At 57.7% G+C, this 267,743-nt stretch overlaps 22 protein-coding genes and 3 long non-coding RNA genes across 78 annotated transcripts in view; 12 read left to right on the forward strand and 13 right to left on the reverse strand.

Moving 5' to 3' along the window:
* LOC102084747 (methanethiol oxidase) overlaps positions 1-3,411 on the forward strand; it is an 8,624-nt gene extending 5,213 nt beyond the window's left edge. The window contains exons 7-12 of the mRNA XM_021280392.2: positions 1-75; positions 1,846-1,924; positions 2,019-2,140; positions 2,644-2,736; positions 2,873-2,991; positions 3,111-3,411. The exon at positions 1-75 is cut by the window's left edge and continues 104 nt beyond it. Of these exons, the coding sequence (XP_021136067.1) occupies positions 1-75; positions 1,846-1,924; positions 2,019-2,140; positions 2,644-2,736; positions 2,873-2,991; positions 3,111-3,273 (651 nt within the window). The 3' untranslated portion in view covers positions 3,274-3,411. The remainder of the gene's footprint in view (positions 76-1,845; positions 1,925-2,018; positions 2,141-2,643; positions 2,737-2,872; positions 2,992-3,110) is intronic.
* A 1,791-nt stretch (positions 3,412-5,202) lies between these two features.
* On the forward strand, positions 5,203-10,315 carry RFX5 (regulatory factor X5). Of its 4 annotated transcripts, none has more exons than XM_065043223.1 (10): positions 5,203-5,421; positions 6,822-6,952; positions 7,239-7,272; positions 7,594-7,676; positions 7,832-7,957; positions 8,120-8,236; positions 8,393-8,474; positions 8,856-9,060; positions 9,158-9,255; positions 9,342-10,315. In XM_065043223.1, exons 2-10 carry the CDS (start codon positions 6,834-6,836, stop codon positions 10,266-10,268), a joined length of 1,791 nt encoding a protein of 596 aa, XP_064899295.1. In that variant the 5' UTR covers positions 5,203-5,421; positions 6,822-6,833; the 3' UTR covers positions 10,269-10,315. The 4 variants fall into 4 exon arrangements, with proteins under 4 accessions (XP_064899295.1, XP_064899296.1, XP_064899297.1 ...); XM_065043224.1 differs by having other exon boundaries at positions 8,859-9,060; XM_065043225.1 differs by having other exon boundaries at positions 5,221-5,421; positions 6,822-7,013.
* Positions 10,316-11,709: 1,394 nt separating this feature from the next.
* PI4KB (phosphatidylinositol 4-kinase beta) lies at positions 11,710-29,656 on the forward strand. Of its 6 annotated transcripts, none has more exons than XM_065043216.1 (13): positions 11,710-11,820; positions 12,185-12,299; positions 15,700-16,600; positions 20,133-20,177; positions 23,542-23,769; positions 24,305-24,532; positions 24,615-24,724; positions 24,999-25,103; positions 26,315-26,438; positions 26,515-26,780; positions 26,899-27,031; positions 27,177-27,297; positions 28,294-29,656. In XM_065043216.1, the coding sequence occupies exons 3-13, from the start codon at positions 15,728-15,730 to the stop codon at positions 28,473-28,475; spliced, it is 2,415 nt and encodes an 804-aa protein (XP_064899288.1). In that variant the 5' UTR covers positions 11,710-11,820; positions 12,185-12,299; positions 15,700-15,727; the 3' UTR covers positions 28,476-29,656. The 6 variants fall into 6 exon arrangements, with proteins under 6 accessions (XP_064899288.1, XP_064899291.1, XP_064899290.1 ...); XM_065043218.1 differs by having other exon boundaries at positions 11,745-11,820; positions 12,188-12,299; XM_065043217.1 differs by lacking the exon at positions 11,710-11,820 and adding an exon at positions 11,835-11,975.
* Positions 29,597-51,193, reverse strand: ZNF687 (zinc finger protein 687). 4 transcript variants are annotated; one of them, XM_065043201.1, is made up of 10 exons: positions 50,559-51,189; positions 43,184-43,346; positions 36,233-38,469; positions 35,056-35,234; positions 33,891-34,067; positions 32,621-32,783; positions 32,102-32,398; positions 31,906-32,018; positions 31,538-31,679; positions 29,597-31,415 (listed from the first exon to the last, which is right to left on the reverse strand). In XM_065043201.1, the coding sequence occupies exons 3-10, from the start codon at positions 38,447-38,449 to the stop codon at positions 30,942-30,944; spliced, it is 3,762 nt and encodes a 1,253-aa protein (XP_064899273.1). In that variant the 5' UTR covers positions 38,450-38,469; positions 43,184-43,346; positions 50,559-51,189; the 3' UTR covers positions 29,597-30,941. The 4 variants fall into 4 exon arrangements, with proteins under 4 accessions (XP_064899273.1, XP_064899274.1, XP_064899276.1 ...); XM_065043202.1 differs by having other exon boundaries at positions 30,701-31,415; positions 43,124-43,346; positions 50,559-51,193; XM_065043204.1 differs by lacking the exons at positions 43,184-43,346; positions 50,559-51,189 and adding an exon at positions 42,911-43,050 and having other exon boundaries at positions 30,701-31,415.
* Positions 51,194-52,151: 958 nt separating this feature from the next.
* On the reverse strand, positions 52,152-58,851 carry PSMD4 (proteasome 26S subunit ubiquitin receptor, non-ATPase 4). 2 transcript variants are annotated; one of them, XM_065043248.1, is made up of 10 exons: positions 58,697-58,850; positions 57,036-57,176; positions 55,284-55,398; positions 55,059-55,145; positions 54,345-54,413; positions 53,501-53,716; positions 53,306-53,414; positions 52,680-52,811; positions 52,505-52,572; positions 52,152-52,427 (listed from the first exon to the last, which is right to left on the reverse strand). In XM_065043248.1, exons 1-10 carry the CDS (start codon positions 58,720-58,722, stop codon positions 52,260-52,262), a joined length of 1,131 nt encoding a protein of 376 aa, XP_064899320.1. In that variant the 5' UTR covers positions 58,723-58,850; the 3' UTR covers positions 52,152-52,259. The 2 variants fall into 2 exon arrangements, with proteins under 2 accessions (XP_064899320.1, XP_064899321.1); XM_065043249.1 differs by lacking the exon at positions 53,501-53,716 and having other exon boundaries at positions 58,697-58,851.
* Positions 58,852-62,165: 3,314 nt separating this feature from the next.
* On the reverse strand, positions 62,166-82,586 carry PIP5K1A (phosphatidylinositol-4-phosphate 5-kinase type 1 alpha). Of its 13 annotated transcripts, none has more exons than XM_065043227.1 (17): positions 82,462-82,534; positions 78,105-78,146; positions 74,064-74,098; positions 73,350-73,439; positions 71,441-71,571; positions 71,214-71,331; positions 70,197-70,349; positions 69,471-69,770; positions 69,080-69,285; positions 68,413-68,496; positions 68,137-68,185; positions 67,873-67,957; positions 67,490-67,627; positions 67,087-67,216; positions 66,202-66,282; positions 65,683-65,767; positions 62,166-64,200 (listed from the first exon to the last, which is right to left on the reverse strand). In XM_065043227.1, the coding sequence occupies exons 1-17, from the start codon at positions 82,517-82,519 to the stop codon at positions 64,198-64,200; spliced, it is 1,788 nt and encodes a 595-aa protein (XP_064899299.1). In that variant the 5' UTR covers positions 82,520-82,534; the 3' UTR covers positions 62,166-64,197. The 13 variants fall into 13 exon arrangements, with proteins under 13 accessions (XP_064899299.1, XP_064899300.1, XP_064899301.1 ...); XM_065043228.1 differs by having other exon boundaries at positions 65,683-65,790; XM_065043229.1 differs by lacking the exon at positions 82,462-82,534 and adding an exon at positions 79,799-79,981.
* Positions 82,587-82,896: 310 nt separating this feature from the next.
* On the forward strand, positions 82,897-87,888 carry VPS72 (vacuolar protein sorting 72 homolog). The gene is made up of 6 exons (XM_065043251.1): positions 82,897-83,285; positions 84,492-84,641; positions 85,288-85,399; positions 86,611-86,790; positions 86,894-87,035; positions 87,414-87,888. Exons 1-6 carry the CDS (start codon positions 83,169-83,171, stop codon positions 87,796-87,798), a joined length of 1,086 nt encoding a protein of 361 aa, XP_064899323.1. The 5' UTR covers positions 82,897-83,168; the 3' UTR covers positions 87,799-87,888.
* A 2,363-nt stretch (positions 87,889-90,251) lies between these two features.
* On the forward strand, positions 90,252-93,936 carry TMOD4 (tropomodulin 4). The gene is made up of 9 exons (XM_065043252.1): positions 90,252-90,387; positions 90,470-90,626; positions 91,948-92,070; positions 92,162-92,251; positions 92,478-92,608; positions 93,081-93,188; positions 93,411-93,554; positions 93,628-93,772; positions 93,872-93,936. Exons 1-9 carry the CDS (start codon positions 90,265-90,267, stop codon positions 93,892-93,894), a joined length of 1,044 nt encoding a protein of 347 aa, XP_064899324.1. The 5' UTR covers positions 90,252-90,264; the 3' UTR covers positions 93,895-93,936.
* A 1,631-nt stretch (positions 93,937-95,567) lies between these two features.
* On the reverse strand, positions 95,568-98,129 carry SCNM1 (sodium channel modifier 1). The gene is made up of 8 exons (XM_065043256.1): positions 97,985-98,129; positions 97,409-97,479; positions 97,237-97,325; positions 97,045-97,142; positions 96,305-96,399; positions 96,059-96,204; positions 95,826-95,952; positions 95,568-95,740 (listed from the first exon to the last, which is right to left on the reverse strand). The coding sequence occupies exons 1-8, from the start codon at positions 98,033-98,035 to the stop codon at positions 95,641-95,643; spliced, it is 777 nt and encodes a 258-aa protein (XP_064899328.1). The 5' UTR covers positions 98,036-98,129; the 3' UTR covers positions 95,568-95,640.
* An 86-nt stretch (positions 98,130-98,215) lies between these two features.
* LYSMD1 (LysM domain containing 1) lies at positions 98,216-101,110 on the forward strand. The gene is made up of 3 exons (XM_065043258.1): positions 98,216-98,533; positions 99,206-99,480; positions 99,593-101,110. Exons 1-3 carry the CDS (start codon positions 98,435-98,437, stop codon positions 99,735-99,737), a joined length of 519 nt encoding a protein of 172 aa, XP_064899330.1. The 5' UTR covers positions 98,216-98,434; the 3' UTR covers positions 99,738-101,110.
* Positions 98,530-99,317, reverse strand: LOC135576608 (uncharacterized). 2 transcript variants are annotated; one of them, XR_010468426.1, is made up of 3 exons: positions 99,185-99,317; positions 98,878-99,012; positions 98,530-98,766 (listed from the first exon to the last, which is right to left on the reverse strand). It is a non-coding gene; the product is annotated as an uncharacterized LOC135576608 (long non-coding RNA). The 2 variants fall into 2 exon arrangements; XR_010468427.1 differs by having other exon boundaries at positions 98,726-98,832.
* Positions 101,111-101,718: 608 nt separating the features above from the next.
* On the forward strand, positions 101,719-113,925 carry SEMA6C (semaphorin 6C). Of its 5 annotated transcripts, XM_065043212.1 has the most exons (18): positions 101,720-101,972; positions 102,766-102,928; positions 102,996-103,110; positions 104,955-105,012; positions 105,091-105,147; positions 105,300-105,401; positions 106,033-106,123; positions 106,202-106,324; positions 106,453-106,541; positions 107,218-107,435; positions 108,569-108,700; positions 108,782-108,937; positions 110,055-110,291; positions 110,851-110,982; positions 111,570-111,647; positions 111,772-111,827; positions 112,062-112,103; positions 112,635-113,925. In XM_065043212.1, exons 2-18 carry the CDS (start codon positions 102,823-102,825, stop codon positions 113,372-113,374), a joined length of 2,532 nt encoding a protein of 843 aa, XP_064899284.1. In that variant the 5' UTR covers positions 101,720-101,972; positions 102,766-102,822; the 3' UTR covers positions 113,375-113,925. The 5 variants fall into 5 exon arrangements, with proteins under 5 accessions (XP_064899285.1, XP_064899284.1, XP_064899281.1 ...); XM_065043213.1 differs by lacking the exon at positions 102,766-102,928 and having other exon boundaries at positions 101,719-101,972; XM_065043209.1 differs by lacking the exon at positions 101,720-101,972 and having other exon boundaries at positions 102,052-102,928; positions 110,055-110,276.
* Positions 113,926-114,066: 141 nt separating this feature from the next.
* Positions 114,067-139,133, reverse strand: LOC110355173 (uncharacterized). Of its 19 annotated transcripts, XR_010468417.1 has the most exons (10): positions 138,997-139,133; positions 138,477-138,565; positions 136,406-137,754; positions 131,324-131,664; positions 128,051-128,149; positions 127,429-127,573; positions 122,208-125,887; positions 119,306-121,384; positions 118,181-118,363; positions 114,067-117,529 (listed from the first exon to the last, which is right to left on the reverse strand). It is a non-coding gene; the product is annotated as an uncharacterized LOC110355173 (long non-coding RNA). The 19 variants fall into 19 exon arrangements; XR_010468422.1 differs by having other exon boundaries at positions 114,067-121,384; positions 122,208-122,481; positions 123,648-125,887; XR_010468421.1 differs by lacking the exon at positions 118,181-118,363 and having other exon boundaries at positions 119,306-119,393; positions 122,247-125,887.
* Positions 124,738-139,344, forward strand: LOC102098265 (myosin-7). Of its 2 annotated transcripts, XM_065043196.1 has the most exons (40): positions 124,738-124,976; positions 125,650-125,857; positions 126,363-126,506; positions 126,879-127,035; positions 127,165-127,192; positions 127,453-127,564; positions 127,875-127,967; positions 128,077-128,140; positions 128,310-128,408; positions 128,490-128,593; positions 128,661-128,799; positions 128,886-129,004; positions 129,113-129,262; positions 129,657-129,827; positions 129,968-130,277; positions 130,359-130,426; positions 130,561-130,648; positions 130,775-130,892; positions 130,979-131,102; positions 131,342-131,478; positions 131,561-131,687; positions 131,799-131,927; positions 132,021-132,263; positions 132,683-132,859; positions 132,961-133,106; positions 133,217-133,307; positions 134,066-134,455; positions 134,542-134,668; positions 134,772-134,890; positions 135,249-135,445; positions 135,741-135,924; positions 136,167-136,332; positions 136,414-136,538; positions 136,621-136,929; positions 137,064-137,267; positions 137,477-137,602; positions 137,704-137,979; positions 138,495-138,590; positions 138,976-139,110; positions 139,215-139,344. In XM_065043196.1, the coding sequence occupies exons 1-40, from the start codon at positions 124,738-124,740 to the stop codon at positions 139,233-139,235; spliced, it is 6,060 nt and encodes a 2,019-aa protein (XP_064899268.1). In that variant the 3' UTR covers positions 139,236-139,344. The 2 variants fall into 2 exon arrangements, with proteins under 2 accessions (XP_064899268.1, XP_064899269.1); XM_065043197.1 differs by lacking the exon at positions 124,738-124,976 and having other exon boundaries at positions 125,657-125,857.
* Positions 139,345-139,957: 613 nt separating this feature from the next.
* Positions 139,958-144,084, reverse strand: SSR2 (signal sequence receptor subunit 2). Of its 2 annotated transcripts, none has more exons than XM_005514617.4 (6): positions 143,935-144,084; positions 143,213-143,367; positions 141,864-141,962; positions 141,354-141,462; positions 141,147-141,224; positions 139,958-140,839 (listed from the first exon to the last, which is right to left on the reverse strand). In XM_005514617.4, exons 2-6 carry the CDS (start codon positions 143,365-143,367, stop codon positions 140,729-140,731), a joined length of 552 nt encoding a protein of 183 aa, XP_005514674.1. In that variant the 5' UTR covers positions 143,935-144,084; the 3' UTR covers positions 139,958-140,728. The 2 variants fall into 2 exon arrangements, with proteins under 2 accessions (XP_005514674.1, XP_021137931.1); XM_021282256.2 differs by having other exon boundaries at positions 143,723-143,938.
* A 3,027-nt stretch (positions 144,085-147,111) lies between these two features.
* Positions 147,112-156,136, forward strand: CCT3 (chaperonin containing TCP1 subunit 3). 2 transcript variants are annotated; one of them, XM_065043264.1, is made up of 14 exons: positions 147,112-147,340; positions 148,727-148,788; positions 149,254-149,304; positions 149,389-149,451; positions 149,956-150,052; positions 150,415-150,532; positions 150,708-150,894; positions 151,191-151,340; positions 151,606-151,738; positions 152,143-152,224; positions 152,323-152,503; positions 153,328-153,573; positions 153,982-154,113; positions 155,875-156,136. In XM_065043264.1, exons 1-14 carry the CDS (start codon positions 147,310-147,312, stop codon positions 155,977-155,979), a joined length of 1,638 nt encoding a protein of 545 aa, XP_064899336.1. In that variant the 5' UTR covers positions 147,112-147,309; the 3' UTR covers positions 155,980-156,136. The 2 variants fall into 2 exon arrangements, 1 of the variants encoding a protein (XP_064899336.1); XR_010468428.1 differs by having other exon boundaries at positions 147,189-147,340; positions 153,982-154,549; positions 154,838-156,136.
* A 42-nt stretch (positions 156,137-156,178) lies between these two features.
* GLMP (glycosylated lysosomal membrane protein) lies at positions 156,179-160,601 on the forward strand. The gene is made up of 6 exons (XM_065043265.1): positions 156,179-156,288; positions 157,367-157,624; positions 157,884-158,063; positions 158,202-158,420; positions 159,068-159,345; positions 159,674-160,601. The coding sequence occupies exons 1-6, from the start codon at positions 156,241-156,243 to the stop codon at positions 159,840-159,842; spliced, it is 1,152 nt and encodes a 383-aa protein (XP_064899337.1). The 5' UTR covers positions 156,179-156,240; the 3' UTR covers positions 159,843-160,601.
* A 1,734-nt stretch (positions 160,602-162,335) lies between these two features.
* On the reverse strand, positions 162,336-167,534 carry TMEM79 (transmembrane protein 79). The gene is made up of 4 exons (XM_065043266.1): positions 167,412-167,534; positions 164,731-165,530; positions 163,484-163,697; positions 162,336-162,815 (listed from the first exon to the last, which is right to left on the reverse strand). The coding sequence occupies exons 2-4, from the start codon at positions 165,446-165,448 to the stop codon at positions 162,611-162,613; spliced, it is 1,137 nt and encodes a 378-aa protein (XP_064899338.1). The 5' UTR covers positions 165,449-165,530; positions 167,412-167,534; the 3' UTR covers positions 162,336-162,610.
* Positions 167,535-168,336: 802 nt separating this feature from the next.
* On the forward strand, positions 168,337-197,180 carry SMG5 (SMG5 nonsense mediated mRNA decay factor). Its single transcript, XM_065043259.1, has 22 exons — positions 168,337-168,569; positions 177,291-177,389; positions 177,909-178,032; positions 180,642-180,798; positions 181,248-181,337; positions 182,221-182,310; positions 183,040-183,118; positions 183,657-183,782; positions 184,198-184,266; positions 185,679-185,887; positions 186,025-186,162; positions 186,321-187,019; positions 188,003-188,172; positions 189,423-189,498; positions 190,953-191,128; positions 192,733-192,891; positions 193,105-193,164; positions 194,584-194,743; positions 195,063-195,153; positions 195,763-195,837; positions 196,558-196,696; positions 196,876-197,180. The coding sequence occupies exons 1-22, from the start codon at positions 168,493-168,495 to the stop codon at positions 196,957-196,959; spliced, it is 3,147 nt and encodes a 1,048-aa protein (XP_064899331.1). The 5' UTR covers positions 168,337-168,492; the 3' UTR covers positions 196,960-197,180.
* A 6,217-nt stretch (positions 197,181-203,397) lies between these two features.
* On the reverse strand, positions 203,398-205,068 carry BGLAP (bone gamma-carboxyglutamate protein). 2 transcript variants are annotated; one of them, XM_065043270.1, is made up of 4 exons: positions 204,318-205,068; positions 204,013-204,057; positions 203,852-203,918; positions 203,398-203,665 (listed from the first exon to the last, which is right to left on the reverse strand). In XM_065043270.1, exons 1-4 carry the CDS (start codon positions 204,832-204,834, stop codon positions 203,533-203,535), a joined length of 762 nt encoding a protein of 253 aa, XP_064899342.1. In that variant the 5' UTR covers positions 204,835-205,068; the 3' UTR covers positions 203,398-203,532. The 2 variants fall into 2 exon arrangements, with proteins under 2 accessions (XP_064899342.1, XP_064899341.1); XM_065043269.1 differs by having other exon boundaries at positions 203,398-203,662; positions 204,318-204,986.
* Positions 205,069-205,951: 883 nt separating this feature from the next.
* On the reverse strand, positions 205,952-210,675 carry PMF1 (polyamine modulated factor 1). Its single transcript, XM_005514620.3, is given in 6 exon segments — positions 205,952-206,264; positions 207,651-207,846; positions 208,142-208,242; positions 209,310-209,342; positions 209,344-209,416; positions 210,461-210,675. Coding segments are annotated over 6 exon segments (594 nt in total). The 5' UTR covers positions 210,598-210,675; the 3' UTR covers positions 205,952-206,210.
* Positions 207,782-208,204, forward strand: LOC135576610 (uncharacterized). The gene is made up of 2 exons (XR_010468429.1): positions 207,782-207,908; positions 208,064-208,204. It is a non-coding gene; the product is annotated as an uncharacterized LOC135576610 (long non-coding RNA).
* Positions 210,676-211,030: 355 nt separating the features above from the next.
* SLC25A44 (solute carrier family 25 member 44) lies at positions 211,031-222,144 on the reverse strand. The gene is made up of 5 exons (XM_065043267.1): positions 222,060-222,144; positions 219,656-219,766; positions 217,627-218,362; positions 215,022-215,149; positions 211,031-213,839 (listed from the first exon to the last, which is right to left on the reverse strand). Exons 3-5 carry the CDS (start codon positions 218,246-218,248, stop codon positions 213,648-213,650), a joined length of 942 nt encoding a protein of 313 aa, XP_064899339.1. The 5' UTR covers positions 218,249-218,362; positions 219,656-219,766; positions 222,060-222,144; the 3' UTR covers positions 211,031-213,647.
* A 1,264-nt stretch (positions 222,145-223,408) lies between these two features.
* SEMA4A (semaphorin 4A) lies at positions 223,409-232,627 on the reverse strand. 3 transcript variants are annotated; one of them, XM_065043261.1, is made up of 15 exons: positions 232,472-232,627; positions 229,225-229,365; positions 228,003-228,163; positions 227,833-227,895; positions 227,649-227,747; positions 227,109-227,217; positions 226,915-227,031; positions 226,681-226,811; positions 226,427-226,596; positions 226,198-226,348; positions 225,819-226,008; positions 225,606-225,721; positions 225,140-225,300; positions 224,947-225,059; positions 223,409-224,565 (listed from the first exon to the last, which is right to left on the reverse strand). In XM_065043261.1, the coding sequence occupies exons 1-15, from the start codon at positions 232,521-232,523 to the stop codon at positions 223,937-223,939; spliced, it is 2,403 nt and encodes an 800-aa protein (XP_064899333.1). In that variant the 5' UTR covers positions 232,524-232,627; the 3' UTR covers positions 223,409-223,936. The 3 variants fall into 3 exon arrangements, with proteins under 3 accessions (XP_064899333.1, XP_064899334.1, XP_064899335.1); XM_065043262.1 differs by lacking the exon at positions 232,472-232,627 and adding an exon at positions 231,141-231,245; XM_065043263.1 differs by lacking the exon at positions 232,472-232,627 and adding an exon at positions 229,897-230,037.
* A 4,175-nt stretch (positions 232,628-236,802) lies between these two features.
* On the reverse strand, positions 236,803-258,991 carry LMNA (lamin A/C). The gene is made up of 12 exons (XM_021283250.2): positions 258,508-258,991; positions 242,645-242,801; positions 241,872-241,997; positions 241,581-241,751; positions 241,378-241,503; positions 241,050-241,270; positions 240,757-240,961; positions 240,532-240,639; positions 240,237-240,356; positions 240,052-240,150; positions 239,311-239,568; positions 236,803-238,057 (listed from the first exon to the last, which is right to left on the reverse strand). The coding sequence occupies exons 1-12, from the start codon at positions 258,855-258,857 to the stop codon at positions 238,025-238,027; spliced, it is 1,974 nt and encodes a 657-aa protein (XP_021138925.2). The 5' UTR covers positions 258,858-258,991; the 3' UTR covers positions 236,803-238,024.
* Between the last annotated feature and the right edge of the window lie 8,752 nt (positions 258,992-267,743).

Consider the following 267,743-nt stretch of genomic DNA (forward strand, 5'->3'; position numbering starts at 1 on the left):
CACAACCCCGAGGCGGCCGAGGGCTTCGTGGGCTGCACCATCAGCAGCGCCATCCACCGCTTCTACAAGACTGAGGTGCGCACGTGCTCCACGGGGGCCGGGGGAAATGGGGGTGCTGCCCCCGCGCAGCATCCTGCATCCCAAACCCTGCATCCTGCATCCCAAATCCCCCATCCTGCATCCCAAATCCCACATCCTGCATCCCACATTCTGCATCCTGCATCCCACATCCCCCATCCTGCATCCCACATCCCCCATCCTGCATCCCACATCCTGCATCCTGCATCCCACATCCCCCATCCTGCATCCCAAATCCTGCATCCTGCATCCCAAACCCTGCATCCCCCATCCCGCATCCCCCATCCTGCATCCCTGATCCTGTATCCTGCATCCCACATCCTGCATCCTGCATCCCAAATCCTGCATCCTGCATCCCAAGTCCCACATCCTGCATCCCAAATTCTGCACCCTGCACCCCAAATATTGTATCCTGCATCCCCCATCCTGCATCCCAAATTCTGCACCCTGCATCCCAAATCCCACATCCTGCATCCCCCATCCTGCATCCCGCATCCCAAATACTGAATCCTGCATCCCAAATCCAGCATCCCGCATCCCCCATCCTGCATCCCAAATACTGCACCCTGCATCCCAAATCCAGCATCTCAAATCCTGCATTCCTCATCCCCCATCCTTCATCCTGCATCACCCATCCCACATCCCTCATCCCACATCCCGCATCCCAAATCCTGCATCTTGCATCCCAAATCCTGCATCCTGCATCCCGCATCCCAAATCCTGCATCCTGCATCCCAAATTCTGCACCCTGCATCCCAAATACTGCATCCTGCATCCCCCATCCTGCATCCCAAATATTGCACCATGCATCCCAAATCCAGCATCTCAAGTCCTGCATTCCTCATCCCCCATCCTGCATCCTGCATCACCCATCCCACATCCCTCATCCCACATCCCGCATCCCAAATCCTGCATCTTGCATCCCAAATCCTGCATCCTGCATCCCGCATCCCAAATCCTGCATCCTGCATCCCAAGTCCCACATCCTGCATCCCAAATTCTGCACCCTGCATCCCAAATATTGTATCCTGCATCCCCCATCCTGCATCCCAAATTCTGCACCCTGCATCCCAAATCCCCCATCCTGCATCCCAAATTCTGCACCCTGCATCCCAAATACTGCATCCTGCATCCCCCATCCTGCATCCCAAATACTGCACCCTGCATCCCAAATCCAGCATCTCAAGTCCTGCATCCCTCATCCCCCATCCTGCATCCTGCATCCCAAATCCTGCATCACCCATCCCACATCCCTCATCCCACATCCTGCATCGCTCATCCTGCATCCCGCATCCCCCATCCCGCATCCCTCATCCCGCATCCTTCATCCCCCATCCTGCCTCCCGCATCCCCCATCCCACATCCCGCATCCCCCATCCCCACCAACGCACATCCCCACGCACCCAGAACAGGAGCAGCCGCGGGGGCACCTCCCCAAACTTGTCCCAACTGGCAGGAGCTGAGGCTGAAATGATCTAATTTAATTTAAAGATGGTTTATTTACGCCTTTGTTGTGGGTTTGCAACAGCCCCAGCAAAGTTCCCAGCTGTGTGTAATGACCCGGTGGGTGAGGAGGGGGAACAACTTTCCTCAACCCAACTAACCGAGCTGGAAGATTAGCCAAGTTTTTAGCCCCCAAAGCCCTTCCGCGGGTCCCGGAGCCCGAGATGAGGTTTCCCACAGCTGCCAAAGCAGCGCCTGCCCCGGCATTGGGTTTCACGCTGTGCTGAGCCCGCGGGGCCGTGCCCTGTCCCGTCATTCCCGCAGTGTGGAACCTGGGCAGCCCAGAAGGTGATCCAGGTCCCCAGCAAGAAGGTGCAGGGGTGGCTCCTCCCGGAGATGCCAGGTGGGTGCACCCCCGCGGAGACGGGTACCCGGTGCTCCCGGTGCTCCCGGTGCCGCCGGCTGCTTTTGCAGCTCTTGTTGTCCCCTCCCCAAAGGCTTCATCACCGACATCCTCATCTCGCTGGACGACAGGTTCCTGTACTTCAGCAACTGGTTACACGGGGACGTGCGCCAGTACGACATCTCCGACACCCGCCGGCCGCGCCTGGTGGGACAGGTGGGGTGGCGGCAGCTCCCATGTGTGTTTCCTCCGTTTCTCGGGGGGTTCAGCACGGAGCAACGAAGATGCTGGAGGGAGTGGAGCATCTCCCGTGTGAGGAAAGGCTGAGGGAGCTGGGGCTCTGGAGCTGGACAAGAGGAGCCTGAGGGGGGACTCATTGCTGGGGATCAAGATGGAAAGGGGCAGTGTCAGGAGGATGGAGCCAGGCTCTTCTGGTGACAACCAGGGACAGGACAAGGGGCAATGGGTGCAAAGTGCAACACAGGAGGTTCCGCTGGAAGATGAGAAGCAACTTGTTGGGGTGAGGGTGGCAGAGCCTGGCCCAGGCTGCCCAGGGGGTTGTGGAGTCTCCTTCTGTGCAGACATTCCAACCCGCCTGGACACCTTCCTGTGTAACCTCATCTGGGTGTTCCTGCTCCGGGGGGATTGCACTGGGTGAGCTTTCCAGGTCCCTCCAACCCCCCACATTCTGGGATCCTTGCTGTCTCCCACCTCTGCAGGTCTTTGTGGGCGGCAGCATCACCAAGGGGGGACCCGTGACCGTGTGTGAGGACGAGGAGCTGCCAAGCCAGCCGGAGCCCTTTGTCATCAAGGTGAGTGGGTCCTCAAGCTGCTGCTCTGCTGCATCCCGCGGGGTGCGAGTGACATCCCATGGGATGCAGGTGACATCCCGCACTGGGGGTGGCAGAGTGTCCCACACCGTCCAGCAGCCCCTCTGTCCCCTCCCAGGGGAAGCGGGTGCCGGGGGGACCCCAGATGATCCAGCTCAGCTTGGACGGGAAGCGGCTCTATGTCACCACGTCCCTGTACAGCGCCTGGGACAGGCAGTTCTACCCCGACCTCATCAAGTAAGACAAATTCCAATTATTAACCGAGGGCGCTTGTATGAGCGGGAGGCGCCGACCCCGCGGCTGGGGGACGGAATTTGGGCGGCTCCTGGGAGGTGTCCCCGCTGTCACCCCCCCAGGGAAGGCTCCGTGATGCTGCAGCTGGACGTGGACACGGAGCGGGGCGGCCTGAGTGTCAACCGCGGTTTCCTGGTGGATTTTGGGCGGGAGCCCGGGGGGCCCTGCCTGGCGCACGAGATGCGCTACCCCGGCGGGGACTGCACCTCCGACATCTGGCTGTAGGCACCTCCAGCTCCCCGCGCCCCAACACCCCCGCGTGCGTGGGCGCTGGGGCTCCAGCACTCAGCAAAGCCCGAGAAACCGTGCGCCCCGTGCTCGCTTCAATAAACCCGGAGGTCACCGTCCTCCTCCTCCTCCGCTGCTCTGGCCTGCCAGCGTTTTCAAGCCATTTTTGGGGAGGCACAAACCAGGGGTGTGAGAGAGCGGGGGAGGGGCACAGGGTCTGCTCCCCAAAAACAAACGTGGTCTGTGTGCTGGGAGTGGGAGCTGCTGGTGCACACGCACTGCACACAGTGTGCACACATTGCACACACACTGCACGCACCGTGCGCTCAATTGCACGCACACTGCACACAGTGTGTACACACACATTGCACACGCACTGCACACATTGCACACACACATTGTACACGCACTGCACACACCGTGCATTCAATTGCACACACACTGCACAGTGTGCACACACATTGCACACACACTGCACACAATGTGTACACACATTGCACACACACTGCACACATTGCACACACACATTGCACACGCACTGCACACATTGCACACACTGCACACAATGTGCACACACACATTGCACACGCACTGCACGCACCGTGCACTCAATTGCACGCACATTGCACACAGTGTGTACACACACATTGCACACACTGCACACAACGTGTACACACACATTGCACACGCACTGCACGCACCGTGCACTCAATTGCACGCACACTGCACACAATGTGTACACACATTGCACACACACTGCACACATTGCACACACACATTGCACACACACTGCACACATTGCACACACACATTGCACACACACTGCACACAATGTGCACTCAATTGCACGCACACTGCACACAATGTGTACACACATTGCACACACACTGCACACATTGCACACACACATTGCACACACACTGCACACATTGCACACACACATTGCACACACACTGCACACAATGTGCACTCAATTGCACGCACACTGCACACAATGTGCACACGCATTGCACACACACTGCACACATTGCACACACTGCACACAATGTGCACACACACATTGCACACGCACTGCACGCACCGTGCACTCAATTGCACACACACTGCACAGTGTGTACACACACATTGCACACACTGCACACAATGTGTGCACACACATTGCACACACACTGCACACATTGCACACACACTGCACACAGTGTGCACACATTGCACACACTGCACACAATGTGCACGCACACGTTGCACACACATTGCACACAATGTGCACACACACACTGCACACACACTGCACACAATGTGCACACACACATTGCACACACACTGCACACATTGCACACACTGCACACAGTGCGCACACAACACATTGTACACACACTGCACACATTGCACACACACTGCACACAGTGTGCACACACATTGCACACGCACTGCACACAATGTGCATGCACACATTGCACACACTGCACACAATGTGCACACACAACGTGCACACACACTGCACACAATGTGCACACACACGTTGCACACACATTGCACACAATGTGCACACACACTGCACACAATCTGCACGCACACATTGCACGCACACTGCACACAATGTGCACACAACACATTGTGCACACACTGCACACACTGTGCACGCACACACTGTGCACACGCGCATATCGCAAGCGCACGCGCACGTGCGGGCGTCGCGCGTGCACACGCCCCGTGCACAGCGCACGCCCGTACGTCACGTGCATGCACACGCATTGCACACGCATTGAACACGCACCGGCTCGTTTACGTTCTCACTTCGTGCTCCAGCCCCACCAATCAGAAGCCTGTTACTAGGCGAACTTCAACTCGCGCGCGGCCACTCAGGAGACCCGCCCCGCTTGTATCCGGGTAGGAAAGCCAGAGCAGCCAATCGCGTTTAAGGGAAGAGCCGTATCCAGGCGGACCGGCGGCGCCGGAGCCAATCAGAAAAAAAAGCGTCCGGCGGGGCCCGCGGGCGCGTCCCGGTGGGGCGCAGCACTTTCGGTTCCTGTTGCGCGGGGGGCAGCGGCACGTGGCGGGGACCGGGCCGAACCGGAGGGAACCGGACCGAACCGGCGGGAACCGGCATGAGGCGAGAGGGGCCCCGGCTGTAGCCGCCCGCAGGTGGGTGCGGGTCGAGGCGGGGGGGCGGTCCGGTCCGGTCCGGTGCGACACCAGCCCCGCCGGGCGCGGGCCGCGCTGTCCCGGTCCCTTGTCCCCTCCCTGGCAGCTGCCACCGGCGGGGCTGCGCTGTCACGGAGCCCCCGGGCGCGCCCGTCCTCCGGGAACCTGCCTTCCTGCTGTCCCATGTCCCTGGGGACCTCCTGGTGTCCCCACATACCCCGGGGACATGTCCTCCTGCTGTCCCATGTCACCACACCCCTTAGGGACATGTCCTGCTGGTGTCCTATGTCCCTACGCCCTTAGGGACCTGCTCTCCTGGTGTCGAATGTCTCCAGGGACGTGTCGTGGTGTCCCATGTCCACACATCCCCGGGGACCTGCCCTCCTGCTGTCCCATGTCCCCACACCCTTGGGGACCTGCCCTCCTGCTGTCCCATGTCCCCACACCCTTGGGGACCTGTCCTCCTGCTGTCCCTGTTCTGGCGACATGTCGTCCTGCTGTCCCATGTCCACACATCCCCGGGGACCTGCCCTCCTGCTGTCCCATGTCCCCACACCCCTGGGGACATGTCCTCCTGCTGTCCCTGTTCTGGTGACAGGTCCTCCTGCTGTCCCATGTCACCACACCCCTGGGGACCTGCCCTCCTGCTGTCCCATGTCCCCACACCCTTGGGGACCTGCCTTCCTGCTGTCCCATGTCACCAAACCCCTGGGGACATGTCCTCCTGCTGTCCCTGTTCTGGGGACCTGCCCTCCTTCTGTCCCATGTCCCCGCACCCCTGGTGACATGTCCTCCTGGTGTCCCTGTTCTGGTGACATGTCCTCCTGCTGTCCCATGTCACCACACCCTTAGTGACATGTCCTCCTGGTGTCCCTGTTCTGGTGACATGTCCTCCTGGTGTCCTATGTCCTCACAGCCTTGGGGACCTGCCCTGCTGTCCCATGTCCCCACACCCCTGGTGACATGTCCTCCTGCTGTCCCTGTTCTGGCGACATGTCCTCCTGTTGTCCCATGTCACCACACCCCTGGGGACATGTCCTCCTGCTGTCCCTGTTCTGGCGACATGTCCTGCTGTCCCATGTCCCCACACCCTTGGGGACATGTCCTCCTGGTGTCCCTGTTCTGGGGACCTGCCCTCCTCCTGTCCCATGTCCCCAGGGACCTGTCCTGCTGTCCCATGTCCCCACGCCTTGGGGGACCTGCCCCCTTGGTGTCCCTGCCCTGGGGACCTGCCCTCCTTGTGCCCCATAACCCCACACCACTGGGGACCCGTCCTATTGTCCCCACCATCCCCATTGATGCCAACAGCCCCGCAGGTGCCCCCTGGGCACTTTCCAGCTCCCAAGGGTTTTTCTTCCCCCTTTTTTAAGGCACCATTTTGTTCTCTCTCCTCCTGGCAGGATCCCAGCGCCATGGCTGACGACGACCTGAGCGCCCGAGCCACCAAGAAGGGAGATTTGGCACCCGGCGGCACCCGGGGCGGCGCGACCGAGTCGAGCACGTTGCTGCAGGGGCTGCAGGGCACCATCTCGTAAGGGCAGCGCTCGCTCTCCCCCGGGCAGCTCTTCCCGTTAGTCTGAGCGTCACCCCGTGTGGGTTCATTTAATAAGGTTGATTCATTTGCAGCCGCGGGGTCCGAAGCGTCGCGGTGCCTTGTGGCTTCTTGCGCTGCGGAGCGGCGCTTGGATTGGGTGCAAAAATCAGTTTGGGGCCGATGGGTTTGCTGCAGCCCCCCCGGGAGGGAGCCGGGCGGGTTGGGGAGTGGCGCGGGTGTCGTCCTGCTCTGTGCTAACGCCTTTTGTCTCTGTCCCGCGCAGCAAATCCGTGCAGAACAAAGTGGACGCCATCCTGGTGAGTGTCCCCGCGACACGGCGTGTGGGAGCGAGGCGTCTCCCACCCCTCGCCCAGAAACCTGGTGATGGGTTCTGCTGGAGCCCATTTGCTGTCACATCACAATCTGGCTGCGGGGATGAGCCCTGAGAAACTGGGGGGACAACCCTTCCCCGTCCCCTCGAGGGGCAGCTCCTGTCCCCTCATGCACCCAGTGGCTGACAAAGCCACCCATGGGTTATGTTGTTAAGAGGGTAACGAGCGCCGCCTGTTCCTTATTTTGGATCCTTAACCTTTGTCTCTGGTCCGTTCTCCCCCTCCCCGTGGACCCTTTGAGCGCAGCAAGATGTCCAGAAGTTTTCGGACAACGACAAGCTCTACCTCTACCTCAAGCTGCCGTCGGGGCCGAGCCTGGGGGAGAAGAGGTGGGTGCTGGAGCCGCCTCGGGGACAGCGGGGGCTGTAGGGTGATAGCGGGTGACACCGATCGCGAGAGGCCGGGGGAGGGATTGCTACGCTCTGCCTCCATCCACGCTGCTTTTTCCCTGATTGCATATTTCTCTTGGGCTCCCCCGGGGCAGCGGGAGCCTGGACCTGAGCTCGCTGAGCACGGCCGAGTACATGCACGCGTGCAACTGGATCCGGAACCACCTGGAAGAGCACACGGACACCTGCCTGCCCAAGCAGGACGTCTATGACGCCTACAAGTGAGCGCGGGGGCTGCTCTGGCACCGGGAGGCTCCGGGGAGCCCAGTTTGGAGGGCGGCGAGCGCCGGGGGTTGTTTGGGAACAGCCCAACCACAGGCTTCCGAAACGCCAGCGGGGAGCACACCGGGCAGGATGGCGTTAACCGCGGCTCTCCCCGGCAGGCGATACTGCGACAACCTCTGCTGCCGCCCCCTGAGCGCCGCCAATTTCGGCAAGATCATCCGGGAGATCTTCCCCAATATCAAAGCCCGGCGGCTGGGGGGCCGCGGACAGTCGAAATATCCTTCTGCGCGCCCGGGAGCCGCTCGGGCTGGCGGCAGCAGCTGCTGCTTCGCCGGTTTTTCCCGTTCCTGAGCCCATCGTGAGCCCGCTGGGAGTCGTGACCGGTCGCGTCCGCGTCGGTGTGACCGCAAAACGCCTTAACGCTGCCAAACGTACTGCTACAGCGGGATCCGGAGGAAGACGGTGGTCAGCCTGCCGCCCCTGCCCAGCCTGGACCTCAAAGTGACCGAGACCGTAAGTCCTGCTGGCGGGGGGACACATGGGGAGGGGACACCCAGGGGGTCCCTCGGTTCGCCGCCAGGGCTGCCGGCACTGATAGACCCGGTGTGGGGATCTCCGCTCCCCAATGGTGCCACCAGAGCTGATTGCCAACACAACCCCGTGAAACGCGTGGCCCGTGGCCACTGTGCCTGCGTGGCCACCGCCCCCTTGGGCAGGGTAACGAGCCCCCTCGCTCGTTAGGTCTAATGAAGACGCAGTGGGGAGGGATGCGCTCTCCAGGAGCAGGTTCTGCTTGGTCCCCCAACGGTTGTGACTCCTCGGGGTGTCAGGATGGGGCCCCGCACGCATCGGGGGGTCCCGTCGGTGCTGGGGGTTGACGGCTCGTCCCACCAGCAGCAGTCGGAGCTGGCGGACCTGGTGCAGTCGTACAGCAGCGAGGTGATGGAGGCGGCCTGCGCCCTCACCTGCGACTGGGCCGAGAAGATCCTCAAGCGCTCCTTCAACAACATCGTGGAGGTGGCGCAGTTCCTCATCCAGCAGCACATCATCAGCGCCCGCTCGCCCCGCGCCGACCTCGTCATGGCCATGGTGGTCTCGGGTGGGTGACGGGGTCCCCTGGGGTGCTGCGTCCCCCCCGCTCCGGCTGCCCACGGCGGGGATGGGGGGATCCCCCTTTGTCACCTGCGCACCCACAGAGCGCACGGAGAAGAGCCACCGTGAGAGCCGGACGCCAACGGCAGGGAAGAAGAACGGGCTGGACGCTGCTGAGAGCGGCGACAGGAACCAGGGGCAGGTGAGACCCCGCCTGGGGGGCAGCCAGGACCCCTGGGTCCCCAGACCCGCCGCAATGTCCCCCTGCCACCACCGCTTTGCCCGCAGACGGAGAGCGGCCCCAAGCCCCCCGTTCCACCCCGGCCAGAGAAGAAGAAACCCCCGGAGCCCCCCAGGACGGGCAGCAGCCCCCAGGTGAACGCCCTGGTCGCCCGCCTGCCCCTGCTCCTGCCCCGCGTCCCACCGGGCGACCGATCGGCGCTACCCGGCGCCACCGTCCGCTCCTCCCCTCCCATCCTGGCACCCAAAATCACCGCTGCCCCCCTGGGGGCCACCGTGAAGGTGGCCCTGCCGCTGCCCGTGGGCACGGCGTCCCCCTCCCTGCCCCCCGGGGCCAATGGGGCGGCCGGGCTGCTGAGCCAACAAGCCACCGTCCCCATCCTCAACGTGCTGCTGCCCGGCGTGGGCGTCCCTGCCGCCGAGAGCCCCCCGAACCCCCGCGGCACGGCGGGCAGCGAGGGTCCCCAGGACTCACAGCGCCCCAAGGCCACCAAGCGTCCCCCGGAGCCGGCTGGTGACACCGCCCCGCAGAAGCGGAGGCGGGGGCGGCCGCGGAAGAGGCCGGAGGACGCGGGGGACACGGCGGAGCTTCAGCGCAGGGACGATGGCGGTGGCTCTCCCGGTGGTGGCGGTGCCACCGGTCCCCTTGGGGACAGCCCGGCCGGGGGGTCCCTGCCCAGCCAGGTCAGCGTCATCCAGGACGGCAGGCCCGGGGCCAAGGTCACCGATGGCTGCAAGTTGGCACTGGAGGAGGGGACAGCACAGCAGAGCCCAGACCAGGCCAGGTCCCCCATGGGTGACACCGGGGGCTCCTGCACCCCCCAGGATGGGGGGGATCCCCCCGCACAGCGTGATGGACACACACAGGCAGGGACTGGTCCTGCTGCTGCCACCTCCCAGCCCTTGGATGTGTCCCCGTGTGTCACTTTGTCCCAGGGGGGCTCGCCAGGGCTCTGTGCCCACCCTGGCACTTAGGGGGTGTCCCTTGCCTTGTCCCTTCATTAAAAACCAAGTGCTCTGTCCGTCCTGTCTGTGGCCTCTAGTGGGGGGGCTGGAGACCCTGCATGGTGGGTGGGGGGTCCTGTGGAGGTGACACCAGTGCCACATCCCCTCCCTGGGGGTGTCAAACACGCAGGATGGGTGTCACAGCCCCGGGGGTGGGGGGACACCTGCGGAGGGGACACCCGTGGGGTCCCTCGGTTCGCTGCCGGGGCTGCAGGCGCTGACAGACCCGGTGGGGGGGCTCCGCTCCCGGCCGGCGCCGCCAAAGACGATTTTCAACGAAAAAACCGACGTTTTTGGCCAACCCCGCGAAACGCGCGAACTGCGGCCACTGCGCCTGCGTGGCCACGCCCATTGCCACATGACCACGCCTCTTCGTATGACCACGCCCCTCAATTCGCTCCTGGGATCCCAGAATGTCAGGGGTTGGAAGGGGCCCTTGTGGCCAGGAAGCCAATGGGACCTGGGGTGGGTTAGAAGGGGGTGGTCAGTAGGTCAGAGAGGTTCTCCTGCCCCTCTGCTCTGCCCTTGAATAAAGGGTTGAGTTCAGATACTATAAGGATACACTTGAGAAACATATATACATATATATACACATATATATATAAAATATATGCAGCCATAGCACCCTGAGAATACCCCATCTTGTCTGATCTGGGAAGCTAAGCAGGGTCGGGCCCGGTCAGTACTTGGATGGGAGACCGTACAGATACACAGGCATAGCACCCTGAGAACACCTGATCTGGGAAGCTAAGCAGGGTCAGGCCTGGTCAGTGCTTGGATGGGAGACCAGCTGGGTCCAGAGAGGTTCTCCTGCCCCTCTGCTCTGCCCTGGGGAGACCACACCTGGAATCTTGTGTCCAGCTGTGGCCCCTCAGCTCCAGCAGGACAGGGAACTGCTGGAGAGAGTCCAGTGCAGCCACCAAGATGCTGGAGGGAGTGGAGCATCTCCCGTGTGAGGAAAGGCTGAGGGAGCTGGGGCTCTGGAGCTGGACAAGAGGAGCCTGAGGGGGGACTCATTGCTGGGGATCAAGATGGAAAGGGGCAGTGTCAGGAGGATGGAGCCAGGCTCTTCTGGTGACAACCAGGGACAGGACAAGGGGCAATGGGTGCAAACTGCAACACAGGAGGTTCCGCTGGAAGATGAGAAGCAACTTGTTGGGGTGAGGGTGGCAGAGCCTGGCCCAGGCTGCCCAGGGGGTTGTGGAGTCTCCTTCTGTGCAGACATTCCAACCCGCCTGGACACCTTCCTGTGTAACCTCATCTGGGTGTTCCTGCTCCGGGGGGATTGCACTGGATGGGCTTTCCAGGGCCCTCCAACCCCTCACACTCTGGGGCTCTGGGCTCACTCGTGTCTCCGCGCTGGCCCCTCTCCAGCAGGTCCCTTTCCCCCGGCAGTCCGCCGGGCCGGCAGGGGGCGCTGGCGGGCGGGCAGGCCCATCCCGTCCCCTCAGCCCCGTGAGGTGGCGGCGCGCGCAGCCCGGGGCCTCCCCCGCTCCGCCCGCTCCGCTCCGGCCCCGCGCAGGTGAGCGCCGAACCGGCCCCGGGAGCACCGGGAGCACCGGCCGGGGGAACCCCCGCCCCCCCCGCGGCCTCCCCTGCGTCCCCGCGGCCTCCCCGCCACCCCGGGCCTGTCCCCCCGGCCTGGGCCGCGGCGGCGCCGTCACCCCGGGCGGGGGGGTGAGTAGGGGGGGGGTCTCCGGAGTCGGTTTTGCGGTCGCTCCGGGAGCTCAGTCGCCGGTCCCGACCCGCGGTTCTTCCCGGGGAGCCGCCGCTTCCTCCCGGGGCCTCCGGGGCTCTGCGGGCCGCGGCGCCTCGTCGCGCAGGAAAATCACCTTTTCCCCTTGTTTTTTTCTTATTTTTATAATACTTTTCCTCCTCCCCGGCAGCAGCCGATCGGCCCCGAGCCCGCGGAGCCGCTGCCGCAAGATGAGCCGCCTGCGCTGCCCCGAGCGTCGGCATCCCCGGGCGGAGAGGCGGCCGGACGGGCCGGGATCGCTCCAGGTACGGCCGCTGGTCCTGCCCCTTCCCCTTCTCCTCCTTCCCCTTCTTCTCCTTTTCCTTCTCCTTCTTCTCCTCTCCTTCTTCTCCTTCTCCCCTCTTGTCCTCCTTCCTCCCCTCCTTCTTTCTTCCTCCCCTCCTTCTTTCTTCCTCCCCTCCTTCTTTCTTCCTCCCCTCCTTCTTTCTTCCTCCCCTCCTTCTTTCTTCCTCCCCTCCTTCTTTCTTCCCCTTCTCTTCCTCTCCCCCTCCTTCCCCTTCCCCCTCCTTCCCCTCCTTCTCGTTCTCCTTCTCCCTCTGTTCTCCTTCTCCCTCTCTTCTCCTTCTCCCTCTCTTCTCCTTCTCCCTCTCTTCTCCTTCTCCCTCTCTTCTCCTTCTCCCTCTCTTCTCCTTCTCCTTCTCCTTCTCCTTCTCCTTCTCCTTCTCCCTCCCCTCTTTCTCCCTCTCTCCTCCTTCTCCTTCCCCTCCTTCTCCTTCCCCTCCTTCTCCTTCCCCTCCTTCTCCCTCTCCCCTCCTTCTCCCTCTCCCCTCCTTCTCCCTCTCCCCTCCTTCTCCCTCTCCCCTCCTTCTCCCTCTCCCCTCCTTCTCCCTCTCCCCTCCTTCTCCCTCTCCCCTCCTTCTCCCTCTCCCCTCCTTCTCCTTCTCTTTCTCCCTCTCTCCTCCTTCTCCTTCCCTTTCTCCTTCTCCTTCCCCTTCCTGGGGACACGGTGACAACCGCCCCCAGCCACTGTCCCCAAATCCCCAGGGAGAACCCTCACCCCCCCATCCCCTCAGCACTAAGCCAAGCTCCCGCTGCAGGCCGAGCTTTGCAAAGCCCCGCTCAGCCACTTCTCCAGCAAATTTCCTCCTGTCGTTTCTGACGAGGCTTCACCGCCACCCCCCGAGCCATCTGCTGCCCCTCACGCTTTGGAATTGCCTTAAAATATCTACTTAAAGAGCGCAGATATTGCGTAACGCGCTGGGTCGGTGGGCGCCGAGCCGGGTTAGTGATCCCGCGATGCTTCCCCCCCCACCCCAAACTTCTGCTTTGGGTTGATAGTAACTTTAGGCATGATTAATAATAATTAATCATTGCCTTTGCCATCCTCTGCCTCTCTTCAACCCCTGGTTGGAGCAGCGTGGGGACGGAGCTGGGTACACATGTGGGTGGGAGCGTTTGACCCCACTTGGAGTGGCTTTGCGAGGGGCTTCCTCGCCAAAATGTTGCCCCGATAAGCCGCCTTTTCCGAAGGGCTGGAGGTCGAGGGGGTTTTAGGGCTCCCACATTGCGGGAGGCGCAAGGACTTTGAGGAGAGATGTCACACCAACTATCAATAGTTTGCTGTGGGTGAGCGCTGGGAGGTGGCGGCGTCGCTCCCGTACGGCGCCGCGCGGTTCACCCTTCTCCCGCTGCATTTCTCCCAGCCTGCCTTTGATTTTCTCCCGGATTTAGGAGGCGAGTCGCTGCCCGAAGGCCGGCGGTGCTGAGCAAAACATAAAGTAACGCTGCTTAATGGAGACCAGATGTCTTGGTGCGGCTTCATCCCGGCCCCCTGGTTGTGTGCCAGGGTTAATATTTCTTATTCCAGTCAGGCAGGAGCGAGATCTTTCTTGTTTTGCTGTTAGGCTGCCGCTGTGTTCCCGTGGATCCCCCTCTGCTTTTGCCCCTTCCCGAGGGAGCCGCGCTCTCCGATGGCCACACGGCTGCTTCACGGGCACCGTCTGTGCTAACAGGGGCTTTTCCTTCTTCCCCGTTTAATCCCCGGCTTTGGGGCTGTTCCCCCAAAGAGAAACTTGGCCCGTTAGGGCCGTGGGTGGAGGACGAGCGTGAACCCAGCTCAGCCTGTTTTCCAGCCCGGATTGCTTCATCGCCTGCAGTTTAATGGCTGTTGGGACGGGGGGGTTCCGCTGAACCTCGAGAGGCGAATAGATGCGTTTAACAACCGGAGATGCGAGCGGAGGAGAAACACAGCGAGGCCGAGGAGCGATTTTGGGGCGCGATAGGAGCGGGGATGAGTCCTCAGCGAGCCCCGATCGGCCCCCTCTTTGGGATGTCGCCGGAGACCGCGGCTGTGTGAGTGTTGGGGGGGGCTGGAGAGCAAAATAATCATAATAAGGAGTCAATGCGCTGATTTAAAACAAAACCCAAGGCGCCGCGTGGGTCTGGCAGCCGTGCCCGAGGTAGCGCTGCCGGCCCGTGGGCGGATTTATCTTGCGCAGCTCCCTAATCCGAGTTTAACCCTCTCGGCAGCTGCGAGCTCTGCCCGGCTCCGGCGTCACCGGCCGGGTGACGGTGGCGAAAGGCTCCGCTTGTCACCCCGGTTGTCTCGGCAGGAGCGCCGGTGTGATTCCCGCTTGGCCCCACTTCCCCTTCGCATCCTCCTTGCCGGCGCGGTGTTAATTGAAAAATTAGCCCGTCTGGGCTTTTGTGGTGCGAGCCTAAGAAGGAAAACCAGCTTCCTTTGGCGGGCAGGGGCTCGGGGATCTAATGACCACAAAAATGTGAAGCACGCGGGATTTGCGCCGGAGGGAAACGTCGCGTGTTGCCGCCGCGGGGCCGGGGCGAGCGCCGCTGGACTTTGGTCGGGATTTGTCACCTCCCGGTTAGAGCTGAAGCGCTTTGGGGTCGAGGAGGAGTCGTGTCCGTGGGAAGCGGCGCTCGCGTCCGGACACGCCGCTAGAAACACCCCGCGTTCCCCTTTCCCCCGTCTCGGGAGCTGCTTTAGGAATAAACACATAAAGCAGGGTCGCTGAACTAAGGGGGAAATATCTCATTGCGGTATTTCAATAATTTCACCGTTCGATCCCTCGTTTATCGGGTTTGAAAAGTGGGATCGAGTGCGAAGCGTTGGGCAGGACACGTCACCTCGGAGTCGGTGTCCGGACTTTGAACGCGGGGACCTTTTCCCGACATCCCGGCTCTCTCCCGGGCTCATCCAGCATGAAGGATTCGCCGTCCCAGCGCCACATCTCACTGTCACCCTCGGCTTAACCAAACCAGCACGGGGGATAAGTGACATTTCTAGGGGGAAGCGAAGCCACCGGGACCCGCGGCGCTGTGGCCCCAGCGTGGCGAAAAAAACCAGCACAAAGCAACCTGCTTCTTTTTTCCCCCTTTTTCCGTCTCTTTTTGGCTCGCTCAGGTTTTTTATCGTCATGGTAACGGGGGAATTTTGTGTAATGGCTGATAGACGCTTCCAGCTCTCTCAGGTCTGAGGGGAAGGGACCGCAAAGACCTTTAGGAACCCATCGCGACCGGCTCGGCCTCGCGCGCTTCCCGGGGCCGCCGGCCCGCTCCAGACAAGAACTTTGCGCCAAACCGGCGCTCGAGGCACATCCCAGCGCCAATTCCTGCTTTCCCGCCCTCCGGTTCTCCTCTGCCAGCTCTATCCCTGATTCTTTTTGTCTTTATTCTTGCCGTTTCCAGCTTTGAAGCACACGGACCCGCCGCTGCTATGGGCGACTCGGTGGCGGATCCGGGGAGCGGCGGGACGTCCCTCAGCGTCATCGCGGAAGGCGTCGGCGAGCTGGCCGTCATCGACCCCGAGGTGGCCAAGAAGGCCTGCGAGGAGGTCCTGGAGAAGGTGAAGCTGCTGCATGGCGCCTGCTCGGACACCGCGGCAGAGCCGGCGCCGCGCGCCGCGGCGGATTTGGCCAACGGAGACGTCGGGGACGGCTGCGAGATCCGGTGCTTGGACGATCCGCCCGGCGCGGCCTCCAGGATTAGGGAGGAGGACGAGGCGGCGGCCAACACGGTGAAAAGCGCCCGCAAGCGGCAGAAGAACAACTCGGCCAAGCAATCCTGGCTCCTCCGGCTCTTTGAGTCCAAACTCTTTGATATTTCCATGGCCATTTCATACCTGTACAACTCAAAGGAACCCGGCGTGCAGGCTTACATCGGGAACAGGTTGTTCTGCTTCAGGAACGAGGAGGTCGACTTCTACCTGCCGCAGCTGCTCAACATGTACATCCACATGGACGAGGACGTGGGGGACGCCATCAAACCCTACATCGTGCACCGCTGCCGGCAGAGCATCAACTTCTCATTGCAGTGCGCCCTGCTGTTGGGCGCCTACTCCTCCGACATGCACATCTCCACCCAGCGACACTCCCGCGGGACCAAGCTGCGCAAGCTCATCCTCTCGGACGAGCTGAAGCCGGCTCACAAGAAGAGGGAGCTGCCGTCGCTGAGCCCGGCGCCCGACACGGGCTTGTCCCCTTCTAAAAGGACTCACCAGAGGTCCAAATCGGACGCCACCGTCACCATCAGCCTGAGCAGCAACCTGAAGCGCACAGCCAGCAATCCCAAAGTGGAGAGCGAGGAGGAGGTAACGTTGGGGTTCTCCGCGGCCGCTTGTTCGCATCGCGTGGCTCCTTCTTTACCGCGCGGGGTTTTTAGCCGTCCCGGTTGCTGCAAACGGTTGAATTGTTGTTTTGTGGGTGTCTAAAAGTGCTGCATGTCGGTGGGTTGCACCCCAGGGGGGATTTTCCTCGGTGTGAGGGGCAGGGAGGATGTTTGGTGGCTTCGAGGTGAGGCAGAAATCTGGGTGAGGATGACCGAGTCACCTCCTACATTGCCGAATTGTGGTCAATGGGGCAGAGTCCCACTGGAGGCCTGTACCCAGTGCAGTGCCCCAGGGGTCGGTACTGGGACCAGCACTGTTCAATATATTCATCAATGACTTGGATGAGGGAATAGAGTGACTGTCAGCGAGTTTGCTGGTGACACCAAGCTGGGAGGAGTGGGTGACACTGGAAGCTGTGCTGCCATCAGAGACCTGGACAGGCTGGAGAGCTGGGCGGGAGAAATAGAACAAGGGCAAGTGTAGAGTCTTGAATGTGGGCAGAACAAGCCCAGGTTCCAGTGTAAGTTGGGAATGAGCTGTTGGAGCAGTGAAAAGGGAGCTGGGGGTCCTGGGGACAGCAGGGGGACCATGAGCCAGCACTGGGCCCTTGTGGCCAGGAAGCCAATGGGACCTGGGGTGGGTTAGAAGGGGGTGGTCAGTAGGTCAGAGAGGTTCTCCTGCCCCTCTGCTCTGCCATTGAATAACGTGTTTAGTTCAGACACTATAAGGATACACTTGAGAAACATATATACATATATATAAAATATGTACAGCCATAGCACCCTGAGAATGGCCCATTTTGTCTGATCTGGGAAGCTAAGCAGGGTCGGGCCCGGTCAGTACTTGGATGGGAGACCATACAGATACACAGCCATAGCACCCTGAGAACACCTGATCTGGGAAGCTAAGCAGGGTCAGGGCTGGTCAGTGCTTGGATGGGAGACCAGCTGGGTCCAGAGAGGTTCTCCTGCCCCTCTGCTCTGCCCTGGGGAGACCACACCTGGAATCTTGTGTCCAGCTGTGGCCCCTCAGCTCCAGCAGGACAGGGAACTGCTGGAGAGAGTCCAGCGCAGCCACCAAGATGCTGGAGGGAGTGGAGCATCTCCCGTGTGAGGAAAGGCTGAGGGAGCTGGGGCTCTGGAGCTGGACAAGAGGAGCCTGAGGGGGGACTCATTGCTGGGGATCAAGATGGAAAGGGGCAGTGTCAGGAGGATGGAGCCAGGCTCTTCTGGTGACAACCAGGGACAGGACAAGGGGCAATGGGTGCAAACTGCAACACAGGAGGTTCCGCTGGAAGATGAGAAGCAACTTGTTGGGGTGAGGGTGGCAGAGCCTGGCCCAGGCTGCCCAGGGGGTTGTGGAGTCTCCTTCTGTGCAGACATTCCAACCCGCCTGGACACCTTCCTGTGTAACCTCATCTGGGTGTTCCTGCTCCGGGGGGATTGCACTGGATGGGCTTTCCAGGGCCCTTCAACCCCTGACACTCTGGGATCCTGTGAATTCCCACACCTCACCCGCTCTCTCTATTACAATCTGTCTGTTGTAAATCTGGTTTCCTCCATGTCCCGACTTGTTCAGGCTTAGCAATGAGGTTTAATTGCAGGCGGAACAGGCTGTGGGCTGATAAACCGAAGGCTTTGCCAAGCCCTGCTTGGGCTTTCTGCCTCTTTTGGGCAGCGGGGGCCGGTGTGGAGCCAGGCGGGGGGTCAATGACTCTTGGGTGTCTCTGTGGGATGGAAACGGGACACGCCGAGGTCTCTTGTGCTCGCGGCCGCTTGAATAATGGAAAGCGAAGCTTTCCATGAATGATGGATGAGAGCGGCACTGCCAAGGGCTTCTCTTGTTGAGCTTTGAAATGTGTTTTGATCGCCCCGCGAGCTGTTTAAATGCTCAGGGCGACACCATAAGAACTTCCCAGCCGCAGAATATTCTCCACCAGCAAAATATTCAAAATATATTGAAATATTTGAAATCTCCAGTTTGAAAGCAGCCGAAGAGCTGCCCGGGTGCTGCAAATTTGGAATTGGCCGCTTTAATTTGATTTCATATCTAAGCTGGTTTACCCGCAGTCCGGGAAACCAGCAGATGGCTGGATTGAGTTGTGCTGGGAGCAGCCGCAAGCTCCTTGCCCAAATTGCCTTAAAATGGGGATTTTATAGCGTAAAATAGATAAACGGGTTAAAACGCGTCTGGAAGGGCTGCAGGGAGGCAAAACCGGAGCTTTGCGGGTGCGCGCGGGGCTGAAATACAAGAGGGGGCTCCTAAAGGTGCCTCCGTCCTTCGCTGCCGTTCTGGATTAGCTGAGTCAGACCCAAAGCCGGTATTAACGCTGCTTAAGGGAAGAAATCCCCACGTTGGTTTTAGAGCGTGGTGGGGCCGGATGGGGTGGATCTGGCCTTTCCCCTCTCTTAGGCGTCCGGAACGTCAACCTAATGGTATCAATTTACCCGGCGCTTGTCACGTTCCGATGAACGCGAAGGAAAAGCCGCGAGCTCGGAACGCGGATCGACTCGTCCATCCCTCTGGTTTTGCGTTTCTCCGACCTAAATACAAAGCCCGGATTAAGTGTCGCGGGGCCGCTCGGTGTTGGGTTTTCAAGGTGAGGGGAGGAACTCAACGCAACCCAATAAATCACAGCGCCTGAGTCTGGGATCAAGGGTCAAAAATGCGCAGAGCGGGTGGGGAAAAGCAGCTTTTTAATTGGATTTAGTGGTTTATTGGTCGCCGGCTGATCCAAAGCGGCTCCGTTTCAACGGGAAACATTTGGCCCAACTGCCTCGTCTAGTCAAATGAAAAGGAAATCTAATTAGAAAACTGCTAATTGAATCATGAGTTGAGTCCGCGCGTTGACGCCTTAAACTCAGCACTAAGCGTTGGTTTAAGGGCAGGATTTGCTGAGCCTAGATCTGAGGGGGCTTTGGAAACTCCGCCCTTGCTCGTTGCAAACACCATTATTTCCTGCGTAATTAGCGGATCACTAATTACCATCCTGAGACCCATGTGTTGCTTTTTGGGCAGTGGGTTTTAAAACCAATTCCCCGCCGGTTCCTACGGGCGCAAAGCTCTATTATTATATTTTTAGTTGCTTTTTGCATGAAATGATGGATTTATGGGCCGATTCGAACCGTCTCGTCCATCGTGGGAATAGTTCAGTTGTCAGGTTATTAATCTTTATGGGTGTTTCCATAGGGTTGATTTTATCTGCTGAAATGAGAAGGTAAATTAGACCCAAGGGAATTCAAATCAAGTGTTTTCGAAGCTGCTTTTTGGGCAGAAATCGGCACAATGTGACCCAAGGAAGTCGGTTTTAGGGGCGTTTAGCGGTAGGTTCTGCTCTGAACCATCAGCCCCGCTCCCCGTTTGCTTCCTAATTAAAACGCCGCCAAATTGTGATGGGTGGGGAGAAGAAAACCAAACCCAAACCAAAACGAAGCGGCAAGTGCTGGTTGGGAATGGAGAAGCTGGAGCTAAACTGTTGCTTTCTCTCCTGTCTCCTGTGACCGCCCCGTTCCAGGAGCTCTCCTCCAGCTCGGAAAGTCTCCATAAGTCGTGTTCTCCCGTAAGTGGCCGGTCTGTCCGTCCGTCCGTCCGTCCCCCCGCCTGGCCCCCCGCAGCAGCATCTCCTCTGCCACCCGCACAGTGTGTCCCCAGCACAGCGGCACCGTGTCCCCAACACAGCGCTATCTCCTGTGACCCACACACCGTGTCCCCAACCCAGCGGCACCGTGTCCCCAACCCAGCGGCACCGTGTCCCCAACCCAGCGGCGTCTCCTGTGACCCACACACTGTGTCCCCAACCCAGCGGCGTCTCCTGTGACCCACACACTGTGTCCCTAACCCAGCAGCACTGTGTCCTCAACCCAGCAGCATCTCCTGTGACCTCTACACTGTGTCCCCAACCCAGCGGCACTGTGTCCCCAACCCAGCAGCATCTCCTATGCCCCAAAAACTCCGTGTCCCCAACCCAGCAGCACCGTGTCCCCAACCCAGCGGCGTCTCCTGTGACCCACACACTGTGTCCCTAACCCAGCAGCACCGTGTCCCCAACCCAGCAGCATCTCCTGTGACCCCTACACTGTGTCCCCAACCCAGCGGCACCGTGTCCCCAACCCAGCAGCATCTCCTATGCCCCAAAAACTCCGTGTCCCCAACCCAGCAGCACTGTCTCCCCAACCCAGCGGCATCTCCTGTGACCCCTCCACTGTGTCCCCAACCCAGCAGCACCGTGTCCCCAACCCAGCGGCATCTCCTGTGACTCCTACACTGTGTCCCCAACCCAGGAGCATTTCCTGTGCCCCAAACTCCGTGTCCCCAACCCAGCGGCATCTCCTGTGCCCCCCAAACTCCATGTCCCCAACCCAGCAGCACCGTGTCCCCAACCCAGCGGCATCTCCTGTGACCCCTCCACTGTGTCCCCAACCCAGCAGCACCGTGTCCCCAACCCAGGAGCATTTCCTGTGACCCCTCCACTGTGTCCCCAACCCAGCGGCATCTCCTGTGCCCCCCAAACTCCATGTCCCCAACCCAGCAGCACCGTGTCCCCAACCCAGCGGCATCTCCTGTGACCCCTCCACTGTGTCCCCAACCCAGCAGCACCGTGTCCCCAACCCAGGAGCATTTCCTGTGCCCCAAACTCCATGTCCCCAACCCAGCGGCATCTCCTGTGCCCCCGAAACTCCACGTCCCCAACCCAGCAGCACCGTGTCCCCAACCCAGCGGCATCTCCTGTGACCCCTACACCGTGTCCCCAACCCAGCAGCACCGTGTCCCCAACCCAGCAGCATCTCCTGTGACCCCTCCACTGTGTCCCCAACCCAGCAGCACCGTGTCCCCAACCAGGCGGCATCTCCTGTGACTCCTACACTGTGTCCCCAACCCAGGAGCATTTCCTGTGCCCCAAACTCCATGTCCCCAACCCAGCGGCATCTCCTGTGCCGCCCAAACTCCATGTCCCCAACCCAGCAGCACCGTGTCCCCAACCCAGCGGCATCTCCTGTGACCCCTACACCGTGTCCCCAACCCAGCAGCACCGTGTCCTCAACCCAGCAGCATCTCCTGTGACCCCTCCACTGTGTCCCCAACCCAGCAGCACCATGTCCCCAACCCAGTGGCATCTCCTGTGACCCCTACACCGTGTCCCCAACCCAGCAGCACCGTGTCCCCAACCCAGCGGCATCTCCTGTGACTCCTACACTGTGTCCCCAACCCAGCAGCACCGTGTCCCCAACCCAGCAGCATCTCCTGTGCCCCCCAAACTCCATGTCCCCAACCCAGCAGCATCTCCTGTGCCCCAAACTCCATGTCCCCACCCCCTGCTCCGCGTGTCCCCCCCGCCGGCCCTGGGAAACGCAGCTTTGGGCAAACCTGCTGGTTTGGCTCCAATCCGGCCACACAACCCCGAGGAGCTGGGGGTGCCCTGGGGGGGCTCACGTCTCACCCCCCTAAAAACCATCAAAATACAAAGCAAAGGAGAGAGGAACCTCACGTGGGGCCGGGCGGATGGAAGAGGAAATGCTGTTTCCTTCGATTTGACTGAAAATCTTCTCTGCTGGATGAGATTTAATTTGCTTTTCTCCCACGAATCGGTCCCCCCCCTTCTACCCTTTTTCCCCGAAAATAAGGCAGGGTCAGTATTAATTTTTGCTCCAGAAGACGCTGACTTTTTCACATGTGTAGCAGCCTCTAGGGCTTATTTTTGGAGTAGGGCTTAAATTTTGAGCATCCTCAAAAAATCCCGAAACAAATCCCACTAGGGCTTAATTTTGGGGTAGGTCTTATTTTCGGGGAAACGGGTAAAGCGTTGAGCTTTGTTCTTTCAATCAAAACCCAGCGTCTCCCTGATGTTTTTCCTTCAAAACGAGCCCTTTTAATTGTATTTATATTTGGAATCAGCAGCATCTTTAAGCGGCGCGAGGCTGGGGCGGGGGGGGCGGGTAGGATGTGGGGCTCCCCATCCCGCTTTGCCCCCCACTTTTAGGTAAAAGTGGCTTTATTTTGCAAATCACAGGTGGCGATTTCTCCTCCCCTTGGACCCAGATTATTTATTAAACCCTGTATCAAACCGAAACGTTTCTAAAACCCGGTTATCGGTGCCGGTGAATCGGTGGCTCCGCTCGGCACCACCGGGGTGTTTCCAACCCTTGAGTCCACAGGGGGGGCTGGTCCTTGGGGTGGCCGCGGTTTTGCCGTAGAAAGCGGAGATTTGGGGTTGTTTTGGGGATGATATCGGGGATGTGCTCCTGGGGAGCAGGAGGCACTTGGAATATCGTCCCGCTTTGCGCAGAACTGGATTAAATAAAGAGCGAGATCTTGCGTTCAACGCACTGCCAGGGAGGATTTGGGACAGACAAACCGCTTCCCACCCGCCCTTTCCCAAAAGGGACCCCCCCCAGCCCCATCTTTCTCGTTTCCTTTGTGTCGCTCGGCGGCGGCTCCTTGGCTTCCCCTTCTCCCGCTTGTTGCATGTGCGTTTGCAGCATGATTGCGCGGAGTTTCATTCTGCACCCGCAACGGCAAGAATCGGCCGCCATCGTGATTTAAACGCTCGGGACAAAGCGGAGCGAAGGGCTCCGGTTGACCTGTGGGGGTCTGAGGGGCTTCGGTTTGATCTTGAGATGATGGGATTGAGCAATCGATAAAGAGAAAATAAAGCGGGGACAAGGCTGATTTGCGCTGGGGGATCCGTGGGTTTCTGGTGGGGATGCGAGCGCTGGAATTTTGGGCAGGATGTGTGGTCAGAGCGATTTGATGCTGCTCTGCCTCCGGTTGACGAGCCAGACAGGAGCGTCATCCAAGAGGGAGGCACGGGAAGCACCTTTGGGGCTAATCCCATTGATTTTAACCCATGGAGCCCATTCGCAAACCCCACCAATGTCTCCTCAACCCCCTCACCTTTCTAACTCTCCCCCCCGACCCCCCCCCAGCCCGTCAGACTCGCTCCCGAGCGGGAGTTCATCAAGTCCCTGATCGCCATCGGGAAGCGCTTGGCCACCCTGCCCACCAAAGAGCAGAAGACGCAGCGGCTCATCTCGGAGCTGTCGCTGCTCAACCACAAGCTGCCGGCGCGCGCCTGGCTCCCCACCGCCGGCTTCGACCACCACGTCGTGCGCGTGCCGCACACCCAGGCCGTCGTCCTCAACTCCAAGGACAAGGTAGGACAGCGGATATTGGGCCTTTTCCCTCCAAAAGCGGCTTTTTGCTTCGGAAGGTGGGTTTTGTCCTCGGCGCGGACATCTAATTGCCATAAAAACCCTGTGCAAGGGTTAAGAGCGTCGCGCTGCCTCCTGTAGCCTTTGGGGCTCTGGAGCTGGAGAAGAGGAGCCTGAGGGGGGACTCATTCCTGGGGATCAAGATGGAAAGGGGCAGTGTCAGGAGGATGGAGCCAGGCTCTTCTGGTGACAACCAGGGACAGGACAAGGGGCAATGGGTGCAAAGTGCAACACAGGAGGTTCCGCTGGAAGATGAGAAGCAACTTGTTGGGGTGAGGGTGGCAGAGCCTGGCCCAGGCTGCCCAGGGGGTTGTGGAGTCTCCTTCTGTGCAGACATTCCAACCCGCCTGGACACCTTCCTGTGTAACCTCATCTGGGTGTTCCTGCTCCGGGGGGATTGCACTGGGTGAGCTTTTTGGGTCCCTTCCAACTGCTGACGTTCTGGGATTCTGATAACACACATTTTGCACCCCCTCAGGCTCCCTATTTAATCTACGTTGAAGTACTTGAATGTGACAATTTCGACACCGCGAATGTGCCCGCCCGCATCCCCGAGAACCGCATCCGCAGCACCCGCTCGGCCGAGAACCTCCCCGAGTGCGGCATCACCCACGAGCAGAGGACCGGCAGCTTCTCCACCGTCCCCAACTACGACAACGACGACGAGGCTTGGTCCGTGGACGACATCGTGGAGCTGCAGGTGGAGGTGAGTCGAGCACCCGGCGGCGGGGACGGCGGCTCGGAACGGCCGCCGCATCCCACCTCTGGCGCCTTTTCCCACCTGGCAGCTGCCGGAGATCCACACCAACAGCTGCGACAACATCTCGCAGTTCTCGGTGGACAGCATCACCAGCCAGGAGAGCCGCGAGCCCGTCTTCATCGCCGCCGGGGACATCAGGTGAGGCCACCGCTGGTTACAGCCCAAATTTTAGAGCGGGCTGAGATTTGTCTGCTAGATTTGCACTGTGCAATCTCTGGGTGGCAAGACCCCTACACTGAGGGCTGAGCTGGTGCAGCTGCCCCTGCGCAGCTTTTCCCTCCTTGGCTCCGGGTTTGGGGTGAATCCATGAGATTCACGGGGTGTTTTGGCCGGAAAAGGCTCTGGGAGTGCGTGGGGATGGTGTTTTCTCTCTGGACGCCGCGTTTCGCTCCGTAACGGCCGCGTTCGGCAGGCGGCGGCTCTCGGAGCAGCTGGCGCACACCCCCACCGCCTTCCGGAGGGACCCCGAGGACCCGTCGGCCGTCGCGCTCAAGGAGCCCTGGCAGGAGAAAGTCAGGTAGGGCTGGAAGGGACGCGGGTGACGGGATGGGACGGGACGGGCGCCGCGGGGACTTTGGACAGCAGAGAAACACGAGGAAATGGCTCCATGGCCCCGACTTTGGGTCCCATGGGGAGGGCAGAGAGCGGCGGGTGCGCCCGAGGAGGGGAAGAATCAGAATCCACGGCGGGTTTGCTGCCCTGGCGTTGGGCTTTGAGGGGTGTTACCGGGTACTCACGGGCATCTTTTCTATCAGAGGAGTTTGACCTGGCGCAGAATAAACTCGGTTGTGTTCCTCATCAATAATTGCACGTCCAACGCTCAAATTTCAACCTGAGCAAGAGCCCTCCGGGCTCTATAAACCTGCGGGTGTGTCCGCGTTGTACTTGGGAGCTGCTGTTGTGCGGAGCTCTGCGGTACCGGGGTCCCCGTAGCCCTGGGTGTGCCCCCCCCCATGCTCCCGTCCTTGTCCCATATTAATGAAATATAACATGTGTAGAGTCTTGAATGTGGGCAGAACAAGCCCAGGTTCCAGTGTAAGTTGGGAATGAGCTGTTGGAGCAGTGAAAAGGGAGCTGGGGGTCCTGGGGACAGCAGGGTGACCATGAGCCAGCACTGGGCCCTTGTGGCCAGGAAGCCAATGGGACCTGGGGTGGGTTAGAAGGGGGTGGTCAGTAGGTCAGAGAGGTTCTCCTGCCCCTCTGCTCTGCCCTGGGGAGACCACACCTGGAATATTGTGTCCAGCTGTGGCCCCTCAGCTCCAGCAGGACAGGGAACTGCTGCAGAGAGTCCAGCGCAGCCACCAAGATGCTGGAGGGAGTGGAGCATCTCCCGTGTGAGGAAAGGCTGAGGGAGCTGGGGCTCTGGAGCTGGACAAGAGGAGCCTGAGGGGGGACTCATTGCTGGGGATCAAGATGGAAAGGGGCAGTGTCAGGAGGATGGAGCCAGGCTCTTCTGGTGACAACCAGGGACAGGACAAGGGGCAATGGGTGCAAAGTGCAACACAGGAGGTTCCGCTGGAAGATGAGAAGCAACTTGTTGGGGTGAGGGTGGCAGAGCCTGGCCCAGGCTGCCCAGGGGGTTGTGGAGTCTCCTTCTGTGCAGACATTCCAACCCGCCTGGACACCTTCCTGTGTAACCTCATCTGGGTGTTCCTGCTCCATGGGGGGATTGCACTGGATGGGCTTTCCAGGGCCCTTCAACCCCTGACACGCCAGGATTTCCCACAGGAGGATCCGTGAAGGTTCCCCCTATGGCCACCTGCCCTCCTGGCGCCTCCTCTCCGTCATCGTCAAGTGTGGGGACGACCTGCGGCAGGAGCTCTTGGCGTTCCAGGTCCTCAAGCAGCTGCAGGTGAGGGGTTGAGCGGCTGTGCGGGGGCCGCACCGCCCGGGGGGGCCCTGAGGGATTTTCTCGCTCTCTCCCGCAGTCCATCTGGGAACAGGAGCGCGTCCCGCTCTGGATCAAGCCATACAAAATCCTCGTCATCTCCGCCGACAGCGGCATGATTGAGCCCGTGGTGAACGCCGTGTCCATCCACCAAATCAAGAAGCAATCGCTGCTCTCGCTGCTGGACTATTTCCTGCAGGAACACGGGAATTACAACACCGAGTCCTTCCTGACGGCACAGAGGAACTTCGTGCAGAGCTGCGCCGGTTACTGCCTGGTGTGCTACCTGCTGCAGGTCAAGGACAGGCGAGTCCCCGCGCCGCCTTTGCGGCTTTTCCCCGCCATCCATCATTTCGGCCCTGGGTTCGGCGGGGAAATCGCGGCGTGCGCAAAGCTTAACGGGCCGGTTCCCCCTCCCGCGCAGGCACAACGGCAACATCTTGCTGGATGCGGACGGACACATCATCCACATCGACTTCGGGTTCATCCTGTCCAGCTCCCCCAGGAATCTCGGCTTTGAGACGTCGGCCTTCAAGCTCACCACGGAATTCGTGGATGTGAGTGAACGGGGGGGACGTGACGTGACGCTGCAGTGGGTTTGTCACCCGTGGTAGCTCCTGGGCCACCTCAGCCCGGCCGCTCTCGGGACCTGGACACTGGGGGTGTCTGTTTGAAGTGAACCCCCCCTAAAATGCCCCGCAGGTGATGGGCGGGCTGAACGGGGACATGTTCAACTACTACAAGATGCTGATGCTGCAGGGGCTCATCGCCGCCCGCAAGCACATGGACAAAGTGGTGCAGATTGTGGAGATCATGCAGCAAGGTAAGAGGAGGGAATAGAGACTGTCAGCAAGTTTGCTGGTGACACCAAGCTGGGAGGAGTGGGTGACACTGGAAGCTGTGCTGCCACCAGAGACCTGGACAGGCTGGAGAGCTGGGCGGGAGAAATGTGATGAAATAGAACAAGGGCAAGTGTAGAGTCTTGAATGTGGGCAGAACAAGCCCAGGTTCCAGTGTAAGTTGGGAATGAGCTGTTGGAGCAGTGAAAAGGGAGCTGGGGGTCCTGGGGACAGCAGGGGGACCATGAGCCAGCACTGGGCCCTTGTGGCCAGGAAGCCAATGGGACCTGGGGTGGGTTAGAAGGGGGTGGTCAGTAGGTCAGAGAGGTTCTCCTGCCCCTCTGCTCTGCCCTTGAATAAAGGGTTGAGTTCAGATACTATCAGGATACACTTGGGGAACATATATGTAATATATACAGCCATAGCACCCTGAGAATACCCCATTGCGTCTGATCTGGGAAGCTAAGCAGGGTCGGGCCTGGTCAGTGCTTGGATGGGAGACCGTACAGATACACAGCCATAGCACCCTGAGAACACCTGATCTGGGAAGCTAAGCAGGGTCAGGCCTGGTCAGTGCTTGGATGGGAGACCAGCTGGGTCCAGAGAGGTTCTCCTGCCCCTCTGCTCTGCCCTGGGGAGACCACACCTGGAATCTTGTGTCCAGCTGTGGCCCCTCAGCTCCAGCAGGACAGGGAACTGCTGGAGAGAGTCCAGCGCAGCCACCAAGATGCTGGAGGGAGTGGAGCATCTCCCGTGTGAGGAAAGGCTGAGGGAGCTGGGGCTCTGGAGCTGGACAAGAGGAGCCTGAGGGGGGACTCATTGCTGGGGATCAAGATGGAAAGGGGCAGTGTCAGGAGGATGGAGCCAGGCTCTTCTGGGTGAGCCGGGGGCGCCCAAAAACAGTACAGGGAGGAAAACGGGGCCGTAAATGGTGACAAAGGGGGACAGAAGCCACCAACCCATGTCCCTCTGTCCCGCAGGGTCACAGCTCCCCTGTTTCCACGGCTCGTCCACCATCCGCAACCTGAAGGAGCGTTTCCACATGAACATGACGGAGGAGCAGCTGCAGCTGCTGATCGAGCAGATGGTGGACGGCAGCATGCGCTCCATCACCACCAAGCTCTACGACGGCTTCCAGTACCTCACCAACGGCATCATGTGAGGGCTCCCCTGGGGGACAAGGACGTCGCATCGCAGGGTTTCCCCGGGGCCGCTTTGGCCAAGACTCCTCGATAAAATGAAACGAGGAAAGAAAAGAAACAACAAGAACCAACCAACCCCAGAAACCAAAACCCACTCGTGAAAAATCCAAGCGAAATCGGATCATGCGGTAACGGTGTCGCGCGGGGGTGACGCCCGGCGAGGGGACGGGGACCGGGACCGCGCTCCCATCAGTATTACCGAATGTCCCCTCAATGTCACCGCAAGATGTTGAGGACCTTGTGGGGGGGGACACAGGCCTGGCCCCCCCGTGTTTGGCATCTGCTGTGACTGGAGCCGCTGCTCACGGTGCCACCCGCGTGTCCCCCCCGGGTCCCACTCGCCACCCACCCACCCGCCACCCCTTTTGTTTCTCGCACCCCCCGCCCGTCCCGCCCCCCCACGCGGGGCTGGTGCCCCCCAGCTGTCACCTCCCGCCCCCTCCAGCACCTTTTGGTTTGACTCCGTTCCAGGAATTTGGGACTGTGACCCCCCCACCCTGCATCCCTTTTGCAATAATTTCTCTGCTGCTTTTCCTTGGGGGGGTTTGAGCCCCTTTCCCCACTGGGGTGGCCGTGGCGGTGTGGGGGGGCAGAGCCAGCGCTGCACCCCCAAAATTCCCCCCCCCTCCGCTCCCTCCAGCCCCTATTTTTGCTTTAAGAGCAGTGCCCCCCACCATGTCCCCCCCGTCCCGCTGCAGCGTTGCCCCCCCCCAGTCTCTTTGTTTAGCACTAATTTGTCCCGTCGCTTTTTTAGCATTAAAATCCCCACCCCAATTCTCTTTTTAAAAAGCTGGTGGTCACAAACCACCTTGTGGGGGCGGGGGGGGCGGGAATTAGGGACAGAATGGGGGGGGGGGGCCCCCACCCCGCGGCCATAGGGAATCACAGGCCTCATTTTGGGGGGGGTCCCCCCCTCCTCCTGTTGCAGTGGGGGGCTCATAGGAGCCCTATGGGGATGTGGAGGGGGGGACACCCCTTTTTTGGGGCAGGACCAACACCCTTGTGCTGGGGGGGGACACACACACACATGCCCCCCCCCCACCCCGCGGGGCCAGGTAAGCAAGACAGGGCACAGCAGGGGTTAAACCACTAAAAGTTTAATTAATTGCGTTATTACTACAAGAATAAATGATACCTGAGAGCTCTGCAGTGCCCGGAGTTTTACTGTAGCATCAGCACGACCCTAAAAACAAGAGCACGGCCCCCCCCCCCAACCCCGACCCCCCCCCATTTTGAACCGAAATCACTCTAAAGGCACTGAAGTGCTTGAAAACCAAGAGATTACAAAGCGATTCGTTTCCTTCCTCTAAAACTCGTAGAAACTTTAGGTTCTTCTCTATTATGAAACAGCATTTACACGTTCACGGCCCCACGCGCTCGGGGTGGGGGGACAAAGGGGGTTTTGGGAAGCGTTTGGTTGCTTTTGCGCCTTTTAGGTTAAAAAGTGGCCCCCCCCGCCCACCCCGGGTCTTGTGGTGTTGGTTGAATCCACCCCAGCGCTTCAACCCAAGGAAAAGCAACCAAAGGCCAAGCCCAGCACATAAGAAATCAACCCAAACCCCAAAACAACACCAAAACAACCCCCCCAAAATCACAACAGTAGTTTTCTGGTTGTTACTTTTAGTGTATGATACAACTTTACAAAGCTCGTTAGCGGGTGGTTATTCACAAGGAAATGATGAGAACGCCCCAGCGACACCGTTTCGGGCTGGGTTTTGCTCCTTTATTCCCCCCAAAGGGATCGAGACCCTCGCGGGGACGCGGGTCGGGCTGCGGTGACACCAGCGGGTGACACCGGTTCCCCCCGGACTCACCGGCAGCGGTTCGGCAGCGGCTTCTCGGTGACGGATCGCGCCTCGTTTTGCCTCCGCCGCCCCCCATTCTGCTCCTCTTCCTCTTCTTCCTCCTCGCTGGGAGCGGCCAAACCGCCCCGAGTCCGCGCGGTGACGGCGAGAAGGGACCTGGGGCTGCGGGTCTGGAACCGGCTCCCAAATGAGCAACATTCGAAATGGGGAGATTAAAAATAACACAACAAAACAAAGTGGATGTTGCTGTGATGTTGTCAGCACAGACGTCTCTGTCCTGCGCCGGAGAAGCGACCGTGGTCACGATTTGCCGGCAGCACCGGGGCGGAGAGGAGCCCGGGGTTGGCACCGGCGGTGCGGGGTGGGATGGGACGTCCTCCCGTCCCCGGGAGCGGACGAGGACCGAGCGGCGAACAAACCGTTTGGTCTCCCCGCGAAGCGGCGGCGCGTCCGGACTCGGCTCTTTGTGCCCCGGACGATCCGGTGACCGAAATGCTCCGGTGCAGACCAGCTTCTCTCTTGGCGGCTCCGCGATGCGAACCGGAGGAGGGATGGAGGACACGGGGTCACGGCGGCTCCGCGCCCATTATTTACAGGTGTTGGGTTCCCCCGGTGGCGGCGCTAGTTCTCGGGGCTGGCGTTCTGCCGGGCGCGGATGAAGGCCATGCCGTGCGTGCGGAAATGCGTCTTGAGGTTGAGCTGGGTGTCGAAGCAGCGGCCGCACACCTTGCAGGAGAGTTTGCCGTCGGGCGCGTGCTGCGCGGCGCCGTCCCGGGGGCTGCGCGGCCCCGGTTCCTCCGGCTCCCCCGCGCTTCTCTTCTTCTTGTGGGTGATGAAACGGTGGCGGTTGAGCGAGACCTGGGAGGTGAAGCAGAGCCCGCACTCGCGGCACTGGTGGGAGCTCTCGTCAGTCCGGTGCTGGGGGATGTGCTCCTGGAAGTCGGCGGAGCTGCTGGCCAGGTAACCGCACTTTCGGCAGCGGAAAGGGGCCTTGCGCTCGCCCTTGTGCGTTTTGGAAGGGGGGGTGGTGCTGTCGGGCTCCTCGCTGCACGAGTCGCCCTCGTCCGAGGAAAGTTTGCGCTTCCGAGCGGACACCTGCGGGAGGGCGGCGTCAGGGGCGCTCCTGCCCGCGCCCCAACCCGCGCGGGGGGTCCTCGCGTCCTTGGACACCTTCAACCCGCCCAAACCCTCCGCCAACGCCCCGAGGGGCCTCGTACCTGCGCGGTGCCGGTGCCGATGCGGGCGATCACGACCTCCTGGCTCTTGGGCTGGTCGGTCACTTTGATCCCGTGTCGCACCTGGATGTGTTTCTCCAGGATGAGGCGGCTGCTGAAGGTGCGTTTGCCCTCCGTGCAATATCTGCAGGGCCAAGAAGGCGATGGAGCGATGGAAGCCGAACCCCAGCGTCCCCACGCTGCCCCAAACCTGCTCATCCACGTCCCTTTAGAAAGTACACCCCCCCCCCGGTGCCTCCTTTCCCTCCTATCTATTAAATCTCCATCACTTGCAGCTTTATCCTCCCCGCAGCAGCTTCCCCAGAAGGAACCGGGTCGCCCCCTCCGCCACCCCGAAGCCGCGGCGTTACCGGCAGGGATAGACGCGCTTGATCCCCTCGTGGTTGACGCGCACGTGTCTGCGCAGGCTGGGCGCGGAGCAGAACGAGCGCTCGCACAGGTGGCACGGGAACTTCTTCACCGACTGCGAGACACAAAGGTGCGGGTGGGCGCCGCGCCGGGGGGCTCCCCAAACCCTCCCCGCCCCCCCGGTGTCCTTCTCCTCACCTTGCCGTGGTCTTTCTTCATGTGGGACACGTACTCGTCGCGCTCCGGGAACCAGGAGTGGCAAACGCCGCACGTCCACCCGCTGCCCTTGGACTTGTTGCCCGTTTTGCGCTGGAAGCGGCTCCGCTTGGTCTTGCGCAGCTCGGGGGAGCTGGGGGGCTCGTCCTCCTCCGTGGACGACGACGATTCCTCCGAGATCTTGGACACGGGGGTTTCAACGGGCTCCTGTTTGGGCGTCAGCAGGACGGCCACCTTCTTCGCCAGGTCTTCCTTGGGCTTCTGGGGCTGGTGAGTGTTCTGGAAAGCAGAGAGGGTGGTGGTGGGTGTCTGGGGCTGGAAGGAAAAGCCCCCACACCCCAACCTGCAACAACAGGCTCATCTCATGTTTTGGGACAAGGGAACCAGATCTCAGGGCCCTGCTGCATCAGCAGGTTGCCCACCCTTTAACCCACCCCCCGGCGTGCGAGAATTCTCCGATATTTGTATAAAAATAAAGCGGTGGGATGGTGAGAGCGTCACCTTGAGGTGCTCCAGCATGGTGCGCTTCTGCGCGAAGAGCAGCGGGCAGTCCGGGCACTTGAAGACGCTGACGCGCTGGTTGAGCAGGTGCTGGTCGAAGTGGGAGGAGAGCAGCGGCTTGTGGGTGAAGACGGTGTCGCACATGGCGCACTTGTAAATCATCCTGGCGGGGGGGAAAACACCGGCGCTGAGGGGAAAGAGCAGCCCCGGGTGCGGTGCGACCGCGCTCCGAGTTCCTCCCGCAATGTCCCGCGCTCCTTGTTCTTGGAATCATATTCGTTAAAGTGAAATAAATGATGAGTAATGCGGTTTGCTGAGATAGCGGTATCGAAAGACTGATTTGTGCAGTGCTGAGTAAGGAGGGAATGAAGATATTTTAGCGTAGCTTTCTGTAAGGCAGTAACGCTGTGGAAACGTCGCGCATAAGGAGGAGAGGATGCCAAGAAACGTCGTTGAGGTTGGAAAAGAGCTTTATCATCATCAAGTTCAACGATAACCCAACTCTAGCACTGCCCCATGTCCTGAGAACCTCCTGTCCGTCTGTCCAGCCCTCCAGGGATGGTGACTCCAGCACTGCCCTGGGCAGCCTGTTCCAACACCCACAGCCCTTTGGGGAAGAATCATCACCAAGGTCCCATCTCCAATCTCTATTTGTGATGCTGAGGGTGGGAAAACCAGGTTGCCCAGAGAGGTGGTGGATGAACCATCCCTGAGAACACCCAAGGTCAAGTTTGATGGGGCCCTGAGCAACCTGGTATGATTGGGGACATCCCTGATCTGTTGGAGATGTCCCTGATCTGTTTGGGATGTCTCTGATCTGGTTGGATGTCCCTGGTCTGTTTGGAGATGTCCCTGGTCTGCTTGGATGTCCCTGGTCTGGTTGGATGTCCCTGGTCTGGTTGGATGTCCCTGGTCTGGTTGGATGTCCCTGGTCTGGTTGGATGTCCCTGGTCTGGTTGGATGTCCCTGGTCTGCTGGAGATGTCCCTGCCCATGACTAGATGGTCTTTGAAGGTCCCTCCCAACCCAAACCCTTCCATGATCATAGAGTCACCATTTGGGTTGGACGAGACCCTCAAGATCATGAAGTCCAACCATAACCCACCCCTGCCCCATGTCCTGAGAACCTCCTGTCCGTCTGTCCAGCCCTCCAGGGATGGTGACTCCAGAACTGCCCTGGGCAGCCTGTTCAACACCCAACAGAAGACATTACCCCCAAATTTCCAACCTCAACCTCCCGTCTCTGCTGGCAAGGCGTGGGGAGCACTCACTTGGACTGCTGGTTGCTGAAGCCGGGGTGCTGCGTGTAGACGTGCGCGTGGGCGCTGGGGGCCGACTTGAAGGCCATGGGGCAGATGGGGCACTTGTGGAACACCTCGCAGTGGGACGTCTGGATGTGCGACTTGATGGAGTTGACCCCACCAAAGACCACGGCGCAGCTGGGACACCTGAGGAGGTGACACAGGAAGGTGTCCAGGCGGGTTGGAATGTCTGCACAGAAGGAGACTCCACAACCCCCTGGGCAGCCTGGGCCAGGCTCTGCCACCCTCACCCCAACAAGTTGCTTCTCATCTTCCAGCGGAACCTCCTGTGTTGCAGTTTGCACCCATTGCCCCTTGTCCTGTCCCTGGTTGTCACCAGAAGAGCCTGGCTCCATCCTCCTGACACTGCCCCTTTCCATCTTGATCCCCAGCAATGAGTCCCCCCTCAGGCTCCTCTTGTCCAGCTCCAGAGCCCCAGCTCCCTCAGCCTTTCCTCACACGGGAGATGCTCCACTCCCTCCAGCATCTTGGTGGCTGCGCTGGACTCTCTCCAGCAGTTCCCTGTCCTGCTGGAACTGAGGGGCCACAGCTGGACACAAGATTCCAGGTGTGGTCTCCCCGGGGCAGAGCAGAGGGGCAGGAGAACCTCTCTGGACCCAGCTGGTCTCCCATCCAAGCACTGACCAGCCCTGACCCTGCTTAGCTTCCCAGATCAGGTGTTCTCAGGGTGCTATGCCTGTGTATCTGTACGGTCTCCCATCCAAGCACTGACCAGGCCCGACCCTGCTTAGCTTCCCAGATCAGACGCAATGGGGTATTCTCAGGGTGCTATGGCTGCATATATTTTATATATATATATGCATATATATATGTTTCTCAAGTGTATCCTTATAGTGTCTGAACTAAACCCTTTATTCAAGGGCAGAGCAGAGGGGCAGGAGAACCTCTCTGACCTACTGACCACCCCCTTCTAACCCACCCCAGGTCCCATTGGCTTCCTGGCCACAAGGGCCCAGTGCTGGCTCATGGTCACCCTGCTGTCCCCACGTCCCTTTCCCCTAATCAAGACCTTCACCCTCGGCACCACCGGGGAGAAGGAACAGGGACCCCCAAACACCCTGTGGCAGCTTTGGGACCGTCCCCCACAGTCCCTGGTGTCCCCCGGGGGCCGTACCTGTAGCCGACCCTGCGGGAGAAGTGCAGACACGCTTCCTTCAGGTGCGTCTCGAAGTTGGCCAGGAGGAAATTCCCCCCGCACTCGGGGCAGACGTGGGGCGGGCGGTTCTTGTGCATGCGCTGGTGGGCGTTGAAGCTGCAGCGGTTGGACATGATCATGGGGCACGTCGTGCAAACCTGCGGGGAGAGGAGCGGCGAGCGGCTCAGCCCAGCGCGGAACCGCAAGAAGGGCTTTATTTCAGCTATTTCCACGTCCCGCCGACAACCTGTAACACCCGAAGAGGGGGGAAGAGAAGCGCCGGGACTCTGCCAGGCATGTTTTAGGGGACAATCTGCTGGCAACAGCTCGCAGGGAACTTTTGAGGGTGTTTCACATGCCTTTTCCAGGCTCGTCACCACAGACGGGTCCCAAATGTGTTGAGGGTTCGCCAGGGACCAGCCGCCAAAACAACATCAAAACTCATTCCAAGCCCGGGATACGGACACAGGGGAAAAGCCGACAAGGAGCAGAGGAAACGGCTGGAGCTTCCCGCAGGAGCTGCCCCAAGAGCCATGATTCCCAGAGCAAAGGTGAGGAAGGGAAGGAGGGGACGGGAGCGAGGAATCCTCCCTGCGAGCAGCAGCTCCTGGGGATGAGCACGGGATCCCAGGGCTCCCTCCTCCTCAGTATCTGCGTTGGAGCGGCTCCGGAGTAAACAGAGTTACCAGGAAACAGCAAAGGAAACCGGGGGCTCCGGACAAGGGAAAGGTGCAGGGAGGACACGGCTCCGCTGCGGACCCACGTTCCCCTCATCTTGGAAAGGTCGCGGCGTTAATCCGGACGCTGCTGCCGACAGAGCAGCGGGAAGCACCCGGGGTCTCCAGGTTGGCTCGGGAGGAGGGAGGAAATCAAAAAATAAACCAAACACCCCCCCCAGGGTTTCTCCAGACTCCATTTGTGCTTCGAGGCGGCAGAAGGGGAAGCGGCGCCCGCGGCTCTAACATGGCTCCGGCACCCAGGAGCCGCGATCCCTCCCCAGCCAACAACCACCACCAGCCCCTTACGGTCACAAATGGGCCCCCGGCTCCTGTGTTTCCCTCCCGCATGGGTTTTATGTTGGCAGGACTCGAGCGGGCGCTGCCCAAATCACATTTGGAGCCCCGGCGAGGTTTTGCCGTAACCGGCCCCCACGTACCGTGCTGCTGGTCGTCCCCGTGGTCACGGCCTGCTGGAAATGCGCGGCTAGCCCGGCTTTGTCCTTGCACTGCTCCTTGCACTCCAGGCACCTGAAGCAGCTGTAGCTGCTCTGCTCCGCGCCGCTGCCCAGCGGCAGGATGGGCAGCTCCTGCGCCCCGTTGGCCGCCACCAAGGCGTCCTGCGTCACGCCGGTCACCTTGCCGGCGGGGAAGGACGTCACCGAGACCAGGGGGGTGATGTCGGGCTGGCCGATCATCTGGTCCAGGGCGATGGGGCGCATGACGAGGTGGGAGCACTGCATCACCAGGCCCTTGTCCTTGTGCTCGCGGGCGTGCAGCAGCAGGCTGCACTTGTTGAAGAAGACGAGGCGCTTGGTGCAGTGGTTGCAGGTCACCTCGATGCGCATGCTGCGCCGGTCGTAGTGCCGCGCCAGGCTCTTCTCCAGGGCGAAGGAGTCGCCGCACTCCAGGCAGCGGTAGCCGAAGGGCGGCAGGGCCAGGCTGGCGTCGGCCGGCGGGTTCAGGTTGGGTTTATAGGTGGGCAAGAGGTTCTTGCTGTTGAGGATCTTGTTGAAGGCTTCCACCAGGCTGGACTGGCTGCGGGAGATGACGGTGCCCGCCACGGTCGGGGATGGTTTCTGCGGCTGCACCATCACCACCGTGGTGCCGTTGACCTTCTGGTTGGCGGTGGTGGTGATGGTGGCGGTCTGCGTCACCGTGCTGGCGTTGGTCCTGGTGTCGGCCTTGGGCAGGCTCTGCGGCACCAGGTTGATGATGTTCTTGGCCACGGCTTTGCCCGTCTTCGCCGGCAGCACCACGGATTTCTGCTGGGCCACGCTGGCGGCGATCAGCATGGCGCTGCTGGCGTTCTGGATGGTGGACACGGGCAGGACGGTCCCTTTGAGCTTGGTGCCGTTGCCGAGCTGGACGCTGACGATTTTTGGCCCCTCGATGGTTTTCAAGGGGCTGGAAAGCTCCGTTTTCTCCTTGGGCGCCTCCAGCGCCATCCCCTCGTCCTTCTCGGCTGACACCTCAAGGGCCGCATCCTGGGAGCTCTGCTCGGCCGGGCCCTTAGTGGAGCCCGGCTCGGAATCCGACGACACCCTGGTCACCGTCCTGGTGATGCTGCCGCAAGACGTTTTGATGGTTTTGATCCGCACCTTCAGGGGCCGCGAGGAGTTGGAAGAAGGGGAATCGTTGTTGTTGTCTTCTTCCTCCTCCTCTTCCTCGGCGCTCGACATGCTCTGTGGGCTTCCCATCGACTTCTCCAGGACTTGGTGCTCTTCCTTGAGGCCGTCCAGCTGCTTTGGGGATGGGGGGAGCCTGGGGCTCTGCACAACGGGCGAGGAGGGTTTGTAGAAGGGCTCGCGGGGGCTGACAGGCGAATGTTTCACCTCGGTGACGTTTGCGGTGCCGCCATCAAGATTTGGGTCAGAACCGGGCCAGGTGGCGATGGGAGAATCATCGGCGGCGTAGCGAACGGTGACGGATTTCAGGTGGTCCAAGGGACTGTCCCCCAAGGCAGCAGCCAGGCCCTTGGGGCTGCCCTCCCGGCACGTCTCCTCCGAGTCCGACTCCTCTTTCTTGATGCAGGCGATGGCGGGGGGGGATGCGGCACCCCCGGCCTGGCCTGGCTCGAAGGCCGCGGGGAACGCCGGGGCCATGTTTTCGGCGCTCTCTCTCATGGGCTCCTTGCAGTCGAGCGCCGGCGTGGGCGATGGCGAGAGGGAGGGCACGGCGAGCGACTTCTCCTTGGGTTTGCACTCGCGGGCTCTGTCGATCAGGTTGGCGGCGTTGTCTTCGTTGGGGTCGGGGCTAAAATGGGAGAAAATATCCAGGGGTTTGGGGCCTTTTTCTTTCCCCCAACACTCCCCGTTGGAAGAGGCTTCCGCAGACCTGGCCGGGGGGGACCGGGGTATTTCGGCGGCCCCGAAGCCGTTTTGCAGCAAGCGGGACCCGAGGACGTGTCCATCCTTGCTGCGTCCATCCAGGGCGTCCAGCTGCTCGGGACAGACCGTGTTCTTCACGATGACGCTGACGGCCGTGATGTCGGCGTGCGGGAGGACGTGGTCGGGGGGTCCCGGCTCCACGGGGACCTGTTTGATGTGAGCGTCGGCGTCCTCATGGCCGGAATGAATGGCCTCGTTGGCGTCGATGTCGGGAATGTCGAAAGCTGCCAGAAGGTCGTCAAAATCCGGGGTTTTCATGTCACCCATGGTGGGGAATGCGGCGGAGTCTGCAAGAGAGCAAAGAGATGAGCGTCAGCACCGCGGGCACAGGGGTGAAGCCACCAGAGGCACAAAACACAGCCGTGGATGGGATCTGCTTCTCCAGAGCCCCACGCAAAGCGCAAAACCCCCTCGGAACCGCTTTTCACCCCTTTTTCGCTCCGTTTGGTTGCGGATGGTGGTTTTGATCCCCGGCCAGGACGGCAGATGGTTCGGATGGATCCGCGTCGCCATCCGCTGAGAACAAGGATCAGCAGGTCGCAATCTATCACCCGCTGTGACGGAGGCCCCGTCCGGCCTCCCCAAGGCCTCCCCAAGGCCTCCCCAAGGCCGGGCTCACGGGGAAGGCGGCTGGACGGGAACCAGGAGACTCGGATATCTAAGAGACCTTGAAGGCGCGGGCTGGGGAGGGAAGGGAGGAGAAACGGGGGAGGCCGAGGGGAGACGTGGCAACAGGTTTCAAAGCTGCAGCACAGACAAAGGGAATAACGTTCCTCCCGGCGCCGCGGGCTGGGTATGGAATCCCAGGATTAAGCTGCAGCCGGGGGACGCGGCTTAGACAGCAGGAAAGAGTCTGATTGAGGAGAACAAGCGGCTGGCCCTGCGCTGGATGGGACAGGGACGACAAGTATCGCGGGGAAAGCTGCGGGGAGGGATACCCGCGTGGTTTGGTTAAACCCCTGCAAAGCCCAGGCAGAGGTTTAACCCTCATGGTTGAGTTAAACCCCCCCCAAAGCCCAGGCAGAGGTTTAACCCTCATGGTTGAGTTAAACCCCCCCCAAAGCCTAGGCAGAGGTTTAACCATCATGGTTGAGTTAAACCCCCCCCAAAGCCCAGGCAGAGGTTTAACCCTCGTGGTTGTCTCAAACCGCCCCAAAGCCCAGGCAGAGGTTTAACCCTCATGGTTGAGTCAAACCGCCCCCAAAGCCCAGGCAGAGGTTTAACCCTCATGGTTGAGTTAAACCCCCCCCAAAGCCCAGGCAGAGGTTTAACCCTCATGGTTGAGTTAAACCCCCCCAAAGCCCAGGAAGAGGTTTAACCCTCGTGGTTGAGTTAAACCCCTGCAAAGCCTAGGCAGAGGCTTAACCCTCATGGTTGAGTCAAACCGCCCCCAAAGCCCAGGCAGAAGTTTAACCCGCGTGGCTTAGTTAAACCCCCGCAAAGCCTAGGCAGAGGTTTAACCCGTGTGGTTCAGTTAAACTCCCCCAAAGCCCAGGCAGAGGTTTAACCCACATGGTTTAATTAAACCCCCCCAAAGCCCAGGCAGAGGTTTAACCCGCGTGGTTGAGTTAAACCCCGCCCAAAGCCCAGGCAGAGGTTTAACCCTCATGGTTGAGTTAAACCCCCCCCAAAGCCCAGGCAGAGGTTTAACCCTCGTGGTTGAGTTAAACCCCTGCAAAGCCCAGGCAGAAGTTTAACCCGCGTGGCTTAGTTAAACCCCCGCAAAGCCTAGGCAGAGGTTTAACCTGTGTGGTTCAGTTAAACTCCCGCAAAGCCCAGGCAGAGGTTTAACCCACATGGTTTAATTAAATCTCCACAAAGCCCAGGCAGAGGTTTAACCTGCGTGGTTCACTTAAACCCCCCCAAAGCCCAGGCAGAGGTTTAACCTGCGTGGTTCAATTAAACCCCTCCAAAGCCCAGGCAGAGGTTTAACCTGCGTGGTTCAATTAAACTCCCCCAAAGCCCAGGCAGAGGTTTAACCCATGTGGTTTAGTTAAAATCCCCCAAAGCCCAGGCAGAGGTTTAACCCGCATGGTTCAATTAAACCCCCCCAAAGCCCAGGCAGAGGTTTAACCCGCGTGGCTTAGTTAAACCCCCGCAAAGCCTAGGCAGAGGTTTAACCCTCATGGTTGAGTTAGACCCCCCCAAAGCCCAGGCAGAGGTTTAACCCTCATGGTTGAGTTAAACCCCCCCAAAGCCCAGGCAGAGGTTTAACCCACATGGTTTAATTAAACCCCCCAAAGCCCAGGCAGAGGTTTAACCTGCATGGTTCAATTAAACCCCCCCCAAAGCCCAGGCAGAGGTTTAACCCGCGTGGTTTAGTTAAATCCCCCCCAAAGCCCAGGCAGAGGTTTAACCCGCGTGGTTTAGTTAAACCCCCCCAAAGCCCAGGCAGAGGTTTAACCCACGTGGTTTAGTTAAACCCCCCCAAAGCCCAGGCAGAGGTTTAACCCGCGTGGTTCAGTTAAACTCCCCCAAAGCCCAGGCAGAGGTTTAACCCATGTGATGCAGTTAAACCCCCCTCAAACCCCAAGTTTCTTAGTAATCCCAAGACTAAAGTGCCCTGTTCGGCCCCTTCTGAGGCACAATTTGGAGTCGGTTGGCAAGGGGACGAGATGGGAAGAGCCAGGTTATTTCGGTAGCTCAAAACACACCTATTTCCTCAGGCAAAAGCACTGTTTTTCTTAGGTGAAACGAAGCCGGCGCGGGGGTATTTTTAACCTCAGTGGTTAAGAGCCCTGAACCATCTTCCCGCAGAAACTGAGCTCAAGAAGCATCGGCGTTGTGTGGAAACAGCCCCAATGGGAGCAACTATGTCCTGGCGCTAAGTTAAGAGCCCGGTGGACTCCACGTGTGAAAGTCCCCGCTCGGCAATCCTGCCTACAACCAGGGAGATCCTTTTTCCACCCCAAAGATCCCTTCTGACCCCATAGATCCCCCTTTTCCACCCTAAAGATCCTCTTTTTCCACCCCAAAGATCCCCTTTTCCACCCCAAAGATCCCCTTTTTCCACCCCAAAGATCTTCTTCTTCCACCCTAAAGATCCCATTCTGACCCCATAGATCCCCTTCCCACCCCAAAGATCCCTTCTGACCCCATAGATCCTCTTCTTCCACCCTAAAGATCCCCTTTTTCCACCCCAAAGATCACCTTTTTCCGCCTCAAAGATCCTCTTCTTGCACTCTAAAGATCCTCTTCTCACCCCATAGATCCCCTCTGACACCAAAGATTCCCTTTTTCCACCCCAAAGATCCCTTCTGACCCCATAGATCCCCCTTTTCCACCCCAAAGATCCCCTTCTGACCCCATAGATCCCCCTTTTCCACCCCAAAGATCACCTTTTTCCGCCTCAAAGATCCCCTTTTTCCACCCCAAAGATCCCTTCTGACCCCATAGATCCCTTCTGACCCCATAGATCCCCCTTTTGCACCCCAAAGATCCCCTTTTTCCACCCCAAAGATCCCCTTTTTCCACCCCAAAGACCCCCTTCTGACCCCATAGATCCCCTTCCCACCCCAAAGATCCCCTCTGACCCCAAAGATCCCCCTTTTCCACCCCAAAGATCCCCCTTTTCCACCCCAAAGATCCCCCTTTTCCGCCTCAAAGATCCTCTTCTTCCACCCTAAAGATCCCCTTTTTCCACCCCAAAGATCCCCTTCTCACCCCATAGATCCCCTTCCCACCCCAAGGATCCCCTCTGACCCCAAAGATCCCCTTTTCCCACCCCAAAGATCCCCTTATCCCACCCCAAAGATCCCCTTATCCCACCCCAAGCACCCGGTGCCCGTGAGCCGGAGCCGTTCAGTAGGTGCCTCCTAAGGTCAGGACCACCAGCCATCGCTTCTCTCCAACCCACCCCAACCTTACGGGGGGTTTCAAACCCAAATCATCAAGGCTGCGCTAAAACCAGCTGCTGGACTTAGGCTGAGATCTGCAAAGCCCGTTAGCAGCATCACAAACCACAGCACCCGCCTTTCGCTTTGGGGCAGAAAGAACCAGTGTCGCGTTAATCACAAAACCATCCCCACGTCCCGCCCTACACGGGTGCAATCAGCACCTAATTAAACCTGGGATGTGCCGGGTTTTAGCTGGGAAAGGACGCAGTTCTAGCGCTGCCAGGCTTAGGTTTCTGCCTTTCCAAAGAGCAGATTCCACCTGCAGCCACCCAGGTGTTTCTCCCCCAAATCCAACCCAGCTCAGGTCTTTCCACCAGATTATCCCCCCAGGGACTGTCACAGGTGAAGCTCAGACTAACTAACGCCAAACTGGGATTAACAAGGCAGAAAACATGGGCTGGGCTAATGCAGAGCGCGAATCAGTCTGGCTGAGGGGATTCACAGCAACCCCCTGCGAGTTAACGAGGCTCGCAGCTAAATTAATGAGACGAGCCAAGCCTCCCTTGAAAGCAAAGCTTATTTGCTCGTGCTGTTTGAGCTGACGACACTTCGGCCCCTTTCCCTGCTTCAAACACCCCGAAATGCACAAACTCCGCTTGTGCTATCGGCTCGTCCGCCCGCTCACCCGTCACCGCTCCGCATCCTCCTCCCGACGCCGCGTCGGGGGCGATTCCCCATCTCCCACGCTGGGTTGAGTTTAAATGTACTCCGAGGACGCCCCTAAAGCGCTCCCGGGGTTTTCGGGATCCGCTTTGCCACGGAAGCCGCGCGTCACGAGCAAAACTCCGCTCGGCCCCGGCTCTGGTAGCGATACAGGGGTTTGCAGACTCACCCTCGACGCCGAGAGCACCCACCGGGTTCCCCGCCGCGCGGTTTTGGCGCCGGGACCGGGGGGCACCGGGCGAGCGGGAGCCGCTGCGGTTCGCACAAAAGAGGCCGAACGCCGCGACTATTTCAAGGGCTTGCTATTTTTAAAAGCTGCTTTTCCTGTTTCCCTTCCTGACCCTCGCCGGCGAGTTCGCACCGAAACAGCGAGAAAAATCACCCGCGGAAAGGCGACTCCGGGATGAAGTTAAGCCGGGTTTAAGCCCCCGGCCCTGCTCACCGCGTCCGAGGCCAGCGGGAACGGCTGCGCCGCCGGCACCACGTGACGGCCGGGATTAGCTTCCGAGGCACGGAGGAAACGCTGGACAAAGCCTGGCCCTGCGCCGCTGCTCCCGGCCTCTCCGCGGCCACCCGCAGGAGGACAAATCCGCCGCCGCAGGTACCTGCAAAACACAAAGCAACAAGGACAGGTTGAGGCGGGAGGGAATCGCTGCCTCTCGTGCGCTGTTTTAAAACTGATCCCTTGCTAAAAAGCCGCGGCCTTTGTGCGGAGATGTCAGCGGTGAGAACAACTGGTTTTAATGAGCCAAACGAGCGGCGGGTGTTATACAATCTTAGAAGAGCCCGAGGGGGGAGGACGGGGGCAAATTCCCCGAGCAACAAACTCGCAGCACCTGGCGCAGCTTTTCTCCGTTTTGCTGCCTCCAAATCCTCCCCGGCAACTGGTGCACAAGGAAAGAAAAGCGGTGGATGCAGAGGGAAAGGATGAGCGGCATCTGCCCCCCGGCACGGGGAAAAGCGCGGCACGGCAGCCGTGCGACTCCGCCGAGCCCGGTTACGTTGTGCGAGATAGACGCCGCTTCGCTTTGTTTTGGGATGAGAAACGCGGTTTCGACAAGTTTGGTTTAGATGGTTTGGGTTGGGTCTCTCCCTGCTCCGAAGTGGAAAACTCCCGAGAGCGGCCAGAGCTCCTTCCCGCAATGAGATGCTGAAACCAACCTGATATTTGGCAGGTGATGCAGAACAGCGTCGTTTTACCGTCCGACCGGAGGAAAAATCCACCAGATTTCAGAGGGGAAAGGATTTTAAGCGTTATCATTAGTTTGACACCGAGCTCAGGTGGGAACACCCAGCAGGATTTTGGAAAACACAGGTTAGCGACCCCCATATGCTCAATCTACACAAGGACAGGGTTTTTCTCTCCATCTCCAAACAGCGTTTCCCTCTTAGGTGAGAAACGGGTTGGGAACGTCCTAACGAGCACCAAGTCCTAACGAGCACCAAGTCCTGGGATCCACAGCAGCACCAGCTTCTCCAGCACCACCGGTCATCAGCCACCCCTTGCTACCATCCAGAACTAATTAGAACTAATTAGTTTCACCAACACAACGAGCAGAAGGGATTCTGCCAGCTTGCGAAGAGATAACACAGAAGAGCGATGGAGGTTCACGTTAAGAGCACTTGTATTTATTTAACTCCGCGCCCGCAGATGCGAAATTAAAATCTATGGATCTGGTGTTAAATCTCCCGCGGCCGCTTTTCTTCTCCTCATGGGAAACATCCCTTCCCTGTTTTTGGGATGGAGGAAGGAGCGTTTACACGTCACACAATCCGGAGCCTATTCGGATCGCGCTTGTTCCGTGATCCAGTTGCCAAATCACAGCGTGTGATGTTTCTCTGCCTCCTGATCCCCTCAGAACTTGCTCATCCGGCACAATTCGCAAACGTCGTCACCGTCTTTTGGGGAGAGAAATAACTCCCAAAACCCAGCACCGAACTCCTCGGCGCCCCCAGCACTGCGGGAGGGCAGATCTGGTGCAAGTGGTGATGCTCCGGGATATTTTTCTCCTTAAGGCCGGTTCCTCCGCATTCTGTGAGCTTGGGGAACCTCTCCGCGGCTCGTTCCCTCTCCCTTCCCGAGGCCCAGGCTCCACTCGGATGGTTTTGGGGGTCTGCGGTGGCAGGTCCCCCCTTTTGCTTGCTGGGATCTCAGCTGCTGAATCCTGCATGGGTCTGGTTCATCCCAAATGGGTCTGGTCCATCCTACACACCTCTGGTTCATCCTGCGCATCTGTGGTCCATCCCACAGGGGTCTGGTCCATCCCACAGGGGTCTGGTCCATCCCACAAGGGTCTGGTCCATCCCACAAGGGTCTGGTCCATCCCACAAGGGTCTGGTCCATCCCACACAGGTCTGGTCCATCCTGCACACCTCTGGTCCATCCCACAGGGGTCTGGTCCATCCCACAGGGGTCTGGTCCATCCTGCACATCTCTGGTTCATCCCACATGGGTCTGGTCCATCTCACAAGGGTCTGGCCCATCCTGCACACCTCTGGTTCATCCCACACATCTCTGGTCCATCCCGCTGTCAGTCACCGATGGGCAGTTACTTTAAGGCACTTCAAGAGTTTAATTATTAATTTTCCCCAATTAAATCCACTGCCTCTCTGGAGATGAGCCTGCACCTTGCTGCTGCCATGCCTTGGAAAGGGCTCTGTCTGTCCATCCATCCTTCCTTTCTGTCTTTCTCCCCTTCCAGCACACAAAAAGGCTCTTGGGGGGCAGCAGGTACGATCGCAATCACGGGGCCATTTGAAACCCTGGGCATTGTTTTCGCTGCAGCCGGGGATTAGAACTCCGGCCATTATGCGCATGGTTTGTGCTCCATTGTGCTCGGCTCAGCCGTCCCGCCGCATTAACATCTCAACAGGTCCCTGGCCAGTGCGGAGCCGGGGCCGGCATCTCCCGAGGGGTCCGGCATCTCCCGAGGGGTCCGGCATCTCCCGAGGGGTCCGGCATCTCCCGAGGGGTCTGGGCATCATCCCAAGGGGTCTGGCATGTCCCAAAGGGTCCAGGCATCTCACAGTGGGGTCCAGTATCTCCCGAGGGGTCCAGCATCTCACAGTGGGGTCCGACATCTCACAGTGGGGTCTGGGCATCATCCCAAGGGGTACAGCGTCTCCCAAAGGGTCCAGCATCTCCTGAGGTGTCTGGGCATCTCCATAGGGGTCCGGCACCTCACAGTGGGGTCCAGCATCTCCTGTGGGGTCTGGGCATCATCCCAAGGGGTCCAGCATCTCCTGAGGGGTCTGAGCACCATCCCAAGGGGTCCAGCATCTCCTGAGGGGTCTGAGCACCATCCCGAGGGGTCCAGCATCTCCTGAGGGGTCTGAGCATCATCCCAAGGGGTCCAGCATCTCCTGAGGGGTCTGAGCATCATCCCAAGGGGTCCAGCATCTCCTGAGGGGTCTGAGCACCATCCCAAGGGGTCCAGCATCTCCTGAGGGGTCTGAGCACCATCCCAAGGGGTCCAGCATCTCCTGAGGGGTCTGAGCACCATCCCGAGGGGTCCAGCATCTCCTGAGGGGTCTGAGCACCATCCCAAGGGGTCCAGCATCTCCTGAGGGGTCTGAGCACCATCCCGAGGGGTCCAGCATCTCCTGAGGGGTCTGAGCATCATCCCAAGGGGTCCAGCATCTCCTAAGGGGTCTGAGCATCATCCCAAGGGGTCCAGCATCTCCTGAGGGGTCTGGGCACCATCCCAAGGGTTCCAGCATCTCCCCGTCGCGGTGGCTTCGCCAGGGCCCACAGCCCCTTCCTCCCCAAGCAGCAGACCCTGCGCCGGAGCCGAGCGAGACGGACGTTTCCGCAGCTCCAGCCATTCCCCTTCACACAAAAACCCCCAAAGCAAGGAGCGTGGAGCCCTCGGGTGCCGAGCCGTGCACCCACACCGCTCCAGTTCAGCTCAGCAGCCATGAATTCCTCCTTTTCAAACCCTGCCCCTCATCTCACACCCCCAGCACCCCACTTTAAAGCACCATAAGGAAATTGATCTATTTTCTCCCCCCCTAACAGCACCCCCACCATTTCAATGAGGTTTGCGGTGCGGAGGGTGAATTATTTGCTGCCGTGGGTTGCTCTTGGTTTTGATCCTGTTCATCCCCAGACAAACAAAATCAAATCACGTTATTCTCAAGGGAGCAGCATCCGTCAGCCTGGGCTGCCCTGTTGCTTCAAGCGTCGTCTCCAAAACAACCAGACGGCCAAGAGGCCCAGACCTAGAATTGCTGCAATTAATTAAGAAACTTCATTCTGCACAGGGTGGCTTCTTGGGGACCCCTCCCTGCTGTTGGGGTCACACGTGGCAAGAACTAAACCACCCCGGGGTCTGTGACACAACAGGGGAAGGAAAAATAATGTTTACGGCAAAATAAAAAGGACGCAGAACTATCGCTGCCAAGACGGTGTTTTTATCTTTCACAGAATGACAGAATGTCAGGGGTTGGATGGCCCTGGAAAGCCCATCCAGTGCAATCCCCCCGGAGCAGGAACACCCAGATGAGGTTACACAGGAAGGTGTCCAGGCGGGTTGGAATGTCTGCACAGAAGGAGACTCCACAACCCCCTGGGCAGCCTGGGCCAGGCTCTGCCACCCTCACCCCAACAAGTTGCTTCTCATCTTCCAGCGGAACCTCCTGTGTTGCACTTTGCACCCATTGCCCCTTGTCCTGTCCCTGGTTGTCACCAGAAGAGCCTGGCTCCATCCTCCTGACACTGCCCCTTTCCATCTTGATCCCCAGCAATGAGTCCCCCCTCAGGCTCCTCTTGTCCAGCTCCAGAGCCCCAGCTCCCTCAGCCTTTCCTCACACGGGAGATGCTCCACTCCCTCCAGCATCTTGGTGGCTGCGCTGGACTCTCTCCAGCAGTTCCCTGTCCTGCTGGAGCTGAGGGGCCACAGCTGGACACAAGATTCCAGGTGTGGTCTCCCCAGGGCAGAGCAGAGGGGCAGGAGAACCTCTCTGGACCCAGCTGGTCTCCCATCCAAGCACTGACCAGGCCCGACCCTGCTTAGCTTCCCAGATCAGACAAGATGGGGCATTCTCAGGGTACTATGGCTGTATATATTTTATATATATATGTATATATGTTTCTGAAGTGTATCCTTATAGTGTCTGAACTCAACCCTTTATTCAAGGGCAGAGCAGAGGGGCAGGAGAACCTCTCTGACCTACTGACCACCCCCTTCTAACCCACCCCAGGTCCCATTGGCTTCCTGGCCACAAGGGCCCAGTGCTGGCTCACGGTCACCCTGCTGTCCCCAGGACCCCCAGCTCCCTTTCCCCTGCTCTCTAATAGGTCATTCCCCAACCTATACTGGAATAGGCTTTATGGAATAGGGTCTTTCAATAGCATTTTGTTTTTAAACGGGGCTGTGAAGGGCAGGGAGAGGAGACGCAGCAAACGCAGGTTCCCCAGCTCAACAAGGATTGCACCGAATTCCAGCAAAAAAAGACGCAGCACCGGGGAAGGGAACAGGATATTCATCTTTTCCCCGTCCCCCCATCCCAGCACAGACCGACCGGAGGCTGCCGGGGGATTAAATTCCCGTACGGCGAAGGGAATTAAGTCTCCACCATCTGCTGACTTCTGGGGACACCACAACAAACAAGCGGTGGACGAGCTCCAGAAATCCCAACCGTTGGGCCAGCCTGGAAAACGAAGGAGTTTTAAACACCGGCAGCCACGACCAGAACGAAGCAGCTTCAATGTCACTGCGGGGAGGTTTCCTCCCCAGATTTACCAGGATCCCCCAAGGCCGTCGCCCTCCCCGGGCTCCTTTCCGAGCGATTACGAGTTATCTCCATCCCGGCTGGTCTCGTGTTATTTCATCGCTTTGGGTTTGAAAAGATGAAGTTTATTAACTCGGCCAGGACGCCCCGTTTATTCCGTATAAACAGAAAACCCGCTGGGTATGAAGCCAGAAGGGAACGCGGAGCCGCAACTGCGCTCGCTGTTAGCGCCTTGTTACTATTACTTTTATAGCACCCAGGTGTGTGCTTAGGTGCTCGACGGTACAAATAAATTAAAGCCCTAGGAAATATCTTGTAGGGGACAACCACACGTTGGCAGGGGGAGGAATTAGACCCAGGGGAACCTGATAAGGTGGAATAAACCCAGAGAAACGGGTGCAAACGTCCTCCAGCCCATCCCAGGAAATGTGAGGGCAGAACGCCTTGGGAAGCGGCTCCCCTGCCAAGGCCACGTGTGGGGCGATGTATTTGGTTTTCCTCCTCAGACACGCTAAAATCACGTCCTTTGAGGCACAAATAAGGCTCAGCTCCTAACGCGCTGCTCAAAACCTCGGTCCGGAGGTTCTCAAAGCTCCCCGCTCCGAGGAAGCCTCTTGGAATTAAACTAATTGCGGGAAGATAATCACAGCCCCCAAGGGCTGCCCGTTACCCGGATCACACACAGACAGCGGCGGCGAGGAATTAACGGGCGAGAAAGAGAAGAGAGACGAGAAACGGGGTACAAAAGACAACATCACATCCTCACCACCGACCCGCTCGCAAGCAACAAACCGGGAGGTTCTTTGGAAAGAAGAACCTGCTGTTAATCTTTGCTATTCTTGGTTTCTTCCCTCTGGGAAGTCGGGGTGGATCTAGACCCCGATTTGGGATGTGTCCACCTCTCCATGAACCTTCTGCATCTGGAGCCACACTGGACCTTCCTAGAGCTTCCCTGTGCCCCCCAAAAAACCCTGAAGAGCACCCAAAAATACACAGGCTGCGTTACCGGGGCTGCGACAGGATCCTCCCCGTACCTCCCGTATTCTCTCCCCCCCCAAAAAATGGGTGTAATCGCAGGATTCCCTCCTCCCAAACCCCAAAATTGTTTGGGAGCCGCAGCTCCGCTCATCCTGGGTGGTTGGGGGGTGATAAGGGACCAATACATCCCGTTCTCAAGCACCATTGGTACCTGGAGAAACCAGAGTGGATCCTGAGATCCCAAAGCCCAACTGCTTATCCACAGGGCCGCTCCTTAGCAACTTGGGGGGGGAAACCCCCCCCCGGTGAGGCTCCAAAACAAGGCACCGCTTTATTTGCAAGAGATGTTGCCGCTGGAGAATTGGCAGGAGCCAAAGGACTCGGTCCCAGGAGCAATGGGAGGGAACAAACCCCACATCCCAAAGCCGGGACCTGTGGGGATGTATGAACAGGCCCCCCCACCCCAAAACCTCCCCCAGATCTGGGGGGCTCTCATCCCACCCTGAAGTGTAGGGGGGCACAAGCAGAGGCCAATCCCCCTGTTCCCAGTGATGTGACACGGGGGGGACAAGCCCAGGTGTCCCCAGGTGGGGACTATGAGCCCCTGGGTGGGGGGGACACGGGAAGCACCCCCCAAAAAGACACTTTAGTGGTGGGGGGTGCGCTTGGCCCTCCCAGGAGCCGCGGGGGAGCACGGCCGCTCCCCCAGCCCCAAATCCCCACGCGAAGCACCGTCCCGCTCCCCCAGCCCAAAGGGGGCAGGATCACCGCTGGGCTCCCCCCCCCCAAATTCTCACGGGGATAAACGGCACCTGCCCCCCAGCCCGGGAGGGTGACCAGCACCGCCCCCCCCACCCCAAACCCACGAGGGAACGGGGCGATCGTGACCGCGCCCCGGGGCACGGAGGGGAGGGCCCGTCACCGCCCCCCCATCCCGAGCGGGGAGGGCGGCAGGACCGGCCCCTTCCCCCCCCCCCCCCGCCCCCCGCCCTCATAGGCCCCTCCGACCGGGCCCCCCGCAACGCTGGAGGGCGAGGCTCCCACCTCCACGCCCCGGGTCCCCCCCAAATTCCTCGGGACCGTGTGAGGCCCGCGGGTCCCGGTACCTGGTGCAGCGGGCAGCCGGTTCCCGCCCAGGCCCCTCGGCGGCGGCCGCTTCTCCTCAGCCACTTCCTGCTTGGCTCGCACCCCCCACCTCACCGCGCTCCCGCCTCCCCCGCGCCGCGCCATTGGCGGAGCCGCCCGCCAGTCGCTGCCGCGCTCATCTTCGATTGGTCCGCACCGCTGTCGCTCTCCGGGGTTCGCACTCGCCGTTGGCGACTCCGCGGTTGGAGCCCCGCCTCTCGCGGGGTGTGCTCATTGGGGAGTGGGGGTGCCACTCAAACCGCTCAACCCCTTGTCCCGCTTCCCATTGGTGGTTGGCGCTGGCTCGCCCACGGTGCAGCCCCGCCGCTCATTGGCTGGAGGCTTTGTTCATCAAGCTAGCTCACCTCCTCCCACTTTCTATTGGCCAAACGAGCTTGTCCTTCAAGCACGACTTCTCGCAGCTATTGGCCAAGGGAACAGCCATCAGGGCTTCTCCCATCCCAGCTGTTGCTTCCCGATTGAGCGATAGACCTGTCGCTCAACGCGAGGACCCGCGACTCCTCCAGTTCCATTGGTCGGAAACTCTCGGAAGTGGTTCAACAATCTTCCGGCTGACACGTGATGCACAGGGCTCAACCCCGTTGGTGAAGAGCCCTGTCACTCAGGCACGCCTCCGCCTCTGTGCTCCCCATTGCGCTATTGCGCCAGCTGCCCGTCACTCAACGTAAAGCCCCGCCCTCCCCAGCTCTCCTCCACACCCCATTGGCCGCCTCTCGGACCCTATGAACTGACAACATCCGCACAACCCCCTCGCTGATTGCTTGACTCCGCTGCTCATCAACCACCACCTCCCCGCCCCCTCTGGCCTCCCCGTAAACATCCTGCAGGGGGCGGGGCTTGGGCAGACAAGCCCCGCCCAGACACGTGGGTGGGTGAGACCAGGGTGCCAATTCTCCCAGTACAGGGGAGTCCGGGGGTCCAGTTCCCCCAGTGCGGGGGTAACCCAGACCCCAGTGTCCCTCCCAGTACAGGGGAGACCTGGGGCCCAGTTCCCCCAGTAGAGGGGACACCAGCAGCCCAGTTCCCCCAGTACAGAAGAGTCTGGGGGCTCAGTTCCCTCCAGTGCCAGGGTGACCCAGGGGCCTGTGTCCCCCTCCAGTACAGGGGAGTCTGGGTCACCAGTTCCCCCAGTAAAGGGGATGCCAGCAGCCCAGTTCCCCCAGTACAGAACAGTCTGGGGACCCCATTCCCCCAGTGCCAGGGTGACCCAGAGGCCAGTGTCCCAGTACAGGGGAGACCTGGGGCCCAGTTCCCCCAGTGGAGGGGAGCCTGGGGGCCCAGTACCCCCAGAAGAGGGGAGCCTGGGGGCCCAGTACCCCCAGTAAAGGGGATGCCAGCAGCCCAGTTCCCCCAGTACAGAACAGTCTGGGGCCCCCATTCCCCCAGTGCCAGGATTACCCAGAGCCCAGTGTCCCTCCCAGTACAGGGGAGACCTGGGACCCAGTTCCCCCAGTACAGGGGAGCCTGGGGGCCCAGTTCCCCGACTACAAGGGGAACCAGATTTCCCAACACGGGTCCCGGGCTGACCCCCAGGGAGGTGACAGGACAGGGACCCCGTGCAAATCCTTTATTGTCACAGCAGACCCCCCCGCGCCGCTGGGCCCCGGCCGGGCACCGACTCACCCCCGGAGGGGCAGCAGCAGTGTCCCCCGCTTGTCCCCTCACTTCTTGTCCTCGTCCTTCTTGTCCTTGCTGTCCTTGGCAGCCTGCGAGGCCAGCGAGCCCATGGCGTTGCGGATCGCCTCGTTGTTGGGGTCCACGCCCGGCAGGTTCTCCAGGACGCTCTGCAGGAACTCGGGGTCCTGCATCACATCGTAGTCGTCTTCCTCCTGCGGGAAGAGTGAATTAGGGACAGGTTGGGTCCCCGTTTTCCTGACAGAGGGGACAGAGGGGATCAAAACATCACCTTGGTGGGTTCGGAGGTGTCCATGGCCGTGCTGCTGTCCACTTCGGCCGCCTCCGCCTGTGCAAACTCTGCCAGAGGAGGATGGAGGATTTAAACAGCCACCCTGTGAGATCTGGACCCTGCCCCGCTGCCAAAGCCCCGTTTGGGGACAGAGGAGCCGTCCCCAGGCACCCACCTGCTCCCTGCAGGGACATCTGCATGGCGTAGGCGATCTGCTCCTCCTCCGTCATGCTGCTGAGGTCGGGCAGCCCGGCGCGGCCGAACTCCTGCTGCGTGATGGTCATCTTCAGCAGAGCGTCGTCCGAGTCTGCGCCGACAAAAAAACCCGGCTCAGGAACCAGCCGGGGGTGCCACACGATCCCTGTCCCCTCGCCGGGGACAGGGACCCGAGCAGAGCAGCTCCCTGCTCCTTCCACCTCCCTTTGGGAGGTCGCTCCCCAGATCACCACGGTTTATCCACCTCCCTCTGACACTGTGGGGCAGAAACCGCCTCTTGCCTTGTGCCACGGTGGCTCCGGGAGCTGCCGCGCTGCACAGAACCACCTTGTCACCACCAGACGCTTCCCGCAGCGCCGGGCGGCCTCGCAGCCACGAGAGCTGCCAGGGTGGCCCGTACACCGGCCCAAACCCCCTTCTTGGGGAACATCCTGCCCGTCCCTGCTTGTGTTTTCCACGCCAGCTTTATTTCCTGCTGCCTTTATTCCCCACCAGCAATTTTCCCTGTCAGCTTCATTCCCCACTGGTGTTTTTCTCCACCAGCTTTACTCCCTGGTGGCGTTTTACCCCACCGGCTCAACTCACCGTCCCCGCCGCTCGCCACGATCCCGGCTTCGGCCGCAGATGCCGCTGCAGCCCTCCTGGCCTCCTCCTCCTGCCGCTGCCTCTGCTCCTCCATGGACACGCGCAGAGCCTGCGGGGACAGCGACAAGGACAAGCTGAGCGGTGACGCCGCTCAGGACGGACCAAACCAAGCGCCCGCGGCCACCCGGCGCTCACCAGCGCCAGCTCGGGGTCGGCGCTGGGGTCCACGCCGAATTCGAAGTCACTGGCACCCAAACCCAACATGGCACCGCCTTCCCCGGCCAGGATGGGCGAGCTGATGAGGGCATCGGCCAACGACGGCCCCGGCGGCACCGTCACCAGGTGGGAGCCGCTGCCGTCCTTGCCGTTGAGGGTGTTGATGAAGGCGGTCAGCTTGTCGGTGTTGGCTTCCTGCGGGCAAAGATGAACCTTGAAAGATCCCTCTGTGTCGCAATATACGGTAAAATCTTTAAAGCTGAACCTCTGCTTTGCAAAACTGATGGAAAAGAAAGTGTTCTCACAAAGTATCGCAGCCAAAACTCCCTGTTTGAAGTGAATCTCAAAACCACTGAGTAGTTAAATATCGTGGGCTGATAAAATTTACGGCATGTAGGACACTGAAGGATAAAATTAGTCTGAAATTAAATTACTACTGATAAGGGAAACGTAGTAAAGGTAACGAGACATAGAAACTATATGAGCATTCAAAAGATAACCAAGGATTGAAACGACTACCATTTTCTTATTAAATGTTGGATTTTTAGCATTTCCATAATTAAGTTCCTCAGAATGTTTTATTCTGAAAGAAAGGCGGGGGGGCTGGAGCTTTGCTGGGGTTCCCCCGTGTCCCTCCGCGGTTCCCAGTGGGACAGAAGGGGTTCAATGAGCCCCGCGGTGAAACGAGAGACATGTTCCTCTCCACGTCACTTTTACACCGGCTCAGAGAACCAGTCACGTCCTCACGCACCCAATTCAGGCTCCGCGCTGGGATGGACACAAACTCTTGGATTTTACACCAGAAACACAGCAAAAGCCTCACCTCTTCTCCAAAATTGATGATATCGACGTTGACCTTCTCTTTCTTCAGCCGCTTGGCCAGTTTCACCAGCTGCAAGGAGAAGACGCGGCGGCGTTAGCTCGGCTTTCGGCTCTTAACCGCGCTCGGCTCAGCACAAACCAGTCGGTCCTGGGGGCACCAATTCCAAAATCAGTTTCCCCACTTTCAAGCCCTCCCAGTAATAGAGTTTTGAGGTATTTCACGTCTCTGGGTGGGACGGGCGCACAGTGCCCGGGGTGGCACAAGGGAAATGCTCCTGCCAAAGCAAGTGACCGTCCCCAGCAATGGGGACAGCACCCCCGCACCCCTGAAAACGGTCATTTCCAACCTGTTCTTTCTAGGAGAGCCAGAATTATTCTGCATCAATCTCACTTGTGTTGTTTTAAGTTCATCTTGCAAAGGTCATGAGTGTTGTTGCTGCGTGGGGACAGAGATTTCGCCCCCAGCTCCTCAGGCAAAAAGCCCAAAGCGGTTTAGGTGACAGTGACAAGCCAGGGGGTGCAGGACATGGCACAAGCTCCTTTTGGAGCCTCCTGAACCGCGAAACAACCCAACAGGAAACAGCGGGGATGCCAGAGCTCTGTCCTTGGCACAGGCCTGGCCCTCCTGCTCCTCACTGGGGTGGAAAACCTGATTTCCAGCCCAGGGAATAAGCGATAAACCTGATTTACGGGTCCCCGACTGGTTGCGACTCACGTCTTTCTCGTTATCTTCTACAGGGCTCCCGACAAAGGCGATGATGCGCATCTTGTGGTTCTTGCCCTGGCGATGTTTCAACGCCAGCTGCGAGACAGAAGCGATGTTGTACTTCAGGGGAGATTCTCAGGAACAAAGGACACTTATCACCCCGTCACTCTGCCCGCTCCGCAGGGAAATGTAGGTTAAACGCCAGGAGAGGCTTCTCAGTTTCACTCCACTTACGTGAGCGACTCTGATCCCCGTGCAAAAGGTGATTTTCCCTTTGGGCTGCACCGTGTGTAGCTTTGACAGGATCCGGCCCGTGTCTGGTGTGAGTGTGGTCAACACTTCACAGTTACTGCAACACAATGTAACAAGGTGGATGGATGATGGCAGAGCGGTGGACTGGTCTACCTTGACTTCAGAAAAGCCTTTGACACAGTCTCCCACAGCATCCTCACAGCTAAGTTGAGGAGGTGTGGTCTGGACAATAGAGTAGTGAGGTGGGTTGCAAACTGGCTTAAGGAGAGAAGCCAGAGAGTGGTAGTCAATGGTGCGGAGTCTAGTTGGAGGCCAGTATCCAGTGCAGTGCCTCAGGGGTCAGTGCTGGGGCCAATATTATTCAATATATTCATTAATGATTTAGACGAGGGAATAGAGTGTACTATCAGCAAGTTTGCTGGTGACACCAAGCTGGGAGGAGTGGCTGACACACCAGAAGGCTGTGCTGCCATCAGAGACCTGGACAGGCTGGAGAGTTGGGCGGGGAATAACCTGATGAAATTTAACAAGGGCAAGTGTAGAGTCCTGCATCTGGGCAGGAACAACCCCAGGTTCCAGTATAGGTTGGGAAATTACATATTAGAGAGCAGTGTAGGGGAAAGGGACCTGGGGGTCCTGGGGACAACAGGGGGACCATGAGCCAGCACTGGCCCTTGTGGCCAGGAAGCCAATGGGACCTGGGGTGGGTTAGAAGGGGGTGGTCAGTAGGTCAGAGAGGTTCTCCTGCCCCTCTGCTCTGCCCTGGGGAGACCACACCTGGAATCTTGTGTCCAGCTGTGGCCCCTCAGTTCCAGCAGGACAGGGAAGTGCTGGAGAGAGTCCAGCACAGGGCAACCAAGATGCTGAAGGGAGTGGAGCATCTCCCTTATGAAGAAAGGCTGAGGGAGCTGGGGCTCTGTAGTTTGGAGAAGAGGAGACTAAGGGGGGACCTCATTAATGTTTATAAATATATAAAGGGTGAGTGCCATGAGGATGGAGCCAGGCTCTTCTCGGTGGCCAACAATGATAGGACAAGGGGTAATGGGATCAAGCTGGAACACAAGAGGTTCCGCTTAAATTTTAGAAGAAACTTCTTCTCAGTGAGGGTGGCAGAGCCTGGAACAGGCTGCCCAGGGGGTTGTGGAGTCTCCTTCTGTGCAGACATTCCAACCCGCCTGGACACCTTCCTGTTTAACCTCACCTGGGTGTTCCTGCTCCGGGGGGATTGCACTGGATGGGCTTTCCAGGGCCCTTCCAATCCCAAACATACTGTGATACAACCACGCTCACGTTGGCAACCTCTTCTCAAGAGAGATTCTTTGCAAAGCCCTTTAATCGCTACAATAAGAAACTCCCCCCTTGCAGCGTCTGCTCCTGCGGGTGAGCGCAAGCAGGGAGCAAAACCTTTCGCCTGGTTTCCTAAAAAACCCCAAGTAACGTCTACACGAAGGCTCATGCGCGTCTTTGTCCCGTGCCCCAGCAACCCTGAGCCCGCTGGCCAGTTTTATTCAGCTCAGCGCCAACTTGTCCCCCTTTGGGACGCGAAGCCACCAAAGGAGGTGTCTGGCAGACAAAAAACCTCCAGAACATCCCCCGGTGCTGGAGAGCGCTCAGAAGGCAGGTTTTCTCATACCAGTCCTCCCAGCAGAACCAGTTTGGGTTCAGACTCTGCTGCTGCGGCCACGTTTTGCAACACTCCCCCCACGCTCCCTCATGGGTCCCCCCGGGTCGTACTTGGCCAAGGTGATGAGCCCCACGTTGTTCTCGGGGTTGCTGCGGGTTTTCGAGTGGCACACGATGTTGACGGCGTCTTGCTGGGCTTGCAGGCGGGTGGGTAAGAAGTCTCCGTTCCGCATGTACTCGCTGTTGTCGACGCTGAAACGCACAGAGGAGGGGCTGAGCTCGTGAAACGGGAGACGTTTGTCCCCAAAACGCGCTTTTTGGGACAGCACGCCTATGTCATGCGGGTCACGGGTGTTTCTTGCAGTAGAGACAAGTTGTCTTTGTGAGTTTTTAGATCAGAACCAACCTTTGGGTCCCAGGAGAAAGACCAGAGCGGAGCTGGAAGCTCCTGCTCCGCACCAAAGGGGGGACACAACCTCAGAGCCACGTCCCCCCAATGCCTCCCAACATCTCCACAAGAGACACCACCCCACGGGAAAGCACAAAGTTACGCATTTATCAGGTTGTAGCAGGTCAAAAAACAGCTTTCCCAGGGCATGTGCTCCCCAAACTCGGCTCTGCTCGCCAGCACGGTGTTTTCTTCAAGAGGCTGAACCCAAAAACCCACCGTGAACGTCCCAGCCGCGGGGAACAGTGCCCCACAGCGACTCAGGGCAGCGGCCACACGGCTGTAATTCAACCCTCACCCTCTGCTCTATCAGCTCGTAAACACAGCGCAGAACGGGCAGGAAAAGCCCTTCTCTCAGCAAAGCCCCCCAAGAAGGACAAGCAGATAAATAAGAGCTTGAGAGTTTGGTTTGGCCCCATATTAAGGCTCCCCTGAGGTACCACCAGGATTTTTAAATTTTAATAGCAAGGGAGATGTTTCTTCTGAAAAAGAAACACTTGACCCAGCACAAGCTCAAGCACAGAAACAGTCTCATCTCCCCCTGCTCCACACCTATACCCCGGGGTTGGAAACAGGCTGGCTGGTGCCCACCGGTGAGCCCCATCAGAGTCATCTGGGGTGGAAAAGCCCCTCAAGATCGACTCCAACCATTAACCCACGTCCCTGCGAAGCTCATCTGTCCAGCCCTCTAGGGATGGTGACTCCAGCACTGCCCTGGGCAGCCTGTTCCAATGCCCCACAGCCCTTTGGGGAAGAAATTGTTCCTAAATCCAACCTCAACCTCCCCTGGCGCAACTTGAGGCCGTTTCCTCCCGTCCTGTCGCTGAGGAGCGGAGACCACCCCCCTCCATGAGCCCCCTCACCCGGACCTCTGCTCACCCAGGAACCTTCCCCACAGACCCCCCCAAAGCCCCTTCCCAGGCAGCCCCAAACTCTCCACCGAGCGCCCCAAACCTCCACCCATCCCCAGTTTAAACCCTGAGGCCCCCCAGCCCTATCTCCCCACTCAGGCCTCGTCTCCCCCATCTCAGACCCCATTTCCCCCCTCAGGCCTCGTCTCCCCCCTCTCAGACCCCATTTCCCCCCTCAGGCCTCGTCTCCCGCCTCTCAGACCCCATTTCCCCCCTCAGGCCTCCTCTCCCGCCTCTCAGACCCCATTTCCCCCCTCAGGCCCCGCTCCCGCCGCCGCCCGGGATGACTCAGGGAAAGCCGCGGCGGCTCCAGGCCGCTCCCCGGAGCTCCCCGGGGCCCGTGAGAGGGCAGGGAGGGCGGCGGGGAGGAGAGGAGAGGAGAGGAACCCCGGCCGGCCCGCCCGCCCGCTCACCACACCATGGTGCTCTCCAGAACCATCTTGCCCCCTTTCCTCAGGCCGGCCCGGGTCCGGTCTAACAAGGCGCTCGCCGATTGGCTCTACGCTACCGACCAATCGCCGCTTCCCATCTGGAGCGGCGGCGGGCGCGGGGCACGCTGGGAGTTGTAGTCTCGGGGGGGGGCGGCGATGGTCGCTCCCTCCGCCCCGTTATGGGGAGGAAACGAGGAGTTTCCACCCCCACCCCGACCCCGTGCTCCCCCCCGGGGGTCCTGTGTCCCCCCCCCATCCCTCCCGGGGGTCCTGTCCGTGTGTCCCTCCATGGGGTCCTGTCCCCCATGTCCCCCCAAGGGTCTTGTCCCCCTTGTGTCCCTCCTGGGTGTCCTTTGTCCCCATGTCCAGTCCCCTCCCTGTCCATCCTGGAGGTCCTGTCCCCTCCATGTCCCTCCCATGGGTCCTGTTCCCTACAACCCTCCTGGGGGTCCTGTCCCCTCAATGTCCCTCCCAGGGGTCCTGTCCCCTCCATGGGAGTCTTGTTCCTCCCGCTCCATGTCCCTCGTGGGGCATCCTGTCCCCCCATGTCCAGTCCCCTCCATGTCCCTTCCAGGGGTCCTGTCCCTTTCATATCCCTCCCAAGGGGTCTTGTCCCCTCCATGTCCCTCCCTAGGGGTCCTGTCCCCTCCATGACCCTCCCAGGTGGTCCTGTCCCCTCCATGTCCCTCCCAAGGGGTCCTGTCCCCTCAACGTCCCTCCCAGATGTCCTGTCCCCCCCCATGTCACTCCTAGGCATCCCGTCCCCCACTGTCCAGTCCCCTCCCTGTCCATCCCAGGGGTCCTGTTGCCCCCATGTCCCTCCAATGCGTCCTGTCCCCTCCAACCCTCCTGGGGGTCTTGTCCCCTCCATGTCCCTTCCAGGGGTCCTGTCCCTTTCATATCCCTCCCAAGGGGTCCTGTCCCCTCCATGTCCCTCCCAGGGGTCCTGTCCCCCCCATGTCACTCCTAGGCGTCCTGTCTCCCCGTGTCCAGTCCCCTCTCTGTCCCTCCCAGAGCTCCTGTCCCCTCCATGGGAGTCTTGTTCCCCCCGCTCCATGTCCCTTGTGGGGCATCCTGTCCCCCCATGTCCAGTCCCTTTCATGTCCCTTCCAGGGGTCCTGTCCCTTTCATGTCCCTCCCAGGGGTCCTGTCCCTTTCATATCCCTCCCAAGGGGTCTTGTCTCCTCCATGTCCCTCCCAGGGGTCCTGTCCCCTCCATGTCCCTCCCAAGGGTCCTGTCCCCTCCATGTCCCTCCCAGGGGTCCTGTCCCCCCCATGACCCTCCCATGGGTCCTGTCCCCTCCAACCCTCCTGGGGGTCTTGCCCCCTCCATGTCCCTCCCAAGGGGTCCTGTCCCCTCAACGTCCCTCCCAGATGTCCTGTCCCCCCCATGTCACTCCTAGGCATCCCGTCCCCCACTGTCCAGTCCCCTCCCTGTCCATCCCAGGGGTCTTGTTGCCCCCATGTCCCTCCAATGGGTCCTGTCCCCTCCAACCCTCCTGGGGGTCTTGTCCCCTCCATGTCCCTTCCAGGGGTCCTGTCCCTTTCATATCCCTCCCAAGGGGTCCTGTCCCCTCCATGTCCCCACTCAGGGGTCCTGTCCCTTTCATGTCCCTCCAAGGGGTCCTGTCCCTTTCACATCCCTCCCAGGGGTCCTGTCCCCCCCATGTCACTCCTAGGCATCCTGTCCCCCACTGTCCAGTCCCCTCCCTGTCCATCCCAGGGGTCTTGTTGCCCCCATGTCCCTCCAATGGGTCCTGTCCCCTCCAACCCTCCTGGGGGTCTTGTCCCCTCCATGTCCCTTCCAGGGGTCCTGTCCCTTTCATATCCCTCCCAAGGGGTCCTGTCCCCTCCATGTCCCTTCCAGGGGTCCTGTCCCTTTCATGTCCCTCCCAAGGGTCCTGTCCCCTCCATGTCCCTCCCAGGGGTCCTGTCCCCCCCATATCACTCCTAGGCATCCTGTCCCCCTCCTGTCCAGTCCCCTCCCTGTCCATCCCAGGGGTCCTGTTGCCCCCATGTCCCTCCCATGGGTCCTGTCCCCTCCAACCCTCCTGGGGGTCTTGTCCCCTCCATGTCCCTTCCAGGGGTCCTGTCCCTTTCATATCCCTCCCAAGGGGTCCTGTCCCTTTCATGTCCCTCCCAGGGGTCCTGTCCCTTTCATGTCCCTCCCAAGGGTCCTGTCCCCTCCATGTCCCTCCCAGGGGTCCTGTCCCCCCCCATGTCACTCCTAGGCATCCTGTCCCCCCCCTGTCCATCCCAGGGGTCCTGTTGCCCCCATGTCCCTCCCATGGGTCCTGTCCCCTCCAACCCTCCTGGGGGTCTTGCCCCCTCCATGTCCCTCCCAAGGGGTCCTGTCCCCTCAACGTCCCTCCCAGATGTCCTGTCCCCCCCATGTCACTCCTAGGCATCCCGTCCCCCACTGTCCAGTCCCCTCCCTGTCCATCCCAGGGGTCTTGTTGCCCCCATGTCCCTCCAATGCGTCCTGTCCCCTCCAACCCTCCTGGGGGTCTTGTCCCCTCCACGTCCCTTCCAGGGGTCCTGTCCCTTTCATATCCCTCCCAAGGGGTCCTGTCCCTTTCATATCCCTCCCAAGGGGTCCTGTCCCCTCCATGTCCCCACTCAGGGGTCCTGTCCCTTTCATGTCCCTCCCAAGGGGTCCTGTCCCTTTCATGTCCCTCCCAAGGGGTCCTGTCCCCTCAATGTCCCTCCCAGGGGTCCTGTCCCCCCCATGTCACTTCTAGGGGTCCTGTCCCCCCCTGTCCAGTCCCCTCTGTGTCCCTCCCAGAGCTCCTGTCCCCTCCATGGGAGGCTTGTTCCCCCCGCTCCATGTCCCTCTTGGGGCGTCCAGTCCCCTCCCTGTCCATCCCAGGGGTCTTGTTGCCCCCATATCCCTCCCAAGGGGTCTTGTCCCCTCCATGTCCCTTCCAGAGGTCCTGTCCCTTTCATATCCCTCCCAAGGGGTCCTGTCCCCTCAACGTCCCTCCCAGATGTCCTGTCCCCCCCCATGTCACTCCTAGGCATCCTGTTCCCCCCCGTCCAGTCCCCTCCCTGTCCATCCCAGGGGTCCTGTTGCCCCCATGTCCCTCCCAGGGGTCCTGTCCCCTCCAACCCTCCTGGGAGTCCTGTCCCCTCCATGTCCCCACTCAGGGGTCCTGTCCCTTTCATGTCCCTCCCAGGGGTCCTGTCCCTTTCATATCCCTCCCAAGGGGTCCTGTCCCTTTCATATCCCTCCCAGGGGTCTTGTTGCCCCCATGTCCCTCCACTGGGTCCTGTCCCCTCCATGTCCCCACTCAGGGGTCCTGTCCCTTTCATATCCCTCCCAGGGGTCTTGTTGCCCCCATGTCCCTCCACTGGGTCCTGTCCCCTCCAACCCCCCTGGGGGTCTTGTCCCCTCCATGTCCGTCCCCAGGGTCCTGTCCCCGTGTCCCCAGACAGAGCAGGCAGTGGCGGGTTGAGCAGCACACCGTGTATTGCGCGTCCAAGGGACAGCGTGGGACGAGGCCACGAGCATTCACATAGAAAGGGACGTCGGTGACACCCGGCGCCGCGGCTGTCCCTCGCTCCCGGGGGTGACAACGACAACACCGGGGACAGGAGGGGTCTGTCACCCGGACCTCACAACGGCGGCTGCTCGCGATCCGTCCCCGATGGGCTTGGGGGGGTTCGGGTGACAGGAAAACCCGTCACCCGGCGCTTGGAAACACGCACATGCAAAAAGAAGCGCTTCCGAAAACCCAATAACAAAGCGGAGGTCGAGATAGAAACGCCACCCCCCACCCTACTCGTCGAGTAACTGTCCCCAGGAAACAAAGAAGAATGAAATAAAACAACATTTAAATACAGCTTCATAAATATTAAATCATGACAAAAATCGGAGACTTGGTTTTCTTCCCTCCTGGTAAAAAAAAAATAACAAAAACCACAATTAAAGGTGAGGAAGGAAGGTAAGAAAGTGTCTAATATAGACAGTTAGTTCAGCTATAAAGTGGTCGGGTCTGCGGGTGACGTTTGTCGGCGTCGAAAGGTTTGGAGAGCCCTTGAAATACCCCAAAGTCTGTGAGACGCGCTCCGTAAACCCCCGGGATCCGCCACCCGGAGCAAAGGCCATTCCGCTTGGGCTTTCGGGAAAGAAATACCATTAAAAACCAAACCAAAATCGCTTTTTCTTAAAAAAATATCAGCTTGCGTCGCATCCGCTTTAAAAGGTTGAAGGTGGGAAGAAGCTTTGAAACATCAACTAGAAAACCAAACTCCCTCCCTACGCCGCTACATTCTTCGTTTCCTTAGCAATCATTGCTAATTAGTATAGAAACCCCTCGCACCGCTGCAAGGGCAAGCTTTAAATTACTTCTTTTTTTTTAATAGAGCTATAAAAAAAGGAGGATTCAACCCACCGCGATCACGGGGAAGAGTCACTTCATTCCTTTAAAAAGCATTTAGTGAAAATAAAGATCAGTCCGACGTCTGCTCCGGGATCTCGAGCGCGGTGGCGCCACAACAACAACTTCACCTTCCGGCCCGTTAATTCCTTTAAAATATCAAACTCCTGGATTTTTGAGGAGGCAGAAACCAACCTGGTTTGGGTCAGAATCTTGACTTCAAGCCGCTGGGAGCACCGGTGTCTGCGATACGGGTGAGATATCAAAAGGGGGGCGAGTTATAAAAAGGGGACGGGTTTAGCGGGCGGCGCAGGGGATGGAGAGGGCGGCGTTTGGTCCGTTTGCTTAAGAAATATGTTACAAAAAGCGCGGCCCGTCCAAAGATCCCCATTGGGCTGCCACCCCTGCCCGCCGGGGAGGGGACAGAAGGGCTTGGAGTTGAAAATTTGGGGGACAAAACAACCCAAAAGCTGATGGTGGAAAATCCTCCGAGCAGCGCGGCACCGAGCGATTGATTCTCCTCCGGGATCCAAAACGGTGACGGCGGAGAGGAGCTTGTCCACGGCTTCTGCGCCTCCCTTCCGCCTCCCACCTGAGATACTTTATGGTAAAACACTGAAAAAGATGCTATTTACTAAAAAAAAAAATGCTATCTTGCAGGACTAGAAAGAAGCGATATGACTGAATTGAGAGAAACGCTTAAATTAAAACCGGGTTTAAAATACAAAATCAACCCCCGGCGCTCCGGCGCAAACCGGGCCGGCAGAACCTCGGGTCCCTGTTCCGAGGGTTTCGGCACACGCGGAGCAGCGGCTCTTCCTCCTCCTCCTCCTCCTCCTCGCACCGGCTCCGCTCCCGCCAGGCCGCAAAGGAAGGACAGTGGGGACACGGTGGTGACGTCCAGGTGTCCAAGGCTCAGCCTTTGTTAATACCAATCCCACTAAGCACAGCCCAGCCTTCCGGCCTTGACGTTTCTGTCCAGGGAAGATTTTTTTTGTTGTTGTTTTTTCTTTCTTTTCCTCTAAATATATATATAATGAATCAGCAACGGGGCTGAACGGTTGTTGGACTCCACAGACCACAGAACAATCCGCTTGCGTCGCTTCACTGTGAAGAGAGAAGAGGGGGAGATGCTGGGGAGGGTCTGAATTCACCCGAGGAACCATAAACCTTCCCTTCCCTCCTCAACCTTCCCTTCCCTTCCCTTTCCCCTCAACCTTCCCTTCCCTTTCTTCTCAACCTTCCCTTCCCTTTCTCCTCAACCTTCCCTTCCCTTTCCCCTCAACCTTCCCTTCCCTTTCCCCTCAACCTTCCCTTCCCTTTCCCCTCAACCTTCCCTTCCCTTTCCCCTCAACCTTCCCTTCCCTTTCCCCTCAACCTTCCCTTCCCTTTCTCCTCAACCTTCCCTTCCCTTTCTCCTCAACCTTCCCTTCCCTTCCCTCCTCAACCTTCCCTTCCCTTCCCTCCTCAACCTTCCCTCTCCCTTCCCTCCTCAACCTTCCCTTTCTCTTCTCCTCAACCTTCCCTTCCCTTTCTCCTCAACCTTCCCTTCCCTTCCCTTTCTCCTCAACCTTCCCTTCCCTTTCCCCTCAACCTTCCCTTCCCTTTCTCCTCAACCTTCCCTTCCCTTCCTCCTCAACCTTCCCTTCCCTTTCCCCTCAACCTTCCCTTCCCTTTCCCCTCAACCTTCCCTTACCTTTCTCCTCAACCTTCCCTTACCTTTCCCTTTCCCCTCAACCTTCCCTTTCCCCTCAACCTTCCCTTCCCTTTCCCCTCAACCTTCCCTTCCCTTTCCCCTCAACCTTCCCTTCCCTTTCTCCTCAACCTTCCCTTCCCTTTCCCCTCAACCTTCCCTTCCCTTTCTCCTCAACCTTCCCTTCCCTTCCTCCTCAACCTTCCCTTCCCTTTCCCCTCAACCTTCCCTTCCCTTTCTCCTCAACCTTCCCTTCCCTTCCTCCTCAACCTTCCCTTCCCTTTCCCCTCAACCTTCCCTTCCCTTTCTCCTCAACCTTCCCTTCCCTTTCCCCTCAACCTTCCCTTCCCTTTCCCCTCAACCTTCCCTTCCCTTCCCTCCTCAACCTTCCCTTCCCTTTCCCCTCAACCTTCCCTTCCCTTTCCCCTCAACCTTCCCTTCCCTTTCCCCTCAACCTTCCCTTCCCTTCCCTCCTCAACCTTCCCTTCCCTTCCCTCCTCAACCTTCCCTTCCCTTTCCCCTCAACCTTCCCTTCCCTTTCCCCTCAACCTTCCCTTCCCTTCCCTCCTCAACCTTCCCTTCCCTTCCCTCCTCAACCTTCCCTTCCCTTCCCTCCTCAACCTTCCCTTCCCTTTCCCCTCAACCTTCCCTTCCCTTTCCCCTCAACCTTCCCTTCCCTTTCCCCTCAACCTTCCCTTCCCTTTCCCCTCAACCTTCCCTTCCCTTTCCCCTCAACCTTCCCTTCCCTTTCCCCTCAACCTTCCCTTCCCTTTCCCCTCAACCTTCCCTTCCCTTTCCCCTCAACCTTCCCTTCCCTTCCCTTCCCCTCAACCTTCCCTTTCCTTCCCCTCAACCTCCAGAGCCGCCTTCTTCCTCCAAACCACGTCACTACTCACAAAACTGATCTCGGTCTCCTGCAGGTCCTCCAGCTGCTCTCTCAGCTCCACGGCGCGCTCGGGGAGGGAAGGTCCCGGGGAGCCGCTGGGGAAACAGAAGAGGGAGACCTGTAAAGCAGTTTTTAAAGTGAGCTGTCGATAAGTCCCGTCTCCGGGGTTAATATGAGGCACAAGCACCATCCCTGCTGGGCCAGGAACCCAAAACACCACTGGAAAATCATCCCCCCACCCCAGTCCAAATGAGGATCTTTAGTCCAGCCAAGCAGCAGCGAAGTCTCCAAGCACCTCATCAACATAGAAAACGATCCTGGGTGAACGCAACAAAACCACGAAGCGCTAGAGCTCATGGAGCCTTTCCAGACAGGAGCATCCTCGGTTGAAAAAGCCCCTGGAAAAGCTTTTCCAAACCCTCCGCGCTCCAAAAAGCGGCTGCATCCCATCAGCGGGACACGGAACATGCGCTTGAAAACTCCACCAGCCCGCGATTTGCTCGCTCCTTGCGCTCAATCCCTCCCTCACCTCGGCGTGAAGGTGCCGGGAGCTGTTCTAGGCACATCCTTGGCCGAGCTGTCAGCTTTGTGCACTTGCACGCCCACCGACCTACGCAGAGACGGGAGGAGAGAAACCCGGCGGTTAAGCAAGCGAAAGGGACGGCTCGGGCATGCGGGAGGAGCAGCTCTGGCTTAGGAGCCCCAGCGAGAAGTTTCCGTGCGTTACAGAGGGAGGAAGAGGCGTTAATTCCGACCGCGCGTCGTTGTGCAGCTCAGGAGAGCGCAGACGCCGCAGCGGTGGGGAAAGCGGCTTCCCAACTCTTCCAGGTGAAGAAATTAACACCTCGGGACAACTTCTACCAAAGGGATTGTCCTCTGCCCACAGCTCCTCCTTGTCTGAGAACGGAGACACTCGCAGGCAGCCCCCAGGCTCTCCATGCAGCTTTAGGACACTTAGAATCACACCAAAAACCATCCCTGCGGGCTCGTGTCCCCTGGAGCTCAGCGCCAACGCGATCAGTAAATCACAAGAGAGCTCAAGCCTTGGAAACGAGCAGCGGGAAGGTCGTTTGCAGCGTCATCCATCACCACGTTAACGCTCTTCACGTACACTCGGGCAGCGACACTTGAATTAGCGCCATCACCTCGACTCCAGGACAAAGCCGTTAGATACAGAACACACCGGGACGCCACACAGGCCAAGCGGGAGGTGCAAAAGCGCGTCGCCTGCAAAGAACCGCGCGCAGAACGGCGCCGCGACGCTCCCCTCGCACATGCTCGAGCCCACGGCACTGAACTTGCTCAACGCCACAAAATACTCGATGTCTGCGAGCATGCCGACACCCAGAACATCCAGGACGCAGCACAAAGTCCTCCCGTGGCTCGGGAAAGCGCCAAACAGGGGGAACCTCACCTGTTTGCGGGGGAGTTGAGGCCTCCGCTGCCCAGGGAGGAGGTGGACAGGGTGGTGGCGATGGAATCGCTGTTGGCTTCGTCTACCGGCAGCGTCCTGGGCAGCAGATCCGGGCGACCGAGGTGGGAACCTGAGTGGAAGCACAGACCGCTCGGTCAGCGACACAAGCGGGATCGCGAGCCGGGATCCGCGCTGGCTCCCACGTCAAGACACCTAAGAACCAGCCCTAAACGCGGCTCTCCGGTCCAAGGCCGTTTGGTGGTACGAGCTTTTGGCTTCTCGCACGCCCGACCCCAGAAAATAGGCCCACAAAACACCATAGAGGCGCCTCGCACGGCTCGGGAGGCAGCGAGTTTCCGTGAGACAAATACAAGCTGAAGAGTTAACTTCTCCAGGCACCAACCTTGCTCTACGTCCGCCTCGGTGGTCACTTGTGCTTTCGTCTCGCACGACATGTGCAATTGGGAAGGAACTCCTCCCTGGCAGCTCCGCCGCGGAACCGCGGTGCCGGACCGGCTCTTCTTGGAAGGCGACGGCTTTACTGAAGTACACAAGGAAATAAAAACCCACATAAAGCGTTTTTCTAACACATTCAGGAAGGAGCAAAACACCCAACGCAGCAACTTCCCATTGACAGAGCCCCAAAGGAACAATGGGCGAAACGTGTCCGCTAAGGTCATATCTATGAGGAAAGAATAGAGAAGGAAGGGGTGACGCAGCAGGACAGACTTCCCAAAGCTCCTGTGAGCAAAGCAGAAACCAGGGCGATCGCGCCGCGGTACTTACGTGGTATTTTCTTGAACACCGTGTTGCACATGAACCGTTGGAACCTCTCGGCGTAAAAGCTGGGCCTGTGCACGGATACGGTGTCCTGCGAGACCAAGGGACAGACAGCAGCGTGTCAATCTTATATATATACAAGCAGAAACACACAAATGTCTCAGAAATCCAGGATATTGCGCCCACAAGGAGCACAGGCAGCAGGAACAGTTTAAAACTAATCCGGTTTTATGGCTAAACAGCTGAAAACAGGGCTAATTTTGTACTTACCCCATCGTGCACAAGCGCCTTCCAAGAGTGCTCCAGCTTCTTGATGAATCTGACCAAGGGGAAGAATTAAGAATGATTTTCACCCCAAGAGTTTCGCAGGCAAAGTTAATGAGGGTGGTTAACTCGCAATATTGAACGGGGACTTGACACATGTAACCTCTTAAAAATGAATTATTTGTGTGTTAGCTATTTCTTGTAGGCCAAGCAAGGGCAGACAACGCTGGGAAAGGGTCTTTACGCTTTGGCGAGACGCAGATGTTATAAAACCGTCCCTACCTGTAGGACTGCAGCACGTCGATGATGCCGATGTAGAGCAGCAGCCTCTCGCCCTTGGCGTTGCGGGCCGGAATCCCTCCCATCCTGCGAGAAAAGAGGGGGTGACACTGAAGCGGGGTGTTCTCACGCCCCACAGGTGTTACACAAAGTCACGAACAAGCGTCAACACGCGGGAGGCACTTTCTGCTCAGCAAATTGAGGAGGACGAGCCAGAGCGAAACGCTTCTGCGGTACAACAGCTAAACATGAGTCGAGCCCTTTCTCCCTCCACGTGACAATTTTATTGAAGAGGATTGATCCCAGCTCATGCATGAGAAGAGAAAGAGCAGCTGTAAAGAGCAGCTACTGCAGATGGACTGGATGGGCTGTTAAGCCTGACCTAACAAAGCTCTCGCTACATCTCTTAGAGGTGGATGGAACGAGCTGAAGCTGCCAACAACTGGCGGGCAGAGAACTCTCAAATCCCACCTGGAAGGTGAGAAAATTGTAGACAAAAGACGGGAAATCAAAGATAAAAGCATAAGAGGTGATACTGAGACCCTTCTGCCCAGTGACGGCAATTCGGTATTGCCCAGTATGCGTTTAAATTAAGCCTCCGTTAGCCAAGCTTGGGTTGTACCCCTCGCTCCTCCCAGTATGTCACTGGGAACAGCAACGACACGCTTACTGGTCGTCGGTTTCTATGGTGCCGCCTCGCCGGGCCTCTCCTTGGATGGATTCCATGGCCGTGGAGTAAAGGGCCTTCTGGGCGGCGGGTCGGCGCGTGTCGGCCTGGGACGTCCCGTCCGCCATCGCGTGCTCCCTCTGCGCCAGGTCCATGTTGTGGATGGCGACCAGCAAGCTGTAATCCATGATTTTGAAGCTCTGAAGGACCTGGGCACAGAGTCAGCAAAGGTTCAATCAGCATCGCGAGCCCCGGAAAACCATTTTCAGAAGCGTAGTCAGCGTTTTTGCCATCAAAATACACCAAGCGAAGTCGACGCTGTCGCCTTTTCACAGGAAAGGCGCAGAAAATATATAAACCAACTCTCCACACCGCCCTTCGCCCCGACACTTACCAAACAGTCTCTTTGTAACGTTTTGCACAGAGCGTTGTACATGTCAGAGTCCAAGAAGAGGCCGTCGGGGATGTCCTGCATAAAATCCAAGTCTTTGTATGTTGGGAAGACCTTATCTCGCTCCTTCTGGGACGCTCGGCGCTTGTAGGTGGAGCCCTTCAGGTCGTATTTCAGGTGCATTTTGACGGAGCGTGGCAGTAGGTTGTTCATCACGACGATGCGAATGTTTTTGCCTCCGGCCTGGACACAGTACAAGCCGTAAAACTTTGGCAGCAGCGTTCTGGGGTTCTGGTTCAAATTCTGAAACGTCAAAGATGAGCAAATACCTTGAAAGCCATTCTGGTTATGCACACGCCAATTGGAGGAGTTATTTGTTCCTTCCTGCGCTTCTATATGGGAACAGAGCTGGCAGAGAGTCAAAGCCATTGCCAAAGAAACTAAAAGACAAGGGCAGGTGAACATGGGGAACACAGGGGTGTTGTTAACGACCTCTTTGCAAAGCTGAGAAACTTCATAGGAAGGAAAGAGTTTGCTGTTCATTCACACAGAAGCCAAACGGCTTCAGAGCAAAGGAAGAGCTTGTGTGTCGCCTTTTTACATCTGCTCAAAGCTCCGCTCACATCTACCGAGCGGTGTGCAGCAATATCTCTCATGCTTGGGGTATCTCTCTTACGTTTGGGGGACCATTCCCTAGCTTGCAAAGAACTGCTCCCCCAAGCCACTCACCATGTAGTAGCCGGGCAGCAGCTTCTGTAAGAACTCGGCCTCTTTGTGCTGAACTGTCTTGATGATAAACTCATCGTCGCTGGACACGTAGAAGAGGGACCCGCTGGCTCCGGAGTTTGAAAGCTCAATGAGCGGCTCGTTGCAGAGCGAGTACTGAGGAGGACAAGAAACACAGAATCACAGCATGTGAGGGGTTGCAGGGCCCTGGAAAGCTCATCCAGTGCAATCCCCCCGGAGCAGGAACACCCAGATGAGGTTACACAGGAAGGTGTCCAGGCGGGTTGGAATGTCTGCACAGAAGGAGACTCCACAACCCCCTGGGCAGCCTGGGCCAGGCTCTGCCACCCTCACCCCAACAAGTTGCTTCTCATCTTCCAGCGGAACCTCCTGTGTTGCACTTTGCACCCATTGCCCCTTGTCCTGTCCCTGGTTGTCACCAGAAGAGCCTGGCTCCATCCTCCTGACACTGCCCCTTTCCATCTTGATCCCCAGCAATGAGTCCCCCCTCAGGCTCCTCTTGTCCAGCTCCAGAGCCCCAGCTCCCTCAGCCTTTCCTCACACGGGAGATGCTCCACTCCCTCCAGCATCTTGGTGGCTGCGCTGGACTCTCTCCAGCAGTTCCCTGTCCTGCTGGAACTGAGGGGCCACAGCTGGACACAATATTCCAGGTGTGGTCTCCCCAGGGCAGAGCAGAGGGGCAGGAGAACCTCTCTGACCTACTGACCACCCCCTTCTAACCCACCCCAGGTCCCATTGGCTTCCTGGCCACAAGGGCCAGTGCTGGCTCATGGTCCCCCTGCTGTCCCCAGGACCCCCAGCTCCCTTTCCCCTACACTGCTCTCTCAGAGGTGAGAGACGCGGCAGCAGGAAACTTGAGCGTGAAGGCTCTTCCTTTTAAACATTAACAGAGGGAAAGCCCAGGGTCCCGTATGGCATCCCCACGGTGCTTACAGAGTCGGCCACAGGGCCCCATAGCTCCCCACAGCTCCAACAAACCTGCTCCAGCCGCCCACTCACCAAGTAATCATCTGGTCGGATGCCAAAGAGCTCCCGGAAATAGCGAAAGGCCACTGGAGCGTAAGTTTTGAACCGAAAGTCGTTGTAGTGATGAGCTGGGGTCAGGTTGCTCCCTTCACTGCTCAAGGGGAGAAGAACACACGGGTATTTGGATGTGAAACATTTAAGAAACTGCCCTAAAAAGCAAACACCCAAAAAGGACACACTGACGCTATCAAAGCACCGACCTGGGGAAGAAAATACTTTCTACTACGTAGAAATCTTGCATGAGAACATCTCGTTCAGGTTTGGTGCTCAAGCTGCCAACGGTGTGTGTGATGCCCAGCTGGATGGCGCCTTTCAAGGCAGACGATGTCGTCTGGAGGGGCAGAGAAAATGAATTAGACACTGGGGAGCAGCAAACTGGAAACAGGAATGAAAGGAGTTAAAGGAGAGAGCTCCCTGTTTAAACCAGCACTCTTAGCTGGGTTATTCCACACCTACTGGCTCCAGTTTTGTATCCTCATTGGTGATGGGAACAGCCCTACATCTGTGATAGACCCTGCTCGGTATTTGCACTCGAGCATGAAGGATGTGAACTGGAATTGACACCCTTAAAAGGACCCCGATGAGATCTGCTCAGCACCCCAACATTCTGCCGTCAATCCGGCTGGAAATGCCGAGGCTGCCGAGCAGGTGCGGGTTGGATTCGTGCAGCTGCAGCTCGTGGACGTTCCACTTGGCTCATACGTAAAGCGACTGGACCCAAACCAAGAGCCAGGGCTCAGGATCCAACTCGTGTTTGTTTCCTTAAGCTCAACAAAGCCCAGGAACCGCTGTTGATCAAAGCATTTGGCAACAGAGGACGCGGCGGTATCTGGGGGATAAACGGTGTCCCCAGACACATGTCCTCCGTGAAGCCTTGTCAAACAAACGGGAACATTTCTCCAGCTCCATTGCTTTTCTGTTATGTCAGCTGCCAGAGACCTGCTCACGGTTCCCCGGAAAGAGCAGCACAAACTGGCGGTGACTCCAGCTCGCCCACAACGTCCTTTTCTTCTTCAGCTGCCCGTATCTGACAACTCTCTCTGTATTACACAGTGAAGGAGGAAGAACTCGACCCTTCTTACCCTCTAAAGGCTGAAGCTGCTTGAGAACTGATCTAGGCCCAGCTCACCTAGGCCTGCCTAAACCGCCAGGACGGTCTCGCCGCCGAGCAGCGGGACTTGCGCAGCGACGCTGCCTTGTTTGTGAACACGGAGCCGCGGGGCCGCGTTGCCAAGGAACGAGGATTTTTCTCTTCTATGAGGCAGCAGCTGCCTGTTTACCGGCGCTGTTATCAGCCAAAACAATTTCCCACCTCTGGAAAGGGAGGGGATGGAGAACAGGCTGTGCGTTAGTCCCGGATAAACCCCACGCAGCGCCCCGTCGGGTCCCTGGGACCCTCGCAAGAAACATTTCAAGCATCTTCCATTGGCTTCTACTCTTGTCTCCTATTAACTGCTGTCTAACCTTCTACCTCTGAATGTGCTGGGAAACTGAGACCCAGATCTGAATCCTGAAGGCACGAGCAGCTTCAAAAAGGGCTGGATAACAAAAGCTGCCTTTTGGAGAGAGGCCATTCGAATTCCTCCCTTCTGCTCCGATTGCTGACAGACAGACAGACGTTCATCGGGATCAGATTTCAGACCAGCAGCTTCTCTCACCCACAGCGCTGAAACGTCCCTATCGAGCCATAACCCATTTAATCCGCAGCCCAGAAACTCGTCCTCGCTTCAGAGTCGACTCAACCCGATCAAGTCCAACAAACGGGAAGCGGCACCCACAAAATACCCACATTTACAGGCTTTTTAAAAAGCCCCGAACAATCTCCCCTTTGTAAAGCAAATTCCAGTAATGCCACAAGATCTATTGTGGCCGAAGAGCACAGAGAGCACCCAAGAAGCCACAAGAGGCCTCGGAAGTGTCGCTAATGGGTGAAGTTTAAAAATAAGCCCGTCTTAGGAAGGCTGCAGCAGAGAAACTAAGGAGGACACGTTCAGTCCTTTGGTTCCTTTCCTTTGAGATCTTCAGCGGCTGTCACAGACATCACCCACCATCTAACACCGAACCCCGTGAGCGCAGAACATTCAAACGAGCTGCGTGGGACGAACTCACCTTTTTATAGGTAGTTTCACCCGTGGAGTCCACTCCTCGGTGCCCTTTCTTTATCGTCTGCGAGCCCGGCTGCCCAGAACCACCCGGCATCTAAAAGTGGAGCAAAAGATGGTAAGAAGCAAGGTATAAACCACAATTCTTAGCAGTGGGTGGCTGCCCAGAGCCACCCGGCATCATTTGTGTTTTAAAGATAGAGCTGCTGAAGCCCCAGAGCATAGCAAAGCAAGGACGAGGTACAGACAGACAGACAGCATCAAAACACCTTCAGAACCCACTGGCTGATGTGCAACGGGGCCAGACATGGGATTAAACACCAACACCTTGGTGCGAACCCTCATCACACAATGAGCTCTAAGCGAGTCTGGACCAAGCGCAGCTCGGAGGAAACGTTTTAGGAAGGCGGCGGATCCCGCTGTGATTCACCCCGTTGACTCATCGGTGTCTAACACACGCGGCCGGTAAATGACGTTCCGCAGTCCAAACGGGTTGAACATCTTGCTGGCAGCGGGAGATTTCGGGGGGGGTTGGTGGGCCTGGAATTGCTCAGTTCCAGCAGAGTCGTTAAGATTTTATTCCCTCGATAAGGAAGAACGCTTTGATTTCCTAAATGAGTGCTTACAGCTTACCGCACCGATTTGAAAGAGAAGGGATAAACAGCAGTCTGGATTTAAGGGTTTCTATAGGAACAAACCAGCTTGTCACGCAGAAACTTACCTCGGGGGTGAGGGATTTTTTGAAAGTAGACGATCCTGTTAAAAACAAAGCAAAAAGCCACAGTCAGGAAGGGTCGATCGCCACCGTCCAGCACAAGAAGCCAAAAAAGGCTGACGCGCTGTTTGCTCAGACAGACGTTTCGAGGCAGCTGGGAGGGCACTGACTCACGGCGGCTTTTCGTGGAGCCACAAGGAAACGCGGCTCCGCTCGCACGCGGGTTCGTGTCGGCGCTGCCAGCTCAGCTCAGCTCAGCTCAGCGGGATTATTGGTGGTTAATTAGAGCCGAGCGCTCCGCAGCGTTTCGGTAGATGCACCAACCACACTTTACTTGCCAGGACCTTTTTATTCAAAGGCTTAGAACGCAACCCTTGAAACTAAATATCTGCGAGGCCTGGAATCCCACCGTGAGTTTTTGCTGGATGCAACAAGGAAAAAAAGCAATTACAGATGTGATCGACCTTGACTTGAGTAAGGCATTTGACACAGTGTCCCACAGCATCCTCACAGCTGAACTGAGGAGTGTGGGCTGGATGAGCGGGGAGCGAGGTGACTGTGAACTGGTGAAGGGAAGAAGCCAGAGAGTCGTGGTCAATGGGCAGAGTCCAGTTGGGGCCTGTACCCAGTGTAGTGCCCCAGGGGACAGTGCTGGGACCAGCACTATTCGATATATTCATCAATGACTTGGATGAGGGAATAGAGTGACTGTCAGCGATTTGCTGGTGACACCAAGCTGGGAGGAGTGGTGACACTGGAAGCTGTGCTGCCATCAGAGACCTGGACAGGCTGGAGAGCTGGGCGGGGAGAAATGTAATGAAATAGAACAGGGGCAAGTGTAGAGTCTTGAATGTGGGCAGAACAAGCCCAGGTTCCAGTGTAAGTTGGGAATGAGCTGTTGGAGCAGTGAAAAGGGAGCTGGGGGTCCTGGGGACAGCAGGGGGACCATGAGCCAGCACTGGGCCCTTGTGGCCAGGAAGCCAATGGGACCTGGGGTGGGTTAGAAGGGGGTGGTCAGTAGGTCAGAGAGGTTCTCCTGCCCCTCTGCTCTGCCCTGGGGAGACCACACCTGGAATCTTGTGTCCAGCTGTGGCCCCTCAGCTCCAGCAGGACAGGGAACTGCTGGAGAGAGTCCAGCGCAGCCACCAAGATGCTGGAGGGAGTGGAGCATCTCCCGTGTGAGGAAAGGCTGAGGGAGCTGGGGCTCTGGAGCTGGACAAGAGGAGCCTGAGGGGGGACTCATTGCTGGGGATCAAGATGGAAAGGGGCAGTGTCAGGAGGATGGAGCCAGGCTCTTCTGGTGACAACCAGGGACAGGACAAGGGGCAATGGGTGCAAACTGCAACACAGGAGGTTCCGCTGGAAGGTGAGAAGCAACTTGTTGGGGTGAGGGTGGCAGAGCCTGGCCCAGGCTGCCCAGGGGGTTGTGGAGTCTCCTTCTGTGCAGACATTCCAACCCGCCTGGACACCTTCCTGTGTAACCTCATCTGGGTGTTCCTGCTCCGGGGGGATTGCACTGGATGAGCTTTCCAGGGCCTTTCAACCCTCACACTCTGGGATTCTATGTCTGTGCCCACCACAACCAGACCCCAACCAGCACAGACCACACGAGCTATTATTTCGTTTTCCTTTCTGCTTCAGACACAGGAACTGATTTATTCTGACACCTCAGGTCTCAGGATCAACGCTCCGGCTCCACGCAAACCAAAGGAACAGAAGCACTGACCCGCAAACTTCGCTGCCCTCTGATCCCCTCACCGAACGATCAGATTCTCCTTTCCATACACATTAAACGAGCAAACAGGTTGAAAATCTGTGACAAACGCTTCTTTTGCCCATTAAGAGCCTCCAACCGCCTTCCTGCCTGCTCTTGTCTCCCTTTAAAGACAAAATTTGTTCTGTGAAGCTCTAATTTTTGCATTTGCAGCATCTCCCAAGCATCACTTGGGGCTCTCTGGGGTCACCCACATCCCTTCCCTCTCCCCCAGCCCAGATTTGGGGCATTACCAGCCAGAAAAAGCTCCTGCGACTCATTGCGCTCTAATAAAACCAATAAAACTCAATCCAGCACCTTGTCACGAGGCTTTTGAACTTGTCTGGACCCATTGGGGCACTGGGGTGGTGGAAACATCCCGGGCATCACAACTTGACACATGTTCAATGGGAATTAAGCCTTTCTTTAAGAAAAAGACCTGTCATTAAGCGATCCTGGAGCTGCACCACCAGGAGAGTCACATCGGATGCCCGCGGGGTTAATATTGGCTCATCCAATATTAACGCCGAGCTTATTCCACCCGGATTTAACCTCTCACCAGAGGATCGAGCGGCAAATCTCTTTGCTGCCTTCACCGCACGCAACAACTGTTCAAATCCAGAATATATGGGGATGCTCAGCTGGGAGAGGTCAGAGCATCACTGTGGCATCGCTGAGGTCTGTACCCAGTGCAGTGCCCCAGGGGACAGTGCTGGGACCAGCACTGTTCAATATATTCATCAATGACTTGGATGAGGGAATAGAGTGACTGTCAGCGATTTGCTGGTGACACCAAGCTGGGAGGAGTGGTGACACTGGAAGCTGTGCTGCCATCAGAGACCTGGACAGGCTGGAGAGCTGGGCAGGAGAAATGTGATGAAATAGAACAAGGGCAAGTGTAGAGTCTTGAATGTGGGCAGAACAAGCCCAGGTTCCAGTGTAAGTTGGGAATGAGCTGTTGGAGCAGTGAAAAGGGAGCTGGGGGTCCTGGGGACAGCAGGGGGACCATGAGCCAGCACTGGGCCCTTGTGGCCAGGAAGCCAATGGGACCTGGGGTGGGTTAGAAGGGGGTGGTCAGTAGGTCAGAGAGGTTCTCCTGCCCCTCTGCTCTGCCCTGGGGAGACCACACCTGGAATCTTGTGTCCAGCTGTGGCCCCTCAGCTCCAGCAGGACAGGGAACTGCTGGAGAGAGTCCAGCGCAGCCACCAAGATGCTGGAGGGAGTGGAGCATCTCCCGTGTGAGGAAAGGCTGAGGGAGCTGGGGCTCTGGAGCTGGAGAAGATTGGACTGGATGAGCTTTCCAGGTCCCTTCAACCCCTGACATTCTGGGATCCTGTGACCGTTCCCAGCACACCCAGTTTCTCCAGCAGGAAGCTCCCCCGCCCTCCTGTTTCCAAACGAGTTTGCTGCTGATTGGGAAATAGGTAATTCCTGTTTGACCACGATAAAGAAAACACTTATTCACGGCTGAGTGCGAGGATGAAGCTGCAGCCAAAGCTTCGTATGGATCCTTGCACAAAAACCAGCCCTCAATAACCCAAAGAACAAAAGTCAGCGGTTTCCACACTCACGGGTTCCAGTTATCACCGTGTCTTTTTGTAACGGCCATTTGGTGTCACCCCAAACTCTGCTTGGAGAAGCGAAGGCGTTAAATTCAATGGTGTAAACGTAACAAGAAATAATCCCCAAATCTGCTATTCCAACAACTCCTTAAACCAAAAGATCATCAACCTTAATTCTGAACAATAGAAAAAGCTTGAGAGACCCAAACAGTTAATCCTGGCCAAAGGAAACAGGCCAGTCCTGTCCAAAAATGAATCCACCATGGCCCAAAAGGTTTCCTTTCTGCTCTCTGAATGGTGAAAGAAAAGCCCTACAAGAGGTTTCCGAGCTGTTTACTGGAAGCTGAAACAACCTCAACAAACCTTATCTGGTTGGGATGATTGGATCCAGCGACAGATCGGATACTCTGTTGGATCAGTCCCACCCCATCAATCCACGGCTGTAAATGGGAATAAGAGCGAAAACGTCCTTTATTTCCCCCAAAGCGCAAAGCGGGCAGCAGCCAAGCGCCGCTGGAACGATCCGGGTCACGCTTCAATCAAACACACTGCGATCAAACGGCGGCTTTTGTTGAGAGCGGCAGCGGCTTATTTTGGGGACAAAACCCACCGAGTTGCGTCCGTCCTCGCAAGCCAAGGCGGTTACATCACACAGCGTTTTGCTGCTGGTTACTGGGAAGGAAAACACATGCTTTTTGGGGGGTTTTAAGCACATATATGCGATCCGTCTACCTCTTCGGAACGACATCACCGAGCAGCACAAAAAGCTGAAATCTAGATGAGGAGAAACAGAAAGGTTATAGAGTTGTTGAGGTGAATTGATATCTCAGCGGCTGGAAGAAAGAAGAGATGTTTTCTATAAGAAAGACGCACAAAAAGAAATCCTATTTCCGCTAGGTTAGAAAACAAAGGTCCAAAATGTGTCCGAGCGAAGCAATAAAACCTATTCCACAAGAAGGATGGAACAAAGAGTCAAAGCCAACGCTTTCCATGGCAGGAGATGCGAGCAAACCACGCGGAACACGGCGCTCCAGAGCGCGATAAACCGCTTACACACGCTCAGTCTTGTTCAGAAGGCCAAGCGATTAATAATTGGATCAATTAGATTAAGGACATCAAACCAACAGCTCCCGAATGTCACCGGATCCCGCTGAGGCGTCCCAGGGTGAAAAGAGAGCGAGACGCAATCTCGGTAACGTTATCTCGGCGCTTTGCAGTGACGCTGAACCCTCCTCGGCCTCCCAGCGCTTCAGTGCACCCGGCCCCGGGGAAATAAAGCGGGTTTTATCATTTTCTTAATCAATTACAGGTTTCCATGTGCTCGGTTGAGGAGGGAGCGGAGACCAGGCACAATATCTAGAAACCAATTCAAAAACCCAATAAATAAGCAGGTAGCTCGTCCGACTCGTAGCACATGTGAGAAGGGACCGGAGAGGAGGGGGTTTGGGTTTCCATCACCTGGGGGTCACTGATCACAGGCAACGATCTCCCCGAAACTCATGATCCATCGTTTGGGGCTTATCCCTGTGATTTTGGGAAAGGAGACGCGCTTGACGGCAACTGGTTGGTTGGGAGTTACAATCCAAAGTCAACATAACTCACCACGGTGGGGAAAAACCCCTTCTCTCAGCAGCACAGCAGAGCTTGACCAGAGCCGGCGATTGAAAGGACATAAATCAGTGAGAGTTCAGCAAAACTCGGTTTTGCTGAAGGTGCTTAAGCCAAGGTCGCTTTCTGGAATATCTGATGGCAACTTCTGTCCCTGTGACCCACAGAAAAGTGGGGGAGACCCTCCTGCCCCCCAGCAGCATCTCCTGGGAAGGGAATGTGTGTCGACAGCTTCAATCCCAGCCCAGCGACCGCAGAACCGGCTTAAAACCGACCCCGGAGGGAGCTGGTGATGGGGAGAGCAGAATTACCCGAGCCACCTTCTTAACTGGGGAGAAAGGCCAATCTTTTCCCAAAAGAGGAAGATTTGGGTCAGATTTAAGGGATTTCTCAGCCCTGGGAGCGCTTGGCTTCTTAAACAAGGCTGAGCGCGGCGGGACGTGGTGCGATAACACATTTAATTACCGCCGTGGGAGGGTAATTAAGAGCGAGCGCGACGCCTCGTTTGGGGGAACGCGCAGCCCCGATCTGGAGAGGGAAGCGGCGCGGGGGGCGTTAATTCACCTCCAAAAATCAAATGGCTTTTCAACCCTGATGGGGAGAAGAAATAAAACACCGAGCAGCCCCTTTCAACCGAGCGGGAGGGAGGAGCAGCTTTTACTTTCCAAAGGGAAATTCGGTTATAATTCAGGAAATGGTGCTCCCGGTCATCAGGGCTCAAGCAAAACCGCACGATTCTCACTCGCTTCGCCAAACAAGCTTCCATCCTGTGGTTTATTTAACCAAACCTGGGGTTTATTTAGCCAAACTGCTCCTACCTTTGTCCTTTTGCTGCTCACCCGCGTCCATGGCAAAGACAAGAAGCTTTGCCGCGTGTCAGGGTGGGCGCCGCATCCCAACACGACTCCCCCGGCACCAAAAGGGGCGTTTAGGGAGTTTGGGCGACGAGACGCAGCTGACGGCACCAACCTGCGACACCCACGGAGATCTCGCAGCCCATAGTTGCGAAGGAGAGACGTTTTTATACCACAGACGGACCTGGGAGTCATTTGATGGTTTTATTTTAAACCCGAGGATGATGAGGGTTCAGACATTTCCATTTACCCCGCTCACGGTCCCTCCCGCGCTCGCCCAGGTGGGATCGGCAAAGCTCAGTCCCTCTCGCAGCGATTTCAGGGAGGGGTTGAGGCTTTGTGAGTGTTTTACACCCACTTTAAGGGCTCAGAACCCCAATCTCAGCTCCCTCCAGATGCATCGGGATAGTTTCCCTATCCCCACAAACCCATTTGGAGAGCAATTCTTTTGTCGCCGGCCTCCAGGGAGGGGCCTGAACCCAGCGCCACAATGAACCCTCGACCTGTAATTACAAAGCACTCGCAGCACAAAGGACCAAACCACCCCACATTAGCATTTTTTGGCAGATGCTGCTTCAAAGCAAAAGGAGAAAACCTCTTGGGGTGTTTCTGTGGAGTTATATCCATGTTAAGGCAGGGAGAGGAGGAAAGCGCTGGTTGGGGAAGGTTCCAAAATCAGTCGCACCCCCTGGATGGTGCCAGGAATAAACTAACAGCCCCTGGGACAAACTGCAACCACCTCAAGATGCCCCGAGTCCCCCAGGGCTCAAATCCCGGGTTTAAAGCCGTCAGGGATCAGCCGAGGTGACCGCGCGTCACGTCCCGCGCACGTCACAACCAGAACCCAAATCCTGTGGGAAACGCGCCTCAGCCAACACCTCGCCGGCCGGAGGAGCAAACAATGGCCATTATTCCACCAGGAAGGGAGAAGAGATTCGCTGGTTCACTTGCATGTTTTCCCTTGAGAGACGCCCTTCGAGCTTTGCAAAGCTCCTCCTTCAAGTTCAACATTTCAAAGGAGGCCCCAAAGCAAAAGACCCCGAGGTTTCACCCCTCAGACGTCCAATAAACACCCAAGAGGTCTCGTCCTCCTCACTAAACTGGGTTTATAGGAACAGGTACGACTCCCCCGATGAGCAAAGATAAAGCCGGTGCGTTGGGCGCCTTCAAACTGCCCAAAGGCCACGGCAATGAAGCCAGAAAATCGAGTACGTACAGACATCCCCACCAGACGAGACATCCTCAACGCCGCGGTAATAATTAAGTTAATTTATCTTATGGCGATCCGGCCCTGAATGCTTTTAAAAGAGAAGCGGAGCTTAAGGTGCAAAACACCAACAGTCTAAGAGCAGCAAATGAAGCTGAGGTTCAGCCAGGGGTTTCTCCTGTCCCTGATGGGACTTGGGTGACCGGGAAGCTTCAGCGTATTGCGTTCTAATAAATAAAAAGCCTCCATAATCTCTTCCAGAGAAGCTCGGGAAGGATGGTTGGGTCTTGTCTTGTGGTTTCCAGCCACAAACTAGAGCCAAGAAGCTGTTTTGGGGCACGTGGAAAGGGGAAAATGGCTCTTGACTCCCCAATAATGCTGCGAGGAGGCGGCGCCACAGCTTTAACAACCCAAAGCGCCCCGTTTTACCCCAGACGAGGCTTCCGCCCCTCTGCGGAGATGAGGACGGTGCGCGGTTCCAACCCTGCGTACGACTGGGTTCAACTCATGCTTTAAACCAGCAGAGCTATAGGAACCCCCAGGACCCCCCGCACCTCTTCCCAGCCCAAACAACCCCAACCAGAAGGTGTTTATGTTCCCACAATATCTCGCCTGCCCTCGAACAGCTTCGAGGAGCCACCTTGGCCTTGCCCAGCACCACAAGAGGGTCCTCCCATCATGATTCCCCCCTTCCCCAGCACAATCCTGCCCTAAGGGGGATATTTCAGCTCCCGTACCCCAAAGGGGGGACCCGCTGCCACCCTGACCTGTGGCTCAGGCTCTAGAAAACAAGGGAAAAGACTCAAGTTTCCCCCCCGTACCAACCTCTGCTCCCCGCGCCGCTGCCGACGGATCCCAAGACCCTCAATCCTCTCATAATACCCTTTTTGAAGGGGCTTTTCGAGCTCCCCCATGGGGGAGAGTCCTCCCCACACACCCACGGCTTCCTCAGGAAAAGCGCGGCGCTGCTCCCACCTCCCCCGGACAAAGGTGAACCGCAGCCCCCACACGCGTTCTGGAAGCCCACGACCCCCAGCGCTCGCTCCCACAGCGCCGGCCCAGGGGCCGCTTCCACCGCCGGGCTCCCCCCAGCTCGGCCCCGGCTCCCCCTCGGGCTCCCCCGCAGCCCCGGGCCGCCCTCCCCGCCCCGCGGCCTGGCCCAGCCCCTCACCCCCGCACGGCCCGGGCCGGGCCCCGCGCCCCTTCCCGCGCACACCCGGCCCCACAGGCCGCCCACCGGCCTCCTCAGCGCCCCCTCGGCCCCACACACCCCGCGCCTCTCGGGCCTTCAGAGCCCCCTAAGCCCCACGCAGCACCCCCCCCGCTCAGCTCCACCTCCCCAGCCCTCCGGCCCCGCGCCCCTTGGCCCCCCGAGAGCCTCCCCCGGCCCCCCCGCCGGTGCCCGGCCCAGCCCCCGTACCAGCCAGGCCGCCGCTGCTCCCGCTGCTGCCGCCCGACTCGGGCCCCGCCGCCGCCATCTTGGAGCGCGCGCGCGCTCCCTCCCTGCGGCGGCGCCCGCGCCCCGCCCCGCTTGGCTCCGCCCCCTCCCCGCCTGACCACGCCCCCTCATCGTTACGCCCCGCTTTTGATCACGTGATGCGCCAAAGCGCGACCAAAACAAAGAGAAAAAAGAGGGGAGGGAGGGGGGGAAGGGGGCACGTGGCGCACGGGGCGCCACAAGAGTTGTCGTGACGTCACGCAGTGACGTCATTTCCCGATATTCCCTCACGAGGGTCGTGACGTGGCCGCACCGAGACGAGCAGAGCCCGGGGGAGGACGGATGGGCTCTATTGTTTTGTTTTCCGGGGGGGTCGCTCTCCCGTGACGTCGCTCTCCCATGATGTCACACCCCCGTGATGTCACATTCGCCGTGACGTCACACTCAGGTGACGTCACACTGCTGCCTCGCCGGCCCGGTTACTGTACGACTGAGAGCCCCGCGGTGACGCATCCCCGGGTTGTCCCCCCCCGGGCCCGGTCCCCCATGGACGAGCCCCCGTAGGGACCTGCAGCGCCTCCTCCCGCTCGCAGGGGGGCGCCCGCCGCCACTCGGCCGTTCGGCGCCGCGGGGGCCGGGCCGGGCCAGGCCAGGTCGCGCAGTCGAGCGCCGAGCGCGGCGGCGGCGCGATGAGCCTGGCGGAAGGCCGCGCCCCGCGGCGAACGGCCGGGAACCGGCTCTCGGGGCTGCTGGAGGCCGAGGAGGAGGACGAGTTCTACCAGACCACCTACGGCGGCTTCAACGAGGTGCGGGGTGGCCACGGGCAGAACGGCACCGGAGGCTCCCGGTGCTGTGAGGGGCGCGGGGGATTTCGGGGGAGCCACCGAGGGGGTGGGTGGGGGGAAAAGGGGAGTCCCGAGGGGTTGTGTCCTGGGGGGGGCAGGGGGTGGCCCCGGGGTGGGAGGGACCATGGCGGGGGGACAGAGGGGACCAGGGGGCTTGGGGGTGTCCCAAGGGACTGGGGGGGACAGGGGGAACCCCAGGGGGGTCCTGAGGGGTGTCCCAAGGGAGCAGGGGTGACAGAGGAGGAGACCCGAGGGACCGGGGGGGTGACCTAAGGGAATGGGGGGGGACAGGGGGGTCCCGAGGGATGGGGGTGGAGGGGACAGGGAGGACCCGAGGGGGGACAGAGGGGGTCCTGAGGGACCGGGGGGTGTCCCAAGGGACCAGGGGGTGTCGCAAGGGACTGGGGGGAACAGGGGATCCCGAGGGACCGGGGAGGGGGGGGACCCGAGGCTGGGGGGTGTCCCAAGGGACTGGGGTGGACCCGGAGGGACCCCAGCGGGGACAGGGGGGTCCCGAGGGACCGGGGGGTGTCCCAAGGGACTGGGGGGGATAGGGGGAACCCCAGGGAGGTCCTGAGGGGTGTCCCAAGGGACCACAGGGGACAGGGGGGGACCCAAGGGACCAGGGGGTGTCGCAAGGGACTGGGGGGAACAGGGGATCCCGAGGGACCGGGGAGGGGGGGACCCGATGCTGGGGGGTGTCCCAAGGGACTGGGGTGGACCCGGAGGGACCTCATCGGGGACAGGGGGTTCCCAAGGGACCGGGGGGTGTCCTAAAGGACAGGGGGGTCCCGAGGGACCAGGGGGTGTCCTAAAGGACAGGGGGGACCAGAGGGACCGGGGGGTGTCCTAAAGGACAGGGGGTTCCCAAGGGACCAGGGGGTGTCCTAAAGGACAGGGGGGACCAGAGGGACCGGGGGGTGTCCCAAGGGACTGGGGGGAGGACCCAGGGGGACCCCAGGGGCGTCCCAGGGGACCAGGGGGTGTCCCAAGGGACTGGGGGGGACAGGGGGGACCCAAAAGACCAGGGGGGGGCCAGGAGGGTGTCTGCTCTTTGGAAGCCCCGTAATGCTGAGGCTCCTGTGGCCGTGGGGCAGGCGGGCACTGGGGGGCTCGTGTCTGCGCCGTGGGGACCAGGGGGGTGACACGTCCCCCGTGTCCCCGCAGGAGTCGGGCGATGACGAGTACCGGGGGGACCAGTCGGACAGCGACGATGAGGTGGACTCGGACTTCGACATCGACGAGGGCGACGAGCCGGCCAGCGACCAGGAGGAGAGCGAGCCCAAGCGCCGGCGCGTCGCCACCAAGGCCTACCGGGTACGGGGGACACCGGCAGGGGGGACACCGGGCTGGGGACACCATGTGCAGGGGGACACTGGGCTAGGGACAATGGATGTGGTAGGGACACTGGGGATGGGAGCGACACTGGGTACGGGGGGCACCAGGTACGGGGGAACAACAGGTGCAGGGGGACACTGGGGATGGCGGGGACACTGGGCTGGGGACACCAGGTACGGGGAGACACCATGGATGTGGGGGACACTGGGTACAGGGGACACTGGGTGTGGGGGGACACCCTGGGCAGGGGACACCAGGGATGAGGGAAACACCAGGGTCAGGGGGACACTGGGGTGGGGACACCGGGTTGGGGTGGACACCGAGTGGTGGGGGGGACACCGAGTGGTGGGGGGGACACCAGGGGCGCAGGGGACACTGGGGGTGGGGGGATACTGGGTACAGAGGGACACCAGGTATGGGGGGACACCAGGTACGGGGGGGACACCGGGCTGGGGACACCAGGTGTGGAGGGAACACTGGGTACAGGGGGATACCAGATGGAGGGGGGGGACACTGGGGGATAGAACAGGCTTCCCGTGAGGATAAGTTGAGGTTTAAATGAAGCCGAAGCTGCGGCCAGGGGGGTGTTTTCTCCCTTCTCACGTCCTCTGTGCCCCGTCCCCAGGAGCCCCTCAAGAGCCTGCGCCCCAAGAAGACGGACGTGCCCAGCGGCAGCTCCCAGAAGCCGCGGGAGGTGAAATCCGTCCCCTTGGAGCTCCAGGATGACGTGGGAGACAGTGAGTTCGTACGGGATGGGGGGGATGGAGACGGGTCCTCTCTGTGCGGGCCCCCGGTGAGCCCTGTTGTACAATCAGAGAATCATTTTGGGTGGAAATTCCCTCAAGATCATCAAATCCATCCATTATCCCATTTCTGTCTCTGCCCCATGTCCTGAGAACCTCATGTCCGTCTGTCCAGCCCTCCAGGGATGGTGACTCCAGCACTGCCCTGGGCAGCCTGTTCCAATGCCCCACAGCCCTTTGGGGAAGAATCATCCCCAAGATCCCATCTCCAAACTCCTTTTGTGATGCTGAGGGTGGGGAGACCCTGGCCCAGGTTGCCCAGAGAGGTGGTGGATGAACCACCCCGGAGAACATCCAGAGTCAGGTTGGATGCGGCTCTGAGCAACCTGGTCTGGTTGGATGTCCTTGGTCTGTTGGAGATGTCCCCAATCTGGTTGGATGTCCCCAATTTGGTTGGATGTCCCCAGTCTGTTGGAGATGTCCCCAGTCTGGTTGGATGTCCCCAATCTGTTGGAGATGTCCCCGGTCTGTTGGAGATGTCCCCAATCTGGTTGGGTGTCCCCAATCTGCTTGGAGATGTCCCCAGTCTGTTGGAGATGTCCCCAATCTGGTTGGGTGTCCCTGGTCTGTTGGAGATGTCCCCAATCTGGTTGGATGTCCCTGGTCTGTTGGAGATGTCCCCAATCTGGTTGGATGTCCCCAGTCTGCTTGGAGATGTCCCCAATCTGCTTGGAGATGTCCCCAATCTGCTTGGATGTCACTGGTCTGTTCGAGATGTCCCCAATCTGGTTGGATGTCCCCAATCTGGTTGGATGTCCCCAATCTGGTTGGATGTCCCCGGTCTGTTGGAGATGTCCCCAATCTGCTTGGATATCCCTGGTCTGTTGGAGATGTCCCCGATCTGCTTGGTTGTCCCTGGTCTCGTTGGGGATGTCCCTGCCCATGCCTAGATGGCTTTGAAGGTCCCTCCCAACCCAAACGCTTCCATGATCACAAACCACAGAGTCATTTTGGTTGGGAAAGAGCTTTAAGATCAAGTCCAACCATTCCCCACCCCTGTCCCTGCCCCATGTCCTGAGAACCTCATGTCCGTCTGTCCAACCCTCCAGGGATGGTGACTCCAGCACTGCCCTGGGCAGCCTGTTCCAACACCCACAGCCCTTTGGGGAAGGAATGTTCCCCTAAGCCCCGCTCTGTTCCTCCAGGCCGGAAGCACATGCGGCAGTCGACGACGGAGCACACGCGCCAAACCTTCCTGCGCATCCAGGAGCGCCAGGTCCAGTCCAAGCGCAAGAAGGGCGGCCCCAACTACGACCGACCCCTGACGCAGGAGGAGCTGCTGGAGGAGGCCAAGATCACCGAGGAGATCAACCTGCGCTCGCTGGGTGAGCCGAGGGGCGCAGGGACCCCCCGAAACGGCGCAGGGAGCGGGGTGAGGGTGCGGCCGCGGTGCTGAGCCACCCCCGGGGGTCGTTGCGGTTTTGGCAGAGAATTACGAGCGCCTGGAAGCCGACAAGAAGAAGCAGGTGCAGAAGAAGCGCAAGTGTGTGGGGCCGGTGATCCGGTACTGGTCTGTCACCATGCCGCTCGTCCCCGAGCCGGGCAAGGAGGAGAACGTGGACGTGGAGGGGTAGGTTGGGGTCACCGTGACGTGCCCCTGGTTGATTTCTCCCCCCCGCCAAGTCCTCTCTGTCCCCATTTCCCAACCCGAATCCCTCCCCAGCACAGCGAGCGAGAAGCGGGTTTTGGGTGGCACCTTGAAGCCCCAAATTCCAATCCTGGGGGGTGACTCGAGCAGATTTGGGGGGACACCAGGGGCGCAGAGGACACTGGGTTGGGGACACTGGGGGTGGGGGGACACTGGGTACAGAGGGCCACCAGGTATGGGGGGGACAGCAGGTATAGAGGGGACACTAGGTATGGGGGGGACACTGGGAACAGGGGGACACCCACCCTGGGTTTCCCTGCACCCTGGGGGGCTCCTGGGCACTGATTGTGGCTTTTCCAGGCTGGACCAAGACCCTCAACAAGCTGAAGCGGCTCCGGCTTCAGCCGGGAAGTGCTCCCGCACCTTCATCTCCTTCAGCGACGACGAAACCTTTGAGCGTTTCTTCCCCAAATCGAAACCCCCTCGGCTTCCGGTGCGGGAGATCTGCCCCGTCACCCACAAACCGGCCGTTTATCGCGACCCCATCACCGACATCCCTTATTCCAACATCCGCGCCTTCAAAATCATCCGGGAGGCCTACAAGAAATACATCACGGCGCACGGGCTGCCCAGCGCCGCCGCCGCCTCCGCCGCGCTGGGGACCCCCGCGCCCCCCGGCCCCGACCCCGCCGCCCGGCCCACCCGCCAGAAAATCATCATCAAGCAGAGCGTCCCCACGGCCTGAGCGCCGGCGACGCCTCCTCGCTCTATTTATCTCCTTCCTCCCCTTTTTTTTATATTAAAAAAGAAATAAATCCGATTAGCCTGCATAAAATGACGGTGCGGGGTCTTGTTTGCGTTCAACGTGCGGCGGCTGCAACACCAGGAGACCCTACAGTAAACAGAGGGTGTGCTGACCCCTTGTTTTCTGGGAGACCCTACAGCAAACACAAGGTGCGTTTCACTCCTTGTTTTCTGGGAGACCCTACAATAAACAAGCAACACCAGGAGACCCTACAGTAAACACAGGGTGTGTAGGACCCCTTGTTTTCCAGGAGACCCTACAATAAACACAGGGTGTGCTGACCCCTTGTTTTCCAGGAGACCCTACAGTAAATAAGCAACACCAGGAGACCCTACAGTAAACACAGGGTGTGCACAACCCCTTGTTTTCCAGGAGGCCCTACAGTAAACAAGCAACACCAGGAGACCCTACAGTAAACGCAGGGTGTGCATGACCCCTTGTTTTCTGGGAGACCCTACAGCAAACACAAGGTGCGTTTCACTCCTTGTTTTCTGGGAGACCCTACAATAAACAAGCAACAGCAGGAGACCCTACAGTAAACACAGGGTGCATAGGAACCCTCGTTTTCCAGGAGACCCTACAATAAACATGCAACACCAGGAGACCCTACAATAAACACAGGGTGTGTAGGACCCCTTGTATTCCAGGAGACCCTACAATAAACATGCAACACCAGGAGACCCTACAATAAACACAGGGTGTGCACAACCCCTTGTTTTCCAGGAGACCCTACAGTAAACATGCAACACCAGGAGACCCTACAGTAAACACAGGGTGTGCACAACCCGTTGTTTTCCAGGAGACCCTACAGTAAACAAGCAACACCAGGAGACCCCACAGTAAACGCAGGGTGTGCATGACCCCTTGTTTTCCAGGAGACCCTACAGCAAACACAAGGTGCGTTTCACTCCTTGTTTTCTGGGAGACCCTACAATAAACAAGCAACACCAGGAGACCCTACAGTAAACACAGGGTGCATAGGAACCCTCGTTTTCCAGGAGACCCTACAATAAACACAGGGTGTGTAGGACCCCTTGTTTTCCAGGAGACCCTACAATAAACACAGGGTGTGTAGGACCCCTTGTATTCCAGGAGACCCTACAGTAAACATGCAACACCAGGAGACCCTACAATAAACACAGGGTGTGTAGGACCCCTTGTATTCCAGGAGACCCTACAGTAAACATGCAACACCAGGAGACCCTACAATAAACACAGGGTGTGCACAACCCCTTGTTTTCCAGGAGACCCTACAATAAACAAGCAGCTCATTCCCAGCGCGGGAGCCCCAGTGCCAGTGACCCCCCACATGTGATTTGAGGGGGGGCAAGAGCCAAGTTGCCCAGACGGTCATGGGGTGAAGTGGCATCAAATGGCCCTGGGGGGGGTCAGTGTCCCCGAGGGGTCTCCCTGCGCCCTCACCCCCCAGCCTGTGTATTCATGGGGTGCTGTGGGGCCCCCCTATGGCTGTGGGGGTGGGGCTGGCGTGAGGGGGGGGGAGGGGGGGGCTGGCGGGGCTCGATAAGGCCCGTGGATACGTGATCTGGGCGATCTCGCCCCTCCCCGCCGCCGCTGGCACAATAAACCGCTGAGCTCATGCCCTGCGCGGCCGCGGCGCTCGCACCCAGCCCGGAGCCGGCCAGCGGCCAGGTAGGGCCTGGGGGGGTCCCTGGGGTGCGGGGGGTGTCACCTCTGGGCTCACTGACTGCGGGGTCCCTGGGTGCTGTTGGGGTCGCTGCTTCCCCACCCTGTAGTCCCCTGGGGTGTCTGGTCCCTCCTGGGGGTGTTGGGTGTGTGTCACCCCCCCAGGGGACAAATTCAAGCTGGTTCTTTAAGGGGGACCCAACTCCTGGTGTTGGGGGACTCGTGTCCTCAGCGTTTACCCCCCCAGGGAAGGGGGGAACCATGTTGGGGGGTAAAGGGAATAAATTGGGGGGGGTAAAGGGAATAAATTGGGGGGGGTAAAGGGAATAAATTGGGGGGTAAAGGGAATAAATTGGGGGGTAAAGGGGGTGGCTGGGGCTCCTGAGGGACCCCAAACAGTGCGGGGGGGACAGTGGGTCCTGGCCCTAGGGAAACCCTGGCAGGCGTGCCTCAGTTTCCCCAAGAATCCCTCCACCTTTTGGTGCCCCCCCAGCCTGGTGGGAACACAATATGGGCACAAATAGACCCCGCAGGTCATGGCGTGGGGGGTCAGGATGGTGTGGGGGGACACCATGGTGTGGGGGGGGTCACCATGGCATAGTGGGGCGCACCACAGTGTGGGAGGGGACACCATGGCAGGAAGGGGGTCACCATGCTGTGGGGGAATCCCTGGTGTTGTGGGACACTCCTGCACCCCAGGAGCCTCTTACCAGCCCCTCACCCCCCAATTGTCCCCCCCCAGGCCACCCTGTGTCCCCCACCATGACGTCGTACCGGCAGGAGCTGGAGAAATACCGGGACATCGATGAGGACAAGATCCTGCAGGAGCTGTCGGCCGAGGAGCTGGAGCAGCTGGACATGGAGCTGATGGAGATGGACCCCGAGGTGGGCGCCGGGGCGAGGGTGATGGGAGGGTGACATCGCGGTGACATCCCCCGGGAGGTGACACGCGGCCCGTCCTCCCCAGAACGTGCTGCTGCCGGCGGGGCTGCGGCAGCGCGACCAGACGCAGAAGAGCCCGACGGGGCCGCTGGACCGCGAGGCTCTGCTGCAGCACCTGGAGAAGCAGGCGCTGGAGGCCGGCGAGCGCGAGGACCTGGTGCCCTTCACCGGCGAGAAGAAAGGTGAGGGGACATGGGGGGGACACGGCGGGGACATGGGGGGACGGGGCCCCGCGGCACCGGGTATATTTAGCTCGGCCGAACAGTCCTCGCCAGCGGCTCGGGTGTCCCGGGCGAGCTGGGTCCCCGCCAGCGCCGGGCACGGACACCCCCTGGCAATGTCACCCCCCATGTGGCCACCCCATGCAATGTCACCCACCCCCCGCAACAATGCCACCAACAGTACAGACAACCCTGGCAATGCCAAACCTGGTATGGCCACCCTGTGGCAATGCCGCCCTGGTAATGTCACCCCCAGTACGGCCACCCAGTGGCAATGCCACCCTGGGAACAGTCATCCCATGGCAATGCCACCCTAGCAATGTCACCCCCAGTACAGCCACCTCTGGAACAGTCACCCCATGACAATGCCACCCCGGCAATATCACACCCAGTACGGCCACCCTGTGGCAATGCCACCCTGGCAATGTCACCCCTGGAATAGTCACCCCATGGCAATGCCACCCTGGCAATGTCACCCCCAGTACAGCCACCCATGGCAATGCCACCCCTGGAATCGTCACCCCATGGCAATGCCACCCTGGCAATGTCACTCCCAGTACGGCCACCCCATGGCAATGCCACCCCTGGAATAGTCACACCATGGCAATGCCACCCTGGCAATGTCACCCCCAGTACGGCCACACCATGGCAATGCCACCTTGGCAATGCCACCCCCGACAATGCCAATCTGGCAGTGTCACCTCCAGTACGGCCACCCCATGGCAATGCCACCCCTGGAATAGTCACCCCGTGGCAATGCCACCCTGGCAATGTCACTCCCAGTACGGCCACCCCATGGCAATGCCACCCCTGGAATAGTCACACCATGGCAATGCCACCCTGGCAATGTCACCCCCAGTACGGCCACCCCATGGCAATGCCACCTTGGCAATGTCACCCCCAGTACGGCCACACTATGGCAATGCCACCCCCAGTATGGCCGCCCCTGACAATGCCAATCTGGCAGTGTCACCTCCAGTACGGCCACCCCATGGCAATGCCACCCCTGGAATAGTCACCCCATGGCAATGCCACCCTGGCAATGTCACCCCCAGTATGGCCACGCCTGGCAATGCCACCCTGGCAATGCCACTCCCAGTACGGCCACCCCATGGCAATGCCACCCCTGGAATAGTCACCCCGTGGCAATGCCACTCTAGCAATGTCACCCCCAGTACAGCCACCCCTGGGACAGGTTGCCCTCTGGCAGTTGTCACACCCCGCATGCCCCCACTGCACCCGGTGTCCCTGGGAAGGGGGTGACACGTGTCCCCGTGCCCAGGGAAGCCCTTCGTCCCCAAGTCCCCGGCGCAGGAGGTGCCGCGGGAGGAGCAGGTGACGCTGGAGCCCGAGCTGGAGGAGGCGCTGGCCAACGCCACCGACGCCGAGATGTGTGACATCGCCGGTGGGTCTCACATGGGGCTGCGGCCACCCCAGGGGGGACACGAGGGGACTGGGGGGGTGACAGGGCTCCCGCTGACCCCCCCGTCCCGCAGCCATCCTGGGCATGTACACGCTGATGAGCAACAAGCAGTACTACGATGCGATCTGCAGCGGGAACATCACCAACACCGAGGGCATCAGCAGTGAGTGGCCTGCAGGGGACACTACGGGGACGCCATGGGGACACCATGGGGATGGGGGACACAGGGTCCCCGGGGCTGTTCAGGGGGATTTTGGGGAGCAGAACCCCTCCACGATTCCCCGTGGTGACCACACACACACGCATACAAATGTGTGCCTGTCCCCATGCATCATGACACATGTCCCCGTGTGTCCCCACGTGACCCCGCGCACACGCGTGTGCCCCAGGCGTGGTGAAGCCCGACACGTACAAGCCGGTGCCTGACGAACCCCCAAACCCCACCAATGTGGAGGAGACGCTGCGGCAGATCCAGGCCAACGACGCGGCGCTGGAGGACGTCAACCTCAACAACATCAAGGTGAACGACCCGCTGGCACTGTCCCCACACTGTCCCCACAGTCCCCGTGCCAGGGTGTCTCCAGGACACCCCAGGGTGCTGGTCCTCATCCGGGGGCATCCGCGTCCCCTTGGTGACACCACACATTCCCTCGGCGCCACTTACAACCCTTCGGTGACATCAGCACCTGCTTGGGAATGTCCCCTGTTCTCTTGGAGACATCTACACCCCCTCATTAACCCTTACATCCCCTTGGTGGCTACCTTGAGGATGTCCCCATCCCCTTGGGGACACTTGCATCCCCTTGGGGACACTTGCATCCCCTTGGGGATGTCCCTATTCCCTTGGTGACACCCACGCTCCCTTGGGGATGTCCCCATCGCCTTGGGGACACTCACGCTCCCTTGGGGATGTCCCTATTCCCTTGAGGACACTCGCATTCCCTCGTGGAGGTCCCCATCCCCTTGGGGACACCCACGTCCCCTCCCCGCAGGACATTCCTGTCCCCACGCTGAAGGCCATCTGCGAGGCCATGAAAACCAACACCCACGTCAAGAAGCTCAGCTTGGTCGCCACCCGCAGCAACGACCCCGTGGCCAACGTGAGTCCCAGCCCCGTGTCCCCAAACGTCCCCAAAAGGGAGGGGACACAGTCCCCTGTCCCCAGCTCCACCCTGGCCGCCAGCAAACCCAGGTGATGGTGGCTTTTCCAAGGTGACGGTGGCTTTTCCACCATCACCTGGGGTGTGGGTGGCTCAGGACGTGGAGCAGAGGGTGCCAGGCCTAGGTGCCACCCCAAGGTGACACGCTGAGGTGACACGCAGGCGGTGGCCGAGATGCTGACAGAGAACAAGACCCTGCAGAGCCTCAACATCGAGTCCAACTTCATCACCAGCGCCGGCATGATGAGCATCCTCAAGGCCATGCAGCACAACAGCACCTTGTGCGAGCTGCGCGTGGACAACCAGGTGGGGACGGCCACCCCGGGGAGGGGACAGGGCTGTCCCCACCCTCCTCTTTGGGCTGACGGTGTCCCCGCAGTGCCAGCGATTGGGTGACACGGTGGAGATGGAGATGGCCGCCATGCTGGAGCAGTGTCCCTCCCTCGTGCGCTTCGGGTACCACTTCACGCAGCAAGGCCCCCGCGCCCGCGCCGCCATCGCCATCACCAACAACAACGAGCTCCGTGAGCGTCCCCAGTGTGTCCCCATGTCCCCAATTCCCACCCCAGGAGGGGGGTCCTAGCCCTAACCCCCCCTCCTGGTTTGTCCCTCTGTCTCCCCAGGTCGCAAACAGAAGAAAACCTGATGGGACCCCCCGGCTCGGCTGTAAATAAAGAGGATGGAGAGATGTGGTGTTGGGATCCACTGGGATCTGTCCCCAGGATCAGGATGGGAGGGATGAGCTAAGGGGGGGGACATCGCTGGGACACCCCCCTGTGCTGGGATCGAGGCCCCGTTAGCCTGAGGTCGTTAATCCATGGGGCTGAGTGCGGGTACCCCTGAGAGCAGAGGGGTCGGGGATTTATACTGGGGAATTTGGGGTATTTATACCCTGAGATTTGGGGTACTTATACTGGGAATTTGGGGTATTTATACCCTGGGATTTGGGGTACTTATACTGGGGAATTTGGGGTATTTATACCCTGAGATTTGGGGTACTTATACTGGGAATTTGGGGTATTTATACCCTGGGATTTGGGGTACTTATACTGGGGAATTTGGGGTATTTATACCCTGGGATTTGGGGTACTTATACTGGGGAATTTGGGGTATTTATACCCTGGGATTTGGGGTATTTATACTGGGGAATTTGGGGTATTTATACCCTGGGATTTGGGGTATTTATACTGGGGAATTTGGGGTATTTATACCCTGGGATTTGGGGTATTTATACTGGGGAATTTGGGGTATTTATACCCTGAGGTTTGGGGTATTTATACTGGGGAATTTGGGGTATTTATACCCTGGGATTTGGGGTATTTATACTGGGGAATTTGGGGTATTTATACCCTGGGATTTGGGGTATTTATACTGGGGAATTTGGGGTATTTATACCCTGGGATTTGGGGTACTTATACTGGGAATTTGGGGTATTTATACCCTGGGATTTGGGGTATTTATACTGGGGAATTTGGGGTATTTATACTCTGGGATTTGGGGGTTTATACACAGCAACTTTGGGATATTTATACCAGGAGGATTTGAGTATTTCTACCAGGGAATTGGGGCATTTATACTAAGGAATTTGGGGTATTTATACCAGGGATTTTGGGGTTTATACACAGGGAATTGAGGCAGTTATACTAAAGAATTTGGGGTATTTATACCCCGGGATTGGGGAGTTTATACACAGGGAATTTGGGGTATTTATACCAGGGGAACTGGGGTATTTCTACTGGGGAACCAGGCTATTTATACCCAGGGGAATGGGGTATTTATGCCGGGGAATTGGTGTACTTATAACAGGGGATTTGGGCTATTTATACCTAGGGGATTTGGGAAATTTATATCAAGAGATTGGGGGTATTTATACTGGGAAATTTGGGGTACTTATACCCCAGGATTTGGAGTATTTCTACCCTGGGATTTGGGTACTTACACCCAGGGCATTTGGGGTATTTATACCAGGGCATTGGGGATATTTATACCCAGGAGATCGGGGATATTTATACCCGAGGATTGGGAGTATTTATACCCGGGGAAAACTGCGGCAGGCGGTGCAGCCGGGCACTTTCCAAGCACCGGGAGGGTTGCCAGGATGGGGGGGGACACCTGGCACCGCCACCCCGAAAGGCCACGACCCACCAGCAGCTGCCAGCGTGCAAGAAACTGAGCGACCTGGGCCGGGGACAGGAGGGGATGGGCCAAAACGGGGCAGGGACACCCCAAAAAGGCACCAGGTTGAGCACCCTGGGGTGGCAAAATGTTGGCACAACCCCCAATATATCACCCGCTGCCCCAATGCTGCAGACACCTCTGTCCTTTCCAGCTTTCTCTATTACCGGGGGGGTTGGGGACAGCCTGGGGACCGTGCTTGGGGACAGCGTTGGGCTCAGGCCGGCAGCAGCGCAGGCGGCTCCTCCTCGTCGGAGTCGAACTCGGCGTTTTCGTCCTTCACCCACTTGCCGGAGGGGTCCTGGATCCAGCCGGCGCTGGAGAGGGACGGACAGATGGACAGAGGGCGTGAGCAACGGCTGATTTTGGGGCTCCCCGCGCCGGGAGGGTGGGCCTACTCACCTCCGCAGCTGCAGGTATCGCTCCAGCACCCGGCGCCGCTCGGGGCTGAGCCTTTCGGACCGGCTCAGAGCCGCCGCTTTTCCCTTGCTGCCTCGCTGCGGCCGTGCCGGAGCTGCCTTTGGTGTGTCTGGGGGGACAGAGAGAGGCTGGCGTGACCCCAGAAACGGGAGAGAGACTGGGAGCCCCATCCTGCCAGTGCCAGGCTGGCCCCGGAGATGCTGGTCAGCTCTTACCCGCTCGATCGCCGCGGTGTCCCGGCAGCAGAGCCGCGGGGCTGGTGTCCACGGTGTCCCCGGCCTTCTGCGACGGCTCCAGAGGTGTTGGGGCAGCGCTTGCCCCTATCCGGGTGACACCAGCTCGTGGGCTGCTCCCCTCTGCCCTGCGATGGGACAAGGAGTCAGGGTCTTGTCACACAAATGTCCCCTCCGGGGAGCTCAGAGCTTTTCCTCGTCCTCCAGCACCGAAACCAACGTGCTCACCCCGTCCTGCGGCAGCAGGAGCTGTAGGGAGCTGCCTTGAGCAGAGCGCTGTGGGCGATCCTCCTGGTCCGGGCCAGCAGAGGGGCCGGGGAGCCCTGCGGAGAGGGGACAGAGGGGACAGAGCTCAGGGGGAGAGGGGACAGAGGGGACAGAGCTCAGGGGGAGAGGGGACAGAGGGGACAGAGCTCAGGGGGAGAGGGGACAGAGCTCAGGGGGAGAAGGGAAGGAGGGGATGGAGGGGACAGAGTTCAGGGGAAGAGAGCTCAGGGGATGGAGGGGACAGAGCTCAGGGGGAGAGGGAACAGAGCTCAGGGAGGAGAAGGGAAGGAGGGGATGGAGGGGACAGAGGGGACAGAGTTCAGGGGGAGAGAGCTCAGGGGATGGAGGGGACAGAGCTCAGGGAGAGGGGAGACAGAGGGGACAGAGAAGACAGAGCTCAGGGAGAAGGGGGACAGAGGGGACAGAGCTCAGGGGGAGAGGGGAGACAGAGCTCAGGGAGAAGGGGGACAGAGCTCAGGGAGAAGGGGGACAGAGGGGACAGAGCTCAGGGAGAAGGGGGACAGAGGGGACAGAGCTCAGGGGGAGAGGGGACAGAGGGGACAGAGCTCAAGGAGAGGGGAGGCAGAGGCGACAGAGAAGACAGAGCTCAGGGAGAAGGGACAGAGCTCAGGGAGAAGGGGGACAGAGGGGACAGAGCTCAGGGGGGTCCAGTGGGGTGAGGATGTGGCATCCACACCAACCTGCGCTCCTGTGTCCTCTGCCCGCACCTCCTCCTCGTGCTGCCGCTTCTGTACTGCGTCCTGGAGCCGCCGCTTTCTGCCATAGAAGCGCTGCAGGCCTGGAAGAGAGCGGAGGGGACATGGAGGGGACATGGAGGGGACATACACCAGCTTGGTGCAGCCCACCCCCTACGCCAGCCTCCCCAAACTTACTGCCCATGTGCTTCTTGCCAGCCCTGTGGACCGTCAGCACATCCAGCGTGTCGAAGATGGGGCGGTGGGCACACACGGTGCAGGCGTACCTGTGCCAGAGGGGGGGACAAGCGGCCGTCAGGACCCCCCGCAAGCCACTGCAGGTGGGGGCAGCGCTGGGGGTCCCGCTCACCTCCCGCTCCGCAGCAGCAGCGCCTCATCCTCGGGGATGTAGTTGGCCAAAAGGTCAGCGACGCGTCTTTTCTGGAGGGGAATAAAGGGGGTTTTGTGAGTGCTTGTGTCCACCCCGCCTGCTGCCCCAAGTGGCGGGTCTGTCCCCAGTTTGCCCTGCAGGGAACCAGCCCTTGTCCCCAGCCCTGTCCCCCCGCTTAGACCTCGGGACCCCCTTCTGAGGGGGAAAGTGGGGGAATCGGGTCAAGGCCGGGGAGAGACGGGGTGGTTTGGGTGTTAGAGGTGCTGGGAGGGGAACCCTGAGGGGGTGTCAAGCCAGGGCAGGGGGAACTGGGGTGCAGAGGAGCATTTGCGAGCAGGAAGGGCGTGGAAGGAGGGTATTTACAGGCAGGGAGGAGAGGGAAGCGCTGGGGGAGCCGGGAGCGGGACAGGCCGGGCCATGGAGGCGCGAACCCGGGGGTATGTGGGGAGGTCGGGGGGAGGATCTGGGGGACTCGGGAAGGGTCTGAGGGGTCCTGGGGGAGCTCAGGGAGATCCTGAGGGAGTTCTGGGGGGTCCTGAGGAGCCCGGGACCCACCTGCAGCACTCCCAGCTGATCGGGGTCGTCCCCCTCCCGCTTGAAGGACATGGCGGCCGCGGCGGTTGCTATGGGAACCGCCCCCTCTCCCGCCCCACTTCCGGGTGGCTCTTCCCGGCGGGCTGGGCGCTGGAGCGGCCACCAATTGGAGAGTGCGAGGGGCGGGAAGGACCCGCCCCGCTGTCAGGCGGCCCCGTGGCATGACGGGAGTTGTAGTTCCGAGGCGCCCTCCCCCCACGGGAGTCCCGCCGGGCTCGGACTACAAGTCCCAGAAGCCTCTGCGAGGGCGGCCGGGTCGGGCCTGGCGTCTCCGGGCTCACCGGGGCCCGGGGGCTCCCGGAGGCGGCGGCGGGGCCTCACCGGGGCCCTGGGCCGGTCCCGGGCCGGGGCGGTTCGCATGAGCCCCCCGCCACGCTGGCGGGGGCCGGGGCTGAGCGGGGCCGTCCCGCCATGGCGGCGGGGAGCGGGGGAGCGGGGGCCGCCGCCCGGGAGCACCGTCTGGAGCCCGGGGACACGCTAGCGGGGCTGGCGCTGCGCTACGGGGTGACGGTGAGAGGCCGCGGGGGTGACGCGGGGGGACACCCGGGGGGGGCGGGATCCGCGGGGCTGCGGGGACAGGACGAGCCCGGGGTCCCCACGGGGCCACCGCTGTCCTTGGCCCCTCCTGGCCCGTCCCCATCCTGTCTCTGTGACTGTCCCCATCCCATCGCCGTCCCCATCCTGTCCTTATCTCTGTCCTCATCCCATTCCCTGTCCCCAACCCTATCCTGTCCCTGTGCCGCCTCTGTCCCCATCCCTATCCTGTCCCTCTGCCACCTCTGTCCCCACCCCTATCCTGTCTGTGCCACCTCTGTCCCCATCTCTGTCCCACCCCTATCCTGTCCCTGTGCCACCTCTGTCCCCATCCCTGTCCCCACCCCTATCCTGTCTGTGCCACCTCTGTCCCCATCTCTGTCCCACCCCTATCCTGTCCCTGTGCCACCTCTGTCCCCATCCCTGTCCCCACCCCTATCCTGTCCCTGTGCCACCTCTGTCCCCATCCCTGTCCCACCCTTTCCTGTCTGTGCCACCTCTCCCCATCCCTGTCCCCACCCCTATCCTGTCTGTGCCACCTCTGTCCCCATCCCTGTCCCCACCCCTATCCTGTCTGTGCCACCTCTGTCCCCATCCCTGTCCCCACCCCTATCCTGTCTGTGCCACCTCTGTCCCCATCCCCGGCAGATGGAGCAGATCAAGCGCGCCAACCGCCTCTACACCTCGGACACCATCTTCCTCAAGCCCACCCTCCTCATCCCCGCACCGGCCCAGCCAGGGGGACCCAGCCCTGAGGATGGGGACGAGGACAAGGACACGCCTGTCCCCTCGGGGGACACCCCGGCTGTCCCCACGCCATCCCGCCACGACCTCTCGGCCACTGATTTCCTGCGGCAGCTGGACGCCGAGATCGGGCGCTCCAAGGCGGCGGCGGCACGGCGGCTCCGCGCAGGCGGCACAGGGTGAGCGCGCCCCGCCCGCCCCCAATTTTGGGGCAAAATGGGGGCTTTTGGCTGTAGGGGGGTGGCGGGCTCGCAGGGCCACCCCTCAGTGTCACCCACTGCGTCCCCGCAGCACGGACAAGGCTGAAGGCTCCCGGAGTCCCCCCTGCACCGGGGTCACCCCCCGGGGGGGACCCCGCCTGGGCCCCCGGCCCCTCACCAGGACCCCGCGTGCGGCCGCTCTGCGTGACGCTGAGGACGAGATCTTCACGCTGTGACACCGGGGACACCGAGGACGAGATCTTCATGTTGTGACACCGAGGATGAGATCTTCACGTTGTGACACCGGGGACACCGAGGACGAGATCTTCACGCTGTGACACCGAGGATGAGATCTTCACGCTGTGACACCGAGGATGAGATCTTCACGCTGTGACACCGGGGACACCGAGGACGAGATCTTCACCCTGTGACGCGGGGGACCCTGAGGACAAGATCTTCACGTTGTGACACCGAGGACGAGATCTTCACGCTGTGACACCGGGGACACCGAGGACGAGATCTTCACGTTGTGACACCGAGGACGAGATCTTCACGCTGTGACACCGGGGACACCGAGGACGAGATCTTCACGTTGTGACACCGAGGACGAGATCTTCACGCTGTGACACCGGGGACAAGATCTTCACGTTGTGACACCGGGGACACCGAGGACGAGATCTTCACCCTGTGACGCGGGGGACCCTGAGGACAAGATCTTCACGTTGTGACACTGGGGTCACCAAGGATGAGATCTGCACCCTGTGATGCTGGGAACACTGAGGACACGCCGCCGTGACTGTCACCCTGTGGTGACAGGGAATCCAGGACACCCACAGCTCCCAGCCCTGGTGGGGGGATAGCGGAGGAGACACAGGGATTTGGGGGGGACGGTGTCACCTCCCTGTCTCCTTCAGAGGGGACACAGGGATTTGGGGGGGATGGTGTCACCTCGCTGTCTCCTTCAGAGGGGTCACAGGGATTTGGGGGGGACAGTGTCACCTCCCTGTCTCCTTCAGAGGGGACACAGGGATTTGGGGGGGACGGTGTCACCTCCCTGTCTCCTTCAGAGGAGACACAGGGATTTGGGGGGGGACGGTGTCACCTCCCTGTCTCCTTCAGAGGGGACACAGGGATTTGGGGGGGGCGGTGTCACCTCCCTGTCTCCTTCAGAGGGGACACAGGGATTTGGGGGGGACGGTGTCACCTCCCTGTCTCCTTCAGAGGGGACACAGGGATTTGGGGGGGCGGTGTCACCTCCCTGTCTCCTTCAGAGGGGAGACAGGGATTTGGGGGGGTGGTGTCACCTCCCTGTCTCCTTCAGAGGGGACACAGGGATTTGGGGGGGACGGTGTCACCTCCCTGTCTCCTTCAGAGGGGACACAGGGATTTGGGGGGGGCGGTGTCACCTCCCTGTCTCCTTTGGGGAGCCTGTCCAGCTGCAGGGACACAGATTTACCAGCCGATGTTTTTCCTCTGTTGTATTTATTTGTACGTCTTTGCTCTTGTGGGGTTTTTGGGGGGTGGGACCCCCCAGTGCCAGTGCCTGGACCCCCCCGTGGGGACAGTCACCCCCCAGCCTGAGAGCCTGTAAATAAAACCCAGCACTGTCGCCTGGCTGTGCCTGTTTGTCACCCCTCGGGGACACTGTCACACACCCCCCCCGGGTACACAGTCACCCCTTGGGGACATGAAAATCCCCTTGGGGACATAAGTGTCCCCCTAGGGACATGGTCACAGCCCTGGGGACACAGTTAATCCCTCAGAGACGTGATCATTCCCCTTGGGGATATAGACACCCCCTTGGGGACACCGTCACCTCACTGGGGATGTTGTGCTGTCACCCCTTAGGGACACTGTGTGTCCCCCGGGGTTACCGGGGACTTGGGTGCCACGCCGCGTGGTGCCACCAGGTGTCACCCTGTCCCCACACCCTTGGGACACCCCCAGAGCCTCGGGCGTCTCCTCAGGGTCCCCCAGGGTCACCCTGTTCCCAAAGATGTCCCTTTACCCCCCGAGAGGTGCTGGGGACACTTGGGGACCAGACCATGAGCGTTACCTGGCCGGGGGGGGACACCCCATTGCTCCCAGTAACTCCCAGTAGCTCCCGGTCCCCAGATACACACGTGACAGGTCCCAAATTCGAGGCGGGGGGGGGGACACAGAGGTGACAACAGCCCCCTGGTGACGCGATCGTCTTGCACAATCGTGTGCAAAGCCCCGCCCCGCCCTCAGCACTTAATGAGGATCATCTCATTAGCGGCAGATTAACGGCTATCTATAGGGTGGCCTCGCGGCGGGGGGTGTGTCCCGGGTGGGGTCCCACGGGGGTCCCCGGTCCCGCCTCCCCCCCCGGCCCCGCTCCGGCCGGTCCCGGCCCGTTCCGGGGCGGAGTCGCTCGGGTCCGTTCGGGTCCGCTCGGAACCGCTCGGAACCTTTCGGGTCCGCTCGGGACCGCTCGGGGAGCGGAGCCGGTACCGAACTCGGAGGGGTCGGGTCTGGGGGGAGGGGGCGTGTTGTCAGGGGTGTAGTTGGGGTGTTGGGGGGTGTTGGAGCGGGGAATCCGGGGGGTTTTGGAGGGTCCGGTGTGGCCCTGTGACGGGCTGGTTTTGGAGTGATTTTGGGGTGGTTTTCGGGTTGTTTTGGAGTGGTTTTGGGATGGTTTGGGGGTGGTTTGGGATGGTTTTGGGGTGTTGCGGGAGGTACTTGGGGTATTGGGGGGAGCGGTGGGGTGTTTTTGGGGTGTAGGTCGGGCGTTCCGGGGTGCAGGTGGGAGTTTTGGGGTGTAGGAGGGGGTTTTAGGGTGCAGGTGGGTGCTGCGGAGCCGGGCGCTGCGCTGAGGGAGGGTGTCACTGGGTGTCACTGGGTGTCGCCGGTTGTCACCGGGTTGTGCGCACAGCCGTGTCACCCCCGCGCACCCCTTGTGCTCTGCCTGGACTCCCGGCGCTGCTGGCGGCGGTTCCTGGGGGCACTGGGGGTGTCGGGACACCCAGAGGCGCTGGGGACACTGAAATGCGGACACTGGGGACACTGGGAGGGGGCATTGGGGACACCGGGGTGAGGATACGGGGACGCTGGGATGGGAGCACTGGGACTGTCTGGAGAAAGGTACTGGGGACACTGGGGAGGGACACTGGGAGGGGACACTGGGACCACTCGGGACACGCGTCCCCGCTGTCCCCACTGTCCCCACGCCCGCCCAGGGCTGCCCTGTGTCCCCCCGGGCTCCGTGCCTCAGTTTCCCCCACTGAGCTCAGCCCCTCGCAGCCCGGGGGGGCGGGGGTGTCACCCCCAGCCCCGCGTCCCCTCCGGGCGCCTGTGACGATGCCGGGGGTCCCCCTGCCCTTCGTCCTCCTCATCCTCATCCCCGGGGGGGCGGCTCCGTCCTTCCCACGGGACCTGGTGGCTCGAAGCACAGTGGGGCTGGCAGGTGAGCTGGGGGCACCGGGGCGGGGGTGACACCGGGGACGTGGTGGGATGTCACCGTGTCCCCGCAGCCACCGCCGCCTACCCGCGCTTCGGTGGCCTCCGTGGGGACAACGCCACGGCCCAGCGCGGCCTGGACTTCCAGCACATGCTGCGCATCAACGGCACGCTCTTCGTGGCCGCCCGGTGAGCGCGCGTGCGCGGGCACACTCGTGCAAGCTGTGCACGCTTAGCTGCGCTTGTGTGTGCTTGCGTGTGCTTGTGCAAGCTGTGCACGCTTAGCTACGCTTGTGTGTGCTTGTGTGGGCTTGTGCAAGCTGTGCACGCTTAGCTATGCTTGTGTGTGCTTGTGCAAGCTGTGCACGCTTAGCTATGCTTGTGTGTGCTTGTGTGTGCTTGTGTGTGCTTGTGCATGCTGTGCACACTTAGCTATGCTTGCCTGTGCTTGTGCAAGCTGTGCACACTTAGCTACGCTTGTGTGTGCTTGTGTGTGCTTGTGCAAGCTGTGCACGCTTAGTTATGCTTGTGTGTGCTTGTGCAAGCTGTGCACGCTTAGCTACGCTTGTGTGTGCTTGTGTGTGCTTGTGTGTGCTTGTGCAAGCTGTGCACGCTTAGCTACGCTTGTGTGTGCTTGTGTGTGCTTGTGTGGGCTTGTGCAAGCTGTGCACGCTTAGCTGTGCTTGTGTGTGCTTGTGTGTGCTTGTGTGGGCTTGTGCAAGCTGTGCACACTTAGCTGTGCTTGTGTGTGCTTGTGCAAGCTGTGCACGCTGTGCACACTTAGCTATGCTTGTGTGTGCTTGTGTAAGCTTGTGCAAGCTGTGCACACTTAGCTATGCTTGTGTGTGCTTGTGTAAGCTTGTGTGTGCTTGTGCAAGCTGTGCACACTTAGCTATGCTTGTGTGTGCTTGTGCAAGCTGTGCACGCTTAGCTGTGCTTATGTGTGCTTGTGCACGCTGTGCACGTTTAGCTATGCTTGTGTGTGCTTGTGCAAGCTTGTGCATGCTCTGCACACTTAGCTATGCTTGTGTGTGCTTGTGTAAGCTTGTGCATGCTGTGCACACTTAGCTATGCTTGTGTGTGCTTGTGTGTGCTTGTGCAAGCTGTGCACACTTAGCTATGCTTGTGCATGCTCGTGCAAGATATGCATGCTTAGCTGTGCTTGTGTGTGCTTGCGCATGCTGTGCACGCTTAGCTACGCTTGTGTATGCTTGTGCAAGCTGTGCACACTTAGCTATGCTTGTGTGTGCTTCTGCAAGCTGTGCACGCTTAGCTATGCTTGTGTGTGCTTGTGCATGCTGTGCACACTTAGCCATGCTTGTGTGGGCTTGTGCAAGCTGTGCATGCTTAGCTGTGCTTGCGTGTACTTGTGCAAGCTGTGCATGCCTAGCTATGCTTGTGTGTGCTTGTGCAAGCTGTGCACACTTAGCTGTGCTTGCATGTGCTTGTGCAAGTTTGTGCAAGCTGTGCATGCTTAGCTACGCTTGTGTGTGCTTGTGCACGATTATTTGTGCTTGTGCACAGTTCTGTGTGCTTGTGCATGCTTGTGTGAGCTCGTGTGCACTTGTGTGTGCTTGCACATGCTTGTACACACTTACCTCTGCTTGTGCAAGCTCTAGTGTGCTTGTATGTGCTAGTCTGTGCCTGTGCAAGGGCGTGCGTGCTTGTGCACACTTGCACATGCTTGTGCACACTATCACGTGTGTGTGCTTGCTTGTGCACACTTGTACACGCTTGTGTGTGTTTATGCAAGTGTGTGCATGCTTCTTCAGGCTTGTGCACACTTGTGCAGGTTTTACTGCGCTCGTGCACACTTGTTCACGCTTGCATTTGCTTCTGGAGGCTTGCTTGCTTCTGCAGCCTCGTGCACGCTTGTGCACACTTGTGCACACTTGTACGCATTTGCACGTGCTCGTGGCACTCCTGCACGCTCCACCCCGACTGTCCCCTCTCCCATGGACCCTTGTGCGTGTCCCCATGTCCCCTCCTGGTCCCCGTGTCCCCTCGCACGCTCACCCCCCATCACCACACAGGGACCACATCTTCGCCTTCGAGCTGGGGCAGGAGCGGGGGACGCTGCACCCGCAGCGGGTAAGGGACACGGGGACCCTGGGGACACGGGGGGCTGCAGTGGGGGGTCCCCGTGCCCACCGCAGTGTCACCCGGCAGCACGTCACCTGGGAGCCGCGGGACAGGGACAACTGCGCCATGCGGGGCCGGCGGCAGGTACGCGGGGACACGGGGGACATGGGGGTGTGGGGAGGGTGTATTGGGGGGTACAGAGTGGGGGTTCAGAATGGGGACTCATGGCAGAGGGGGGTGGGGACGGCGGGACTCGTGGTGTCCCCCACGTGTCCTCCCCGTGTCCCCCCACGCAGGACGAGTGTCACAACTACATCCGGGTGCTGGTGCCCCGCGACGCCGGGACCCTCCTGGCCTGCGGCACCAATGGCTTCAGCCCCCTCTGCCGCACCTACCAGGTGGGGGGCCAGGGGGAACAGTTGGGGGGCCGGGGGGGTGATGAGTTGGGGGTCTCAGCCTGTTAGGTGTGATGAGTTGGGGGCTTGGCCCATGGGGTGTGATGAATTTGGGGTCTCAGCCTGTTGGGTGTGATGAGTTGGGGGTCTCAGCCCGTGGGTATGATGAGTTGGGGGGGTCTCAGTCCATTGGGTGTGACAAGTTGGGGGTTTCAGCCCGTGGGGTGTGATGAGTTGGGGGCTCAGCCCATGGGGTGTGACGAGTTGGGGGGTCTCAGTCCATTGGGTGTGATGAGTTGGGGTCTCAGCCCATGGGGTGTGATGAGTTGGGGAGCTCATCTTGGGGGGGGTGTGATGAGTTGGGGGCTCAGCCCATGGGATATGATGAGTTGGGGTCTCAGCCCATTGGGTGTGATGAGTCGGGGGGCTCAGCTTGGGGGGGTGAGTTAAGCTGGGTCCTCAGCCCCCCTTGATGAGTCCCCGGGGCAGCGCTCAGTGGTGTGATGAGCATGGGCGTCCTCAGCAGCTCCACATGGGGGGTACAGGGGGGTGTGAGGAGCCCGGGGGGGTGTGAGGAGCCCGGGGGGGTGTGATTTGAGGAGCCCAGGGGGTCTCATCGCCCCGTGTCCCCCAGGCGAGCAGCCTGGCGCAGGAGGGCGAGGAGCTGAGCGGCCAGGCCCGCTGCCCCTTCGACGCCAAGCAGAGCATCGTCGCCCTGTTCGCCGGTGGGTGCTGGATTCGGTGGGGGGGACACACACAGTCCCCGCGGTGGGGCCGGGGCTGACGCCGCTGTCCCCCCGCAGACGGCAGCCTGTACTCAGCCACCGTGGCCGATTTCCAGGCCAGCGACGCCGTCATCTACCGCAGCCTGAGCCCCGGGCGGCCGCCCCTGCGCAGCCTCAAGTACAGTTCACGGTGGCTGCAGGGTACGGGGGGACGTTGGGGACAAAGGGCTGGGATCTGGGGGTGCAGGGCTGTGGGAGGTGGGGGACATGCAGGGGTGGGGGGACGGGGACAGGAGGAGCTGATGTCACCCTCCTGTCCCTCCCCCCAGAGCCCCACTTTGTGCAGGCGCTGCCCTACGGCCCCCACGTCTACTTCTTCTTCAGGGAGGTGGCAGTGGAGCTCAGCGCCCTGGGCAAGGTGGGGACATGGGGGGACACGGGGGTGCCCGCCCCGCAGCGTCAGCTCAGACCCCCAAGGTCCCTCCCTGGGGTGGCTGGTGCCCCCCCGGGGTGGGGGTGCTGGTGGGTGCAAGCCCATGGTGGCCCTGGGCACCCATGGATGCTGCACCCATGTGCAGGTGGCCATGGGCATCCATGGGTGTCACCCTCTTGTGCAGGTGGCCCTGGGCACCCATGGGTGCTGCACCAATGTGCAGGTGGCCCTGGGCACACATGGCTGTCACCCCAATGTGCAAGTGGCCCTGGGCACCCATGAGTGCTGCCCCCTTGTGCAGGTGGCCCTGGGCACCCATGGGTGCCAGCCCAAGGTGCCAATGCCCTACGCTGCCCAAGTGACAGTACCAATGCCCCTGGGTCCCTGGGTGCTGACACCCATGGGTGCCTGGGTGACGATGACCGTGAGGCCCTGGGTGCTGATACCCACGGATGCCAATGCCGCTGGGTCCCCAGGTGCTGACACCCATGGGTGTCAGCCCAGGTGCCAATGCCTGGGGTCCCTGGATGCTGATGTCTGTGGGTCCTTGGGTGCTGACACCTGTGGGTGCTGACACCCCGAGGCCCCTGTGTACGGGGGTCGCCACGCCGTGACACCCATGGATGCCAATGCTGGAAGGTGCTGACACCCATGGGTGCAGGTGTTGGTGGCGCGGGTGGCCCGCGTGTGCCGCAACGACCGCGGCGGGTCCCCACGGGTGCTGGAGCGGCGCTGGACGTCGTTCCTGAAGGTGCGGCTGCAGTGCGCCCTCCCCGGGGACACCGTCTTCTACTTCGATGTCCTGGAGGCGGTGACACCCCCGTGCGCCCTGCACGGCCGCCCCGCCGTCCTCGCCCTCTTCGGCACCCAGCCCAACAGGCACGGCGGGGACACGGGGGACACGGGGGTGCGGGTGGCCAAGGGGATGTGGGGACACAGGGTCGGGTGTGGAGGGATGTGGAGATGGGGATGCAGGACATGGGGACGTTGAGAATGGGAACATGGGAGATGAGGATGTGAGGATGCGCATATGGGGACAGAGATGGGGACATGATGGGGACACGGGGATGTGGGGACACAGGATTGGGTGTGGAGGGATGTGGAGATGGGGATGCAGGACATGGGGACGTTGAGAATGGGAACACGGGAGATGAGGATGTGAGGATGCGCATATGGGGACAGAGATGGGGACATGATGGGGACACGGGGATGTGGGGACACGGGATCAGGCGTGGAGGGATGTGGAGATGGGGATGCAGGACATGGGGACGTTGAGAATGGGGACTTGGGAGATGAGGATACAGGAGATGAGGGTGTGAGGATGCACACATGGGGACAGAGGAGATGGGGACATGAAGATGCACTTATAGGGACATGAGGATGTACTTCTGGGGACATGGGGACATGAGGGTGTGCTCACATGGGGATGCAGGCTCATGGGGGATGTGAGCGTGGGGATGTGGGTGGCCAAGGGGACGTGGGGACACAGGATCAGGTGTGGAGGGATGTAGACGTGGGGGTGCAGGAGATGAGGTCATTGAGGATGGGGACATGGGGACACGGGGACATGAGGATGTGCCCACATGGGGACATGGGAGTTGGGGACATGATTTGTGCTCATGGGGATGTGAGGATGTACTCCTGGGGATATGGGGATACAGGAGATGGGGACATGAGGATGCACTTACAGGGACATGGGGACATGAGGATGTGCTCACAGGGGGACACAGGCTCATGGGGGACATGAGAGTGGGGAAGTGGGTGGTCAAGGGGACGTGGGGACACAGGATCAGGCGTGGAGGGATGGGGACATGGGGACATGGGAGATGGAGATATGAGAAGGTGCTCATGGGGACATGAGGCTGTGCTCACATGGGGACATGGGAGTGTCACAGGGACACAGTGGGGACACCAGGGATCTGGCAGGGCCCTGGCCAAACCAAGGCCGACCTGGCAGCCCCGGGAGGGGACAGGGGTGTCCCCACCGCCGGTGCCACCCCCTGTCACTGCAGCATCCCCGGCTCGGCCGTCTGCGCCTTCTACCTGGCGGACGTGGAGCGGGCGTTCGAGGGACCCTTCGCCGAGCCCCGTGGTGGCACCGGCACCTGGATCCCAGTGCCTGAGGACAGGGTCCCCCACCCCAGGTAACCCCCCCACACCCGGACGCCTGGGTCCCTCAGGGGGCAGAGCGCCCACCCAGGGTCCCCACGCTGGCTGTGCCACAGGCCGGGCTGCTGTGCCGGGATGGGGACGGCCAGTGGCGTTGTCACCTCCGGGGACTTCCCCGACGAGACGTTGGCATTTGCCAAGGAGCACCCGCTGCTGCATGGCGCCGTGGCACCCGCCGGCGGGCGGCCCCTCTTCACCCGCACCGGCACCAGGTGCGCCCGCTGGGACAGGGTGGCCCTGGGGACAGGGGTGGCCTTGGGGACAGGGTGCCCATGGGGACAGGGGTGGCCTTGAGGACAAGGTGGGTGCAGATGCGCTGAGGGGTGAGGGTGTCCCCAGCCCTGTGGGTGCTGTGGGGTTTGCAGGGTCCTGGTGCAAGGGTGCACGTGGTCCTGGTGCAAGGGGCATGTGAGGCCTTGCGCGGGTCTGCAAAGCCCCAGTGCAAGGGTGTGCAAAGCCCTGGTACAAGGTGTGCAAAGCCCTCGTGCAAGGCTGCATGAGGGTGTGCAAGACCCTTGGTGTGAGGACATGCAAGGCCTGGGTGTGAAAGGCCCCAGTGCAAGGGTGTGCAAGACCCTGGTGCAAGGGTGTGCAAGACCCCAGTGTGAGGGTATGCAAGGCCCTGGTGCAAGGGTGTGCAAAACCCTGGTGCAAGGCCACATGAGGGCGTGTAAGATCTTGGTGCAAGGGTGTGCAAGACCCCGGTGTGAGGGCATGTAAGCCCTCAGTGCAAGGGTGTGCAAAGCTCTGGTGCAAGGCGTGCAAGGCGGCATGAGGGTGCGCAACACCCCATTGTGAGGGCGTGCAAGACCCTGATGCAAGGGTTTGCAAGACCCCAGTGCAAGGGTGTGCAAAGCTCTGGTGCAAGGCCACGTGAGAGCATGTAAGACCCTGGTGCAAGGGTTTGCAGGACCGCAGTGTAAGGGTGTGCAAGACCCCAGTGGAGGGTGTGCAAAGCTCTGGTGCAAGGTGTGCAAAGCCCTGGTGCAAGGCTGCATGAGGACGGGCAAGACCCCAGTGCAAGGGTGTGCAAGACCCCAGTGTGAGGGTGTGCAAAGCTCTGGTGCAAGGTGTGCAAAGCCCTGGTGCAAGGCTGCATGAGGGCGGGCAAGACCCCAGTGCAAGGGTGTGCAAGACCCCAGTGTGAGGGTGTGCAAAGCTCTGGTGCAAGGTGTGCAAAGCCCTGGTGCAAGGCTGCATGAGGACGGGCAAGACCCCAGTGCAAGGGTGTGCAAGACCCCGGTGCAAGGGCGTGCAAGACCCCGGTGAGAGGGCGCACAAGCGGCTGCGGCGCTGCGTGCGAGGCCCCGTGCGGTTGTGCCGTGCCAGGCTGACGCAGCTGGCGGTGGACGCGGGCGCGGGGCCGTGGGGGAACCGGACCGTGCTGTTCCTGGGCGCCGAGGACGGGCGGGTGCTGAAGGTGCTGGTGACCCCGCAACAGCCGGGGGACACCCGGCCCCCCACGGGCACCCCGGCGCCTGGGGACAGTGGGGACAGCGGGGACAGTGGGGACAGCGGTGCAGAGACGCTGCTGCTGGAGGAGATCAGCCTGTATGACCCCGGGCGGTGGGTGCTGGGTCCTGGGTGCTGGGGGGTCCTGGTGGTGCTGGGGGGCGCTGATGGGTGCTGGGGGGCACTGCGGGTCACTGGTGGGTGCTGGGGGGGAACGTTGGTGCTGAGGGGAACTGGAGAGTGCTGAGGGACTCATGGGTGCTGGTGGATGTTGGGGGGCACTGTTGGGTACTGGGGGCCACTGGATGGGTCCTGGGGGATTCATGGGTGCTGGGGGGTCATGGGTGCTGGGGGGAACTGGAGGGTGCTGGGGGGAATCATGGGCACTGGTGAGTTCTGCGGGTCACTGGGGGGTGCTGGGGGACTCGTGGGAGCTGGTGGGTGCTGGGGGGCACTTGTGGGCACTGGTGGGTGCTGGGGGGCACTGGTGGGTGCGGGGGGCACTGGTGGGTGCTGGGGGGCACTTGTGGGCACTGGTGGGTGCGGGGGGCACTGGAGGGTGCTGGGAGGCACTGGTGGGTGCTGGGGGGCACTGGTGGGTGCTGGGGGCACTGGTGGGTGCTGGGGGGCTCGTGGCTGTGGGGTGCAGTGCCGATGGGTGCTGGGGGCGCAGGTGCCGGGGGGGCACCAGCCGGGTGCTGGGGCTGGAGCTGCACCCGCCGGGCCGGGAGCTCTTGGTCGCCTTCGCCGGCTGCCTCGTGCGTCTGCCCGTGAGCCGCTGCGCCCGGCACGGGGGCTGCCGCAGGTGAGGGGGCACGGGGGCGTGCAAGGGTGTGGGGGTGTGCAAGGGTGTGAGAGTGTGCAAGGGCTTAGGAGGCACAGAGACACACACGGGCATGGGGTGTGCACGGGGCACAAGAGTGTGCAAGGGCCCAGGGACGTGCAAGGACACGGGGATGTGCAAAGGCACAGGGACATGCAAAGGCACAGAGACGTACAAAGGGATGGGATGTGCAAGGACACGGGGACATGCAAAGGGGCAGGGATGTGCAAGGACATGGGGACGTGCAAGGTCACAGGGACATGCTAAGGCAGAGGGATGTGCAAAGGGACAGGGACGTGCAAGGACATGAGGGTGTGCAAAGGGCCGGGGACGTGCAAGGGCCAGGGGACATGCAAGGACACAGGGATGTGCAAAGGGACAGGGACGTGCAAAGGGGTGGGAACATGCAAGGACACGGGGACATGCAAAGGGACAGGGATGTGCAAGGACAAGAGGATGTGCAAAGGGATGGGGACATGCAAGGACACAGGGATGTGCAAGGGGACAGGGATGTGCAAAGGGACAGGGACAAACAAGGTGTCCCCATCACACCCACCCGTGTCCCCCAGGAGCTGCCTGGCCACCCGTGACCCCTACTGCGTCTGGCTGCCCCCCAGGGGCTGTGTCCCCTTCTCCGAGGACCTCCCGTAGGTGTCCCCAACCCATGGTGGCCCTGGCTGAGGGTATCTGCTGTACCCCCATCTCCTGGGTCCCCTCCTCACAGGGTGGGGACACTGGGGACAGTGGGTGACAACCCCTCTGTGTGCCCAGGAGCGGCTTCGAGCAGGATGTGGAGGGATCCCCTGGGACCACCGGGACCTGCCAAGGTGATGGGGGCACATGGGTGACACTGGGGGACATGGGGAATATTGGGGGACATAGAGGGTCACCAGGGAAACTTCTGGGGACACGAGGTCACAGGGGTATGGAGGTGGCACCAGGGTGACACTTGGGGGCCCTGGGACATGTGGGTGACACTGGTGGATGTGGAGGACAAGAGGGGACACCGGTGGCCTCGGGGGCACATGGGTGGCCTGGCCTGACCCCCTCTGCTCTCACAGACACACCTGCTGCAGGGGACAGTGACGGGGACTTGGCCCACGGTCAGTGACACCCATCTGTCCTGCTGGGAGGGACCCTGGGGACCAGGGAGGGACATGGGACCCCAAGGGTGGGAGAGGGACCCCAGGTACCAGGAGGGATCCTGGGGACAGGGGAGGGACCCCAGGGGTGGGAGAGGGACCCCAGGTACCAGGAGGGGTCCTGGGGACAGGAGGAGGGACCCCAGGGACCAGGAGGGGTCCTGGGGACAGGAGGAGGACCCTGGGGACTAGGGAGGGACATGAGACCCCAGGGATGGGAGAGGGACCCCAGGGACAGGAGAGGGACCTTGGGGACCAAGGAGGGACATGGAACCCCAAGCGTGGCAGAGGGACCCCAGGGACCATAAGGGACACCACGGGTGGCAGAGAGACCCCAGGGACAAGAGCAGGACCCTGGGGACCAGGGAGGACACCAAGGGTGGCAGAGGGACCCCAGGGATGGATGAGGTGACCCCAGGGGTGGCAGAGGGACCCTGGGGTGCCCGGGGGTCCCCGTTGTGCACAGGGGCTGACGGGTGCCCCCTCCCGCAGGGGTGCGCGGGGCCGGGCCAGCGGCCCCGGTGACGGTGGCGGTGCCGGTGCTGGTGGGCTGCGTGCTGGGCGCCTTCGCCCTGGGCGCCCTGCTCACCGGGCTCCTGGCCACCTGCTGCCACCGCCCCGCTGTCCCCAAGTGTCCCCCGCAGCCACCCGCAGCCCCGCAGCCCCCCGCCCCCCGCCTCTACCCGCTGCTGCCGCCCCAGGGGGACCCCGGGGCACTGCGGGACCCCCCCGAGCTGCCCACGCCCGAGGTCACCCCACCGCAGCGGGTGACAGAGCCCCGGCGTGGCCACCTCACCCGGCTGGGGTGCCCGGAGCCCCCTGGACCGGGTCCCCCCCAAAAAGCGGCACTGGAGGAGCTGCTGCAGCGGCTGCACGGCCCGGGGGGGTCAGGCTGGCCGGTCACCCCCCCAGCCACCAACCGGGTGCAACCGGGGGCCCCGTTCTCCGGTAACCCCCCGGCAGCCCCATGTGGGACTCTGCGGCGCTTGGATGTGCCCCCCGACAGCCCCCCCCCGCCCCGGCGGCCCCTGGCGCTCAGCCTGTCGCTAGGGGGGGCCCCCGCCAGGCCCCCCGGGCTGGGACGGGGACTGACCCGCATGCACTCTCTGGGGGGGACATGCACACCTGGGGGGACGCCCTGGGGTCCCCACCCCCTGGAGCGCTCCCTGTCCATGAAACCCCCGGTGCTGCCCAAGCCCCCCATGGTGCCAGGGGCCCCTGGGCGGCCCTGAGCGCCCCCCCTGGGGACATGGGGACAACCTGGTCACCGGTGTGCATGGGACACCCCTGCAGCTCTGGTTGACAGGGTCCCCACGTCCCCAGCTCTGTGCTCTGAGCCAGGAGGGGCCCCGTGTCCCCAGGGTGGCCCCACCGCAGTGACAAGAGTCTCTGTGTCCCCACACTCGGGTGACAAAGGTCCCTGCGTCCCCACCATGGTAACATGGGTCCCCATGTCCCCAAGCTGCTCCCATGGGTGACGAGGGTCCCTTGTGTCCCCAGCCCACCCCATCTCCAGGGTGACAGGTTCCCCCAGCCCTGAGCCACCCCCATGTCCCAGCCCGGCCTCGCAAGTGTCCCCATGTCCCCAACTCCCAGGGCTTCTTTTTTTTGCTCCTTTCTAATTTATTCGCTGCTTTGGAGGGAGGCAGGGAGGGCAGGGGACACCCACAGCCCCTTGGGGACACCAGGGAGGGGACACGGTGGCTTCTCTGCGCCAGAGCTGGGTTTGTCCTACCATGTAGGACCAGGCTCAGCCCCGTGATTAAAGACGTGGTGGCTCTGGCACTGGTGACCGCCTGGATCTGTCTGGGGACAAGCACAGAAGGGGACAAGGCGGGGACAGGTGCCACCAGACTTATTTGGTGGCCCTGGGGTGGCACATGAGACACAAAGGGGCTGACACTTGCGGTGTAAGAAAGCTGCTGAGTATTTATTAAGGAGAATACGGTATTTTATTAAGTATGGTATTTTATTAAGGAAAATACGGTATTTTATTAAGTACGGTATTTTATTAAGGAAAATAGCACAAAATACCTATAAATGGTGGAATTTCCCCATTTCAAAACATTTCCCTTCAGCAGCAAACAGGGCCCAAGCGCTCGGTCCCTCGTCACCGAGCTAACGGGGTCCGTGACGGCGCTGCCACCGCAAAGCGATGATTTATTAACAATAAATCCCCTGGCATGGCGGAAAACAACCTGAGAAAGGCGAGATTAAGGAAATAATCCGATTTGGCACCAAGAATCGCCGCGGGGTGTTGGGAGGTGACAGCAAGAGGGACAAACCGTGGGTGACAAAAGCCCTGACGCGGCAAAGCCCAAACACCCGTGGGAGGTTATTTACCCGACCAAAAATCTGCTGGTCTTGGCTTAAAAAACCCCCTCCAAGTGCTGGGCGAGCAGAGGGTGGAACTGAGTTTAAATTCTTCCTAAGCGCGGGGCGGAGATCAAAATTCTCCTCGGTTTTGTTAAGAAACCGTGTGCAAATATGTTCAAAAATAACCCCCGTGTGATTCCCCGCACAACACTCAGCTTTATTTCTTTCAACTGCTCCAAAATCAGGGTGTTTTGGAGAAAAAGAGCAACACCGGACAACAGAGAAACTCAGGATGGGATTCCCAGTTTTCTTTAGTCCGGTGGCTGAAATACCCGAGGATTCCACCAAAACGGGGCTGATCCCAAGGTAAAGATTTGCATCGTGGAAAACACACGCAGCAAAACCATCATTCAACAACACAACAAACAGTTGTGAGAAGAACAAAAAGCCGCTCTGGAAAATTCCCTTAGTCCCGGCCGCTAAGCCCTGAATCAGCTTTAGGCGCAGCAAGCGCTGCAAATAAGGGAACAAACACGTTTTAAATCTGCACATATGTGGGTTCGCTCGGCAAGAATCTGTCCGAGAAAGGCACCACGTGAGCTACCGAAGGTGGCTCCACCTCAACAGTTCTCCCTTTGTTTTAGTTCAGCTAAGACCGGGTTATAAACCAGGAATTATTTGTAGTAATATGGCAAATAATTCAGGAGGATGAATGGCTTTCGCAAATGGCTTTTCGCTCCTGGAGGCTGTAAAACAGACACGACCCGCGTCGTAATGTTGGATGCTCCGCTTCCTAATCCTCTTCTGCACCGACGTTAATCCAAATAACGGAGTATCCCATGTGTCGAGGCACCCCGAGGTTAGTTTAATAGGGTCCAAAACAACTTTTACTAAACTGGTGAGAAATGGGGTTTTAGCACTCCAAAAGTGACTTGAATACAGGTTCGGATATCAGTTGAGGAAGGGGCAGCAACTAATACAACAGGAGGTCCACAGTGTGCATACATGTGGCAGCACCAAAACAATACCGGAGCCGCTCCTGAGTCCGGGAAGGGTCCACACTTGCCACACAGTGTGGGGTTATTTTAAAGGGATACATGTACTCGTATTGAGTATGGAAAGTACAATCCTACGAGGGTAAATTTATAATACACTTGCAATCCTGCGAGGAGAAATACACTTGCAAATACGCATGGAATATTACATGTGCTTATGTGGAAGCACGGGAGGAAAATACACTTGCGATTCTGCGAGGATTGATTTATATATGTGCTCATATTGAGCATGGAAAGTACATGTGCAAATGTGCATGGAAAGTATAAATACACGTGCAAATGTGCATGGAAAATTCCACGTGCTTATGTGGAAGCACGGGAGGAAAATACGCGTGTGATTCTGCGAGGATTGATTTATATATGTGCTCGTATTGAGCATGGAAAGTACATGTGCAAATGTGCATGGAAAGTATAAATACACGTGCAAATGTGCATGGAAAATTCCACGTGCTTATGTGGAAGCACGGGAGGAAAATACGCGTGTGATTCTGCGATGATTGATTTATATATGTGCTCGTATTGAGCACAGAAAGTACGTGTGCAAATGTGAACGGAGAGTATAAATACACGTGTAAATGTGCACGGAAAATTCCACGTGCTTATGTGGAAGCACGGGAGGAAAATACACCCGCGATTCTGCGAGGATTAATATATACCTGTGCTCGTGTTGAGCACGGAAAATACGTGTGCAAATGTGAACGGAAAGAATAAATACACGTGCAAATGTGCACAGAAAGTAGGTACACTCGCAGTTCTGTGAGGGTTAATTTACTCACACCCGTGGTGGCAAGGCAAGCGGAGTTTCCATCCCGGGGGGCTCTCGGCGGCAGCATCTGGCTCATGCGCCAAGAGATCCGCGCAAGGGGCCGAGCCTCGGCGAGAACCCTGTTTTATAGAGCCTGATCAGATCTGACTGTGGGCATTCCAGAAGCCTCTCTGCTCCCCCACACTGGGTGTGGGTGCCCCTGAAGCCTCCAAACGTGCCCCACAGTGGCCGTGGGTGCCCAGCGGCTCCCTGGCGCCTCGGCGCTCCCTTCTCCCCACTGGCCAGGTGGGGATTGGTCTCTTCTCCCAGGCATCAGCAATAGGACAAGGGGCCATGGGCTTCAACTCTGCCAGGGGAAATTTAGGCTGGAGATTAGAAAGCAATTCTTTACAGAGAGAGTGGTCAGGCATTGGAATGGCTGCCCAGGGAGGTGCTGGACTCGCCGTCCCTGGAGGTTTTTAAACTGAGATTGGACATGGCACTTAGTGCCATGATCTAGTAAACGGACTGGAGTTGGACCAAGGGTTGGACTGGATGATCTCTGAGGTCTTTTCCAACCCAGTCGATTCTGTGATTCTCCTCTCTCTTAATGGCCCTGCCCAGGGGGCTCTGGGGCCAAACAGAAGAAGCTGTTGGCCTCAAGCAGCAGAGAGAGGGAGATATGTCTACTCCTTCCATATCGAAGGAGGGAGGGGGGTTTGCATTCTGCCACACCAAGGACATGCTAAACTGTTGGTAGGAGAGAACCTGATGGATTACACCCCTCCAGGAAACAAAAATTCAATGTACAAGTGCTCCGGAGCTCTGCAATGCTCCATGGAACACGCTTTGCCTTGGAAAATTGATGGATTATATTGCCCTAGGCGATATAAGTGGAGTTAGCGGGGGAAAGGTGTATTTAAGCTGGTATTAATGTGAAGTTTAACTCGGTTTTACCTTGCTAAAGGTAATGGGTTGTGGTTTTTTACTCCCTGAGTAAGACAAAGGAATAGTCTATGGCTGCCTGTGTTCCTCCTTCTGCAACATTCAATGAAGGCGTTTGGTTTTAACGCAAAAATCAAAATATTAAAGCACGGCGGCATTTCTGGAGTTAATGTTACAATTCCAAGTCCTCATTACCTTGGGAAATAAAGCGCCAAAAAGACAAAAAGTCGGCGTTTCCTCCTCTCTTCCTTGAATAGAAAGCGAAGTGGCGAAGCTCAAGCGCTCTGAGTTTGAGGCTCCTGGGACGTCTGGTCGTGTGAAACAATCTGGAAACACAAGTTTTAGTGAGGGAAAGAAAATAAAATCCTCTAAAGCTCAGGAAACGGAGTTTTCTAGAGTAAAACCAGCAGGTTTTGTGTAAATCAAGAAGTCCTAGTACACAAATCCCCATCAAATTAAACGCGGTTATTTGTGTGAAAGGGTTAGAGAAACTTTAACAGGTTTCTAAATCTGAAGTTAAAGGTCAAATGTTACATGGTACAAATATAGCATAAAATAATAATAATAATAATAATAATAATAATAATAATAATAATAATAATAATATATCTAAGCACAAAAAGAGCCCAAACTTCTCCATAAGAAAACCTTAGAGAAGGCTCAAAACACTGGTTGACTACCAACATTTTACAGCAAGCTGGGGACGGAAAACATTGAGACAATTTCCTTCTTAAACAAATATTTATCTATATTAATATACTGCAGTAAACCCTCATTCTGGACTGTTGGCTTATTTTTTTTATTAACTTTCTTTTTTATATAACTATTAAAGCGCATCAAGAGTGATGTCGGGGTCGGACATGGTGGTTAATAAAAGTTAAGCTACGTCTATTGGTAACTTGCTGGTTAAATTTGAATTGAGATTGAAAAGATCAAGATCAACCCATTGCTTCAAATATTCATCATCTCTTCCTTACCCTGAAAGGATCTTAAATCTACAATTTCCTGGCCTCTCCAAATGTTTTAATGCATTTTTTAAGCAAATATTACGCTATTTCTGGATCACGTAACAAGAAGAACAGTGAGTGTGGATTCCAGCTGCTCTTGTGTCACAGAGAATGTTGCCACACGTCATATTTGGCTTCGTGTTGCACTGGAACCTTCAAAAATTGCAAAAGCTCAATAATTTATTAAACTTGGCTGCTGTAATTACACAAAATGAGAGAATGTGGGGGGTTGAAGGGCCCTGGAAAGCCCATCCAGTGCAATCCCCCCGGAGCAGGAACACCCAGATGAGGTTACACAGGAAGGTGTCCAGGCGGATTGGAATGTCTGCACAGAAGGAGACTCCACAACCCCCTGGGCAGCCTGGGCCAGGCTCTGCCACCCTCACCCCAACAAGTTGCTTCTCATCTTCCAGCGGAACCTCCTGTGTTGCAGTTTGCACCCATTGCCCCTTGTCCTGTCCCTGGTTGTCACCAGAAGAGCCTGGCTCCATCCTCCTGACACTGCCCCTTTCCATCTTGATCCCCAGCAATGAGTCCCCCCTCAGTGTCCTCTTGTCCAGCTCCAGAGCCCCAGCTCCCTCAGCCTTTCCTCACACGGGAGATGCTCCACTCCCTCCAGCATCTTGGTGGCTGCGCTGGACTCTCTCCAGCAGTTCCCTGTCCTGCTGGAACTGAGGGGCCACAGCTGGACACAAGATTCCAGGTGTGGTCTCCCCAGGGCAGAGCAGAGGGGCAGGAGAACCTCTCTGACCTACTGACCACCCCCTTCTAACCCACCCCAGGTCCCATTGGCTTCCTGGCCACAAGGGCCCAGTGCTGGCTCATGGTCCCCCTGCTGTCCCCAGGACCCCCAGCTCCCTTTTCACTGCTCAACAGCTCATTCCCCAAGTTACACTGGAACTTCATAATTGACTCATAAGAGCAAACAAGTCCTTCCTCAGATGGGAAATTCTCCAATGTTACTCCACAGGGCAAAGGTTTTAATGCGAGTCAGATAAACTTTTGCTCAAATTGGCGACAAATATCGCATGATTTTGACGGCCTGGTCCTTTCTTACCCCCCTCTCAGGGTCAGGAACAGAAAGACTCCGCTTACCGCACCGGGGTATTGATTCGAATGAGATAAACAAGCCCTCTCAGTCTCAAAAAACAATGTTTCTTCCTCCAATTGACCGTAGTAATTCCTATTCAAAGACAGGCTTCATGAGAATGGAACAGGAAATTAACTTAACGGGCACAAACTCAGTGAATAAAACCCACAATTCCTCTTAAAAACAACAAAAAAAGCAGATCCTGTACCACGTGTCCAGCCAGATAACTAAATTATAAGCACACAAAGGGAAGTTCACCTCAAGTTCCCTTGTTTTAACCCTTGCGACCTGTTTTCTCTCGCTCGCCGGCTCCTGATTTTGTAATTAAATGACTTATTTTCCTCTCAAAGGGTTGAAAAATCCCACCAGCCCGGTGACTGTTTGTCACCAGATTGCCATTTAATTCTCATTTCAACGCTTTCTCAATAACGGAAGACACAGGGAAATTAGCAGACGAGTAACTATTAGTACTAAGAGTTGAATAAGAGATATTTTATCGGCATGAAGGCGCAGATGCTGATGGGAAATGGGAAAATTTAAATAAAATCCTCTGACGTGGCGCGGAACAGGAGACACCGGTTGGTTTTGCACTGACTGGCTATTGAAGCATCGTGGGGGAAAACCCGGGTATTTCAGCCCAGCCACACGTGGACAATAATCCAAAAAAGGCGATTACATCGCAGGATGGAGGAGGAGAGGGGGATTTACAAAGCCAGGGCCTGGAGCTGTGCCCGAGGTTTAAGCCCATCTGAGTGCCCCAGGGGTTAGTACTGCGGCCTGTATTATTCGATATATTCATCAATGACTTGGATAGAGTGACTGTCAGCGATTTGCTGGTGACACCAAGCTGGGAGGAGTGGGTGACACTGGAAGCTGTGCTGCCATCAGAGACCTGGACAGGCTGGAGAGCTGGGGGGAGAAATGTAATGAAATAGAACAAAGGCAAGTGTAGAGTCTTGAATGTGGGCAGAACAAGCCCAGGTTCCAGTGTAAGTTGGGAATGAGCTGTTGGAGCAGTGAAAAGGGAGCTGGGGGTCCTGGGGACAGCAGGGGGACCATGAGCCAGCACTGGGCCCTTGTGGCCAGGAAGCCAATGGGACCTGGGGTGGGTTAGAAGGGGGTGGTCAGTAGGTCAGAGAGGTTCTCCTGCCCCTCTGCTCTGCCCTGGGGAGACCACACCTGGAATCTTGTGTCCAGCTGTGGCCCCTCAGTTCCAGCAGGACAGGGAACTGCTGGAGAGAGTCCAGCGCAGCCACCAAGATGCTGGAGGGAGTGGAGCATCTCCCGTGTGAGGAAAGGCTGAGGGAGCTGGGGCTCTGGAGCTGGACAAGAGGAGCCTGAGGGGGGACTCATTCCTGGGGATCAAGATGGAAAGGGGCAGTGTCAGGAGGATGGAGCCAGGCTCTTCTGGTGACAACCAGGGACAGGACAAGGGGCAGTGGGTGCAAACTGCAACACAGGAGGTTCCGCTGGAAGATGAGAAGCAACTTGTTGGGGTGAGGGTGGCAGAGCCTGGCCCAGGCTGCCCAGGGGGTTGTGGAGTCTCCTTCTGTGCAGACATTCCAACCCGCCTGGACACCTTCCTGTGTAACCTCATCTGGGTGTTCCTGCTCCGGGGGGATTGCACTGGATGAGCTTTCCAGGGCCCTTCAACCCTCCACATTTTGTGACTCCATGATTCTGTCAGTTGGCCAATATATATTTTGAAAGCTCTGGCTTGCGAGCAAGTGTTGAATAGTCCCATTAAGCAAAGAATCATCTGCAGGATGAGGCCAAATGGCATTGCAAAACTCGTATTTATGGGCATCATTGAGACTGAAAAGAAGAAGCGGTTTGATTTTCCCCAAAGAGAGGAAATTCACTTTAAGGGTTATTATGAAAACTGGAGCTGCACGCAAAGAATTCACGCTCAGCCTCTATTTGGCAGTGTTTTCCCCATCAAAATCAGGCTCGTGGAACAATGAGCAACGTAATTATTTCCCTCTGACACGTGGGACGGAAGGATGGAGTAAACTATGTACACAACAGACCTGCAGTTTCCCTTACTCGACATTTATATAAAGCAAAACACACAGCTCCTGCACCTGGAAAAGAACAAAGCAAACTCACATGTAATGTAATGAATTACCTGCTCTTTTTCCCCGCACCAAAAGACTCATCTTCCAGCGGAACCTCCTGTGTTGCAGTTTGCACCCATTGCCCCTTGTCCTGTCCCTGGTTGTCACCAGAAGAGCCTGGCTCCATCCTCCTGACACTGCCCCTTTCCATCTTGATCCCCAGCAATGAGTCCCCCCTCAGGCTCCTCTTGTCCAGCTCCAGAGCCCCAGCTCCCTCAGCCTTTCCTCACACGGGAGATGCTCCACTCCCTCCAGCATCTTGGTGGCTGCGCTGGACTCTCTCCAGCAGTTCCCTGTCCTGCTGGAGCTGAGGGGCCACAGCTGGACACAAGATTCCAGGTGTGGTCTCCCCAGGGCAGAGCAGAGGGGCAGGAGAACCTCTCTGACCTACTGACCACCCCCTTCTAACCCACCCCAGGTCCCATTGGCTTCCTGGCCACAAGGGCCCAGTGCTGGCTCATGGTCCCCCTGCTGTCCCCAGGACCCCCAGCTCCCTTTTCACTGCTCCAACAGCTCATTCCCAACTTACACTGGAACCTGGGCTTGTTCTGCCCACATTCAAGACTCTACACTTGCCCTTGTTCTATTTCATTACATTTCTCCCGCCCAGCTCTCCAGCCTGTCCAGGTCTCTGATGGCAGCACAGCTTCCAGTGTCACCACTCCTCCCAGCTTGGTGTCACCAGCAAATCGCTGACAGTCACTCTATTCCCTCATCCAAGTCATTGATGAATATATTGAACAATACCGGCCCCAGCACCAGCCCCTGAGGCACTGCACTGGGTACAGACCTTGTCTGACTTGTATCAGCTCCAAATCCGCTCTGTTACCTTCCACAGCGCAAATATCCGGGGGCAGGAAGCAGCACTTGGGTGTGTTTGGCTGTATTTCACTTGTCTTCTACTAAATGACCATCTGCCCTCTGCTGGAAGTGGCCTGAGGAGCTTTGTGCGGAGATTTTCCCGCTCAAAACCGCGTTTGCTGAAGAGATGAGACTCTTGAGATTGAGAATTAACAGGTCACGGTGTTGGTGGTGGATTGATGAGCATCAATGGTTCTGCATTGCTTCATAGGAAAGACAACGGGGTCACGCAGATGTTGCTTCTGCAAAAAGCAACCAAACGAACAAGAATACCCCAAAATCTGAACAAAAAACCCCAAAATCCAAACAAAAAAAATCCCAAAAACCAAACAAAAAACCCCCCAAAATCCAAACAAAAAACTCCCCAAAATCCAACCCAAAAAATGAAGCAAAAGCTTTAGGAACCCTATGGGGCCTTGTTGGGAACTTGGTTGAGTCCTGTTGGGTGGGATAGGGAAATTGGGGGAGAATTGGGGAAAATTGGGGCGAAAATGGATGGAAAACTATCGAAAATTAGTAAAAACTTGGGAATAAGGGGAAAAGCAGAGGAAATGTGGGGGAAATTGAGAATTATCGGAGAAATTGGGGGAAAATTTGGGGGGGAGGTAGGTGAAATGCAGAGGGAAATTAGGTGGTATTGAGGGGAAATGAGCAACATTTGGTGAAATAAGAAAACAGGTAATTTGGGGAAAATTAGGAAGGATTACAGGAGAAATGAGGGGAAAATTAGGGAGGATTAAGGGGAAAATCTGGGAGAATTTGGGGAATTGGGTGAAAAGAGGAAATTTGAATGGGGGAGCGAATTGGGGGAGAAATAAGAAAATTCAGGGGGAAAATGGGGGAAATTAGAGGAAATTGCGGTAAAATCAGGGGAAACAGGAAATTTGGGGAAGTACGGGGGAAACAGGAAATGCAGGGATTGGAGGAGAAATTTGGGGGGAAAGGGGGGAAATTCAGGTAATATGGGGGAAATTGGGGGTAAATCAGGAGAAAAGCGGTGAAATTTGGGGGGAAATTTGTGGAAATCAGGGGAAAATTGAGGAAATTTGGGGAAAAATCAGGAAAAATGGGGGGATATTGGGAAAATTTGGGAAAATTCAAGTGCCTGGGTCCCCCGGGGTGGGGGATGGAGGGGTTCCCGGACGCCTGGGTCCCCTCGGCTATTCTTAGGTGGGTTATGGGGCGGGGGATCTATAGGGCCAGCCCCATATATGGCCATAGGATGAAGGTGCCCCACTGACATCATGAGCTGATCGGGTGTCGGGGGGTCCCAAAAATATCCTATTGTGGGGGGAGGGGGGGGAACAAAGGGCTGGGGGGAGGGGCCCGGACGCCTGGGTTCGCTTTGAAGCGGGGGGAGGGTTCCCACCTGTCCTTTGTCTGTCTGTCTGTCCTCCACCCCGGGGGGACCCAGGCGTCCGGGCGTGCCTTTTGTCTTGCCTCATCCAACCCGTTATAAACGGGGTGGGGGGGCTTAAGGGGGCCCCTATAGGGCTGTTAGTGGGATTCTATGGGGCTTGGAGGGTCCTATGGGGCTGTGAGGAGCTATAGAGGTCCTATAGAGGCAGATATAGTTCTATGGGGCTGAGTGTGGGTCCTAAGGGGCAGGGGGGCTGGGAGTGAGTCCTATGGGACTGGGACCTATGGAACTGGCGACCACCCTATAGATCCATAGGGGATCACTAGGACTCCATGGGGCTGGAGGAGTCCTATAGGACTATGGGGCAGGTGGGGTCTGATGGGGCAGGGGGGGTCTGATGTGGCTGGGGGGGGCCCTATGAGGCTGGGGGTGGGTTGTAGATCCATAGGGGTCACCGTGTCCCCATGGGGTGGCCTTGAGGTGGCACGTCCATCCCCTTCATGGTGACGCAGGTCGGGGGGAGGCGGATATAACAGGGGTGCCCCGGCCAGCACCCGCAGACCCACGGGCAGGTGGGGCAGGGGGCACTGGGAGGGTCTTATGGGGAGACTGGGAGGGTCTATAGGGAGACTGGGAGGCACTGGGAGGGCCTATGGGGAACTGGGAGGGACTGGGAGGATCTATAAGGAAACTGGGAGGCACTGGGAGGGGTCTATGGGGAACTGGGAGGGACTGGAGTGGAACTGGGAGGGGTCTATAGGGAAACTGGGAGGGACTGGGAGAGCCTATGGGGGAACTGGGAGGGACTGGAAGGGTCTGTGGGGAAAACTGGAGGGACTTGGAGGGTCTACAGGGAAACTGGGAGGGACTGGGAGAGACTGGAAGGCTCTGTGGGAAATTGGGAGGGACTGGGAGGATCCATAAGGAAACTGGGAGGCACTGGGAGGGGTCTGTGGGGAACTGGGAGGGACTGGAGTGGAACTGGGAGGGGTCTATAGGGAAACTGGGAGGGACTGGGAGGGTCTATGGGGGAACTGGAAGGGACGGATGAGACCAGCAGGGACTGAGAGTGTCTATAGGGGAATGGGGAAGGAGTGGGATGAGACTGGGAGGGTCTGTGGGGGAACTGGAAGGGACTGGGTTGTGCTGGGGCAGGGGCAGGCACTGGAGAAATCCTGGGGGATACTGGGACATACTGGGTGGAACAAAGGAGGTACTGGGGAAGTACTGGCGAAGCTGTGGGGGGATGTTGGGGCATACTGGGGGGGTTGTTGTGTTCCGGACCAGGACAAGAGACCCCGAGTCAGCACTGTCCCCCCGCCGAGACCACAGAGAGAGGTGGGGCTGGGAACTGGAAGCACCGGGAGGGAACTGGGAGGGACTGAGGGGTGTGAAAGGGGACTGGGGGGAACTGGGAGGGAGTGGGATGAGACTGGGATGGTCTGTGGGGGAACTGAGCTCAGCTATGGGGAGACTGGGAACACTGGGGAGGAACTGAGAACCCCAGGGAGGGACTTGGGATGGAGACAGGGCCAACTGGGAGGAACTGGGAGCACTGGGAAGGAACCAGACATGGTGGGACCATCAAGAAGGGACTTGGGATGGGGCCAACTGGGAAGATTGGAAGCACTGAGAAGAAATGGGGAGAACTTGAGAGGAACTGGGACCACCAAGGATGGACTTGGATGGGGATGGGTCAACCAGCAGAAACTGGGAGCATCTTGGAGGAACTGGGAGCACTGGGGAAGAACAGATGATGTGACCACCATGAAGGGACTTGGGATGGGGCAAACTGGGAGCACTGGGGAGGAACTGGGAGCACTGGAGAGGAATGTGGTCCACCAAGGAGGAATGGGGATGGGGTTGGGACCACCAAGGACTTGGAGTGGGGTAACCAGGAGGTCTGAGAGCACCCTGAAGGAACTGGAGATGGTGGAACCACCAAGGAGGGACTTGGGATGGGGCCAAGAGGGAGGAACTGGGAAGGTCTGAGTCCCCCTGCCCCAACCAGTGCCACCATGCCTGACGTGGAAATGGCCGAATTTGGGGAGGCCGCTCCCTATCTCCGCAAATCGGAGAAGGAGCGTGTGGCCGCCCAGACCCGCCCCTTCGACCTGAAGAAGGATATCTTCGTCCCTGATGAGAAGGAGGAGTTTGTCAAGGCCACCATCATCACCCGTGAGGGCACCAAGGTCACCGCCCAGACAGAGCACGGCAAGGTGGGTGGGGCCTGGCCATGACCACAACATCTGAACCCAAAAATAACGTCACCATCACACACAAGACACCTAGAACCCATCCCAGCTTCTCTAGGACACAGGAAATATCTAGAACTTATCCCACCTTCTCCAGCACCCATTTGACACCCAGACCCCGTCCCACCTTCTCCAGCACCCAAGGGACACCCAAACCCCATCCCACCTTCTCTATCACCCATTTGACACCCAAACCCCATCCCACCTTCTCCAGCACCCAAGGGACACCCAAACCCCATCCCACCTTCTCCGTCACCCATTTGACACCCAAACCCCATCCCACCTTTTCCAGCAACCAAGGGACACCCAGACCCCAAACAATCTTCTCTATCACTTGAGGGACATCTAGACCTTCTTCGTCACCCGAGGGACACCCAGACCCCCAGCTCCCAGCCCTACTGAAAGGGACAACTGGGGCAAATCCTTGCCCCTTGCCCCTACCCCATGGTATCCTCCTCTCTTTGAGCAGACGGTGACAGTCAAGGAGGACCAGATCATGCAGCAGAACCCCCCAAAGTTTGACAAGATTGAGGACATGGCCATGCTGACCTTCCTCCATGAGCCCGCTGTCCTCTACAACCTCAAGGAGCGCTATGCCTCTTGGATGATCTACGTGAGTCCTGTGGGAGCCTGTGAGGTTCTCCAGACCCCGCCTGGAACTGGGACAAGCCTTGTCCAGACCCCTTGGGCCACCCAGACCCAAAATGTCTCTTCTCCAGACCCTTTGGGCCACCCAGATCTTGGATGTCCCATCCCTGGACCCCTTGGGGCCACCTACACCCAAGATGGCCCATCCCTGGACCCAAGATGTCCCACGTCCAGGGTTCTTGGGCCACCCAGAACCAGAACATTCCTTCTCCAAAACTCTTGGGCCACCCAGAACCAAGATGCCCCAACTCCAGACCCCTTGGGCCACCCACACCTGGGCTGTCCCCACCTGATGGAGTAGAACCTCATGGTTCTGACCCATCTTCCCCTTCTCTAGACCTACTCAGGGCTCTTCTGTGTGACTGTCAACCCCTACAAGTGGTTGCCTGTCTACAACTCTGAGGTAGTGGCTGCCTACCGTGGCAAGAAGCGGAGCGAAGCTCCACCCCACATCTTCTCCATCTCAGACAATGCCTACCAGAACATGCTGACAGGTAGGAACATCCCACAGGCGTGGGTTGGGGGGCAGGAGATGATGTGGGACGGGAGATGTGGGGCAGAAAATGGGGAGATGAGCCAAGGTGACCTTCAGATCCTCATGCTTGTCCTCCTTACCCCACCAGATCGGGAGAACCAGTCCATCCTCATCACGTGAGTGACCTTCACATCCCTAAAGGTCATCTTAGCCCTGCCCATACCTAAGCCCCTCCCACCCAGTACATAGCAACGCCCCTTTCCCCCTGGAGACTCACCCACCAGCACAGCCAACCTGTTCTCACCACCTGGACTTGCCTGTGGAGGTCCATAGTTCATCTACTACAAGCCCCACCCCTTCCCAGTGAGGCCCCACCCCCCAGAACTATAGCCCTGTCCCCCAGCACCCAGACCTCGCTCTCATTGGCTTCCCCCAGCGGAGAATCCGGGGCGGGGAAGACGGTGAACACCAAGAGGGTCATCCAGTACTTCGCTGTCATCGCTGCCATCGGCGACCGCGGCAAGAAGGAGACGGGGTCCCCAGGCAAGGTCAGGGCACTGGGGGGACAACATAGGGTGTGGCCACTGCTTGTCCACCTGCCTGTCCAACCATGCAACCAACCACCCACCCAACCATCCAACCAACCATGCAACCAACCATCCAACCACCCAACCATCCAACCAACCACCACACCATCCAACCAACCACACAACCAGCCACCCATGGCATCAGCCCACCTCTCCATCCACCAACCCAAGCCCCCATGGAGACCTTCATGGATCTCTGTGGCCACCACATCCTCCCCTCCCCCTCCAGCCCCCACCATGACCCTCCTCCCTCATTATCCCACCCCTCCAGGGCACCCTGGAGGACCAGATCATCCAGGCCAACCCCGCCTTGGAGGCCTTCGGCAATGCCAAGACTGTCCGCAACGACAACTCCTCCCGATTTGTGAGTGAAGGGGTTGTGGCCTATGGGGCCAGGTCTGTGGGGCAGGGTCTAAGGGGTGGTGTCTGCTGGTGGGAGGTGGCCACCTTCACTTCAAGACACTGCTCTCCAGGGGAAGTTCATCCGGATCCATTTTGGGGCCACTGGAAAGTTGGCATCAGCTGACATCGAGACCTGTAAGTGGACTGAGATACAGAAGATGTATCATCTTCCATCTGTCCATCCCTCCACCCATCTCTTAGTGTCTCCATCTTCTCATGTCTCCATCTCCTCATCCATGTCCTCATCCATCCAGCCATCCCTCCATCTCTCAACCTCTACCCGTCTTCTCTCCACCCCTCCCAGACCTCCTCGAGAAGTCCCGTGTCATCTTCCAGCTCAAGGCTGAGAGAAACTACCACATCTACTACCAGATCCTCTCCAATAAGAAGCCAGAGCTGCTGGGTGAGCCATGCCTCCACCGCACCCACGGACACCTGCCCCTACCCTGCACCTCCCTGCCCCAACCTCATCTTCTCCTCACAGACATGATGCTGGTGACCAACAACCCCTACGACTATGCCTTCATCTCCCAAGGAGAGACTACAGTACCATCCATCGATGATGGAGAAGAGCTACTGGCCACAGATGTGAGTTGGGGGGGATGGGGGTTGGGCTGCCTGGAGGACACCTTGACCCATATTTTTGCCCCCTCAGAGTGCTTTTGATGTCCTGGGCTTCACCCAAGAGGAGAAGAACTCCATTTACAAGCTGACGGGTGCCATCATGCACTTTGGCAACATGAAGTTCAAGCAGAAGCAACGGGAAGAGCAGGCAGAGCCGGATGGCACCGAAGGTGGGGTCCAACCAAGGTTGAGGGGGTGGGAATTGGGGTGAACCTCATGGTCCTCCAGTTTCAAGCCTTCTCCTCTGCATCCTCAGAGGCGGACAAGTCAGCCTACCTGATGGGGCTGAACTCGGCCGATCTTCTCAAGGGATTGTGCCACCCGCGGGTCAAGGTGGGCAATGAGTACGTCACCAAGGGGCAGAATGTCCAGCAGGTGAGGAGGATGTCCCCAAAAACTCCTGGTTTTGGGGTGGCATGGTGGCATCCCTAGCAATGAGGACATCAAGACCCCCATCTCACCAGTGGGACATCCCTTTTCCAGGTGATTTATGCCGTCGGGGCCTTGGCTAAGGCTGTCTATGAGAAGATGTTCAACTGGATGGTGACCAGAATCAACAACTCACTGGAGACCAAGCAGCCGCGTCAGTACTTCATTGGCGTCTTGGACATCGCTGGCTTCGAGATCTTTGACGTGAGGCCTGGTTGACCATGTTGCATTGACCCTTCTGCATGTTAAGTTGACCCCATTGATCCCACTGGGCATTGGGCTGACCACAGTTGGTCTCAGGTTTACCCCACTGATCCCATTGGGCATTGAGTTGACCCCATGGTTGGCTTGTTGAGCTCACTGGGCGTTATGTCGACCCTGTTGAGTCTCAGTTTGACCCCTTGATCCCATTGGGCATTACATTGACCCCTCTGGGTGTTGAGTTGACCCAGTTGATCACATTTGGCATAATGTGGACCATATTGAATGTTCAGTTGACCCTGTTGGGTGTTGAATTGACCCCATTGATCCCATTGACTGTTCTGTTGACCTCATTGGGTGTTACCTTGACCCCATGGTCCATTCTCTCCCTCCCCAGTTCAACAGCTTCGAGCAGCTCTGCATCAACTTCACCAACGAGAAGCTGCAGCAGTTCTTCAACCACCACATGTTCGTGCTGGAGCAGGAGGAGTACAAGAAGGAGGGCATCGAGTGGGAGTTCATCGACTTTGGCATGGACCTCCAGGCCTGCATTGACCTAATCGAGAAGGTACCACCTCGCCTAGGGCCTCCTGGGGACTGAGGGGCCTCCTGGAGTAGGATGCTCCCAGTTGGAACTTCCCAGAGACCCCAAAGGCAGCCAGTTGGGTTATGCTTGGCATCCATCCAATGAGGTCTTCTCCTCCCCAGCCCATGGGGATCATGTCCATCCTGGAAGAGGAGTGCATGTTCCCCAAGGCCACAGACATGACCTTCAAGGCCAAGCTCTTTGATAATCACTTGGGCAAGTCGGCCAACTTTGGGAAGCCACGAAACATCAAAGGGAAACCAGAAGCCCACTTTGCCGTCATCCACTATGCTGGCACAGTGGACTACAACATCATCGGGTGGCTGCAGAAGAACAAGGACCCCCTCAACGAGACGGTGGTGGGGCTCTACCAGAAATCAGCCCTCAAGCTCTTGGCCAACCTCTTCGCCAACTATGCCGGGGCTGATGCACGTAAGGGGTCACCTACTTCCTGAGCATCTGAACTTGTCCCCACTCCATCCTTGACCTGTCTCATCCTTTCTTCTTCGACAGCCATGGAGAAGGGGAAAGGGTCCAAGAAGAAAGGTTCCTCCTTCCAGACAGTCTCTGCTCTGCACCGGGTGAGGGTTCAGGGGTGAATGGTGGACCCCAGGTTGTGGAGGCGATGGACAACATGTCCCAGGGCAGGTGGTAACCCTCGATGGGGCAGGTTGGAGTCTTCATTCCTTCCATCATATCCCCCTCCATCCTCCAGGAGAACCTCAACAAGCTGATGACCAACCTGCGGTCCACCCACCCCCACTTCGTCCGCTGTATCATCCCCAATGAGACCAAGTCTCCTGGTGAGCCAATAGCCAGGGGTTAATCCAAGGGGGTAGGGCCAAATCCTGGTCCCTGTCCAACCGTAGTGGTGGGGGCCAGCACCCTGGAGCAGGCCGTGACTCACCAGCCCACTTTCTACCCCCAAGGTGTGATGGACAATCCCTTGGTGATGCACCAGCTCCGCTGCAACGGGGTGCTGGAGGGAATTCGCATCTGCCGCAAGGGCTTCCCCAACCGCATCCTCTACGGGGACTTCCGCCAGCGGTAGGGACGGAGGAGAAGTTGTGGGGAGTGGGTGGACAGCCCCACCAGGGCTGATTTTAGGGTGTCCTGTCCTCTCTGGCCACCAGGTACCGCATCCTGAACCCTGCAGCCATCCCTGAGGGGCAGTTCATCGACAGCCGCAAAGGCGCCGAGAAGCTCCTGGGGTCCCTTGACATTGACCACAACCAGTACAAGTTCGGGCACACCAAGGTGAGGCCACATGGTCTCTGTTCCTAGTGGTCCCACCATCGAGGAGGTCTTGTTGACCCCATGGTCCCACAATCCATGAGATCTGTGGACCTCATGGTCCCACCATCCACGAGGTCACATAGACCCCCATGGTCCTACCATCCATGTGCCCACCTGCCCATCTGACCTCCCTCCATCCACCCCGCCAACCCACCAAACCCCACCCCACCAGCAGCACTAACCTTCATCTCTCCTCAAAGGTCTTCTTCAAGGCTGGGCTGCTGGGGCTGTTGGAGGAGATGAGGGACGAGCGCCTGGCCCGGATCATGACCCGCTTGCAGGCCCAAGTCCGTGGATTCCTCTCCCGGCAGGAATTCAAGAAGATCCTGGAGCGTCGGTGGGTGGTGGGGTAGAGGCGGTAGTGGGTCCACATTGGGTGGAGGTCCCTGGTCACCCACATCCTGCTTTGCCCCACCCAGGGACTCACTTCTGGTGATTCAGTGGAACATCAGGGCCTTCATGGGGGTGAAGAACTGGCCTTGGATGAAGCTCTACTTCAAGATCAAGCCCTTGTTGAAGAGTGCTGAAACAGAGAAGGAGATGCAGGTGACAAAGAGCACGGGATGAAGGTTGGGTGGGGAGACAGAGAGATGGAGAGGTATGGGGGGAGGTGGAAGAAGAGGTGAGACATACAGAGGACCCCCATGCCTTCCCCAGACCATGAAGGAGGAGTTTGGGCGGCTGAAGGAGGCTCTGGAGAAGTCAGAGGCCCGGCGGAAGGAGCTGGAGGAGAAGATGGTCTCCATGCTGCAGGAGAAGAATGACCTTCAGCTCCAAGTGCAAGCCGTGAGTGACGGAGATGCCCTAGTTCTTCCTTCCTCCTTCCTGCACCCTCCCACCTATCTTCCTCCGCCCTCCCACCTATCTTCCTCCTTCCAGGAGCAGGACAACCTTGCAGATGCCGAGGAGCGCTGCGACCAGCTGATCAAGAACAAGATCCAGCTGGAGGCCAAGGTGAAGGAGCTGACAGAGCGGCTGGAGGATGAGGAAGAGATGAATGCTGAGCTGACAGCCAAGAAGAGGAAGCTGGAGGACGAGTGCTCAGAGCTCAAGAAGGACATTGATGATCTGGAGTTGTCTTTGGCCAAGGTGGAGAAAGAGAAACACGCCACTGAGAACAAGGTGAGGGTAATGAGAGGCTTTGACCCCAAGCCAAGTGACTCAAGCCAGCATTAATAGGTTTTGAGAAGATCCATGGGAGGTTGAGTTGAATTGAGAAGCCCCAAGTCTGGTTGTGTTGGGTTGCCAAGACCTGAGGTTGGTTGGGTTGTGGAGACCCAAGGCTGGTTGGCTTGAGTCAGGAAGACACAAAGCTGATTCAGCTGTGAAGACCCAAAACTGGGTGATTTAGTTCATGAAGACCCAAAACCAGTTGGGTTGGGTTGTCAAGACCCAAGGTTGGTTGGGTTGAGTCATCAAGACCAAAGGCTGATTGGGTTCTCCTGTGTGTCCTGACTTAGGCCCAGCTCAACCAAGAGAAAGAAGAACCTCCTATCTCTTGTCCTACCTCTGGGACCAAGCTGATATTTCTCCTCCTGCAGGTCAAAAACCTCACAGAGGAGATGGCCGGGCTGGATGAGACCATCGTGAAGCTAACAAAGGAGAAGAAGACCCTGCAAGAAGCTCACCAGCAAGCACTGGATGATCTTCAGGCAGAGGAGGACAAGGTGAACACCTTGACGAAGGCCAAAGTCAAGCTGGAACAGCAAATGGATGATGTGAGTCCCAACCCTCCCGTAGCTGGTCCCTTGGGGGGCAAATGTCCTCCTGGGGTGGGTGTTTTAGGGGGCTGATTGGGGACTGTCTGCCTTGCTTGCAGCTGGAGAGCTCGCTGGAACAGGAGAAGAAGATCCGGATGGACCTGGAGCGGGCCAAGAGGAAGCTGGAAGGTGACTTGAAGCTGGCTCAGGAGAACATAATGGACCTGGAGAATGACAAGCAGCAATTGGATGAGAGACTAAAAAAGTAGGGCCTCCCCCACCTCCTTCTCCCACCCTCTCCTCCCTTACCCATAATCGCCCTCTCCACCAAGAACTCAGGAGTGTGATGGGCTGATGATTCTCCTCCCCATCCAGGAAAGACTTTGAGCTCAACGCACTCAATGCCAGAATTGAGGATGAGCAAGCGGTCGCAGCCCAGCTCCAGAAGAAGCTCAAAGAGCTTCAGGTGATGTGGGGTTCAACTTGTGGGTCAACCAGGAGGAGCTCATCTTCCCCTTTTCTTCTTCTTTTTTGAGAAGAACCTAGACCCACATCATACCCACCTGAGGTCTGGAGTTCATGGCATGTCCCCTTGATGTAGAACCTTCCTGTGATTTATCTCCTAGAAATGACTTGTTGGCTTCCAGGCAGGTTATCTTTGGGGTGGAATGAGCTGAACCAATGGGTGTACAGCACTCAAGGCTGGTGGGGTTGCTCAGGTTGGATCATTTTGACTCCTCAGAGAAGGTTTTATTGAGCTCTTTCATCCAAGCACCTCAAGGGCGGGTTGAATTGAATGTCCTCAAGGCTGATTGAGCTGAAGATCCTCAAGGTAATTTGATAGAGTGGAGAACCTTCAGAGAAGGTCAAGTGGATCTGGAGAGCTCAGATCTTGACTAGGTTGAGGAGAGCTGGGTGGGCTCAAGACTGGTTGACTTGAAGGTCTCCAGTTGATTGGGTTGAGCTGAGTTGAATAGTCTCCAGCCAGTAGGGCTGACTTGAGTTGAAGAGTCTCCAATGAGTTATGCTGGGTTGAGGTGAAGAGTCTGCAGTTGGTTTGGTTGACTTCGGTTGAGGTGAAAAGTCTACAGCTGGTTGGGTTGAGTTGAAGAGTCTCCAGCCTGTTGGGTTGACTTGAGCTGTGTTGAAGAATCTCCAGCTGGTTGAATAGATGAGTAGGGTGGAGCTAAGCCAGATGATGACATCCCTGTCCCTGGACCACAGGCACGGATCGAGGAGCTGGAGGAGGAGCTGGAGGCAGAACGGACGGGCAGGGCCAAGGTGGAGAAGCTGCGCTCAGACCTGTCACGGGAGCTGGAGGAGATCAGTGAGCGGCTGGAGGAGGCGGGTGGAGCCACCTCGGTGCAAATCGAGCTCAACAAGAAGAGGGAGGCGGAGTTCCAGAAGATGCGGCGGGACCTGGAGGAGGCTACGCTGCAGCACGAGGCCACGGCCGCTGCACTGCGCAAGAAGCACGCTGACAGCGTGGCTGAGCTCAGCGAGCAGCTCGACAACCTGCAGCGTGTCAAGCAGAAGCTGGAGAAGGAGAAGAGTGAGCTCAAGCTGGAGCTGGATGACGTCGGTTCCAACATGGAGCAGCTGATCAAGGCCAAGGTAGATGGTTTTCCAGCAATGATGGGATAACTCTTCCGTTCCTCTCCCCACATTCCTTTTCATCTTCCTGCCCTTCCTCTCTCCAGGCCAATCTGGAGAAGATGTGCCGCACCATGGAAGACCAGATGAATGAGCACCGGACCAAATCTGAGGAGGCTCAACGCATGGTCAACGATCTCACCACCCAACGGGCCAAGCTCCAGACAGAAAACGGTGAGGTCCTTGCTATTCCCCAAGCCAATCACCTGTCCTGTACCTGGTGGGGTGGCTTTGGGCATCTCTCCAGTGAGTGATTGTCCACCTTCCCACCCCACAGGTGAGCTGTCCAGGCAGCTGGAGGAGAAGGAAGCTTTCATCAACCAGCTGACACGAGGGAAACTCACCTATACCCAGCAGCTGGAGGACCTCAAGAGGCAGCTAGAAGAAGAGGCCAAGGTAGGGCTGTGTTGGGGAGGTTGGTGGGGCTGAAGGTTGAGGGTGAAAGACACCCCCAAGGTCAAGGGTGATGTTGGTTGGGTACTGCAGGGTGCAGTGTGAGCCTGCCCTCACAATGTAGAGAAAACGAGTTGAGGGTCCTCGGGAAGTTTGGTGGTGTTGGTGAGTCTTGAGGAGGTTGGATTGAATTGGTTGGTAGCAAGGTCAGTTCAGTTGGTCTGGGAGACGTTGGGTTGGTCTAAAGAAGGGCTGGTTGAGTTGAGATGATGAAGACCAGCTCTTGTTGAGTTGGAGAACAGCAAGACAGCCCAAGTTGACGTGGGCCCAATGGTCCCACCTTCTCCTCACCACCTCCCAGGCCAAGAATGCACTAGCCCACGCCCTCCAGTCAGCCCGGCATGACTGCGACCTGCTGCGGGAGCAGTACGAGGAGGAGACGGAGGCCAAGGCTGAGCTCCAGCGGTCACTGTCCAAAGCTAACTCTGAGGTGGCACAATGGAGGACCAAATATGAGACAGACGCCATCCAGCGCACTGAGGAGCTGGAGGAGGCCAAGTGAGTCTTCTCCTCACGGATGCTGAGGTTCTCCCATGGGTGGTGGGACCTGCTTGGTCTTGCCAGTCTCCACGTTCCCTCTTTCCTCAAGTAGCCACCATCCAGAACATTTGGCTTCCTCACACTTGGTAGATCTAGAGCTCAATTTGTGGACCTAGAACCTGTGTTGAGTAACTTAGACCATCCATGACCTTCATGAGTCTTACCACTGTCTTGCTCTCAAACACCTTGATTTTGGGGATCACGAACTGATGGCTGATGGGTCACATATGGGTTTCTCCCTTACTTCTGGTAGGAAGAAGCTGGCCCAGAGGTTGCAGGAAGCTGAGGAGGCAGTGGAGGCCGTCAATGCCAAGTGTTCCTCATTGGAGAAGACCAAGCACCGGCTGCAGAATGAGATCGAAGACCTCATGGCAGACCTGGAGCGGTCAAATGCAGCAGCTGCTGCCCTGGATAAGAAGCAGAGGAACTTTGACAAGGTTTGGGGGACAAAGGAAGGGTGGGAGGAGAAGGGTGGGAAGGGGGTGGAGAGGTGTGGGACCCACCAATTTTACCCACCAAAGACAGGCAGGAGAAGAAGCCCAGAAGAAAGATGGACAACTGTCAAGGGCCGTATTTCAGCAGAGCTTCAGCTCCCCACGAGGAGAATGTTGGGGAGAGGAAGAGGAGGGTAAAGACAGGGTGGCTCATGGTGACCAGAGTCTTGGTTCTGTCCCCATAGATCTTGTCTGAGTGGAAGCAGAAGTTCGAGGAGTCGCAGACAGAGCTGGAGGCATCCCAGAAGGAGGCCAGGTCCCTCAGCACTGAGCTCTTCAAGCTGAAGAATGCCTATGAGGAGTCGCTCGACCACCTGGAGACCCTCAAGAGGGAGAACAAGAACCTCCAAGGTGAGACCATGGGCCTCCCCCTGCCCATTTCCTTGTTCCCTGCCACCTTCCATGTGGTCTGATGGGATCTCACCTGGGTAGAGGAGATCTCGGACCTCACGGAGCAGCTGGGTGCCAGCCACAAGACCATCCATGAGCTGGAGAAGGTCCGGAAGCAGTTGGATGCCGAGAAGCTGGAGCTCCAAGCTGCTCTGGAGGAGGCTGAGGTGAGCCAAGCCACATCCTCATGTATCCCCATGTTCTCCTGGTCATCTCTGGTCCTCAACATCCTGTCTGTCCCCTCCCCAGGCCTCTCTGGAGCATGAGGAGGGGAAGATCTTGAGGGCCCAGTTAGAGTTCAACCAGGTCAAGGCAGACTACGAGCGCAAGCTGGCCGAGAAGGACGAGGAGATGGAGCAGGCCAAGCGCAACCACCTGCGGGTGGTGGACTCACTGCAGACCTCTCTGGATGCTGAGACACGGAGCCGCAATGAGGCCCTGAGGCTGAAGAAGAAGATGGAGGGCGACCTCAATGAGATGGAGATCCAGCTCAGCCATGCCAACCGGGTGGCAGCTGAGGCCCAGAAGCAAGTCAAGATGTTGCAGGGCTGCCTCAAGGTACCCATGGGACAGCTGTCCCATTAGGAGTTGAGGGGTGGCTGGTCACAGCACTCCTTGGTGGCAGTTGGGTGGACCTCTATCCCCTTCTCCACCATCCCCACTCATTGTCTTTCCCCCACACTGCCTTGTAGGACACCCAGTTGCAGTTGGATGACATGGTCCGGGTCAATGAGGACCTGAAGGAGAACATTGCCATTGTGGAGAGGAGGAATAACCTCCTGCAGTCAGAGCTGGAGGAGCTACGGGCGGTAGTGGAGCAGACCGAGAGGGCTCGCAAGTTGGCCGAACAGGAACTGATCGAGGCCAGCGAGAGAGTCCAGCTTCTCCACTCACAAGTGAGATCTCATGTTCCTCCAAGGGACACTCAAACCCTGGAGAAACCCTGGGTGTGGTCATCTTCTGGGTGGAGTTACCAAGGATCTCCTCCATCTGGAGATCCTTGAAGTCTGCAGAAATGACAGGAGGGCTCTAAGTGCTGTGGGGCTTGAGAAGAATGGGGCAGCAGCCCCACAGCCACCTCTGAGATCCTCTCCTCCATCTCCAGAATACCAGCCTCATCAACCAGAAGAAGAAGATGGAGGTGGACATCTCTCAGCTGCAGACAGAGGTGGAAGATGCCATCCAGGAGTGCAGGAACGCCGAGGAAAAGGCCAAAAAGGCCATCACTGATGTGAGTGCTGTGGTGGGACTGATGTCTAGGACACCTTCCACCATAGAGTGATGGAGAACATGCCTTGCACCTTCTTCTCTGGTTGCTTCTCCCTGGGACAGGCGGCCATGATGGCAGAGGAGCTGAAAAAGGAGCAGGACACCAGCGCCCACCTGGAACGGATGAAGAAGAACATGGAGCAGACTATCAAGGACCTGCAGCTGCGGTTGGACGAGGCCGAGCAGTTGGCCCTCAAGGGGGGCAAGAAGCAGCTGCAGAAGCTGGAGGCCCGCGTGAGGGAGCTGGAGAATGAGCTGGAGGCTGAGCAGAAGCGCAACGCTGAGAGCGTCAAGGGCCTCCGCAAGTCTGAGCGGCGTGTCAAGGAGCTCAGCTACCAGGTGGGGTGTGTGGGGTGGCCCAGAAGGTCACCTGATGGCCCTGTGGCCACAGGGACACAGTGTGATCTAGAACATGGTTGACCCAGTGGCCAGAGGGTCGTGAGTGAGCTAAACCACTCACAGCGTCCATGTCAGGCGCCATAGTGTGACCTAGAACATAGTTAACCCAATGGCCAGAAGGACATGGGTGACCTAGACCACCCACTGCCTCTATGTCCGATGCCGTAGCGTGACCTAGAATGCTCACGTGCCACCCAGGCCACCTCCTGCTGTCCCAGCATCCACAGGGTCTTTGCATGATCCAGAACCTCACATGGGACATCAGCAGGCCAAGAAGCCATCTTCACCTTGGGGGAAACCTTACCTTCTGCCCCAAAACTGAGGTGACCTACAAATCTAGAGGGGTCCCAGTCCCCCAAGAACATCACTAATTGTCTCCTGGCCCTAATTGCTCCCATGGTAACCCAAAGCACAGATCAGTCTAGGTCTTGACCTACCCGTGTCTCACCTCACAGGCAGAGGAGGACCGCAAGAACCTCGTCAGGCTCCAGGACCTGGTGGACAAGCTCCAGTTGAAGGTCAAGGCCTACAAGCGGCAGGCAGAGGAGGCGGTGAGTGATGAGAGAAGCCGTGGCGCTGGATGGGTAGTCGGACGGATGAAAGAGAAGAAGGCTGAGTGGATGGTTGGATGGACAGAAGGTTGGATGGATGGTTGAGTAGATGCAAGGTTGTTTAGATGGTAAAGTGGATGGATGGATGGATGGATGGATGGATGGATGGATGGATAGATGGATGGATAGTTGGGACAGCTGGACGGGGGACAGGGCCACTGACGCCCTGGATGGATGGTTGAGTAGATGGAAGGTTGTTTAGATGGTAAAGCGGATGGATGGATGGATAGATGGATAGATGGATGGATGGAAGGAAGGTGGGGTGGATAGTTGGGACAGCTGGACTGGGGACAGGGCCATTGACGCCCCGTCCCCCCACCCCCAGGAGGAACAGGCTAACACCAACCTGGCCAAGTTCCGCAAGGCTCAGCATGAACTGGATGAGGCGGAGGAACGTGCCGACATGGCTGAGTCGCAGGTCAACAAGCTGCGGGCCAAGAGTCGTGACATGGGGGCCAAGGTGAGATCTCCGCACCCCCTGGCTGCCCTATGGCTTCCCCCACGGCCACCCCATGGCTGCCCCACAACCGCTCCCTCACCCCCCATCTTCTCTTTCTCCACCAGAAGGGACTCAATGAGGAGTGAAGCTCTGGACCTTCAACCACCCCCTTGCCTTGGAACCCCAACTGCCCCACCCCAGCCCCCTGTCGCTGCCCTCCAACCTCGGTGGGCCAATAAAAAGCCTCAAGCAGCAGCAGTTTGTGTGGCGCTATGGGACTCTATGGAGATGTATGGGCAGAAGAGGGGATCTATGGGGCAAAGAAGGGAATCTATGGGGCAGATGGCAGACCTGTGGGGCAGAGGAGAGGATCTATGGCACAGATGAGGGTTCTATGGTGCAAAGGAGGGGATCTATGGGGCAGAGCGGTGTCTATGAGTAGAGGGAGGATCCATGGGGCTCTATGGGCATGTATGGGCAGAAGAGGGGATCTATGGGGCAGAGAGGGACCTGTGGGATGCACAGGGGATCTATGGTGCAGAGGAGAGGATCTATGGGGCACAATGCGGGGGTGGGGACGTGGCTCGCCACCCCCCACAGGAATACGTCACCTCGTGGGGACGCTTGTGACCTCCCCAATGACGAAGTGGATACCATGTTCTGGGACAGCCACCACACCACCCCTTCTGCCTCCCCGGCCCCCAACCAGCCCCACAGCACCTTGTTGGGTGGGATGCACTAATGTCCCCACACACACAGAATCATAGAACAGTTTGGGTTAAAGGGACCTTCCCAGTGCCCCCCATGCCATGAGCAGGGACATCTTGACCAGCTCAGGTTGCTCAGAGCCCCATCCAGAAGAGCATCGTTCATCGAATTCATTTTATTACAAAATCCTCAGTACCTCAACACCCCTTAACAGCAACCAGAAAAAAAAACAAACACAGCAATTAGCCGTTCAGCAAAATACAACGGAGCTGCCTAGAGAATCGACATTGATGGGATCTCCTATCTGCCTCGTCAACGCAGCAGCTCTAACAAGGCTGCCTAGAGAACCAACATTGATGGGATCTCCTATCTGCCTCGTCAACGCAGCAGCTCTAACAAGGCTGCCTAGAGAACCGACATTGATGGGATCTCCTATCTGCCTCGTCAACGCAGCAGCTCCAACCTGACTCTGGTTTGGTCACCACACAGAGCTCACTCTCCCCCCAGATGTTTCAGGGAGAAGAAGAAGGGCCCTGGGATTTAACATTTTGAGAAGATTGGAGCAAGCAAAGAGCCATTTGGCCAAATCAAGTCCCAAGACAGCAGAGATGCCAGAAATGCCGCAGAGCTGCACCCCAACAAAGATCCTGTGGGGGAGTTCACGCATTTACAACCCCACAGCACCACATCTGCAACGGAGGGAAGGGTCTCTGCACCAAATACACTGAAAACGGGGTTTGGGGTTGGCTTTTTTTCGCTTGTTTCTTTTTGAAGACGTAGGAGACAACACGTCACTGCCGGGGAAGTGACCAATTCCCTCTTGCCCACTCCACAGGGGTGACGGTCGCTGACCCCAACACACCTCGCGGTTTGGGTGGGTTCGTGTTTGTTCTCTCCTGAGCTTCGGGGTGCTGGTGGCGTTTGACTGCGCTCAGTTCTTTTTGGTCTTGGGGGTGTCATATTTTCTCTTGCTCGAGTACCACAGCAGCAGCGGGATGCCGATGGAGGGCAGGGTCATCACGCCGAAAGCCGCCCAGTCCAGCTAGGAGACATTTTTAGGAAGAGTTAAACCAAATCACATACAGATGAGCCTTATAACTGTTAGATCATCTACTCTGAAAGCTTCTGGCCCAAATCCCACAGTGCCAACTCCCTCCAGAGGTAGCTGGATGAAAACTCTTTGCTTGTTCTGTGATTCTCTCTTGGACAACAGATAATGGATTAATTGTGATCCACGCTGGAGTTTTCCAGGTGACCTTAGTGCAAACCAAACACATCACAAACCAGCAAACGTGCTGGGGTGCGAGTTGCTACAGTGCGATTTCAGTGACTGACTGAAAGGTACTTACAAAATGTGGGGAGAACCTCCTGTCGAACTCCCGCTGAGCCAAGATTCCTCCCTGCCCAGGAGCACTAGTGAAACCAACCTGAAAAAGAGCATTTGTCACCTTTCCACGTGCAGTACAGGCGTCACCCCCCAACAAGCAGCTCAAAGAGCATTATCAGGTGTATCTGCCATCCAGTTTGGGCAAGGATCCTATAAACAGCCAACTCACCACAACTTGCCCACCCTCCTGTGCCAGGTATGTGATGGTGGCAGAGGTGAAGTTGAAGTAACCAGCTTTGAGAGGCCGCAGAACCACGGTGTGGGAGACGTTACTTGCTCTGAGAGCCAGAAGTTAAGGAAAATAGTTGCATTTCATCAGAAAGAAGAAAGGAGATAAATAAAGAGCCCTCAAACCAGCTGGAAGAGTCAATATTCAAGTCCTCTGATGCTACAGACACCCAGATCCTTCCACGGCTGATCCAGCTGCTCCCCCTTCCCAGGCAGGTGAATTGCAAAGGGACATGGTCCTGTCTCCAAGGAATTTAGGGCTTTGCTTTTCATTGTTTTTTACTTGTTTTAAACCACAGCACTTTGAAAGAGAACAGAGATTTGCATTCCATACCCTGCCCAGGGTCTGCTGTGCTGGAACTTGTGTGGCAACAAATGAAGACAGGGGAGCTACAAGATGCTCCGGGGCAAGAAGGAGCATCAGGAGACATTTCAGAACATGAAAAGATACGGAGCGATCCTGTCCCACTTGACGTTGAGCATCCCGGAGACAATGCCAAAATCTTCTGGAGGGAAAGAATCATCCGACAGCTCCACGTCTAAAGCGGCACTAAATGCATAAAAGAAAGCAATGAGTGTCTTAGACTTGGAGTTCTCACCAGGGACTGCAGCAAAGAGGGAGGACACTTCCATACTGACAATTCAGCAGCTGGAAGAGCTGATTTTTGGAACATAAAGAGGCACTAAGAGAAGATGGGGAGGACAGTGAAGGTGTTACAGGGGGGCTGAAGAAAGATGAAGGCAAAGCTGAGAGAAGCTGCAAAAAGGAGACAGAGAACTGGATGTGAAAAGAGCTCCCCAAGCCAAGAACAGGAGGTTGTGTGTGTGGGAGCAGAGTGTCATGAGATATAACGACACTGAGGTCAACATCCAGAGCGGCTGTGAGATGAAAGAAGGAAAGGGTGAAAGCAGGAACAACAGGACAGGAAGAAAAGTTCCAGTATAGGTTGGGAAATTACATATTAGAGAGCAGTGTAGGGGAAAGGGAGCTGGGGGTCCTGGGGACAGCAGGGGGACCATGAGCCAGCACTGGGCCCTTGTGGCCAGGAAGCCAATGGGACCTGGGGTGGGTTAGAAGGGGGTGGTCAGTAGGTCAGAGAGGTTCTCCTGCCCCTCTGCTCTGCCCTGGGGAGACCACACCTGGAATATTGTGTCCAGCTGTGGCCCCTCAGTTCCAGCAGGACAGGGAACTGCTGGAGAGGGTCCAGCGTAGGGCAACCAAGATGCTGGAGGGAGTGGAGCATCTCCCTTATGAAGAAAGGCTGAGGGAGCTGGGGCTCTTTAGTTTGGAGAAGAGGAGACTGAGGGGTGACCTTATTAATGTTTATAAATATATAAAGGGTGAGTGCCATGAGGACGGAGCCAGGCTCTTCTCGGTGGCAAACGATGATAGGACAAGGGGTAATGGGATCAAGCTGGGGCACAAGAGGTTCTGCTTAAATTTGAGAAGAAACTTCTTCTCAGTGAGGGTGGCAGAGCCTGGAACAGGCTGCCCAGGGGGTTGTGGAGTCTCCTTCTGTGCAGACATTCCAACCCGCCTGGACACCTTCCTGTGTAACCTCATCTGGGTGTTCCTGCTCCATGGGGGGATTGGACTAGATGGGCTTTTGAGGTCCCTTCCAATCCCAAACATACTGTGATACTGTGAAAAGGGCGAATTGCAGGTCAAACCTTCAGGTGGTGGTGGGGAGCTCAGAGTTGGGGAACAAGGGTGACAGCACATCACAGAGCCCAAAAATAGCCTCTGCAAACACACAACTTCTGTTCCTGGTCAATGTGAGAAGACTGGACACGACTCACCTGGAGCCAACGTTGTATATGTTGTACTGTAAAGTCAAGTCCTTGCCCTCCACTGCATAGCGGTTTAATAGAGATTTGGAGGCCAGGAGCCTGGCGCCTTCCTCACAGCGGGCCACGGAAAACAGGGCAAACACGGCGAGAACCAGGAGCTTCATCTGGCCGCGAAAGAAAACACACCATTGATAATTTAATCGCAAAAAGGAAGCAATCAGGACAACAAAACAAGGCAAGTTGGGCATTCCTGTGTAGCGAGACACAACCAGGTGTAGAGTTCACAGCACTGTTGATAAAGGATTGTCGTGGAGTCGGCAGAAAGTCCCCACGGAAGGCTGCAATGACCCCCAAAATACGTGTGCAAGTCTGGGATTCTCCAATTTGTTAATCTTTCCTATTCCCAGTCCCTAAGGTGCAACCATTCCCCTCCACGGGCCTTTTGGTCCCCAGAAGTCCCAGCTTCACACCCTGTGTCCCGACATCCCTGCAGCTGCGCAGGGGGCAAGGAGAACAAACCTCTTGGCGCTTCTCAATGCAAAAGCTGCTCACGTCTCAGGGGCTCCGCCATCTCTTCCCTCCCTTCTGACGGTCTCCACGGCAGCACCACCCCCAGGGCGCTCATACACCCCACACCGAGACCCAGGGGAAGCGCAGAGCTGCCGCCGCCCCCCCGGCCCAGTTCCTCCCCTCACGGACCCTCCCGACCCCCACGCCCCGCGGTCACTCACCGTCGCTGCCCGGCGGCTCTGGGCGCTAAGGCCGCGTCAGCGCTGCGGGAGCGGAAGTGCCAGCGGAGCGGAACGGGACGGCACCGCGGCCCCGGGGAACACTGGGAAATGTAGTCTTGTGGCGGGAGGGGACTCCGCGCATGCGCAGAGAGCGTGTCACTGAAAGTCATAGAATGTGAGGGGTTGAAGGGCCCTGGACAGCCCATCCAGTGCAATCCCCCCGGAGCAGGAACACCCAGATGAGGTTACACAGGAAGGTGTCCAGGCGGGTTGGAATGTCTGCACAGAAGGAGACTCCACAACCCCCTGGGCAGCCTGGGCCAGGCTCTGCCACCCTCACCCCAACAAGTTGCTTCTCATCTTCCAGCGGAACCTCCTGTGTTGCAGTTTGCACCCATTGCCCCTTGTCCTGTCCCTGGTTGTCACCAGAAGAGCCTGGCTCCATCCTCCTGACACTGCCCCTTTCCATCTTGATCCCCAGCAATGAGTCCCCTCTCAGGCTCCTCTTGTCCAGCTCCAGAGCCCCAGCTCCCTCAGCCTTTCCTCACACGGGAGATGCTCCACTCCCTCCAGCATCTTGGTGGCTGCGCTGGACTCTCTCCAGCAGTTCCCTGTCCTGCTGGAGCTGAGGGGCCACAGCTGGACACAAGATTCCAGGTGTGGTCTCCCCAGGGCAGAGCAGAAGGGCAGAGCAGAAGGGCAGGAGAACCTCTCTGGACCCAGCTGGTCTCCCATCCAAGCACTGACCAGGCCTGACCCTGCTTAGCTTCCCAGATCAGGTGTTCTCAGGGTGCTATGGCTGTGTATCTGTACGGTTTCCCATCCAAGTACTGACCGGGCCCGACCCTGCTTAGCTTCCCAGATCAGACGACATGGGGTATTCTCAGGGTGCTATGGCTGCATATATTTTATATATATGTATGTATATATATATGTATATATGTTTCTCAAGTGTATCCTTATAGTGTCTGAACTAAACCCTTTATTCAAGAGCAGAGGGGCAGGAGAACCTCTCTGACCTACTGACCACCCCCTTCTAACCCACCCCAGGTCCCATTGGCTTCCTGGCCACAAGGGCCCAGTGCTGGCTCATGGTCACCCTGCTGTCCCCAGGACCCCCAGCTCCCTTTACCCTACACTGCTGCCCTGCCCTCTGCTCTGGGGTCTGAACCAGCTTCCTAGAAGCATCCGCAAAAATTTTTAGTCCAAAAATACTATTGATAAACGCTCTCTGGTAGAACACAGAGCGCTGGCCCCAGCCCCACATCAGATCCACCCACCTGGTGCGGCAGGTTTGGAGCTGGAAGCTGCAGTTGGAGGAATCACCTCGCCAAGACCCAGCGTCCCTTTAGCAAGAAGGGGACAAGCGTCCCCAAGCTGTGGTTTCGGTTTGCCTGGAGGCCCGTTGCTGCAGCTGGTGCTTCGGGTGATAAAGAAATTAATCAGAAATACTCTTTAACACTGTTTTGAAAGTACTAAAAAGCATCACTTTTATTACAGCGCGTCAGACATTTGGAGGATTTCTCCTCTAATCGAGCACATGTGATTCGCACTTCTTCATATTTACTACACACACCTATTGCATAGTCATTTGTCTCTACTTAGCTAATGCATTAATTATTCCCATAACCCCGCCATTGGCCGGCAATCCATCTTTGGTATTCCAGAGTGTTCATCCGGGGTCTCTGGTGTCCCCGGTGTCCTCGCACCTGGTGCTATCCCAGTGTTGGCTTCTCGACCTGATTTCTTGACCGTTCACATCATCATTTTGCGCTGCTAATTAGCAAAAGTCACGCAGCTCTTTCTTCATTTAGTGGCACATTCTGCTTTCCCAGCTTGCAAGCCAAGGACATTCCGCTTTGCCTCATGTCCAGTCTCTATAGAGCTGTAGTTCCTCTCTTAGGTTTCTGTTACATTAGGCCGAGTCTTGCTACATTAGGCTTAGTCTTGGTACATTATGCCTATGGGTTTCTAGATGATCGTTGTTCTCGTTATGATGGGAGAGAAGACAACGATGCTGCCAAGTGACGACGTTGGGTGGGCAGCCAGAAGGCGGCCATACATCCCATCCTCCTGCGACCACCGCTCTGGGTTCTTCCCATCTGTTCTTGAGCTGGGTGTGATTCTCCTCCCATCTCCCTCTTGAAGAGCTCTGGGAACACGGGGGAAAACACCAACCCCCCTGCTTTGCCTTCAGTCAGCGATGAGCACGTAGAGCAGGAGCCCGATGACCACCATGGCTCGCACCAGCGCTTCGACCAGGAACAGCAGCGTGATGAAGGTGAGGACGATGAGCAGCTCTGCCAAGCTCACCAGCACAGCCAGCTGCATAGAGGCCCAGGAAAGAGATGAGGGGGAAGAGGATGAGAACGGGGAGGAGGATCGGGCTTAAATTCCTCACACATCAGGTGGGGCGTCAGACCCAAAACTCGGTGACTTAGGGACGCTCTGCTTAACTAAGCCGGCACCAGAGAGGCTCCACCCTTCTGTTTCCGACAGATTAGGAAATGTCCTGAGCTCCCTGCTGCAATACCAGCAACAAAACTCATCCTAAGAAGGACAATGAAATACTAGAGCGAGGGGAGAGAAGGGAGCGGAGCTGGTGAGGGGCTGGAGCACAATGTGATGGAGACTGAGGGACCTGGGGGGTTCAGCTGGAGAACAGGAGCTGAGGGGAGACCTTCTGATCTCTGAACTGCCTGAAAGGAGCTTGGAGCCAGGGGGGTCGGGCTCTGCTCCCCAGGAACAAGCGCCAGGAGCAGAGGAAACGGCCTCAAGTTGCGCCAGGGGAGGGTGAGGGTGGATTTAGGAACAATTTCTTCCCCAAAGGGCTGTGGGGCATTGGAACAGGCTGCCCAGGGCAGTGCTGGAGTCACCAGCCCTGGAGGGTTGGACAGACGGACAGGAGGTTCTCAGGACATGGAGCAGTGCTAGAGCTGGGATGAACCTGAAGGTCTCTATCAACCAAAACGATTCTATGATTCTTAAACAGAAAACCACCGGGCCCAGTTCGCAGAGCTGGAGGAGTTGGACTGGATGAGCTTTCGAGGTCCCCCCCAGTTCCCGACATTCGGGGATTCTGTGGCTCCCCCCGCATCGATGGTACAGTCGCCGGCGCCAACCTGCACATGCGCAGTACGACGCAGCCCCGCCCAACTTGCCGCGGCCGCATGCGCTGTAGCGCCGCTTTTCAGCCGAACATGCTTTCAGCGCTCTCAGCTTCTTATTGGGCACCGGGCCCGCGACGCGAGCTGCGATTGGTCGTTCTGGGCGGGGAGGCGGGGTAGGGTGAGACGGCAGTGGGAGGCGGCAGTCCTCATAGCGGCCGCCGCGCGGTCTCCAGAAGGTTCGGTGCTCGGTGCCTCAGCCGCCGCGATGATGGGTCCGCGCCCCGTCCTGGTGCTCAGTGAGTGTCGCCGCCGGCCGGCCTGGCCTCTCAGGGATCCTAGGGCTGAGGGGAGGGGTCGGTTCTGGTCTGGGTCCCCCGTTGTCTCCTCACCCTCCCGCCGCCATGTTGTTCTCCGGCCCGCCCGCGCAGACCCAGGCGGGTTGGGGTCCCCCTGCTCCCCGGGGGTTCCGCTGAGCCCCGGCACGGCCTGAGCTCTTCCTGAAAGCTTATCCAGTGCAATCCCCCCGGAGCAGGAACACCCAGATGAGGTTACACAGGAAGGTGTCCAGGCGGGTTGGAATGTCTGCACAGAAGGAGACTCCACAACCCCCTGGGCAGCCTGGGCCAGGCTCTGCCACCCTCACACCAACAAGTTGCCTCTCATGTTCCAGCGGAACCTCCTGTGTTGCAGTTTGCACCCATTGCCCCTTGTCCTGTCCCTGGTTGTCACCAGAAGAGCCTGGCTCCATCCTCCTGACACTGCCCCTTTCCATCTTGATCCCCAGCAATGAGTCCCCCCTCAGGCTCCTCTTGTCCAGCTCCAGAGCCCCAGCTCCCTCAGCCTTTCCTCACACGGGAGATGCTCCACTCCCTCCAGCATCTTGGTGGCTGCGCTGGACTCTCTCCAGCAGTTCCCTGTCCTGCTGGAACTGAGGGGCCACAGCTGGACACAAGATTCCAGGTGTGGTCTCCCCAGGGCAGAGCAGAGGGGCAGGAGAACCTCTCTGACCTACTGACCACCCCCTTCTAACCCACCCCAGGTCCCATTGGCTTCCTGGCCACAAGGGCCCAGTGCTGGCTCATGGTCCCCCTGCTGTCCCCAGGACCCCCAGCTCCCTTTTCACTGCTCCAACAGCTCATTCCCAACTTACACTGGAACCTGGGCTTGTTCGTGCCCATAACTTAACTTAATTTGCCTTTGTTATATTTCATTCAATTTTCCCCCTCCTTGTGTTTTTCAGCACATTCCTTGTGCTGTCTCATTTGAACCCCTCGTGCTTTGGGATTCTGTCACCACCCTCCAATATGACACTCTTAGCATTTTTTTCTTCCCACTTGAGTTTATCATTCTCATCTCTCCATCCGCTCTCCCCAACATTAAAATAGCAAATGGTCAACAGAACCCTTTGCTACAGACCCTCTGACCTTCTTCTTGATCCTACTTTTACTGTTGCTGTCTGTTCTTTCTTATAAACCTATAGGCACAAACATCCACTCCTGAAGTAAATCAGTGCTCATGCAGCCCATGCTTGTCACAGATGAAAATGATGCTAAAGAGTTGTAAACTCTTTAATTTAGAGCTGGGGGGGTGTCTGTTGTGCATTGTCACTGTTTCAGTGGCAAATGTCTTAGTAAGATCAGATTGAAGATATATTTGTGCCTTTTTTTTTCGATGCACTTTAGGTCAGAATATGAAACGTGAGTCTGGAAGGAAAGTCCAGACTGGAAACATCACTGCTGCTAAGGTACCGTATTCTGATGTCGGGCTCTGTTTATTCTTTTATGTGTATATATATATATATATATATATATATATATATATATATATATATATATATTTAAGAGGGAAAACTTGGTCTCAAGCAGGTTTTGTCTGGGTTTTATCCATCCAGGGTAGAAGCAGCGTAGAAAGTGAATATTCAGTGTTGAAGCAGTAGACACAGTGTAAGTGAACATGGAGGGGCTTAACCCACCAAAACCTCTTTCTGTGCAAAATCCGAAAGTGCCAGAGTGTTGACGTTGGATTTGGATAATAATTCAGTGTGATGCCAGCGCTCTTATAATCCCTGTGTTGCCGTATCCACGTGAATCTCAACTTCTACTGCATCTAAGCAACTGTAGGGTCGTTGGGTCACTTAGATTTAGATTATGTGTGTTTTTTCAGACATTAGGTGCGTGTTATATTACTTAATTTCGCTCCTTCCTCCTAGACTATTGCTGACATTATCCGAACATGCTTGGGACCGAGAGCTATGATGAAGGTGAGAACTTTTGCTGCAATACCTGCCCAGAAACACCACCCATGCAAAAGCTCGACTTAAAAGTTGCTTCTCTTTGGTTTGCAGATGCTTTTGGACCCCATGGGTGGGATTGTGATGACCAATGATGGCAACGCCATTCTTAGAGAAGTAAGTTTCTCCTAATGGATTGTCTTGCTTAACATGCGAGTCAGAATCTTCCTGGATAGCACCGCTAAAGGGCGGCACCAATAAAAGTATTTACTGGGGAGGGATTAAATAATTCCAGTAGACACTCTTCTTTCTCAGAAAAGCAGCTTTCACTGAGTTTTCATGGAGGTTTTACAAGATTGGTGGAAATTCTGGGTTAGCTGTAGCTGTAATTGCATGAAAACCTAGTGAGTGGCTGCTTGCTTTTTAATTAGATTGAGAAATCCTTGTTGTCTTGCTGGTGCAAGTGCTGTAGAAATAGCAGCACGAAAGCGGCGATGCCTGAAAAACAGCGAGAGACGCGATATTGTGGAATACAAGGGCTTATTTTTGGTCTAAAAAGGGAAGAGAAATCTTTGCTGTAGTCGAGCTGAATAACTTTGCGTGGTGTTTGTTCCGTGAGCGATGCGAGAAGTTTGTGCTTTAGTATTCTAGACCTAAACTGTGCCCCTTGTTCCTGTGCAGATTCAAGTCCAGCATCCCGCTGCAAAATCAATGATTGAGATCAGCCGCACTCAGGATGAAGAAGTCGGAGACGGGACCACATCCGTAATTATCCTTGGTAAGGCAAATGGATAAGACACATTTTTATAGAGGTTTAAGGCTGAACTTCACCCTTTTTGCTCACCAGAGGCTTTGATGAGACACAGATTTCTTATTTACCCACCCTACAATTGACACTTTTTATACTGTGAAGAGAATGCTTGGTTCATTAGTCCCTTAATTGATCAGCTCTGCGTTTTGGAACGTCGTGTTTCCTAAAAATAAGCCCTGTCGGGTATAAAGAAGATGCAGAGATGATGTTTGAGCGCTCTGTGCGGACAGCACATACTTATTACTTGCTAAGCTGCTCCTTCCCTTGGCTGTTGATGATCGATACTGGTTTATCTAGTGAATTTTGATAGTTTTTTGGGGTTTTTTTAGCTGGGGAGATGCTTGCCGTTGCCGAACACTTCCTTGAGCAGCAGATGCACCCGACTGTGATTATTGGCGCGTATCGTAAGGCTCTGGACGACATGATCAGCATTCTAAAGAAAATCGGGTAAGTGTGGGCTGGTGGTGGTTAGAAAGGAGGGACATGGGGGTTTGATGCTGCTTAAAGGTGATACTTCATGGAATCAATTAGTGAAAAATAACATTATAATTAGAGAGGGACTCAATGAGATTGTGGCTTGGAGTAACACTCGCTTTACTATTTGCTTTTTGTTTTACTTCAGCACTCCAGTGGACGTGAACAACAAAGAGATGATGCTTAAAATAATCAAGAGCGCTATAAACACCAAGGCAATAAACCGCTGGTCTGACTTGGCCTGCAGCATCGCTCTCGATGCCGTTAAGACTGTGGAGTTCGAAGAAAACGGCAGAAAGGAAATCGATATTAAAAAATACGCCAAAGTAGAAAAGGTGGGTATGTCCTGAACCGTTTTTATGTGTGTCCCTTTCTCACTCCAAACTGGTTGTTCTGGGGGTGTGGGGGGAAGAATTTTGTGCTACTGATCTGCACTTTGCAAACCTTGAAGGTGTTTTAGTACGATCGGCCTTGCTGGTTTATAGCTTGTAAAATTAACTTGGATCATGAGCAGCGTATCGTTCCACAGGGGAGTTTTCCTTCTTCAGTCCATGGGATGGATATTCAGGAGCACAGACCCAGGTTTTGTCGACCACCTCGCCTTATTTTCCCCCTTTCTTGTGTCTGTCAGATTCCCGGCGGCTTTAGCGAAGACTCGTGTGTTTTGCGTGGAATCATGGTGAATAAAGACGTAACTCACCCCCGCATGCGTCGCCTTATTAAGAATCCGCGCATCGTCCTTCTGGATTGTTCGCTGGAGTACAAGAAAGGAGAGAGCCAGGTAAAGCGAGTCCCGCAGATGTTCCCAGCGTTTGATTTAAACCTGGTAAAGTGAAGGGAAGCGGATGGATTGTTAAAAACAGAAGGGGCAAAAGGCTTCTATATCGGGACCTTTTGCAAGTAGAGGTTGATTCTGCTGGTGGGTCAGATCCATGGGGAAAAAGGTAGAATATAGCAGCCACTGCAGTGATTGGGGTAGTTAAGAGTCAAAGGAGTATTGATGTGTTTTAATTAATGCTACTGTTAATTTATGCCTCTATCTGCAGACTGATATTGAAATAACGCGGGAGGAAGACTTTGCCCGCATCCTGCAGATGGAGGAGGAGTACATCCAGCAGATGTGCGAGGACCTGGTGAGAGTCAAGCCAGACCTGGTCATCACGGAAAAAGGCATTTCTGGTAATAATCCGCCCTTGTGTTTCAATTCATCTTCATGAGGTTCACGCTGCGTTAAGTGTCGTGTTCAGTAATTAAAAACACTCTGAGTCTGAACAGGACCCTGTTTTCTTCTGGTTTGTTTTCTTTATTAACTTACTAGCAAATAATTCTACATTCCAGACAGTGAAGTTGATTCTTGAACTTAAAGTGATAGTTTGCTCCTCCAGCATTTGCAAACAATATCAAAACAGGAGCGAGGATGAGTTTAGCAAAGCATGGAAAGCTGCACTGACACTTGGGTTTGCAGTTTGCTTTAAGAAGTGACATTTAGGGTTGGTTTTTCCATAACACTGGTTACTTTAGAGACGCAAAGTTTGTCCTGGTACCACTGATTGACCAATAAAATTGCACTAACCTGATTTCAGACTTGGCCCAGCACTACCTGATGAAAGCCAACATCACGGCGATCCGCAGGGTGAGAAAGACGGACAACAACAGGATCGCCAGGTAAATACTGTCCCCTCGCTGTCCCTGCCCTGCAGTATTCATCTCTTTTCCCCAGTTAATATTTGTTAGCGTCTCACCGGCCGGTGTTTGTGTGCTAGGGCCTGCGGAGCTCGCATCGTGAGCCGCACGGACGAGCTGCGGGAGGAGGATGTGGGAACCGGAGCCAGGCTCTTCGAGGTTAAAAAAATAGGAGATGAGTATTTTGCCTTCATCACCGATTGCAAAGACCCCAAGGCTTGTACGATCATCCTGCGGGGAGCCAGCAAGGAGATCCTGGCGGTAAGTGATTTGTGTTGCGCTTCCCGTTCTCTCCTGGCTGCCTTTGTGGCAGAGTCCTGCCTTCCTTTGGAGCAGTTTGGATGTGACTGAAGCAAGTGGGTCCCAGAACAAGCCCAGGTTCCAGTATAAGTTGGGGAACGGCCTGTTGGAGCAGTGAAAAGGGAGCTGGGGGACAGCAGGGTGACCATGAGCCAGCACTGGGCCCTTGTGGCCAGGAAGCCAATGGGACCTGGGGTGGGTTAGAAGGGGGTGGTCAGTAGGTCAGAGAGGTTCTCCTGCCCCTCTGCTCTGCCCTGGGGAGACCACACCTGGAATCTTGTGTCCAGCTGTGGCCCCTCAGTTCCAGCAGGACAGGGAACTGCTGGAGAGAGTCCAGCGCAGCCACCAAGATGCTGGAGGGAGTGGAGCATCTCCCGTGTGAGGAAAGGCTGAGGGAGCTGGGGCTCTGGAGCTGGACAAGAGGAGCCTGAGGGGGGACTCATTGCTGGGGATCAAGATGGAAAGGGGCAGTGTCAGGAGGATGGAGCCAGGCTCTTCTGGTGACAACCAGGGACAGGACAAGGGGCAATGGGTGCAAACTGCAACACAGGAGGTTCCGCTGGAAGATGAGAAGCAACTTGTTGGGGTGAGGGTGGCAGAGCCTGGCCCAGGCTGCCCAGGGGGGTTGTGGAGTCTCCTTCTGTGCAGACATTCCAACCCGCCTGGACACCTTCCTGTGTAACCTCATCTGGGTGTTCCTGCTCCGGGGGAATTGCACTGGATGAGCTTTCCAGGGCCCTTCCAGTCCCTGACATCCTGTGATTTGTGGTTTCGTGCCGTTGCAGGAGGTGGAACGGAACCTGCAGGACGCCATGCAGGTTTGCCGCAACGTCCTCCTCGACCCGCAGCTGGTGCCGGGCGGCGGAGCCACCGAAATGGCTGTTTCCCAAGCGCTGACCGAGAAGTCCAAGGGCATGACGGGGGTGGAGCAGTGGCCATACCGCGCCGTGGCCCAGGCGCTTGAGGTCATTCCCCGAACGTTGATCCAGAACTGCGGCGCGAGCACCATCCGGGTGCTGACATCGCTCAGGGTGAGACGTGTGGCGCAGAATGGCCTGAGTTTGAAGGGACTGTCAACTCCAACTCCTTTCCCTACAAACATGTTTACTGAAGTTTTGTGCTGAAATGTGAAAGCACGTAAATGGAGTTAAACAGCTTTTTTTTAGAGGACTGGAGTTTAAAAACAAAATGGCAAAACCTTGAGGGTGAACAAAACCAAAATCCTCCTTTGAGATTAGATTCGGTGGCATGAGAGAGAATATCCTTGGGTCTAACTTCTGAGATAACTGTTCCAGCTGGTGCTCTTGAATAAACTCTAAATTTGAGAGAATTCTAATGACCTTTTCCTACTTCCCTGAGCCCCAGGGGGTCAGTTTGAATTACTAGAAGGTGACTTTGCTTTTTTACTCCAAGTGATGACCTGTTTGTTCTCTTTGCAGGCAAAACACACTCAAGAGGGCAGCCAGAGCTGGGGGGTGAACGGTGAGACCGGAGCCTTGGTCGATATGAAGGACCTGGGGATCTGGGAGCCTTTGGCTGTCAAGTTGCAGACGTACAAAACCGCGGTGGAGGTGAGTGGAGGGGAAGCATTGCTGCTGAGATAATTAATGAAATAGAACAAGGGCAAGTGTAGAGTCTTGAATGTGGGCAGAACAAGCCCAGGTTCCAGTGTAAGTTGGGAATGAGCTGTTGGAGCAGTGAAAAGGGAGCTGGGGGTCCTGGGGACAGCAGGGTGACCATGAAAGAGTTTTAGTTCAAATACTATCAGAATATACTTGGAGAACATGTATATATACATACATGTAATATATACAGCCATAGAAGCCTGAGAATGCCTGATCTCATCTGATCCGGGAAGCTAAGCAGGGTCGGGCCTGGTCAGTACTTGGATGGGAGACCAGCTGGGAACAGCGGGTGCTGTGGGCTTAGCCAGCACTGGGCCCTAGTGGCCAGGAAGCCAATGGGACCTGGGGTGGGTTAGAAGGGGGTGGTCAGTAGGTCAGAGAGGTTCTCCTGCCCCTCTGCTCTGCCCTTGAATAAAGGGTTGAGTTCAGACACTGTAAGGATACACTTGAGAAACATATACATATATATAAAATATGTACAGCCATAGCACCCTGAGAATGGCCCATCTTGTCTGATCTGGGAAGCTAAGCAGGGTCGGGCCCGGTCAGTACTTGGATGGGAGACCGTACAGATACACAGGCATAGCACCCTGAGAACACCTGATCTGGGAAGCTAAGCAGGGTCAGGCCTGGTCAGTGCTTGGATGGGAGACCAGCTGGGTCCAGAGAGGTTCTCCTGCCCCTCTGCTCTGCCCTGGGGAGACCACACCTGGAATATTGTGTCCAGCTGTGGCCCCTCAGCTCCAGCAGGACAGGGAACTGCTGGAGAGAGTCCAGCGCAGCCACCAAGATGCTGGAGGGAGTGGAGCATCTCCCGTGTGAGGAAAGGCTGAGGGAGCTGGGGCTCTGGAGCTGGACAAGAGGAGCCTGAGGGGGGACTCATTGCTGGGGATCAAGATGGAAAGGGGCAGTGTCAGGAGGATGGAGCCAGGCTCTTCTGGTGACAACCAGGGACAGGACAAGGGGCAATGGGTGCAAAGTGCAACACAGGAGGTTCCGCTGGAAGATGAGAAGCAACTTGTTGGGGTGAGGGTGGCAGAGCCTGGCCCAGGCTGCCCAGGGGGTTGTGGAGTCTCCTTCTGTGCAGACATTCCAACCCGCCTGGACACCTTCCTGTGTAACCTCATCTGGGTGTTCCTGCTCCGGGGGGATTGCACTGCATGAGCTTTCCAGGGCCCTCCAACCCCTCACATTCTGGGATTGTCCTTCTGCCATTTGGGTGGCATTGCACACCCAGGAGCTGTGATGACAAGGGACATAGTGCCCATGGGAGCCCATAATGCGCCTTTCAGAGGCGTTGATTCCTTTTGATGCCCTGGTTCAAATTTGGCACATTGTGCCCTACGTGCCTGTGTGAACTGGTGCAGTTACGAGGCTGTTCCGCTCCACGTGGTGTTTGGACCTGGGACCAGTTAGTGTTGGTGGGAGCTTCTCCCATTTCATGTCCAACCTCCCTTGTGTCATCCGCCCTCATTAAAACATGACATTTTGAGCCTTTGCTTGGTGGTGGTGGATCAAAGGGACAGTGGGTCCCTTTCTTTCAGCTAGAAATAATGGGGGTCACCCTTGAGCGCAGGATGGGCACGGTGTCCTTTGCACTGCGGTGCTGAGCCCATCGTTCCACCATAGGCCATGGGGGTTTTGGCGCCAAAGGCAGGTGGTTTGGATTTTATTCCTAACTGGTCCCATGTGGGTTTTTCTCCACAGACGGCTGTTCTCCTCCTCCGCATTGATGACATTGTTTCGGGACACAAGAAGAAGGGTGAGGACCAGAGCAAGCAGCCCCCAGCCCCAGAGCCAGCCCAGGAATAGGGGTGAAGAACGGGGAGGAACGTCGGGTGGAGCAACCCCGGCTGGGGAGAGGGCTGATGTATCACTGCCCCTGCTCGGGGAGGAGGGAGCGAGGCTTAATTTAAATTCATAGTCTATAACTTCTCAATCCTCTTGAAATAAAACGTGTTGAAGCGGGTTCTTTTGTGTGTTTTTTAAGTGTTTCCGGAAGGGCGGCGGCTCCTTTAAGAGTTTCCCGCCGGGGCGGGCTGGGCGCGGTCACGTGACGGGGCTGCAGCCGCCATGTTGGGCCTGCTGGCACTGGTGGCGGCGGCCGCGGGCGGGCGGCAGGTGAGGGGGCGCTGGGTCCGTACCGGGAACGGGGGGAACCGGGGAAGCGCCGCTCGGAGCGGCCGCCGCCCGCTCCACCCTCCGGGCTGCGGCTCGTTCCGCGGTGCGCCCCGTGTGTGGGACCGGGCGCCCCCCTCCTTTCCGCCCGTATCCCTCCCGGGACTCATCCTGCTCGGGGTGCGGGGGGCGCAGCGGCTTCCCCGGGTCCCCCAGCGACCCCCGCCCGGGAGATGAACCCAGAGCTTGGGGAACCCGCCCCGAGCCCCGTCGTGCTGCTCCGGGCACTGAGCTGAGGGGGCCCGTCCTGGCGCAGCCCGGGCCGCTCAGCACCGTGTGTGGAGCCCGCGGTGTCCTGAGCCCGGGGCGGGGATGGGGCTGCTGGAAACGGCTGTGGAATGCTGACCCAGCTCCTTCGGCAGCGCTCGGGCCGTGGTGGAGCCTCCCCGGGCAGCCGAGGCAGCTCATGTGCCCCCGTCCAACCGGCCTGGGCTGCCCGTCCCCGGGACAGAGTCACAGGATGTGGGGGGTTGGAGGGCCCTGGAAAGCCCATCCAGTGCAATCCCCCCGGAGCAGGAACACCCAGATGAGGTTACACAGGAAGGTGTCCAGGCGGGTTGGAATGTCTGCACAGAAGGAGACTCCACAACCCCCTGGGCAGCCTGGGCCAGGCTCTGCCACCCTCACCCCAACAAGTTGCTTCTCATCTTCCAGCGGAACCTCCTGTGTTGCAGTTTGCACCCATTGCCCCTTGTCCTGTCCCTGGTTGTCACCAGAAGAGCCTGGCTCCATCCTCCTGACACTGCCCCTTTCCATCTTGATCCCCAGCAATGAGTCCCCCCTCAGGCTCCTCTTGTCCAGCTCCAGAGCCCCAGCTCCCTCAGCCTTTCCTCACACGGGAGATGCTCCACTCCCTCCAGCATCTTGGTGGCTGCGCTGGACTCTCTCCAGCAGTTCCCTGTCCTGCTGGAGCTGAGGGGCCACAGCTGGACACAAGATTCCCAATGCGGTCTCAAACGGACACTGCAGATTTGCGGTTCTGTGCTGGGTAGGACTGAGCTGCCCCCTCGTGTCTCCGCAGGTGTCCATGCAGTACAACCCGGGCTGGAACAGCTCCTCTGTCAACCTGCTGCACGTGCGGGCGGTGGGGCCCGCGGACACCCTGCACTTCATCTGGAGCAGCATCGGGGCCCCCGCGGTGCTGCTGGTGGTGTCGGGGAGCAGAAACAGCACCCTGGGCATCGACTGGACGCGGCTGCTGTCTCCCGCTCCCGCTGGCGCTGTCTGGATTGACCCTCCCAGCAGTGTCATCTACTCCACCGCTGTTGTCTTCACCAAGGTACCGCTGGGGACGGTGACCGTGCTCTGGGAGGGACACCCCACGGGTGGAGGGGACGTCGGGAGCTCCCCAGGGCAGAGCGGGTCCGGCGGCTGCTTTCCCAGCTTTGGGTCCTACCCTGGTTGTCTCTGCCTTGAGATGTTTAACCAAGGCAGCTCCTTTTTGGTCTCTTTCGTCTCCCCAGTGGCACCGCAGCCTGTGGACTGTGGCACAACGTGGTGGCATTCACAGCAGCTCCCTCTCCCTTTCCTCTCCCCAGGTGTTTGAGTACAGCGAGGCCAAAACAGAAGAGCTCTTCTACCCCACGTACGACCTGTCTGACTTCTCCTGGGACAGCGTCAATCGCACCCTGAACCACACGGCCCTGACGGCCGAATTCACGGGCATCCCAACCGCTGACCCCAGCGGCAGCTTCTCCAATGGCAGCTTGGCCTTTCGGGTGAGTCCCGGGGTGCTGTGCTGGGATGTGACCAGGAAAACACAGCGTCGTGTCCAGAGCAGCTTATAGAGAGGAGTGGTTGCTCCTTCATGTCCCGTTTGGTCACCGTGCTGTCCCTCTGCTCCGTGTCCCCTGCAGGTGACAGCCTACGAGGCCAGCAGCCGCGACGGGCCCCTGCCCAGCCTCCTGCACACGGCAAACAGCTCCAAAGTGGAGTTTGTCCTGGCTGGGGTGGCTCCACGGGGCAACAGCTCCCGCTTTGTGCTGGAGGTGGCAACGGTGGAGGAGACGGGGGTGGCGCAGAAGCTGCGGTCAACACGCTCCATCGATGACGAGTACACTCCCACCATCTTCGAGGTGAGTGGATCGAGGCCGCATCTGGGCTATTGAGTCCAGTTGTGGCCCCTCAGCTCCAGCAGGACAGGGAACTGCTGCAGAGAGTCCAGCGCAGCCACCAAGATGCTGGAGGGAGTGGAGCATCTCCCGTGTGAGGAAAGGCTGAGGGAGCTGGGGCTCTGGAGCTGGACAAGAGGAGCCTGAGAGGGGACTCATTGCTGGGGATCAAGATGGAAAGGGGCAGTGTCAGGAGGATGGAGCCAGGCTCTTCTGGTGACAACCAGGGACAGGACAAGGGGCAATGGGTGCAAACTGCAACACAGGAGGTTCCGCTGGAAGATGAGAAGCAACTTGTTGGGGTGAGGGTGGCAGAGCCTGGCCCAGGCTGCCCAGGGGGTTGTGGAGTCTCCTTCTGTGCAGACATTCCAACCCGCCTGGACACCTTCCTGTGTAACCTCATCTGGGTGTTCCTGCTCCGGGGGGATTGCACTGGATGAGCTTTCCAGGGCCCTCCAACCCCTCACATCCTGTGATAATGTGGGGCGAGTGCAGGCTTGGGGACATCTCTGCTGCAGGAAGGAGTGTGCGGGGGATCCGGGGCTCCCCACCGCAGCTTCCCCTGTCACAGTGACCCCTCCTCCCTTCACCATCTCTCTGTCTCTCCCCAGACTCTCTCCCTGGTCGCCGAGTCCCGAAACGGCAGCTCTGCACGCAGCTTCCTGCAGTGGAAGGCGACAGCGTACGGGTCCCCGAGCCCGCGGCGCGAGGACAACATCCAGTGCCGCTCTCAGGGGCTGCAGGCGGCCAACTGGACCCTGCCCGTCTCCAGCATCGTCCGCGCCTACTTTGGGGAGGGTGCGGGCAGCACCTACACCGTCAGCGCCATCAATATTTCTTTTGGAGGAGAGGATGGGAAGGTTTACCAGGAAAAGCGCTACCTCAGCTGGTGAGCGGGATCTGTTGTGTGTGAAATGATGCTCTCCCAGTCACTAATACCTTGCACTTTGGGGAACTGCCAGGTTAGAGGGATTCTCTGTTTAATAGCCATCTCATTGTTGTGCTTGTTTGCTCTTGTTTTGCTGTTATCCCATAGTGAGGAGTTGTGCAGTTTATTAATACCCTCCCTCACTCCTCCCCCAGTCTGAAAGACCCTCGTGGGATCCTGCCAAGAAATCCTGATCTGACCCACCAGGATAGAAAGCCCCAGATATTCCACCCGCAGGAGGGGGCTGATCCCCGTCTCTGTGGCTGATCTGTCTCGTTCCCTCCTGCAGGTCCGTGCTGCTGGGCTTTGGGCAGCCCCCCCAGGACACCTTCTCCCCCCTTGTCATCTCCATCATGGCCGTGGCGCTGGGCACCCCCCTGCTGATGCTCCTGGTGGGCAGCTGCGCGCTCCTCTTCACCCAGGGGAAACGCTACTCTGACTACGAGCCCATCAATTGAGGGGGACGGTCCCCGAAGGACCCCCCGGGATCCTTCTCGCCATGAAACGCCCGTGGCTGCCGCGGGGATCCCACGCCTGCGATCCCCGTCCTCCCCTCTGATCACCAGGGCAATATTTGCAGCAGCCACCCGTGTTGTACATCCCTCCGTCCTGTTCCCCCTTGCTGCCCGGATCCTGCAGCCGATTCCTTTTCTTCTTCTGTTTATTCCTGATCCATCCAGCCAAGGGGGAGCTGCCTTGACCCGCAGCGAGTCCTCCATGGGATAAACCCGCTGTGTCGGTGTGTGCAGCCCAGCGGGAGCTGGGACTGGCTGTGCCTTGTCCTGTGCCGCTTCAGGGCACTCAGGGCTGGGGGACAGGGCTGGGGACCAGTACCGCGGTGCTGAGGGCACTGCGCTGCTGCTCACTGTGCTGGGGGCACCCTAAACCAGCCCTCTGGCTCACACTCAGTCCCCCCTTCTGCTGCACTGGCCTCGCTGGCACGAGAGGGAAACCCAGTGCTGCTTTGCAACCACTTCTTGAGCTCAGGGACGTCGCGTTGGCCCCCAAAGGGCCAATCCGGCCTTGTTGTGGGTGAGCTGCACCCACTGGCCGTGCAGGGCTGCTTGGAGGTGCCGTGTGGGTGCTGGAAGCCGCGGGGTAAGCGCGGTCTGGGGCTGCTCGGTGTTTGTTGGCACCGCGTCACTTGGGAGCGTGCTGGGTTGTCGTGTTCTTCATCACTGACTTGTCTTTGACCGAATAAAGCGGATTTCTAAGCAGTTTCCCGCAGAAACGCTGCACGGCGGGTGAACGCGAGAACAGCTCTTGGGTGTTGCTGGAATGAGCGGGCGCTGGAGCTCAGCAGGAGCAAAGGTACAAACATGGAGTCTAGTTGGGGGCCAGTATCCAGTGCAGTGCCTCAGGGGTCAGTGCTGGGGCCAATATTATTCAATATATTCATTAACGATTTGGACGAGGGAATAGAGTGACTATCAGCAAGTTTGCTGGTGACACCAAGCTGGGAGGAGTGGTGACACGCCAGAAGGCTGTGCTGCCATCAGAGACCTGGACAGGCTGGAGAGTTGGGCGGGGAATAACCTGATGGAATTTAACAAGGGAAAGTGTAGAGTCCTGCATCTGGGCAGAACAACCCCAGGTTCCAGTATAGGTTGGGAAATTACATATTAGAGAGCAGTGTAGGGGAAAGGGACCTGGGGGTCCTGGGGACAGCAGGGGGACCATGAGCCAGCACTGGGCCCTTGTGGCCAGGAAGCCAATGGGACCTGGGGTGGGTTAGAAGGGGGTGGTCAGTAGGTCAGAGAGGTTCTCCTGCCCCTCTGCTCTGCCCTGGGGAGACCACACCTGGAATCTTGTGTCCAGCTGTGGCCCCTCAGTTCCAGCAGGACAGGGAACTGCTGGAGAGAGTCCAGCGCAGCCACCAAGATGCTGGAGGGAGTGGAGCATCTCCTGTGTGAGGAAAGGCTGAGGGAGCTGGGGCTCTTTAGTTTGGAGAAGAGGAGACTAAAGGGGGACCTTATTAATGTTTATAAATATATAAAGGGTGAGTGCCATGAGGATGGAGCCAGGCTCTTCTCGGTGGCAAACAATGATAGGACAAGGGGTAATGGGATCAAGCTGGAACACAAGAGGTTCCGCTTAAATTTGAGAAGAAACTTCTTCTCAGTGAGGGTGGCAGAGCCTGGCCCAGGCTGCCCAGGGGGTTGTGGAGTCTCCTTCTGTGCAGACATTCCAACCCGCCTGGACACCTTCCTGTGTAACCTCATCTGGGTGTTCCTGCTCCATGGGGGGATTGCACTGGATGATCTTTTGAGGTCCCTTCCAATCCCAAACATACAGTGATACTGTGAACACACAGTGAGTGGAGGGAGGGTCGATGCGCTGGGACCCGCTCCTGCCCCACAGTGGGGTGTGGGGCTCCAGGGTGGATTTTCCCCACAAGCCCAGGCCGGGGCCAGCGTCCCTGCCCAGAAAAGCATTTGAAAGAGTCAAACTCTTCCCTTTCTGAGTCGGGCTGCAGGGATGAACTGCTCCCGTCATCCACGGATGCTGGAGAAGCCAAACACATCTAGATCCACCTTGGTGGGTTTTTAACTGGGTTGCGCCTGAGAAGGGGAGAACTGAGACAATGAGACTTGCACAGGGCTGGACCCCCAGGGTCTTTGTGTCTGCAGAGGACGTGGCCATGGGTGCCAGCACCCGTTTTGTGGGGAACCCGCCGTCCCCAGCCCTCAGCAGCGCGTCTGGTGCCATCTCACCCCTCCCAGCTTCTCCCTTGTCCCTCCCCTGGTTTGTGAACCTCTAGCAGGAGGGACACGCTGGGCAGGACCGGCCACTGTTGGGAGATGGACACTTTGGGGCAATATTTTTTCCCCCTCTACGAAACATCATTTTAGCGCTGGATGACGGGACCTTGAGGGCGAAGCCGTGAGTCCTGGCAGCAGCGATTCCCAGGGGGATTTAACCCGCCTTCCCCAAACCAACCACAGAGCCACTCGGGGAAGGGTTTTATTGCGCAAAACCACTCCAGCGGGAGACGGGACAAATCCCACCCCGTCGTGGAACTGGGATCACTGGTGTTGCGCTGGGCCCTGTTCATCCTCCCGCAGGAACCTCCCCGTGCAGAGGTTCTTACAACCGAGCTCCACCAACCCCAAGCACCCAGCAAGACCGTTTTGGCTGTGAGCAGCTGCACCCCTGCCCCTTCAGGGCTTGCAGGGCAAGGTAGACGAGTTCAACCCGCAGGGTCCAGGCACCTCTGAGCTCTCCCTCACCCCCAAAAGCGCAGTTTGGCCGTGCTGTCCTTGGAACGGTCCTCGGGCTTTGATGTTGCTAAAGCGAGGAGGTTTTCGGGCTCCAGGACGAACATGCTGTAGAGGTTCCAGAGCAGCATGGCCACGAGGGGCAGGAAGGTCATGCTGAAGCCGAAGGCGCGGAAGGAGCGTCCGATGGCGTAGGAGAGCCAGTAAATCAACCTGGGGAGGGCAGAGAGGCTCAGCCAGGGCTTCGCTCAGGGGTTCGGACTCTAGTGTGGGTTTGGGTTTGCCAGGTATGGCCACAGCGGGAGGTGGGATGAGGGATGCAGAGACCCTTCCCCTGAGCCGGCTCTGCTGGCTGTCATTGACCAGAGCCTCAAAGATGATGGAGTGGAGCATCTCCCATGTGAGGAAAGGCTGAGGGAGCTGGGGCTCTGGAGCTGGACAAGAGGAGCCTGAGGGGGGACTCATTGCTGGGGATCAAGATGGAAAGGGGCAGCGTCAGGAGGATGGAGCCAGGCTCTTCTGGTGACAACCAGGGACAGGACAAGGGGCAATGGGTGCAAACTGCAACACAGGAGGTTCCGCTGGAAGATGAGAAGCAACTTGTTGGGGTGAGGGTGGCAGAGCCTGGCCCAGGCTGCCCAGGGGGTTGTGGAGTCTCCTTCTGTGCAGACATTCCAACCCGCCTGGACACCTTCCTGTGTAACCTCATCTGGGTGTTCCTGCTCCGGGGGGATTGCACTGGATGAGCTTTCCAGGGCCCTCCAACCCCCCACATTCTGAGGTTCTATGAGGCACCAAAGCCCAGTGTTTGCCAGCCCTGACAGACCCTGTTTGCACCCCAGGTGCTGCCACAGCCCAGGGAGGGGAAAGGAGCCACTTACCGGGAGATGGCGAAAAGCCCCGTGAGCAAAGGGATGAGCTTGAGGGCCTCCTGTGGGAGGTAGGTGGCCAGGACAGCCATGTTAAAGAAGTAGAGGATGAAGAGGTGGACGGATTGGGAGACGTAGGTGCGGTGGATCTCCACCTCCTGCTGCAGCTCCCCAAACGGCTCCAGCGCCGAGAGGCAGAGGCGGGAGATGCCGCTGACAATCATCCCTGTGGGGCAGAGGGAGGAGCTGAGCTCAGTGAAACCACCTTGGAGCACCAGGGATGGGGGAGATGCAATGGGGTGGGAAAAGCATCCTGGAGTGGGTTAGAAGGGGGTGGTCAGTAGGTCAGAGAGGTTCTCCTGCCCCTCTGCTCTGCCCTTGAATAAAGGGTTTAGTTCAGATACTATAAGGATACACTTGAGAAACATATATACATATATATAAAATATATACAGCCAGTAGCACCCTGAGAATGCCCCATCTTGTCTGATCTGGGAAGCTAAGCAGGGTCGGGCCCGGGCAGTACTTGGATGGGAGACCGTACAGATACACAGCCATAGCACCCTGAGAACACCTGATCTGGGAAGCTAAGCAGGGTCAGGCCTGGTCAGTGCTTGGATGGGAGACCAGCTGGGTCCAGAGAGGTTCTCCTGCCCCTCTGCTCTGCCCTGGGGAGACCACACCTGGAATCTTGTGTCCAGTTGTGGCCCCTCAGCTCCAGCAGGACAGGGAACTGCTGGAGAGAGTCCAGCGCAGCCACCAAGATGCTGGAGGGAGTGGAGCATCTCCCGTGTGAGGAAAGGCTCTGGAGCTGGAGAAGAGGAGCCTGAGGGGGGACTCATTGCTGGGGATCAAGATGGAAAGGGGCAGTGTCAGGAGGATGGAGCCAGGCTCTTCTGGTGACAACCAGGGACAGGACAAGGGGCAATGGGTGCAAACTGCAACACAGGAGGTTCCGCTGGAAGATGAGAAGCAACTTGTTGGGGTGAGGGTGGCAGAGCCTGGCCCAGGCTGCCCAGGGGGTTGTGGAGTCTCCTTCTGTGCAGACATTCCAACCCGCCTGGACACCTTCCTGTGTAACCTCATCTGGGTGTTCCTGCTCCGGGGGGATTGCACTGGATGGGCTTTCCAGGGCTCTTCAACCCCTCACATTCTGTCATTCTCTCTCTGCTACGTCTGGTGTGGTAACAGATCTGCCCAGCCCCGCTCCCCCGACACATCCCAGCAGAGTCACTGAAGATCTTTGTCCCCCGGCTCACCCAGCACGATGGGGAAGGTGGCGAAGGCGCCGCAGCGCAGCGTGTAGAGCAGGCGGGCGCTGGTCGAGGGCAGCAGCGGCGCGTCGAAGGGCAGGAACACGTAGGCCCCGTAGAGGAAGCAGGGGCAGAGCAGCAGGGCCCCCACCACCGCCGCCACGGCCTTCAGGTTGCCATTGCCGCAGTTCCTGGTGCACGGGCACCGCGAGCCCTCGCCCGGCGCTTTGGCCGCGTGCCCCTCGAAGCCCAGCGGGTCCCCGTAGCGCAGGGCGCCGATGGGCAGGAACGCCGGCTTCTGGTTCTGGCCGCCGGGCCCGTCGCCGTGCGGGACGCAGCCCCCGTTGCCCTCCCGGGACCACGGCGACGGTTCCTTCTTCTGCTTGCCCGGGGTCTGCTCGATGCACTGCGGGTCGATGGGCACGAAGACGTGCGCGGCCATCGCGGGGACGTCCTCATCGTCGGCCTCGTCGGGGGGACCGGCGGGAATGGCCTCCTCGGGGGCTTCACGTCCCCCCTCGGGACTCGAGCGTCTCTTGTTGTCCGCGGGCTCCGGTTGTCCCCGGTTGTGCGGGCAGCGGTCCCATGGCAGGGTGGCATCGGGGTCCCCCGGGTGTTCCTGCGGGGCTGGGGGCACCTTGGCCGGGGGGGTGGCCAGGGCTGGGTTCCTCAGCTCCAGCAAAGCCACCTCCTCCATGGGCAGGACGGGGTCAGCGGCAGCCATGGGAACAGCAGCTCAGCGCCAGCAACGACCTCTCCTGCGTTTCGGGGTGTCGAGTGGGGTTCCCGTCCCTTCCAGCTTCACCCTGTGCCGGGAGAAACGAGTCAGACAAAGCAGCAATGAGAGGTTTGGGGTCATGCACACAGTTATAACATGGGGTGCAAACAGGCGGACACCGTCCCTGGGGTCCCATCACCCGCCGTCCCTTCCGAAATGGGGACTAAACAGAGAAATAAGCTTAACAGCAGAGTAAATTATACTGTTAAGCAGCATTCTTGATTCTATCAGCGCTGGGGAGCTCGGGGGATCATCCTCCATAAGCGCTCCAAACACAGGATGCTCTTGCATTGCTTATAGTCACTTAATTATTACATATGCATTACAACTTTTGAAAATTTTGACATACGAAGAAATAATTGATGGTGTTAGTTGTAATTTAGTTTCTTACTTACGATACATCTATTAATTATTAGTTCAATATAAACTAAGCGCTCTGCTTCTGAATAGTGTATCGCTCAATATTCTGTCTCCTTGTCGCGCAGAAGGATCTAAAACTTGACGAATATCCCCTCGTTTTGCGGGTGGTCAGAGCATCGATCGTGTTAATTGGTTAATGATGGGTGTGTCTTTTATAAGTTAATCACAGTGTATATTAATATGGCGGGTTCTGTTCGGGAAGACACAGAGCCCGGTGTCCCCAGGGCTGTGGGACCGAGCACGGTGACACTGAGCCCAGAGTGAGGAGTCCCGGCCGTGCCCGTGGGGCTGGACCACTGGTGCTGCCCCATGTCCTGAGAACCTCATGTCCGTCTGTCCAGCCCTCCAGGGATGGTGACTCCAGCACTGCCCTGGGCAGCCTGTTCCAATGCCCCACAGCCCTTTGGGGAAGAAATTGTCCCCAAGATCCCATCTCCAATCTCTATTTGTGATGCTGAGGGTGGGGACTCTGGCCCAGGTTGCCCAGGGAGGTGGTTGATGCCCCATCCCTGAGAACACCCAAGGTCAGGTTGGATGTGGCTCTGAGCAGCCTGGTCTGGTTGGATGTCCCTGGTCTGGTTGGATGTCCCTGGTCTGGTTGGATGTCCCTGGTCTGCTGGAGATGTCCCTGCCCATGACTAGATGGTCTTTGAAGGTCCCTCCCAACCCAAACCCTCCCATGATCACAGAATCACCATCTTGGTTGGACAAGACCCTCCAGATCATGGAGTCCAACCATAACCCACCCCTGCCCCATGTCCTGAGAACCTCATGTCCGTCTGTCCAGCCCTCCAGGGATGGTGACTCCAGCACTGCCCTGGGCAGCCTGTTCCAATGCCCCACAGCCCTTTGGGGAAGAAATTGTTCCTAAATCCACCCTCACCCTCCCCTGGCGCAACTTGAGGCCGTTTCCTCTGCTCCTGGCGCTTGTTCCTGGGGAGCAGAGCCCGACCCCCCTGGCTCCAAGCTCCTTTCAGGCAGTTCAGAGATCAGAAGGTCTCCCCTCAGCTCTTGTTCTCCAGCTGAACCCCCAGGTCCCTCAGTCTCCATCACATTGTGCTCCAGCCCCTCACCAGCTCCGCTCCCTTCTCTCCACTCTCTGCTATAGGCAGGAGGGAGCCAGATTTGCTGCCTCTTGTGGCTGAGACACATCTGGGTGTTCTTTGCTATGGGGGAGCAGGAAATGGAGGCAAAAATCCCACGTTATCCCCTCTTAGCAGGGGATCCTCGTCTTCCAGCCCATCTCAGGTGCTGCTGGCCGCGGGAGCCTCCCGCAATGAAAACCTCTCTTTATCTCCCTCTGTTCACATTCAGTCCTGCACCCCCAGACGAGCCCTGGCCTGGCCACAGGTGTGGGGAAACTGAGGCACGGAGCGGTGCGGGGCTTTATCTGAGCTCCGTACACGGCCACAGCGGCTCCCCACGTCTCGCACACCCCACGTCCCCTCTCCCAGCCCCGTGGGACGGGGGGGAGCTGGTCCAGACTTACTTGCAGAGAGCCGGGGAGCCATGGAGGCTGCGCTGGGAGCTGCGAAACCTGGACTTGAAACCCGTTTAACCAGTCCAGGTGGGGCCGGGCTGGGAGGAGCAGGCGCAGCAGCACCCGGCCCATCCCACACCGGGACGTGTCCCCACAGCCCCCCCGGGACGTGGGGCACATTGGGACAAGCAGCTTGTCCTCCGCACCCAGGGGGTTCTGTGCTGGGCTGGGGCTCGTCTGCCATGGCAGAGCCTGTCACTGTGACCACCGCTGTGCTCAGGGGTGACGCCGGCCCCAAGGGAGCGGGGTGTGAGGAGGAAAGGCTGAGGGAGCTGGGGCTCTGGAGCTGGACAAGAGGAGCCTGAGGGGGGACTCATTGCTGGGGATCAAGATGGAAAGGGGCAGTGTCAGGAGGATGGAGCCAGGCTCTTCTGGTGACAACCAGGGACAGGACAAGGGGCAATGGGTGCAAACTGCAACACAGGAGGTTCCGCTGGAAGATGAGAAGCAACTTGTTGGGGTGAGGGTGGCAGAGCCTGGCCCAGGCTGCCCAGGGGGTTGTGGAGTCTCCTTCTGTGCAGACATTCCAACCCGCCTGGACACCTTCCTGTGTAACCTCATCTGGGTGTTCCTGCTCCGGGGGGATTGCACTGGATGGGCTTTCCAGGGCCCTCCAACCCCTGACACTCTGGGGTTCTGTGATAAAGGGCGTTAACTGACGCCGGCGCGGCCGCCATGTTTGCCATCACTAAGTGCTGGCACGGCCGCCGCGTGTTTTTGTGTAGGGGAAGATGAGGAACTCTCGTGAGATGACGCCGCGCAGCCGCCATGTTGCCAGCACTAAGTGCTGGCGCGGCTAGTGGCCAAGTCTCGCGAGGTGAGGCCGGCCCCGCCGCCGCCATGTTTGCCCGCCGCTGCCCGGTCTCGCCGCAAGTCTCGCGAGAGCGTCGCGGGGCAGGGGGCAGAGGCGCAGCCATGGCGGCCGAGCGGGGCCGGGGGCGGCGGCGGCGGCGGGGCCGGAGCGGGCGGCGCGGCCGGTGCTGAGGGGGCGGCGGGCGGGCCGCGCCGGGCCTGGGCCTCAGCGGGCGCCATGAGCCAAGGCGGCGGGGCCACCGGCGAGAGCGGCGAGCCGGAGGCCAAGGTGCTGCACACCAAGCGGCTGTACCGGTGAGGAGAGGAGCGGCGGGGCGGGAGGAGGAGGGAGAGGAAGGGAGTGAGGAGAGGAGGTGAAGGGTCCAGGAGGAACCGGGGGGGGCAGAGGGATGAAGGGAGATGGGGTGGGGTCCCGGGAAGATAAGGGTGGCCCGGGGGAAGGGGATGGGAACCGGGGGAGCAGGGAGATGGGAGGTTGGAGATGGCAAAGGTGAAGGGGCGGGGGACGAGCCGAGGGGACTGGGGGGATTTGGGGAAGACTGAGGGGAAGGAGATGGTAGAATCGAGGGGAGATGGGGGATAACAGAGGGAAGGGGTTGGGGGGGTCCAAGGGAGGGGAGGAATTCAGGGGAGATTGTGAGAACCGGGGGAAGGGGATTGGAGGGATATTCAGGGAAGATGAGGCGGGAACCAGAGGGAAGGGGATGGGGGTTTAGGGAAGATTGAGGTGAAGAAAATCGAGGGGAATCTGGGGAAGTGAGCAGTGCTGAGGGAAAGAGAAGGAGGGAAATTGAGGGGAGACTTGGGTGAAGGGAACAAGGGAGCTGTGTGGGCTCAGAGATGAGCAATACCCGGGGTGGGGGGCGGCCCTGGTGAATAAAGGGTGTGGGGGATCCGGGGGAGATGAGTCAGAACAACAGGTGCTGGGGGATCCAGACAGGATGGGAAAACAGGGGGAGCTGGGGGGAAGAAGGTAAGAAAGAGATCAGGGAAAGGGGGCCTGGGGCACCCAGGGAGATGGGTTCTGTGGGCTGGGAGGTGATGGGGGCTGAGGGAGAAGGGCAAGAGAACGCGATGAGCAGGATCTTGAGCCAGGACACTGTCTGACTGTACGGAGGGCAAGGCTGCTCTAGCTGCAGATCTTCCCAATCAAACACTCCCTGGTGCCCCCTCTCTCCCTTACATCTCGGCCCCGTACATTGGAAACAGCATCAGAAGATGAGATTCAGGGAGTAATGGTGGCCTTGGTCAGCTCAGCCCAGCCAGAACGGGGTGCCGGGCTGTCAGTGCCCAGGTGTTGTCCTCCGCTTGTGGCTTGTTTTGTGAATGTGGCCCAGCAATTGTCCCTGTCTGCCTCAGTTTCTCCTCCAGTAAAGCCGTTTCGCAGCAGTGGTTCAGCATCGACACTGTGGTTTGGAACAGAAGCAAAATGGTGAAGGCAAGAGGTTGATTCTATGGCGGGGTCTGTTTTCTTTATGTCTTGCTGGCTCGCTCAGTGACATTGGACATATCCTTTCATCTTGTAGACCCTCCTCTAAAACAGGGCAAGGCTTTACCTCCCTCTGAGAAAGCTGGGGAGCTCCTTGCTCAAAAGTCCAAAGCACTGATAGCATATCAGAGTGGTGATGACTACAATTTGTGTGTTACCGTGATGCGCTCCGTACAAGCACATTCCTTGCACTTGGGAGTTATAGTAGATGTATTTTTTGGTTCTTACTGTGAGCTCAGTGGTATAACCATGGCAAAAAACCAATTCCCACAGTGGCTGGGGTTACCCAAGGCGTGGGCTGCGCTGGAAGCGCCTCCAGGGCTGTGCAGCCCCATCTCTGCTCTCATTTAAGATACACCATTTGATTTTTAGGGGTGGCTTCCCACATCTGCTGGTAGTCGAGCTGGTGCAGCGTAACACGTTGCCCGCTGCCTCCTGCGGTGGTTTGGAGAGGGTGTATGTGCTCCTGCTCGCAAAATAGAATGTGTTTTATTTAAAGCACCTTCGTCGTGGTTTGGGATGCGGTTGATTTTGCGGTCGCGGTGGACCGGGGATGCGCGTGGTACCTCATGTGTGCACATCCCTTGGGCAGACGTGGGATTGGTCATCATTTGGTCGTCATTGGACGAGGGAATAGAGTGACTGTCAGCGAGTTTGCTGGTGACACCGAGCTGGGGGGAGTGGTGACATTGGAAGCTGTGCTGCCATCAGAGACCTGGACAGGCTGGAGAGCTGGGCGGGAGAAATGTGATGAAATAGAACAAGGGCAAGTGTAGAGTCTTGAATGTGGGCAGAACAAGCCCAGGTTCCAGTGTAAGTTGGGAATGAGCTGTTGGAGCAGTGAAAAGGGAGCTGGGGGTCCTGGGGACAGCAGGGGGACCATGAGCCAGCACTGGGCCCTTGTGGCCAGGAAGCCAATGGGACCTGGGGTGGGTTAGAAGGGGGTGGTCAGTAGGTCAGAGAGGTTCTCCTGCCCCTCTGCTCTGCCCTGGGGAGACCACACCTGGAATATTGTGTCCAGTTGTGGCCCCTCAGTTTCAGCAGGACAGGGAACTGCTGGAGAGGGTCCAGCGTAGGGCAACCAAGATGATTAAGGGAGTGGAGCATCTCCCTTATGAAGAAAGGCTGAGGGAGCTGGGGCTCTTTAGTTTGGAGAAGAGGAGACTAAGGGGGGACCTCATTAATGTTTATAAATATATAAAGGGTGAGTGCCATGAGGATGGAGCCAGGCTCTTCTCGGTGGCAAACGATGATAGGACAAGGGGTAATGGGATCAAGCTGGAACACAAGAGGTTCCGCTGGAAGATGAGAAGCAACTTGTTGGGGTGAGGGTGGCAGAGCCTGGCCCAGGCTGCCCAGGGGGTTGTGGAGTCTCCTTCTGTGCAGACATTCCAACCCGCCTGGACACCTTCCTGTGTAACCTCATCTGGGTGTTCCTGCTCCATGGGGGGATTGCACTGGATGAGCTTTTGAGGTCCTTTCCAATCCCAAACATACTGTGATACTGTGATCATGGCAAGGAAGTGGTTCTTTTCTGTTTTAGAATAAGGCGTGCAGTCATTTTATAGCATTTTTACAGCAGCAGAGGAAAATCACGCTCCTGTAGAGATGGCTCTTAGCTGGAAGTAAAGATTGTCATTTTCATGCAGGGTTTATAACATCTGCATCGGCCACCAGTTTTCTTGCAACACTCACAGCAAGCTTTCTACGTTAACGGTCTCTTGACAATCCTCTATTTCAGCCTGAAGTTCAGTCAGATGAAGCCTTGGCTTCCTGCTCTCTCAGAAGCACGTTGTGCTCTGTACGGTGGCCGAATGTCTCTGGAAACTTTTGGCCATCAGATGCAGCGATGCCTTTGCATCCCAGAGGTCTGAATGTCACGGTCCCAGCGGCTGCGCCCACGTGGGATCAGTTTTGGGTCTGTGGGCGTTGATCTGGGGTCTCTGCGGCCGCTGGTGTCCGTGGGGAGATGGGGTTGCCTGTCACTGTTCGTAGGGTGGGATTTGTAATCCACAAGTTTCACCTCAGAATGTGGCAACTGCATTATCCTGGATGCTGTTTTACAGTTTACTTTCCAGATTTCTTTTCTGGATTCTGGGTAACTATTAGCTCATTGGCTTTATGTTACTATTCTCGTCTGCCTGTCTCATTCTGGGCAGTGTTAATTGTGTACTGAAACGTGCCAGCATAGAAATGAATGGCTGCAGAGCTCCCCAAGTGTCTCACCCCTCAGCCTGTGCCTCTTGGTGATGTATTAAATAAAGAGCGCACAAATCATTCTCCCTGCTGCCTTGTCCCATCCCAGAATGCTCGTGGCACAGGAGGAAAGCGATCGGGTGGTTTCTGCGTGGCCGAAGAGGACTTAGCGTTGGGCTGTTTCCCAACACGGCACGGTGTGCTGGGCTTTTGTGATGTGATGTTCTTTTATTAGACCGGCAGCTGCTTTACCTCCTCTGCGGTCTGATGGGCTGTCCGAACGCAACGTTTAAACCCAGCAGGTATAAAAACGAACAACGGGACATAATTTGGCCTCGGTATCATGGTCTCAAGGCACGAATGCTATATGGAATTGTAGAGTGCGTGGTCTGCAGCCCCCGCGTTAGTGTCTCCTGATGTGTTTGAAGTGAAACTGGCTCCTGTCCCTCCTTTTCCTCACCGCTGCGGACATGGAATCCTTGCAGGTCATCACTGGCCATCACAGATTCTTCTTTCCTCCCACCTCTGTGTCCTCGTGGAGCTCGTGCTGATCAGATGTTTCCGCCTGGGATCTGCCTTCCGTCTGACAGCTCGGGAACCCGCGTCCTAAAAGATAAACCTCGCTGCTTTCATCTCGCCAACTCTTCATGAACCCATAAAAAGTCGCAGAAGCAACCGGCGTCTTCGTGTCCCACCGCTGACTGTTGTAGGAAACGGGGTCGTGTGGGAGGGAAAGGTGAAGTACCCCCCAGTGCCCCCGCTCTGGAGGAAGCTTTTCAGTCCTTCGCATTTGGCAGGGGTTTGAGTCCCGCTGTCCGGAATGGGCTTTGCTCAGCTGCGTGATCCCATTCCGTACTCGCCGGTACTGTTGGCAGCCAAATTGCCGTCGCTTTGTGTGTGACTTAGGAAACGATGTTCAGGAAACCGATCTTTGAGTAATTCGTGTCACTTCATGGGTGTCGTACTGCACAGGATCAGGGGATGCATTTCTGTCACTGCTCAACTCGGGGGGATTCTTAGATGAGGTCTTGGGACCCTTTTGATTTTATATATTAGAAAAAGAGAGGCTTGTTTGGCATGTGGACTACTAAGCAGTGAGAGAACCTGGCCAATGTGCCCATAAGGAACCACAATTGAATAAGTTGCAGGAGAAGGAGTCAGTGTAGAGCCTGGAGTTGCGTGTGAGGATTTGCAGAGCCACAAAGATGATGGAGTGGAGCATCTCCCGTGTGAGGAAAGGCTGAGGGAGCTGGGGCTCTGGAGCTGGACAAGAGGAGCCTGAGGGGGGACTCATTGCTGGGGATCAAGATGGAAAGGGGCAGTGTCAGGAGGATGGAGCCAGGCTCTTCTGGTGACAACCAGGGACAGGACAAGGGGCAATGGGTGCAAAGTGCAACACAGGAGGTTCCGCTGGAAGATGAGAAGCAACTTGTTGGGGTGAGGGTGGCAGAGCCTGGCCCAGGCTGCCCAGGGGGTTGTGGAGTCTCCTTCTGTGCAGACATTCCAACCCGCCTGGACACCTTCCTGTGTAACCTCATCTGGGTGTTCCTGCTCCGGGGGGATTGCACTGGATGGGCTTTCCAGGGCCCTCCAACCCCTCACACTCTGGGATTCTGTGTGATGTGGGGACACGGGTGACATCCCACCCCAAGGGTTTTCTGTGGCTGGGGCTGCAGGTGCTGCTGTTTGTAGTCACCATGAAATCATCTCCCAGCCTGAGGTGTCGGTGACTCGTGAGCTGGTATCAGACACGCAGCAGCTGCTGCTGCACTGCACAGTGAAAGCATTTTTACAGCTATTTTGAAGACGTAGAGGCTGCCGGTTTCGGAACCAGAAGATCACAGGTTTCCTATACTTCATTCTGGGGATAAATGAATCAGCAGTTCCCCTTTTTTCTGGTCACCTTTCTGCATAGGAAACAACTCTGTTCCCTGTGAGCTGCACCGTTCATTCCTGCTGCAGAGGCTCTTTGGGAGACACGGGCACTGCAGGTTGCAGTAAGGATGTGTTTATTGGCTGCTGCTTTCTGGGGATCTATTTTGGGGAAAGTAAATGTTTGGGGGGAGCTTATTCTTTTCGCCGATATGCTGTGAGCTTGGGTGAATGCTTATTGTCTTTTGCCCACGAAGCAAAAAGCATTTTACTCCCCGTCCTTGCTGTTGACGGTATTAGGTTGTTTGCAAAGGACCTTCAGGCCATGTGAGAAAGATGCCAGTGAGCCGGCAAGGTTAGCAGCAGATTTTTGGGTGTGGTTCGTACTCTGTTCTTGGTTTTCTTCGTGATTATTTAGGAAGAAGTTGGTTCAACTTCTCTTTGGTGTTTAGTTCTCCCAAGCCATTGTGTAAGACAGTCCTCTTCCCCATGCTTCTGTCAGGTTCTGTGGTTGGTTGGTTGGCTGGCGGGTGGTTGGTTGGTTGGCTGGCGGGTGGTTGGCTGGCGGGTGGTTGGTTGGCGGGTGGTTGGTTGGCTGGCTGGCGGGTGGTTGGTTGGCTGGCTGGCGGGTGGTTGGTTGGCTGGCTGGCGGGTGGTTGGTTGGTTGGCTGGCGGGTGGTTGGCTGGCTGGCGGGTGGTTGGCTGGCTGGCGGGTGGTTGGCTGGCTGGCGGGTGGTTGGCTGGCTGGCTGGCGGGTGGTTGGCTGGCTGGCGGGTGGTTGGCTGGCTGGCTGGCGGGTGGTTGGCTGGCTGGCTGGCGGGTGGTTGGCTGGCTGGCTGGCGGTTGGTTGGCTGGCTGGCTGGCGGTTGGTTGGCTGGCTGGTGGTTGGCTGGCTGGTGGTTGGTTGGCTGGCTGGTGGTTGGTTGGCTGGCTGGCGGGTGGTTGGTTGGCTGGCTGGCGGGTGGTTGGTTGGTTGGCTGGCGGGTGGTTGGTTGGCTGGCGGGTGGTTGGTTGGCTGGCGGGTGGTTGGTTGGCTGGCGGGTGGTTGGTTGGCTGGCTGGCGGTTGGTTGGCTGGCGGGCGGGTGGTTGGCTGGCGGGCGGTTGGTTGGCTGGCGGGCGGTTGGTTGGCTGGCGGGCGGTTGGTTGGCTGGCGGTTGGTTGGCTGGCGGGCGGTTGGTTGGCTGGCGGGCGGTTGGTTGGCTGGCGGGCGGTTGGTTGGTTGGCTGTCTGGCTGGTGGTTGGTTGGTTGGCTGGCTGGTGGTTGGTTGGTTGGCTGGCTGGTGCTTGGTGGGTTGGCTGGCCGGTGCTTGGTTGGTGGGTTGGCTGGCCGGTGCTTGGTTGGTGGGTTGGCTGGCCGGTGCTTGGTTGGTGGGTTGGCTGGCCGGTGCTTGGTTGGTGGGTTGGCTGGCCGGTGCTTGGTTGGCTGGCCGGTGCTTGGTTGGCTGGCCGGTGCTTGGTTGGCTGGCCGGTGCTTGGTTGGTTGGTTGGCTGGCCGGCGGTTGGTTGGTTGGTTGGCTGGCCGGCCGGTGCTTGGTTGGTTGGCTGGCCGGTTGGTCGGTAATGGCTTAGAGGACATAGTTCTTAAAGAGGAACACGTAGTCACCAGCTGGGAAAAGGTAATTTCATGAGTCAGTTTAATGACCTCAAATACAGGCTCAACAACGACAGAGGTTTCGAGATGGTGTCTCTTGGTAGGGCAGGTTGGTTTTGCCTTCTTGAGCTGTCCATGAGATACCGGTGAGGGAACTTTCTGATGCTTCTCTAAGTCCCGAATTGCATTTCACTGCAACGTTCGGAAGTTGTAGCTGGATTTGTGCACAGCTACAAACGTTCACGTGCTCGAGGTTTTACACGCGGTGTGGAATTCCTCCCCCAGGAGGTGATTCACACAAGTGTCTTTTTGCGTGACTCAGATGCTCGGACGTTGCTTGGTCTGCCTTTTAGGGAAAAAAAATATCTTGTAACAAATTTCATATTTTAGGCTGGTTTTGAGTATCTCTGTTACCTGTTGGTGAGAGATCTTTAATGGCTTTAATCAATGAATTGCTGTAATGAAGGTCAGGATGTTTTGGCCGATGACAATGACGTGAGTTGCCTTCTTTCATAGACAAGTTGGTGAGGACACAGGAATTGGATTCCCAACATTGGATGCTTTTAAGATTCAGCTGGACAGGTTGTGCAGAACAAGCTTTTGCCAAGAAAGGTTGGACCAGGTGACCCCTGTGGTCCCTTCTAACCTTGGACTCTCTGATTCTGTGGTAACTCTGCTTATTTTCTTCCTTCCAGAAGCTTTTATCAAATAGAATGCAGAAAGAAAACCAATTTATATGGTGCGGTGGTATAATGCACCTTGCTAATAATGGAGTTAACTAGGCCAGTGTGGTTCTGTGCAGACATCGCAAATCTCATGAAATAACCCCAGATCACCTCTTGGAGGCCAGTATCTAGTGCAGTGCCTCAGGGGTCAGTGCTGGGGCCAATATTATTCAATATATTCATTAACGATTTAGATGAGGGAATAGAGTGACTGTCAGCAAGTTTGCTGGTGACACCAAGCTGGGAGGAGTGGTGACACGCCAGAAGGCTGTGCTGCCATCAGAGACCTGGACAGGCTGGAGAGTTGGGCGGGGAATAACCTGATGAAATTTAACAAGGGCAAGTGTAGAGTCCTGCATCTGGGCAGGAACAACCCCAGGTTCCAGTATAGGTTGGGAAATTACATATTAGAGAGCAGTGTAGGGGAAAGGGACCTGGGGGTCCTGGGGACAGCAGGGTGACCATGAGCCAGCACTGGGCCCTTGTGGCCAGGAAGGCCAATGGCATCCTGGGGTGTATTAGAAGGGGAGTGGCTAGTAGATCGAGAGAGGTTCTCCTTCCCCTCTACTTTGCCCTGGGGAGACCACATCTGGAATACTGTGTCCAGTTGTGGCCCCTCAGTTCCAGCAGGACAGGGAACTGCTGGAGAGAGTCCAGCGTAGGGCAACAAAGATGCTGGAGGGAGTGGAGCATCTCCCTTATGAAGAAAGGCTGAGGGAGCTGGGGCTCTTTAGTTTGGAGAAGAGGAGACTAAGGGGGGACCTCATTAATGTTTATAAATATATAAAGGGTGAGTGCCATGAGGATGGAGCCAGGCTCTTCTTGGTGGCCAACAATGATAGGACAAGGGGTAATGGGATCAAGCTGGAACACAAGAGGTTCCGCTTAAATTTGAGAAAAAACTTCTTCTCAGTGAGGGTGGCAGAGCCTGGCCCAGGCTGCCCAGGGGGTTGTGGAGTCTCCTTCTCTGCAGACATTCCAACCCGCCTGGACACCTTCCTGTGTAACCTCATCTGGGTGTTCCTGCTCCAGCAGGGGGATTGGACTGGATGAGCTTTTGAGGTCCCTTCCAATCCCAAACATACTGTGATACTGTGATACTGTGTAATCCCCAATCTCTTCTTTCCGTGTCCCCTCGCAGAGCGGTGGTGGAGGCCGTTCATCGTTTGGATCTCATCCTTGGGAATAAAGCAGCGTATCAAGAAGTGTTCAAGCCAGAGAACATCAGCTTGAGGAACAAGTAAGTTGGGCAGGGCACTTTTTTAATCTGTTTGGCTGGGAAAAGTCCGTTTTGAGTCTGCAGGTTTGCAGTGTATTTGATTTGTAGCGCAATTGTTGGCCTGGAGTCCCTCCAGGTTTTGAAGAGGGGCCAGATTGCAGGGCTGTATTTGAACAGCGCCTTAACCATCCAGTCCACGACCAGAGGCTTTTCTGGGCGCCGTTGTGATACAAATAAGTCACCGATGCCTTGAAACTTCGTATATGCGTGCAAAATAGTTTATTAGATTCAGATAGTAATTTTTCATGGTAATTTTTTAAGCTGTCAAGACAATTCTTGACATTGCTGTGATTTAAGCTACTGGTAGCCATCTGGTCCCCAGGTGTGTGGCTTTTCCAGATGTGCTTGTGTGGGAGTAACACAAGCTGTTCCATCGCTAGGTGGCCCATCTTATCCATTGTAATGAATCCAGGTTTTCCTCTCCCGTGCTGTATTTGAAGCTGCCGTAGCTAAATGTGAACTCTCTGCCGTCTGTCTCAGGCTGCGGGAGCTGTGTGTGAAGCTCATGTTCTTGCATCCAGTGGATTATGGAAGAAAAGCAGAAGAACTGCTCTGGAGAAAAGTTTACTATGAAGTTATCCAGCTCATTAAAACAAATAAAAAGGCAGGTATCTGTGGCTCTGGCATGAGAAAGTCTCTGAGTACGCAGGGAGTGAGACCAAGTGAAAAGTATCACAGTATCACAGTATGTTTGGGATTGAAAGGGACCTCAAAAGATCATCCAGTCCAATCCCCCTGCTGGAGCAGGAACGCCAAGGTGAGGTCACACAGGAACATGTCCAGGTGGGTTGGAATGTCTGCAGAGAAGGAGACTCCACAACCCCCCTGGGCAGCCTGTTCAGTGCTCTGTTACCCTCACTGAGAAGAAGTTTTTTCTCAAATTTAAGCGGAACCTCTTGTGTTCCAGCTTGATCCCATTACCCCTTGTCCTATCATCGTTTGCCACCGAGAAGAGCCTGGCTCCATCCTCATGGCACTCACCCTTTATATATTTATAAACATTAATAAGGTTCCCCCTTAGTCTCCTCTTCTCCAAACTAAAGAGCCCCAGCTCCCTCAGCCTTTCTTCATAAGGGAGATGCTCCACTCCCTTAATCATCTTGGTTGCCCTACGCTGGACCCTCTCCAGCAGTTCCCTGTCCTTCTGGAACTGAGGGGCCCAGAACTGGACACAATATTCCAGATGTGGTCTCACCAGGGCGGAGTAGAGGGGAAGGAGAACCTCTCTGACCTACTGACCACCCCCTTCTAATACACCCCAGGTCCCATTGGCTTCCTGGCCACAAGGGCCCAGTGCTGGCTCATGGTCATCCTGCTGTCCCCAGGACCCCCAGGTCCCTTTCCCCTACACTGCTCTCTAATATGTAATTTCCCAACCTATACTGGAACCTGGGGTTGTTCCTGCCCAGATGCAGGACTCTACAGTTGTCCTTGTTAAATCTCATCAGGTTATTCCCCGCCCAGCTCTCCAGCCTGTCCAGGTCTCTGATGGCAGCACAGCCTTCTGGTGTGTCACCACTCCTCCCAGCTTGGTGTCACCAGCAAACTTGCTGACAGTCACTCTATTCCCTCGTCTAAATCGTTAATGAATATATTGAATAATATTGGCCCCAGCACTGCCCCCTGAGGCACTGCACTAGATACTGGCCTCCAACTAGACTCCGCACCATTGACTACCGCTCTCTGGCTTCTCTCCTTAAGCCAGTTTGCAACCCACCTCACTACTCTATTGTCTAGACCACACCTAGACACCTAGACTTGATTGGATAAGCTGTGGTCTCACGGGGCAGGAATCCAGGCTCTCCTTCATCTTAGTCGTGGCGCTGCAGGCTGGTAATCCTCATGATCTAGTGGAGAGCTGCCACTGCAGAGGATATTTCAACATATTTTGCTTAATTTTTGTCTTCCCATCTTCAAAAGACACATATCTCCATGTGGAATGATGATCTTGAGAGACTTTTTCAGTGCTGATTGTTTGATTGCTGGACAGTTCTCCCAGTGTTCATACTCGTATTTTCTAAAGCCGTGAGCTCTCTCCTGGTGATCTGGTTGTCTAAATGTTATTTAAGGTGTGCTCTTACCAGATGCCTTCTTTTGATTTATTTGTTGTTGTGGCAAGTATTTTGTCTTCTTGATGCTGCCCCTTAGTAAATGCCACTTGTTGGTTGGATGGGTGGTTGGATGGGTGGTTGGATGGGTGGTTGGTTGGATGGATGGGTGGTTGGTTGGATGGATGGGTGGTTGGTTGGATGGATGGGTGGTTGGTTGGATGGATGGGTGGTTGGTTGGATGGATGGGTGGTTGGTTGGGTGGATGGGTGGTTGGTTGGGTGGATGGGGGTGGTTGGTTGGGTGGATGGGGGTGGTTGGTTGGGTGGATGGGGGTGGTTGGTTGGGTGGATGGGTGGTTGGTTGGGTGGATGGGTGGGTGGTTGGGTGGTTGGGTGGTTGGTTGGGTGGTTGGGTGGTTGGTTGGGTGGTTGGGTGGTTGGTTGGATGGATGGGTGGTTGGTTGGATGGATGGGTGGGTGGTTGGATGGATGGGTGGGTGGTTGGATGGATGGGTGGGTGGTTGGATGGATGGGTGGGTGGTTGGATGGATGGGTGGGTGGTTGGATGGATGGGTGGGTGGTTGGATGGATGGGTGGGTGGTTGGATGGATGGGTGGTTGGATGGATGGATGGGTGGTTGGATGGATGGATGGGTGGTTGGATGGATGGATGGGTGGTTGGATGGATGGATGGGTGGGTGATTGGTTGGATGGATGGGTGGGTGATTGGTTGGATGGATGGGTGGGTGATTGGTTGGATGGATGGGTGGGTGATTGGTTGGATGGATGGGTGGGTGATTGGTTGGATGGATGGGTGGGTGATTGGTTGGATGGATGGGTGGGTGGTTGGATGGATGGGTGGGTGGTTGGATGGATGGGTGGGTGGATGGATGGATGGTTGGATGGATGGTTGGAGGGATGGTTGGAGGGATGGAGGGAGGGAGGGATGGGTGGGTGGTTGGTTGGGTGGGTGGTTGGGTGTTTGGGCGGTGGTTGGATGGATGGTTGGGTGGATGGTTGAGTTACATCACTGAGCGAGAGGAGGGACAGAACTGTGCAAAACCAACTGCAGCTGAGTTTGCTTGACACTTGGTGTAACCGGGGCGAACAGCTTAAAATGTCTCCTGGATTCCATGAACATACGATCGTTTTTCTTCCCTGCAGCACATCCACAGCCGTAGCACTCTGGAGTGCGCGTACCGGACTCACTTAGTTGCTGGCATAGGATTTTACCAGCACCTTCTGCTCTACATCCAGTCCCACTACCAGCTGGAGCTGCAGTGCTGCATCGACTGGACACACGTCACCGACCCTCTCATAGGTTGGTGCTCAATTTGCGGCAAGGTCTAAATCAAGTGGCGTCCCCTTGCACTAGTCCATCTATGTTGAGTTTTTAATACCAAACTAGGGCACAACAGAGGGTTTCTAACAGGAGGGAAACACCACTAGAAAACTCTTTAGTAATTGTTTGATGATGGCACATTTTTGTGGAAAACTCAGAAGTGCTTCTGGCTGTACGAATTGTTTTTAAAAGCTTGATTAAAGCAGACGAAGGGGCCGTTTGGAGAATAGGTTCTTAAAATCAAGACTTTTGTCAGGACGTGGTGTTCACTAGATGTAAGATGTTCTTACTCTTGGTGCCCCTTCTATCTGTGCTCCCTCCTACTTGTACTGCGTGCTCTTTGTTTTCATCTGGTGAAACGTTGCTTGTCTTGGGCAGCTTGTGTGTCTTTCTCCAACGGTGCGTGTGACTTCGTATTTCTCCTATAGGTTGCAAGAAACCCGTGTCTGCATCCGAGAAGGAGATGGAGTGGGCACAGATGGCGTGTCACAGGTGTCTGGTTTATCTGGGAGATCTGGGTAAGAGCAGCATCGGCCTTTGGGTCAACCTTTAATACACCAAAAAGATGGTCCTTGTCCGTGAGTCACAGCCGGAGTTACTTGCAGATACTGGTTTCCCACATTTGTCAATAGCTCATGCAAGTTGAAACCCTCCTGGATAACCAAACTGCTACAAATTGCAAAGCTTTGGTTTGAAGCAAGTAGATGAGGGGTTTGCTATTGATAAACGGCTGTGTAAGAGTGGAAGACTTTGATTTTATTTATGTTATTTGGACAGTGTGAAGGAAACTCAGAGTAGGCCAGCTTCTCAGTTCAGACTTGGTTTAAGTTCGCCTTATAGAGCCACTGTTGGCAGCACAAGCAGGACTGAAAATCAGGTATTTCAAGCAGTATTCTGAATCAGTCCAGACCAGTCGGCCACCACAAAGCTCCAGGTTCTTTGTCATTGTGTCTGGCTGCGTGTCACCCCTTTTATAGCAGACGGATCCATCCCACAGTCACAACCTCCTGAAGGGTGCGGTACGTGTGTCAACTTCATTGTGAACACGTGGGAGTGAAGGCGATGAGAAACAATGACTGACCTGACTGGTGGGAGAGAAACGTGCTCACCTCTTCACAATGCTTTCACCTAAGCTTTCCAAAATACCTATTATTGTCAAAAAACCCCTCAGTCTAGCCACAACCAGGTATTTTATTAGGTCAACTGTTTGCTGTAGACTTCACACTCGCTGTGGTACAATATAGTCTGAGGTACTGGAAAATGGAGCACAAACGGAGCAGTTCTTCTTTGATGGATTTGTTGCCTTGGCCAGTATTTTTAATCTGTAGGGAAACTGTGCTTCTCTAGAAGGGAAGGGAAGGCGGTGCCGCCCGGTTCCTGATGTGTGCGGTTCTCTTTCAGCTCGCTACCAGAACGAACTGGCAGGTGTGGACACAGAGCTGCTGGCTGAGCGATTTTACTATCAAGCTCTATCTGTTGCACCGCAAATTGGTGAGTTACCCTGAGTTCTTAGTTGTCCACACCACGTCACCGCAATCTGCTCTGGTCAGGTTTGTATCCGGCTGCTGAGAGGGGAGTGGGTTTATTCCCTGTAGAAGCTCAGACTTGCGTGGATGCGGTAAAGTTGTGCTCGTCTGGCTAAGCTGTCCCAGCTAAGCAGAAGCAAAGTGTTACTGATCATCTCCCTCTTTTTACACCTGCAAAAAGATCTCATGTGCTGCTTTCTCCTATTTATGGGAACACATTGCGGTGAGAGTTGAAATCTTGTCTTAGCTCAAAAAGCATCCGGTTCCAGAGAGATGTTTTCTCTGTGCTGTCTTTGCAGAGTTCTCGCTGAGTTGTTTGACAGGCCAGTCCTAAATACCAATAAGCGACAAACACTTTGTAGCACGGTGAGATGCTGATAGTCTGCGTCAAGAGGAATACACCATCCCAGAATCCAGGCCGTGGCGTTATTAATTCAGAGAAAGAGGCGTTGTTTGCGCTGCTTTCTCATGTAGATAACTAGCAGGAAGGTGGGGAGGATCTATAAGCACTATAAAACAGAAAGAAAACGAGGTGGTGAAAGGATTGAGTAGCCCAGACCTTTGCAGTGCAGCTTTATCGATGTTTGCATCTCCTGTCCTGGTGTGGAGACGTCGTGAGAAGGAAAGGATCTGCTTTCTAGCAGGACCGTTGAGAAGTGTGCGTTCACTCCGTTGCCCCTCTCTTTGCCAACAGGGATGCCCTTTAACCAGCTGGGGACACTGGCAGGGAGCAAATACTACAACGTGGAAGCGACTTATTGCTACTTACGCTGGTGAGTGTCTGTGAGGATCTCACACTGGGGTTGCTGGTGCCAGATTCTCTTCTCCTTTGCTTCGGACTTGTTCCTGTTTTCGGGGGAATGGGGAAGAGAGGCGGGTTTATCAGGACTGATAAGAAGAAATAAGCTTGGTTGAACCAAACTGTTGTGCTCGTCGCCAAAATACACGTGTGGGGCAGCACTTGGAGGGCAGGGTTTTATCTACCTGTGCTGGAGGGCCAGGTTTGAAGGGGGATGGAGGTGCTGACGCACCCTGTGCAGTGAGATGGGTGGAATTCAGTTATTTGAACGCTGCTTTAAGGCACAAATTGGAAAAGGTGCTTAAACAATGCAGATGGAGCTGCGGCGCAGCTCGGAATGGGGTTTGCAGACATCAGTGGGGGTTACGTAGGCCCAACACATTCAAACAAAAGCACTAGGGACCCGTCTTCATGCTTCGATGCCTAAATAACTTTCTGGTGAATTAAAGCCATAAAATACGAGCGACCCTGTGGCAAAGTAACTTTGGCCGTGTTCTGTTTTGGGATCTCAGTATCCAGTCTGAAGTGTCCTTTGAAGGTGCCTATGGGAACCTGAAGCGGCTCTACGACAAAGCAGCCAAAATGTATCACCAGTTGAAGAAATGTGAGACCAGGAGGTTGTCGCCGAGCAAGAAACGGTAAGAGAAGAAAAGAAAAGGAGGGGGGCGCAGGCTGGGGGTTTGCGGTGCTGAAAGTAGCGTCTTTTGGGAGCTGCTACGTGGCCCGTTCGAGGCGGTGACTGTGCCCTGAATTTCGAGAGCTCCGCTCTGGATTCCATTCTTGATCTCTCGGGTCATCATTTCAGGAGAAAAGCTTAAAATGCTGGCCAGGTGTGGAGTTTGAGGTGAGAGATTCCTCAGGCCTCCCCGGAGCTGGTGGCTGTTCACGAGGGTTGAGGCATATGGTGTGAATTAGAAGTGTATAAGCTGTCTTTTGCTCCAGTTTTATCAGAATGTAGTTTTCAGTTGAGCCCTGATTTACCTTTATTAACAGTCTAGTCCATCTCTGTGACACGGTACCTGCTTTACTTTGTTTTCTTCTCCATCTTTCTAGAGGCAAAGACATTAAGAGGTTGCTGGTGAGCTTTATGTACCTGCAGAGCCTTCTGCAGCCAAAAAGCAGGTAAGGTTATGGGAGATTCTCTCTTCTATTAATAACACACAGTAGCAAGCATCCAGAACTGGAAGACGCTGTAGGATACCAGTCCCTGCGCTGAGGGTTTCTGTCAAAAGGTCTAAGAATTTAGTCTTCTAACGCTGCAGGGAGGGTGAAGATTGTCTTCTGATGGAAGCTGGAGTACCAAAGGCTTAAATACTTTGTGACTCTGGCTAAATCAAGCTGGTAGCTGAGTGAATGTGGAGCTCCCGCAGCTCATCTCTGCGCTCTGCCTTTGGTGTTTTCTTGCCTTGTTCAGTCAGCAAATGCTTTAAATAGAGCAGGTGTTTTAAAGGGCTTATGCACACAGTTAAACTCCTCTTGGACTTTGTAGGGATCTGGTCCTTCCCAGAGCAGGATGCGCTGTGAAGGGAGATTCCAATCCATTCTAAATGGATTTAAACTGATTTAGACCCCTCTGGTGTCTGACCACCTTCACTCTGGGATCTTTCTTCCTTGTTTCTATTCTCATTTTGCCTTTTCTGCAGCTCGTACCTGTTGTTTCCTTTCCTCTTGCTGTCCTCTAACCACCTATTTGGCTTCTGAAAACCCAATTACACCCCCTGAGCCCTTTATCTTTCAAGCTGAACAAACTCGCTCCTCTTTGCCTCTTCTCTACATCATATCCTCTGTTTACCTCGACAGTTCTCTGCTGGACTAAGTGTCTTTTTGGTGTTGTGGGGTTTTTCTGTACCTCCGGGCTGGATGCCGTGCAGCAGACACCATCTCCCAAGTGCCAAATACAGAGGAATCCTCATTTTCCTCCTTGCTAATGCAGCCCAGCATAGGGTTACCTTTCAAATATTGAATGATAGCGTGGTAGAAGTTCGAGGCTCATTTAATATCTGCTTAACGCATATTTAGAGCAGGAGAAAACTGGAAATTACTTCCATTTCCCAAGAACGTTGTCTCCTGAAAAGGATTCACTAGATATTTTGGAGACGGGTTAATTTTGTAACCAGGAGACTCCTGTTATACTGAATACCATGGGTGGTGCTTCCTTTGAACCTCCAGAGGGTTCTGCAATATTCTTATGGGGCTGCGAGTTAGAGGAGAAGTTGAGTCGCCAATGTAGCCCTTGAACTGAGCAGCAGATCCCAAACTTCTGCTGCCTTTAGCATTGAAGTGCCCTGTGTATCTTAACAGCGACTCCCTGAGCTCCCAGTCCTGTATTTTTGGGTGACCCACCTTTGCAGGAAGATGCTCTGGTTATTGTTGGTCTTAGTTTAGCAGCTTTGGAGAGGAAGACGCCATCTGATCCATCTCGCTGGTGCTTCATCCTGTCTGATGCTAAAGTACTGCCTGTGTTGGTTCAGTTCCCATTGTCAGGAGCTTGGATCTTGAATAATAATCCTTGTTTATATTTTCCTCCCGATAAGCTCTTTGGATTCTGAGCTGACATCTCTCTGCCAGTCCGTGCTGGAGGATTTCAACCTCTGCTTGTTCTACCTGCCTTCTCCTCCTAATCTGAGTTCAACTAGTGAAGATGAAGAAGAGTATGAGAGTGGCTACTCCTTCCTTCCTGATCTCCTCATCTTTCGCATGGTGATCATCTGCCTCATGAGTGTTCACAGCCTCAAGCGGGCAGGTAACCAGTGCTTTATTCAGCCGTTCAGAAATGTTGCGATTAACGGTGCAATTAGGCTGGAGATGTTGTCTTAATTGACATCCACGTTTTGGACCAGCGGTCGGTCTCCTCCAACTCATCGCTCTGGCTTGTTGCAGGTTCGAAGCAGTACAGCGCAGCCATCGCTTTCACGCTGGCGCTCTTCTCTCATCTGATAAACCACGTCAATATTCGCCTGCAGGCAGAGCTAGAAGAAGGGGAGAATCCAGTCCCAGCCTTTCAGAGCGATGGCACAGGTAAGAGGGCAAGGACATGGTGTAACCTCATCTGGGTGTTCCTGCTCCGGGGGGGATTGCACTGGATGGGCTTTCCAGGGCCCTCCAACCCCTCACATTGTGTGACACTCTGATTCTGTGACTTTCTTAACTTGTGGTCACATTTTGAATGCCCGCAGATGACCAGGAGCCGCGGGAGCCGTTGAACTCGATTGAGAAGGAAGCTGAAGCCCACGTGGCGAATCATCAGCCCAGCGAGGAACAGCGGAAGAACGACTGCAAGAAAAGCAAGAAATACTCCCGCCTTTCCTGTCTGCGTCGCCGCCGCCACCCCCAGAAGGTGGATGAGAGTGACCTGAGCGAGGGCTTCGACTCGGACTCCAGCCAGGGCTCCACAAAGGGCAGCGATGGCTCAGAAAGCGGCTCAGAGAAGAGCGACGTGGAAGCAGAAGCTGCTTTTGATGTGGAGACGGACTCTGACATGAACAGCCAAGAATCTCGCTCCGACTTGGAGGACATGGAGGACGAGCCGGGTGAGGAGGGAAGCGGCCGAGGCAAAAGTGGGCCCAAAGAGGCCTTAAACTGTGTGGATGGCAGCGGGCTGGGGGACTCCAAGAGCCCGAGCATCTCGAAAAGCGAGGCTGCGGACCCGGCCGTCAATGGGCCAGCATCCCTTAGCGCTAACGACGCGAGCATAGCCAGTAACCTCCAGGCCATGTCCACCCAGCTGTTTCAGACCAAACGCTGCTTTCGCTTGGCTCCCACTTTCAGCAACATCCTCCTCAAACCCAACAGCGAGCAGCCCGTCCTGAAGGATGGAATCGAAAGCAAACCGTGTGTCAACGGAGATCTAGATAAGCCCAGCTTGGTAGAGCAAGGTAAGGATCAGTGACTTCATTCCAAATAGTTGTTGTGGTTCTCTGTAGAGTGTTGTAAGGTGTTGGCTAAAATCCATCCCTTCCTATGGTGCAAGTTCTTCGGCCAGGTGTGGAGGAGCAGCAGATACTCCTCAGGTTTGGGGCTGGGTGTTTTCTGAAGGAGGAGCTTTACTCATATCGCCTGACGTCCAGGAATACGTGCGCTGAGCAAAGGAAACACCTGCAGCCAACCAGCATGACCTGTTGTTCTGCTCAGCTGGCTGAGTAGCTCTGATAATACAGAGGATGATTCCAGTAGGTATTAAAAATGTGGACTTTTTTCCTTTTTCCCATGTGAAATGTCAGTAATCAGACGCTTTCTCTGGTGATGGACAGTGCGGACGCAGCCTGGGAAGGCGTCTGATTATCAGCTCTGCAAAGCTCCACAGTGTTAATGTGACCTGGGTGTCTGCAGGAGGAGTCGAGAGCTCCTCTCTGTGACCCAAACTGCAGATCCACAGCAGGTGGAGCTGCAGCATCTTCATCCCTGTGCAAACAAGTCGTGATCTGGGCAAAAAACAGCTTGAAAGGGAGATAGATCTGGTGCGCTACAGGGAATTGTTTGTGTTTCAGATAAAACCACACGAGCCTGTTTGGTCTTGTTTGTCATTCCTCCCAACTTCCCTGAAGCAAGGAAGCGTTTTTTGCGTTGTGCTGCCAAATTGAACGGGCCTGCGGCCCTGGCATCGTTCAGCATTTGAAGAGGGAATATTAGATCATGTTAATGTTTGCTGGCTCCTGGCGTTGCTTGCTACCCACTTGAAAGAGATGAGGGTAAAGGAAGCAACACATGAATTTAGTTCTGTTTAACATTTTCCTTCGATGGGTTACACAGATGTTGCCGCTCCAGGAATGTATTTGAATAGCGTTGTTTTCATAGCAGTAGGGCTTGGATTCTCAAGGGGTTTCACGCCTGCCATCCTGCTTTGCCCTTCGTTTTCCAGATGATGTGTCTGAATCGGAGGAAAGCATTTCGAGTTACAAATCCTGCAGAAACGAGCGATCCCTTCAGGAGAAGCTGGAGATCGTGACCAACGAAGGGCTGCTGCTCACTGTCAAGGTGTTCCTGGACTGGCTGAGGACAAACACAGACCTCATCATCATGTGTGCTCAGGTGGGAACTGCTCAGGATTCGGTCTGAGGCTGCATCTGCTTGGTCACAGAACCCCAGAGTGTCAGGGGTTGCAAGGCCCTGGAAAGCCCATCCAGTGCAATCCCCCCGGAGCAGGAACACCCAGATGAGGTTACACAGGAAGGTGTCCAGGCGGGTTGGAATGTCTGCACAGAAGGAGACTCCACAACCCCCTGGGCAGCCTGGGCCAGGCTCTGCCACCCTCACCCCAACAAGTTGCTTCTCATCTTCCAGCGGAACCTCCTGTGTTGCAGTTTGCACCCATTGCCCCTTGTCCTGTCCCTGGTTGTCACCAGAAGAGCCTGGCTCCATCCTCCTGACACTGCCCCTTTCCATCTTGATCCCCAGCAATGAGTCCCCCCTCAGGCTCCTCTTGTCCAGCTCCAGAGCCCCAGCTCCCTCAGCCTTTCCTCACACGGGAGATGCTCCACTCCCTCCAGCATCTTGGTGGCTGCGCTGGACTCTCTCCAGCAGTTCCCTGTCCTGCTGGAGCTGAGGGGCCACAGCTGGACACAATATTCCAGGTGTGGTCTCCCCAGGGCAGAGCAGAGGGGCAGCAGAACCTCTCTGTTCCTAGCTGGTCTCCCATCCAAGTACTGACCAGGCCCGACCCTGCTTAGCTTCCTGGATCAGATGCAATGGGGTATTCTCAGGGTGCTATGGCTGCATATATTTTATATATATATGTATATATGTTTCTCAAGTGTATCCTTATAGTGTCTGAACTAAACCCTTTATTCAAGGGCAGAGCAGAGGGGCAGGAGAACCTCTCTGACCTACTGACCACCCCCTTCTAACCCACCCCAGGTCCCATTGGCTTCCTGGCCACAAGGGCCCAGTGCTGGCTCATGGTCCCCCTGCTGTCCCCAGGACCCCCAGCTCCCTTTTCACTGCTCCAACAGCTCATTCCCAACTTACACTGGAACCTGGGCTTGTTCTGCCCACATTCAAGACTCTATACTTGCCCCTGTTATACTTCATTACATTTTTCACCCTGGGCTGGGCTGCTAAGGGCACATTGAAGCTACTGTCCCAGTTCTGGACAGAAAGTGATGATGTTAAATACCCCACCGGCTGAGCAATTGCATTGTACATCAATTGTTTTGTCGATGATGATGTTTATTACTATTTTTGTATCTTTTATTACTATTATTATATCTAGATGCAGAAAGGCCCAAGAGGCCTGGTTATCGCACACGTCTGTCCTGACACTTTGTGTTTCGTTCCTGCAGAGCTCCCAGAGCCTGTGGAACAGGCTGTCTGTGCTCCTCAACCTCCTGCCTTCTGCTGCCGACCTGCAGGAATCAGGTACTGGAGAAGGACGTGACCACGTACCGTTTTAGCCAACCTGGTCATCAGGGATTTCCATGTTTTTGATGGATCCCGTGGCAGGAGATTTGCCATTAGCAGTTTGATAATGAGCACAATGGGAAGTGACATCACGCACGTGTTGGTTTTGTGTTTAAACACCATTCCAGTTAAATTCTGTCTCATAGACTTTATTTGCTGATGACACCAAGCTGGGAGGGAGTGTCGACCTGCTGGAAGGCAGGAGGGCTCTGCAGAGGGATCTGGATAGACTGGAAAAATGGGCTGATTCCAATGGGATGAAGTTCAACAAGGCCAAGCACCGGGTGCTGCACTTTGGCCACAACAACCCCCTGAGCACTCCAGGCTGGGCACAGAGTGGCTGCAGAGCAGTCAGGCAGAAAGGGACCTGGGGGACTAATGGACAGGAAGCTCAACATGAGCCACCAGTGTGCCCAGGTGGCCAAGAAGGCCAACGGTATCCTGTCCTGTATCAAAAACAGCATGGTCAGCAGGACAAGGGCAGTGATCCTTCCCCTGTGCTCTGCATTGGTGAGGCCACACCTGGAGTGTTGTGTTCAGTTCTGGGCCCCTCAGTTCAGGAAAGACATTGAAGTGCTGGAGCGGGTCCAGAGAAGAGCAACACGACTGGGGAAGGGACTGGAACACAAGCCCTATGGGGAGAGGCTGAGGGAGCTGGGCTTGTTTAGTCTGGAGAAGAGGAGGCTTAGAGCTGAGCTCAGCACTCTCTAGAACTACCTGAAGGGAAGTTATAGCCAGGTGGGGATTGGGCTCTTCTCCCAGGCATCAGCAATAGGACAAGGGGCCATGGGCTTAAACTCTGCCAGGGGAAATTTAGGCTGGATATTAGAAAGCAATTCTTTACAGAGAGAGTGGTCAGGCATTGGAATGGCTGCCCAGGGAGGTGCTGGACTCACAGGCCCTGGAGGTTTTTAAACTGAGATTGGACATGGCACTTAGTGCCATGATCTAGTAAACGGACTAGAGTTGGACCAAGGGTTGGACTCGATGATCTCTGAGGTCTTTTCCAACCCAGTCGATTCTGTGATTCTGTGATGTATTATATATGGCCGACAATAGCCTGAGACCTTATGTGGTCAAGAGGATTAAAATTGACTGTCAAGAGCGTAAGTAAAGGTGTGATTTCTGTCATGGCAATTGTGGAAATGAGTTTTAAACTCTGAATGCTCGTGATGTGCCCTGTACCTCAACCTAAAGGTCCCCATGGTTCCTGAGAAGCGTAGTTTAAACAGGGATGCTTTTCTGTTGAAATGAATGGGAACGTTCCTCCTCCAACACTCGCTCACAGTACACGTGTAATTTAAAACCTCTGATCATTATGGATTGTGTGCCTTAGAGCAGGTTTGCTCTTGGATGCCGCATCAGTTCTTTAAATCACCACATTTTGCCGTGTTCCCCTCCGTCCTCTCCAGGGCTGGCCCTGTCTAACGAAGTCAAAGACATCCTGAGCGGTGCTGAGCTCCCAGACCTGAAAGCCAACTTGCTGCTCCCAGAAGATGTGGCCCTGCGAAATCTTCCCCCTCTGAAAAATGCACACAAGAGGTTTAACTTTGAGCAGGACCGGCCCATTTTCTCAGCGGTTGAGGAGGTGAGCAGGGAAAATCCTCCATGTCCCTTTCTGGGGGTGCAGATGGAGATCTGGTTCTTTCTTGCCAAAAAAAGACCCCAAACTGATTTAATCTATTGGCTGTGCTGCCATCCAGCGGGACCTGGACAGGCTGGAGAGTTGGGCGGGGAATAACCTGATGAAATTTAACAAGGGCAAGTGTAGAGTCCTGCATCTGGGCAGAACAACCCCAGGTTCCAGTATAGGTTGGGACATTACATATTAGAGAGCAGTGTAGGGGAAAGGGACCTGGGGGTCCTGGGGACAGCAGGGTGACCATGAGCCAGCACTGGGCCCTTGTGGCCAGGAAGCCAATGGGACCTGGGGTGGGTTAGAAGGGGGTGGTCAGTAGGTCAGAGAGGTTCTCCTGCCCCTCTGCTCTGCCCTGGGGAGACCACACCTGGAATCTTGTGTCCAGTTGTGGCCCCTCAGTTCCAGCAGGACAGGGAACTGCTGGAGAGAGTCCAGTGTAGGGCAACGAAGATGATTAAGGGAGTGGAGCATCTCCCTTATGAAGAAAGGCTGAGGGAGCTGGGGCTCTTTAGTTTGGAGAAGAGGAGACTAAGGGGTGACCTCATTAATGTTTATAAATATATAAAGGGTGAGTGCCATGAGGACGGAGCCAGGCTCTTCTCGGTGGCAAACGATGATAGGACAAGGGGTAATGGGATCAAGCTGGAGCACAAGAGGTTCTGCTTAAATTTGAGAAGAAACTTCTTCTCAGTGAGGGTGGCAGACACTGAACAGGCTGCCCAGGGGGTTGTGGAGTCTCCTTCTCTGCAGACATTCAAAACCCACCTGGACATGTTCCTGTGCGACCTCATCTGGGTGTTCCTGCTCCATGGGGGATTGCACTGGATGAGCTTTTGAGATCCCTTCCCATCCCAAACATACTGTGATACTGTGATATTGAGTCTGAGCTGGGTTCATGTTGCTGGTGGTTGCTGCAGTCGTCGGTCTATCAAAAAATGAGCATTTTAAAACAATGCTTTCCTTGTTAGAGTCATTACGAAAGGAAACACAGCCACACGTTGACAGTTTTGCTGCGTGCAGTCTCCTCACCTCCCCGTCTGGGCAGAAGGGTCGTTACCCCTGCCCTGCCTTGAATGAAGGGGATTTGCTTGGAGTTCCCTGTGATCCTTCTCTAATAAATGCACAAGTTGGTGCATCTTAGCTCACGTGGCACCCTTTGCCCTCACACAGCACTTTGCTTTCCCAAGCACAAAGGCTCGTTGTGTTCTTTTATTCCTTTTCCCAGCACTAAGCGCTTGAGCAGAGATTTAAGGGGCAGAGCCTGTGGATGTTTTTCTGAGGTTTTCTTGAGCTGGGGAAGCCCAGATCGCAAGCACTTCTAAGCTTTCTGGGCTTTGCCACAGCCCTCTCCGCATGTCTCTATATTCAGAAGCACGTTCCCATCAGAAATGTTTCCTTTGTGGTTTGGGTTGGGTTTTTTGTTGCTGTCCGTTTGGGGGTGTTTTCTTTCCGCCTTTTCCAAAAGCGTGAGCTGTAGGGTTGGAACCGGCTCGGGTTACCGTCCCCATGGGGAGATGCGGCTGCGATGTGGTTGCCCGTCTGCTTCTTTGCAGTCCGTTGTTCGCATTTGCTGCATTCGGAGCTTCGGCCACTTCATCACCCACTTGCAAGGCAGCATCCTGCAGTTCAACGCAGAGCTTGGGATCTTCATCAGCATAGCCCAGTCGGAGCAAGACAACTTACTGCACCAGGCCCAAGCCCAGTTTCACATGGTGAGTTGGGCTAATTCTCTGTATTTAGCACAATTTCTGGTAGATCACTATTAGATTGTAACTCTAACCACAGATACCTGGTGGGAGGTGAATGTTTTGTTCCTGTTATCATCCCCAAAGCTACTCGGGTGTCCTCTTTTCACCCTGTTTCTTGAAGGGTGTCAGCTTGTGTGTTTTCTGCTAATTGACATGGAAGTTTGTTTTTGTAACTAGGCTGCAGAGGAAGCTCGTCGGAACAGGCTAATGAGAGATATGGCTCAGCTCCGACTGCAGGTAGGAGATGCTGGTTCCAGCCTGAAACTGGGCATGGTCGTGGCTGAAAGGTCTGAAAGTGGGGAGGGAAAGGGGAGCTCTCTGCTCCCATCCACACAGGGCCAGTAAATCTTCTCTGCAAAGACAGGCTTAAAGAATATCTCAACTTGGAAGGGACCCAAAAGGATCAAGTCCAACCAAAGTCCTCCCAGGGCTACCTAAAACTAAACCACATACCCAAGAGCATTGTCCAGATGCACCTTGAACTCTGACAGGCTTGTGAGCACTTCGCCAGGGAGCCTGTTCCAGTCACCAACCACCCTCTTGGTGATGAACGTTTTCCTAATGTCCAGTCTGGACTTCACAGAGTCCCAGAGTGTGAGGGGTTGAAGGGCCCTGGAAAGCTCATCCAGTGCAATCCCCCCGGAGCAGGAACACCCAGATGAGGTTACACAGGAAGGTGTCCAGGCGGGTTGGAATGTCTGCACAGAAGGAGACTCCACAACCCCCTGGGCAGCCTGGGCCAGGCTCTGCCACCCTCACCCCAACAAGTTGCTTCTCATCTTCCAGCGGAACCTCCTGTGTTGCAGTTTGCACCCATGGCCCCTTGTCCTGTCCCTGGTTGTCACCAGAAGAGCCTGGCTCCATCCTCCTGACACTGCCCCTTTCCATCTTGATCCCCAGCAATGAGTCCCCCCTCAGGCTCCTCTTGTCCAGCTCCAGAGCCCCAGCTCCCTCAGCCTTTCCTCACACGGGAGATGCTCCACTCCCCCCAGCATCTTGGTGGCTGCGCTGGACTCTCTCCAGCAGTTCCCTGTCCTGCTGGAGCTGAGGGGCCACAGCTGGACACAAGATTCCAGGTGTGGTCTCCCCAGGGCAGAGCAGAGGGGCAGGAGAACCTCTCTGACCTACTGACCACCCCCTTCTAACCCACCCCAGGTCCCGTTGGCTTCCTGGCCACAAGGGCCCAGTGCTGGCTCATGGTCACCCTGCTGTCCCCAGGACCCCCAGCTCCCTTTCTGCTCTCCAAATCCAAATTCCTCTGATGCAGCTTCATTCCATTTCCTTGTGTCCTGTCACTGGTCACTAGAGAGAGGAGATCAGCACCTCTGCTGACCCCTTGAGGAAGGAGCTCAACTGCTCCTCCTAATTCTCACCCTCAAGGCTTTTCACCGTCATGTTCACCCTCCTCTGGACACACCAATAGTTTGATGTCGTTCCCATATTGAGGTGCCCAAAACTGCACCCAGCGCTCAGGTTGGGCTGCACCCCAGTGTCCAGTGAGACGATCAACCCCTCTGGCTCCATCCCACCCTCAGCTCCGAGTCCGGAGGTCCGGAGGTCCTGATGCACCTTTGCAGGGCAAGTCTCACCCTGTTTAATCGTTTGTTTCAGCATCAATGTGAAACAAGTGTCTCTGTGCCTGCGTTTTGTTTGCAGCTGGAGGTTTCGCAGCTGGAGGGGAGTCTCCAGCAGCCCAAAGCACAGTCGGCCATGTCACCGTATCTTGTCCCCGACACCCAGGCCCTTTGCCAGCACCTGGCTGTTGTCAAGCAGCTGGCCGCCAGCGGGAGGTTCATCATCATCATCCCTCGAACAGGTACGGGAGCTCCTTTTCACGTCAAATAACCAAGCCTGCTTGTGCCTTATTCCCTCATAAGCAAGCAGGCGGCTTTCTCTCTTGCTGCTGTTGCCTTTTTTATAAAGGATCAGTATTTTGGGGCCTGTTTTCTGTGTGGCCCGTGCTTGGAATCCCACATAGCGGAGCAAAGAACCGCTGGCAAGAGAGACACGCTGTTCACCTTCTTTGCCTCCTGTGGCAGCCGCTGCTGCTGTGTGCCAGACAGTGATCCTTGACACATCTGGATTGGTTTGCAGAATTATAGCTCTAAGTCAGATGCTTTTGCTTTTTCTTTTAGTGATCGATGGCTTAGACTTCCTGAAAAAGGAGAACGCAGGTGCTCGGGACAGCATCCGGTATCTGGAGGCAGAATTTAAAAAGGGAAACAGGTGAGAGTTGGGGGAGTGATGCGATTTGCCCTTGGTTTTGGATGGGGTGTGTTTTGGGGTGGAAGGTGTCGATAGCAGGAGCAGGATGTGCATCCTCTGCACCCGAGTGTGGCCAAGCGAGGCCTCGGGAACACGCTCAGCAAGAGGGAAGGTGGTGAAGTAACAGATTTGGCAGCTGGTTTTCCACTTGCTCTCCTACTTGCTGCATGGCCATGAAGTGTCGCTGCTTCTGAGGAACAAAGGGAGTTGCATCTCTTTATCCAAGTGTAAAACCGAGCGATACCTTTTACTGGTGCACAGGGGGTGCTGGAAGGGCTTTACTGCCTGTGTTAGCAGCAGAAGGACAAACAGTTGTGCTTCTGTGAAGACAAACTGCGTCTTCAAGGCCTGTGTCAGGGCTGGGGGCCTTTGAGACACCTGTGAGCTGCACGTGTTGGTGGTGGGATAGGGGAGATTATCAAATGAATTTCATGGGGGATTCCTTGGGCAGGAACGTAGATATTTTGGTTGATAAAAGCCACTGTTGTGTCCTGCAGCCCGTGCTGTGGGGTGTAGACTCCGATGTGTGACCGTCTCCATGTGAGCTCAGTGACTCCCATCTTTCCTCAGGTACATTCGTTGCCAGAAAGACGTGGGGAAGAGCTTTGAGAGGCACAAATTGAAGAGACAAGATTTAGATGCCTGGTAAGATGACGGCATCTGGAGATGTCTGAGCCTGATTGCCAGCAGGCGGGTGGCTTTGGGGAGGTGGGAGCACTGGGACCCATCACACAGCTTGATTTGATGCCCTATGTGAGTAATGGTCAAATTCCCTAGAGTTTTAGGGTGTCCATCTGTGCATCTTGCGTAGCACCAAACACTTGGTGCTAAGAAGGGTCTCAGAAAAGCCCTCAACAGGCAATGGAGAAACAGTCCTGCTTTGCAGGTGTCCTCCTGAGCATATATAGAATAATAGAATAGAATCAGAGCAGCGTTTTTTTGGAAGAGACTCTCGAGATCATCGAGTCCAACTGTTAACCCAGCACTGCCAAGCCTACCACTAAACCACGTCAGAACCTCATGTCCGTCTGTCCATCCCTCCAGGGCTGGTGACTCCAGCACTGCCCTGGGCAGCCTGTTCCAATGCCCCACAGCCCTTTGGGGAAGAAATTGTTCCTAAATCCAACCTCAACCTCCCCTGGCGCAACTTGAGGCCGTTTCCTCTGCTCCTGGCGCTTGTTCCTGGGGAGCAGAGCCCGACCCCCCTGGCTCCAAGCTCCTTTCAGGCAGTTCAGAGATCAGAAGGTCTCCCCTCAGCTCCTGTTCTCCAGCTGAACCCCCAGGTCCCTCAGGCTCCATCACACTTGCGCTCCACAAACAGACCATTTCCCCTTCTGTTTCTCTTTCCTTGCATCTGTTTGGCAGGAATCTCTATAAAATCCTGGACAGCTGCAAACAACTGACGGTGTCCCAGGGGAGCGGAGAGGATGACACCGCGGGAATGGTCACCATCATCACGGGCTTTCAGCTGGAGGACCGGAGCGCGTTCTCAGCACCCATGCAGGTCAGTGGCTCTGGCTCCTATTTCCTCAAAGGCCCCTCGATTTGTCGCGCTTTTGTGGTGCAAAGTGGGGGAATAATTAGCGTCTCTGTGCAGACTTTGGCGTGAAGAGCCTTTTAGCCATGAGAATCTCCGGGTTGTGAAGATAAGAAATAAGCTGGTTTGTGTCTGCTTGCTTGCAGTCTGCCATCCAGGCAGCCGCCAACGCCAACGTGGAAATAAAGAACGTTCTGGAGTTCTACAAGCAGTGGAAGGAGATGGGCTGACGTTCGGAAAGGCGTCGGGTTGGCGTACCTTTCTCTCCCCCTCTCGGAACGTGCAGCGTCTGAACAAAGGAAACGAAACTCCGGGCGACACTTCGACGTGAAGAAGCGGCGGCAGCGGCAAAAATATAAGAAAAATATCTACAAAATTAAAAAAAAAAAAAAAAAAGAAAAAAAAAATAGAAAAACACAAAATAAGGAAAAAAAAATAAACCAAAAGGCAATTGGGGCACGCACGCAGACACCTCCACCCGTACCCAAGCAGATGGCTGTACATGTCCGACGGCGCCGGCTGCTCTGAGCAGAGAGAGGCGCCTCGGCGCGGCCGGGCTCTGCCCCCCTCCCGCCCGCAGACGGGCCAGCGCCGCGCGGGGCCGCTCGCCCCGTCCTCCCCGCAGCTGAGGGGGCAGCGGCTTCGCACGCCCGGACTGAAACGGAACTGAACCAGCTACGGAGCCCTCCCAGCTTGGAAAAGAAGATCCAGAGTGTTTAGCTCTTGTTTGGCAATCTGGTGACAGAAAAGCAGATTTAGGGTTTTTTTAATCCCCCCTCCTTTGAATTAATTATTTTTCAAGGGCTTTTTCCTTTTAATTCTTAGTTTAGCGGAATTCCTTTGGGGTTCTGGATACTCTTCCGATGGCAGAGAAAATAGGAAACATGCTATTTAAAAGGGGGGGAAAAGCTCTTAATATAATTTCCTTTTTCTTTGAACAAGCGTATTTATTTCCTTCCCTGTTCCGCGTGGAGCGGGCTCAGTGCATGGGGATGTTGGTCTGCAAGGAGAGAGCGGCCCAAGCGCTCCCGTGGGCCCGAAGCGCATCCTCGCTCTTCTTACAAGCCGCACGCTTCACGAACAACACGAGGTCGGCCGGGCTGCGCGAGAGGTGACACGGACCCTGTTCCCCCTTCCCACTCCGCTTCCAGCGTTAGACCTTGGAGAGAAGGAGCCGGATCCGGCGGAGAAGACGGATGAGGCTCAAGCGCTTGGCGTGAGCGCTGTGACCCCAGGATGGAGCGGACGTCTCCCAAGGACCCGATGCCTCTTCTTTTTGTTTTTTCTTTTATATTTATCCCCCTTAAATCTTTCCGTGAGTTGTGGAGGAGGAAGGAGGATCTCAAAGCCGTTGTCTCACCTGCTGGCTGTTCCACCCGCTGCTCCGCTGTGCTAGAGAGAACGTGAGTGTTCACGTCCCCTTCCTCACCCCCGTCCAGGGCAGGCAAAGCAGCGCAGGACTGAGCTTGCAAACCATTCAGTGCTTTCAGCATCCCAAAAAGAAGGGGCGATGCTACCTGGATGGACACTGGAATTGCTCATTCCCCGTGGGACCTTTCCAACCTCCATCCCAACAGCATCTCCACCAGTGTCTGATGTCCCGATTTCTCAGACGAGAAGCAGCGGGTGGATTCCAGGACGGTGGGAGACGGGCTGGGCATCCTCTGTGCTTCATCAGCGTCGACATACTCAATAGGTGTCTCCATCCACACGAACCAACAGCAGCTATGCAACTAAAACCCACTAGTCTCCTACATTTGCTGTGTTCCGCGTGGGCCAGCCAGAAGCTGCCACAAAAGGGGTGTAATACAGAAAGGCAAGTAACACACTCTGTGCAGACTTCCTAGCGCGATGCGTTGCACCGGAGCGGCAGGATGGTCCTTGTTTTCAGCTAAAAAGTAAGAAAAACCCAGCGCGAGTCCCAGAGGGTTCATTTCCATTCCGATTTCAGTTCCAGCGCAGCAGAGAGAAGTGCAGAGCTTTCCGTTCTGGCTGAGATGCGGGTGAAGGGAGGCAGACCAGCAGGGTCTCCCCACCGCTCTTTCCTTTTGCAGCTCCTCCTGAAACTCGCCGTGCTTTTCTAAGCCAAGCCGAGGAAACAACAGGACGGCAGCTCAAAGACTGACTCATCTTGAGTGTTCCGAGAGATCTGGGAGGCTTGTCGCTCCTTCCTCCAGCGCTACCGGTGTTGTTATTGGAAGCTGTTTGTTTGTCTAGCTCGTTATTTTTGTTTGATGGGGTAGGAAGAGGAAAGAGAATCGTCTTGTTGGACTTGTCCTTCAGTGCGTGAGCCAGAGCAGTGTGGCGAAACAGAGACCAGTCTTGTCCTCTTCTGCTGCCTTGGGGAACGCGCTGCCGCTCGCGTGCGCTGGAATACATTCCTGATCCAGCAAAGCCGGGCTTTGGGGGATGTTGTTGATGTACTTTGCTTTATTTTGTCTGCTGCTTAAGAAAACCATTCACCTGCTTGCCGCAAAGCCCGTCGGAGGGGCTGCAGAGCGCTGCTCGAGCTGAGCCTTGTGTATCCCGAGAGGATTGTCCGTCCTGTCTGGCTGGTAAAGACAAGAGCGTCGCTCTGCCGAAATCAAGACAGCGAGGAGCTGGGGGTGCTGCTCAGCTTTGCGCTGGGCCGGGTGTTCCTTGGCCACAGCTGGGTCTTGAGGGGAGAAAAATGAAGCAGCAAGCGAAGGGGAATGTTTGTCCTGCTCGTTATTGTCTCCGTCCAACAGTCGCACAGGGAGCTGAGGTGGGTCGGTGCTCTCAGGAGACGGGTTGATACAGGCTGCACCCCTCTCCTCATAACCACCCCCTAGTAAGTGCCCTGCTCCGAGGAGTTGTTTTAATATTACCCCAAAGCTTTGTATACCCGGAGAGGAGGGAAAACCCTCAGCCCTTCACCGGGGCATTACAACCGCTGCCCAGCAGCATCGTGAGTGGGCATCGTAACCTTTGAAACGGCACCTGCAAGGTCCCTGTGCCACCTCCTTCCTCTGCACAACATGCAGATTGAGGACCTGAGGAGTTTTTGGGTGGGTTTTGGATGTACATCCCCCCCCTAGATACACAAAGATGAGAAAGCAGGAGATGCTGGAGCAGCGAAGCCACAAAGCGGCCTCAGGGGAGGTGGCACGTGCTGCCTGCTCATGGAGGCTCCGCTCGGTGTCTTGGAGCCTGGGGTGAAGGAAGACGCGTCCTGCGCTGGGGTCCCCTCCCTGGCTGCGAATTGACGCAGATCCACCCCGTCCCGGGGCCGCTGCCACTTAGTCCCACTTGGGATTTGTTGCGTGGCCTCCAAATCCCAGCTCAGTTGCCAAAAGCCGGAGGTCGGTTTCTCCACTGGTGCTGAGCGCTTCTCCAGGGCTGAAGGAAACACGAGGTTGGTGGAAACGCTCCGCGGGGCCTGGTTTGCCGCTCTGCTTCCCCGGGATGCTGCTGAGCGCCTCGGCGCTGCCGGGAGCTGCGGACGGCGCCGCCAGCAGTGCCATACGGCGCTGGTTCCGTCCCGGCTCGCTGAGCCCACCCCCGGCCGTCCCCACCGCCCGCTGCGCTGGGAGGACAGCGAAGAACAATCCCGTGGGCCAAAAGCTTTGGTTTTTAATGTGGTTTTGCGTGTTTCTTGGGTTTGATTTGTTGTTTCTTTATGTTACCATCACGTTTTACTCTCGGAATGCTCTGGGTGACCCGGTGCGAGGTTCTGGGGGTGGGGACCGTCCTGGTGCCACGCGGTGGCCGCGCTCACCGGCGCTTGAGTTTTGGCTCAGGTTCCATGAACCATCTGCTCCCATCCCCGCTCGGCTCCACGCCGCCCGCGCTGCCTCGCATTTTCGCTTGCATCCCGGCTTTATTTGGATCCTTTTCTCCCCTTCTCGCAGGGCGGGGAAGCGCAGGATGAAGGCGGGAGGGTTGGCACAGGGTCCCGTGTCGCTGGTCCAGCCGCCGTCTGCTTTAGGGCCAGGCTGCGGTTTGGTGGGAGCCGAGGGACAATCGGCTCTCGCTCAGTCCTAATTTTGTAGCACAAAACAAGCGGAAAGCCCAGCGTGTGTACCTGTGCTTGGGTGGCTCTTGCCCAGCGCTGCTGGGACCCGGCTGGGGTGACTCGGAGCTCGCGGTCTCATCCCACTGGGATCGAATACATCGACTGGCTTAATAAAACACAAGATCTTTGTAGCGCTGGTGTTGTGGTGGTTCCCAGCCCTGCCCGCCTTTCTCCTGTGGTTTGAATATGGGAATCCACCCTCAAACCTGAGCTTTGCTGCCCAACTTTCTGCTTTCTCAGCAGCGTTGTGGTCCCCAGCGCCGTTGGATATTGTTTGACTCGGGAGGGAAGGCGTCATCTTGGCTTGCTCTGGATTTGGTAGGATGAAATATAGGTGGGTCCCTTCCTTATCCCCGCCACAGGAATATCGTGTCTGTTGTTCTGTCCCCTTTCCTGGCTGCGGTTCTGGCTCGGGATCAGTTTGTCCTCTTGCCCACATGAGAATGTTGTGATCAGCACAGATCACTGGAGCGCTTTCCTGGGCAGCTCCTCATCTTGGCTTTGGAACGGGTTGGAAAGTGTATGTTTGCACAAACATGTCACTGTGAAGTGTCAGTGTGAGGGCCCCTTATGAGAACTGTGGAATCATTTCCGTTGGAAAAGCCCCTCAGGATCACGGAGTCCAACCATAACCCAGCTCTGGCACTAAACCACATCAGAACCTCCTGTCCGTCTGTCCAGCCCTCCAGGGCTGGTGACTCCAGCACTGCCCTGGGCAGCCTGTTCCAATGCCCCACAGCCCTTTGGGGAAGAAATTGTTCCTAAATCCACCCTCACCCTCCCCTGGCGCAACCTGAGGCCGTTTCCTCTGCTCCTGGCGCTTGTTCCTGGGGAGCAGAGCCCGACCCCCCTGGCTCCAAGCTCCTTTCAGGCAGTTCAGAGATCAGAAGGTCTCCCCTCAGCTCCTGTTCTCCAGCTGAACCCCCAGGTCCCTCAGTCTCCATCACACTTGTGCTCCAGCCCCTCACCAGCTCCGTTCCCTTCTCTCCACTCGCTCCAGCACCTCAAGGTCTCTCTTGGTGGGAGGTGATCCCGCCACCCCGGGTGCCGCCATTCTGAGCCCTGAGTTGATTCTGGTGCCGCCATTCTGAGCCCTGAGGTGATTCTGGTGCCGCCATTCTGAGCCCTGAGGTGATTCTGGTGCCGCCATTTTGAGCCCTGAGGTGATTCTGGTGCCGCCATTTTAAGCCTCGTCCTGAAAAGCCCAAAACTGCCCCCAGCATTCGCGGTTTGTCCCCCCCAGGTCCAAGCACAGGGACGGTCGCTGCCCTGTTCCTGCTGGCCACACCAGTGCTGGTACCAGCCAGGATCCCGTGGCCTCTTGGCTCGTGTTCAGCCCATCACCAACACCCCCAGGTCCTTTTCCAGCCGCTCTTCCCCAGCTGCAGCGTCCATGGGGTTGTTGTGACCCAAGCGCAGGACCCGGCACTTGGCCTTGTTGAACTCAGACCATTGGCCTCAGCCCAGCGATCCAGATCCCCCTGCAGAGCCTCCTGCCCCCAGCACATCAACACTCCCTCCCAACTTTGTCTTGTCCATGAACCCACTGGGGGTGCACTCGACCCCCTCATCCTGATCATTGGTAAAGAGGTTAAACAGAACCGGTCATTCCTGAGCCCTGGGGACACCACTGGTGGCACTTGTGTTGAGGACAGAGCTGGCAGCACTTGAAATTGGGCTGCGAGGGTCCCTGGGACCAGGGAAGCTGGGGATGGTATTTTATAAGGGGAAAAAGTCTTCCATCCATTCCCACCCAAGCTCCTTTATTTTTAGTGGGACGTGTCAAGCACCGATATAATTTACTTTCCAGTTCCTTGTTGGCCGCTGGCCGCGGGGAGGTGGGAGAGGGAGGTTGTGGAAAGGCTTTTGGTCCCTGGTGGGAGAACGAACCAAAGGGACCCGTCACTGTTCCCTCCAGAGCGGCTGGAAACGTCCAGGAGGGCTGAGCCGAGGTGCTGCTCAGCGTTACCAGCCCCGTTCATTAACTCGCTGGCCCGTTAATCAACTTCTGCCGCCGTTGCCGCCCCCTCGCTGTGGGTCTGACCCGAGCCCCTCACCCTGGACTTGAACTGAGGGGAAATAGTGTAGGGGAGAGGGAGCTGGGGGTCCTGGGGACAGCAGGGTGACCACGAGCCAGCACTGGGCGCTTGTGGCGCTGGGGTCCGGGGCAGAGCTGAGGGGTTTGGCTGGTGAAATCGGGGCTCGTTGTGTGCGGGGGTGATGGCCCCATCGTGCCGGGACCCCAGGGACTGTGGCCAGGGCCGTACAGGAGGTGACGTTGGGTCAGGGGGGAGGTGTCACCATGTGTGGGACCCAACAGTGACGATGCAGATGGGTGGGAAAGCCAGAGCCCAGCGGTACCCACCACAAGGTGCTGGGCTGGCACTTCGCACGGCCCCGCGGCCCCAATCTCCCCCCGCTTTCCCTGGGTCGCAGCCCCGCAGTCACCCCCTTAAACTCAACCGGACTGATGGTGATGGGAGCCCTGGGCTCAGCGGTGCTGGGACCGGCTCTGCGGTGACACCGCTCTGTCCCAGAGCCTTTGGGTGGCAAGAGATGGACCCCTTGGCCTCATGGGGGTGACACGGGGACAGTCGCAACCCCGTCCCACACCGGCGGCAGCGGCTGGCTCCACCATTTGTGCATTTATTTCTTTCCATCATTAACAGAAAGGGGGTAACAGGAGGGATGCTGGGGGGGTGTTGGCGCTCTGGGCTCAGCCCCAGCACCTGCAGGGCCACAGCGTGGCGGGGGGGACACAGGGGGGTCAGACGGGGCCGTAGAAGCGCCGATACGCCTCCTGGAAGCCGATGTGGTCGGCCAGCTCGTCGCAGTCGGGGTTGAGCTCGCAAACCTCGCGCTTGGCCTCCAGCGGGTCCCGCACGGCCCCGTACACGCTGCTGGGGACACAGGGGGACGTCAGGGGGTCCCCAGCCCTGGGGGTGGGCTGGAGGCTCCTGGTGAAAGGCTCAGATTGAGACCCCTCCTGAAAACGGGGTTTGATCACGTGCACTGGATGGGGTACGTGTGTCACCCCCAGTGTCACCGGGGGGTCCCGGTCCCCAGCGCACGGGGCTGAGCGCTACCTGCCATAGACGTAATTCCTCTTGGGTCTCCGCACCACAGCGGCGCTGGCGCGTCTGGAGATGAAGGCTGAGGGGGCAGAGCAGGGGGTCGGGGGGCAGAGCAGGGGGTCAGGGAGGGCTGGACCCCCATCCCGGGGCCCGATCCCCCCGCACACACTCACCTTCCGAGCTGGGCGAGTCGGCGGCGCTGACGGAGCCGTCAGGAGCTGTGGGGGGGACCCGGAGCAGTGGGGGCAGCTGGTGGGCTCGGGGGGAACCCCACACAGTCTGTACCCTCATCCCACTCCTCCTTTTGGGGTGGGGGGCGCTCATCCCACCCAGACCCCCACCCCTTCCCCCCCTCAAGCTGGCAAAACGAGCCGTGATCCCCATCACCTCCTCCAGCCCCCGCTGGCTCAGCACATCCCTCTCCAAGCCCCTTTGTCCCCCCAGGGCACGGTCCCCGTGTCACCCCCCCATCCCGTACCTCTGCGGCAGAGCCCGAGGGTGAGCAGGGCCAGGAGGGTCAGCAGGACCAGGGGCTTCATGTTGCCGCCACCAGCGCCGTGTTCAGCGCAGCCCCCAGGTCCCCCAGCGCCTTTATAGGGCTCCCCGGCCACCGGTGAGGAGGGGCCGGTGGCCACGCCAGGGCTATTTCCAGCACATCCGCCGGGGCCGGGAGCCACCAGCACAGGCAGCAATTGTGGTTTGGGGTGAACTCGGTTCCCCCGCAACCGCCCAGAGTCCGTGGGGAGGGAAATGCAGCCCCGGGCCAGCGGAGGTTTTTCCAGTGGGTCCAGTCCATGAGTGGGGTGGGATTTGGGGCACTGGTGGGACTGCTCACTGTGCTCCCCATGTGCTGTGTGGTCTGTCCCAGTGCGTACTGGTGGCTCCCAGCAGGGTGGCTGCCACACTGGGACAGTTTCCTGCCAAAACCCGGGGGGTTTATTTTCCACACGAGGCCAACGGGGACTTGTGGGTGACACTGGAAGCTGTGCTGCCATCAGAGACCTGGACAGGCTGGAGAGCTGGGCGGGAGAAATGTGATGAAATAGAACAAGGGCAAGTGTAGAGTCTTGAATGTGGGCAGAACAAGCCCAGGTTCCAGTGTAAGTTGGGAATGAGCTGTTGGAGCAGTGAAAAGGGAGCTGGGGGTCCTGGGGACAGCAGGGGGACCATGAGCCAGCACTGGGCCCTTGTGGCCAGGAAGCCAATGGGACCTGGGGTGGGTTAGAAGAGGGTGGTCAGTAGGTCAGAGAGGTTCTCCTGCCCCTCTGCTCTGCCCTTGAAAAAGGGGTTGAGTTCAAATACTATCAGGATATACTTGGGGAACATATATATATACATAATGTAATATATACAGCCATAGCACCCTGAGAACGCCCCATCTGGTCTGATCTGGGAAGCTAAGCAGGGTCGGGCCTGGTCAGTGCTTGGATGGGAGACCGTACAGATACACAGCCATAGCACCCTGAGAACACCTGATCTGGGAAGCTAAGCAGGGTCAGGCCTGGTCAGTGCTTGGATGGGAGACCAGCTGGGAACAGCAGGTGCTGTGGGCTGAGCCAGCACTGGGAACCTTGAGATTCTGTGATAATGTGATTTTTCGGCCAATTTTGGCCTCTGTGTGTGTCCTCTCCCTGGCACCATCACCACCCCCCGCGCCCTCTGGCCCCACGCAGCTCCCTCGTGTCACGTCCCACGGCCACACACTGGGGCTGGGACCCCTGGGCAGCGCCTGGTTGTGGAAACACACCTATGGAACAACGTCCAGCACCTTTTCAACCCCCCAACGTGGGGTTTTGCAAGAAGAAAAGGCATCATTTGGGCATGGAGCAGGGGTGGCGCGGAGCAGCTGGGACGGGGACTCTCTTGTTCCTCCATCCTCACCCCCTCATTCGCCCCCGTTGCACCCCAGGATCTGAGCAGCGGGAGCTCCCGGGGCCGCATTCCTCTTTGGGATCCTGACCGCTCACCAGCCATCTAGATCCTCTAAGCCCAGCCCTGTCTTGGAAAGCGGAACCGGAGGCTTTGGGGCTGAGATGCTGAAGCCAGCGCCTTTGTCAAACCAACCCTAAAGTACAGGGTGCGGGGGCCAAGCGGCGGCAGCGGGAGCCAGGACCGGGGAACAACAGCTCCAATTTATTTAGATTATAATGCAGCAAGGGGAAGGCTTGTTTACGACACAGCAGAACTATGTCTAAGGCAGTCATGGCAGGTTCTGGCTGTAACAGGAAACAGAGGCTCGACCGCGGTGGAAATCGCAGCTTCGGGATGGCACGAAGGGGACAGGAGGTGACCAGAGAAGCGCCGAATTCCTGGCGCTTTGAACGCGTTGCGCACGGTCCCGCTGCCCAACGGACGTCGGCGATAAATCCCGTCACTGGGGCTCTGTGAACGTCCTGATGAGCTCTCGTTGCTCTTTGCTAATTGCCTGGAAGGAAAAACAACGGCTGCTCAGTTCAGAGAAGTGTCTGGGTGTGCACAGCACCGATCCAGCACCATCTTCCCGTGACCCATAGGTGATTATCTCATCAAGGTTGAACTTGTTTGCGGCCTTAATTGCGCGTCCTCTCTGCTCTCAGTTACAAGGGATGCAGAATTTATTGTAAAACAGCTGACGCCAGGAATAACAAAAACCTGTAGGATGTGCTAAACAAGCTGCTGGGGCCTTGGTATGAGCCTGAATTTAAACCAGACCAAGCGTTGGCCTTTTCTGTTGAGAAAAGGAGTAGAAACCTGCTGGATCACTGGATCGATGCAGTAGAAAATATATAAAACAGACACCAATCTGCTTTTCTCTGTAGGACACAAAAGCTGATATAAAACAGCAAAGAGACACAACCGACTCGTCTCACCCCCAGAAACATCCCGCCCAGCGCAGAGGGCAAAAACACCCCAAACTATAATAACACCCAGGCCTGTTTGAGCGGTATTGCTCCTGCTGAGGCCTTTGATAAGTATAATATATATGAAATAAAGCACAGCTGTTTGCACACCAAGCCACAGAACAGTGTTCTGTTCGGGACGATGCTGCAAAGACAACGAGGTTTGATTTCTTTATTTCATAGAAACCCAGAGTGTCAGGGGTTGGAGGGCCTGGAAAGCTCATGCAGTGCAATCCCCCCGGAGCAGGAACACCCAGATGAGGTGACACAGGAAGGTGTCCAGGCGGGTTGGAATGTCTGCACAGAAGGAGACTCCACAACCCCCTGGGCAGCCTGGGCCAGGCTCTGCCACCCTCACCCCAACAAGTTGCTTCTCATCTTCCAGCGGAACCTCCTGTGTTGCAGTTTGCACCCATTGCCCTTGTCCTGTCCCTGGTTGTCACCAGAAGAGCCTGGCTCCATCCTCCTGACACTGCCCCTTTCCATCTTCATCCCCAGCAATGAGTCCCCCCTCAGGCTCCTCTTGTCCAGCTCCAGAGCCCCAGCTCCCTCAGCCTTTCCTCACACGGGAGATGCTCCACTCTCCTCCAGCATCTTGGTGGCTGCGCTGGACTCTCTCCAGCAGTTCCCTGTCCTGCTGGAACTGAGGGGCCACAGCTGGACACAATATTCCAGGTGTGGTCTCCCCAGGGCAGAGCAGAGGGGCAGGAGAACCTCTCTGGACCCAGCTGGTCTCCCATCCAAGCACTGACCAGAGCCCGACCCTGCTTAGCTTCCCAGATCAGACGAGATGGGCCATTCTCAGGGTGCTATGGCTGTATATATTACATATATGTTCCCCACGTGTATCCTGATATTATCTGAACTCAACCCTTTATTCAAGGGCAGAGCAGAGGGGCAGGAGAACCTCTCTGCACCCACTCATTTTTTACCTGCCAGGCGTGCTTGCGAGCCTGGATCAGCCGCTGCAGCTCCGCGATTCTCTCCCTCCCCGCCAGCACGGATTCCGCCACTCTGCCGTTCTCCTCCTCCTTCTGCCTCAGGACCTTGCGCAGGTAGGAGCGGTGTTTCAGCAGGTACGGCACCACGGCGCTGCGAACGTCGTCCTCGGGGATCCCGCTGGGCCGCCTGCGAACAACCGGGATGTGAAGCAACCGGAGAACGAGTCTCACCCAGCAATGAGTCTCATGGTAACTGGAAGCTGAGCGGCCACTGTAACGTAGTGAGCTCAGTGCTCTGGGTATTTGGGTGCCCCATTGCACTGCCCCCCCGATCCCGGACGTGAAGGGACGGGATCCCAATCCCTCAGTAGAGACAGGATGGAATAACCGCAGCCGGTCTTCAGGCCGAACAAAAGGCAACGTGTACAACCAAATCACGGGACTGACCGCCTGTGAGGGACGATGTTACTCGCACCACGTACCACGCAGGCTCGTCCCGGTTCTCTGTCTCCTGCACAATCTTATCCAGTGAATTCAGGAGCTGCTCCAGGTTCCCTTCCTCCTTTACCTCCTGAATCTCCTCCTGGGAAGGAAGGAAAGGGGAGAGGAAGGGGAAGGGGAGGGAAAGGGAGGGGAAGGGGGGAGGAAGGAGAAGGGGGGAGGAAGGGGAAGGAAGGGGAAGGAAGGGGAAGGAAGGGGAAGGAAGGGGGGAGGAAGGAGAAGGAAGGGGGGGAAGGGAAGAGGGGTAAGGGGGGAAGGAAGGGGAAGGAAGGGGGAAGGAAGGGGAAGGAAGGGGGGAGGAAGGAGAGGAAGGGGGGAGGAAGGAGAAGGAAGTGGGAGGAAGGAGAAGGAAGGGGGGAGGAAGGGGGGTAAGGGGGGAGGAAGGGGAAGGGGGGAGGAAGGGGAAAGGGGGGAGGAGGGGAAAGGGGGGAGGAAGGGGAAGGAAGGAGAAGGAAGGGGGAGGAAGGAGAAGGGGGGAGGAAGGGGGAGAAGGGGAAGGAAGGGGGGGAGGAAGGGGGGTAAGGGGGGAGGAAGGGGAAGGAAGGGGAAGGAAGGGAGGAGGAAGGAGAGGAAGGGGGGAGGAAGGAGAAGGAAGTGGGAGGAAGGAGAAGGAAGGGGGGAGGAAGGGGGGTAAGGGGGGAGGAAGGGGAAGGGGGGAGGAAGGGGAAAGGGGGGAGGAGGGGGAAAGGGGGAGGAAGGGGAAGAAGGAGAAGGAAGTGGGGAGGAAGGGGAAGGAAGCGGGGGAGGAAGGAGAAGGAAGGGGGAGGAAGGAGAAGGGGGGAGGAAGGAGAGGAAGGGGGGAGGAAGAGAAGGGGAAGGGGAAAGGAAGGAAAAGACACCACGAGGGTTTCAGCAAACAGAGCTGACACAGACATTGTTCTGCTTTTCCCGGGGTGATCCAGAGAACCAAACCTCACATTCTGCCATTCTGTGGGTCCTCCAAATCAGGACATTCTATGATTCTATGCCTTGATGAGCTTAAGGGTCTTCTCTGCAATTCTACAGCTCGCTCTTGGAAAGACAAAGATGTCTGGGAGAATCTCTGGGGAGCACTGTGAACTTCTGGTTTTGCCATTCAAGAATGCATCTGGTGCCGTTCATTTGAAGGCGTTCAGACCCCGAGCACCAGCACACACACCCCGGGCTCACCTTGATGTACGCCTGCAGCTGGGATACGAACTGATTCGTAAATGCTCCTCGTCATCAGGGGCTGCAGCTTGTAGAAGCAGTGGTAGCAGTCTGCAAACCTCTGGTAACTGGGTGGGGAAAAATGTAATGAAATAGAACCAGGGCAAGTGTAGAGTCTTGAATGTGGGCAGAACAAGCCCAGGTTCCAGTGTAAGTTGGGAATGAGCTGTTGGAGCAGTGAAAAGGGAGCTGGGGGTCCTGGGGACAGCAGGGGACCATGAGCCAGCACTGGGCCCTTGTGGCCAGGAGCCAATGGGACCTGGGGTGGGTTAGAAGGGGGTGGTCAGTAGGTCAGAGAGGTTCTCCTGCCCCTCTGCTCTGCCCTTGAATAAAGGGTTTAGTTCAGACACTATCAGGATACACTTGAGAAACATATGTACATATATATATACATATATATAAAAATATATGCAGCCATAGCACCCTGAGAATACCCATTGCATCTGATCTGGGAAGCTAAGCAGGGTCGGGCCCGGTCAGTACTTGGATGGGAGACCAGCTGGGTCCAGAGAGGTTCTGCTGCCCCTCTGCTCTGCCCTGGGGAGACCACACCTGGAATCTTGTGTCCAGCTGTGGCCCCTCAGCTCCAGCAGGACAGGGAACTGCTGGAGAGAGTCCAGCGCAGCCACCAAGATGCTGGAGGGAGTGGAGCATCTCCCGTGTGAGGAAAGGCTGAGGGAGCTGGGGCTCTGGAGCTGGACAAGAGGAGCCTGAGGGGGGACTCATTGCTGGGGATCAAGATGGAAAGGGGCAGTGTCAGGAGGATGGAGCCAGGCTCTTCTGGTGACAACCAGGGACAGGACAAGGGGCAATGGGTGCAAAGTGCAACACAGGAGGTTCCGCTGGAAGATGAGAAGCAACTTGTTGGGGTGAGGGTGGCAGAGCCTGGCCCAGGCTGCCCAGGGGGTTGTGGAGTCTCCTTCTGTGCAGACATTCCAACCCGCCTGGACACCTTCCTGTGTCACCTCAGCTGGGTGTTCCTGCTCCGGGGGGATTGCACTGGGTGAGCTTTCCAGGGCCCTCCAACCCTCACATCCTGTGAACCGGAGGGGTCGCGGCCTCCTCACGGCCGGTCCCCGGCTCTCCCCGTCGGGACTCCACCCCCAGCTCACCTCCCGGCTGCCACGAGTTTCTCCAGGAACGTGTCCACCACGGTGGTGAAGAGCTGGGCACGGCCCGATGTCCCCGGTGCGGGGGAACCGGAGGAGCCGCCCTGTCCTTCCTCAGCGCCGCTCCGCGCCTCCGCCATGGCCCAACATCCGCGCCGCCGCCGCCCATTGGCTGCCGCCTCCGCGGGGCTACGCTGCCATTGGTGGTTGCGCGATATGCCCGCCCCCTTGCTGGCTGCGCATGCGGAGTGGGGCGTGGCGAGGACACCTTTAGGGACGCCGCGGGGGCGTGGTTTGGGCCGCGGGGGGCGTGGTTTGGGCAGCAGGGGGCGTGGTTTGGGCAGCAGGGGGCGTGGCTCCTGTGCACCACAGCTCAGCCCAGGGACAGGGCAGAGCTGCTTAATCTCTTTATAAAAATATAATTAAACTAAAATATAATTAAGGAAAAGCTAAATTGGGGCTGAAATGCCGTGTCCCAGCAGGGCCAGCGAACCAGACCCTCGAGCAGAGTGATAAACAGAAGCCATCCCCCTCTTAGAACCCCCAGGGAGCCCCCACCAGTCCGCTCAGACAAACGTTCTCGATCATTTAATGAAACCAAACGATCAAGCCCGAAGAATCCAAAAGGAGAAGAATAACCCAAGTTCGGCACAGAAAGAGAGGAAAAAACAACAGGTCTCATGCATTTTCCCCTCGTCAAGGTCCTGCTCATAAGAGCTAAACCAGAACTACCACGGTTTGTAACGGAGGGTCCGGGCTCACAACTCATCTGCGGCTCCAGGTGCGTTCGCCTGTTGTTTTCGGGCTGTTTCGGCTCGGCGCACAGTCACTCTCATTGTTTTACAGGCGGTCTCCGCTGCTCAGGTCAATCCTTGTGCTGCTCAGAATCATGAGGAGCGAGAAAGCTTCATTGTGTGCTGTGGAACCACCAGGTGAGCGCACTCCCCAACACTAACGTGCTTTTAAATTCCGTTGGCGAATCGCAGGTCTCTGAAGTTTATTAGTTGTCGAGAATTTTGCCGGGTAAGAGGAATATCCAGTTCACATTCGCGCTGTCTGCACACCCTGCTGGTAACGAGCGGACGCCGATTAGCACCGTTTCATTTCATATAGGTATTGCTACCGTACGCTCGGGATCCCTCCTTGCGATCTTGCGATGCTGCTGGTCCGGTTTTTAGAGCAGAATCCACTCCTAGAGCTGATTGGCGTCGTCTTTGGAACGAGAAAACCGCGACAGCAGAGCCGCTTGCGCTACGTGCTGCGCTAACAGCTCCGTCGGCGGCGCTGGCACGCGTCGCCCCGTTTGACGCCGCGGAAAACAACGGTGGGATTAAAAGGTCTTTGCTGACTCATTTGTGCTGTATCTTCTAACCAAGCTCTGCCCTCCAACACAAAAGTCTTTGTCTTCAGCGGCATCTGTGGTTGTTCCACCTCCAGTAGAAACTGCGGCACATCCAGTCCCTGCGAGGACTGAAACGCAGATGTGGGGACAAAGTAAGGCCCAGGCTTGATTAAGTCCAGTCCCGGGCCTAGTGAGTCCAGTCCCGGCCTTGATTAAGTCCAGTCCCGGGCTTAGTGAGTCCAGTCCCGGCCTTGATTAAGTCCAGTCCCGGGCTTAGTGAGTCCAGTCCCGGGCCTAGTGAGTCCAGTCCCGGGCCTAGTGAGTCCAGTCCCGGGCCTAGTGAGTCCCAGGCTTAGTAAGTCCCAGGCTTAGTAAGTCCCAGGCTTAGTAAGTCCCAGGCTTAGTAAGTCCCAGGCTTAGTAAGTCCCAGGCTTAGTAAGTCCCAGGCTTAGTAAGACCCAGGCTTAGTAAGACCCAGGCTTAGTAAGACCCAGGCTTAGTAAGACCCAGGCTTAGTAAGACCCAGGCTTAGTAAGACCCAGGCTTAGTAAGACCCAGGCTTAGTAAGACCCAGGCTTAGTAAGACCCAGGCTTAGTAAGACCCAGGTGAAGAGCCAGCGAGGAGCCAGGTAGCACTACAACCACTGCGACAGCAGCGAGAGGAACCGAGGGGGTGATACATCCCTCACCCTCCAGACACACCACGAATGGGCTGGAACCACCGGGGCAAATCTCAACTACCGAGCCCAAACGAGCCCTTCACTCCTCCTCCCCAGAGCAGCCTCTTGCTCCATCATCTGCTACAAAACACAGACCACACCGTAAGATTTTGATCCAGCAAGAGCGTGCAAAGAATCATCCCAAACAGGACGAGCAGGATTGAAACATCAAGTACTAGTCAACCATCACTTCTTATTCAATATGAACACGCCAATCAGGTCTGAACTGGATCAAAAGCCAGGACAAGCTCTTCTCTTCCCCACCTCGCACCCGGGTGTAGCTCAGCTCACATTCGGTTTTCCCTCAGCAATCTGACGTTTCCAAACTCCACGCTTAGTTTGTGCTTAAACTAAATCAAGGTGGGAAGTGGCAGCAGCCACCCTGAACATGCAGCATTGACACATCGAACGAGGCCACAGAACAACCGCTCAGTCCCCCAGAAATCAGAATAAGCCTCCCTAAAATAATAATAATAATAATATTAAATAACACCAAATTAAAAACGTAGGTTAGGTGTCAAAATTACCAGCAGCTAATAACAAACAGCCAACTCAACTCCTAACTGGCCTACCGGTCAGTTTGCTGTTTGAGGGATGAGAGATGGGAAACGTTTTCGGAGAACATACAAAAAAGGTACGTACAGATCTATTCGAAACACAGTAAATAGAGTCTGAAGTGGTTCTGGGTTACGCTCGCCTCACATCTTCTAGAAATAAACGTGGGCGAGTGGAGAAATTTACTGTACGTTACATCTGCACCCACCAGAGGGCTCTGCTGCCGTCTCCCCTCCTCAAAAGTTTGGCAACTATTAAAATCATTTAAAGAATAAACCGGCTTTTTGCTTCGGCCAGTGAGTCTTTCATTTATAAAAGGGACTTAGGAACTTGCTGGGATGCATTCACACAACTGGCCGCTCTCCGATGGACCGTTACAGGCAAACAACGGTGCCCAGGGTCACATTTGGATGGTTTGAAGCAGAAACAGCAGCAGAGGTTTGTTTTAATTACTGAAATGTGAATTGCGGTTGCTCCTGCTTCTGCCAGACACAAGGGAGATGGCAGCAGCCCGTCCTCCCCGGCTTCCAACCGTCACGGTCGAGATGCAGAAGGTTCTTGGAAGGTTTCTCCTCTACCAGTGTCTCGAATCCACCAGCTCCGGGCGGAGACTCAGCTTCTTCAGAGTTTCATACCCCACCACGATGACGATGGTGGAAGGAGTGGCCGAGATGATCCGGGCAGAGAGGCCTTTGGTCAGGCCCCAGGGACCTTCCTCCGCCATGAGCTGTTTGAAGGTGAGGATGATGGAGCTCTTGCCTTCCACCTGAATCACAGAATGACAATGTCAGGGGTTGGAGGGACCTGGAAAGCCCATCCAGTGCAATCCCCCCGGAGCAGGAACACCCAGATGAGGTTACACAGGAAGGTGTCCAGGCGGGTTGGAATGTCTGCACAGAAGGAGACTCCACAACCCCCTGGGCAGCCTGGGCCAGGCTCTGCCACCCTCACCCCAACAAGTTGCTTCTCACCTTCCAGCGGAACCTCCTGTGTTGCAGTTTGCACCCATTGCCCCTTGTCCTGTCCCTGGTTGTCACCAGAAGAGCCTGGCTCCATCCTCCTGACACTGCCCCTTTCCATCTTGATCCCCAGCAATGAGTCCCCCCTCAGGCTCCTCTTGTCCAGCTCCAGAGCCCCAGCACCCTCAGCCTTTCCTCACACGGGAGATGCTCCACTCCCTCCAGCATCTTGGTGGCTGCGCTGGACTCTCTCCAGCAGTTCCCTGTCCTGCTGGAGCTGAGGGGCCACAGCTGGACACAAGATTCCAGGTGTGGTCTCCCCAGGGCAGAGCAGAGGGGCAGGAGAACCTCTCTGACCTACTGACCACCCCCTTCTAACCCACCCCAGGTCCCATTGGCTTCCTGGCCACAAGGGCCCAGTGCTGGCTCATGGTCACCCTGCTGTCCCCAGCTCCCTTTCCCCTACACTGCCACACTGAAACACCAGCACAAACACTCAGAGCTGCCAGACCTCACACTGAGCTGCTCTGGGGTTCTACTCTAAACAAAAGCTCTAGAAGCTACAGATCAGCCTACAATCACCTTGGTCAAGTCTCCAGAACTCCCTGGTGGGGACGGCAAAAGCAAGAAGCCCTAAAGCGGGTTGTTAGACTTTGCTCCTCCTTCTAACCATCTGCCCCCATCTAGAAGGAGCTGAATCAACAGGACAGCTCAAGTCTGACTAAAACTGACAGCGCTGGAAACACCTTTTCTGATGGTCGCCACATCTGCCGAGGAACCTCATTTGAGCAGTCGAGGCGACGGCAGCGTTGCTACCCGAGCTTATTAACACCAAGCGCAAATTAAGCAGCGCGGTATTTGGAGAGAACAACCTACGAGCAGAGAGAGAACAGGAGCCGTTTACCTGGAGCCGCAGAGATCAAAGAGCTGCGAGCGAGCCGCGCCCCCGCGTCGCGCTGCCGGACGTGCCGAGCCGGCTGAGCCCTTACCTGCACCCGCGCCCTGATGACGTCCATGGGGTTGGTGAGCGTGGACGCCGTGGCAGCCGCGAGCGGCCCCGATATGGCTTGCAGGAGGAGATGGGGACAGTCCTTGGGAGTCAAACCAGAAAGCTGCTCTGGGAATGGGAGAGAGAGAGAGAAAGTGAAGTTTCAGAGAAGCGGTTGCAGCTCCTGAACTCCTGCAGCTGCTTTAGGGTGATGCGCAGTGGGTGGAATCGCAGGTGTACGAGGTGACAACTCCATTCGCAGCGCATGGGCCAGCCCACAAACGCCACAGCGGCTCCGCCGCGCGGCCTCCGATCAGCTCAGGCCCAGATAAACGGGGCAGAATGAGTCCCGTTTAAAAGCTGTGTCTGTGGGAAACCTATAGACAAGAGCATGAGAAGCTGTCTCGGAGGTTGGCGCAGAACCAGAGCGCCGTCACCACCACCCGGCACGCTGTCCAAGAGGCGCCCATGCGGCATCCCGCTGCGGGACGCTCACCCCAGGCACCTCCTCACTCGGGAATCCCGTTTGCCGGGTGGTAGGAGCACCCTCCTATGCTTTTATTCATTCAAGTTGTAGAGAAGACAGTTCAAAAGTCGCCCCGTTCGACGGCCGCTTTTTCAGCCCAATTAAAACGCTGGATTTTGGTATTAAAAAGTCTTGATGGAGAGCGAAGGGAGCGCTCTCAAATAGCTCAGACTGGACCAACACCAGCAGGATGGACCCGTAACCAGCGCTCGCCACTGGTACCAGAACGTGCCCGCTCTGGAAAGCAAACTAGACATTGGAGACAACCGTATTTTTACAAGCAGGTCATTGCCAAGATAAACTCGGAGCCCAGCACAGTGAGATCCGAGCCTCTCGTTATCATTACTGTCAGAGAGATTGCTATTCAGTAAAGATTAGCCTAAAAACCACATGCAAAGCTGCATGACAGACATCTAAAGGATTATTGGGGAGGGGCAATAAACCTTAGCTGGCCAGTATCTCAGGATTTGGGAACTCCCTGAGGATTACCAGCACTGAGCTGGGCAGAACGTACTGTTAAGTGTAGCTTTAGATCACAAGGCTTAGTGCCAGTTTTAAAACTCTGGAGACTAAAGCATGATCTTAAACACAAAACCACGGAAGATGTGGCCTCTATCTCTGCCTGTTGTTTGGTTTTGCTGTGACATTTGCAGCCTAGAAGGCTTTTTGCCATATACGAGACTCCTGAGTCCATGGGAACTGAAAATGAATTAACTTAGTGGCTTCAACACCACCTGATGCCAGACAACAGCCTTCCCCACTTATATTAGTTGGGATTAGAGGAGGAGAAAGTAGTTGCATCAAGTCCCTCTTGCCTAGAGCCACCTAGTTTTAGGTCCTCTTGCACTCTTGTTCTTTAACTCTGCATTTAAAACAACGCTGCTGTGTTACATCCCCACCCCACACCTGCTCTTTGTTTCAAGCCACGTTCTGCTCCCACCTCAAATCAAAGAGAGAAAGCAAATCACAGTATCACAGTATGTTTGGGATTGGAAGGGACCTCAAAAGCTCATCCAGTGCAATCCCCCCATGGAGCAGGAACACCCAGATGAGGTTACACAGGAAGGTGTCCAGGCGGGTTGGAATGTCTGCACAGAAGGAGACTCCACAACCCCCTGGGCAGCCTGGGCCAGGCTCTGCCACCCTCACCCCAACAAGTTGCTTCTCATCTTTCAGTGGAACCTCTTGTGTTCCAGCTTGATCCCATTACCCCTTGTCCTATCATTGTTTGCCACCGAGAAGAGCCTGGCTCCATCCTCATGGCACTCACCCTTTATATATTTATAAACATTAATGAGGTCCCCCCTTAGTCTCCTCCAAACTAAAGAGCCCCAGCTCCCTCAGCCTTTCTTCATAAGGGAGATGCTCCACTTCCTCCAGCATCTTTGTTGCCCTACGCTGGACCCTCTCCAGCAGTTCCCTGTCCTGCTGGAACTGAGGGGCCACAGCTGGACACAAGATTCCAGGTGTGGTCTCCCCAGGGCAGAGCAGAGGGGCAGGAGAACCTCTCTGACCTACTGACCACCCCCTTCTAACCCACCCCAGGTCCCATTGGCTTCCTGGCCACAAGGGCCCAGTGCTGGCTCATGGTCCCCCTGCTGTCCCCAGGACCCCCAGCTCCCTTTCCCCTACACTGCTCTCTAATATGTAATTTCCCAACCTATACTGGAACCTGGGGTTGTTCCTGCCCAGATTCAGGACTCTACACTTGCCCTTGTTAAATTTCATCAGGTTATTCCCCGCCCAACTCTCCAGCCTGTCCAGGTCTCTGATGGCAGCACAGCCTTCTGGCGTGTCACCACTGCTCCCAGCTTGGTGTCACCAGCAAACTTGCTGATAGTCACTCTATTCCCTCGTCCAAATCGTTAATGAATATATTGAATAATATTGGCCCCAGCACTGACCCCTGAGGCACTGCACTAGATACTGGCCTCCAACTGGACTCCGCACCATTGACTACCACTCTCTGGCTTCTCTCCTTAAGCCAGTTTGCAACCCACGCTGGTTCCAGTTTCAGAGTTGATCTGAGGGGCTTCTGAGTCTCCTGGGATACGGTATTTCCAAAGTCTCCTTCACTTACCAGCATAGAAGTGGTAGAAGGGCCACCAGACCGCGCTGTTGGGAATATAGGTGAGCAGCGAGGCCACGTAGCCCCTGTAGAAGCCTCTAAAGCCATCGGCTTTGAAAATCTGTACAATGATGTCCTTGGTTTGGCCAAAGACCAACATCCGCTTGCCGTCTTGGTTCTGCACCTTAAACCTGCCCATGCTTTCCCCCTTCCTCTGCATCATGAGGTGCTGGGAGATGACGTCGATGGGCACGGTGATGCTCTGGGCTACCAGGGAGGCTGAGCCACCTGCCACCAGAGACTTCACAGCATTGTTGTTGTTGTAGCGCGACACGTACTTGCGAGTGAGCTCGTACGTCGTCACATAGCACTGTCCGGAGATGAGGGTGAAAGTGTTGACCAAAAAGCCCCGGTACAACCCAGTCGCCCCTTCTGTCCGCAGGATTTTCACGAAGGCATCAAAAGTCCCGTTGTACAGGCTCTTGCCCTTCTGAACTTGCAACCGCGTCCGGATGAGCGTGAAAGGGTAAACGCTCACCCGGATCATCATAGTCATGCAAATCCCAAACACGTAGAATTTCCGTTTGTCCAGGTGCTCCCACTCAATGATGGGGATGTTGCGTTTGTCCTCCATGGCTCCTTGGAGCAGGGTGGGAGCAACGGTGTGCCCCAAATCTACCTCAAAAGTATGGAGCAGGTCCAGGCTCAGCCCTCCTGTCTTCACTGATCAGTCGGACGGTGCTGGTGGCTGAAACAAGAGACAGTCAGTAGATGATCATAGAATTGCTTTGGTTGGAAAAGCCCCTCAAGATCATGGAGTCCAACCATAACGTAGCTCTAGCACTGCCCCATGTCCTGAGAACCTCATGTCCGTCTGTCCAGCCCTCCAGGGATGGTGACTCCAGCACTGCCCTGGGCAGCCTGTTCCAATGCCCCACAGCCCTTTGGGGAAGAAATTGTTCCTAAATCCACCCTCACCCTCCCCTGGCGCAACTTGAGGCCGTTTCCTCTGCTCCTGGCGCTTGTTCCTGGGGAGCAGAGCCCGACCCCCCTGGCTCCAAGCTCCTTTCAGGCAGTTCAGAGATCAGAAGGTCTCCCCCTCAGCTCCTGTTCTCCAGCTGAACCCCCAGGTCCCTCAGTCTCCATCACACTTGTGCTCCAGCCCCTCACCAGCTCCGCTCCCTTCTCTCCACTCGCTCCAGCATCTCAAGGTCTCTCTTGGCCTGAAAAGCCCAAAACTGCCCCCAGGATTTGAGGTTTTTCCTCCCCATTCCCAGCACAGGGACGGTCACTGCCCTGTTCCTGCTGGCCACACCAGTGCTGGTACCAGCCAGGATGCTGGTGGCCTCTTGGCACACACTGGCTCATATTCAGCACTCCCAGGCCCTTTTCCACCAGGCAGATTTCCACCCTCCCTTCCCCAAGCTTGTAGCATCGCGTGGGGCTGTTGTGAGCCAAGTGCGCTTGGTTTTGTTGAACCTTGTACAACTGGTGATGAAGCACCTGAGCCAGCGAGCAGCCCACACCACCCAACTCCGCTGATCTTCCTCAAGTACGCAGAGCGCCCTTGCAGAAACAGTTGGCAGTGTTAAATATGGAAAGGGGCAGTGTCAGGAGGATGGAGCCAGGCTCTTCTGGGTGACAACCAGGGACAGGACAAGGGGCAATGGGTGCAAACTGCAACACAGGAGGTTCCGCTGGAAGATGAGAAGCAACTTGTTGGGGTGAGGGTGGCAGAGCCTGGCCCAGGCTGCCCAGGGGGTTGTGGAGTCTCCTTCTGTGCAGACATTCCAACCCGCCTGGACACCTTCCTGTGTAACCTCATCTGGGTGTTCCTGCTCCGGGGGGATTGCACTGGATGGGCTTTCCAGGGCCCTCCAACCCCTGACACTCCGGGATCCTGTGGCCCCAGGCAGCAGGGCCACATCGCGTGGCCGATGGCAGCGCCGTCCGACGTCACTGGAGCTGTTTGTTAAGCTCTAACAGCAGCTCTCACTAAAGCAAAGCTCGCCCGACTTCCCAAAGCAGTTTCAAGCGTTACCTTTTAACGGCTGCACCGGAACACGGATCATCAACCCAAGCAGCTTCTCCCCATTCATTCCGGGTCTGCGATGCTCCCAGGTGGCAGGATGTCACTTGGCAGTTCCAGGCTCTGTACAGAGAAAGAAGTGACAAATCTCTGATTATTCACCTCTGGCACAGGGAAGAAATTATGATTATGGAATGATGGGGGGTGACGTGTGCTGTTAACAGCCCGTTTTCTTGCCTATCTGCCAACAAAATACATGCTTGATGTATTTCACGTGGCCACAGCTCCTGCGCATGGACAAGGAATTAAAAACACCCCAGAGCATCAGGATCCAATGGGGACATGGGGGAAAACCCTATTTACCTGTACAAAGAAAACTACATTGTCACAGTCAATTAACTTGACAGATAATGCATAATAAATACTACGGTTTGTCTAAACAACAGTTGTATGGCTTTAATTATAATTACAGTATTACCGCTTCACTAATACAGGCATAATTAGGGTGAAGCTTCCTAGACAGGAATTATGCACGCAACACCTATAAAGACATTATTTTGTTCTTGTTAGGAGTCTTACTAGCTTAATATTTTATTAATAAAGAATAAAGTCTAACCAATGCAATTTCCTGGTGAAGTCTGAGGGTTTAGTCCATAATCCAAATTAATCCGCCACCCAAAAACTGAACGGTGCATAACAGGGATCCCCAGGTGGGAGGTGGAGTTGCTAAGAAAACCCTCATGGCTGCGATAACAAAAATCAATAACAATTTTTAAAAGGGTCGTTTTGTACCCCAAGAGTTGGCATCGCAGAACTACACCCCGATACATCTATACGGATGGTGACGTCTCGCCATGAACTGAAAAGCACTCATTGAATTCCTACCTAGAAATCAAAGCAGAGGATCAGCCAGCACGCTGCAGCTGTTTCTGCTCCCCCGTTCATTTGTGGTACGACCTACAGGACGCGGCTTCAGTCTAAACCCAGCCCGCGGCTTAGTTAGGAACCCCGCTCCAACGTATTTTAACGCAGCCCCATTAATCCGTTCTCCTGTTTTTTGCTGCAGCTGTATCGAAATGTGATCCTTTGGCAAATAAAGGCAGGCCCTTTGTGTCCCCTGGCCTGGGATGTGTCCTGCTCAGCATATTAATGGCTGGGAACCAGCAGCAAGCGCGGGGCCTTTCCAAGAGGAGATCCTGGTAGGTAGGAAGGCAAAAGATCAACCAAATCCACTACAAGCCTCTCAAATCTGAAGAGTTTTGGCTGGGTTAAACCTGGTCTAAGACACACCAAGATGCTGGAGGGAGTGGAGCATCTCCCGTGTGAGGAAAGGCTGAGGGAGCTGGGGCTCTGGAGCTGGACAAGAGGAGCCTGAGGGGGGACTCATTGCTGGGGATCAAGATGGAAAGGGGCAGTGTCAGGAGGATGGAGCCAGGCTCTTCTGGTGACAACCAGGGACAGGACAAGGGGCAATGGGTGCAAAGTGCAACACAGGAGGTTCCGCTGGAAGATGAGAAGCAACTTGTTGGGGTGAGGGTGGCAGAGCCTGGCCCAGGCTGCCCAGGGGGTTGTGGAGTCTCCTTCTGTGCAGACATTCCAACCCGCCTGGACACCTTCCTGTGTAACCTCATCTGGGTGTTCCTGCTCCGGGGGGATTGCACTGGATGGGCTTTCCAGGGCCCTCCAACCCCTCACATTCTGGGGTTCTGTGTGAAGCTCACAGCTCTGTTTTCAAAGTCTTCCCTGTTATGCTCCGTAATTTGCCCGAGGATGGAAGTGGCTACAAAACCAGCCTGGCTGAAGATGTGAACCAGGACGCAGACACACTAAGGTCAGCACCTCCCAGCCTTGCACGGCCTCCCCACCTCCTGCCTTCCAGGTAAAGCCATCACCGCTCCAGTTCGGCCACCCAAAAAAATCCCACGTGCTCTGAGTGGTCTTGAGCGTGGAGAAGAGGAGCCTGAGGGGGGACTCATTGCTGGGGATCAAGATGGAAAGGGGCAGTGTCAGGAGGATGGAGCCAGGCTCTTCTGGTGACAACCAGGGACAGGACAAGGGGCAGTGGGTGCAAACTGCAACCCGGGAGCCGCTCAAGGTCGCGGGGCGGTGCAGACAAGGACCTTTCCCCAGGCCCCGCGGTTCGCAGTCCCAGCCGCGTCCCCCCCGCTCGCCCCCACGCAGCTTCGCTTCTCCAGCCCGGGAGGCGCAGGAACCTCCATCCCGGGGCTCCCCGGTTGTACAGCACCCGCCGGGCGCGTCCCGCACCCACCCGGCCCCTCCAGGCTGTCCCGTGCTGCCCGTCACCCCACAGACACCCCCCCGCCAGCCGCCCCCCGCCGAACCCGCCCCGCCGCCCCTCGCCCGTCCAGGCCGCCTCCCCCCGCCCCAGGCCCGGCCTCCGCCGCCCCCTCCCCACCTCATGCCGGCGGGCGGGAGGCCCCCGGCCCGCCCCGGCCCGCCCGGTCCCGCCGCCCATGTCCGTTCCCCCGTTGCGGCGGCCGCCGGCCGGAAGTGAACGGCTGGAGCGCGCACCGCCCCGGGAATCAGCGGCAGAACGCCGGCGCCATCTTGGGGAAGGGCTGACGCCGCGTAGGAAGAAACCCCGCCCACTTCCGGCCTCAGTAAAGAGGGCGGCCGCCCGCTGCGCGCCGGGAAGATGCGCGGGGAACGGAGTGCGCATGCGTGCAGTGGAGGCGGTGCCTGCGCCCTCACCTTAAAGGGGCAGCGCTTAATTAGGGCTCCTAAAGCTGCTCTTAATGGCCGTGTGCGGCTTCTGTGTGGCACGTGGCACAGACATACTGCGTGTGCATGCACACCTTGCACACCCCACAATGCACATGCACGTCCTGCAGATGCATGCACCCAATGCACCCTTGCACACCCCACATTGCACACTCATTCCAATCACCCCCTGCACATGCATGCACCCAATGCACCCTTGCACACCCCAATATTGCACACTCATTCCATGCACCTCCTGCACATGCATGCTCCCAGTGCACCCTTGCACACCCCATGTTGCACACTCATTCCATGCACCCCCTGCACATGCATGCACCCAATGCACCCTTGCACACCCCAATATTGCACACTCATTCCATGCACCTCCTGCACATGCATGCACCCAGTGCACCCTTGCACACCCCATGTTGCACACTCATTCCATGCACCCCCTGCACACGCATGCACCCAGTGCACCCTTGCACACCCCATGTTGCACACTCATTCCATGCACCCCCTGCACATGCATGCACCCAATGCACCCTTGCACACCCCAATATTGCACACACATTCCATGCACCCCCTGCACACGCATGCACCCAATGCACCCTGGCACAACCCCACATTGCACACACATTCCATGCAGATGCATGCACCCAATGCACCCTTGCACACCCCATGTTGCACACATATATTCCATGCACCTCCTGCACATGCATGCACCCAGTGCACCCTTGCACACCCCATGTTGCACACATATATTCCATGCACCTCCTGCACATGCATGCACCCAGTGCACCCTTGCACACCCCATGTTGCACACTCATTCCATGCACCCCCTACACATGCATGCACCCAATGCACCCTTGCACACCCCATATTGCCCACTCATTCCATGCACCCCCTGCACGCATCACACTTGCGCAAACCTTGCACAACCACACTGCACGTACCCCTTGCACACCCCCACGTTGCACATCTGCACGCACAGTCCCCCATGCGCGAGCCCTGGCGCTGCCCCGCGGGCCCGGCGCCACAACACGCTAGCTTTTGCGTTTTAATAAAAAAATCCAATGTACAAAGAGCAGGAAAATGTACAGCTGGTTTGTCTTAACAATAAAAAAAGAAGGCTCAACCTCATCAAAAGAAGCAGCAGGGGCCAAGGGGGCAGCGGGTGGGGGGTGGGGGGTTTGGTGCCCCCAGCACCGGGGTGGTGGGGAGCAGGGGATCTGGCGGCAGACGGTGGGTGCTCATGGGGTGGGCCCATCTGGGCTTGTTTTTCCCCATTTTGGAGCTTTTATGGATCCCAGTTTTATTTCCCGGGGTGACACCAGCGTTGGCTCATTCCCACCCCCGTGGCCACATCCCTCCTCTGTACCCGTGTCCCCATCGTTCCCTCGCCCCCCATCCCACCCCCTCGCCACCTCGCACTCCACTGCCCGCCACCCCAAAACATTACTTTATATTAAAATATGTGTATTAAATTAAAAAAGAAGAAGAAAGAAACCTTCACATTCACCTTTCCCCCACACCCTGCCGCTCCTCCACGGTCTCCCCCCCCCATTGGCAGCGTCACGCCATGTCCCCCCCCGGGACGCGGAGCCTGTTGGCAGCATCGATGTCCCCGTCGAGCTGGAGGCAGCAAGCATGGGAGCTTTCCTCCTCCTCCTCCTCCTCGGTGGTGATCCCGGGCGCCGCGGGCTCCGCGGTGCCCCCGTTGAGGGGCACCTTCTCGCGGCGCTGGGTTGGGGTTGGGGGGCCGTGGGGTGCGCTGCACCCCTGCACCTTGCTCCTGGCTTTGAGCTGGTCCCGGTAGGCAAGGAGACCCAGGCAGGCTGCGGCGGTCAGTGTCACGGCCAGCAGCACGGTGACGGTGACAAACTGGGGCCAGTAAGACGCGCTGGGGTTTGGGGACCCCCAGGTTAACCCCTCCTCAGCCAGCCGGTCCGACTGGGGGGCTGCCCCCCCAGGCTCATGCAGCTGGTAATGAGCCACAGTCCACGTGTAGCCGTTCTCGGTGGCCTGGCACTTGTAGGTGCCGGTGGTTCCCCGCTGCATGATGATCACCAACGTGTGGTTGGGCAGCAGCGTGGTGTCCCCCCGGTCCCCTCGGCCACCGGGCTGCTGCCAGCTGTAGGTGGCCAGGGCGGAGGGCTGGGGGCACAGCAGGCGGACGACGGCGTTCAGCGGGGGGCTGAGCCCTGCGGAGGGAGAGGGGGTGATGCAGTGTACCCCATGTCACAAAGAACCCCAGGATGTGAGGGGTTGGAGGGCCCTGGAAAGCTCATCCAGTGCAATCCCCCCGGAGCAGGAACACCCAGATGAGGTTACACAGGAAGGTGTCCAGGCGGGTTGGAATGTCTGCACAGAAGGAGACTCCACAACCCCCCTGGGCAGCCTGGGCCAGGCTCTGCCACCCTCACCCCAACAAGTTGCTTCTCATCTTCCAGCGGAACCTCCTGTGTTGCAGTTTGCACCCACTGCCCCTTGTCCTGTCCCTGGTTGTCACCCAGAAGCGCCTGGCTCCATCCTCCATGTCCCACTGCACTCCCGCCCCATCCCGCCGTGTCCCCACACTCAACTCTCTGCAGCGAGATCCTCTTGTGGCCCGCGGGCCCGGGGCATGGCCACGCTCCTCCCGCGGTGGCAAGTGCTGGCCGGGCTCCCTGTCTCAATGTCCTGCAGCCACGTGCTCCTGCAGCCAAGAGAGCCACATTAGCACACCAGTCCCCCCCATGCCCCTGTCCCTCCCTCATCCCGGCCTCCCTGGCTCACGTGTCGGTGGCGGAGCCGGGGGACTGGCAGGAGCCCCCAGCGCCGTGCCAGGCGCAGTACGGGTCCCGGGCCAGCACGCACTCGGCACAGCTCCGGTGCTGGCTGCAGTTGGCCAGAGGGACTTGCAGGACACCGCTGGAGTAGCCCACGTAGAGGACGCCCTGGGGAGAACCCCAGAATGTGAGGGTTGAAGGGCCCTGTAAAGCCCATCCAGTGCAATCCCCCCGGAGCAGGAACACCCAGATGAGGTTACACAGGAAGGTGTCCAGGCGGGTTGGAATGTCTGCACAGAAGGAGACTCCACAACCCCCTGGGCAGCCTGGGCCAGGCTCTGCCACCCTCACCCCAACAAGTTGCTTCTCATCTTCCAGCGGAACCTCCTGTGTTGCAGTTTGCACCCATTGCCCCTTGTCCTGTCCCTGGTTGTCACCCAGAAGAGCCTGGGAGCGGGAGGCACATCCCCTACCTTCCCTGGGGCCAGCAGCAGGTTCTTCACCGGCTCCGGTGTCCCGAAGAGCTGGATGCTCTCCACAATGTGGGGACCCCCAGGCAGCTCCACGGCTTTGTGCAGGAAACCCTCCGCTGTGGGGGAACACGGAATGTCACCACATTTCGAGGGGCCAAGGGAAGGGTAAGAGGGGTGAGCAGGTGCCCTGTGTGTCCCCCCACATAAACCCACTCGTGGCCAGGAACATGACGCGATAGGTGACCCCTGAGACACCACGGGTCTCGTCCACCGCGATGCGCGTGTAGGTGACGCCCGTCTTCACCAGCAGTGGCCGTCCCTGGGTGGGTGACACCTTCCCGTCCATCAGGAAATGATCCTTCATGAAGGTGAGGGCTCTGTCGGAGGAGGGACCCATGTAACACTGCGGGGAGAGAGGATTTGGTGCTGCGTGGGGGAGCTGAGGCACCGGGGGACAAGGGGGAACGGGACGTGCCACCAGGCTGCCCCACAGCATCGGTTTGGTGCAAATTGACCCCCTCCCCACCACCTCCCCCCAGAGCAAACTGGGGCAGACAAAACCCTCTCCATGGAGCCCAGCGTCGGCACTCACGCTGCCGGGCCGGGGACTCATGTTGGAGCCACTGTAGACAGTCCAGCGGGAGCTCTCCTTGTTCAGCTCCTTGTACTTGCCCTCGAACACCTCCTGCAGATCCTCCTGGCTGTAGGCGCAGACGGCGGCGCTGCCCACCCTGCCCACCTGCCTGCGGGGACACCGGGGTGTGCGTGGGGGGCACGTGGGTCCCCGGGGCACCCGCAGCCCCCCGGGAGCCGGGACTCACCACTGCGAGGTGAAGACGGCGTAGAAGTCGGCACCGCCGCCGCGGCGGGGCAGGGCGAAGGCGTGATGGATGACGTTGAAGGGGAAGTGGCCGGGCTGCGAGCACACCAGCTGCGCCTTCAGGAACGTCGTCCACTTCTTCTGCAGCACTTTGTCCCCCCCGACGTCGCTCTGGGGGAGCCAGGAGGATGCTCAGCCCCGGGGTTACAGGAGCTGGGTATCACTGTTGTCCCCCGTCATCGTCCCCACGCCCACCTTGCAGACACGGGCCACCCGTGGCACCAGGAGACGCTCGAAGAAATCAAACTCATCGGCTGTCTCCTCGAAGAAGAAGTAGACCTTGTCATCGCCGGGGATGCTGAAGGAGGCCACGAAGGCGGCGTCGGCTGCGGGACACGGTCAGGGTGGGGGGGTTGGAGCAAAGGGTGGGTGTTACAGGCACCCCCTGGCACGAGGAGGGTGCGGGGGGCACCCCAGGACCCCGCTCACCCGAGAGCCAGCGCAGGAAGGCGTCCGTCTTGAGCAGAGTGCGGCTGCCCAGCGAGCGGGAGATGATGGGCTCGTTGCCTTGGAAGTTGTTCATGGTGCCGGCGTAGAGCTCGCCGTCTGCTCGGGGACGAGGGGACGTGAGCAGGGACCTGAGAGGGGTGCCCACCCGTGGGGACCGGTGGCCCCGTACTCACCCACCAGCAGGGCCGTGTGGGTGTGCTGGGGGTCGAAGGGGCACTGGCCCTTCCCGTCCAGGAAAGGTTGTCCCCTGCTGCTGGACACCAGCGTGAAGTTCTCCAGGTGCTGGGGGAAAGGGGACGAAAATCAGCCGGTGGAGGTCAAACAGCCCCCAAATCTGCATGAAGTTGTTGTAAGCTCTGTCTGGCCTGTGGGGAAGCTGCAGTGCTCACTGCCTGCAACTGGGGAAACTGAGGCAGGACACCCGATGGACCTGGGATCCAAAATCAGGGTTTTACCACCTGCATCTGAGCTGGCGGGTGAAAAGCCGTGGTCAGAAACACCACGGGCTCCTTCAGTTCAGGAAACACAGAGGTCTATCTGGGTGGTGGGGATGCCCAGCACCCCCCATCCCAGGGGACTTCCCGGGATGCAATTATCTCCAACATCCCCATCCCACTGGAGCTCCTTGGGCCGGGGTTTTCTGGCTCCTCACGGCAACGCCACAACAGGTCCGGAGAGCCGTCCCCATCCCCATCCTTCATGGGGACACTCACGATGTAGGTGCACGCGGGGCTGAAGGCGTAAGTCCCGCAGACGTAGAGGTGGGTCTCGTTCAGCGCCACGAGGACGCGGATGAAGTTGAAGCATTCGGTCTGTGGGGAGCACAGCGCAGAGGCGGGGGCTGAGCCGCCCTGCAGCTCTGAGCGCCCTCCCCGTGCCCCCCCGGTGCTGTCTCACCTCCTGGCTCTTCTTCTTAAAAGCACACTCGGAGGTTTTCTCCGCTGTGGGTCCCCACATTATCTGTGAAGGGAAGGGAGATGGTCCACAGCTGCCCAGTCTGAGTGGGGAAACTGAGGCACAGCAGAGAGCACCCCCCCCGGTGCTCCCCAACAGCGGGTGCTGCTCACCGAGGCTTTGGCGCGGATGCTGCCCACGGTGCCGACGGCGAGGGACAGCACCCGGTCCCGCGCCCCCACGTACAGCTCCTCCTCGCTCTCGTGCAGGAGAAGGATGTCGTAGTGGGACACGTTGTCCTGGCTGAAGTGGGTCAAGGTCCGGCGAGGGTCCCCTGGCAGGAGCAAAGGGGGATGACGGGGACCAAGGGACACACACATGTGCCAGCGCCACCGCCACCATCGTTAACCCGGGGCGGATGCGGCAACTGCTGTTGCGGCTCGTGTCACCTCTCACGGAGGAAATGGGGTGCGTTACTTGTCCCACGGCCCCCCCATCGCCATCCCTGCTTCCCCCTCCAGGTCCGCACCTCCGCCCTTGTCCCCTCTGGGTCCTGCTGCAGCGCTGGGGTGTCCCCAGGCTGCAAAGCCCCAGCATCCCTCGCCCTCCGATGCTGCTTTTCTGTGCTGTAAGAACCGGGGTGCACTTTTCCCCATGCTGCTCTAGGGCCACGGGGCGACGCTCCGTTTGGGGATGCGCCATCCCCAGGCGCCAGCCTGGGGGGGTTACAAGCCCCCCGGGTGCCTTCAAGCACAGCCAAGTGCCGCCGGCTTCTTGTTTGTCCCCAGCAGCCACCAAGACAGGGAAAAAGAAAAGGGACATTTTGCAGTTCTCAGAATGGCTGCGTGGGGAAGGGGAAGTGGAAGTGCAGGCGGGGGCCTCGGGGGGTCACAGCCCTGCCGGGGGGGACACAGACCCCTCCTGCCTGCCACTGCCACCTACAGCACCCGCAGAGCCATCGCTTTGTCACCTGCCGTTTGGCGGGACACCCGGGCAGGACGCGGTGCCCTGCACCATGGAGGAGGCCAAATTTTCCCCACCCAGGGTGGCCCTGAGCAGATCCATGGGTGCCGGGTGGGAGCCAAGACCCCTCTGCCAGAGCTGGGGTGTTTGGGAGCCAACCAGCCCCATCACACCTGCCCCAGCAGTGATGGCCCTTCGCACCACCCCACTGCCACCAGCACCTGTCCCAACACCATGACTGCTGGCCCACCGCTCCAACCCCGCGTGGAACCATCGAGGGGGACAACAAGACAAAGACGCTGCGATGGGGCAGCTCATGAACCCCAAACACTGGGTGCTCAGCCCTGGGGGCAGATGTTCTCCCAAGGCGATGCTGTCACCCCCCAGCCCAGCTTGTCCCCATGTCCTCCCTGTCCCTTGTGCCGTACTCACCGCTGGGGAAGGTGATGCGGGGCAGGGGTTCGGCACAGATCATGGCAGCCGGCATCACCACGCCGCAGAGCAGGCAGAGGGCGGCTGCGGGCATGGCGGGGGGCGGCGCGGGTGCCCCCCTCGAGGGTCGCAGCACCGTCCCTGCGGGAAGGGTGAGGGTTGGGGATGGCGCTGCCAGGGCTGCGTGTCACAGGCGGAAATGAGAGGGGGAAAGGCAGCACCCGGCGCGGCGGGGGGGCCGCGGGGCACCGGCATCTCGAGCTGTGCGTGGCCCCTAAATATGGGTGAGAGCGCCTCAGTGGCACCACAGCCCAGCGGGGGATGTCCCCATGCTCGGCTGGGGTCCCCAAACCACGACCCCCCTGGCACAGGGGCATCCAGACGCTCCTGCTTTGCCCCCACGGAGCCTGTCCCCCTCAGGGGTCCCTCTGCATGACTCCCAAATGGGCCACAAGACTAGAGGGGTAACAAGTCAGCCCGTCTCCTTTGCAGCTCGTTCTGCACCCCTTGTCCGACACAATGAGGAAAGAGCAGCACCCCAACAACCGCGCGGTCCCCGGGACCCTTCATGGGCAGCCACTGTGTCCCCAGCGAGACGCGTTATTGGCGAGCGGCGTTATTGAGCGGCATTATTGAGCGGCATTATTGAGCGGCATTATTGAGCGGCGTTACCTCTCCGGCAGGTGAGGACGGAGCGGGCTCACCTGCCCCCCTGGAACATCGGTACCCGGCGCGTCCCCAGCCCCGGGGCCCTGTGGACAGGACACCCCCCTGGGCCCATGCCCAGGGTCCGGCGGCGCTGCCAGCCCCACGGCTCGGCCGCGGCGGCGCTCGCTGCCACCCAGCCCAGCCCAGCCCAGCGCGGCCCCGCCGGGGACTTTGGAACCAGAAAGTCCTGCTGGAAGAGGACGAGCCTCAGCAGGTTGGGCTGCGGGCGCTGCTCCCAGCCCGCCTGCGCCTGCCTGCGCGGGGAGGGCGCGATCCTGCGGGAGGGAGCCGGGACGGGAGCCGGGGTGCTCTGCTCCTCCAAATGGGGTGTCCGGGGAGCGATGTGGGGGGAAATGGGGTGGCTGGTGCTTTCGTTCCCTTTCCTGGCTTATCTTTGGGGTGAGAGCAAAGGAACGATGTGTCTCCTCCTGACTGTGAGGATTGAGAGAGGGTTTGAGCATCAGCTGCGCAAACAGCCCCCTGGGGCTGATCATTGCCCCCCAGAAACAACCCCCGAGGACCAAGCATTGCCCCCAACAAACAGACCCTCAGGACCAAGCATTGTCCCCCAGAAACAGCCCCCCAGGGACAAGCATTGCCCCCCAGAAACAACTCTCTGGGGCTGAGCATTGCCCCACAGGAACACCCCCCCAGGGCCAATCATTGCCCTCCACAAACAGCCCCCCAGGGCCAAACTTTGTCCCCCAGAAACAGCCCCCAGGGCCAATCATTGCCCCCCACAAACAGCTCCCCAGGACCAAGCATTGGCCCCCAGAAACAGCCCCCAAGGGCCAAGCATTGCCCCTCACAAACAGTTCTCCAGGGCCAAGCATTGCCCCCAACAAACAGCCCCCCAGGACCAAGTATTGGCCCCCACAAACAACCCCCCAGGGCCAAGCATTGCCCCCAACACACAGCCCCCCAGGACCAAGCATTGGCCCCCACGAACAGCCCCCCAGGGCCAAGCATTGCCCCCCAGAAACAACTCTCCAGGGCCAGGCGTTGCCCCCCAGAAACAGCCCCTGAGGACCAAGCATTGCCTCCCAGAAACAGCCCCCCAGGGCCAAGGATTGCCCCTCACAAACACCCTGTAGCCCCCAAAGCTGAAGCCCTGGGGTCCCCCCATCACTCCAGCCACATCTGGGGTACCCCAGCCACCCGCCCCAGCCGAGGCTGAGGAGCACCCTGCTCCCTTGGGGTGTCCTTACCTGCCACCATCCACCCGCCGGGACCCCCAGCCCCGCGAGGGCAGCGCTGGCCCTGCCACCTCGCTTGGCCAGGACAGAAAGCTCCTTGTGAGCACAGAAACTGGGTTACTCTGCCCCGGATTTCCCACTTGGCCAAGGGTTGGCTGCGAAACGGGGCCGCACGGAGGCTTGGACCGGCCGCATTGTTCTGCCCTGGGCCGCAGCCACCGGGGCCGATGGAGGGGGAGGAGGGATCCTCGGTGAGGCTGAAGGCTCGGGAGAACCGTGGTGGGGTTGGGGAGAGTGTCCCCCGTGGCAGGAGCCTCAAGGGTGCCCAGCAGTGTGGGGAGCTCCGTCACAGCCCCAAAGTGTCCTGGGGACGTGGGGACACGAATCTCTGTGTGGGATTTGGTGTGTGGAAGCGAGCGTCCCCAAGGGCCTCTCAGCATTGGGGGGGTTTAGTTTTCACTGGTGTTTTGGGGTTTGTTGCTTGGTCCCCTGTCCCACCTGCTCTCCAGGTGCCCCCCATGCTGCCAATAATCACTCACCCTCCTGGCAGAGAGCAGTTTAACCTGCCCGGGGACAGAGTCAGACCCAGGGCGTGAGCTTAGCAAGGCGAGACGTGATTGTGCATGGCAGACACGAAGCTGGTGGCCACATCAGCCCTGACCTGCACGCCGAGACTTTCCCCATGCCTCAGTTTCCCCAGTGGTGGGGATCTGGGGTCCCAGCACAGCAGGGAGGAGTGCGGTCCCATCCGCCCCCCACCAGGAGCATCCTGTGGATTGGGGGGTGCAGGGGTGCTTCCAATGCCCAGGCAGAAATCAGGGGCTGGGGGAGCCTGACTTGGAGGGGGGGGGAGCTCCTTTGGCCCCCCCGCAAGGCATGGAGCAAGAAGGGGTGTGGGGGGGATGGAAAACAGGAGAGGGAAGGGGGATGCAGGAAGGATGTGGGAAGATGCAGGAGGGGAATCTGGGGGGTGAAGTGGGAGGTAGAGGAGGGACGTAAGGGGTGGGGAATGCACAGGGCAGGATGCCAAGCGGGGGGGGGACAGATGTGGGGTAGAGCAAGAAGGAGACGAGAGGATGCACAGGAGGGAACTGGGGGGGGTAGAGAGGATGTGGCCGGACGCAGAAGGGATGTGGGAGGAAGAAAGGGTGCTGTGGGAGGGGTGCTGTGCCGAGGGTGCTGGCTGGGGGGTGCAGGCACTTCAGCCCCTTTGTCACTTGCGTCGGAGCTGTCGGGGGGGTCCCCAAAACCCGCCCCGCTATGGCGACTGCTCCCAACCCCGGCCCCGCGCTCCCTCCCCGGCCCGAGGGGCCCCCCCAGCCCGTCCCCGGCCCGGTACCGACCTGTGGCGGCCCCGGCGGGCGGGCGGCCGGGCCGGCCTGGCGGGACCAGCATCCCTGCGGGGCCACCGGATCCTGCTCACGTCGCCATGGCTACGGCTTTACCTCGGCCGGCCGGGGCTGCCCTCCCCCCGCCGCCGCGCACGGACACACGGACCGGCTCGACAGACGGACAGACAGACGGCTGCGCAGCTCATGCACGGCCACGCACAGCCTTGCACACGCGTGTGCGAAGGCATGGCCGTGAACACATGCACACGCACCTCCCTGCAGATGTGCACAGACACCCCTGCGCACCCACATCTGGCCTGCCCAACGCCTCTCTGACACATTCCTGTGCCCCCGGAACTGCATCGGGTCCCTTCGTCCCCTCTTTGCTCCCCGCTATGTGCACCGTGGCCCTGCAACCCCATCTCTGCATCCCCGGATCTGTACTGAATCCCTGCACCCCCCTCCCTGCACCCCCATCCCTGCAACCTCATCTTTGCATCCTGGTATCTGTACTGGATCCATGCACCCCCATCCTTGCACCCCACATCCACACTACATCCCTGTACCCCCATCCCTGCACCCCCATCCCCGCAACCCCATCTCTGCATCCCTGTATTTGTATTGAATCCCTGCACCCCACATCCACACAACATCTCTGCATCCCCATCCCTGCACCCCACATACACAGCACATCCCTGCACCCCCATCTTTGCATCCTGGTATCTGTACTGAATCCCTGCACCCCCATCCCTGCACCCCCATCTCTGCATCCCTGTATCTGTACTGAACCCCTGCACCCCCATCCCTGCACCCCCATCTCTGCATCCCTGTATCTGTACTGAATCCCTGCACCCCCATATCTGCACCCCATCCTTGCACCCCCATCCCTGCACCCCCATCTCTGCATCCCTGTATCTGTACTGAACCCCTGCACCCCCATATCTGCACCCCATCCTTGCACCCACATCCCTGCACCCCCATCTTTGCATCCCTGTATCTGTACTGAATCCCTGCACCCCCATCTCTGCATCCCTGTATCTGTACTGAATCCCTGCACCCCCATATCTGCACCCATCCTTGCACCCCCATCCCTGCACCCCCATCTCTGCATCCCTGTATCTGTACTGAATCCCTGCACCCCCGTATCTGCACCCATCCTTGCACCCCCATCCCTGCACCCCCATCTCTGCATCCCTGTATCTGTACTGAATCCCTGCAGCCCCATGTCTGCACCCCATCCTTACACCCCTATCCCTGCACCCCCATCTCTGCATCCCTGTATCTGTACTGAACCCCTGCACCCCTATCCCTGCACCCCCATCTCTGCATCCCTGTATCTTTACTGAATCCCTGCACCCCCATCTCTGCATCCCTGTCTCAGCCCCCCCGGCTGCTCCCCCATCCCATCGAGCTCCGTTGGCTCTGGCCGTCCCTGCTACGTGTCTTTCGGGGGTTCCCAGAGCGGGGTTCGGGTCCCAGCCGCGGTGCCACCGGCAGCCGCCAGCATCCGGCCCCAGCAGGCCACATCTGTCCTCACACTGCCACAGCACCCACAGCACCCAATTTTGGTTGACAGTGCTTCCCCCGCCTTGAAACTTCGCTTGCACGGCAGCCTGGCCCAGCTGATGCCGGCAGATCCCACTTCTCCTTTACACCCTGTGCTCCTTCTCCTTCCCCTTCCCGGCCGTGGGGGAGAGGGGTGCCCTGAGCCCCGAAACAGGATCCCTCTCCCTTGCTGCTTCCTCCCTCTGCAACCGCCTTCCCTGCACAACCCCAGCGTGCGCTTTGTCCCCAGCCTGCCATTGCAAAACTGCACGGGGCACGCAGGGAAGGCGCCAGCCCTCCTGGGGGGTGCAGCGAGCTGGGATCGGGCCCTTTCCGTCCCACACCGGTGGCATCTGCCCTGCCCAGGGCTGGGGAGTGAACCCCAGTGTCCCCCCAGCTGCTCCCCGCTTTTTGCTGCCCCAGTTCCCACGGGGCTTGGGAGCCTTTGCCCCGGAGCTGTAAGGAGCTTGTACCTGCTGGCACTGGGGGCTTAACTGCAGCCTGCTGGGGGGGTCAGAGCTGCCCTGGCTTCCTCCCGCCCCAGAAGCCGAGCTGTGGCCCCCCCACCCCCTCCAGGTCCCCCCGAGGGTGCCCTGTGGGTGTCCCACAACACGCAGCACCTTGGGGTGCAGCCCTAGGGGGTGGCAGCAGGCACAAGGCCACATCTTAAACCACCCTTGGGATTAGTGGGGCAGCCTGACCTTAATCCCCCTGGGCACGCAGGGGCCTGAAGGGGCCCAGCGAGGGGCTCGCAGGGTCCTCAGCACCCGCTCGGCCTGGCCTGGTAAACCCTGGTGGCTGCCAGACATCGTGGTGAGCTCTGTCACGGATGCTCTTGTGCATGGTCCCCCTGGGCCATGTGAGGTCCCTGTAGGGGGGTGCGAGGTCTCCATGGGTCTGTGCAGGGGCCACATGGGATCTGCATGGCACATATGGAGCTGTGCAAGGTCCATGTGGGATGTACATGATCCCCATGGGCTGTGCAAGGTCCACAGGGGTTGTACATGATCCCCATGGGCTGTGCAAGATCCACATGGGATGTACATGGTCCCCATGGGCTGTGCAAGGTCCACATAGGATGTACATGGTCCCCATGGGCTGTGCAAGGTCCACATGGGATGTACATGATCCCCATGGGCTGTGCAAGGTCCATGTGGGATGTACATGATCCCCATGGGCTGTGCAAGGTCCACATGGGATGTATGTGGTCCCCATGGGCTGTGCAAGATCCACATGGGGTGTACATGGTCCCCATGGGCTGTGCAAGGTCCACATGGGATGTACATGATCCCCATGGGCTGTGCAAGATCCACCTGGGATGTACATGATCCCCATGGGCTGTGCAAGGTCCATGTGGGATGTACATGATCCCTATGGGCTGTGCAAGGTCCACAGGGGTTGTACATGATCCCCATGGGCTGTGCAAGGTCCACATGGCATGTACACAGCCCCCGTGGGCTGTGCAAGGTCTGCATGGGATGCACATGGTCCTCATGGTCTGTGCAAGGTCCATATGGGATGTACATGATCCCCATGGGCTGTGCAAGGTCCCCATGGGGCTGTGCAGGGACCCTGCAGGTCACGCAAGCCGTGGGTGTTGAGCGTGGTGAAGGGGCACAGAGCAACACCGACAGCTCAGCCCTTCCCCAGCACGACCTGGCCCTGCCGCTGCCCGAACGCCTGGGTCCCGTGGGGGTGCGGGAAGGACCTGTGACGCGTCCCCTTGCCTGCTGACCCAATTTCTCCCCGCAGCGCAGCTGCACAGGAGCACGAGGTCCCAGCAGTGCGGTTGGCTTCCCCCAGCCATTCAGTAACATGCTATTTTGGGCACAACCTCATGACTTTTGGGGCTCGAGGTCAGGCTGGATTCCCACCTTGTGGCCAGACGTGGCACAGAAGGGACACGGGACATGCTGCAGCTCCTTGGCATTGCCAGCTATGCGGGGTACCCGTCCTGGCATTGCAACCCTGAGCTGGCAGAGAGATGGGGGCAAACGTGGCACAGGGATGGGCAGCACTGGAGCCAGCGGGTCTCCTGCAACCCTGCGAGCACCCACCTGTGACACCCCCACTGTAACCCCCCATCCTGGGGGGGAAGTTGGGGGCCTCGCTGGATCCCCCCAAGCAGCTCAAAGCAGGAAGGTGGCAGCGATGCCCAATAGACCCTTTGGCACCCCCTGCCCTCCTAAGGCTCAGCCTTGCTGCACCCAAGGTCTGGGGTGATGTGACGCCATGTGGTTGGGGATCACAGGCATCTCGGGGGGGAGATACCCCCAGGATGGGCACCCGGGCACCTACCTGGCTGTGGCTGCGCCCCGGCCACCCGCCCGTGCTCCCTCACATCGCGGCTCCCCAGCGCTGTGCCTGGCAAAGCCGATTACTCACCGGCTTTATGGCTCACTCCTCTCCCCAGCATCTCCTCCCACCTGGCTCCAGCGCCTGGCACAGCCCCCGGGGACACAGGGGTCCCTGGCAGGGGGTGGGGGCCATCCTCATGGTGGGAGGAAAGGGGTGCTGCACCTCCCCAAGTCATCCCCAAATTCCACCCCCTCCCTGCCAGCACCAGGTCCAGCGGGGCTCCTGGTCCTGCTGCCCCAGCTCTCAGCATCTCCCCCCCGCACCCTGAGTGAGTCGGGGTGCACAGGGCCACCCTGCTTCCCCCCACCCACGCGAGGGTGCTGAGCCCCAGCCCTGGCTGCACGACCCCTGGGCCAAGAGCAAATACTGGGGTGCAAAGCAAATTCCCCCCCGACCCAGTGCCCACCCCCCCAGGCCAGCAATGAGGACAGCACACGGGCTGGGAAGGTTTTGGCTGTATTCATTCTGGAAGGAGATACAGGCAGTAACACAGAAGCTTTGCAAGCACAGATACATACGTGGTCTCACCAGACCCCGCTGGAGTCGGGGGGCTTGCGCTGGGGACCCGATCCTGTCCCCGGGCTGCGCTTGAGGCAGGGGGTGCCCCATCGAGGTGAAAAGCGGCAATCCCTGTCAACAGCTGGATGGACCCCAAAATTCCCTTCACTTCTAAGAGCCTCCATGGCAAACCAGCCCTGTCCTGGACCGACCATTCTTGGCCTCACCCCACTGGAGAAGACCCCAGCTAACCACAGCCAAGAAAAGCAGGGGTGAACCCCAAAGAGGGGGTCCCGCCGGGTCCATCACCCCCTCGCCAAACCCAACTGGTCCCAGGATGCAGCTGCGGTGGGTTATCGCATCCCCTCCTCCTCCATCTCGACGCCGCGCACAGGGTTCCCAGCGATGCTCCGGAACGCTCGGCTAAGGCACAACTTGGCTGCTTAAAAAGAGGAGAATCCAGAAGGAAAGAGGCGCCTCGGGTAGGAAATACAGTACGTGGTGTGACGTGAGAGCAGGGGGCTGGTGAGGGGGTAATGCCCGCAAGGCCATGGAGAGACAAAGGGCATCACCCACAAGCTGCCGGAGCCCCCGCGGCGGCGCTGAAGTGAAACGAGACGATCAAATTTAACAAAAATAAGAAGAATTCTGGGTTCAGATCCAAAAAGATAATCAAGAGGGTTGCAAAACGATACGCTCTGCTCGAGAGAGCGGCTCTCCATGACCTGCACCAGAATGGGGGCTCCCAACGCGGCCGCTGCCCCAGCACCTTTGCACTGATGGGGATGGCGCTGCTTCTCCTCATCCTATATAAAAAGCTTTGGCAAAAAGGATATAATCTAACCAGCTATTAAAAGACGATCTCTTCCTGCATGGCTGCTCGGTAAACATGATTTCTCGGTGTCTTTGGCTGAGTTGTTAAAAAAATTGTTGAAGCTGAAAAGCTATTTTTTGTGGGTTTTTTTTATAGAAATAGATCTTTTTCTTTACAAAAAAAAAGCATCTTTTAGCATTTTTATATATATATATATATATAAAATTCCTGCTATAGAAAACAAAACACCCAACCTTGGTTTTTTAATATTTTTCTAAAGAAAAGAATTATTCTGCTTTGGGAAAAACGAGCTGGAGATGGCCGGGAAACACGGGAATGGTGTCGCCGAGTTACATGATGCTGCAGTTCTGCACAGCCTGAGCCTGCGGGGGCAAAGACAGAGAAGACAATGTGAAACCCCCCAGCGCTGGTACCGGTGCCAGCAAAGTCCGCACGGGACCGTCCGGATGCGCAGAGCACGCACACCCCGGCTTCCCCCTTGGGATAGAACAAATATCCCTCAGCTGGGATATTTGAAGCACTGAAGTCACACATTTGAGCATTGATCGATAATCTTGATTAATAGTGAGCGTATTAATATTCAAGTGCTGAAATATTCGTGTTATCAGCAGGGATAACACTCGGGGACAGAGCCATGGAGGGTGAGGGATGCTCCAGGGCTGCTGAGCATGGGGTGGGGAGGTGTTATGGTCACATCCTTTTCCAATCCCTCTAAGACTCCAGCATCCCCTTATAAAGAAGCTGCTATAAGCCCAAAGGTGCTCCGGGCAAGAGGAAAAGCAGAAAGAAGGAACCCCAGGTTCCAGTGTAAGTTGGGAATGAGCTGTTGGAGCAGTGAAAAGGGAGCTGGGGGTCCTGGGGACAGCAGGGGGACCATGAGCCAGCACTGGGCCCTTGTGGCCAGGAAGCCAATGGGACCTGGGGTGGGTTAGAAGGGGGTGGTCAGTAGGTCAGAGAGGTTCTCCTGCCCCTCTGCTCTGCCCTGGGGAGACCACACCTGGAATCTTGTGTCCAGCTGTGGCCCCTCAGCTCCAGCAGGACAGGGAACTGCTGGAGAGAGTCCAGCGCAGCCACCAAGATGCTGGAGGGAGTGGAGCATCTCCCATGTGAGGAAAGGCTGAGGGAGCTGGGGCTCTGGAGCTGGACAAGAGGAGCCTGAGGGGGGACTCATTGCTGGGGATCAAGATGGAAAGGGGCAGTGTCAGGAGGATGGAGCCAGGCTCTTCTGGTGACAACCAGGGACAGGACAAGGGGCAATGGGTGCAAACTGCAACACAGGAGGTTCCGCTGGAAGATGAGAAGCAACTTGTTGGGGTGAGGGTGGCAGAGCCTGGCCCAGGCTGCCCAGGGGGTTGTGGAGTCTCCTTCTGTGCAGACATTCCAACCCGCCTGGACACCTTCCTGTGTAACCTCATCTGGGGGTTCCTGCTCCGGGGGGATTGCACTGGATGGGCTTTCCAGGGCCCTTCAACCCCTCACATTCTATGATTCTCTGAGGAGAGGAGGGAAGGAATCCCTCTGCAGTGCTGCCATGTCAAGGGAGGATGATGCAGGGACATAGTGGAGACCCAGCAGCGCAGGGACACCCTGAGCCAGGCCTGGGGGCAGCACTGACCTGCCGACGGGGGCTGGAGTTCCCCAGGAGGTAGGACCTGGACACCAGGCCTTCCCCAAGGCCCATGCTGCCTGAGTCACCAATGCTGCGGTAGCTGCGGGTGACGGTCACACTGGAAGTGGACGACCCCGAGGACACAGTGTTGATCCCGGCGTTCTGGCTGCCCGACTTCTCGGCCGGCTGCCCGCACGTGCCACAGACCACGGTGCGTGAGCGGAGGTTGTACTCGCCGGGGTCACCAGAGCCACTGCAGGTGCCCTGGAGGTGAGGGGGGAACAGACAAAGCGACCTTGAGCACCTGCCTGAGCATCTTCTGCCTTGAGCATCCTGCCCCGAGGGCCGTGGCAGCACTGCCAGGAGGGATCTTTGAATTAGTCTTCAAAAACAGTTTGTAATCCACCCATCCTCACCATCATGTCAGGTAAAAATAATAAGAATTATAAAAAATAATAAAAATAAATTATAAATATGATAATATTTATAATCCCAAATGACTGGGGCTGGCACAGTGTGGATGGGTGACCTGTCCCTGCTGCCCTGTCCTTGTCCTGGTGAGTGCTGGGGCCAATCACCCCGGGCTCTCAGCACGCGGGAGACACCAAACTGTGCTTATCTAAGTTTGTCCCTTCCCTTTGGATTCTCTCCCCTATTGGAGCGAGCGAGTGGCTGCGTGGTCATATTGCCAGTGTGGGTTAAACCACGACACCCCGGGACCAGCGCCTTCTCCAGCGTGGTACTCACATGGTGATGGCGATGGTGCATGTTGACATCATCGTCATCCTCATCCTCGTCGTCATCATTGATGATCACGGTGCGGACCAGTTTTCGCATGGCCACCTCCTGCGGGGGACAGGAATAGAGTTGGGGGGGTTTGGTGTTTGCCGACCCCCCTGTGCCCCGAGCCGGTGCTGTCGTGGGGCTCTCACCTCCCCGTTGGAGTTGATCAGGGCCGTGCGCAGGCTGTCCCCGGAGCCCCAGCTGCTCTGGGCTTTCCACACCATGTTGCTGGGTGGGCTGTGGGTCGCCCCGGCCCCTGAGGCCCAAATCTAGGGAGAAGAGCACAGAGAAAACCAGCGTCTCAGGGCTGCACAACCCAGACCCTGGGGAGGCGGGTCTGTCCACCCAAAAACGCCACGTGCCCTGGTTCCAACCGCTCTGTGTCACCAACAGCCCGGCTGGGTTTGGGATCTCGGCCGGATCGTTCGCCGAGCAGCCACTCACCGTGACCACCTGGCCAGCCTTCAAGGTGAACTTCGGGGGGAAACGGTAGGTGATGGGGGGATCGTCTCCATTCTGCCGCTTGATCTGCCAGTTCCCCATCGCCTGGTCCTGCAAGAGAGAGAGAGCAGCAACCCTGAGATCCCCCAGTTCCTCCCCAGCTTGTCCCAGTTCACCTGCTGCCCATGGGGGGAAGTGGAGAGGGGTCCTCCCTGAAGGCAAACGTACCTCATTGGACTTGTTCCTGAGACGGACAAACCTGCCCTCCAAGTCCACCTCCTCCACCCCCACACGGCCGCTGGTCCGGGCATGGTGGGAGAAACTGGTCCGACTCTCACTGTCCTCCAGCTTCCTCTTCTTGGAGGAGCCCGGGGTGGACAAATGGCTGCGGGACCCCCCTTTGTGGGAGGACGGGCTGGGGGACAGCCTGAGCCTGGGCGGGAGGAGAAGAGGAGATGGAATCAGTGAGGACACGAGGGTTGGGACCCACCGAGCCGCTGGGTGCAGTGCCTTGTGCTCACCGCTCCTCTTCGCCCTCCAGCAGCTTGCGGTAGGCGTTGATCTCCATGTCCAGAGCCAGCTTGATGTCCAGCAGCTCCTGGTACTCATCCAGCTGCTGCTGCATGCGTGCCCGCATCTCAGCCATCTCCCGCTCCTTGTCGGAGAGCAGGCGCCGGTTGGTCTCGCGTTCCCTGGCCAGAATATCCTCCAAATCGTGCAGCTTCGCCTCCTTGGCAGCCAGCTGTGTGGGGAGGGAAGGTGAGGGTGGCTGCTCCACCTTGGGCCACCCAAAGGAGGGGACCATCCCTGGGGTCGGCCACGCAGGGGGACCCCTTGGTCACGACTCACCTGCTTCTGCAGCTGGCTGACTTCCGAGGAGAGGTTGTCGATGCGGATGCGGGTTTGCTGCAGCTCCTCGTGGGCAGCACCCACCATGTTGCTGTTCCTCTCAGCCGACTGCTTGGCGTTCTCCAGCTGAAGGACAAGACGCGGGGTCAGCACCCCCAGCACCGGTGCTGCGCAGGGGACAGCAGCACACGCGTGCTCCTCACCTTCGCCCCGTAGGTCTTCTCCAGTTCGTCTTTGTAAAGCCTGATCTGGGCTTCGTGTTGGCTCCGCAGCTCCTGCAAGGCTTCCGAGAGCTTGCTCTCAAACTCCCGCTGCCGCCCGTTGTCGATTTCCACCAGCCGTGTCTCGTGGCGGCGCTTGGTCTCCCGCAGCTCCTGGGGACGGGTCAGGGGACACAGTGTCACCTCGGCGTGGGATCGGCTCAGGATGGGGACACAACACACAACAGGTTATCCCAAGCGAGCCCAGCACCGCAGGGGTCCATCGCGGCTCACCTCGCTATAGATGTTCTTCTGGAATTCCAGCTCTTCCTTCAGCGTCTGCAGCCGGTTCTCGGCGTCCACGCGGCGCAGCATCTCATCCTGCAGCTGCTTCTTGGCTTCGCTCAAGGCACTTTCCAGCTGCGGAGAATTGAGAAGGATTGTCAGGGCCGGCGCCTGGGGACCCACTGGGCACAGCACCCGGTGCCACCGCCCCCCGTGTCTCTGCCCCACAGCCCCCGGGCAGGTGGAGGATTGAGGGGACCATGGGGCAGCTGGGGACAAGACGAGGCCACACTGTGAATATTGTGTTCAGTTTTGGGCTCCTCATCATAAGAAGAACATTGAAATACTAGAGGGAGTGCGGAGGAGGCGATGAAGCTGCTGAGGCGCTGGAGCACAAGTGTGATGGGGAGAGGTGTAGGGAACTTGGACTGTTTAACCTTGAGAACAGGAGGCTTATCGCTGTCTACAACTACCCGAAAGGAGGTTGGAGCATGGAGGGGGTTGGTCTCCCAAATAACAAGTGATAGAACAAGAGGAAACAGCCTCAAGTTGCGCCAGGGGAGGTTGAGGTTGGATTTGGGAACAATTTCTTCCCCAAAGGGCTGTGGGGCATTGGAACAGGCTGCCCAGGGCAGTGCTGGAGTCACCCTGGAGGGGTTTAAAAGGTGTTTAGACAAGGTTTAGTGCTAGAGTTGGGTTATGGTTGGACTCAATGATCCTGAGGGTCTCCTCGAACTGAAATGATGCGATGGTTGTATGATTCTAAGGCTGCCCCTGCTCACCTTGGCCACCTGCGCCCTCAGGTCCCGCACTTCGGACTCCAGGTTCCTCTTCTCGCCCAGGGCCGTGGACAGCGCGGCCTCCTTGGAGTTGAGCAAAGCCTCCACGTCCTTGAGGCGCGCCTGGGCCGCCAGCAGGTCCCCTTCCTTCTTGGCATTCCTGCAACGCACCCATGGCAGCGGTGACTCACACGGCGAGGAGAGACCCCGCGGCGCCTCCGCACCCCAACCCCCAGCATCACGTCAGCGCCCCTCCCGTCACCCCCCAAAAGAGGAGCAGGATTGTACCCAACGCCCACCCACCAAAAGGAATGGTGGGTCCCAGCCACACGGTGGGTCCAGCACTAGTTGGGGTCCCGGGAAGCAGAAAGGGTTGGGGTAGAAATGGGGGAGAGGGGGTGTCGGGGTGAATGGCCCGTGTGGGACAGACACAGTCAGTGCCCGGCGGCTCCGCTAGGGGGCGCTGCGGGACCGGCGGGGACAGGGTGACAGGGCGGGGCGGGGAGGTGGAGGGAGTGGGGAGGGTGAGGGTGACAGTGAGGGTGACAGTGTGGGGTTGTGAGGGTGATAGTGAGGGTGACAGTGTGGGGTTGTGAGGGTGAAAGTGAGGGTGACAGTGTGGGGCTGTGAGGGTGACAGTGCGGGGTTGTGAGAGTGACAGTGTGGGGCTGTGAGGGTGACACTGGGGGTGTGTGTGAGGGTAACAGTGAGGGTGACAGTGTGGGGTTGTGAGGGGTGACAGTGCGGGGTTGTGAGGGGTGACAGTGTGTGTGGGGGTGAGGGGTGACAGTGAGGGTGACAGTGGGGAGTTGTGAGGGTGACAGTGCGGGGTTGTGAGGGTGACAGTGTGGGGGGGTTGTGAGGGTAACAGTGAGGGTGACAGTGTGGGGTTGTGTGGGGTGACAGTGTGGGGCTGTGAGGGTGACGGGGGGGTTGTGAGGGTAACAGTGAGGGTGACAGTGTGGTGTTGTGAGGGGTGACAGTGCGGGGTTGTGTGGGTGACAGTGTGGACGGGTGTTGCAGCACGAGGGGTGTTGCAGCACGTGTTGTGGTGTGACGGGTGCAGCGCTGCGCAGTGCGGGACGGGGCTGCACGCTGCGGCAGCACCTGAGGAGATTCACAGAACAGTTTGGGTTGAAGGGACCTCCCCATCTCCCCCAGTGCCCCCCCTGCCATGAGCAGGGACATCGTCACCAGCTCAGGTTGCTCAGAGCCCCGTCCAGCCTGGCCTGGGATGTCTCAGGGATGGTTCATCTACCTCCTCTCTGGGTACCTGGGCCAGGCTCTCACCACCCTCAGGGCAACAATTTCATTTTATCCAGCCTGGATCTCCCTCCTTTAGTTTAAACCCATCACTCTTGTCCTATCACAACAGGCCCGGCTCAAAAGTCTGTCCCATCTTTAAGCCCGGAAAGGCCGCACTAAGGTCTCCCCGGAGCTTCTCTTCTCCAGTGAACACCCCAACTCTCAGCCTGTCCCCAGCAGAGCTGTTCCAGCCTCAGATCATTCCTGTGGCTCCTCTGGCCCCTCTCCAGCAGCTCCATGTCCTGTGCTGGGGACCCAGAGCTGGCCCAGCACTGCAGGGGGGTCTCACCAGAGCGGGGCAGAGGGGACAATCCCCTCCCTGACCTGCCGCCCGCGCATCCTTTGGGCTGGGCAGACACCAATGGTGTCACCGCAGCCGTTCTGCTCCCCGGGGCGAGCTTCCAGCATCACGGTGCAACCCCGTGCCACCCGCATTATCCCCTCCCGCTTTTTAAGCCCTCTGGCAGCAGCTCAAGGCCATTTCTCACAGGCAGCAGCCTCCAGACACGCCACCGTGCGCCCAGGGAACCCGATCCGCCTCAACCACCAAAACGCAACCGGGCACTATTTCGGTAGGCCCTATAAAAAGAAAAGAACCCACACGCTTTCTGCAGCACCCACCGGCTGCCGTTAGCGGGGCGGCTCGTGCTGCCGGCTCACGGCAGGGATTGTCACCCCGCGAGCGGGTGTACGCCCGGTTGGCGCGATGGCAGCGGCTGCGGTGGCCTGGGCTGTGCGCTGGCCGCACGCCGGCGCGTGGTGCGCGTTCCGGGGCCGTGCGCACTCACCCGCGCCATGAGATCACAGGTACAAAATACCACGGAAGGGCTGGCGGTACAGCCGGCACAGCCGGCACAGCTGGCCCCAGCTGTGGGCTCTGGCCCCGCGACACGACCGGGAATGTTGGCAGCGAGACGCCAAGGAGGGGTTCGACTCCTCTCCTACCCACCGGGACCGCGACCCCAGGGCCTGGCGTCCCCGACGTGCACGTGTAGATGGGAAACTCCTCGCTCAGCAAAGACTTTCCTGCTTTTCTTTCCACTTTGTGACGGAGCCAGCACGGAGAGCTTGTTCCGCGACGCGAGGCGCTGCCGTCCTCCATTAGCCCCCTTTAGTGGGGAACCGCGGTCCCGCTCGCCGCAGCCACTGCCCACCGCGCCGGCGGGTCCTTCCGCGCAACCCACGCCTTTCGTGCCAGTGACTCATAGGACAAAAATGCCATCTGGGAGGGGATCTGGAACCGCCACAGCTCATTGTAAGCAACATTTGAAGCCGAGTTCTCCCATCTGGCAGCCGCTTGCCAGCGTGGCTGGCTCCCCGGCACTGCCGGCAGGGTTTAATCCTTGTTTGAGTGAACCCCTGTTTAACGCTGAGTAGAGCTTGCCCTCGGCGTTTTGCTTCTGCGGCTCTTTGCTCGCTGTCAGTGCAAAGACTGGGGTGCAGATGGGGGTCACCGGCTCTTTGGGATGGCGCTTGTGGCACGTGCAGCATCGGGCACATCCCAAAGCCTCCGACTCTTTAGGGGAGAGAAATACAGGAGGGAAAATGCTGAGACAAGACGGTCGCACTCGTGTCGCTGCAGTGGCAACAGGTTCACCCTCTCCGGGGACTGGAGGGATCTAGGGCTCAGGGGAAAACATATCAATACCTAGAAAGCCTCATGGTAAATCCCAGAAGGGGATAAATCCCTTTTCCTTAAAAACCCACCGTGCCCACTGTGCGACACTGGGGAGGCCAAGACGGGAGCTCAAAGCTCCACGGCTGGGCTGAGTTTGGAAGCAGCTTTGCAGGAAAGAGAGGAATCAAAGAGCCCTGTCCCGTCCTTTGGGAGTCTCCACGACGTGGCTCTGCCGGACCTGAGCATCCCCGCCGTGTCCCCCCAAAACACAGCCCCGTGTGCCTCCGGGTGAGGTTTCATCATGGGTACAAACCCATCGGTCCCCACAGACCCTCGTGGCCCCCGTCGCAGCCCCGCCGGGGTTTGGGTTTTCCCTTTGCCTCCCATTGCGTCCTGCTTTTATATCTCCAGCTGGCACCGGGCTATAAATAAAGAGGCGCGTGGCAGCTGCGTCCCTCCCGCTGCCCTCGGCAAGGGGACCAACAGGGACCTTCCTCCTGCACCTCGGAGCGTTTCACTGGGCTCCTTGTCCTGCCTATGAGTGCCGAAAAGATCCCGAATCCTTTGCCAAACAGGGGACATGGGACCGGCATCCTATAGGATCCGATCTGCCGTGCCAGGGTGCAAATAACAACCATTTGTCGGAGCCAAGAGGGGAAAACACAACAGAGCCACCAAATCCTCAAGAAACAAACGTCTCAGGAGAAAAGATGGAGGGAAATGGGGCCTCAAGATGTTTTATTTTTAGCTCTTAAAAAAAAAAAAAGGAAAATTGCAGCTGAGCTGCCAGAAAATCTGAATGTTAATGGAAAGTTGGACTTGCTCGGCGCTCAGCACAGACACAGAGCCAGGCCGGCAAAGCTGACATGGTGGGTTCAAAGAGGAAGGGCTGCAGAACCCTTGGGATGGTGCGGGGACACCCCGAGTTCTGCTCTTGCGCCCCTGGGCTCTGCACCAAAACCCAGAATCCCGGTGGATCTGGGAAAGCTGAGACATCCGGAGAACCACGAGCCACAACGGAGAAGCCAAAGCCCACCAGATGCACTTAAAACCTCCTTGGTTTTGCCCTGTGACACATCACCACGAGCCGTCTCCGAAGCACGAGGCTGCTGTTCGGCACCGAGCTTTGCACGCTGCGAGGGGAACGATGAAGCCAGTGGGAGAAATGGGGGTTCCCATCCTTCCCGGCAGCCAAATTGCAGCCACGCCGCCCCAAACAACGTGCCGAGTCAGGGGAGCTTGTGGGCTCGTGCCCTGTCTATAAATCTCTTTGCACGTGTGCGCAGCCCCGGGAATGCCGGTTTCTCAGGAAAGCTGGTGACACACCAGCCTGCTCCTCTGCAACAAGACGGGGGGAACACAGCCCCAGAAAAGGCTCTACAGCACATTTCCAGGTGGGGAAACTGAGGCAAGGGAGTCAGCATGTGCCCAAGGAGGTGTGTGGTGGAGCTGGTTGCTGGAGGACCCAGGAAACTCCTGCTCTGCCCCACCTTGGGCTTTGCTGCTGCGCACTGTGAGGCGTCCAGCACCGGGATCGGTCCTGGGGATCATTCACCCATCGCAGGGATCACTCCCTATAAACCAGGGATGACTCTCTATAAACCAGGGATCACTCCCTATAAACCAGGGATCACTCACTCATCACAGGGATCACTCCCTATAAATCAGGGATCATTCCCTATAAACCAGGGATCGCTCACCCAACACAGGGATCACTCCCTATATACCAGGAATCACTCCCTATAAACCAGGGATCACTCCCTATAAGCCAGGGATCGCTCACCCATCATAGAGATTGTTCCCTATAGCCAGGGATTGCTCCCTATAAATCAGGGATCGCTCCCTATAAATCAGGGATTGCTCCCTATAAATCAGGCATCGCTCACCCATCACAGGGATCGCTCCCTATAACCAGGGATTTCTCCCTATAAATCAGGGATCACTCCCTATAAATCAGGGATCGCTCCCTATAACCAGGGATCGCTCCCTATAAATCAGGGATCGCTCACCCATCACAGGGATCACTCCCTATAACCAGGGATCGCTCCCTATAACCAGGGATCACTCCCTATAACCAGGGATCACTCCCTATAAGCAGGGATCACTCACCCATCACATGGATCACTCCCCATATCCCGGAGACCAGCCCCCCCAGGACAAGCAGCAGGGACAGCACAAGGAAAGGCGGTCTTGGGAAAACCCCCCCAGTGGGGCAATGGGAATGTGGCAAAGCAGCTTCTCCCAGCTCCTGACTCATCCGCGCCGCTGCGCCTTTGCCAGATCACCAGGATAAACACCAGCCGGTCTCCTAGCAGGGGAGCTGTAAATAGCCAGCACGATGTATAGCGGGGACAACATCTGCACGGAGCCAGCATCCTGTTAGGCACCAAAACCCCGCCAAACGGCATCCAGGGGATGCCGGGCTGGTTGTGCTCAAGGATGCACGGAAACAGCCCCCACCCGGCAGCGTTGGCTGTGCCAAAGCCCCTTCCCGCGCCACGGCCGGTGCCAGCTGCGCTGCCTGGCGCTCGCCCCCGGGGCCAAGGGGCTCCCGCAGCTCCATGTGGTGCCAACAGGGCGAGAACAGCTTGTTGGCATCTCCTAAAGGTTGGGCTTCCCCCTCCTGGAATTGGGATCTGGCCTTGCTTCGCATCCTAAAAATGAACCAAAACAGCTGCTTGGTTGGGAACCGGGAAAGAGCATTTCCCAGGGATGGAAATGGACCCTTCGGTGTGGGGCTGCCGAAATCTTAGTCCTTCCACTAAACCCCGCCTGGAGTTGCACACACATACAAAGTCAAGTCCAACTGGACCCGCTCAGCCGATACCCCCAGGAATCAGCTGCAAATACTCCCCACGAAGCCTTTAGGAGCTTTTCTGCTTTTGCTGGATACGCTGGAGCAAACCCCCCGCGCCGTGCCCCCGCATCATTGCCTCCGACGGGGGAAAGCAATTAGGCTTCATTAGCACCGCGACAAACCGATGCACGTGGCGTGGAGTGATGGGCTTCCCTCCCTTTACTACTTGAAAGCTGGAAACGCTATTTCTGAGAATAAATAGTATATTAAAAAGCTGACAAAGGCCGGGGAGCCCCGGTGCCACCCGCGCCCGTCCCGCGCTGTCACGCCAGCGCTGGTGACTCATCCCAGTCTCCGCCAGCAGCTCAGAATGGAAATCCCAAGTCACCAAGTGACGTTGCTATTTGGGCTGAGCCCCCCCTAGTAACAGGAGGGCTCTGTGGCTTCGAAGGGCGGATGGTTTTACCAGAAGGGGTTTTATAGCTAGAAAAGGGGGTTTTGCCAGCTCGCACGGGGGAACAGACAGGACTTGGGTTTCCAATGTGCTCTGGAGGGCAGCGGGTGAGGTTTGCGTCAGTATAAATCCACATATCTGCACAGACAAAGGGCAGGATTTATTCCCGGCGGAATAGGGAATATTGGAGCAGGGATAACAACGTCCCACTGGTGTCTTGGTGCATCTGAAACCCCCTTTCGCAGCTGCTGTTAATTCTTCCAGGGTACAAGCGGCCACAGGAGACACACAGAGAGGAGGCAAAGAGATGGGAAAGACACCGGGGCCGAGTGAGCGAAACGAGGGCAGAATTCCCTCTGGATCCCCTTCACACCAAACCCACGTGCCTGGAGCAAGCACCTCCAGGCTGGGATCGAGTGCTAAGTGCCACCAGTTGGAACTTGATTCAGCAAAACCGCTCCGGCCCCAGGTTTGTCTCCGGAGCCACTCGCAGAGCGCAGCGATCCGTCTGCACGGGGGAAATAAACCCGGGCAATGTTGTTGTCCGTGCGGGTCCCAAGGGAATGGGAATGCTGGAATTTCCAGAGGGAGGTTGGTCCCTCACCACCAAAGGCTTTAAAAAGCTGAACATCTCAACTGCTCCGAAAACCACAGTCACGCTGATCAGCCCTCGGTCGCCAGCACAACCTAAACCCGGTTATTACGAACATGCCACCTTCCTTTTGTTGGCTTCCCATATAGAATTTTGAGTCAAGTTATCTACAAGACACTTGATGACCCGGACTTAAACCATCCTAAATAAAGATTAAAGTAATAATGTCCTTCACCAGATAAAAACAACTGGAGTTGTGCTGGGAAGAAACTCTTTAGACATAGCTCAGATATGTGAATACACCGCCTTCCACATCGCTTCACTTTCCACCTTCTCAGGACAACGTTTCAGTAGAAAAGGCACAAGAAGAAGCTTTTTTTTCCCCAGTTTGGAATTACTAACAATTTGTAGCGTTGTATTTAAAGCTTAACCCTGCGTTGCATGTATTTCTGTCTTTGGGAAGAGGTGAGAACAAGGAAATCCAAAGTATTCATTGCAATACTGTGAGCACTCACGATGGCGACGACGGCAGTTTCGTACCTTTAATATCACGGACAAATATTCGCACAATTACATTTTGGACGGAATCAAAGTCAAGTGATTTAGCTCAGTCTTGACTATCTCATTCAACACAGCGAATTCCAGTGTTTGCAATAACTGGGTTAAAACTTAATGGGAAAGTTTTGTGTGTAGGTTTTTCGTACTTAAAACGACTCCTAGTGTTGCATCTCCATACAAATCCTAGAACATTCGATTTACTTTAATATATGAACGAGAAACGCAAAGCCTATAAAACACTGCCTTAAAGGATGAAGACAAAGTGCAGATTCCCAACGCTTCCCTGGGGAATTCGACACGGGGAGAGGCCTTGGAAATGTGGTTAAAACCGGTGGGCTGAGTCACCCGTATTAATCACGTCTTCTGGATCGGGAGCGTTGGGGGGAAACGAGCCGTAAGCTCCTGTTGCGCTGGGACCTGGCGATGCAGACAGGATGCGGGGCAGCAGAGGAGGAGCAGGGGTGCAAATCCAGCCTTGGGGATGCAAATCCCAGCCCTGGGGATGCAAATCCCAGCCCCAGGAGCAAGGAAATGTTGCCAATGTGCAAATGTGGCCGTTGCCTCCTTTCCCTCTGCATGCACGTGGCATCTCTGGATGCAAAGCTTTGCATGCGGGGAGCAAGCTGCACCCCCACCAGTGCTGGAACACGGTCCCTGGGTGAGATGAGACAAGGCAAAGAGGACCCAAGAGATGGAAAACTAGGAGTAAACTCTCCCTTCTTCCTCTCCAGCAGCAGCAGCTCGCCCCATTTTCCATAAATCTGCGTATGCAAAGCTATTAGCCAGCAAAATTTGCTTAGAAACAGAGCAGAGGATTGTTTGACACAACTGCCGCCCATCGCCCTGGGAACAAAAGGGTTTGCTGTCGCGGCTCTGAGAGCGCCGATAACGGGCAGGCGAGGTGTTTACACTGCCACAAGGTCTGTTTGCATGCAGCAACGGCGAGGCCGGCGCGGGCTGCACCGGAGCTGCCTTGTTTGCCCGTTGCCGGTGTGAGTCACCGCTGGGGTGGATGCCGGGATGGGTCTGGATGCCGGGATGGGTCTGGATGCGATGCCATCGGGAGAACGCAGCTCAGAGCAGCGGGAAGGCGAGCGCTGGTGCTTGGCCACGCTCTGCCATACGCAGCCAGTTCAGTGGGTGCTCCCCACCGGCACCCGCTGTGCGAGGATGGAGCCCAGACCTGTTCAGCACGTGCGCAGGAAATAACCACTTCCCCACCAGCGAGGGCTGCGGACGCGGCATCCCTAGAAAGCGCAATTTAGCCCAAAGCGCTGCATGCACAGGATCGTCCTGCAAACGGGGCTTCAGCCCCCCCATCACCTCCCTCTCTGCTCTGCCCTGGGGAGACCACACCTGGAATCTTGTGTCCAGCTGTGGCCCCTCAGCTCCAGCAGGACAGGGAACTGCTGGAGAGAGTCCAGCGCAGCCACCAAGATGCTGGAGGGAGTGGAGCATCTCCCATGTGAGGAAAGGCTGAGGGAGCTGGGGCTCTGGAGCTGGACAAGAGGAGCCTGAGGGGGGACTCATTGCTGGGGATCAAGATGGAAAGGGGCAGTGTCAGGAGGATGGAGCCAGGCTCTTCTGGTGACAACCAGGGACAGGACAAGGGGCAATGGGTGCAAACTGCAACACAGGAGGTTCCGCTGGAAGATGAGAAGCAACTTGTTGGGGTGAGGGTGGCAGAGCCTGGCCCAGGCTGCCCAGGGGGTTGTGGAGTCTCCTTCTGTGCAGACATTCCAACCCGCCTGGACACCTTCCTGTGTAACCTCATCTGGGTGTTCCTGCTCCGGGGGGATTGCACTGGATGAGCTTTCCAGGGCCCTTCAACCCCTGACACTCTGGGATCCTGGGATTCCCTCCTGCTCAGCCACATGTGCTTGCACAGCACCGGCCACAGGACAAGCCCCAGTCCAACAGCTTCTTATAGAGTGACAGAGCCAAGGTTAGGCTGCAATAAGCAGCCCCACTTGCTAGTTGGACATGTGTGACACAGGTTTGTGTTTCTGCCCTTCAAACGGGGGCTCTGAGTGCAACCCAGCACCATGCCAAGGAGAAAACCCGCTCCCCGCCACTCTGCTTCCCCAGCTCCATGACACCCAGGCTCAGGTTTGCACGGCTCTCCCTAATTTCTCTGGGCACCCACAGTGCTGTGGGGAAATGATGGACAGAGTGAGTGTGCTGTGTGGTGCTCAGGATGGGGGGAGCATCCTTGCACCCCACAGATACAGCTGGGCAGTGGGTTATCCGCAAGCACCCATCACACCAGGAAGGAAGGAGCGGGCGAGTGTGGCTCTGGAGCCGTGGGGCCTCCCGGAGCCGCGGTGAAGTTCAGCCCCAAGATGTGCAGCTGAGCGTGACTCATCTCCCCATTCATGCCCAGTTGTGCTGGTTTGACTGAAAACGGCTTAATTTTCCTCATGCAGTTACAAACCTTCCTTTCCCATCGCTCGTTATTTGGACTTAGTTTGAGAACAAGAGATACCAGCCCAGCACAGTTAATGTGTTTAATTGCTCTGCTCTGAGAGCCAAGGACACTCTGAGCTCTGCCCGGAGGAATCGAGGAAGGGGGATGGACGGACAGAGCTGGACTGATCAATAATAGTATTCCAGTCCATTTGCATCATGCTAATTATTTAAGTAGAGTTTGGCCCTTCCAGTTTGCTCTTCCATTCTTCTCTTTGCTCTGTTTTGTCGCAGCCAGGGGAGTTTCGGCTCCCATGATGCAGAGTTGGGGCTTCAATGGAGAAAACGTGTCCCTAAAGTGGTATTAAATAAAGCCCCAATAAATCGGCACTACCGAGCACCGCGGCAGGGAGATGCCACATGTCGCTTGGCCGGGGCTGGGTCACCCTGCTGGGTGACAGGAGGACAGAGGTGTTGGAAGCAAGAGCCGGAGCAAGGTGCCGGAGGTGGCTTTTGTCCAAGAGGCTTGAGAGACATTCGTTATCAGAACCCCCTCCTGCAGAGGTGCTTCCGGGCCACTCGCAGCCCCAAAGCTGCAGAAGAGCCATTGCTTGCTCCTAAATCCTGCTCCATCACCTCTTTGCAGGGACATAGCGCTGACCACAGCAATGGTGCAGCCCCGTAATTAATCAGGGTACAGTACAGGCGGTGCGGCACTCACTGTGCACACCCAGCGGGCTGTTGGGGAACTTTGTCCCCATTGCTGTCACACCTCCTGGCTCTAAACACATGAAGGCAGCTTGGAGCACAACCCCAGCCACAGGTACTTTCACCCTCAGTGCAGAGAGGAAACTGGTTTATGATCGATGTTGACTCATCGTCACCCAAGAACAGCGGCGCCCTCACCCCACTCTGGTTTTGCGGCAGCTCTGTGGGCTCAGCTCAATGCACCTCATTAAACCATTTCCACACCCTTCGCCTCTCATCAACACCCACAGTCGCACCGTGGGACTCACAGACATGTTGCAACACCCTTCACAGACAGAACCGTGGGCTGCCCAGGACAGCTGAGGGCGTCGTGGGGTTGGTGCTTGGGGTGGCAGCTGCCACCACATCCAGTGGGGACAAGGGACCAGGGCAGCCCCGGGCAGCTGTTGCGCTTCACACTGGGGCCATTCAGCTCTTGGCAAGGAGGAAAGGGAGCGGAGGCAGGTGGGCACCCAACCCCAAAACCCTGGTGAGGGTTTGCGGGCGACCAACAGCGGCTGCGGACAGACACGGGTTTCACGTGGCACCGGCCTCAGCTGTTTGGGAACACGCCAAGTCCAGCACGGAGGAACAGGCTCAGCAAACGGCCTCGCAAAGACATGGGGACAGAAAACATGGGTGATTCAGCCAGCGCCGGGAGAGCGGGCGGTGATTCCCAACGCATCTCGGACATGCTGGGCTGATGCTCCCCATGGGGAGAGCTCCGGTGGGTTCCTCCCGCCCCACAGCACGGGAGAAAATTGCTGTTCCCAAAGGGCACAAATTCAGTAAAATAAGGAGCTGGCAGGAGCCCAGGGGCCGCACCCTGGCCCGCCATCCTCTTCACATGCCTCTGCCGAGCGCCCTGAAGTTGAAGCACTAATGGGATTCAGACAACTGAAGTGACGCACATGAGGCTGGAAAACACTTGTGGCAGCAAACGTGGCCAGGCAGGCCGGGGCTCGCCACGCAAGGCACAGGACGGCACGTTCCACCCCAAACTCAGCCCCGTTTCCCTTCAAGATCGCTTCTCTTTAACCCCCCAGCTCTGTGGTCGAGGTCCTTAATTTGCTAGGATGGATCCTACCGTAATAAAGAACGTTTCAAGGCAACAGGACTTCCCGTCGCTCCCCTGATCCCTGCGAACGCGGCGCTGAACGAGGAGACGGCGAACGCAGGCGGGACGAGAGCGGAGCCGCAAAACGAAAGCGCTGGAGCTTTTCCTCCTGCTCGGTGAGCCAGGAAAAACTGGGGGCTGGATGTTTGCACAGACAATAAATAGCCCCCCCCACCCCGAAAAAGCCAGAGGGTGATGAAAGTCTCAGCTTAGAAGCAAAAGGGCTTTTACCACGGAGCTTTCAGCACAGCAGCTCATGGGGAGGGTCGGCTGCCCGGCCACCCCAAGCTGCTGTATCTGGGTGTCTGGGGAGAATACATCTACCCAGAACGCTCAGGGACGTGTTTAAGAGGGTCCCAGCCCCGGCTCCATGTCGCCAAAGCATCCCCCGGCTGCACAAGCTGTTCTTTGTTTGCTCCAAAAGGGCAAAGCCTCTGAGCCAAACCGTTCCCTCCCTGGCAGGGTGACAGAGTGGGGAAAGAGCCCGAGGTTTCCCCCCCACGCAAAATGTTCCAGCACAAACACATTGCTACAGCGGGCGGCGCGGTGGCGGCGCCCAGCCCTGCGGCACAGAGGCTTTGTATCTTTTCTCCCCCCCAATAAAGGGGTCTCGTTCACCTGCAGCTCCCTGGACGGTCATTGCTGAGCACAGCACAGGGCAAAACCCACCGGGGATGGGGAAGGGCTTGGGGTTCAGCCCGGCACCCTCACCACTGCCTCCTTTGTTCTGCCCTCGGATGAGCTTCTCCCCCACAACAGCCTTTGGACAAACATGATTTTTCCTCATTAGTGCCAGGGATGAGATCTGGGCTTGGGGAGGAAGAGGTGCTGCCAAGGTACCAGCTTAATCGGGTTAGGGGCTGCAATTCAGGAAGCCATCGCTCGTCAGCCGCGCTGCTAATGAGGGCCTGGTTCCTGTTTCGGAGCGGGGAGCGGCTGCAGCTCTGGGAACCCCCCAGGCTCCCCTCTTGGGGATGAAGGTGACCCAGTGCTGTTATCATACACCTCTGTGCCCCCAAACCAGGGCTTGCGCTGACCAGCGCCGGCGCCTCAAGGTTGTGGGATGAGGTGAATCAAGGCTGCGGCTCCTGTTTGCACCCCAGGAGTCAGGGCATGGAGGGGGGCGATGGGCAGGACGGGGCTCAGAGCATCTCCATGCTGTGCCTGTGTCCTCTGAAGTCCTACCCGTTCATCCCGGGGACTGCAGGTGAGGGGCACTTGAGATGGAGGGAGGAGGGTCCAGGCTCTCCCCACGCCCTGGGAAGGTGCTGCCAGCACCCCTGAGTCACCAGCCGCCCTCACCACACCCTCTGCTTGGCCCCAAACGTGGCTCCAACATGGGGCTGGGCAGCTGGTACCGGAGCACAGGGCCTGGGGGACGCGTGTGGGGGTCCCTTGTCCAGGGACACAGCCAGCGCCAGGCTGCACAGGGATGAGGGTTCCCTCGTGCAGGGAGCCAGGGGGGTTTGGGAAACCCTCCTGCACCGAGAACAGCCAAACAGGCAGGGAAAGGTCCAGGCCACGAGTGGCTGGCCAGAAGAGGGGTGATGGGAGGCAGCTGGTAAGACAAGGGGCAATGGGTTCAAACTGGAACACAGGAGGTTCCGCTGGAAGATGAGAAGCAACTTGTTGGGGTGAGGGTGGCAGAGCCTGGCCCAGGCTGCCCAGGGGGGTTGTGGAGTCTCCTTCTGTGCAGACATTCCAACCTGCCTGGACACCTTCCTGTGTAACCTCGTCTGGGTGTTCCTGCTCCATGGGGGGATTGCACTGGATGAGCTTTCCAGGGCCCTCCAACCCCCCACACTCTCTGTGTGTGCACTGCTCACTCCAGCTCTGCCACACACTGGCCAGACCCTCATCCACCCCCACAGCTCTCGCACGGGCGCCCCAACAGCCGGTGAGACCGGTCTCCCGTCCGCACACCCTGTCCCGCTCCCGCCAGCCCCAGAGAGGGAACCATCTCCTCTCCCTCGCAGGGTGGGCCCAGCACCCGCCGACTCCACCAGCGCCGGGCACGCTGCCCGCAGCCCGTACACACCGTACCCCGCACCCCCAGCCCCCCGCCCTCCCTCCTGCGCAGACAAGACAACCCCGGCCGCGGGCAGCAGCGACGCTGCGGGTGCTGATAACGCGGCCCCGGAGCCGCCTGCCCCGCGGGTGATACCTTGTGCTTCCCGGGGGCCGATGGGGACAGCAAGGGGAGCAAAGAGCCACCGTGTTACTTATTAGCCAAACAAGGTGGCACCACACTGAGGTCAGTGGAGCTGACCCAGGGGCTTGGGGGGCAGGTGGAGCCGGCAGGACCGGTGTCTCCCTGCCCGGCCCCATGGTGGAGCGGAGCAGCACCGCACCGCCACGACAGACCCTTCCCACCCCGTGAGCGGCTCCAACCCACCCACAGGGTCCAGCTCACGGCTGCCCCGTTCCCAAAAGATTTGGGGCATCCCGGCCAAACCGAGCTTTAGGAGCGACATCACGGCGTGGCAGCTGATTTGTGCCCCTCTTTGAGCAACTGCCACATCAAGAAGGTCCCCAGTGACACGGGATGAGCTGCAGCCCCTTTGCAGGGATTTTGGGGGGTTGAAATCAGCACGGGTACAACCATCCAAGGAAGTGGGGACACACCAGAAGCAGAATGAATAGCACCAGCGTCCCCCGGCAGAACGGCTCTTCCACCCCGCAAACAGTGACTCAGAGACGACTCAACGCATTGAAACACCTCTCTCCTCCTGTTCTCCGAAATCAGTGGTCTGAAACCCCACCGAAACCCACCTCCAAACCGAGAGCTGCTCTGTGGGAATCCCCTGCCAGAGCACTTTTGCAGGGGGACCTGTCAGCGTTAGCAGAACATGCACAGCGAGCTCCAGGGGCGCAGCCCCGCTCTGCAGAACAGCGCACGCAACGCTCAGCTGCAGGCCGGGCATTTTTTCCAGCCCTCCAAAGATCACGGCCAAGATAGCTCTGGGTTTGCATAAGGCAGCAAAAGCCTTTCGACAGCTCAGCGCCCCATCTCTCCAGCTCCCCGGTCCTCGGGATCTGCCGTGCAGCGAGCGGGGCGAGCAAAGCCGCCTTATCGGGGCGCAGAACCGCAGCAGCAGCGCACGGGAAACAGAGAGCTAAATATAAAACGCGGCGCAGCTTTCAAAGACAGCTGTAAAAGGCTGCGCGTTCACCCCCTTCCCAGTAAGTAGAACGTTTATGGCATCTTCTGAGGAAGTTAATTTTAGTGTCGTTTGGTGCGGACTCGAAATGAGGCATCCGGAATAAAAGGGAAAAGATTAAATGGAGAAAGGGGGCTGTCCTGGTGCTGCCCAGCCCAGGTTCTGCCCCAAGCCAAAGCCGATGACAGAAAGGGACGCGCTTGTTCCTTCTATGGGGTGGGACCTGAGCACGACCGGGCCATGGCCCCAGCGCCCATGGGCTGGCAGAGCCCTGGGGAAGCCCAGCGGCCGGTCCCTGCTGTGACACCGGCCAGGGAGCCCTGGCCAGGGATCCACGTCCTCAGGGGACCGGCTCTGGGCATGTGCCACTATCCCAAAAGGGGAGGGCAGAGGCACCCGACAGGCGGTGGCAATGAGGAGGGCATTGCTGGTGTCAGGAAGCAAAATATATAAACCTGACAGGAACGGGCTGGGGGAATTTCAGCCTCAAAGCAGCCCTGCAGCCCATCACCGAGAGCCAGCCGATGGGAACGGGATAAGGCGTTGCCCGAGCGTTGCTCGCCCCAGAGCAGGGGACCCCGCAGAGCACAGACAGCTCAGCACAGGGAGGGTTAAGACACTCAAAAGCAGAGCAGGTTCTTTAACCGGTGCCAAAGACAGCAGAGGAAAATAGGACGAGCAGGCGAGATCTGTGGGCAGGACGGAGCCAGCTGGCTGGCAGCGCTTCCCGCTCGGCACCCCGGCGCGGTCGGGAATAGCTGCAGGACGACGAGGGCGGAGGGGCCAGCCCGGCGCTCGCACCCACGTCACGCACATGCTGCCCGGAGCCGGGGACACGTCCCCTCGCCCCAGCCCCAGCTCCGTGGCTCGGCCCCAGATCCCCTGTCCAAGGGCATCCCAGCCAAAGATGGCGCTTGGAGGGAGAGCAGGAATGCCGGGACAGCTTCCCTGCTCCCGGTCCCCACCACGGACACTCCTGCCCCAGCCGGGTCACGCGTTTCCCCTCTCCCTGCCTCCTCCAGGTTGCTCCTTCCTCCCTCCCGGCTCCATGCCAAGCATGACGACAGCGACCGTCCCGACACTGTCCCCCCCCCGTCCCCAGGGCACTCACCGGGCTTTCAGCTCCTTGTGCTCCTCCCGGACTTTGCTCAGCTCCAGCTGCAGCCGAGCTCTCTCCTTGGCCACCGAATCCAAGGTCTTGCGGGCGTCCGCCAGCTCCGACTCGTAGGCAGCCTTGATGCCCGAGACCTCTCGGCTCACCACCTCCTCCGACTCGGTGATGCGGAGCCGCAGCCCGGCGTTCTCCAGCTCCAGCGAGCGCACCTTGTCGATGTAGACGGCCAAGCGGTCATTGAGCTCCTGCAGTTCCTCCTTCTCCTGCAAGCGGGTGATGCGGGTCGGGGACAAGGGGGTCCCCGAAGCCCCGCTGCGGGTGCTTCTCTTCTGCGAAGGCGTCGCCATGGGGTCCGGTGTCGAGGCAAAGGACACAGCGCAGGTCACAGCTCAATGTCCCACGCCACCCACCCAGCTGTCTCTGCTGCTCCCGGCTGTCTGAGTGACTTGCTTATATCCCAGCTGGGCTGTGCAGCGGGAGGAGGAGCTGCGAGGAGGAGGAGGGTGGAGTTATCCGAAACCCGGGTGGAGACAACCCACTGACATCAGCCAAGGCCTTCGCTTGGGAAAGCATCCCTGGGAAAAGGGGCCCTGGGAGGGCAGCTCTGGGGTGGTAGCCCAGGGCCACCCCTCTTGCAAACACCCTGTGCCCCCTCTTTTCTAGTGCACCGCCCCCAGCTGAGCTGCCTTTCAGCTTGGGGGGGACATGGCAATGGCTAAGCGCACCCCAAGAGGGGCTGCAGCAATGGGGCACAGCCAGGCACGCTCAGGACATCACTGACCCACAGGACAGGTGTTGGGTGGTCCTGGCACACCCCCAATGCAGGACCCCCAGGACTCTGGAGCCCCACAAACCCTGGGGACCCAAATACAGTGTCCCAGGTCACCCAAAGCACCATCACCTGGGGTACCCCAGAACCCCAAAGCATCACAAACATAGAGAACTCTCCCCAGCACCAATTCTCCCAGCACTGCTTATGCCCATTTCCCAGCTCCCCCCAGTACCAGCTGTGCCCACTTTTATCCTTCCTCCCAATTTCCCATGCCAGCTGCCCTCACTTTGCAATTCTGAGCACCAGGGGAGCCCAGTTCCCCCCACACCAGCTGTTTCCCATTCCCCCACCTCTCAACACCAGCCATTCCCAGTCCTCCCAGCACTGTCATTCCTCCAGTATCTCCAGTTGGGTGCTTCCCAGTCCTCCCCGCTGCTGGAGGAGGGTGCAGGGTGCCCCGTCCCCCCCAAAGCACCACTGAGATTTAGCAGCTCCGCCACACGCTCCCCAACACCCATCGGAGCTGCCATGGGGGGGCTGTTCCCTCCTCAGACTTCACACCCCTGTGCTTTGGGCCACGAAGGGAAGGTTGGTTTGGTTCCATATAGCTGCTGAGTATTGACCACTATCACCAAGACAAAGTACTGGTAAATTCTTAGGTGACTAATAGCTTTTTATCATTCTTAGACCGAAGGTTGGTGCGTTGGTAAAAGCTGTGTAGCTGTGAAGGAGCTGAAGATGGAGAAGATCTCCATCAAGGAAATGAATGTGGTATTAACATCTAGAAATACTCGCCGTACTAACGAGCCTGAAAATGATTTTGCAGTCTTATTTAAAATAACTAGCTCTGAAGTACTGGGAAGGGAGAGAAACGGGGAAGAAATGGGAAATCCCTCCTGCACGGGACAGGAATGGCAAGGGGGATGGAGGTGCCTCCAGAAACGAGGGGCAGCTCTGGTTTCCTCCTCTGCGAGGTCCCCCTTGCAAAATTGGGCTCTGCAGCGAGGGAAGCTGGGAAGGGAGTGCGCCCCATGGCTGGGGATGCTGGCACGAGCACGACCTGTCCCGGCCACCCCCCGGACGGAGGGGTCCATATAGCTCCATATGGAGACGAACGGCGAAAGAGCCGCTTCCCGAGCTACGGCGGGACCAGCTCGTCCTGCTGCGCTGCGACGGCGCTGGAGTCGCTTCCCCGCTAATTGTAGAGCAGCAAAGCCCCGGGCAGGCCGGGAATGACTCACACAGCAACCAGAGCAACACATGCAAACACACACACACGCGTGCGTGTGCATGCGCACTTTATGAATGATTAATCCCTGCTCCTCTCCCAGCGCCGATGAGTCACCGCCGCCAGCGAACGGTAGCGGGGTGGGGACGGGGACCACAGCGAAAATCCAGGGGCCAACGTTCAAAAAGCAACAGCCGCAGTGCCGGGAAGCCGTTCTAGCACCAGGGCAGCCTGGCGCAGCCCTGCTGGCACCACTATGGTGCAGGTTCGGGGGGTATTTGGGGTGCTCAGCTCCCCTGGTCTCAGTGTGTTCCCTTCCCCACCTCTGCTTGCTGGGGGTCCCTCTCTGCGCCCAGGGACACCCCTCGGTGCTGTGAGCAGGGGGTGACTGTGCCACCCCCAGCTCTGTCTCCTTGGTGGCCCCATGTCTGCTCTGTTTTACTCCACTCCTTGGTTCGGTTCTTCTCCTTCGCATTTACAGCTGAATTCCCCTTTTCCTCCCTCCTTCTGCCTCCTCTCCTGTCCCAGGCTGCGCTTCCTCCCCCACGGCCCCCCATGCACTCATCCCCTTCCCCAGGGGGGACACACACACACCGCATCCCGGGAACCCCATGCATGTCACGTCCCCAAGGGAAGCAGGAGCAATGCAGGACTCTGGGACACAGCAGCACAGCCAGGGGACATGGACAGGGACGGTGACGGTGACGATGGCCCTGGCACCACGGTGGGCCGCACCGGGGCTCGTGTCCCCCGGGACAGCCGCACGGAGCAGCCTGGCTGCCGAAGGCGGGGTCTGGCCCGCGGCTCCGGCGCGGCGCTGCCAAGCCGCGGGGCACTGTGGGACACAAACAGCCTCTTTCCACTCTGCAGCTTTGTTTTGGTTTAAAAAGTAACCCCGGGGAGGGGAGGGAAGGAATGAGCTTTGTGCCCTTCGCCTCCAGGTGAGCCCCGAGTAGGTGATGTGCACCCGGGTCCCTGCGACAAGGACGGCCGGAGCGCGGGAAAGCGCAGCCGTGGCAAAGGCAGGGAGGGAGCAGCTTGGGCAATAGCTAAAAATCACAGCTAAGGGTCACGGGCACAGCCCGTCCCCGCTTCAGCAGCCCCCGGCACGTCCTGGTTCCCTGCACTCCCCACGGAGCTCCTGCCGTGCATGGGACTCTGGCACTGGGTCCCACACTTCACTGAGTTTGGAGGCAGCAGGACCATGGGGGCCTGGGGGGACACTGCTCTGGGGACCCCGCATGGCTCTTGAATTGGCCCTTGGCAGCATCAGCAGCCTGGAGTAAAGAGCCCTGGGGAAGGTCAGGCTCCGTCTCCTTTGCACTAGTTCCACCATGCAGAGCCTCCCCGGATCGGGATGGGGATGCCCCCACACTGCACCCCTGAAAACCCCCATTCTCCTGGGTGCAGACAACCCCACATTGCCCCATCTTTCCCACCAGCCCCAAGCAAGGGTGCAGGGGTGATGCCCTCAGCATTGGACCAGGGCAGGAGCAGAGAAAGGGGAGCCCATCAGAAGGTGATGGAGTGGAGCATCTCCCGTGTGAGGAAAGGCTGAGGGAGCTGGGGCTCTGGAGCTGGACAAGAGGAGCCTGAGGGGGGACTCATTGCTGGGGATCAAGATGGAAAGGGGCAGTGTCAGGAGGATGGAGCCAGGCTCTTCTGGTGACAACCAGGGACAGGACAAGGGGCAATGGGTGCAAACTGCAACACAGGAGGTTCCGCTGGAAGATGAGAAGCAACTTGTTGGGGTGAGGGTGGCAGAGCCTGGCCCAGGCTGCCCAGGGGGTTGTGGAGTCTCCTTCTGTGCAGACATTCCAACCCCCTGGACACCTTCCTGTGTAACCTCATCTGGGTGTTCCTGCTCCGGGGGGATTGCACTGGGTGAGCTTTCCAGGGCCCTCCAACCCCTGACACTCTGGGATTCTGGGATCACCAGTGCAGCTGTGAGCCATTCACCAAGTCTGGCTGTCCCATGGCCAGCAACCAGGCGCTTGTCACTTTTGCCAGGCAGGAGGGGTTTAATTTGAAGCAGATGAGCCAGGCTGCGCCGCTGGGAGGACCCACACGCTCTGCGCCTCCCTCCCCGGCCAGCCCCTCTGCCGCACGGCGCCATGCTCCAGCTCACAAACGTGAATTCCTGCGGCTTCCACGAACGCTCGGGAGCTGGAGCAGCAGAGCGAGGGGGACCGGAGAGGGGCGAGGGATGGACGGGGAGGCTGCGCGGCCCCGGAGAGGCTCTCAGCATGGGCTGCGTCCCCCCGATGTGACTCAGAAGGCAAAGAACAGTCACATCGCTGGAACTCCAAACCCTTTGCAGCCTCCAAATGTCTTTGGCCTGCGAAAAAGCCTGGAAACATTGAGTGCCTGCAAATGCCACAGTGCAAACATACATATGCACACGTGGGCAGCGACAAAGCGCAGCTGCTGGGGGGGCAAGAGGAGATGGGGGCCCCTCAGACCACAGAGCCGCTCCAGCATGGAGGGGTACGGACCATTGGGACAGGGAGTCCTGCCGACTGCTCTCCAGGTGGTTTTTCAGCCCAAACTTTCCCCTTTTCTTGGCTCTTTCCAAGGGCCACGGGCTTCACTTCCCAGGCCACACACGGCTTCTGCCACCTGCTTCTGCAGGCACAGCACCACGCAGGGCTGAGCCACCGCGGTCCACGGACACGGTCCAAGCGCTCCCGCGAGCCGACGCACCCCAGAGGCCGTTTCTCCAGCTATTTCCTTTCCAAATCAGACACGCCCCATCTCCAAGCGGGGATTTTCCTTTTCCAACCCTCTTTTCTGTCCAACAAGACACAGCGCTGTTAACCCTCCATCTCCAACCAGCCCAGTACCAAGACAAGAAGATCCCAGCCTCTAAGTTTCTTCCCACCGGGTTCTAAGCAGCCAAAAATTGGGTGTATGTAGCCGTCCCCATCCCTTACGGCCCTGGCAGTAAGTGTCATGGCCAAGGATGTAGAGAGATGTGGTAGTAGAAGTGGGGATGGGACCCGAATCTCTGCATCCAGCATCCCACCCCATTGCATCCCGACGTGCATCGTGCTGACCTGCGAGGTTCTGACGGCCAGTCCCCCCACCAACAATCTGTGCACATGGCGTGCGAGGAGAGAGGAGTTTTAATTAGCTAATAATCTTTAATTGGGCTTAATTGCCTTGTTATAAAAAATAATTGCAGCAGTACATCAATTAGAGCTGTAAAATGAATAGGTTTACCAGTTCTGTTTATTGAGAGAGCTGAAACTTGCAGCGAGCAGCCAGGGCAGCGCTGATGGGTGATGATGATGATGATGATGATGGTGGTGGCAGTTTTGACACACCAACAGCAGAAACAAGAGAGGCCATAGAGCCGCTCTGGCACAAATCCTGTTCCAATCTGCCCAAAACAGCCCAGGAACCACGAGCACCCGTGATTGGCAGCCAAGGGGTTAAAGCAGAGTGGCTGGACAGACGGACATGCCGAACAAGAGGATGGGGCTCCACAGGTGCAGACTCAGGCGCATGGGGGTCCATGCTGTGTCCCCTGGGACACTGGACCAAGTCACCTCTGCTGGGATGTCAACAGCTGTTTGCTCCAGCTGTGGCACATCTGCCCTGCAGCAATGGCCAAGGGGGTGCCTGTGCCCCCCTACCAGTCCCGTGGGAGGAAAATCATCCCCAAAATCCAGCCTCTGAATCCTCTTTAGCAAGACAGCAGGGAGCAAAGGCTGCAGGAACCTGCGGGTGCCGCAGCGGAGACCGGAGCACACCCAAAGTGCCGGGGCACCCCTGGGCTCCACGCTCCCCCAAACTCTCGCCAAACCCAAAGTGCCGGCGCTGCGGCGAGACCAATGGAAAATGCAGCTCAGGGCTTCCCCACGAAGTGAGGGTTTAAAGGAAAAGCTGGTTTGGTGTCACGTTGCTTTACGGCCCCGTCATCCAACCTGCACGTTAAGTCCGTTGTGGATCGGGGGGTGGATGGAATGCTGAGCCCTCCCAACTTTGGTGAGGGTCATTCCTATAGCGCAGAATCAGCCTGTTTTCCATAAAGCCAGTATACCACGCATACATCTACCCAAAATATCCCATTTCACCAAAAGCACAGGTTTTTGAGTGCAAACTCCTGCGCAAGCCGCAGTTTTCCGCTCCGCACAACTCCTCAGCACCACTGGGTCGGGTTCACGCTCACGTTTTAATGACCAGTTTTTCCCTAAGCAGCGATCCTGGCACGTGCAGGAAGAGCGAACACAATGGGCTGGCACCAGCCCAGGCTGGCGTGTGGTTTTGGACGGGGGCACCCGCTGGGATGCGCCCTGTTTAATGCCATCTTGGGACCATCGACCCGGAGCTGGGGCTCGAAGGAGTTAATCCCTTTGCTCTTTGCCCAGACACCTGGAGCAAATTAGGGGAACCTCCCCACTGATGGAAATCAATCTCTGCTTCCCACACAGGCGGCAACAGAGTCATATCTGCCGCGGCGGGGAGCTGGGGATCCCCATGGGCACGCGAAGCCCAAGCTTGGGTAGAGCTGGGGGACGGAGGCTTTGCCAACCAAAACGCCAAGCTGCCCGTGGTGATTCCCAGCTGCCCTCACTATTTCTGCTAGAAAAAGGTCTAAAGAAGATATGTCTGTCACAATATACCCGGGCAGAGATGCACTGGATGCGGGCAGGCTGTGGTCTCGATGTATAGGGCTGGGGGGTCCCTCCTGAGCCTCCCCAGCGCTGTTTGAGCTGAGGACGGTGCCTCGGGCGGCCCGCGGCGCGGCCGGGGGCGCGCAGGCAGGGATGTGGTTTGCGCGTTTCCTCCCACGCGCGCTGCGCCGGCTCGTCCTGGCACGCGAAACGCCGGAGCCCGGCGGGCCCGGCAGCCACCACCGATCTGCCTGCACTTGTCACTATTGACCTGCTGGAGAGGGTCAGGAGTAGGGAGAAATGGTCCGAGGCTGGAACAGCTCTGCTGTGGGACAGGATGAGAGCTGGGGTGCTCAGCTGGAGAAGAGAAGTTCCGAGGAGACCTTAGTGCGGCCTTAAATGAAAGATGGGGACAGATTTTGAGCAGGGCCTGTTGTGATAGGACAAGGGTGATGGTTTTAAACTAAAGGAGATTCAGGCTGGATAGAATGAAATTGTTGCCCTGAGGGTGGTGAGAGCCTGGCCCAGGTACCCAGAGAGGAGGTAGATGAACCATCCCTGAGACATCCCAGGCCAGGCTGGACGGGGCTCTGAGCAACCTGAGCTGGTGACGATGTCCCTGTCATGGCAGGGGGGGAACTAGGTGAGTTTAAACCTCCCCTCAACCCTGTTCTATGATTCTACGATCCCAGGCCAGAGAAATCCTCGTCCGTCCTGGCAGGGCAGCAGAGGTGCCAAAAAGGATGTTTGTGCAGGATGGACTTGGAGAAGCTCCAGGACACTCAGGGTGTTCAGCCTCCCTGCCCGCCGTGCCAAAACCCTGCGGGGAAGGTGGATAAAAGCCATTCTGCCTCCAGGGCTCACCGCAGCCCTGCCGAGCACCTCCAGCATCCTCCAAGCTCCAGCCCCAGGGCACACGTCCCCATGTTGGTACCTCGTCCCCGGGGAAGCCCCAGGGCTGCGGGTGGAATAAATCCCAACCGGGGGCTGTTGCTGCTCCTACGGTAAAACAGCCACGTGCTCTACGGTCTCATTGCGTGAGGCTTTTAGGATCCCGTGAGACAAATATCTCCAGGGATGGTTTCAGGGTGAACTAATCCTAACTCTAAGGTGACCTCTCCTACTGTTACGTTTTGCCTGTATATACAATGTCCAGCCTGGCACCTTTGCTGCTGCTCTGTGGGCAGCTACAGGGACCTAAAAGCACTTTTACTGGGAGCCGTGCAGGGTCTGTACCGGCCAGAAGCCTCTGGGCATCGCTCCCTCACTCCTGCAGCCCCGGGGAAGCAATGGGGACAAGGACAAGGTCCATGAGCTGGGACGGTGCCAGGACAACCACCTGGAGCCCCACACTTGCCATGCAGATATTCACATCCCTTTCTGCAGCCTTTCAAGGGGAGAACTGGGGAGAGGCCAGAGATGGCCCGCGAGCATCAGCACACACCGGCACGTCCCATCCTCGGTGCAGAGGGGACAGAACACATACGCTTCACGTCCCCACGTAGCTCCGGGTCCTTGAGCAGGTGCCACCATCTCCTTCTGTCACCTCTTGGCAGCTCCCTGGCGATGGGACGTGTCTCCAGGTGACCGCCCATCTCCCACCAAGCAAAAGGAAATCCAGCCCCAGCACACCCACCTACCAGCACCTCGAGGTCTTCTTCCATCAGACATGCTCCATAAACTCACTGGTCCTACCAAAACACCATCTCAACCCTTTCTTGAGCCTGTTTGTCCACCCTGGGTCCCAATGAACTCCTCAGTTTCATTACACGCTGTTAGAAACAGCCTCATGTTGTGCCAGGGGAGGTTGAGGGTGGATTTAGGAACAATTTCTTCCCCAAAGGGCTGTGGGGCATTGGAACAGGCTGCCCAGGGCAGTGCTGGAGTCACCATCCCTGGAGGGCTGGACAGACGGACAGGAGGTTCTCAGGACATGGGGCAGCGCCAGAGCTCGGTTATGGTTGGACTCCATGATTCTCTTCCAACTGAAACGATTTTATGATTCTATCCCAGACACTTTCTCACACAAAACACGGTGTTTGCTTCATTCAGCTCTGAACCGCAGCGACACGGAAATCCCAGTTCTTCCCATCTTTCCACCTAAATCTCCAACGCTTGCAGACACACAGTGCGACCGAGCAACGCTGAAAAGCTCAAGAGAGCAGGACCTGAAGGGACAAACAGCCCATACCTAGAGCGGGAACCTTCCCTCTGCACCCCGTTTTTCCTGGAGATGAACCATCGCTCCCCATAACCCATCAATGGGGGAAGCCGAGCCAGCCAAACACCCCGCGCCCGGACAGGTGAGTCAGCACCCGCCTTCCATTCATTTCCCTTTACGGAGCTTTCTGCAACAGGGCTGTTTTCCTGCTATTTACGGCCACCTCTTCCTCCCAGCCCCACTGGGCACGAGAGGAGGAGGATGTGGGCTGGCTGGCTTTACCGCGCTTTAGCGCTGCGCAAAGTGAAATAAATTGAAAACCAAAAAATGCACTCGAAATGCAAAACACCAAACGGAAGCGCCGGGGTAGTCCCGTAGATTACAAGAGAAAACGAACCAGGCTCGGGTGCAGAAATGAGAGCGGAACGTTGCACGAAGCCGCGGGCGGAGAGA

The sequence above is a fragment of the Columba livia genome, chromosome 28, assembly GCF_036013475.1.
Source record: "Columba livia isolate bColLiv1 breed racing homer chromosome 28, bColLiv1.pat.W.v2, whole genome shotgun sequence".
In the NCBI taxonomy this organism is placed as follows: domain Eukaryota; kingdom Metazoa; phylum Chordata; class Aves; order Columbiformes; family Columbidae; genus Columba; species Columba livia.

Coding starts and splice junctions, on each gene's coding strand:
- RFX5 (XM_065043223.1), top strand. CDS start 6,834: ATGGCTGACGACGACCTGAGCGCCCGAGCCACCAAGAAGGGAGATTTG. Junction 6,953..7,238: donor GGGCTGCAGGGCACCATCTC/GTAAGGGCAGCG, acceptor TGTCCCGCGCAG/CAAATCCGTGCAGAACAAAG. Junction 7,958..8,119: donor GACGTCTATGACGCCTACAA/GTGAGCGCGGGG, acceptor TCTCCCCGGCAG/GCGATACTGCGACAACCTCT.
- PI4KB (XM_065043214.1), top strand. CDS start 14,222: ATGCGAGCGGAGGAGAAACACAGCGAGGCCGAGGAGCGATTTTGGGGC. Junction 16,601..20,132: donor AAGTGGAGAGCGAGGAGGAG/GTAACGTTGGGG, acceptor GCCCCGTTCCAG/GAGCTCTCCTCCAGCTCGGA. Junction 25,104..26,314: donor CCCTGGCAGGAGAAAGTCAG/GTAGGGCTGGAA, acceptor GATTTCCCACAG/GAGGATCCGTGAAGGTTCCC.
- ZNF687 (XM_065043201.1), bottom strand. CDS start 38,449: ATGGGTGACATGAAAACCCCGGATTTTGACGACCTTCTGGCAGCTTTC. Junction 35,235..36,232: donor CGGGGACGACCAGCAGCACG/GTACGTGGGGGC, acceptor CTCTCCCCGCAG/GTTTGCACGACGTGCCCCAT. Junction 31,416..31,537: donor TCGGCACCGGCACCGCGCAG/GTACGAGGCCCC, acceptor GCCCTCCCGCAG/GTGTCCGCTCGGAAGCGCAA.
- PSMD4 (XM_065043248.1), bottom strand. CDS start 58,722: ATGGTTCTGGAGAGCACCATGGTGTG. Junction 53,415..53,500: donor CCGACCCCGAGCTGGCGCTG/GTGAGCGCCGGG, acceptor CTGTCCCCGCAG/GCTCTGCGCGTGTCCATGGA. Junction 52,812..53,305: donor CGTGGCGAGCGGCGGGGACG/GTGAGTTGAGCC, acceptor TTGTCGGCGCAG/ACTCGGACGACGCTCTGCTG.
- PIP5K1A (XM_065043227.1), bottom strand. CDS start 82,519: ATGGCGGCGGCGGGGCCCGAGTCGGGCGGCAGCAGCGGGAGCAGCGGC. Junction 67,958..68,136: donor AGGCGCTTGTGCACGATGGG/GTAAGTACAAAA, acceptor TTGGTCTCGCAG/GACACCGTATCCGTGCACAG. Junction 67,217..67,489: donor CGAGGCGGACGTAGAGCAAG/GTTGGTGCCTGG, acceptor GCTTCCACTCAG/GTTCCCACCTCGGTCGCCCG.
- VPS72 (XM_065043251.1), top strand. CDS start 83,169: ATGAGCCTGGCGGAAGGCCGCGCCCCGCGGCGAACGGCCGGGAACCGG. Junction 83,286..84,491: donor CCTACGGCGGCTTCAACGAG/GTGCGGGGTGGC, acceptor GTGTCCCCGCAG/GAGTCGGGCGATGACGAGTA. Junction 86,791..86,893: donor GATCAACCTGCGCTCGCTGG/GTGAGCCGAGGG, acceptor CGGTTTTGGCAG/AGAATTACGAGCGCCTGGAA.
- TMOD4 (XM_065043252.1), top strand. CDS start 90,265: ATGACGTCGTACCGGCAGGAGCTGGAGAAATACCGGGACATCGATGAG. Junction 92,071..92,161: donor CGAGATGTGTGACATCGCCG/GTGGGTCTCACA, acceptor CCCGTCCCGCAG/CCATCCTGGGCATGTACACG. Junction 92,609..93,080: donor TCAACCTCAACAACATCAAG/GTGAACGACCCG, acceptor CCCTCCCCGCAG/GACATTCCTGTCCCCACGCT.
- SCNM1 (XM_065043256.1), bottom strand. CDS start 98,035: ATGTCCTTCAAGCGGGAGGGGGACGACCCCGATCAGCTGGGAGTGCTG. Junction 97,480..97,984: donor ATCAGCTGGGAGTGCTGCAG/GTGGGTCCCGGG, acceptor ATTCCCCTCCAG/AAAAGACGCGTCGCTGACCT. Junction 96,400..97,044: donor CAGAGGACACAGGAGCGCAG/GTTGGTGTGGAT, acceptor CCCTCTCCGCAG/GGCTCCCCGGCCCCTCTGCT.
- LYSMD1 (XM_065043258.1), top strand. CDS start 98,435: ATGGCGGCGGGGAGCGGGGGAGCGGGGGCCGCCGCCCGGGAGCACCGT. Junction 98,534..99,205: donor CGCTGCGCTACGGGGTGACG/GTGAGAGGCCGC, acceptor CATCCCCGGCAG/ATGGAGCAGATCAAGCGCGC. Junction 99,481..99,592: donor CTCCGCGCAGGCGGCACAGG/GTGAGCGCGCCC, acceptor GCGTCCCCGCAG/CACGGACAAGGCTGAAGGCT.
- SEMA6C (XM_065043208.1), top strand. CDS start 102,511: ATGCGGACACTGGGGACACTGGGAGGGGGCATTGGGGACACCGGGGTG. Junction 102,929..102,995: donor AAGCACAGTGGGGCTGGCAG/GTGAGCTGGGGG, acceptor GTGTCCCCGCAG/CCACCGCCGCCTACCCGCGC. Junction 106,124..106,201: donor CATCGTCGCCCTGTTCGCCG/GTGGGTGCTGGA, acceptor GTCCCCCCGCAG/ACGGCAGCCTGTACTCAGCC.
- LOC102098265 (XM_065043196.1), top strand. CDS start 124,738: ATGAGACTGGGAGGGTCTGTGGGGGAACTGGAAGGGACTGGGTTGTGC. Junction 127,193..127,452: donor AACCAGTCCATCCTCATCAC/GTGAGTGACCTT, acceptor GGCTTCCCCCAG/CGGAGAATCCGGGGCGGGGA. Junction 128,800..128,885: donor AGAGCCGGATGGCACCGAAG/GTGGGGTCCAAC, acceptor CTGCATCCTCAG/AGGCGGACAAGTCAGCCTAC.
- SSR2 (XM_005514617.4), bottom strand. CDS start 143,367: ATGAAGCTCCTGGTTCTCGCCGTGTTTGCCCTGTTTTCCGTGGCCCGC. Junction 141,963..143,212: donor ATATACAACGTTGGCTCCAG/GTGAGTCGTGTC, acceptor TTATGCATTTAG/TGCCGCTTTAGACGTGGAGC. Junction 141,225..141,353: donor AGGAGGGTGGGCAAGTTGTG/GTGAGTTGGCTG, acceptor GCTCTTTTTCAG/GTTGGTTTCACTAGTGCTCC.
- CCT3 (XM_065043264.1), top strand. CDS start 147,310: ATGATGGGTCCGCGCCCCGTCCTGGTGCTCA. Junction 151,341..151,605: donor ACAAGAAAGGAGAGAGCCAG/GTAAAGCGAGTC, acceptor CTCTATCTGCAG/ACTGATATTGAAATAACGCG. Junction 152,504..153,327: donor CCAGCAAGGAGATCCTGGCG/GTAAGTGATTTG, acceptor GTGCCGTTGCAG/GAGGTGGAACGGAACCTGCA.
- GLMP (XM_065043265.1), top strand. CDS start 156,241: ATGTTGGGCCTGCTGGCACTGGTGGCGGCGGCCGCGGGCGGGCGGCAG. Junction 156,289..157,366: donor CGGCCGCGGGCGGGCGGCAG/GTGAGGGGGCGC, acceptor GTGTCTCCGCAG/GTGTCCATGCAGTACAACCC. Junction 158,421..159,067: donor ACACTCCCACCATCTTCGAG/GTGAGTGGATCG, acceptor GTCTCTCCCCAG/ACTCTCTCCCTGGTCGCCGA.
- TMEM79 (XM_065043266.1), bottom strand. CDS start 165,448: ATGGCTGCCGCTGACCCCGTCCTGCCCATGGAGGAGGTGGCTTTGCTG. Junction 163,698..164,730: donor CACCTTCCCCATCGTGCTGG/GTGAGCCGGGGG, acceptor TCTGCCCCACAG/GGATGATTGTCAGCGGCATC. Junction 162,816..163,483: donor GGGCTTTTCGCCATCTCCCG/GTAAGTGGCTCC, acceptor TGCCCTCCCCAG/GTTGATTTACTGGCTCTCCT.
- SMG5 (XM_065043259.1), top strand. CDS start 168,493: ATGAGCCAAGGCGGCGGGGCCACCGGCGAGAGCGGCGAGCCGGAGGCC. Junction 182,311..183,039: donor ATCTGTTGCACCGCAAATTG/GTGAGTTACCCT, acceptor CTTTGCCAACAG/GGATGCCCTTTAACCAGCTG. Junction 195,154..195,762: donor GAATTTAAAAAGGGAAACAG/GTGAGAGTTGGG, acceptor ATCTTTCCTCAG/GTACATTCGTTGCCAGAAAG.
- BGLAP (XM_065043270.1), bottom strand. CDS start 204,834: ATGGCAGCACAGCTTCCAGTGTCACCCACAAGTCCCCGTTGGCCTCGT. Junction 204,058..204,317: donor CCTCGGGCTCTGCCGCAGAG/GTACGGGATGGG, acceptor TCCCCCCCACAG/CTCCTGACGGCTCCGTCAGC. Junction 203,919..204,012: donor CGACTCGCCCAGCTCGGAAG/GTGAGTGTGTGC, acceptor CTGCCCCCTCAG/CCTTCATCTCCAGACGCGCC.
- SLC25A44 (XM_065043267.1), bottom strand. CDS start 218,248: ATGGAGGACAAACGCAACATCCCCATCATTGAGTGGGAGCACCTGGAC. Junction 215,150..217,626: donor CTTCTACCACTTCTATGCTG/GTAAGTGAAGGA, acceptor TCCCATTCCCAG/AGCAGCTTTCTGGTTTGACT. Junction 213,840..215,021: donor TCATCAGGGCGCGGGTGCAG/GTAAGGGCTCAG, acceptor TCTGTGATTCAG/GTGGAAGGCAAGAGCTCCAT.
- SEMA4A (XM_065043261.1), bottom strand. CDS start 232,523: ATGCTGGTCCCGCCAGGCCGGCCCGGCCGCCCGCCCGCCGGGGCCGCC. Junction 227,218..227,648: donor GCCCCGCGTGCACCTACATC/GTGAGTGTCCCC, acceptor CCTTTCCCCCAG/CACCTGGAGAACTTCACGCT. Junction 224,566..224,946: donor AGAGGATCTCGCTGCAGAGA/GTTGAGTGTGGG, acceptor CTCCCTCCGCAG/GGCTCAGCCCCCCGCTGAAC.
- LMNA (XM_021283250.2), bottom strand. CDS start 258,857: ATGGCGACGCCTTCGCAGAAGAGAAGCACCCGCAGCGGGGCTTCGGGG. Junction 241,504..241,580: donor AGAAGACCTACGGGGCGAAG/GTGAGGAGCACG, acceptor CTTGTCCTTCAG/CTGGAGAACGCCAAGCAGTC. Junction 239,569..240,051: donor TGCACCATCGCCATCACCAT/GTGAGTACCACG, acceptor CCTCACCTCCAG/GGCACCTGCAGTGGCTCTGG.